The 276,655-nt window shown below is 43.2% G+C and overlaps 5 protein-coding genes and 1 non-coding gene across 22 annotated transcripts; 3 read left to right on the plus strand and 3 right to left on the minus strand.

Annotated features, from left to right (window-relative positions):
• The first annotated feature begins 218 nt into the window (after positions 1 to 218).
• On the plus strand, positions 219 to 173,209 carry STIM1 (stromal interaction molecule 1). 17 transcript variants are annotated; one of them, XM_070626087.1, is made up of 15 exons: positions 312 to 1,018; positions 32,103 to 32,221; positions 33,161 to 33,207; positions 90,755 to 90,885; positions 114,599 to 114,713; positions 135,546 to 135,657; positions 138,967 to 139,082; positions 150,338 to 150,515; positions 154,877 to 155,054; positions 162,019 to 162,186; positions 162,710 to 162,810; positions 163,097 to 163,332; positions 164,554 to 164,646; positions 166,839 to 167,223; positions 171,281 to 173,209. In XM_070626087.1, the coding sequence occupies exons 2-15, from the start codon at positions 32,193 to 32,195 to the stop codon at positions 171,795 to 171,797; spliced, it is 2,406 nt and encodes an 801-aa protein (XP_070482188.1). In that variant the 5' UTR covers positions 312 to 1,018; positions 32,103 to 32,192; the 3' UTR covers positions 171,798 to 173,209. The 17 variants fall into 17 exon arrangements, with proteins under 17 accessions (XP_008529780.2, XP_008529779.2, XP_070482197.1 ...); XM_070626096.1 differs by lacking the exons at positions 32,103 to 32,221; positions 33,161 to 33,207 and adding an exon at positions 168,959 to 168,995 and having other exon boundaries at positions 230 to 1,018; positions 166,839 to 166,905; XM_070626092.1 differs by lacking the exon at positions 33,161 to 33,207 and having other exon boundaries at positions 255 to 1,018; positions 166,839 to 166,905.
• Positions 37,772 to 37,878, minus strand: LOC139084352 (U6 spliceosomal RNA). The gene has a single exon (XR_011541700.1). It is a non-coding gene; the product is annotated as a U6 spliceosomal RNA (small nuclear RNA).
• A 971-nt stretch (positions 173,210 to 174,180) lies between the features above and the next one.
• On the plus strand, positions 174,181 to 208,798 carry RRM1 (ribonucleotide reductase catalytic subunit M1). Its single transcript, XM_070626099.1, has 19 exons — positions 174,181 to 174,621; positions 180,638 to 180,726; positions 182,951 to 183,128; positions 184,567 to 184,667; positions 186,679 to 186,738; positions 187,579 to 187,618; positions 187,859 to 188,021; positions 192,372 to 192,513; positions 193,911 to 193,994; positions 195,011 to 195,172; positions 195,544 to 195,623; positions 196,580 to 196,781; positions 199,503 to 199,652; positions 199,860 to 200,081; positions 201,912 to 201,988; positions 204,772 to 204,907; positions 205,736 to 205,831; positions 206,957 to 207,145; positions 208,172 to 208,798. Exons 1-19 carry the CDS (start codon positions 174,603 to 174,605, stop codon positions 208,358 to 208,360), a joined length of 2,379 nt encoding a protein of 792 aa, XP_070482200.1. The 5' UTR covers positions 174,181 to 174,602; the 3' UTR covers positions 208,361 to 208,798.
• Positions 208,799 to 215,599: 6,801 nt separating this feature from the next.
• Positions 215,600 to 216,619, minus strand: LOC103558529 (olfactory receptor 52E8-like). The gene has a single exon (XM_008531564.2). It carries the CDS (start codon positions 216,617 to 216,619, stop codon positions 215,600 to 215,602), a length of 1,020 nt encoding a protein of 339 aa, XP_008529786.2.
• Positions 216,620 to 231,471: 14,852 nt separating this feature from the next.
• On the minus strand, positions 231,472 to 232,745 carry LOC103553711 (olfactory receptor 52K1-like). The gene has a single exon (XM_008524411.2). It carries the CDS (start codon positions 232,641 to 232,643, stop codon positions 231,639 to 231,641), a length of 1,005 nt encoding a protein of 334 aa, XP_008522633.2. The 5' UTR covers positions 232,644 to 232,745; the 3' UTR covers positions 231,472 to 231,638.
• Positions 232,746 to 270,979: 38,234 nt separating this feature from the next.
• LOC103553062 (RNA polymerase II subunit A C-terminal domain phosphatase SSU72 like protein 3-like) lies at positions 270,980 to 271,564 on the plus strand. The gene has a single exon (XM_008523461.2). It carries the CDS (start codon positions 270,980 to 270,982, stop codon positions 271,562 to 271,564), a length of 585 nt encoding a protein of 194 aa, XP_008521683.2.
• Positions 271,565 to 276,655: the final 5,091 nt, after the last annotated feature.

A 276,655-nucleotide genomic window follows, 5' to 3' on the forward strand; every position in this document is an offset into this window, starting at 1 on the left:
GGGGAAAGGGAGGCCGGAGCCCGACCCTTGGCGCTGGAGGGGGGTCCTGGCGGAGCCCAGCGCGGGCCGGGGACAGGGAGAGCCCGCCGGGGGCTGGGGGCGCCGGGCGGCCGCCTCCCACAGGTTATTCCGGGATAAGCCGGGCGCTGGGGCTGGCCTGGCCTTGGCTGGGGGCCGGGCGGCGCGGGGCGGGCCTGCGGGAGAGCACGCCCCCGCCCGCCCCGGGCCCGCCCCTCGCCGCCCGCCCGCCAGCCGGGGAGCCGCTGTCCCGGGCCTGGCCCGTGCGCGTCCGCCTGCTGAACCTGGGCACCGCCGGCCGCCTGGGCACGGGACCGGGCGGGGGCGCTGACCTCGGCCTAGGAGGCCTGGGATCCCGGAGCCGCCTGCGCCCGCCGGGGCCTGCGAGTCGCACGCCCTCCCCGAGCCTGTGCTGCTCGCCGCTCCTCGGCGGGGCGAGGCCAGGTGCCCCCCTCTTCCCCTGCCTTCTCTCCCTCCCCCACTCCCGTGCCCGCCGGAGATCCCGGCCGCCCGCCCCCTCCCGCAGGGGTGTAGCGGGCTGCGGAGCTGACAGCCGCCCCGCAGCCGCCCTGTCCAAACTCCCCGGAAGCGGCCCGAGCAGACGGGGCGCTCAGGCCGCCAGAGCTCCGGCGGACCCACTGTTGGCCCAGAGGCGACGTCCCTCCTCCCGCGCCCAAACTTGGAGCACTTGACCTTTGGCTGTCGGAGGAGGCAGGCCTGCGGGTGGCTGGACAGCTGCGGCGCCTCGAGGGCATCTTGCCTGCGGTTCCGGGACCGCCGGCTGCGCTCTCGGGCTCCCGACTTTGCCTCTGGGATCCCGAGGTGTCCACATCAGGCGCATGTTGACTGAGACCTGGAGTCATGGATGTGTGCGCCCGTCTTGCCCTGTGGCTCCTCTGGGGGCTCCTCCTGCATCACGGCCAGAGCCTCAGCCCTAGCCACAACGAGAAGGTGCCAGGAGCCGGCTCGGGGGCCACTTCTGAGGAGTCTACTGCAGCAGGTAAGGCCTTGCCACGGGCTGGACCGGGCTGGGGGCTTTGACTCAGAACTGAAGTGCCCGAGTGGGCAAGTTGAACCCCAGGTTTCTACCTGTGCCATTGATGGAGGACCCACACATGGCCCTGCCTGTTCCCAGTAGTCCAATGAGTTCTTTCTGTTCAGGAGCCGTGGCTAACGTCTCTGTCTCTCCTGAACAACTTTCTTCATGCCTCCTCAGGATATCTTTTGTTGGCAGTGGGAAGAGGTCTGCCTTCAGGGCCCCTTGGCTTTTCAGATCAGCAAGCCAAGACCCCTTCTCAGGACTACTTGTCTGAAAGAATGGCCTGGGCGGGTGATAAGTCTGTTCCTCTTGGCCAGTTGCAGCACTTGGCAGCATAGGGAAGCCTACTTGGGTTGGGCAGGGAAAGGCAGGGCTGGGCCAACTCTGTTGCCCTATGGCTTGGTGTTCAGGTGTGCCTTTGTGTTCCAAAAAGTGTGGGAACCCTAGTGCCTCCCTTCCCTTGGGTAGTCTGGTGTCTTTTAGCTGTGCCCATTTGAAATATCAAGGCAGTTCCTTAGATGGAATCCTATTTACCACTAGGGAGTTAAATGGCCTTTTCTTGACATAGGTTTAATATAATTTTGGGGACTACTTGTTGACTTATTCCGTTTCTTCTGACTGATGAGGGTTGGAATTCTATGATATTTTTGATCTGTCCTGGTTTTTCGTATGCACTTATGGAGACTTGACAGACACCAGGAACCCTGGTATTCTGTTGCAGAAGAAAAGAACACTTCTAAAATTCAGTGATTTTACACAAGGCTCAGAAGGAATTCAGTTTTCTTTCCCCGTTTCTCTCACCCTGTCTCTATGATCTGCCCAAAGCTATGGGCTGCAGAGTGGGAGAGTTTATAGCTGGGTTCTTTCTGAGGGTAGGCAAGCTCAAGTGAGGGGACTGCTCAGTGGATACCCTTTGATACAAGAAGGAGATGGAAACAGGTCATGGTGGCTGGGAAGTTTCATGGATGGATCCAGAGGCTGGCTTTGGTGGTAGACCCTTTCTTGGGAAACTCCCTTTTAACTTCCTTGACTGGGCTGGGTGTGATTCCAGGTACTCCAAGGGGTGGGTTCCACATGAGGCCAGGGTGGCCCTATGCACAAGCATGGCACCCAGGCTGTTACTTTGAAGATAGTTCCTTCTTGTATATTAGTCGTGTTTCTCCGTTCGGTGTCTCCTAAGCCCCTGAAGCATAGCTCAAAGCTTGGTTCTTATTGGGCTGTGAAGGGAAAGACTAGTACACAGATGTAGGTCAAATGGGGAAGTACGACCTGAGGAGCATCTCTGCTGTCCCAATGGCGTCCCTGTTTGTCACTGAAAATAGTCCTTTTTTTGCACCCTAAAATATGAGCGTCTGACATAAAATGACTATTTTTTGGGAGGAGGAGCTGTTCTATATTTTAGACACAAGCTAAAGGGATGAAGTTTTGAATTTTAGGCATTAGCTAGCTATCAAGAAGATGTGTGTGTGCACGTGTGCCCGCGCCTCAGGTAAGAGGCATTCCAGCATCCCTCAGCACCACCCCATGACGTGATCTTAGGGAGACAGGCCTCCACACGACGTATTTCAGAGGCCTGGCTGTGCTGATTATACCACTTAGGCCTCTCTTTTGGTCTTTGATTCCTCTCATTTCAGAAATTAGTTTCTGGTGTCACAGTAATATTGAATCCCAACGAGGGAAGTCCCAGACAGAGACCCTAGGTACTGGGAATGGCTATGGTTTTTGGGAAACTGGGGGACCCAGCACTTTTGTTCTGGTAAGTTGTCCCCTTGGGCCTGTCTGGGACTTTGTCTCTGACTAAGACAGGGACTCATTTTTTGCAAAGAGGTGGCTTGTGGACTGGGCTCTGCTAAAGGATTTGGGGAGAAGCTTTCTATGCAGCCAGGAACTCCTATCGCCTTTCCAGTCCCTCTGTAGCCTCAGAATACAGGAGTTTTAATTGCCCTTAAAAGTGCTACTTTTCAGGGCTGGCCCAGTGGTGCAGCGGTTAAGTGGGCATGTTTTGTTTCAGTGGCCTGAGGTTTGCTGGTGCAGACATGGCACCGCTCGGCACACCATGCTGTGGTAGGCGTCCCACATATAAAGTAGAGGAAGATGGGCACAATGTTAGCTCAGGGCCAGTCTTCCTCAGCGAAAAGAGGAGGATTGGCAGCAGTTAGCTCAGGGCTAGTCTTCCTCAAAAAAACCCCACAAAAACCTGCCACTTTTCTAAATCAGATTCAACATACCCAGTCAATTTGTATGTTCTCTACAGTTTGAATTTTATAATTACACAGCTTTTTTTTCCTGCAGAAGTCTCACAATAGCCCTATTAGAATGCGGGTCAGGTTGTGTTATCCCCCTTTTTATGGGTGAAGAAACTGGGTCCTGTGCTCAGTCTTACAGGCAGGTCTTCTGATACTTAAGTCAGACTTCCATCTTCTCCGGCTCTGCCCTGGTAAAGGAGCGCTAGGCAGGGCCGAGAGAATGTGACTTTCCTCCTGCTGAGTGAGTTAGGCAGGCCCTGCTGACTCTGTGGCTGACATCCAAGAAAAGGCCTATCTTTTTCTCTTCTGGAGAGTCTTCTGCAGGGGCCAATTGGATTTTTTCTCTTGTTGGATGTATATGCCTATCTTAAAGGGCTGCTTCTGCAGTGAAGGCAGGTGTTCTGCTAGGAGGCCCTCTCGTTGGGCAGTGGAGAGGCTGTTCCTGTCACTTCTGGCTCTTTGAGGCCTGCACACCCATCTGTGCTAGGTCACTTTCTCAGCAGAGGTCTGTACCTGACTCTACTTCTCTGGGGCCCGCATTTCTGAAGCTAGCCTGGAACTGATGCTTGGGACCTCCCATAGACTCTGGGCTCATTGCTTCCAGAAACTCGAAATATTTTCTGCAGAAGGTGTCTAAGGGGTCCCAGGTGAGTCTGGAGTTGTGACTGCTGGTTTTGGAGGTATTGAGGGCCTCTGATCTGGAACTGTAGTTTGATTCAAGATAGCCAGAACAGGGCCGTGGAGGATAGGCATCGAGATTGTTGGTGGGCTGCAGGCTGGCTTCTCGATCAACTCCTGATGGGAGTGGGAGGCCAGAGCCCTGCCTGCCTACCCAGCTAGTTGCTGCTGCCTCCAAGGCTATAAATGGCCTGGCCATCTTGGTGGCTATGCTAATTTTAGCTGAGGGTGGCTCCCGGAACCAGCCTGGGGTTAAGGGCAGGTGGGTGGGGCTTGGCTGAGGCTGATTTTGAGGACTGAGGAGAGGGTCACACTAATCCTGGGGCAGCTAAAGACATCATCTGCCTCTGCACCTCAGCTTTGATGATGACCCTTAACTAGGTTAATTTATTCAGCAAACATCAAACAGTGCCAGTTCATGTGCTATTTATTCAACAAATATTTGAGTGTCTGCTCTGGGCCAGGCACCATGTTTGGTGTTGAGAATTTAAGGATGAACAAAACAGACATGTTCTCTGCCCTCATGGAGTTTACAGTCTAGTGGGGAGATAGGAAATAAATGCATAAATAAATACAGTATCTTGTGGTAAGTGCCATGGAAGAAAACAAAACAGTGTTGTGATGGAGAATGGGAGGAGGACAGAAATCCGGCTAAAGTAGGAACCCACTGCCTAGTAAGACATTAACAACATCAGTAACATCAACAATAATAGCAACTGACATTTTTTAGTACTTGCTCTGTGACAGGCACTATTCCAAACATTTTCTTCCATTTAATTCTTACATCCTACGTGCTAGGTATTAGCCCCATTTTATAGGTGAGGAAATGGAATCATAGACAGGTTAAGTAACTTGCCAAAGTTTATACAGATAGTAGGGAGCAGAGCCAGAATTTGAACCCACACGGTCTGACTCTTCTCCCTACCTCCACCTCAGCTACTAGGTTTTACACTCTTTCAAAACTCTGTGATAAACGCCGTAGTAGATGTATTGTACATACAAACAAAAGGCTGTGGGAAGCCCAGAGGAGCAAGTGACTAACCCTGCCTGGGAGAGCTGGGGGAGGCTTTTCAGTTTCCTCCATAATTTTTCTCAGATCTTAGGGAGATAAAAAGTGGTTGCCTAATTCAAAAGTAAGGAGGTGGAAACATCAGTTAGTTCAACCCATTTATTTTTACATATGAGGAAACGTGTCCAGAGAGGCATCGAGTAGAAGTTCCACAGTGGGTTATTGGTAGAACTAGACTGAGACATTTGAGTCAGGGACCCTGACTTAATTGGTTATTCAATCCACAAGTCCATAATGAGTGCTTACTGCTTGCTTTGCGCTATGGAAGGAACACAGGGCTACCAAAGAAGTCTAAGTCTGAGAGTGGGGTGGGGATATATATTTAGAGAATGTTAAATACAGTATACACAGGCTTAATGAAGCACAAAACCAGGCAGTGTTGACAGTATAGGCTAAGGATTAAGAGGGCTCTGTGTGGATTAGGCTAGGCTGAAGTGGCTGGGGAGGGCTTCCTGGAAGGAGGGGTTGGGTGGAGGCAGAAGAGAACTAGAGAGTGGTCTGACTTGGGAAAGGATGGAGTAAAGGGGGCGTTATGGATGTCTGGGTCACCAGTGTGAGCATATGGGGTCTCACTGTTTGGCATGAACAATAACTGGCAGAGTTGCTTCATAGTTGGCCAGGTGCCTCGCATGAGGGCCCACAGATAGGAAGATTGTAGTCACATGTGATCTAGCAGCAGGTCTAATAACCCCTATAATTTCGAAGTGATTTTGAATGTAAATAATATTTTGAGATATCTGCAACAATGTAATGTGACATGAAAATGTCTGTAATTTCTATTGGTGGCAAAATCATAGGTACTGATAATAATATTGTGGTTGGTTGCCTACGGTATATAATTGAAGGAAATGCTAAATTTCAGTAAGAGAATGTTGAAAATAAAGATGTAATTTCTTTGCCATCTAAATTCACGGCCCCTTCTCTCTCCCCTCTGATTTCTACCCCTGGGCCCCTTAGGAATATGGGGTCTTCATGTTAAGAATTCCTGTTCTCTGGCAAGGAAGGGATGGGGTCTTGTTGTGGGGAGTGGTTTCCTAGGTCTCCACAGGACTTGGGTTTGAACCCCAAGGGGCCCCTCGTTTCCTACTGGGTAGCTTTGAGATACATTTCTGAGTGACTTCACGGGTGTGCTGTGGTACGTTTCCCTTTGTGGGAAACGATTCTCCAGGAAACCCAGCAGCTCTGGCTGTCAGAGTTTTAGGGAGAGAGAAAGATACCAAACTGGGCGTCCAAAAGAGCTTTCTTTTTGTTTGTTACTGCTGATAAAGAAATATGAAATATTTCAGATATACAACAAAGTATAAAAATAATACACAGAATACCCATGTACCCACAGTACAGTTTAAGAAATAAAATAATAACAATACAGAGCTTTCTTTATTACCCCCAGGACACTTTGTATAAATTTGTAATGTAACCTGTAGCACATTGTATATATGTTTGCTAAGCTCTTTGTGGAAGAAAGGAGGAGGAATTGTACTTTATTTATCTCTGTTTTTATTGTGCCCAGCCTAAAACCTCTGTTAAAGTTTGTTGGAAAATCTGGAATCAGATTCTGTTTGAATGGATTGTGTTTTCTTTCTTCCTTTCAAACCATCTCATATGTCTTGGTACATATTTTGGACTTTTCCTCAATGCTTGGAAATGTTGCTCACCCAGGGTACTTTGTATTTTCATCCAAGCTCAGATCCATTTATCCCCTTTCAATCTATCGTTTTATTTTATCCTCAACTTTGAAAGTAGATAGGGCTGTTTTTATTATTATGACCATTTTAAAGATGAAGAATTTGTACCTGAGAAATTTGTGGGTTTGGTCACATAGCTAAAAAGTGGCAGAATCAGAACTATACTTCTTGGGATCTGTGTACCAAGCCCTTGCTGTTTTTATCAAACATGTTGCCTATTGGCGTGTCCTCTCTGCTCCTGCACTCAGAGCCTCAGTGGTGTGGCGATAGCTGTGTTAACAAAGGTTGAATAGTCTGGTCACTCATCACAAAGTGCTGCTCTGGAGGATGGTGGAGTCTATAATCTTACCAACCATGCTCTGCTGTGGGAGTTATCTGTGTATGTGCCTGCCGTCCTTGATATCCCACAAGCTCCTCAAGGGTTAGGATAGCAAGCTCCTAGCTCAAGGCTGGGCAAGGAATGCTTTATATACTCTCAAGTTTGTAGAACTGAACTGAAGGAGATTTATTGTCTGGTTCTGATTCTATTGTAGTTTACTAGGCACTTGGTTAGAAGTTGACAAATTTTCCTTGGAAAGGGTTAAGTTGAAGAAATAAGCTTTACTTACTTAGAAAGTTCACTGTTGTAGAATTTTTCATTCTTTGTCTTTATTAAACAAAACATCATCCAGATCAGTTTGGGTCCTGCAGTCTCTCTACATTTGGAAGAAGTTTGTCTTAAGATTTTTTTTTTTGAGGAAGATTAGCCCTGAGCTAACTACTGCCAATCCTCCTCTTTTTGCTGAGGAAGACTGGCCCTGAGCTAACATCGTGCCCATCTTCCTCTACTTTATATGTGGGACACCTACCACAGCATGGCTTGCCAAGCGGTGCCATGTCTGCACCCAGGATCCGAACTGGCCAACCCCCAGCCGCCGAAGCGGAACATGCGCACTTAACCGCTGTGCTACCGGGCCGGCCCCTAAACTAGCTTTTTATCCTAGGTTCTAGTCCTGCCTCCCAACTCCTTCTTTGGTACCTTTAGGTTCTGGAGCCCATTGTGCATCCACTGACCTTGGAGCCTTTACTGTCCCAGCTTGGCTTCTGAGAGTTAGACTTATAGGTGGCATTGAATTGGGACTTACACATTGACAAATGAAAGACTTGCTCTGACCTTTGAGGCCATTGGTGTTAGGTGCCAGGACTTAACGTCCTAGTATGTCAGAGCTGGAAGGGCTTTTAAGGACCATCTCTCCCAAACTCCTCATTTTACATATGAGAGGAACAAACTTGCCCAAGGTCTTAGCCAGGGCTGGAATTTAATTTTGTCTGATTCTCATTCATATGCTGTTCCCATTCTGTTGTGGAGCCTTTCTACTCTAATGCAGCCAGTTTGGGTTGTTAGTGGGTCTGAGACCTAGACAGAGGAAAACGAGAAAGCAGTTCATAGTATTGTATTGTGTTCACAGAAATTGGGCTGGGCAGAATTGGAGGTATACAAAGTCAGTGTCAAACGCTGCTTCTGAGGAGTTTCCCGCCTAGCTAGAGAGCTTTTATATAAGACACAGAAAAAGAAGCCCCGTAATATCTGTGGCATATGGTGACTAATATCTGCGTTTGGAACCACTCCGTTGGCAACCTCAGTTCAGAGCAAGGAGAAATCTCTGTTCGTTAGGATGTACATAGTAGGTTTCCTAAAGGAAGTGGGTCAGAGCCTTGTACTGCATGTCTTATCATAGTTTGGCTCAGCTGATTGCATTACATATGGATTTGGGGCCTCCACAGGCCGGGTAAGTGTATCTAAAGCCTTGTGGGGTTACTTGTGGCCACCTGGAAAGTGCCAAGGGGACGCTTTCTGGGCACTGAGAATTTGACAGAGCCTTGCCTGTGTTGGCACAACTTGCTAGGGCAGGCAAGACTTGAGTAGGGATGGCTATGGCCCTGTAATGTTTATCAGAGTGGAGCAGATTTATTTCATGTGAGAGACTGTGCAAAGAAAAACCTGAAGTGAGCCAACAGCACTGTACTTTTGTTTTCTGCTGAGGAGTTTGGACTGGAGATGGTGCGGGCTCTAAAATCCCTCTATGGGTGATAGTTTCCTTCCTGACCCTAGGGTTCTGGCCCCAGACTACTTTTCCTGCTTCATCTTACCCTGTTCCGCTCTCCACATCTTGGCCCAGCCAGGCTTTGTCCTAATCTGTAAAACACACCTTATACTGCTTCTCTTTTGCCTTTACTCATGTCAGTTTACTCTCCTCCCAGAATGTCCTCCCCTTGCCTCCTTTTTTCCTTCCTAACTTCTCAGTCCTCTGTGAAATGTTCCCTGACATTAATGCTGGCCATGAGTTCCCTCTCATCTCTGGTCAAACTCTGGTAGCACTTGCTATCTGCAAAACTCTCTGTGCACTTCACACCCTGCTTATGCCTCTTAAAGCAAGAGACAGCCTGATATGCAAGAGCACTGGGCACTGGCTTGGGTCCTTACTGACAGTGTGACCCAAACTACAGTTCCCTCACTTCAAAAATATGGTTAAAAGAGAGTTAATTTATGGGGCTGGCCCCGTGGCCGAGTGGTTAAGTTCGCGCACTCCGCAGCAGGCGGCCCAGTGTTTCGTTAGTTAGAATCCTGGGCGCGGACATGGCACTGCTCATCAGACCACGCTGAGGCAGCGTCCCACATGCCACAACTAGAAGAACCCACAACGAAGAATACACAACTGTGTACCCGGGGGCTTTGGGGAGAAAAAGGAAAAAATAAAATCTTTAAAAAAAAAAAAAAAAAAGAGAGTTAATTTATATAGAAGGGTTGCGTAGATTTTAAAGCCTTTTTTTTGTTTTAGTTTTGTTTTGCATATTTTTCTCTCTCTTGAGGGCAAGAGCCATGTCTGTTTTCTTGACCATAGGACCTATCCTTAGTATCGATCACAGTACTGGTCAGAGAGGAGGTGCCCAGTAGATACTTGTTGAATAAACGAATGAATAACAGTGAGTTGATCCTTGCATTGAGTAGGCTTGGAGAGAGAGTACCAAGTAAAATGACATCAGTTCCTATGAAAAGTTTAGACGAGAGTGCTCTGAGATGAGGGGAAGAATTCACATGGTGGGTTTCTGAGGACTTCTGTGGGCACTGTGACTAGTACTTCATCCCTATTTATCGAGCACCTGCTGAACCTGTGCGGGGTGACAGTTATCAGTCACACTGGGGGGTCGTTTGGCCCTTGACCCTGGCTGGCAGTTTTTGTTTGCCACAGCAGTGGCTACGCTGAGCAGGTGGCTGCTGTAGGAGTGGAGCAAGGCTGTGCTCACGAAGGGCCAACAGGAGACCTGTGGGCAAGGCTTCCTCAGGTCCTTCCTGCTGCTCCCTGTCTTTGGTTCCAAGGCCCACATGGGTTTACCTCAGGTCAAACTTGAGGGAGCCAAGTGGACAGAATGAACTTTAACTGCTTTTCTTAGCCTGGCTTCTGGGATGGAGGAAGGAGCCTTCTTTCATGCTGGGCTTGTTGTGCAGGAGGGAGGTAGGATAGTTCAGAGAAGATCACTGGCTTTGTAAGTGTTATCTCTGATGCTGAGAACTCCCTGGGCCTCAGAGAAATCCAGCCTGAGCAGATATCAGACCAGCCTTCCTTCAAGGCATTGGGGAGGGCCTGGAGGGAGACTTAGCAGAGGCGGGGCAGGTGTGAGAGAGTCAGCTGTGCTGTCAGCATGGCTCAGCTAGGACACACCTGTCCCCTTCCTCTGTTAGCCACATTTACAGAGCTCCCGGCTGCCTTGTGTTGCGTTCTAACCTGGGAAATGACCAGAAATCTCACTGGCAGGCAGGCAGGCAGCCTTCCGAATCTCATATACCCCTAATTTTCTCCAGTGTGGTTCAGTAGCTCTGCTCCTGTTTGGCCTCTCTGTGTTATCTCAGGCCTCTCAGGAAGCTCTTAGAACTCTCATCACTACAGTGTATGTTAAAACAAATGTGTCCATGTTTGCCAAGTTCCCAGAGCCAGCATCTGAAATGTAGTGGCGGGGTGGCGGGGAGCGGGGAGATGGGTGCCCTTCACGTATAGCACATACACAGGTTAGAAAGCAGTTTGTGTCTGTGTGTTTGTGCGTGTGTTGCTGGGTAGTCAAATTTGTGGAGGTTTTGAACTTTTGCCGACAAGAGCAAAGGTCACTGGAACTCACACTTCGTATCTCTGAAAAGGTAAGTATGTAATTAAGACAACTCAAATAACTTCAACGATAAGAATGATGATGGTAGCTACTACTTATTGAGCTCCTGTTATGTTCTAGGCACTGGGCTAGTGCTTTATATCTGTGTAACAGCCCTTAAAGATGGAGATTTTTCTCGTTTTTTAGATGGGGAAACTGTAACTGTCAGAATTTAAGTAATTTTTCCAAGGTGACTAAGCCAGGATTTGAATTTAGGTTTATGTAACACAAAGGCCAATGCTGTTTCTATTTTTGTTTAATAACTTGTAGGGAGGGAAAGAAACAGCTATATGAATTTAGGTAGAGATGTGCGTTTGGATTAAAAAGTGTACAGTTTATCAGATTGTTAGTGGCATTTGTTTGTTCTATCATGTTAAGTGGCCTGGAATTAGGGATTAGGATTTTGGGGAATTGGGGCGGGGATGAGAGGGTGTGTTCACTTATAAATTATGAATAGAAATATCACATTGATGAAGTGTATAGCTACAGAGTGGTGTGTATTCAGTTTGTATCTTCCAAAAATAGCATTATGGTTGAGTTCTTCTGGATATAAGCTTTGGTATAGGGTCTATATCTATGTAGTGTTCTTTACCTCTTCAGTTAACATTTAACATGTATATTGTGTGTTGTATGACAGTCCCTGCCCAGTAGAAGGACTGAGTATAATAGACATATGCACCTATATTTTTCTTTCTCATAATAAGGGCTCCTGTTTATTGAGCATCTACTCTATACCAGGACTGGGTAGATACTTTCCCATATATGATCTTGTTTAATCCTCATAACAGATCTCCCATTTTAAGGCTTATTGTGCAAGTTAATCTAGATTCAGTGCCCTATGAATGATATCGGTGGTCCTATTGGAAAATGGGATCACCTTTGCCTGGAGAGATCAAGGAAGCTTTGTGGAGGAGGTAGCAGCTTAGTGGGTCTTCAGGTGCTTTAGGCAGAAATATAAAGTAGGTTGAGGGAAGCATTGCAGTCACGAAATGTCATAAGTAGTGGCATGGAGTGGGAAAAAGTGGAGAGTCTTTAGAGAACGTTAGTTAGTCCAGGTGGCTGGGGAGTGGCATCTATGAAGGAGAGTACTATAAAATAAGGCAAAAAAGATTAATTGAGGAAAGATCATGGAGGGCCTCAAAGTCAGGCTAAAGAGTTTAGACTGTACTTTGTAGGCAATAAGTGGTCCTTATAGGTTTTGAGCAGGGAAGAGACATGACCTGAGGTTTACTTTAGGAAGATTAATCTCACAGCAGGCACAGTGCCTCGGCAGAGGTGAAGTTGGAGGCAGGGAGCCTAGATTGGAGACTACAATTGTTCATGAGCAGAGATCAGGGTCTACATTGTGGAGGCAGAATCAATAGGACTTAGAGTTTAAGTGTAGGGAGAGAAGGAAAGAGAAGAGTCAAAGGTATGCCTATGTTTTGAGTGTGAGTAATGATGAACCTGGTGGTGCCATTAACAGAAAATATATGGCAGTCAGAAGGAGGGTCAGTGTTAGGGGGTGATGAGTGGAGGGGTAGTTGACTTTATCTGAAGTGCTGGGCAGGGGGCTACACTTCACAGTACTCCAGGAACCGAGGAATTCTCTTCTCTCTACACTTGTTTCACATCACTTCATTTTACAGATGAGTTTTCTGGTGCCCAGAGAAGTGAAACTATTCGCCCAAGGTCATACAGTAACTCCCAGGTGGAGTTCACGTCTGAGAATCCAAGTCTCTTGTTTGTTAGCTTTTAAGCTTCCTAACAAAGCTGGACCTTCATTGTACGAAAATCAGTCTTGCAGATAGAAAAACCTGGACTCAGCTCTAGGTTTTGCCATTTTCTATTTGTGAGGTCTTGAACAGGTTGCTTTTTCTGAGACTTAGTTTTCAAATTTGCAAAAAAGGGAACATTAATCTCTCCCTTATGGAGGCAATGGAAGATAAGGGACTTTGTAAAACTCCTCAGTGCCATGTGAGGGTATTAGTCCAGGATCATGGCTGGATTGGAGCCAATATGTATAGTGAGTATTTTGGCCAAATAAGAGCAGACTTAAAACTCACAGTTTTTCATGGAAGGTCTTCTTTCACTTTAGGCTGTCCTAGGCTACTCACGCACCTGCAGTTGGGCATTTGTGGTCTGGGAACATGCCAAGTTGTCCATAGTCACACATCTCCGAGTTTCTAGTGGGAAATGGAGTTGCTGAAGGAACACCAAGTGATCATACCCTATGAGCTGTTCTTGGCCTGAGAGAAGACGATTACTATCCCTTTCCCTCAAGGTCTTCTGCCAACTTTCAGCTGGCTCAAAGTCTGGGGGCAGAGTGATAGCTGAATTTAGGTATGCTTTGGAGGGAACCTCCTGCTAGACTAGGGTAAGCCCTGGCTTGGGACAGAGGTACTAGGGTGCAACTGCTGGCCAAAGCTAGTGCATGGAGGCCTCTTGTGGTCATCTCTTTGGTTTAGTACACATGTTCCTGAGTCCTTTTGAGAGGAGAAGTAGGCTGCTTGTATATTGTCAGGCTGCAGGTCTGTGGTTGTGTCAGCTTTCTGTCTTGGGAGTAGGCTTGAAACTGGCCATCTTGTCTGGTGTTTTGTCATACACCTTCTGAGATTGTGGAAGGGCATTGCAAGAATATTTTCTGATTAATAAAATAGCTAGTTACTGTTTTGTAGCTTCTGTCTGAAAACATTTTCTTTCCACTATTTCCCTTGAACCTTTTTTTCTTTTTCTTCCCTCTTCCGAGCTTGGCTGTCTTGAGTCTTCACAGTTTTCTTTCTTAAATATCTAGTTTATTAGTAAAGAACATGAGACTAGGAATTAGCTTGGGTTGTGATACCTCTTGACCTTTCTGGGCCTCACTTTCCCCATGCCACGTATTTTGGAAATAGCAGAACCTATCTCACAAGGTCGATGCCTGTAGATCTTATGAGAGAATATGACAAATGTTTAATCTTATACAAATGTGAGTAGTTTATTATTATTAGTTTTCCTCCTCTGAATTGTCTGATCATCTATGCAGTTCCCTGGTTCATCCCCTCTCTTTACTACCCTGTGTCTCCTAGGTTCTCATTTTTCCTTATAACCTTGCTTTTTAACTCTTATTGACAACGAGAAGTGTGGTTACGCCTGGTACAGTTCCAAGGGAGAGGGCCTGAGCTTTTGGGAAATGTAAACTTCGTTGGCTTTTGAGTGTCATATCTTGTCATTACCCCCTTGTGCTTCAATTTTCACATTTGCCTCCTGGTTTACCATGTAGCTCTATTCTTTTGAGTCTTGAGGTTATTTCTACTTTGGAGAATCCTCCTTTAAAGTACAGGCATTACTGGGTTGAGGTTACCCCTGAAGTGAGAATCAAAACTAGCCTTTGCTAGCTTTTCAGTGTGGATAAGGTTAGGGTATAGCCACTGGATATAGCCATTCAGGCCACAGTAGGATACTGGGGTGGGGGATGGAGCCTGGCAAGAGGGCGATTCTTAGTTTACTGATGCAGGAAGGGTATCTGGGCCTCAGGGCGTACTTGATGCTGCCTCTCTGTAGCCCACACCCAGCTGCTCTTCCTGACCTGAGTGTGTGCCTCTGCTCTCAGCCAGAAGTTAGAGCTTGGTGAGGCCTGATTCCCCTAAGAATTCCGTGATGAAAATTAGGGCACTTGAGCAGATCTAATTGGCTGAATTATGTGAAGGGCAGAGGCTTTCCCTGGGGGCTTCTTTTAGTCTCCTGTGGTTATAGACTTTTAAGGTTGGACTAATTAAAATGTCGGTAGCTGGACTCAGTACTTTCCCTGCATTGGGTCCTGTTCTGGCCTCCCAGAGTACCAGAAGTTGGCACAGGGCTATCTTTCCTGAGGAGCTGAGCAGTGGGTTTCCACTTCCTCATCTAAGTAGATGCACGATGATGTGATATTTCTCCAGAATGGGCTGCCACACATCTCATGATGGAGAGAGATGTAGGCTGAGACCTGGATCCTGATATGCCTAGATTTGCTACTCTTCAGGCTTCTGAGGTTCCCTTTCAGGTCGATTCTCTGTTCTATTAGCCGCCAAAAGGCTTTGCTCTGTTAGCTGGCAAGTAATTTCCATTGCCCCAAGATATCTTCCCTCATGTGTATTCCTGTTCTAACCAGAAAAAGGAGAAGGAAAAGATATTTATTAAGTCCCACCATGTGCCAGATCGGGGCTAGTGTTTTACTAAGCTGTCTTTTGAGGTATGCCCATATCTTTTCATGGTGCCCATTTTACAGATGAGGAAATACTCATAGAAGGAAAATAATTTGCCTGATTGTCAATACAGCCTGTAAGCAACTGAGCCAGAATTCAAATCCAGGTCTCTCCCAAAGGCTCTGGTTACCTTCCTAAGGTAGCACAAATGATTTCATAGCCTTCCATTATTCTAAGCTGAGCTAATTTCCTATCTCCAGAAAGTCTTCTCCAAGTCCTACAGCCAGAATTATTTTTTGACCTGCCTTTCCAGAGCGCTGTGCCCCTCTGTCTAATCTGGCTGGTATTCGGTGAGGCATGGATCTGCCTCCCTCATTTGGCTACTCCCACTTGAGAGTGTGGTACTCAGGATGTGTTTGAATGAAGTTGTAGTGTTGGAATTTCAGGTGTCATGACAGACCGATAAAGGGGAGGGTTTGGGACAGAATCTTGGCTAGCTTGGGTAGCCAGGCCCGGGTCTTCTTGATTTGCCCAGAGTGTGCTGTGTTATACTGGAGGCAGTAGGGCCTTCTAGGCAAGATGCTCTTTGGGTTCCCGACGAGCAGGCATCTCTTCTTTTGGGTCATTTTCCTTGGCCTCTGGCTTTAGAGTTTGTTTCTGTCTTGTAGTCTCTTTGTGATTGATAGAGTTAGATGAATGCCACCTGGAGTAGAGTGGTGTGACAAAGCCCTCAGCCTGGCCTTGGTTGCTGGAATATACCTGTTGACTGCAGCTGCTTGGGTTATTTTTGCAAAGAGCATACTGAGTTATTAACGCTGCACTTGGGGCTTAAACTTTCTGCAACCTCTGCCTACTGGTGTGTGTCTCTTCACAGGATAAAGGCTTTCCTGAAGAAGGCAAGCATGTAAAAGCATTTTTATAAGTTATTTTTCTCACTGACTTGAAAAAAATTATAAAAATGTTTTCAGGGCCTGGCCCCATGGCTGAGTGGTTAAGTTCGCACGCTCTGCTTTGGCGGCCCAGGGTTTTGCTGGTTCAGACCCTGGGCGCCGACATGGCACCACTCATCAAGCCATGCTGAGGTGGCATCCCACATGCCACAACTAGAAGGACTCACAACTAAAAATATACATCTGTGTCCTGGGGGGCTTTGAAGAGAAAAAGAAAAAAAAAACATTAAAAAAAAAATATTCAGGCCTTTTTCTATGCGTATACTGTGTATGTTTAGTGTTGAACATCAAAAGTTTGTTCCTTTGGGAATAAATCACGGTCCCAAATTAGAACATAGCAGTACATTTAAAACATATTTAATAGGACAAGTAAAAAAATATTAATAATAATCAAAATAAATTCCACAATAGGATGAAACACAATGGTTTTTGTTTATTCCTTTTTTTTTTAAAGGTTGGCACCTGAGCTAACATCTGTCGCCAATCTTCTTTTTTTTTACCCTTCTTCTTCTCCCCAAAGCCCCCCAGTATATGATTGAATATTCTAGTTGCAGGTCTTTCTGGTTGTGCTATGTGGGATGCCACCTCAGCATGGCCTGATGAGCAGTGCCGTGTCCGCACCCAGGATCCGAACCGGCGAAACCCTGGGCCGCCGAAGCGGTGTGCGTGAACTTAACCACTCGGCCACGGGCTGGCCCCTGTTTATTCTGTTTTGAAACAATGGGAAATCTGAAATAGCTTAATGGGACAAAATGAACTAGATAGTGACACAATACCCTTTTGTTTTCTCTAGTATCGAGAATGGGTTATGAGATCTTAGGAGAAGGGGAGAAGAATGTGTCCTGGGACTAGGGAGAAGTGTGCTTTAGCTTGCTTTCACCACTCAATTGTGTCTAAGGATACAAGTAACTAGTAACTAAGGTTTCTGGGTGTCTGTTTCCCTGTTAGATGGGAATAATACCTACCTGGTTTAATTTTATGAGGATTAAATAGGATAATATATGTAAAGTGTTTTTTAAGCTCTGAAGTACTGTCATTGTCACACTCATTGGGTGACTGGAGCTAATTTGCTAGCACTGCAAGGAAGCTTTTGGTTTAAGATATAGCTTGACCTAGGTGGAAAGAAGGATGCAGAAGGATGAATCCACAGTAGAATGCTGTTTCGGCAGCACTGAGAGGAATTCCTCTGAGGTGAGAGAAAGGACCACATTCATTCCTTCAGTACGTGTTTGTTGAGTTCTATGTGGTGGAGGATAAAGAGATACAGATATCTCCCTATTAAATGTGTGGTGTGTAAGTATGGAGGTGGCTTTGTTTAGGAACGAAGACTCCATAAAGACGGGGGGTTTTGTCTGTCTTATATACTGCTGTATGTGCACCCAAGAGTAGTGCCTGGCACATAGTAGGCTCTTAAGAAATATTTGTTGAAAGCGAGGTTAAGTTTTGGAATCAGACAGACTAGGTTCCTATTTGGGCTCTGCCCTGTGGCCAGCCCCTTTCTTGAGCAAGTTCTTAATCTTTCTGATGCTCAGTTTCTTCGTTTATGAAATGAGACTAGGAGTAGCTATCATACAGGATTATTGGGAGGATTAAAAAAAATTAAAAGTTTGAAAACCTTTGTACAAGTCCTCAGAAGTGCTCAGTGAAAGATAGTTCCTTTTGTTTTCTCTTTCTGATCTGCTTTGGGGAGCCTAGCCACTGGCTTCACAGGTTTGATCTGACGATGTCTTCCTAATGTGTAAGATTAGAATTATTGGCATTATTTCCTCACAAAAGGAACGCTGTGGGATTAAGCCAGGCTGTTGGAATGAATATGCTTTGCTTCTCTGCATTTCCATGGTCTTGGTGGGAACCTGGCTTTTGTCTTTCCAGGCAAGGTAATGTTTGCACTACAGGTTTGTCAGAGCTTGTCCCCAGAAAAAGCAGCTTCCACTGGCGAGTCTGGGCTCACCTGATTTGGATTAGGCTTTTATAGCCAGCCATCACCCTCCCCCCACCTCAATAATTGTTAATTATAGCTTTGAAAATGTGTACTCAGCTTGACTTCTGTTCCGGATCAGTTGTAAATTCCCACAGGACATGGAGCCGAGTGTGTTCGCTTGGGTTAATCAGGTATTTATGAGTTGACCTTTGCTAGTGAAAACCTAATTTTTCCCTCATGCCTGAGTGACTCTGGCAGGCTGAGGGCCTTGCTCTGGGACATTCCCAGAACTGTTGGAAGTCGTGGCAGGTTTGCCTGCCCTTGTCCTGTGTGCAGAATGCCAGTGGGATCTATCTGCCCCTCAGCAAGGGTGCTCAGTGCCTCTCCCTGTTATCCTACAGTTGTAAGACACTGGAAATACCATTCTGCTTTCTTTTTAAAAAAATTTTTTTGGAGAAAGATTAGCCCTGAGCTAACATTTGCTGCCCATCCTCTTTTTGCTGAGAAAGACTGGCCCTGAGCTAACATCGGTCCCCATCTTCCTCTACTTTTTATATGTGGGACGCCTACCACAGCATGGCTTGCCAAGTGATGCCATGTCCTCATCCAGGATCCGAACCGGCGAACACTGGGCTGCGGAAGCGGAACGTGTGCACTTAACCATTGCGCCACTGGGCTGGTCCTGTTCTGCTTTCTTTTGTCAACATTTTAGACTTTGAAGCTTTCTCTTTTGGTTTAGTTTCTTGGGAGGATGAGTAAGTAGGGAGGAATTGTCTGGCTAACAGGTAGAAAGGCCTTCTTGCTTGCAAATTGAAGCTGTTTGGCAAGAAGTGGGTAAAGAACATGTTCCTGGATGGGGGTGGTCAGTCATTGGGTAAGTTCGAGGTAGTTTAGGGGTTAAATGAACCTGGTGCCTTCTGGAAGTAGAGTCAGTAAGTGTCCTGGCGATGTCCTCAGTGGCCTACTTTGGGAGCTGAGCATTGCCACAAGGGAGATCTCAGAGATGGGCCCAGGAGACAGGAAAGGCAGGAGGGTTAAGGAAAGGAGACAGAGGGAAGAAAAGGGAACTTTGCTGAGCTGTAGCTTTATGTGAGGTGCTTTAGACCAATTATTTCTTTGAAGTTTATAGATGGTGAAGGTGAAGACCAGACAAGTTAAGTGACTTTCCCAAAGTCACAAAGCTAGTGAATGATAATGGTAATAGTTATCATTTATTTATTGTATGTCGAGAAGGCACATACCAAGTTTTTTTTTAATGTGCTTAATCTAATTTAGTAATCACCACTATCCTATGAAAGATTATTTCTTCTGCATTATAAATGAGGAAACTGGGAATTAGAGAGCTTTGGTTACTTGATGAAGGTCACTCATCTAGCAATGGCAGCACAGGGATTTGCATCCAGAATCCTGTGATTATAAAGCTTGTTCCTTGATGTCCATGTCAATGAAGATAGAAGAGCCAGGATTCAAACACAGATTGATGAGAGCAAGGTTCATGTCTTTATCCATCTCTCTACGCCTGCAACCTACGATAGTGCCTTCCACATTATTACTACTTAATAAATGTTTCCTGTGAAAGCCAACCCTGTGCTCCCCCATGGCTCCCTGTTGCCACCTGCATCCTCCCCAGCTCCTTGGTCTGACTGTCTTCTCTGCACACACTGGGCATACCCTACCTCCCCATTGTGGCCTCCCTGACCTCCCGACACCCAGCATCTGATCCAGCACTGTTACTCCCCTGCTTTTTTACCCCTCTTTTCCTGGCTGCATGCTTTTTGCTGCTGCTGTTGCTCTCCATCACCCTTCAATCCTGTCCGTTGTTTTCTGTGCAGTTTCTCTGACTAATTCCAGAGATTTCCCCTTTCCAGACTATAATCTTCTTAGTCTGTACCATATAATTTGGCACCTAATTATCTACTGTTTCACTTTCTAATTGTTTCGCGGACATTAATCTTTTCTCCAGCCAGCTGGTGGTAGTCATATCAAAATGACCCTCAGAGTAGTTTGTGCTTCCCGCTTTACAAGCACTCTCCTATTCAAGACCTATCTTTTTGCTCATCATACCCATAGCAAACCTGTGAGATCTGATGCGGGGGATTGTTATTTCCATATTATGGCAGAGAAAACAAAGGCAAAGAACGCAGGCGACTTCCCAGGGTCGTATAACTAATTAGGGGTAGAACCGAGACTAGGTCTCAGGTCTGCTGATTTCTGGCTTAGTGTTTTGTCCGCCTTGCCTTCCACATTTGTGTTTCTCCCTGGCATTTCCCTTCCTGCCTTCAAGGGCCATCCAAGGCAGAACATCTACATTTGGGTTTTCAGGAGACTTTGGTGGTGACCCAGGGAATGGTGGAGTGGCCCAGATAGTGATCTCAGGTACTTCTCAGTGGTGTCAAGTGCTCTGGGTTGCTACTGTCTGAGAGAGATTCTGTCCCTGTGGTTACTAGGATTAATGTTAAACTGAGAAGCATTGGTTTATTTTAAGTGGCCAGAGTGTTCTCTCATGGATGTCCAGGAAATAGGGCAGAATGTGTGGCGCGGGACAGTTTTGTGTTGTGGCAATGGCATGAACTTTGGAAGTGGCAGACCAGAGTTTAAAATCTAGCTTTGCCATTGTTTATTAGCTTTATGACCTTGGGTAAATCATTAATCTATAATGAGTCTTAGGGCTATTGTGAATATGTATTTAAGAGCTACATAATTGCCCTTAAAAAAAGGAGTAGTTTTTATTGTCAGTATTACTATAAGGCATGAGGAGCCTGAGGAGGGATGTGCCTTTGATCCTGCAGGTTACTCCTTGTGGCTTGAGTTCCAGGCATCAGTGATGATATGCTATATTGGAGCCTTTTGGCTGATACGGGCTGAGTTTGGATGCTGTGCCCAGTGTCTCTAGTCTCCAGGTCTCCAGTGCCTCCTGAAGGCAAAGAAAAGAGCTTGTAGATAGCTGGGGAATGGCTTCAGTGTCAAACTTTGGGGGTCAAATCCTTGCTTTTCTGAAAGACTTTGGCATTAGTATTTTTCCTTCTGAAAAGTCAAGAACCCAGTTGCTGAGAGATTTCAGTTATTTCTGAAACCAGATATTGCTCCAAAGCTGTTGTTAAATACTTCTCTATTCTTCTTGAACCCCTGCCCTTCCCCAAAAGAATATAGGCCAGATCAGACCATTGCGTGATGACTGTGTCTTTGGTTTCCTTGGTCACCCAGCCTCCAGCTCCCTTCTCAGAGATAGCACCATTGCAAACTGCTGCTTCAAGAGAGGTCATTCAGCTCCCTTCCCCCTATTCTGCATTCATGACCTGGTCTGTGCTGTAGAGGAAACAGAACAAATACACATGGACCCTATTCAAAAGGGAGCTTGCTTTCTCATTTGGGACCTTAGACTGCCTGACACAGGAAATGACTAAAGAATGAGAGCAAGGGAACATAACTCATTGCTAAAATGGCAGGTTTGGATGGCTGTGGGATGGGAGGGCAGGCTTCCTGGAAGGGCAAGAAGGAGCAGTTGGATGGGGAAACATTAGTGGCTTTTGAATTTTTCCTTCTAGAATATGGTGCCATGGGCCATTCATCTTTTTTTTTAATTGAGGTAAAATTCACATAACATAAAATTAACTGTTCACATGAAGAATTGAGTGGCACTTAGTACATTCATAGTGTTGTACAACCACCGTCTCTATCTAGTTCCAAACCATTTTTATTACCTCAAAGGAAATCCATTCCTGTTAAGCAGTTGCTGCCATTTCCCCCTCTCCCTTTCCCCTTGCAGCCACCAATGTGCATTTTGTCTGTATGGATTTACCTATTCTGGATATTTCATATGAACGGAATAAAAAAATATGTGACCTTTTGTGTCTGACTTCTTTCACTTAGTGTAATATTTTGGAGGTTTGTCCATGTTGTAGCATGTAGCACGTAGAATGAAGCAGTATTTGATTCCTTTTTATGGGTAGCTAATATCCCGTTGTATGTATATACCACAGTGTGTTTATCTACTCCTCCGTTGATGGACATTTGGACTATTTTTATCTTTTGGCTATTGTCAGTTGTGCTGCTGTGAACATGTGTGTATGTGTACTTGTTTGAGTACCTGTTTTCAATTCTTCTGGGTATATACTAGGAGTAGAATTGCTAGGTCATATGGTAATTCTATGTTTAAGTTTCTGAGGAACTGCAAAACTGTTTTCCATTGTGGCTGAACCATTTTATACTCCCATCAGCAGCATACAAGGGGTCCAATTTCTCCACATTTTCACCAACATTTGTTATTTTCTGGTTTTTTGATTATAGCCATCCTAGTGGGTATCAAGTAGTATCTCATTATGGTTTTGATTTGCATTTCCCTGATGACTAATGATGTTGAGGATCTTTTCCTGTGCTTGTTGGCCATTTGTATATCATCTGTGGAGAAGTGTCTATATAAGTCCTTTGTCCATTTTTAAATTGGGTTTTGTCCTTTTGTTGTTGAATTGTGTGATGGTTAATTTTATGTGTCAACTTGACTAGGCTAAGGGATGCCTAGATAGCTCCTAAAACATTATTTCTAGGTGTGTCTGTGAGGGTGTCTTTGGAAGAGATGAGCATTTGAATCAGTAGACTGAGTAGAGAAGACTGCCCTCGCCCATGCTGGCGGGCATCATCCAATCGTCTGAGGGCCTCAAAAGAACTAAAAGGGGAGGAAGGGCAAATCGTTCTTACTGCTTGAGCTGAGACATCCATCTTCTCCTGCTCTCTTACTTTGGAGCTCCTGGTTCTTGGGCATTTGGACTCAAACTGGGACTTAACACCATCGCAGCCCCCGCATGCTCAGGCCTTTGGACTTTGTCTGAATTAGACCACCAGCTTTCCTGGTTCTTGAGCTTGCAGATGGCAGATCATGGGACTTTTTTGCCTCTGTAACTACATTAGCCAATTCCTATAATAAATCTCCTCTTGTATATTTACATCTACATTTATATATATATCCTATTGGTTCTGTTTCTCTGGAGAACCCTGATTAATACAAATTGTAAGAGTTCTTTATATACTGCATTCTGGATACTAGACATTCATCTTTTTTAAAAACATAATTTTGAGACACACTTGCCTTGACTTAAAAATCACTCACTAGTCTTTAAATACACCTACATCTTTCATGTCTTTCAGCCTATCCTCATGTTTTTTCTTTATCTAGAATATCCTTCTCTTCCTCTCTTATGGCTGAAATTATAATTGTTCTCCTATGTTCAGGTCAAATGTCATTTCCTTTGCGAAGCTCTCTTAATCTCTTTTTCCTCCTTTTTCCACTACTTAAGTGCTCCTTTCTATGAACATCTATAATGGTACACTTTTTTACTGTTTGCCTCAAAACACTAGTTTGTATTTCTAGAGTCAGGGATTATATTTTGATTCATTTCTGTCCTCATCATCTAGCATATTGCCTGGCATATAGTGGATGTTAATAAATGCTGAATGAAATGAACATAGACTGGAATTTTGAACGTAGACTGGAGGCTTACTTGGCAGAAGTGGTGTAGAGGGGATCAGCTGGGAGCTGCATTAGATTTATTTATTCATATAATAAACATTAAGGCCATACTGTGTGCCACGAACTCTTCCAGGCCCTTGATGTGCAATAAGCAGTAAGAATAATAGTCCCTATTGTCTTATATTCAAGTAGCAAGATAGGCAATAAACAAGTAGATGTAATATAATTTCAGGTAATAATAAATTCTAGAAAACAAAATAAAGCAAGACAAAGCCTTAAAGAGTGATGGGAGTATTGTTTTAGGCAGAGTGGTCAGGGAAAGCCTCTCACTGGATGGCTCTTTAAGTCAACTCACAAGGGTCTGGACCAAGAATCAGAAGACATGGGTTCTTGTTCTGTCTCTGTACCTTTGTGACTTAGCAAAATTTCTTAAATTTCAAGGTTAGAGTTTCTTTGTGTATAAAATGTGGGCAGGGATTCCTGCCCTGGGATTATGGGGAGTGTGGTAAAGATTCAGTGAGTTAACAGACGTTGAAAGTGATTTGCTTTTTTTTTTTTTGGTGAGGAAGATTGGCCCTGAGCGAACATGCTTGCCAGTCTTCCTCTATTTTGCATGTGGGACACCACCACAGCATGGCATGATGAGTGGTGTGTAGGTCCATGCCTGGGATCTGAACCCACAAACTCCAGGCCACTGAAGTGGAGCCTGTGAACCCAACCACTACGCCCCTGGGCCTGCCCCTGAAAGTGCTTTCTTAAATGATGAGCAGCATGATGCTTGACTCTCTCTTTCCTAAGTCAAGAGGATGAGTGAGCAGTGTGGGAGCCAGCCAGATGTTTTCACCACCTTGAAGGCCAAAGGAACTGGCTTATACATACTGGAAACTGTCATGCCACCTTGCCTGGAGCAATGATTGATGCAGCCTGATTCAGGGTTTCAGAGTGAAACCCATGCTCCAAGTGGGCTGCATGTAAACTGGCAAAAGAGAATAGCCTAGGGAACTTGGAGTGTGTTTTGCTCAGCCCTCAGGAGGAAGAATGTGGAGATCATTCTCCTGCACTCTCTCTCACAGTTTGACCTTATTTCTTGCTATATCTGAATCTAACATAAGGGAATAATAATAATCAGCAGTCCTCTGGAGACATTTAGATTGAACCAGCTTGCTTTGAGTTCTGCTTTTTGCTGCACTGTGGGCCATAGAAAAGACTAAAGCATGGTCTCTGTTCTTGTCTTTTGGGAACTTACAAATCAAATAATTCCTTAAGTAGTTAGAGAGCAGCTAAATATAAAATATAAAAGGAGAGAATAGTATGGACTGGAGTAATCCAAGAAGACTTTCTGAAGGAGATGGTGCATAAGTCGGCCCTGAGTACAGAATGAATGGATTTAGATTAGTGGTTCTTTTTCATACTTCCTTTACGAAGTCTTTTCTCTTTTGCAGCATCCTATTGTGACTTCTACTCTTTTGAAATCCCTTAGCTCTTTATCTTGACCTCATTTGTGGCCATTAGCACATTTTGCTTTTGTTACAATCATTTGTGTGTAGGTTAGTGGTTAAGAAGACAAATTTTGGAGTCAGACTTTGTGGGTTTAAATCATCGTTCTATTTTCTAGCTGTGTGACCTTAGGCAAGTTATTTGACTCCTAAAAGCCTTGATTTTCCCATCCATAAAATGAGAATGGTACTTACATAGAATTGTTATGATAATTAAAAGAGATAATCCCTATAAAGGTCTTGGTGCAGTGTCTGGCCCCTTGTAAAGACCCATTAATGTTAGCTATAATTGTTCTAATCATCTTATCCTTTTACACCAGCACTGCCCTGTAGAACTTTGGGATGATGGGAATTTTCTATCTGTGCTGTCCAATATAGTAGCCACTAGCTAAGATGGTAGCCACTGGGCTTCTGTAGCTGTGTTGGACACTGGGGCTGATCACGGAAGGTCTTGACAGTAAGGAAGGCAGAGGAGTGAGTTAAAGTGTTTTAAAAGGTAATTTGGCCTCAAAAGTTAAATATGGTGTTGCCATATGACCCATCAATTCCACTTATAGGTATACTATATGCTCATGAGAATTGAAAACATGTTCGCACAAAAACTGGTACATGAAAAAATGTCCATCAACTGATGAATAAATAAACAAAATGTCATATAATCACATAATGGAATATTATTCAGCCATAAAATGGAATGAAGTACTGATACATGCTATAACATGGTACCTTGAGAGCATTATGCTAAGTGAAAAGGCCACATATTATATGATTCCATTTATATGAAATGTCCATAATAGGCAGATCTGTAGAAACAGAAAGTAGATTGGTGGTTGCCAGGGGCTAGAGGGTGGGGCTAATGGGGGGTGACTGCTATGGATATGGAGTTTCTTTTTTGGGGTGATAAAAATGTTCTGAAATTAGAATGTGGTAATAGTTGTACAACTTTGTGAGTGCACTGAAAACCACTGAATTGTGCACTTTAAAATGGTGAAATGTATGGTATGTGAATTATATCTGAATAAAAACAAAGAGAGTTTGGGTTTGCTGAAAACTATTGATTTTAACACAGTTATAGAAAGTTATAATTTATTTTCTTTTCTGATTGGAAGTCTTCCCCTAGGACTTCGGCTCACAAAGGTGAGGACTTATGGGCCCATTCCCAGTTTTAGATGTGAACCTGAACATGATCTTAGGCATGGGCCCACCAGTGGGTAGGTGGACGGTGCAGTATTGTCCTGCTTTGGTTCAAGGGGACTTTTCTTCCTTTTGGCTGGGATTAGCATGGATGAGTCACTCTCTGTAGTCTGAAGGATGTGGGATGTGAAGAATGAGCTGTTTTCTCTGTTCTGATGACATCTTGAGTATCACACAGTTGTAGGCCAAATATAGGTGCTGAACCATTTGGCCTGAATTCTTTATGGAGAATTACCTGCGAACCAGCTGAGGATGTGGAGAAGGAGAGAATCTAAGCCTGTGGGAACAACTAGGTGAAACTAGGTGAGAGATGCCAATGACAGATATTCTTTTTACCTTTTCACAGATAAGCAATTGAAAGCTCAAGGGGAGTTGATTTTTTTTCACTCTGTAAACAGTAATTGGTGGACTACCTTGTGGCTGCACCATGGGCCATGTCCTCACGGAGTTCCCAAACACACCCGGACAGACATGTAGGATGCCAAGGGTCCACGGATTGGTTCAGATAGGATTGTGCACAGTCAGGGGAGGAAGAGATGGCTGTGAGCTTGGTGATAAGAGAGGAAGCCTAGGAAACTCAGGCTGAGCCCAGGGCCAGAGGGCAGCATGCGCTGGGTGGAGGACTCCAGGGAGAGTAAGGCAGGATACATTCTTGTCCTTACACTTCCTGCCCTCTTTCTGTACCTGCTCACTTCTACTCTATAACAACAGGCCTTTGAGTACCTGCTCGTAGCCTGCTTCTGCACTGAGCAAAACTGGAGACACAGGCATTCTGAGGCCTGGCCCCTGTCCCTAGAAGTGCTTAATGTGTTTGGAGAGATGGACCTGGAATTGATTCTCATGGCATGGATCAGGGTGTGTAATAGACAGGGATGGACTTGGTGTGTAAGACTGCAGACTGACTGACTCTGACTTGGGATTAGGTAAGGCTACCCTTAAATAGGCATTCAGACAGGCCCTCAATAGAGGAACTTCTTAAGGTCATTGCCCGAAGATGAAGCAGTGGTACAGAATGCTGCTTTTTTGGGTGTGGGCTGCTTTGGGGCCTTTCATTTTGCCCTCACATTTGATGAGGGAATAGAGAGTCTGTGTCCAGGAATAGCTCTCTTCCTGCCACCCCTTCAAGCAGTGCTGGGCTGACTGCTGAAGGCTCTTCCCTATTCTACACTTGTTCCATTGCTGTTTTGGAAAGATGAAGCCTGAGAGGTGCCAGAGCTATGCCAGTTGCTATGGGACCGGAAACAGGTGAGGCTTCTAGCTCTGCTTGATTTAGGGAGTAAGAGGTTTGTCCTCTTCAAGCAGCTTAAGGCCTGCCTTTGCTGTGAAACTAGATAAGTAGTCCACACAGCTTGTTTTTCATTTGGGGCTATTTTCAGCCTTGGAGCCCAGCAAGGTGGAATGATTGAGATGCTTTTGTGGGGTTCAGGCTTTTGCCAGATCCTTTTTGCCAGGATATGGGCCCAGCCATTTCCCAGGAGATCAGCTTTTCCAAGCAAGCCGTGCTAAAAGGAAGGAGCACTTTTCTTCCCTCTCAATGGGGAGTGTAGGAAATGTGAGGATGGGTGTTCGGTTTAATATTACAACCCAGGTCCTAAGTGGAGATGTGGTCTAGTTTCGGACATTGCCATATGGTCTCTAGAGCAGTTTTGAGGAACTCATCTGGATCCTTCTTGTATTTTTCTGCTCATCTCATTGGCCAGGCTCTACTATTTATGGAGCGTAAATGTGTAGACCTGCTGCTGGCCAGGGACTTGATCTCTTCTGTGCCTGCATGTCTCTAGGGCTACCAGAGCAGATGGCTTGGCCTTGCTGTACTGGCAACTGACCCACCAGTGGTCTGTGTCCAGTAGTCTTCTTGGGAGTTCCCTATTTAGTGAGTGCTACTGTGTGCCAGGCAGCTATGGTGGGCACCGTACTGGATGCTGAGGTTCTATCGGAAACCTCGATCATCATCTAGGGCTTAACACAGTGCCCAAAAGATAAATAAATACTTGTGGTTTAATAAAGTGTTGATCCAAGGAATAAAATTTTTCTTTTACAAGAACTCAGACAGAGAGGGTGTCACTGAGTGCCTACTATGTTCCAGGTCCTGTGTTAAGTGCTTTCACAGACATTTAATTTTTAATACAGCCTTCTAAGGTGATTATTGCTATCAACATCTTACAGATGAACAAATAAGAGGTTACATTACTTGGCCAAAGCCACTTTCTAATAGCCTTATCTAGACTCTTTCTTGAGTTTCTGGCCTCTTGGCCTGGCAGATGCCTAATAGGGTATATGTGCCGTGTTTTTAGTATTGTGGGAGTGAGTGGAGCTAGTCTGAGTCCTTTCAAAGTCAGCAGGAGATGCAGCTATGCCTAGGCTGGGTGTTGATAACATAGACAAGGATAATAAAATGTGTACAACCTTGAGGAACTACCATCTAATGGGGGAGGTAGGTAAACAGATATTACTGTAGGAATTAAAGGAGCCATAAAAGCAAGGAGGGGCCTTTGATTTTGTGAGGGGTACGGTGGGCAGCGACTTTTACTCTGAGGCCTTCTGTACCCCAGCTCTTGTTCTTCCTTTCCATACCTGCAGCTCCTCATAGGATTCTCCCTTACCACCTGACTGTATGTTTTGACAGGTTTGTCATCAAGATTGTTACTCCTTGAGACTAGATGCTTTTTTGTTCTTACTGCCTCTTAGATATCTGACCTGGACCATGTCACTTACCCTCTCTGGACCTCAGTTGCATTATCTGTATAATGAGACTAATAGTAGATAGGTATATTACAATCTGAAAACAGGGGCCAGTCCAGGTGGTGATCTCTGGAGATCCACCTAATTCTCCCACTTCTATGATTTCTGTGATCATACCCTTCTGGTCCTAAAATAGGACTGGGCATCCAGGAAGCTTTGAATTAAGTTTGTCCCAGAGACTGCTGAGGGTATTTTATGGCACTGCAAAAGTCTGAAACTTTTCTCCATCACCCTTGTTAGACCTAGCAGCACTGACGGATACTCTTAGCTTCTCTTGGCCAATCTCTTGGACTGAATCAGCTTTTCTAGCCTGGCAGTAAGGATTTGACTGAGGTTTTAAGCTCAAGAGGATATTGATTTAAATGTGTTTTCTAGTGTGGTTTCTTTCATTATCATCTAGGTCAGTTGGAGATAGTTGTTTCTTGATTTTGCTTCTGGAAGGTATAGTTTAAGCCATGGGATTGGGACTCCCCCACCTCCGCCCTTAGGACTTTTACCTCTCTAGACATTGGGCTAGAAGTCTAAAGCTCCGTGAAACACTCTATTTATGTACAATACTCACTTAAGCTCTAAACTTGTAAAATAGCCAACTTTGGTAGGACTTGGGGTATCCCAAGGGACCTAGAAGGAAGTCATAGGAACTCTGAGCTACAGCTAAAGCTACCACTAATCAGACAGTTAACAATAATAAAAATAACAGTTAGTTGTTATGATAAAAAACAAATGTATATTAATTATGTGTTAGGTACAATTATGTATTTACCTATTTAATCCTCACAACAGCCAATGAGATAGATATTGTTATTCTCATTTTTTAAATGGGGAATCTAAGGTCACATATCTAGTAACTGGTGTAAGTGGGACTCAACCTAATTTAGAAATTTCATGTTCTAATTCCAAAGCCTATGCTTTTAACCATTGCACTATGCTGCCTGCCCAGTGATATGGATATATGCTTATATTTCTATGGGCCAGGCTACCTCTTTGGGAGGAAGGAGATGTGGTTACAGGCTGTCTCTTCCTTAGCACCCGAGTCGTTTATTTTTGGAATGCCTTGTCAGGCACTGTTTTATTTATTCAATAAAAAATGGTAGTATAGCATAAAGTTAAGACCATTGAGCTAGATCCAGGATTCTGGCTCCACTTCCTACTAGCTTTGTGACCTTGAACAAGTTATTCAACTTCTCTTAAATCAATTAACATGTTCAAAGCTCTTAGGACAGTGTCTGGCACAGAGTAAGTGCTCAGTAAATGTTGGCTATTATTAATATTAATTCTAAATTGAGGGCTAATAAATGTATCAGGCTGTGGGAATACAGAGGTAAACAAGATAATTTCAACCCTGTCCTTGCAGAATTTATAATCTAGTGAAGAATATAGCCTTTTAAACAAATGATTAGAAATATGATGAGAGCTATGAAGAAGTGCAGAATGCTGTGGGTACCTGCACAGAGGGACCTAACACTGCCTGAGGGCTCAGGATTCTCTGTGTAACTGTCAAAAGTGGGTCCCACGGTGGAATAGGAACAGCACAAACTCTAGGGCTTGACTACCTGTGTTCAAATGTCGGCTCTGCCATTTATTAGCTGTGCCACTTTGGGCAAGTTACTTAATTGGCCTGTGCCTTTTATCTGAATAATGAGGATATTAATAGTATCTATCTCGCAGAGTAGTTATGAGGATTAATAAGTAATATGTGTAAAGTCCTTTGAGCAATGCCTGGCATATAATAAAGATCCTGTGTATATGTTAAATAAAATAATTAGATGAAGTATACTCTTTTTAAGCATAAATCTTGGTATTCCTCATTTTAAAACCTTTTATTAACTTGGCCTATCTTGTAGGTTAAAGTACAGTTTCTTTAATATGGCAAATAATAGGATGATCTTATTTTCCTGGGATAGTCCTTATTTACAGCTATTCTTCTGGCTGTATTTTACCATCAGAAGTGATCCTGTTCAGACCATAAATTACATGATCACTCATGTATGGTGACCTTCCGTATGAGGCCTTCCGTGGTTTGACCCCTTCCTATTTCTCCAGTCTCATCTTTTGACATTGCTCCACTAGCACGTTACCTAAGTGTTTCTGTGAACTACTTGTCATTTCCCAAAGCCGTGTCATGTTTTTTTTTTGCATTTCTGAGCCTTTGCATATGCTATTCCCTCTGCCTGGAATGACCTCTCTCTTTCACCTCCATCTTTCTTGCCTACCATTGCCCTCCTGGCATATATCTACTCATTTTTCAGGATATACCTCAAGTATCTTCTCTATGAAGACTTGTCCTTGTATGCCTAGCCAGGTTGTTCATTTTCTCTTTTGTCCCATTACTGTAATTAGTATTTCTTTTTGTTGTGATTCTTATCACCATTGTACTACAATTGTTTATTTTTATGTCCCCCTGCAGGATTTTGAGTTGTTAGAAGGCAAGGACTGAGTACTCTTTATTTCGTTAAAAAAAAGGGTGTTGAGTTATGGCATAAATATAATAAAATGAATGAAGTACTTGATGAGTTTTTACATGTGTATATACTCATGTAACCACCACCCAGATCAAGATGCAAATAACATTTCTGCATCTTCAGAGTCTAGCGTAGAGCCTGGCAAACATTTTCTGTAAAGGACCAGATAGTAAATATTTTAGGCGTGATGGGCCATTCAGTTTTTGTTGAAGCGGCAAGTTTTTACAGGAAAGCAGCCATAGACAGTATGTAAATGAACATGCATGGCTGTGTTGCAGTAAAACTTTATTTGTGAAAACAGGTGTTAGGCTGGATTTGGCCTAACACCCTTCTCTAGCAGAGTGCCCAAGGACAAAAGAGAAATTCGGTAAATGTCTGTTGAATTGTAGATAAAGACCTTGATCTCAGAAACCTTTTTCTTGGTTTTCTAGTAGAAGAGCAGCTTGTATCTCCTGAGTAGGGCTGTGCTTTTGAAAGGTACTTCTTGAAGCAGGTTGCCTTTCGCAAGTTGTTTGTGTTCATAAAGGAATTAAAATGTCATCCCTTCCAGCACAATTTTGGTGGCCTGTGGTCTCTGAAAACTTAGGGATACCTGAAAGCAGTAAAGGGGTGTATTTGTGTGAATCCTTTGAGACCACGGACTATGTCATTCATTGTGTCCTTAGTGCCTACCTAGCATAGGGTGTTGGACAGGGGTGCTTAGTAAATGTTTGTTTTTGAAAGAATAAGTGAATTTAATTTGCTTTCAGTATTTCAACAAGCCTAATGGAAATTGTACATTTACCTACACTAAAAGTGTCTTTGCTTTTGATTTCAGATATGCCAGAGCTGTGTGGTAACACTAGTTTGCTCTTGCTTTAACTGGCAGTTGATGGCATCGTAGGACATAAACTTGTCCAGTGAGTGAATGACCTTGGACACCAGAGTAGAGCCAAAGTAAGCAACTGGTAGCAGGGCCCCGTGCTTGAATGTCTGCGTGTTTACTTTCACTTTCTTGCTCATTAGGATCAAAGCCCCGATGGTGAGGTGTGTGATTTCATCATAGTTTGAAGTTTTGATAATTGTATATGATTGATTAAAATCTGGATCAGCATTTTGAAAAGAAAAAGGAGTGATAATTAACATAGCTGAAACTGTTGAATTATTTCTCAATAAGTGCATTTTGTTTACAGACAAAATTGTTCAAAACTTGAGAGGCTATGAAAGGAAAATAATCTAAGTGTTGATAAAAAGGATAGGTCTCGTTATTTCTGAGTCAGGAATAGGCAGTTAAACTCTGTCATTAACACTAAACTTTTTTCCCTTAATGGTTGGCCTTCATCACAAGTGCCTTTTACTTATTTTTTTGTCATTTGGGCCTCCTAGTTTAGAGACCTAGATCCTAGGCTGAGGGAAAATTTTCAGTAATCTCTAGGGCACCTTCCCATTATCTACCCACCTTTGCCCCCCACCCCACTGTAGCTGGCCAGGTACACATGGGTTGCCCATTGAGTTCAATCTTAATTCCTGCTACCTCTCGTGTCTTCATAGAATTTATGTGTGTTTCCTGAAGGTTGGAAGGGGTTGGCATGGCGGTCGCGGGGGCGGTGTTGAGTAACTTAACTATCAGGAATAAAAGGCAAATTGTCTCCTGAGTGGTCCTAATAATTATCATACATACTTTAGAATATAAAGGATTTCAATCCTTTATTTAATTCTCATTGCTATCCTGGGAGGTAGCCCTATTTGCAAAAGAGTAACATGCAGCTCAGAGGGTAACTTCTTTAAGGCGTCATACTGCTATTAAGGCAGCAGAGCCAGGATTTGAATCCAAGTTCTCTTACTCAGGTATCTGTGTTCCTTATAATGTAGCAGTGGTTTTCCAACTGTTTCTAGGTGTCCTAGGGCTTGCCAGAGGTGCCTCAAGAATCCCTGTGGGAGAGGTGAGTTATTGGGAAGAGCTCTAAGCTTTTCTTATATGTCTCAGCTGCAGCCCCTCCACACTCAGCTTTTTTTTTTTTTAACTTAAAAAAAATCCCTTTTTTATTTTGGAATACTTTACACATATTTAAAACTAGAGAGGGCAGTATAATGAACCACCATGTGCTCATTACTCCTCATCTACAATTATTTACTCATGGCCAATCTTATCAATCTTGTTTCATCTTTACCCTCCCACCCCCTTGGATTATTCTGAAGCAAATTCCAGATAAATTGTTTCATTCACAAACATTTTAGTATATATTTCTAAAAGAACTATATATGAAAACATAACCAACATGTCATTATCACACCTAAAAACATAGCAGTAATCTCTTAATATCATCAACTAGTCAGCATTTAAATTTCCCATAATGACTCAGAAAGTTTCTTTAAGTTGATTTGTTCATATCAAAGAAGGTGTGCACAATGGTTGATCTAAATCTTGAGTCTCTTCTAATCCATAGCTTCCCTCCTCCTTTTTTCTTTTCCTTGCAATTTTATATTGAAGAAACTGGGTTGTCTGTCCTGAAGAGTTTCCCAATTTCTGGATTTTGCTGATTATCTCTTTATGGTGGCATTTAACATGTTCCTACGTCCTCTGTATTTTCTATAAATTATAATTGGATCTTGAGGCTTTATGAAATTCAGGTTCATTTATTTTTTCTTTTTCTTTTTTTTTTGGAAAGGATGTCCAATCATATCTGATTTTCTCTCTTTTTGTAATGTTAAGATTGATGAGTGGGTTCAGATGTCATCTTGATCTGTTAAAATATTTCCCATTAGCTTTTTGTCTAATGATTTTAGGAGCCATTGATGTTTGCTACCTAGATCTATTATTTCATTAGAGACCTAATTAGATATTGAGACTCCTAATTAGATTTAATTTGAACTGCATTTGAAAAAGAAGGTTACATTGTTTAAAAATAAAGTTTGAAAACTGGTGGATTGTAGCTGTTCTCTAAGAGCACCGATTACGACAGGAACCAGGAACTGTGAAGTGGGGACAGTAACTGTAACTAACTTGTAAGACTTTGTAAACCTTCTTTACTTCCTCATATGTGTTGTTTTTGGCCTACTTTCTTCCCCAGCCCCCAACAGTTAAATCCTTACAACAAAAAGGGCCCATGTATTTTGACTTTCGAAGGTGAGATGGATGGACTACCATGGAGCCAGGCTTTGGGGAGGGAGCCCTCGGGGGAGGACTGAGAGTTCTACTTTAATGAGCAAAGGAAGTGGTTAAGTCCCTGGGGCATATGCAGTCTGAAGAAGAGTCTAAAAATTGGCCTTGGGAGCGTCTAAGATTAGGCGCTCCCAGCTGAGAATGGAAGGACCAGTCCCTTATGCTTACCCCTTACTCCACAGCATAAGAGGACTCCCTACCCTAGTCTGTTTAAAGGGCCTGACTGGTCGGGCTTCAGTTGTGTCACATCTGACGTGTTCCAGGCCCAGAGTCCTGGTAGCTGTGTTTAGGAATTAGGAATTCTAGACTGATAACCTCAGGACAGCCTGAGGGCTCCTTGTTTTTGGCCCTGTTCTAAGGAAGGCCAAGGGCAGGAACCTCTTAGCAATACTTTGGGTGATCCTTGGCCGGCAATACCGTGTTACTCTGGCCAAGAAAAGAGCTGGTGTGGAGCACTTGGTGTTCTCTAGCCTTTGCAGAGGTCACAGGCAGATAGGGCAGGGGAGCAGGGCCTTAATTAGCTAGGGACTGCTGGAGCAAAGCCACTTGGCAGTGTCTTTACCTCAGCTCCTCAGTAGGACTGGCTCCTTCTCCTAGTGACAGTGCAAATACTCCCTCCTTTTATAGCTTCTAGGTCTCTGAGAGATCACTCTTCTGTGAGGTCAAGACACTTCTATGCAGTGTAGTTCAAGGCTGATTTTAAAAGCCAGTTAGGTGGAATGACCAAAATCCTTCTTTCTGTGTAGTACTTTTTAACTACTGAAGCACGTTTTATTTCATTTGTTCTGAACCAACAGTTCTGTGAGTTGTAGATGAGGAAATTAAAGTCCATAAAGGAGAAGTACTTAACTAAGATTATAGCCAATTAGGCTCTGCATTCTCAGACTAGTGCTCTTTCTACCAATATATGTACGGCAAGGGGGAAGGGGAAGGATGGTGAATAAAATTGAGTAACTTTTATGTGCCAGGTGCCATATAGGTGCTTAGCTTAGTTTCCTCATAATGTTACATATAAAATTTTTACCACTCTGCCCCAGAGTGGTTAAGTGACTTAACCAAGATTATATAGCTAAGAAGTGGCTGTGCCTGGATTCAGATCTAAGTCTGTTTGACTTTAAATGCTGTGTCTTTCTATTATATACGTTCTTTGATAGTTGTTTATTCTAAAAAATCTTTATTGAGCTGCAGATGAAATGTGAGGCATAAGAGATGCAAGGAAGTGTAAGATTTAGTAATCTCTGCCTTCATGGAACCCATTATTTGGTGATGCTCATTGCTATGATAGAAGGAATGGGGACAAAAGGATGGAGAGAGGGGTAGGGGGCAAAGGGAGCTCAGGGGGCTCCCTAATCTTTGATGATAGGAGGAGTTGTCAGGGGCTGCTTCCTAGAGAAGTTGGTATCTCAGCTAGTCTAGCGATGAAGAATACAGGCCCTGGGGTCAGTCTGCCTGGGTCCCATCACTTGCTAGTAATTCGTTGGGCAAATTAGTTAACCTCTCAGCACCTGCTTCCTTATCTGTAACGTGGAGATAATCATATCTATCTTATAGGACTGTTGTGAAGATTAAGATGAGATAATCCATGTTTAACATTTAGCAGATTGCCTGACATATAATAAACTCTCATTAATTGTTAACCATTATAATTATCATTGTATAACTGTGTTTCTCTCATATACAGCTCAAGTGGGGACAAAGGAAGCCAGGCTGTCTTAGGACCTCTTATCATCAATAAAGTGGGGGTTTATTTAAGTGGTTTCAAAATATTCCTTCCGGCCTAAGATTCTGTCAGAGTAAAAACTGCCAAGTGACTTTTTTTCAGGAGGGCAGCTGTCAAGTAATTTTGTATCTAGTGGCAGCCCACCCTGGTTTATGTTCCCTAAAGCTATCTCTTGTCACCCCTTGGAAATGCGGTTTCTGAGAAAGACTTCTCTTTCTTCTGCTATCTCTTCATTGGATAGGCTGGAAGATGACCTCCTGTACAAACTGGTCTGTTCTCCCAGGGCCCATATTCTTCATCACTAGTCTAGCTGAGGTACCAACTTCTCTGGGAAGCCTCCCTACAACTTCTCCTACCCCCAAGGATAAGGGAGCCCCCTGAGCTCCCTTTGCCCCCATCCCCCTCTCCATCCTTTTGTCCCCATTCCCTCTATTATAACAGTGAACATCACCAAATTATGAATTCCATGGAATTCATAGGAATTCATTCATTCAAGGAATATAATGTAATGATAGAAAGACACAGGCTTTAAAGTCAACAGACTTAAATCTTAATCCAGGCTAACCTTCACCAAGCTTATTGTGATGGGGAAAGTAATGTAATTTTAGTGGTCCAAGTAGTCCAGGCAGTCTTTCCTACTTTAGAGTCCTGTCTATTTTTTTTTTTTTTGAGGAAGATTAGCCCTGAGCTAACTACTGCCAATCCTCCTCTTTTTTTTTTTTTATTAATGTTATGATAGATTACAACCTTGTGAGATTTCAGTTGTACATTTTTGTTACTCATGTTGTGGGTACACCACTTCCCCCTTTATGCCCTCCCCCCACCCCCCCTTTTCCCTGGTAACCACCGATCAGATCTCCTTATCAATATACTAACTTCCACCTATGAGTGGAGTCATATAGAGTTCGCCTTTCTCTGACTGGCTTATTTAGCTTAACATAATACCCTCGAGGTCCATCCACGTTGCTGCGAATGGGCCAATTTTGTCTTTTTTTATGGCTGAGTAGTATTCCATTGTGTATATATACCACATCTTCTTTATCCAATCATCAGTTTCTGGGCATGTAGGTTGGTTCCACGTCTTGGCTATTGTAAATAATGCTGCGATGAACATAGGGGTGCAACGGACTCTTGAGATTTCTGATTTCAGGTTCTTAGGATAGATACCCAGTAATGGGATGGCTGGGTCATAGGGTATTTCTATTTTTAACTTTTTGAGAAATCTCCATACTGTTTTCCATAGTGGCTGTACCAGTTTGCATTCCCACCAACAGTGTATGAGGGTTCCTTTTTCTCCACAACCTCTCCAATATTTGTCGCTCTTGGTTTTGGATGTTTTTGCCAATCTAACAGGTGTAAGGTGATATCTTAGTGTAGTTTTGATTTGCATTTCCCTGATGATTTGCGATGATGAACATCTTTTCATGTGTCTATTGGCCGTATTCATATCTTCTTTTGAGAAATGTCTGTTCATGTCCTCTGCCCATTTTTTGATCGGGTTGTTTGTTTTTTTGTTGTTAAGCAGTGTGAGTTCTTTGTATATTATGGAGATTAACCCTTTGTCAGATAAATGGCTTGTAAATATTTTTTCCCAATTAGTGAGCTGTTTTTTTGTTTCAATCCTAAAAATATGGAATGCTTCACGAATTTGCGTGTCATCCTTGCGCAGGGGCCATGCTAGTCTTCTCTGTATCGTTCCAATTTTAGTATATGTGCTGCCGAAGCGAGCACCAATCCTCCTCTTTTTGCTGAGGAAGACTGGCCCTGAGCTAATATCCGTGCCCATCTTCCTCTACTCTGTATATGTGGGATGCCTGCCACAGCATGGCTTGCCAAGTGGTGCCATGTCTGCACCTGGGATCCGAACTGGCCAACCCCTGGCCACCAAAGCGGAACGTGTGCACTTAACCACTGTGCCACTGGGCCAGCCCCGAGTCCTGTCCATTTTGAGTAACTGTGGAATAACAGTACCTTTATACATTTGTACAGTGCATTCTTTTAAAATGCGTTCTTCAGAACATCGCTATCATATGAAGCGACAATAAATATTACTTTTTAAAGGACTTTTCAGGGACTGGCCCGGTGGTGTAGTGGTTAAGTTTGGTATGCTCTGCTTTGGTGGCCCGGGGTTTGCAGGTTTGGATCCAAGGCGCGGACCTACACACTGCTCATCAAGCCATGGTGTGGTGGCGTCCCACATACAACATGGAGGAAGAGGGGCACAGATAGTAGCTCAGGACAATCTTTCTCACACATACAAAATAAGACCTTTGAGATCAAGTTTGGAAAACCTGGGGGGCCTTTAATATGATAAGGAAAGGTGTTCAAGGTTTCCTACATATTTTTGATCATGGAATCTGCACCCCCCCCCACCCAAACCCCCACCTATTGACATTTCATAAGACTCCAGTGTTCCCTGGAACACAGTTAGGTAAATGAGCATAATGTGGCTCCCTGCTTTTCTATTAGTAGGGCTTGGAGAAGTAGAATGGCCAACTGTCCTTTGGCTGGCAGGGTACCTCCAGGGCTCCCCTTCTTTTCACAGACTGGGATGCTCTTGCAGAAGTCTCTAGATCTTGGTTAATCCACCAGTCCCTGGTTGTGTCTCAGACTCGATGGTGGGAGATATAGCTAATTCAGCCTTGATATTTGGCCTGGTCTTCTGCTTCTGGAGGGAGAGGGAAATGCCCTGCTTTGAGGGAACAACACTGAGGTCAATGAGTGAACTATCTGTCTGCTCTCTTGTTAACTGCAGCTGGCCCAGAAAAGGGATGGGGAATGGGTTGCATTCAATATTTCAGTCTTAAGGAGTTCTGGGTTTCATTCCTCACTCTGCTTTGAGTGAGGTACTTCTATTTTATCAACGTTTGTTTTCCCATTTAAAAATGAAGTAGTTGGGTTAGATTGCATTCCATAAATATGTATTAAACATTTACTATGATGCAGTCACTGTTCTAGGGTAATGGTGATGTAGTGATGGAAAACCAGACACTGCCTCATGGAACTTAATCTAGTAGAGATGATTAGATGATATGAGTATGGAAGTGTATGTTGCAGATTAAGACTTTAGTAGTTGAGAGAAGGCAGACATTTGTGTGAGTCACTGTAGTCTAGCAGGCTTCCTGGAGATGATGTGACTTAATTAGTCTCTAAAAGTCTGTTTAAGGTTTATATCCTGCAGAAACTCAGGGAGGCATTTGGATTGTGAAAATGACCTGAGTGCAGGTAGGAGTGAATATAGAGAATAGAATGCTCAGGAGAAGGTGAGTATCTTGTACTGCATGCTCTTAGGCATGGCACCGCCAATGGACACTCTGCTAAGGGGGCTATTTCTGGGGCAGCTGAAGGTAGCACTGCCAGAGAGAATTTGCAGCCAATGACAGTGGGAGGGGTTAGGCAGATGGGGATTGGTACTGTGGGTAGAGGCAAAGAATCATAAGTGATGAAGTCAGAAGTTAAAAGGATTGGGAACTGGTGAGTTGTAGAATGTGAAATGGGTCAGGGCAACAGTTGATGTTTCAGGCTATAAATGACAGAGGTACTTTAAACCTGAATATGTTTATATATAATTTACTAAGTTCTTACCATATGCCAGGCACTGTTGTTGGCATTTTTTTTTTTTCAAAGATTTTATTTTTTTCCTTTTTCTCCCCAAAGCCCCCCGGTACATAGTTGTGTATTCTTCGTGGTGGGTTCTTCTAGTTGTGGCATGTGGGATGCTGCCTCAGCGTGATCTGATGAGCAGTGCCATGTCCGCGCCCAGGACTCGAACCAACGAAACACTGGGCCGCCTGCTGCGGAGCGCGCGAACTTAACCACTCGGCCACGGGGCCAGCCCCATGTTGTTGGCATTTTTAATGCTAAGCTTATTTAATTTTTAAAAATTATTTAATTCTTAGTATTAGTGTATTTAATCTTTAATAACCCTAAGAGGATAGGTGCTATTATTTTCCTATTTTACAGGTGAGAAAATTGAGGCCCAGAGCTTAAATAACTTGTTCAAATTCACATGGTTAATAATTGGTGAAGTTAGGATTCAGGCCTGGGTGATATGTTTCCAGTGTCCTTGCTGTTAATCACCATGTTATACAGTTTTAGGCAGTGAGAAGCCATCATGGATTTCTGGCTAGTGAAGCAACTTGTTGCAAGTGGTGTGGTCCAGGGCAGTTTCCCGGGAGGAGGAACTGAAGGCAGGAAGATTAGCCACAGGTTGTAGTAATCATCCCAGTTACTTTTTTTTTTTTTAAGATTTTATTTTTCCTTTTTCTCCCCAAAGCCCCCTGCTACATAGTTGTGTATTTTTAGTTGTGGGTCCTTCTAGTTGTGGCATGTGGGATACCACCTCAGCATGGCTTGATGAGCAGTGTCATGTGCGCACCTAGGATTCGAACTGGTGAAACCCTGGGCCGCCCAAGCAGAGCACGTGAACTTAACCACTCGGCCACGGGGCCGGCCCCCATCCCAGTTACTTTTGAAGGTGTATAAAGGTCTTGAAATTATTTTGCAAATTACTTCCTGAGATGGACCTGGCAACTGCCAGTCCTACCTGTAATCTCAGCTCATTTTAGAAATCATTTTGCAAAGGAGTTTAATCTACAGGAAGCTCTTCTTTCTCTGTTGAAGGCTATGCCAGGCAGAGGGGCCCCAGTAATCAGGTCAGGAAAACCTCCTCTGGGGTCAGAGTCCAAGCAGCATCTGGAGGCATTTGCAAGAGGGGAAGTTGAACCTATTAAGATTTCCTGTAGCCGTTAGAGTTTGCTCTCCTGATATGGGGGGAGTATCCTCTATGACAATTGATACTCATAGTCCACAGATTACTGAGTAGTCCACAGATTACTGAGAAGATAAGCACACAAGCAGGTACACTCAGTGTAGTATCACAGGTGCTACGTTAGAAGAACAGAGAAAATGTACAAGGAGAGAAAGGAAGGAGAGTCAAAATGCTTAGCAAGAGAGAGTCGGAGAAGGCTTCAGAGATGTTTAAGCTGGATTTTTAAGGATGACCAGAGTGTGCTAGGCCGGGAAGGTCCTGGAATGCATTCTAGGCAGGGTGAGTGTGAAAGTGCGTGGCATCTTCAGGGAGTGGTGAATTCTTCCTGTGCTGGGACTGTTGGACTGCTTGGGAGGGATTCTGAATGGTAAAGAGCTTAAATCCTGTTGGAGTTGAGCTTCATTGTAGATATTTAAGATGGAGAGTGGCACGGTCAGAGTGGTGTTTTAGAAAGGTCTCTTTGATGCCTGTGCTTAGGAGGCTTAGAATGGGTAGATTAAACTAGAGGCAGAGAAGCCAGCCTGAAGGCTGTAGCAGTAGCAAATGTTGGGGCTGGAACAAGGGCTGTGGTCATGGGGGTTGATTTAAATTGTGTGACTGAGGGTGAGGGAGGAAGTGTTAGGTGACTGGGTATTACTGTGATGCTGTTAATACATGGAATACAGTCTGGAGAGCTGGTTTGGGGAAGTTATTGTTGGTTTTGAGATGCCTGTGGTGACATCCAGGAGAAGCTGTCCGGTACTTGGGGAAGAAGTTTTGGAGCTCCTGAGAGAGGTAGGCATGTAGATATGAGAATGATGAGTTTTAAGTGAGAGAGGAAACATAAAAGTAGATGAAATCACCTGAGTAAAATCCATAAAATGAAGAAAGGAAGGAGGTTGTGGACAGAGCCCAGAGGAACTCTCATGTCTATAGACAGAAAAGTTAGGAAAGGAATCTGTGCAGGAGCAATCAGAGAGGTAGGAGAAAGTACTGTCTGGGAAGCCAGGAATGAGAAAAGTTTCTAAAAGAAGGTAGATGTTTGTTGCAGCAGAGAACAGGTGGGATGAGCCCTGAAGTGAGGCTACTGAGTCATTGGTGACCTGGTGATGACAGTTTCAGTGGAGGGGTGGGGTCGGAAGCTAGACCGCTGTGGCTTAGGGAGTGAGCATGAGGTGAAGACATAGAGGCAATAAGTATAGACTTCTCTTTTGAGAAATATAGTGGTAAGGGAAGGAAGGAAAGAGGGTGATATTTTGAAGAGGAAGCAGGGGAGGCAGGTTCAAAGATTTTGTTTTTTCAAAGTTGGGGGAGTAGAGACCTGAGCTGGTATAGATTGAGAGGGGAGGGTTAGAGAAATGTAACCAGTGAAGGTACCATGCCTCTCTGTGTACTCCGTGTTATTGTGGGAGCCCTAAACTGTGGTGCTGTGCTGAAGCTTGTAATCACCAGAGAAAGTGTGGGGCAGACAAGAGAGACCTTGACATTAATAATAAATTAATGATAGCACCGTATATTCATTAACCTCTGCATGCCGGGCATTTATCTAGATACATCTAAACACATTAGACACAATTCTAATACTCACCACAACTCCCGGAAGAAGGTACAGTGACCATTTTCCACATGCAGAAATAGACAACTTAAGAAGCATACAGCTAGTTAGTGGTGGAGCCAAAGTTTCAGCCGAGGTCTGCGAAACTACAAGGTATGCTCTTTCTACTCCATAGTGCTGTCTTTTCCATTAGGAACTCAAGGTTGAGACTCGAAGGAGGGAAGAGGTAGGGATAGATGACCCCAGAGGGACAAAGGTACATTTCTGGAACTGGTCCTAGCCTGGAGGGAGCATGACTTAATCTCTGGGATAAAGGAGAAAGGTCTTGGTCTGTCTTTGCTCTGCCTTCTCTCTGCTTAGCCAGTGACTTTGCTGACTGCAGTCTTTTACTTTATTTTTCAACATCTTCCTGTAACTTCCTACCAGGGCCTCTGAGGTCCCAGCTGCTGCCTGTTATTGACTGTTTACAGAGAGAAAAGAATCAACCTCTAAGCCAGAAGAGGCGTATTCTTTCTGACAAGTTACCTATGAGGAATGCTGAGCTGTAAGATGGCACTCTCTTTGGCATAGGGCACATGGTAGGCTTCTTCCTGATAAGTACTTTTATTTGTATTGAATAATTTTAGATCAGTGGAAAGAACAAAACACTGAAAATTAGAAGACGATTTCCAGTCTTAGTGATCAACTAGGTTACTGCAACAAGTCACCTCCCCTTTTCGTATTTACCTAACATAAGGTAGGGACTGTGTTTTACTCATCTCTGTATCCCATGTACCTGGCACACAGCCTGGCTGAATAGGTGTCCTGAATAAATTTATTATGGAGTAAGTTAATCTGCTCCTCTGTTAAATGAGGGAATTGGACGTTTTGATTTCCAAAAGCCACTTCAATTCTGAAAGTGTATTGTTCTGTGAGGATTTATATGCTTTAATTATAAAATAAGTACTGTCATTTATTTAGCACCTACTATTTGCCAGGAGCTGTGTGAGGCTCTTTACATATTTATTTTATTTAGATGATTTTAAAAATTTTTAAAGGTTGTTTGGGTCCTTTAGAAATATTATGGTGCCTTGGGCTATAATAATGCCCACAGGGTAGTACCTGTGCCTACCATCTTAACTATTTGTAAATCTAAAGTTTAGTGGTCTTAAATACATTCATAATGTGAAACCATCACTACCCTCTATCTCCATAACTGATTTCATCTTGTAAAACTGAAACTGTATACCTATTTAAATAGTAACCCCCTATTTCGCCTCCCCCCAGGCCCTAGCAATCACCATTCTACCTTCTGTTTCCATGATTTTGGCTACTCTAAAACCCAGATACCACCAACTTTGGCGTGCGAGATCTGGTGAAGCCCTGGGCTTATAAGAGACCCAAACAAAGAGTGGAAGCAGATGTATTCAGGGTAAAGCTGTTCTGAGTAACATGACAGAAGTAGAGGAGGAGGTGGAAAAAGTCATCCTGTGGTATATGATGTGGTCAATGACGTATCTAGAGATTAGCGAATAGTGAAGTGTGGATCAAAGTGGTCCCCAGGGTGAAATGAGACTGGGATCAGAGCTGTTCCCAGGAAATAATGAAAATAGGATGAGAACTTTCCCCAGGGTAATGTAAGTCTGGGGGAAAGTGTATGGAGGCAACAACACCATTCCCAGGCTGACAGCAAGAAAATAGCATGTTTGAGTAGCCGCAAGTAGCAAGGGAAACATAATGAGAGGAAAGACTTTTAGGGCAACGTGTTCAGGAGATGAGGGACTCTGGGCAGATGTTTGCTCAAAGCACAGGGATCTGGCATATCAGTCGGAGCACAGAGGCCTGAGGAGCGAGTGGAGCCTGACCTCACTGAAATCACAGAGGCTTTCCAGACCTTGTCGAAAACTAAGACCAGTGTGGTTGCACAGCATTGTGAATGTACTAAATGCCACTGAATTATTCACTTTAAAATGGTTAATTTTATGTTATGTGAATTTTACCTCAATAAAACAAGCTTAAAAACAAAACCGAACAAAACTGAGAACTGTGTCCTGCCTCAGTCTTTGTAGGACTTGGCTTGGGGTTCTGTTACTGCCTTTCTTATGCAAGAGCTTGGCTTATCAGTGGTGGCACTGGGGAGTCAAGGATGAGACTAGGCATAGCAGCAGAGATGTGAGCCAAAAGCATCTCCTTTTTTTTTTTTTAAGATTTTATTTTTCCTTTTTCTCCCAAAGCCCCCCAGTACATAGCTGTGTATCTTTAGTTGTGAGTCCTTCTAGTTGTGGCATGTGGGATGCCGCCTCAGCATGGCCTGACAAGTGGTGCCGTGCGCACCCCCAGGATTCCAATTGGCAAAACCCTGGGCAACCAAAGTGGAGCACGCGAACTTAACCAATTGGCCACGGGGCTGGCCCCTTCCTACATTTTCTATCTGGTAAATTCCTCATCTTTCAATACTCAACTCAAGTGTCATCACTTTTTTGAAGCCTCTCCAGTCTCCCTCCCCATAGGCAAGCAGCCCATTCCATTATTATTCTTCTATTATACTTTGTATGTCTCTCTCTTAATTATCTCACGGTATTGTAATTGCTTTGTGTGATTGGGAGTTTTTTAAAGACAGGGGCCCGGGCCCCACTTTGTTTTTTTTTCACCCCTGGCCCAATATTGACAGAGACAACTCTCACTGTTTTTTTTTTTTGAGAAACTTTCATTTCTACACCATAGATACCCAATCATAAACGGCAAATAAGAGGCTATGTTTGTATTAGTCAGTGTAGTGACGCTAACTCAAGAACACTTGAGTTTTAGCAGGGCACATACTGCCCAGCCTTCTTTGCAACTAAGTGTGGCCACATGTCTAAGACCAAACCAGTGGGATCTAAGTGGAAGTGGTGCGTCTACCACTTCTGGCTCATGAGCTTAAGCAGAATGGAAGAGTGCTTCTTTTGCCCTTTTCTCCTTCCTGCTAGCTGGGAGATGGTGAGAGCTACAGCACTCTTTTTGGTCCCAGAGGTGGAAGCATCACGTTGAATGGGGATGACAGAGTGCCACTCTTGGCCCCAGACTGCTCACTGCTCAACTATTATATGAGAGAGAAACAACTTCTCTTTGGTTTAATCTACTCTGAATGAGGGTCTCTTTGTTACAGCCGCTTGACCTGTACTCTCACCAATGCAGGGAGGCATCGGGTTGCTGCAGCATCAAGTTGTTTCTTCCTGCTGTTCCTGGATGTCTCTTAGTCAGACTATTCACTGGGTTCCTGACGATTTCTTGCCTTGCCTTGCCTCATAGCCCTAATTGCTGCTGCCCAGATGATTCCCTGAATTCTCTCATGTACTTTAAAAAAATTCGTTGAGGTGAAAGTCACATAACATAAAATTAACCACTTTAAATGGAAGAATTCAGTGGCATTAGTACATTCGCAATGCTGTCCAACAGCCAGTTCTGTCTAGTTCCAAAACATTTCCATCACTCCAAAGCAAAGCACTTTATCTGTTGAGCAGATTCTCCCCCTTTCCCCCTCCTTCTGGCAGCCATCAATCTCTATGGATTTACCTATTCTGGATATTTTATATAAATGGAACCATACAATATGTGACCTTTGGTATCTGGCTTCTTTAATTTAGCATAATATTTTAGATGTTAATCCACATTGTAGTATGTGTCAGTACATCATTCTTTAAAAAAATTTTTTTTATTGTGGTAAAACATTTAACATAAAATTTGCCACTTTAACCATTTTAAGTGTGCAATTCAGTGGCAATAATTACATTCACAGTGTTGTGCAAACTCACCACTATTTCCAAAACTTTTTCAACACCCCAAACAGAAACTCTGTACCCATTAAGCAATAACTCCCTATTCTCCTCTCCCGCTAGCTCCTGTTAAACTCTAATCTACTTTCTGTCATCATGAATTTGCCTATTCTAGATATTTCATATAAGTGCAATCACATAATATTTGTTCATTTCTGTCTGGCTTATTTCACTAAGCATAATATTCATAAAGTTTATACATGTTGTAGTATGTTTCATACTATATATATATATCATACTGTGTATGTATAGTGTATATATATATATATATGAATATGTACATATCACAATTTGTGCATCTGGTGATGGACACTTGGGCTGTTTCTACCTTTTGACTATTGTGAATAGTGCTACTATGGACAGGCGTATACATGTGGCCAGTTGTCAGTTCCTTTGGCTGTATCCCTAGGAGTGGAATTGTGGGGTTATATGGTAATTCTATGTTTAACTTTTTGAGGAACCTCCAACTGTTTTCCACAGCAGCTGCACTATTTTACATTCCCGCCAGCAATGTATAAGCATTCCGTTTCTCCACATCTTTCCTAAAACTTGTTATTTTTCAGTTTGTTTGTTTGTATTATTTACAGCCATCCTAGTGGGTGTGAAGTGGTATCTTGTCGTGGTTTTGATTTGCATTTCCCTAATGACTAATGATGTTGAACATCTTTTCATGTACTTTTTGGCCATCTGTATATCTTCTTTGGAGAAATGTCTCTTCAGTCCTTAGTCTATTTAAAATTAGATTGTTTGTCTTTTTGTTGTTGAGTTGGTAGAATTCTTATGTATTCTGGATACTAGACCCTTATCAGATATATGATTTGCAAATATTCTCTCCCATTCTGTAGATTGACTTTTCACTTTTTTGATAATGTCTTTTGATGCACGGTAGTTTTTTTTTAATAGAGTCCCATTTATCCATTTTTTTCTTTTGTTGCTCATGCTTTTCATGTCATATCTAAGAATCCATTGCCAAATCCAAGGTAATGATTACCCATATGTTTTCTTCTAATAGTTTTATAATTTTAGCTCTTGTATTTAGGTCATTGATCCATTTTGAGTTAATTTTTGTATATGATGTGAGTCTAATATACTTTTAAATCCTTGATTGCATGCTTTTGGTGTTTTTCCAGTCAGTGATGATTTTTACATCTTCAGATCCCAGTAGGTAGAGAAGTTGTGTTAGCTGCTGTTGGCTGAAGTGCAGCTTCTCCCCATAAGTACATCTTAGGATACGTTTCTTCATTCTCAGAACCTATCCACTGATGTGCATTTCAGAGGTCTAGGACTACTTTGAAAGTAAGGCCACTGACTTTCAGGGCTGCTGGTCAGTTGAGTGACACACTTTTACGTGTGTGCAGTGAGATGTTGTGCCATGGGCTTGTCTGTATCTCAATCTGTGAGGAAAAGGAGCAGGGAGAGGGCTGATTGAAACAAGACAAAGCTGCCTGGGGTCAAGTAGCAATGCTGTCAGGTAGCAAGTCCATACTGAGCCCAGTCAGGTTCCCAACCCTGTGTATGGCTTGCTGAGAACTGTATGAAGCAGTAATGAGTAGTGAAAAGATATAATTTAGAGACAGAAGCCTTGATTTCAAATTGGATGACTTCAGGTTAGTCATTTCTCTCTGAGCCTCAATGTCTTCAAATATACAATGTGAACGTTGACTTCAGAGTTGTTTTGTTTTTGAAGATCAGATGAGATTATCAATGATAAGGTGATCTGGAAACTGTAAAATGCTGTGCACATTTAGGAATAAAATAGGGAGTCAAGGAGAAGACAAAGTCTCCTGGGAGTTTTTTTTTTAGGATTCCCCCCTAACTGTGATTTGTAGTAAAGGTCTGAGGTTTATTGACCAGTTGGGTGTTTTTTCAGTTTATTTTTTCAAATAATTTTACGTTTGGGGCTGGCACAGTGGCGCAGCGTTTAAGTTCGCATGTTCCACTTCTTGGCGGCCCGGGGTTCGCCAGTTTGGATCCCGGGTGCGGACATGGCACTGCTTGGCAGGCCATGCTATGGTAGGCATCCCACATATAAAGTAGAGGAAGATGGGTACGGATGTTAGCTCAGGGCCAGTCTTCCTCAGCAAAAAGAGGAGGACTGGCAGTAGTTACCTCAGGGCTAATCTTCCTCAAGAAAAAAAAAAGTTTTACATTTGTTGTGACTCTTTTGCAAGTGAAAGAAATACAACTCAGCCTGACTTAAGCAAGAGAGCGACTTATTGACTGAAGTAACAAAAAAGCCTAGAAGTAGATCTACCTTTAGACACAGCAAGATCTGGGGACTTGAATGGTGGATGTTATTTGGACCTAATCTCTCTCCTCTTGGCTCTGCTTTTCTTTGTTTTGGTGTGTTCTTAGGTAGGCTCAACCCATGCAGTGGCAAAGATAGATATCAGCTTTGGGTGTGCATTCTATCAGCTAAGCAACCACTATTGAAAGATAATACCTCTTTCCTGATGGTCCTGGCAGTCCTGGGTATGATTTTGGCTTGGCTCATGTACCCAACTTAAAGTAATCTCTGTGGCCAGAATAATGCTGGACTTTGATTGGCCAACAGAGTTACATTCTGCTTTGGAGTCAGAGTCAACTGCCCTGGTACCATGTGGACTGAAACCAGGGAAGAAGATCAGGGTGCATTACTCAGAGAAGGGTTTGGGAGGTGGGGAGATAATTTAGGTCAGCAAAATTCATAGATGTCTGCTACATAATTGAGCCATATTAAGTTTTTTTTTAAAAAAGGAAGATCCCGGTGCCGGCCCCTGGCCAAGTGGTTAAGTTCGCGCGCTCCGCTTCGATGGCCCAGGGTTTCACTGGTTTGGATCCTGGGCGCAGACATGGCACCGCTCATCAGGCCATGTTGAGGTGGTGTCCACATGCCACAGCCAGAGGGACCCACAACTAAAATATGCAACTATGTACTGTGGGGATTTGGGGAGAAAAAGCAGAAAAAAAAAGATTGGCAACAGTTGTTAGCTCAGGTGCCAGTCTTAAGGGGGGGAAAAAAAGGAAGATTCGTTATTTCTAATATTTAAAACTCAACAAAAGTAGAACTGCTCTGCTTGAAGAAGTAGATCTTGCCAAAGAAACTGGGTGGGAAGTTGGGGCGAGAAGAGGGGTCTGCAGAGCATAATTTGAAAACTGCTTGACAGTTTACCCAATAGATATTTGTTTGAGGTGTGATAGTCCCTGAATCCTTTCTGTCTGTCTTTCTGGCTTTTTGTAGAAGAGATTGTATTTTTCTTCCAATCAGGGAGAGTGAAGTAAGTAGCAGAGCCAGTTATTGCCTGGGGTAGACGATGCCAAGGACCTTGCTTCCTGGACACCGAACTGTGCTGCTGCTTCTTTTTTTTCTTTTTTTAGAAACCATGAGCCTTTCAAATTGAAATAGGGACTCATAGAGAACGGGAAGAAGTCACTTTACAGTGCAATGGTTAATGTGAGTGATGAAATATATTTGTATCCTACGCATTTTGCAAGGGCTCAATATGCTGGAGTGTAGAGAGCCGTGTTCTAGATTCTGTAGTGTAGACTGGGTGTGAGTGAAAGCTGCCCTCACACAGCAGCCAGTTTATCAGGCAGCCAACAGCCATTGTTTTTTGAGATAAAATTCACATAACATAAAATTTGCCATTTTAAAGTGTACAGTTGGGTGTCTTTTTAAAAACAAGTTCGTGCAACCATCCCCACTATCTAATTCCAGAACATTTTCATCATCCCACAAAGAAACCCCATTACCCATTAAGCAGTCAGTCACTCCCCATTCTCTACCTCCTGGCAACCACTAATCTACTTTCTGTCTCTGTGGATTTGCCTGTTCTGAACATTTTGTATAAGTGGAATCATGTCTGGCTTCTTTCACTTAGTGTAATGTTAATATATATTTATCTTATTACTTTCTTAGGATACTTTATAGAAGTAGAATTGTCCCACAGACCTAGCAAGTGGTTATTTCTCCTATCCTCATAGGTATAATTGAGATGGACGTAGTCAACTGTTGGCGTAGCACCCACATCACATAAGAGCTATCATTTGGGGAAGGCCAAGTGGAAGCCTTTGAAACTGCTCTCTGCTCCCCTGGCCGAGATAGTGAATCAAAACCAATATCACATTCTGTGAGGGATGGTGGAGATTAGTGTTGCCCTTAAGTATCTTAAGAATGCAGGGATGGTGGTCCCTATCACTTCTACATTTAATTCATTAGTCTACCCACTGCCCCCTACAAAACTGGATGAATTCTGGAGAATGTCGAATTCAGAAGGTTTACCTTACTAGCCCCAATTGCGGCTGCTGTGATGGATATGGTGTCTTTGCTAGAGCAGGTTAATATGGTATGTGGCCATTGATTTGGTAAATGCATTCTTTTCTATCTCAATCAGAAAAAAGGAGCAAAAACAGTTTGCATTCTTATGGAACAGGTATAAATATACCTTTATAGTTTTGCCCAGGGCTGTGTAAACAATCCCATTCTTTTACTCTTTGTCATAATATAGTCAGAAGAGTCCTGGACCATCTGGCTGTCTCATAGAACATCACTTTGATCTATTATCTTGATAACATCATGCTAATCAGACAGCATGAGCAAGAGGAGGTTAGCACACGGAGGCCTTGGTAAGATACCTGTGCTCTGCAGAGGGTACTGCCACGTTCTTTGCCAAAGTGAATGTGTTTGGTTTTAAAATATGTTCTCAAATTGTTTAATATGCCTCCCATCAAGAGGTGGAGCCTAATTCCTCACTCTTTGACTACACTGCACCCTAGTAGTTCGATTCTAACAAATAGAATAAAGTGAAAGCGATGATGTGTGACTTCAGAGGCTAGGTCGTAAAAGGTACTACAGTTTCTCTGTCTCTCTGATCACTTACTCTGGGGGAAGCCCACCAATACAGTCATGTGTCGCTAAACGACGGGATACCTTCTGAGAAATGCATCATTAGGTGATTTTTGTCATTATGTGAATATCACAGAGTGTACTTAGAGAAATCTAGATGGCATAGCCTACTATGTACACAGGCTGTATGGTACTAATCTTATGGGACCACCACCATAGATGTGGTCAGTCATTGACCAAACTGTCCTTATGTGACTCATGATTGTATATTGTGAGGTCACTCTAGCAGCCTATGGCAAAGCCCACGTGGAGAAGAGCTGAGGCTTCTTGACAACACCCCACAGTGACTTGCCAGGAGTGTGAGTGAGCCACTTTGGAAGCATATCCTCCAGCCCCCGTCAAGTCTTCAGTGCCTATAGCCTTTTACAAACCCTTATGAGAGACCTGAGCCAGAGCACACAGTTAAGCCACTCTGATCTCTGACCCTCGGACACTGTATGAGATAATGAATATTTATTGTTTCAAGCAACTTAGTTTTGGGGTAATTTGTTATGCAACAGTAGATACTAATACACAGTCCCACAGCTGTGTATGAGAATTCCAGTTGTTTGACATCCTCTTCAACACCTAGTATTTCCCTGTTTTTTTCATTTTAGCCATTCTGGTGAGTGTATAGTGTTATCGCATTGTGGTTTTAATTTGTGTTTCCTGGGTGAGTAATGAATCAGAGCATCTTTTCATATATATATATATATATATAGACACATATACACACACTCATATATACACACATATACATCTTTCAAATATGTATATATAATGCTGTCTGGGTTTATTATTTTGTGAAGTGTTCAAGGTTTTTGCCTATTTTTCTACTGGTTACTTGTCATTTTCTTATTGGTTTGTGGAGTTCTTTATGTATTCTGGATACAAGTCTTTTGTCTTATATATGTATTGTGAATATCTTTTCCCAGTTTATTAACTTTTTCCTTCATGTTTAGTCCTTTTTGTGTCCTGTTCAAGAAAGCTTTGGCTACTCCAAAATCATGAAGGTGTTCTCCTAATTTCTCGTTTAAAAACTTTATTGTTTCACCTTTCACGTTAGATTTGCATTCCCCCCGAAACTGAGTTTTTTGTGTATGGTGTGTGGTAGTGAGTTAAAGTACATTTCCTCCCTGTATGGATATCCAGTTGATCTAACACTGTTTATTGAAAAGATCATTCTTTCTCTTCTGTACTTTAGTGTTGCCTTTGTTATAAGTCAGGTACTGTTACATGTGGGTCTGTTTCAGGACTCTATCCCATTCCACTTATCATTTTTATATCCTTGCACCAATATCACACTATCTTAATTATTATTATAATAGGTCTTGATATTTGGTAGTGTAAGTCTATCAGCTTGTTCTTCAGGACTGCCTTGGCTGTTCTTGGTCCTTTGTATTGCTAATGAATTTTAGAATCAGTTTGTCAATTTCTGCAAAGGAAAAAATCTTTTGGGATTTTGATTGGGTTTGCATTGAAGCTATAGATTAATTTAGGAGAACTGACATATTAACTATATGTAACTTCCAGTTCATGAGCATGGTATGTCTTTCCATTTATTTAGATCTTTAAAATTATTTTTTCTATAATAATTTGTAGGTTGCCTTGTAGTGGTCTCATATATTTTCCATTAGTTTTTTACCCCCTAGATATTTGATGTGTTTTTGATGTTATAGTAAATGGTACTACTATATTTTAAAGGTTTTATTTTTAGAAAACCATTTCAATGAAATTTTTCAGCACTCCACACTTCCATCTTCAATTTCTTTGCTGTAATAGCTTGCTTATGAATGATTCAGAAAAGAATGTCATGTGTACTGCTGTTTCTTTTTTTTTTTTGAGGAAGATTAGCCCTGAGCTAACATCTGCTGCCAATCCTCCTCTTTTTGCTGAGGAAGCCTGGCCCTGAGCTAACATCCGTGCCCATCTTCCTCTACTTTATACATGGAACACCTACCACAGCATGGCTTGCCAAGTGGTGCCATGTCCGCACCTGGGATCCAAACCCATGAACCCCTGGCCACTGAAGTGGAATATGTGCACTTAACCACTGTGCCACTGGGCCGACCCTTGTAGTGCTGTTTCTTTAATCTTACCCAGAGTCCTTTTAAAATTCCAGTTAAAGCAGCTGCTTTATCAGTGATTATACTTGAGTAGTTTTCCAAAAAACTTTATTTTTTATTTATTATTTTTAAAATAAAGCTTTATTTTAATAAAGAAGTCTTACACTGTAGAGGATATTTCTTCTCTTGTACGTTTTTCCTTTAGTAACTCTTAAAAGGCAATTCCTTTTGTAGTTCAGTATTTAACAGAATGTAACAAATACCTTTAACTGGCACATGAAAGAAAACATATATTCTACTGTATAGCAAATCTCCCATGCTCCATAATTTGTAATATTCGTTTTTTTAAATCTTAAGAAATATTTTGTGTATATTATTCAAACAGTGTTTTCTGAGAAATGAATGCAGTTTAAAAAACATTGCTTTTCATGTACTATTTAATCCCATTTTTTAATTGCAGCAAGAAGGAAATAGTGTTTCATCAATGACATGTGCCTTTTGTTTCTCACTATTAAGCAGGAAACTTATAAAGAGACTTCTTAACTGGATTGAGTATTTCCAGACTTTAAATATCACAGATAATTTATAGAGGTTTACCTTTACGTTGAATTTTTAGATTTTTTAAAATCTTGATGGCTTTATTTCATCATTATTCAATACAAGGATCAGCAAACTACTCCTGCTTCTATAAATAAGTTTTGTTGGAACACAGCCACATTCATATGCATATTATCTATGGCTACTTTTACACTATAATGGCAGATATTTTGTTGTAATAGAGAATGAATGGTCTGTGAGCCTAAAATATTTATTATTTGGCTCTTTACAGAAAATGTTTGCTGACCCCTGATTTAATATATCAAGGCACAGTATACACTAAGGATGCGATTCATTGTTAGTAATAAATGTAAATCCATATTTTAAATAGTCTTTTGATAATTTTTAATTTTTTTGGCCAACTGATTGTTTGGACTAATTAGATTCTTTTTACCCTGTTATGTAGCTGATAGAGAGCCCATACTACGAATAGAAGCATCAGCTCTGTCACTTTCTTATTTATTTTTGTTAGTAATTTTTTTGTGTTTGTGTGAGGAAGATTGGTCCTGAGCTAATATCTTTTGCCAATCTTCCTCTTTTTGCTTGAGGAAGATGGTCCCTGAGCTAACATCTGTACCAATCTTCCTCTACTTTGTATATGAGACACTGCCATAGCATGGCTTGATGAGTGGTGTGTAGGTCCGTGTCCAGGATCTGAACCTGTGAACCCCAGGCTGTTGAAGCAGACTGTGTGAACTTAACCACTATGCCACCCGGCTGGCCCTGTAATTTTAATGTTATCTTCAGTCTATGGAGGTTGTTTTTTATTTTTGTTTACTTATTTGCAAGAATCCTTTAAAGTTGTTTATGTATGTGGTGAGGGTTGGTGTAGCTGGGAAAAAAATAGAAAGCATAATTCATAAGTTTTAATCAGACATGTATTAACTGCAGTACGTCATAGTATTCAGAAAGCAAATGAGTGACTGCAGGCACCCGTGTTCTCCCTCCAACCCTGTGGAGCTCCCTGTCCTGTTCTCAGGGTACCTCGAATATGGTAAATAACATGGAAACGTCTGACATATGGACTCAGAGAGGGCATCATTGTTAGTCTGTGCAGTTAACCTTGGTAAAGCATAATTCCTATATTTTAAGATTAAAAACAAGTATAAAATAAGAGTTTTAATTTTTTTAATGTACTTTCATTGGAAAGTCTTTGGAGATGACTATCGTAGTATATATTGTTTGTGTAAATTCTTTCTGAGTCTAGGCATAATTCCTGAATATAAATAAAAGTTTGTAGCATAATAAGAGTTGAGCTCTAAGTCCAGCAAAGACAACCTTGTGTGGATAGAACTTTCAGCTGCTGCAGTTAGAGAATCTGGAAGCCAAGCAAAGCCTCACTTAGATGCTTCATCTGTTCTTGTCCTGTGTGGACAGCCGTCTCTCTTCCAACAAGATTTTGTATCTGCAGCTAATTAGATCAAGAATTTAACCTTAGAATGGAGGATATAGGCCTGTGTCTTCCTGCCAGTCCCTACGCCACCAGAGACACTGCAGTGAGCAAGACCACCACCTAACAGGCCTCGTTACGTGCAGATTTACTTTGGGGAGTTGACAGAAGTTTAAGTATGGAGTCACACTACCTGGCTTCAAACTCTGGGCTACTCGTTTTATTAGCTGTGTATTCTTAGGCAAGTTTACCTTAACCTCTCTGTGTCTCACTTTCCTCTTATGTTAAATGGGGAGAATGGTACCCAATTTATAAGGTTGTTATGAAAAGTTAGCTAATCCGTGTAAAGTGCTTAGAATAGTATCTGGCACATATGAAGTGCTCAGTGAATGAGAGTATTTCAGTTTTTGAAGATTCAGATTTTGTCAGTACACTGAGAATATTTATCTCTTCAAGCAGACTCTCTTAACCAGGTTCACAAGGCTGATGTATAAAACTAGAATGCCAATTTTTAAGTTTACCTCAAGAAATAGAACTGTCACATATACTAGAATGCCTGTGTTGGTATGACCAGTGCATTTTCTACCTTTGGGGTGACACCATAGAACACCAAGTCCTAATCATAAAGATTATGGTGAACATAGAATCTGAATTAGGAGCATTACTTAGATGAATCCAGTGTTTTGAGTATAATGCCAAAGTGGCTAAAATGAATATTTATTACTCTTTCCTGTGTTTAAGGATTTCTTCCCTTAAAATGCGAGACATTCACTTTCACCCTCTTTTGCAGCTTGCTGTGGGTTCTTTTGGTCTGGTCCACTTACTGTGGACTTTGACTCTGAAGAGCTGCTGATGTAGAGCAGCAGACTGCAGTGGTGGTGGTGTATGTAGCAAGATGGAGTTGGTGGGGCAGCAGTGGTAGTGGTATTATTGGTAGTGGCTAGGGATAGTGGAGCTTGGCAGTGGAAGCAGAGGTGTCCTGACCAGACTAGTTCTGCTGCCTGATTTTAGGCGTTGTTCTTGGCATCCATCCTTGTTTTTCCACTTCTCCAGGTGAGTCTGAGCTTCTCTTTTAATAAGTTCTTTTTTTGCTTAGACTAGCCAGAATCAGTTTCGTTTGTTGAACTTGCAAACTACGTTGTCTTGCAACTAAGAATGTTGGCTGTCACAGCAGCTCCAATGCCTGATGCATTCATTTCCAGTAGAGATGGAAAGGTCATGGGAAAACAACTGGGATGTTTGAACTTCGTTGGCTGCCTCTGTCTTTCAGGGTGTTAGGATCACTGTATTCCCAGGGCCTAGAATTGTGCTTGGCATATATCAGGTGCTCAGTAAACCCTTGTGGAATGAATGAATGATGGATTTGTTCTGCCAATGAACCCAATTGTGTGTCTGCCAGTATGTGTGTCTGTGACTCTGCTTTTTCTCAGCTTCTGTGGCTGACCAACCTCCCTGATGAGGGACACGTTTTATTTTTTAGATATGTTAATACAGATGTAATCCTGTAAACAGTTCAATTTTACAGGCTTGGGAACTATTCTGTCTTTTAAACTCATTTGGCTTATCTGTGCTCTGTGGATTTTTTAGTTTAGCCCTGGTGTGTGTGATTGTATGTGACTGTGTGTGTGTGTGTGTGTGTGTGTGTGTAGAGGGGCACCACACTTAGCCCCAAAGTGCTGACAAGAACTCGAATCCCTTCCTGGTATCACAGGTTTCCTGGCATTCTGGAAGCCATCACATCTTGAGTCTTCCTCATGAGGCTTGTTGGTGAAATAAAGAAAAGAACATATACCCACAGCCAGGTCCATACACACACAACACACACACACACACACATACACACTCACACACACACAAAGAACTGCATTTAAATCTCAGATTGGCCACCTAATAACTTTATGACTCTTCGTGAGTTTCCTGCACATGTCCTGCTTTGCTTTTTCTCTGATGGGGGCACTGAGACTGGGAAAGACTGGCAATAGAGGCCTTTTATTTCCTCTTTTCCTTTCTTTTTTATTTTAAAGCAGTCAGATCTCGGCTCCAGGTCTGCCCTTTAAGGAACTCTATGGGAACTGACAGCACCCACATTCTGATCCTCTGAGGTCATTTGCTTATCTTTACTGAACCCCTTCCTGGGTGCTGTAAGATGATGGCCCTCTGAGGCTGGGATTTTGAGAGATTATGATGGTTTGTTCCCAGTTCGTTATGTTTCTTGCCTTTCTTCCCGGTAGAGTGGTTGAGGCTGGTGACAGAGGGTAGTATACCTGAGGTCCCCCTCAATCTCTAGAACATAGTGTTTTTGACTTTGGGTTCTTATAAGTCAGGGCTGGGCTTTTGGATGAAGATCTGTGGGCAAGCTCATCAAGACTTAGGGATCATCTGACCTACCCTTCTTGAGTATCAGATATAGAAACAAGTCTAGAGAGCAGTGTTTTGTCCAAGGTGACACTGTCAGTCAGGGGTAGAGTGAGTATCTGAAGATATTTCCAAGGGCAAACTGAAATCCCTACAAAGGCTAAGCCCCATCTGAGGCCTACTGTAATATAAAGCTAGCAGGGTTGGGGAGGCTGAGGGGTTTATTCTGCAGTTTCCTTCCCTGAGTCTTGTGAAGAGCCACTATCATTATTTAGAGTGGACCCCAGTCTGCAATCTGTGGTCTGAAACACACCCCAGTCCTAAATTGTCTGTCTTGGGCCATAGGTTACCAAGTTTACAGACAACAATCCTGTGTTTCTATAGACACGTGATCAGGCTATTAATAGAGCTGAAGTTCTGGGAGAGCCTCAGCTCTTGCCCCACCTCCCCACTCCCTGCAGCCTGCCTACTGGTAATTTCCTCAGTCCTCAGACAGATAGACAGAGAATGGAAACAGGGCAATCTGCCCATTCCCTTTTAGAAGGCAATGCAGGCCCAAGTCTATATGAGTAGTCTGTAGCCTCATGGGTCTCTGTGCTGAATCAGGTCAGGCGAAAGTGCTTAGCATTTAGGAGGAAATAATACCCCTGTGCCCCGGGTGTGATTTTCTTTTTTAAATAAAGCTGTGTTGGACCCTCACTATCTGAAAGGCACTGTCTGAGGCCCTTTGCATGTGTTATCTCAGTCTTTCCTACAACATTGTGAGATAAGTAGTCTTTTTACTTCATGGAGGAGATGACTAAAACTCAGAAAGATTGACTAAGTAACCTACCATCACACAGTTAACAAGACTTGAATCCAGGCCTTCTGATCTTGTTATTCTCAAATGACAGGTTTCGTGTTTGCAATTTCCTTTCATAAAATTGGGCTAGGATAATTTGGACAGACTGTCCTTGGGGGCACATGCGTTATTAAGTGATCCCATGTAGCTCAGAGAAATGGGGGTGAACCTGAAGGGAGAGGAGGAAGGCCTGTCAGTCTGTGGGCAAAAAAAGAACTCAGTGGATGGCTATAGCAGGATGGTACCTACCATAGGCTCATGTGACCTTAGTGACCCCAGGTCAGACACTGGCTGCTCTGTAGGCTGATAAACCATATTCCTTAGCATGGCATTCAAGGCACTCAGAGGTGGGGTAGAGGCTTCACAATCCCTACTTTATGTCTCCTTACTTCCTATCATACAAACTGTTCTTTTTTTTTTTTTTTTTGAGGAAGATTAGCCCTGAGGTAACTACTGCCAGTCCTCCTCTTTTTTTGCTGAGGAAGCCTGGCCCTGAGCTAACATCTGTGCCCATCTTCCTCTACTTTCTATGTGGGATGCCTACCACAGCATGGCTTGCCAAGCGGTACCATGTCCGCACCCGGGATTCGAACTGGCGAACCCCGGGCCGCTGAGAAGGGGAACGTGCGAACTTAACCACTGCGCCACCAGGCCAGCCCCTGTTCTTTGTTCTATTGCTCATCAAATCTGCTGTCATCTTCCATGCATGGGCATTTGTAGGCTCTATTATGATTTTAGTCAAAAAGTAACTATTGACAGCTTAAAGCTGAGCAGACAGTTTTGAATTCCCAGTTACCCCAGTCTTTTTGGACTGGAGCTGCCTCATTCATTCATTTCTTCATTCCTGTATTCAATTATTCTAACATATTGGGCATTCTCTCTGTTCCAAGTACTGTACTAAGCCCCAGGAATTAGTATAATAAACAAGATAGCTTGGTTCCTGCTCTCCTGGAGCTCACATTGTAGCAGGGAAGGCAAAAATGAAACAGATAATCACAATGATGTCTGATAAATGCCATGAAGTGGAAATAAGGGGTGTGACCAGAGGGTACATGTTGCAGGGGAGCCTAATATTGTTTAGGGTGTCAGGGAAGATACATTACCTGAGGAGATGACATTTAAGTTGAGACCTGAGAATTGAGAAAAATTAGCTAAGTAAATGGGCTTAAGAAAGGTAATTTTAGAGGGCTGGCCTGGTGGCGTAGTGGTTAAGTTCATGTGCTCTGCTTCCGTGGCCTGGGATTCACAGGTTTGGATCCTGGGCGCGGGCCTAGACATCGCTCATTAAGCCATGCTGTGGCAGCATCCCACATACAAATAGAGGAAGATTGGCACAGATGTTAGCTCAGGGACAATCTTCCTCCACCCCCCCCCCCCCAAAAAAAAACCGAGAGAGAGAGGTAATTTTAGGTAGCAGGTAGATTATATTGAAAGACCTAGAGGCCAGGTAATAGGGATAAAGCCATGTCCATGTTGGCTCATTTATTAAACAACTATTTCAGCTGGTAGATTATATTATGCACTGTGCTAGGGTCTGGGGACATAAAAAACAATCAGACATGGTCCCTACCTGTCCCAGAGAAACTCAGTCAGGTTACCCTTGGTAACCAGGGTGCTAAGGTCACCCTGGATCTTGGACTCAGTCTCCTGGGTCCCATGTGACAGTACTTAACACGTTTAGAGAAACTGCCTGCCCTTGAGTGTTTGGCCCACCTGTCAAGCAGAGAGGACATGGACATCAGCTGGAAACCTGCAGCGTTTACTCTCATCCCTGGTTTCACACTCTCCAGATCCTTGGTTAATGGGGCTCATTTACAGACTTGAGGTTGATGGAGGTCCAGAAATTGGCTTTTACCCTAGTGGGAACATAGAACAGACTTTCTGGCTGGGATGAAGTTGCCTTGGTTTTCAGAGCTCTGTGTCCCTGGTGTCTTGTATTTGTTATTGGATTGGTTGTGTGGTCTCAGACTCATGCATGGTCTTGAATACACCTACATTGATATTTTAGCTCTGTTTTGCTGAGTTCTGGCACTGCTTATAGACAGAAGTCTTAGTGGCTGACTGGCCTGGACTGTGTACTGCATAACTCCAGAGTGCTTTGTTTACATAGACTGTGTTGTGAATGGGGCCATCCCTCCCTAATTGTGCAACAGTACATCATTGTGGCTCTGGTTAAAGGGAAGGGAAGTTATTTAAACACTGACTGTGTGCCTCAGGCTAGGTGGTTTATATTCTTTACTTCATTTCATAATCCCAATAATGCTCTGAGGTAAATACTATTATTGTTCTCATTCGCAGATGAGAAGACTGGAAGGTTCAGTGAAGCTAGTAAGTGAGGTCTTGGAGTTAGAGCTCAGGTCTAACTGCAGTCCATGCTTCTCTTCCACCCCATGTGTGTCATCTTGTTTCCTTGGCTTCCTTGGCCTTGTCTACCTTGATTTATCTGCCTGGCCTCCCTGTGTCGGTAACCTAAGGATTCTCAGCATGGCTGAGTCTCAGGAATGTCTCCTGCTTAGGAGATACTCTAGAGTTATTTTTTTTTTTTCTATCTAAAATTTATTTTTGTCTTTAGCATGAGGCAGCAATATAACTGTAGCTAAAGTAATTTTTAAAGGGTAAGTCAGCTCTGAATTTGTTGGACTGCCTTTCTTCAGCTCCTACAGCATTCTCAGTAGGATAGAAGCTGGGGATGGCTCACTAGAAATGAGTTTCAGTTAAAAAGGCATTGGATCTGGGCTTGGGCGATGGGATGAGATTCCTTCAGCTTTTCTAAGTTGCATGGCTGCCAGGGTTGGTTGGATCTTTATAAATTAGTACTTAATGCCCCTTTTCCAGGGACCTGTGATTCTCATTTCTCTCTTTTAGTAGAGGACCTGCCTCTGGGATTCTGGAGCTACTTGCTTTAGAGTGGGGAGAGGTTTTTCTTCCCAGAGTTTCCAGGAGTGTTTGTGGTGTGGCAGAGGGATGTGTGTAAGGTAGAGTCTGGGGAAAGGTGAGAGGAAGTGGGATGTATACTGGCTGCCTCACTTGCTTTTCAGCACTCTCTTCTCTTGGAGGCTTTGCAGTCCCATTTGAGAAGTAGGGTCCAAAACAACACAAGGCTGCTGTACTCACCTATCTTGTGTTCCAGCTCCACCAGACTACTTGTAGTTCCTGAAGCATGACAGGCTCTTTCATGTCGCCAGTCTTTGTACCTTCTGTTCCCTCTGTCAGGAATGCCCTTCCCATCTTCTCTACCCGATGTGTACCTGCTCATCCTTCAAGACCTGGTTTAGATGTCACCTGGTCAGCCACACTGCCTTTGGTCTCTTCTCTCGTGGACGCAGGCACACCCACTTTTGTTCCTTCACAGCACTTTGTACAGGGGTCTGTTGTACCATGATTATTCACTTAACTGTCTGCCTTCTTCTCCACATCTTGAGCCTCTTAAGAGCAAGACACTGAGTCAGTTTCATCTCTCTTTTTAGGCACAGGGTCTGAGGGACACTAGAGCATCAATAATTGTTGAATTGAACTACACTAATGTGTGAACTAGAAGTAGATAGTTGTGTACAACTATCTTGTGTACCTCTATAAACTAAAACAGGATTTTAACTCCATAAGTCACTGTGTCTGTGTCTTCTAGGCCCCATAGCCCTTCAACCATGCACTGCAGTAGCTGACTTCCGGAGGGAACAGTGTCGTACTCCACAGATGTTATCTTTGCCTGCCTTACCTTACCTTGCCCTTCACCTCACAGTGCTCTTGTCAGTCCCGTAGCCTGACCCAGGAAGGAAATGCCAGAATGAACCATTCTTGGCATCCTGAATCCTTGATTCTCTGGTTTGACCCTGTGGGGCTGTGCAAGGTGAGAAAATGGAAATGAACCGGTTCCCTGTAATAGCAGCTGAATGGGATCTCCTCCAGATTAAGACTGCTAGCACTGTTGCTGCAGCAGTGTAGCAATGAGGCACTTCCTTTATTGCATTTGTATCTAAGACAATCAATTCTTCTTTTAAATTAGCTCCCGTAGCTCACCCTGAGGTTTCTCACAGCACTGAGAGCCTGAAACAAGTCCTGTTACACCTGTTTTTCTACCATTGTCAGGCCACAGACTATGAGATTGTTTATTCTTATCCTTTCATTTTATAGAGGAGGAAACTGAGGTCCACAGTGGGCATGGGACTAGCTCAAGGTCATGTGACTAGTGTCAGCTGAGGCTAGACACTGATCTTCCAACTCCCTGCAGAGTGCTCTCTTCACTATATCTTGCTGCCTCTGATATCAGTTTCCTCTTTCTATTTGTAATTCCTGTAGATTGTGAACTTGGTGAGGGTGGGGCAGCCAGGAAACTTATCTTTTCCGCTGTTACTGCCTAGCTCCTGCACAGGCTGGGCACAGGAGACATTCAGGGAAGACTTGGTGAAGGACTGAATAGAAACCTAAGAGGGCCCAGGAGGACCTCATGGTCTCAGCCAGAAGATGACTAAAGCAAGCAGATCCCTCCCAGTTTCACTGGAATATCTTTGGTTTTGATGATGATTCCTGTGGTTTGGCTTTCCCAGTGTTAAACACAACTGTGGCTGGAGCATGGAAGAGATGTGGTTTGTAACAGTGGTCTTTTCTCTGGTGAAAGCCAGGACCCTAATGAAGCTTCTGGGCTAGCTGAGGACCCCTTTGGATCTTCAGACTCTTCCCCTGCTACCCAGCAGCAATCACAGGACACAGAGATTGCATGTAGCATTGCAAACTCCAGTATAGACAGATAACATACAGATAGATAACATTTGTTGAGTGCTTATTATGATTTCTCGAACTATTTTAGGTATCTTATAACTCTTTTAATCCTCACAATCCTCCATGAGTGGTTATAATAATTTTTTTTTTTTTTTACTTTTTAAATTGACTTTGTTGAAATATAATTTACGTATAGTAGAATGCACTCATTTTAAGTTTTCAGTTTCAGGTTTGACAAATATATGCACCTGTGTATCCTCTCCCCTGCAGTCAAGGTATAGAACATTTCTATCAATAGGTACTGTTATTATCCTCATTCTACAGAGGGGAAAACTGAGGTACAGAGGAGTTAAGTGATTTGTCCAAGGTCTCATGGCTAGTAAGTGATAGAACCAGGATTTGAACTCAGGCTATCTGACTCCAGAGCCCATATTCTTAACTACTGTGCTATGTTGCCTTCCATCTCTTCATTTGTGGTCCAACCATTGCCCCTTTTGCCCTAGTGGACAAGTGCATTAAGAGTAGGATTAGGAGTAGGATGACATAGACTTAAAGTCTAAGCACTAAAGGCATCTTGGAGAGCAAGAGACCCAGAAGCAGGCAGTGGGGAGGGATGAAACAGGCATCTCAGTACCCATAGAATCCCAGGATCAAAGCAGGCAGAGTTACTTGCTTTTTGCCCAGCCTTTGCCTCTCCAGGCCTGCGAAGAATAGAGTGGATAGGGAGCCTCCTAAGAAGGTATAATTTAGTGTCTGAAAAAGAGACTGGCTTCTAGGCTCACATAACTGAGGTATAGAAATATAGAAGATGAGAAGACACAATAGTCTCGTATTCTCAGAGACTATCTGTGGTAGGCTGCAGCTGGTCTGGGCTAGGCACTATAAGGGCAGCAGGGACAGGCCAGAGCACACGTAAAGGAGGCAAGATGGAGAGGGGTCTTGAGATCTAGACATTGGAGAGGGACCTTGAGATCTAGTCATTGAAGAGGGGTTGAGGAGCCAGGTTTGGAAGCCCTGAAGAGAAAATGTAATCATTGTCTTCATGTCTTTGAAAGGCTGTTCTTTAGAAGAGAAAATCAACTTGTTTTTCTGTGTGGCTTCAGAAGGCATAATTAGAGCTCTAAGGGTGGGACAGTGCAGCGTATTTTGAAAAAATTAAAGTATAATGGTTATGACATACTCCATCAGTTTTTCATCAGTTTGGAGTACAAATAAGGTCAGATCTCTTTTCAATATTAAAATTAATTTCATTGAATAAGTACGAAATTATCTGAAAATTTAGTATGTCTCTCTTGGTGCCTTTCCTCTTCCCTCTTTCTCTTTCTGAAGTATTCAAGAACTCTAAGGGCTTATTTAGTCCAAAGGGGTCAGGCTTAGTGCCAAATAGAGAACTAGAAAATCTTATTGGTCTGTTAGCGGGCCCCATTTTTTAGCTTCTGTTAATGATACACAGTGAGGCTTTTAAAAATGGGTCCCTCACATTATGCTGTTTCCTTATTTATTGCAGCCATGAGGCCATGGTTTTGCGTAAGTTACAGAGGTTCTTTGAGGGAGGATGATAGCGCTGCTTCCATGTCACACTTGGCCTAGGCTCCACTATGCTTGAGCTCTCAAAGTGAATGCTCTTAAGCTCATATATATATAAGCTCATCCATTGGAAATGGAAACCCCTACAATCTCCAATTGGCTGGGTCTAGAAGTGTTTCTAGATTTAGCCACCTTCTAGTTCCAGAACCATCCTTCTTCCATGATCATTTTGATTTTAGTATTGAGTTTGGAATATCCATTTAGACTTTCTTTTTCCTCAGTGTGAGCGTTTGCTGTAGGCTCTTAGTGTCCCTTCCTACCTTTAACTTGACTTAGGATCTCAGTCTATCAGGTAAATTCTTTTTTTTTTTCTGTTTTTTCTCCCCAAATCCCTCCAGTACCTAGTTGTATATTTTTTTCAGTTGTGGGTCCTTCTAGTTGTGGCATGTGGGATGTCGCCTCAGCATGGCTTGACAAGTGGTGCCATGCCTGCGCCTAGGATCCGGACCGGTGAAACCCTGGGCTGCCGCAGTGGAGTGTGTGAACTTAACCACTCGGCCACTGGCCAGCCCCATATCAGATAAATTCTAATAGCAGTGAACCTCAAGAGAAAGGGGGTCAAGGTTTCAGTCTCTGATCCTGGAAGGGCTTTGGACCCTGTGCACTTTGTATTCATTTTCCCCGGCTTTGCATACCAAGGGACATTGGGAACAGTCTCTGCCAACTCATAAAAGATCAAGTTGTATCCTCTTTCTCAAGGGTAATGTGTGCCTGCTTTATATTTATATTGTTAAAAGGGGGCCCCTCAAAAACAAGGGTCTTTCCCAAGATTACTTGATGTTTCTAAGACAGAGAGGGACTGACAACTTTAAAATTGCAGTTTCTCTAACTAAAGTAGCTTGAATTGTTGTTTAATCTAGTCCCCTGATAAACAAGGAAGATTTTTCGAACTACTAGAACTCCCTGTCATTGCAGTGGGCCACCCAGAGATATGAGTGCTTTGACATTACAACTGTTAAACAGAGATTAGCTGCTTGGGCCACTGTGAGGAAATGCTGAATTTCTTAATCAGACCACCATCTAGCATGAGTAAGGTTACCATTAGGAGATGTGAGAAGGGACAACTGGACTATGTAGTCTGTACCTAGATCTTGAAACTCTTTCCTCCATGGAGGGACTCTTACTGAATATCTGTACTACCACCATACTAGCTTCAGCAGGATTCTGCTCTCCTTTTATATTTGGGTCCAAGTTGGGCACAGGAACTTTTCTGTATGGCCGTATAACTGAGCCCTACATAGAATGTATAGATGAGAATTTTCTAAAGACTAAGGGAAAACAAAAGGAAAATAAAGTTATTGAAAGTAGATAATCTGGCTTATAAAATATTGCTTGATCTCTGGAGCTCTCAGAGGATATACACATAGGCAGTGCCATCATGATTATCTGGTGGTGGACTGGAAGAAGGATGAGAGATGGGTGCAGGTGAAGATTAGTTGGCCCCTTAAAGCCCCTCCAACTCTCAGAGTTTATGAATCTTCTAGGCCTTTCCAATCTGAAAATTCTAGAACTGGCTTTGTGTTGTGATTCCTAGAAATCTTACAGGCCCAACACAGAGTCAGGAAAACAGGTGCCTATGACTCAGTTGAGCTTACCAGTGATCTCATTTCCACATTTCTCCCAACCACTGCTCTCCCCTTAGGCCAGAGAAATACAGGTATAAGATACAGCCTCTTATATTATATATGCTTTACCACAATTTAAAAAATACAGCCTTATACTTTGCCCATGATGCTGATCTGTCTTTTTCTCATTTACCCTCTCAACACCTTGTGATATGGACAAGAAATTGCTTATTAAGCTCTTTTTAGAGGTGAAGAAATTGAGGTCCAGAGAAGTTAAGTAATTTACCTGTCTGGATTACGCACTAGATTGACTGGTATCCTTAGTACTCTCAATAAATATTTGTTGAATAAATCAATGAGCCAGAACTGGAGCCCAGATTCTCTGTTTCCTTGGCCAGTGTTTTGCTACCATATTCTTCTGAGCCCTCTGGGGGCTTTCTGTGAGCAACTTTAGGATTGGCTGGTTTTTGCTGACCTTCCCTTTGGGATTCCCTCATTCTTCAGCTAAAGCTGTGTGCACTTTTTGGAGGGCATTATCCCAATTGTGTTCCCTACAGAGTGGGAAGGAAAAAAACACTCCACCCACTGTAATTCTTTTTTGGTTACTTGTTTTCTGGGATTTTCATATCATTGCTGACAAGAGTGACTCATAGACTTCACTATGTGATTTTCTTTGTTAAGAGAACTTTTTTCTTTAGCTCTAGAAGAAATTAATTAATAGTTATGTATGGTTAGGGCACAGGTGTTTAGCAGCTTTACCCATAACACAACAGTTGTCTCTTGTAGCTGAGCCAGACCTATTACTTTGGTTTGGTAAAACTCTGCAGCCGCTGTGTGCCTAACTATGTGTTAGGTGCTGTAGGGGTAGCCCTTAGGGTAAGAGGCTCCAAGTCCAGTTGGAGAGATAAGGCACATACATAAACAGGAAAATAGTTTGAGACAGTTTTTAATAAAATGCAAAATCAAATAGTATACGTGTAGGTATTTAAATGTGGAGAATAGGTCATAAGGAGCTTAGAAGGTTGTAGTGGAAAGAGTGTGTGCTTTGGGCAATGTCTGTGGGCTGCTGGCAAGTTAACTCTCTAAACTACTTTTTCCTTACCTGTAAAATGGGCATAGTAATAGCAGCTTCACATGGTTGTGAGGATTAAATGAGGTAACATGTCTACCGCACCAGCATAGTGACTAACGCATGGTAGGCATTAAACCAGTGGTAATTCCCTCCCTCTCCTTTTCCAGGAGCCTTCCTGGAGGAGCTAAGCCTGAAAGGTTGATTAGGATTTGGGAGAGGGTAAGCAGGGAAGGAGGTTGATGGGAAGAGGGGGGATGGGAAGGGGCAGGTTGCATGACTTTGTCAGTCTCATGGGATTGGAGGGTACATGGAAGAAGCAGTGAGAAGTAAAGCTAAAGAGACAGAAGTTTGGAATTTATTTTGAAAAGATGTTATTATGGGAAGCATTTTTAAGCCCTGTATATAGGTGTGCATGTATGTATATAAAAGCCCTTCTTGTACTCTGCAGCGTAGTGCAGTGCTAAGGGCTTGGACTCTAGAGCCAGACTGCCTGTCTCTAAATGCCATCACTTAGTTTACTTCTCTGTGCCCTAGTTTCTTGATATGAAAAATGGAAATGATAATAATGATACCTTGTAGGGTTGTCGTGATGATGAATAGGATAACAAGTAGAAAGTGCTTAGTGCTGGATACATAGTGCTACATAAATGTTAGCTGCTATTATTATTATTATTATTTTAATGAAACAAAACTTTTATAAAACAGTGTATGCCCTTACCGAACTCTGACAATTAAAAAAAAAGTTGATCTATTAACTGAGGGATTGACATCTGCACTTTGAAGACCTTTGCTATAGGTAATGAAGAGTCATGAAGGTGATGAGCAAGATGAGGCCTGCATAGAGTAGTGGTAAACATGATCTGGTCAAGAGGTCCAGAATGAATTAGAGTGGAGAAATGGCAGTGGGCTCTTGAGATAGGTGTGTCCATGTTAAATCATCTAGTATAATACATTTGTTGCATTTAGAGGTAATTCCTGGTAGGCTTAGGCAGTAAAAGTGTAGGTCTTGCGCAGGCTTGTCAAAGAACTTGAGTTCCAGTTAGGGAAATTCAGCAATACCACAGCAAACAGCGCTGGCATAGAAAAAGCATTGCTATATATTTTTTGAATGGATAAATGTTGTTCATATAAAATAGGGTTGTCACTGAGGACTGTAGGAGGTTGGAAGCTCCCCTCAAAGGAGGCAATATGTGGATTGGGCTTGATGGTAGGATAGGATATGATCACTGAGGGGACTGCGTGGAGGCAAGAACGGGTATATTGTATGATCAAGTTAGTAGCCAAGCTTCAACCCAGTCTCTCTATTCTAGTGAGTTCTGCAGAGTAACGCTCCTTTAAATGGCCGTATAATATCTAGACTACATAAGTAGTCCCCATTTCCTGGGAAGAGTGATCTGTGGTGCTCGGGTGGCACATTGCTGGCTTCTTGGCAGATTTCCAAGTATCACAAGGACCAGGGTGAGCTGGCATTTTGTGGGGTAGGGGTGGGGAATGGGAAGGGTGCCATAGGCAGCTTCTCTCTTCCATTTGGGTAGTGCTCCAGGGAAGGGCCCAAGGACCTGCTTCCCTACCCTTCTTTCTGGTTGCTGCTGTGCTGTGTGCCTAGGCTGGGCCTAGCTGGAACTGGGTTTGGTGATGGGTGAGTAGGGTGGCAGGGACTACTGGATTTTGGGATTCCACTGAATGGACTGTAGTTTGTTTTGAGCTGTTTGCTTTGCTTTGTTTGTGCAGCCTTGAAGTACTTTTGTCTTCATCTTTGGCCAGCTCCGGGTTAAACCACTAAAGGCTGCGTTTGAACTGGACCATTTCTCATTTTGGTTGGCTTTAAGTTTTAAGTCATAAGACTGTTAATGGTGGTATCCACTAGCAGGCTCTTTGTGAGATAAGGTGGCTCTTGCTGCTGTGGGAGCCAGTTTGCAAGGCAGGAAGCAGAAGTGTGTGAGAGGAAGATAGAGAAGTCTCTTGTAGAGTCTCCAGCTTATGCTCAGAGCTTTGAGTGCAGGGTAGAGCTGGGTTCATTGCAGAGTATGATGGACTTTACCTGGTGCAGACACCCGAGAGGAATAATATCATTTTTGAAGCAACCAGGGCTGTAGCGTGTTTCTTTTATCTCAAGGCAACTCTTCTGCTAGGAACCCAGGACTCTTTAGTCTGCCCTTAGGGAGCTCTCCAGCGCTGTCTATGCAGGCTTAGCATTCTAGCATCCAGATGTTCCATATTCCCTCAGGCGAAGCCAATGGCATCTTCTCTGGGAAGCTTTTTCCTGACCCTTAAGGGGCAATTAGTCATTTTGCTTCCACAGAACTTGGTATATCCCTTGATTGTATCTCTTTCCTTGTATCCTGATCACCTGTTTTCTCCAGTAGAAAGTAAGGGTTTTTTCTCCCTGGTAAAACTCTTGTGCTTTGATAAAAAAGAGATTGTTTACTGCTAAACATAGCTTTTTCCAAAAGAGCCACAGGCCAATTCAGGATTCTAAAAAAAAAAAGAGAAAATCTTCTGGAATAGATGGAAAAATATACCAAAGAAGATATACACCTTTCCTTTCATTCCTCCTTTCCATGTATCTCCCACAGTCATGTTACTAAGACTTGAAGAAAACAAATTATCGCTTATATATATAAGGTTCACATAAGTGATAGAAGCAAATAGATTATCAAAAAATAGCTTCACCTATAACAATGAAGTGCAAGCTAAAAGGTAAGCTTTTTGGAAGCAGAGGTGTTTTTTTTTTCAAATTGTGTGGCAGTAGCACCTAACGTAAGTTGTGTACAGAATAAACATCAGTAATGAAGAATGAGTGAACAAATGAATAAATGAATGAGTTAATGGTGGATCTTCAGTACTTTTCCTTCTTATTAGGACCTCAAGGCCCCCAGCTGACTTGATTTGGTGGGTGGATCTTAGGCTGGGGCCAAATTCCATGTCTTCCGTGCAGACTTAAGAGCATATGAGATGTTTTCCCCTCCTAGGGTTCCCCCTCCCCCTGCCTTTCCATTTTAAGCATTCCTCCCTATTCTTTAATTGCCATTTGAAGATCTGTGTGTGGAGGATGAGCTGGTAGAGGGGAATGTTTCACTGAGGACATGATGTCTAATGGCAGCCAAGGCTTTGTGGTTGATTGAATCACTGACTTTGAGGCACCAACGGATGGAGCATGGGTATATGTCAGCAGAGTTTGAGAACTCTGTGTGTGTAGGGTGATGGAATAGAGGGGGGAGTGGGGATGGGAGTGGTCGTAAGATGAAAAAAGAATAGTTAGAGAAATCTAGAGTTTTTAACTCTTTCTTAATACTACATTTTGGATTTTCCTTTTTGTGATCTAGAGTTAGAGTGGTCTAGTAGAAAGAGCAGAAGTCAAGAGACTTGACGTTCTTCTGCTGTCGACTCACTGGGCCACCTCGGACAAACCTCTGCTGCTCTATTGGTCTTGTTTTCCTCACTTGTCAAGTGGGATCACGAATTTCTACCTTGCTTGACTGCCTTGACGGTAGTAAGGATTGGTGAGATGTCAGATGAGAAAGCTATGCAAAACAGAGGTGATGATGCCTTGATCAGAGTAGGAGAAGAGTGTAGTGACTCTGGTCACCATCCCATCTTTTCTCACCAGGGTCTTCCTGTCTCTGGAGGAATCAACTATTGTAGCCCAGTTCTTGATACTCAGGTTCCTCTGACCTTTCTGTTCTTTCCAGCCTCTAGATAGTCATTCTTGATTATATAATGTAGGTGACCCTGTAAGGCCAGCAAGGCCCTCCATTGCCTCTGACTTTCCTCCATCAGAACACTCACCAGGCTGTCTTGCCATTGTCTGTTTGGAGGTTGCCAATAAGAGACTAGACTCCAGAGTCAAACTGTCTGGGTTTGAATCCTTACTTTTACAACTTACTGACTGTGTGCTCTTGAAGAAGTTACTTAATCTCTCTGTGCCTAGTTTCCTATTCGTAAAATGAGGAGAATAATAGTAAGTGCCTCACTGAGTTACTGTGAGAATTAAATGAGGCAGTATATGTGCAGAGGTTAGAACAGTGCCTGGCATATAGTAAGCATTCAATGTTATGTACTATTATAATATTATTATTACTTCACTCTCTCTTCCCTGATTGGAACTCCTCTAGGCCAGGGACCATGTCTGTTTCCTCATTGTATCCCTAGCCCGTAGCACAGGGTTTGAACAGCAGGCATTTGCTAGGAATTTCTTGAATGAGACTTTAAGTTTGAATACTGGATCTGCCATATACAGTACTAATTTTGTGACTGTGACCGAGAGACTTGTCTTCTCTAAGCCCTAGTTCCATATCTGCTAATTGGGAATCATAATCCTTGTCTTGAAGGGCTGATGTGAGAATTGAATATATGTGAAATGCCAGGCATTGTGTAAATGTAGTTCTGTTCCATACCGGGCAGCTGTGTAGCAGGTGGGGCCCAGTAATCTGCTAATCACTATAGTACCCCCATAGTGGCCTGCTGAGCCCAGAGTTGCTTCTGACGTGATGCTGTCTGGATATTTGGGCCTAGAACAGAAGCAGCTGTACCTTGGGATTTCCCTTAGCATTTCTGACCTTTTCTAGCTGTCTTTCCTGCTTGTTCTTCCTTGGATTATAAGTTCCTAGAATAGACAGAATATTTTTGTGCCTCTTAGTTTTCCAAAGTGTCTTAAGCAGCCAGGGCACTTTGGTTTTGGCTCCTTAAGCTTGCTCTGTTTGGTCCTTGTCATTCTTTGTTAACTCTTAGTATATCCTGCTTATTTTTGGTTTCCTGACCTGTTGTACTTTTTCCAAGGCCAAAAAAGCACCCACATCATCTGAGGTAAATCACTTTGTCTGGTTCAGTCTAACCAGTGGCCTGTGAGGTAGAAGACCTGAGTTCCAGTGCTGCCTCTGCTGTGTGACCTTGGGCAAGGCTCTTTCCCTCTCTAGGTCTCAGTCTTCTCATCATTAAAATGAAGGATTTGGAACAAGTAAGTGGTTTCTAAGGGTCCTTAAATTCTTAGCATGAGTTTGGACAAGTCATTTTTCTTTTTTGGGGGGAGGGGTCTTAGCTTCCTCATTTGTAAAACTAGGTAGATTGGCCTGAATGATTTATAAAGTCATTTCTAGGCCTGAATATTTTCTTCTTTTTTTTTTTTTCTGCCTCGTATTGCTGTCTGGAGCAATGCGGTGACAGTTAACAGCTGTGGACAGGAAACCCTTGAACACTTCTAACTTGGCAAAGGTTGCTGCTCCCTCTGAGCCTCATCCCAGCCCATTTCCTGTGTTTACAGCATTTGGGTTTTTCACTTAGTGACAGGCCTGACAGGTTGTACTTCAGTTTTCTCTCCATGGCCTGGTGCAGGGTAGACCAAAAATTTGGGAGTTGGGAGACAGAGTTTCAGTCTCGATGCAGTTATATGATTGTAGGCAAGTGACCTCCTCTCTCAGGGGTCAATGTCCTCATCTGTAAAACCAGAGAGTTTAACTAGTGAGTCTTTCTGGCTCTGATATTATGAGATATGAATATTTGCCTCCTTTTATTCTCCCTGAAGGGACCTCTGTTTAGCATATTTCTTCCACATACTCCACCCTGGAAGGGACCAGGGGAGCTCCCTTTGCATTTCCTATATGGGACAAAATAAAAGGAAGAGAAACAGCTATCTCAGGCCCAGATTGGCAGCAGAGAGGAGTTGAGGTGGGGAGCTGGGGTGACCAAATTGCCCAACAGATCAGCTGTATAGTTGGTTAACCAGGTGGACACCAGTGTGCATTTGTTCTTATCAAGACTCTGGAGACAGACGGTATTCCAGTTCCAGCCCTGCTTTCACAGTTTGTGTGACTTGAACAAGTCATTTAGTGATTTAGTTTCCTCATCTTATATTGGGGGTAATAAAAGTACCAACTTCATGAAGCTGTAAAAGAGAGGACATATGTAGAAGTGCCAACATAGTTGTTGACATGTTCCTTCTCCCTTTCTCCCTTAGACAGTTACAGCGTTCTTAATTCCGTTCTCGTGGAGATAGCAGGAGCGTGCACGAGTCCCACTGCAGAGGAGCAAACAGGCCCCCTGGGGATGAAATTAAATTATGGTGAGAAGAAACCTTATGAGGTAGTGCCTGGACCAGACTGGGCTCAGTGCTCTGACCTCAGAGGGGAGACTCATACGGCCTGGAGTCTTAAAGAAGCTTTCCTGGTGGAAATAGGGCTCTCCCTGGGCCTTGAAGGGCCAGCAAGTCTTAAATATGAGGAGCTGGAGGGAGAGTAATTCTAGGTGCCCTTCTACCCTTCATCAAGCTTTGGTGCTTTGTATAGGTCAGTTTCACATACATCTCCTTCCTGTCTCTTCATCTAGGCAGTTATTATCCAAGGGATTCATCCTTTTTCTTTTTAAATTTTTAAGAGAAAAAAAATTTTGAGGCAAGAGGGAAATATAACATTTATTCACAACAAACTAGTTTTACTTCAATCACTGGGCTAGGTAGTTTGCTTGCGTAATCTTTAATACTTAGAAAATTTACTATCATTCTGCATTTTACAGATGAAGGAACAGTGCCTCCAAATGGTTAAGCAACTTTTTCAGCTCAATATTAACAAGTTATAATGACAAACCAAAGGAGGCCCACATAGTAATTGAGTATGGCCTAAGTCAGTTTAGAAGACAGGTCTAATTTAGCAGTTCCCAGTTGTGTTTATTCACCCAAATTCTCAGTAATCTGTAATAGAATCTTTTTGTGCTTATCTCCCAGAGATGGCTTATTCCTGGCTTTTACCTGTACTTACCTCTTGCTTTTAGCAGTAATACTCAATTCTCTAGATCCCCAGTTCAGCCTTTGATTTAGATTCTGCCTGCCTACCACAACCTTAGATTCCTTAACTTTTCCCAAATATTTACCAAGTGCCTACGATATGCCAGACCAGGGATGGATGCAAATAGCAATTCCTGCTTGGACCTTTCAGTGCAGTGATTAGACAATTACAACAAAAACAACTTGGTAGTAACTGAACACTTACTATGTGCCTTGCTCTATTTGAAGTACTTTATGTGTACTAACTCATTTCATTCTCACAACTTGATGAGGTAGGTACTGTTTTCTCCTTATTTTATGGATAAACAGAGCTGAAGAGAGTTTAAGTAATTGCTCTGAGTTGTGATAGAGAGAATCACAGGCACTGTGAGAGCACAGAAGAGGGCCTCCTAAGACTTTCTAGAGGAATTAGAAAAAGCCTGAGTAGAATCTTGAAACTTGAGAGGAATTAGTCAGGTGTAGAATGGGGCAAGGATGTTGCAGGCAGAGGGAACATGGTGTACAAAGCCACAAAGTGAGTCTTGCATATTTATGAAACTGAAAGTAGTTTAGTGTGGTAGCAGTGTCAGGTGTATGTGGGGGAGTGGTGTGAGATAAGGCTAGAGAACTTGGTAGGGGCCACCTCTTGAAAAGCCTTGTATGCTTTGCTACATTGTATTCGTTATACAAACCAATGGTTCCCAATCTTTTGAGGATTTGAAGCCCTGAAAGGGATCCTTGAGGGGTATCTCATGAATCCATATTATTTCCTCAATCATTTTTCAATTGGTGAATACTAAAAGTACAACTATTATCATGTGGAGCTTTTTTGAATTCCTCATTGAAAAATGTTAGGAATTACTGTTGTAGGAGTTTGGGAGCCCTGCAAAGAATTTTTTTCAAATTAAAATTTTTATTGAGATAATTGTAGTTTTTTTTTTTTTTTTGAGGAAAATGAGCCCTGAGCTAATGTCTGCTGCCAATCCTCCTCTTTTTGCTGAGGAAGACTGGCCCTGAGCTAACATCTGTGCCCATCTTCCTCTACTTTATATGTGGGACGCCTGCCACAGCATGGCTTGCCAAGCAGTGCGTAGGTCCGCACCCAGGATCCAAACCGGCGAACCCCAGGCTGCTGAAGTGGAATATGTGAACTTAACCACTGTGCTACCGGGTCAGGCCCGAGATAATTGTAGTTTTACATGCAGTTTTAAGAACTAATATAGAGAGATCACTGGGAAACTTTGCAGTTTCCCCCACAGTAACATTTTGAAAAGCTGTAGTATAATATTAAAACCAGGGTATTGACATTGACACAATCTGCCTGTCTTGTTCAGATTTCTCCACTTTTACTTGTACTCGTGTGCGTGTGTGTGCAAGTTCTGTTCCAGCACCATAAGTATCCTTCATGTTGTCCTTTTATAACCACACCCTTCCTTCCTGCCCCCTTCCCTGTTCCTAATCCCTCTGTCTTCCATTTCTAAAATTTTTTCCTTTCAAAAATGTTATACAAATGGAGTCATAGAGTTTGTAACTTTTTGGAAGTGGCTTTTTTTGCTCAGCATAATTCCCTGGAAATTCATCCAAGTAGTTGTGAGTATAATTACTTCGTTACTTTTTATTGCTGAGTAGTATTCCATTGTATGTAAGTACCAGAGTTTAACCATTCACCTGTTGAAGGACACAGATGTCCTTCAACATGGCCTGATTCCATGCTTTTGGTTATTATGCATAAAGCTTCTATGAACCTTTGTGTACAGGTTTTTTTGTGAATCTGTGAAGGATTTTATTCAGGAGAGTGGTCTAGTCAGATGTGAATTTCAGGAAAATTATACTGACTGTTTTGGTAGAGGATAAGTTTGAGAGAAACTAGAGCAAAGACTGGGAGATCAGTGAGGAAACTGTTGTAGTAACCCAGGCGAGATATATTGAGACCTGAACTAAGTTCTCTGTGAACTGGAATATGCTTTGCCATAGAGCGTTCCTCAGAAAGCACATCAGGCTTGTGTGGATGAGGGAGCAGGGTTGGGGAACATGGGCAGTTAGGAGGCTCAGGCACACTTCCTTCTGAATAGTCAGTCCCCATTCAAGGGAGATGCTCTGCTACCGTAGCTGAGAACTACATTGAGTGAGGAAGGGCTGCTAACCTACGTCCTAGAATGATCATCCTGACTACAAGGTTTTTCAGTGGATGTTCTTGGTTATCTTCCCTCCAGAAAAGAGGAGGGACCAGTTGTCTTCCTTGTATTGTTTGAGTGGAGGCTTACGTGGGGCAGAAAGATGGTGAGAAGCTCTCTCCTAGTTCGGATCTCTTTTGGAGCCCAGGAATTTATTCTCTGGTAAACCAGCCAACAATGGGCCTGGGAGGCTTGAGGATGACCTCTTGTTGCTATGGAAGCTGGAATCCACATTGTTTTTACCCCATGCAGTGGTGTGCCTGGCTCCTCAGTGTTTATGTGTTCAAGGCATTTATCACTGTGCTCTTGGGGCTGTTGTGATCAGGACTAATTGTTGGGGGCCAGCCCTACTTCTGAACCCGTAATCCTAGAGGGTCCACTAGTGGGTTGGACACCTCCTCTGGGCACTGTGCAAAGTTCCTATCTGGGCAAGTCCTTGGGTGCTCACCCCAACACTTGTAGAAAACTTTTCCTGCAGAAAGCTGTTCTGAGTTGTTTGTCATTATTTTTTTGGCCATCTTAGACCCTGACAAGTGCTGGCCAGGACACAGGAATGTTTGGGTCAGGCACCAGGTCAGAGAATTTGGGGTAGCTTTTGAACAAGTATGTGTTGATTTAATTTCCCTAGGGCTGTCGCACTTTTTGGCACAGACGCCTTTAAAATGTAAAGAACTGTGGTGTGTGGGACTCCAAAGCTGAGAAAGCAAATCTTTAAAATCTATTAGCAGCTTTCACTTGTCCTTAGAGCAGATATTGTGTTGCCCAGCACTGGGCCAGACACAGGGAACCGGAAAAATCAGACTCTTCTGCTGTCGTTGGGAAGATGAGACTCACAGGTAAAGCGAAGAATAGAGAATTGATGAGTGACTACCATTTTTAATAAGGCTTTACTGTTTTCAAAGGACTTTACTGAGTTTTCAGATAAAAAAATTAATCCTTGGGAGCAGCCAGGGTTTGGGAAAGTTGGAATTTAAAGACCCACATCTACCACTTCTCCAATTCAGTATATGTTTTAATAATTGGAGGGTAGAGGTGGAGGAGACACTGGAGGCCAGAGAAGTGTGTCTTACTTCTCTGCATTCTCAGTGACTTTGGCTATTTCAACTAGTTGGTTCAGTGTTTAGCAAATAGCTGTTTGAAAGTCATAAATGAGTGTTGAAATGACAGCATGTGAACACTGAACTAGGGGTCAGACACTTTTAATTCAGTCAGAAAGGTTGTAGAAATAAAAGGGCAGGCAAAGAGGCTGTTAAGCACATAGACAAGAGTCCAAAGCCCTGCAGGAGACCCCGGAGCGGGCCCAGGGAGTCAGAACAGCTAGAAGTTCCCTGCACCAGAAGACTGAGTCACTGAGGTCATGGCCCGCTGGGTGGGGACTAACTTTAGGGATTAGCCGTCTTCTGGAAGGAGGCTCCTTATGAGATCAAAGTTTGAAGAAAAGAATACTGAGAGGAGGAAGAAGTAGAAATGGGACATAAGAGGGGTGGCTGAGTGCCCCTCTGAGGAGAGAGGGCTGAAGATTTCTTCAGTTCTTCTAGCAGATGTTTAGGTTTCATATGCTTAACAGAAGCATATTCCTTTGCTCTTTTCTCTCCTCCCATCGGGGACTCAGTATTTCTTCTCTACTATCTTTTTAACTTTGTTTCTAAGTCCTAATGAGGAAGGGGACTTTGGCTAGTGCTGGACACTGAAGAAGACAAAACCAGGAAGTTCTGTTTTACCCTGTTCAGAGACTAGCATAAGCTTAGTTAGGACTTCTGTGTTTGCCCTTAATAACAGAAAGAACTTGATGGAAACTGCCCCCCACCACCGCCATCTGTTGGTCTTGGAGAGTAAGAGTTAGTAGTTCTAGGGAGCCACTCTTGGACAGGATCATCTGGATCTCCCAGCCATAGCCTTGCCACAGGACATGGCATAGGAAGTTAGCGAGGCTTTTATTCTGGTTCTGCCACCACTTTGCCCGCCGACATGGGGCAAAACAACCCCATTTTATGGCCTCAGTTTCCTTTTCCACATGTAAAGTGAGCAATGGCCCTTGATGTTCTCCAAATCCCCTCCAACTATGCCATTTAGAGTCTGAGTGCAGTGAGGGATCCCAACATTCAGTACCCCCATTCTATGCCAGGAGCCTTTGTAAGATTCGTAAAAAGAACCCTTTGACTTAGGGTCCTTCAATAAATCAAATTGTGTGAGATGCTGTGCTCCTTGCTCTTGGGCTTGCTTTTCTTGGGTTGCCTTGCCTTCTGCCCCAACTGTCTTCTACCTGTTGTTCAGACTGTGGTATCTCCTACAGCTCTGGTCTCTTGCCCCTGACCATATTTTACTTTGTGTCTTTGTAATTCATGTATTCTGCTCATTCTAGTACTTTTTGTGGGCGAGGACTGTATTGTTCATCTCTGTTTGAATTTGGGTCTTCATGAAACAAGTTCCTCTGGGCATTCCTTTGTTCATTCAGCAAATGTTTATTGAAGCCCAACATTGTGCCTAGGGACTTTGCTAGGTGCTAGGTGTTGGCTAGAAGCCAAGATTCAGCCAGAAAGAAGACACCCGTGGTTCCTGCCACTATGGAGCTTACAGTTTAGTGGAGAAGACAGACATTAAACAAATGATCACACAAATAATTACAATTGTGAAAAGTATTATAAATGAAAAATATAGGGTGCTTTGGAAAGTGTATAATGCAGGCCTAAACCAGTTTGGGAGGGAAGATGAGTCGAGGGAGATTCTTTGAAGAAGTATTTAAGCTGAGACCAGCAGCGTGAGTCAGAGTTTGCAGGTCAAGAAAGAATGAAGAGCCTTTCATATAAAAGGAATTCTAGGTGGTTCTCAACCCAGGCTGCACATTAACATCACCAAGTATAGGAGAGTATATGAGGCAACTGGACTGGTGCTTCATACTGGTACTTACTGGTGGGAGTATAAAGTGATACAACTATTTTGGTTTTTTTTTTTTTGGAGGAAGATTAGCCCTCAGCTAACTACTGCCAGTCCTCCTCTTTTTGCTGAGGAAGCCTGGCTCTGAGCTAACATCCGTGCCCATCTTCCTCTAGTTTGTACGTGGGACGCCTACCACAGCATGGCTGCCAAGCAGTGCCATGTCCGCACCCGGGATCCGAAACAGCAAACCCCGGGCCGCCGAGAAGCGGAACGTGCGACATGCGAACTTAACCGCTGCGCCACCCGGCTGGCCCCGTGATACAACTACTTTGGAAAACAGTTTGGCAGTTTTCCTGTTGTATAACTGAGCAGTTCTACTCCTAGTGGAACTCAAGGATAAAACACTCACTCAAGAAAAATGAAAGCATATGTCCGTGCAGAGACTTGTACACAAATGTTTGTAGCACTTTATTTGTAATAACTAAAAACTGGTGAATGGATAAACAAATTGTGGTATATCCATTCGGTAGAATAGTATTCAGTGATAAAATGGAGTAAACTACTGACTCATGTGACAATATGGTTGAATCTCAAATCATGCTGACCGAGAGAAGCCAGACACAAAAGAGTACTGATGATTACTTTTATTTGAAGTTCTAGAACAGGAAAAACTAATTTTTAATGATAGAAATCAGATCAGTGGTTGTGTGGGGAGGGTGATGAGGGTTGGCGCTGAAGGGCCAAATGGGAACATTTTGGAGTGATGGAAATGTTCCATATCTTGATTGGGGTGGTAGTTATATAAGTGCATATGTTTGTCAAAAACGTTGAACTGTACACTTAAAATGGGGGTATTTTATTGTGTGCAACTGTACCTTAAATATCCATGCTCCATTTTTTTCTTTTAAAGATTTTATTTTTTTCTTTTTCTCCCCAAAGCCCCCCGGTACATAGTTGTATATTCTTCGTTGTGGGTCCTTCTAGTTGTGGCATGTGGGACGCTGCCTCAGCGTGGTTTGATGAGCAGTGTCATGTCCGCGCCCAGGATTGGAACCAACGAAACACTGGGCCACCTGCAGTGGAGCGGGCGAACTTAACCACTCGGCCATGGGGCCAGCCCCCATGGCTCCATTTTTATAAATGTCAACAAAAGGCAAAACTTGCCTCTGGTGATAAAAATCCGAGTAGTGGTTACCACTACGGGAGAGTGGGGACTGGTCACAGGAGTATTGATTGGAAAGGCGCAGGGGGGAGGGAGCCTTCCTGGAGTGTTGGGAATGTTCTATATCTTGATTTTGGTAGTAGTTACATGGATATATACATATGTAAAAGTTAATTGATCCATATGTTTACTTATGCATTTGTGTATGTTATATCTCAATTAAAGAAAAAAACAAAAAAACAAAACCCCCAAATATCAAACCCATATCTAGGTCTCACCTATAGAGATATGATTTAACTGGTCTCGGATGGGACCTGGGCTTCAGCAATTTAAGACCTCCCTAGGTGATTCCACTATGCAACCAGATCTGAGAACCACTGTGCTGTGTGGAAAGGAGAGAAGAAAGTTGGCACATCAAAAAAGGATCACATGAAGCAGAAGGGAGTTGCTGGACATGAGATCAGAAACATGGCAGATGGCAGATCATTCTGGACCTTGCAGGCCACATTAAGAAATTTGAACTTTATCCTAAGACTAATGAGAAGCTTTTGAAGGGTTTTAAGGAGGGAGATGCCTTGGACAGATATTCAGCTGGTAGGTACTGGCACTGCCCTTAGCTAGCATTCTTGCTGACTGGTCAGTAATATTTGGAATATCTCCCCTTAGAGTGACATACCGTGTGGAAAAGAAGATTTGGAATAGTTGAGGAGTCTTGAACTAGGGTTGGTAATTGATTAGATGTGAAGAGTGAGGGAGAGTGAAATGTCAAGGTTTCTGACATGAGCAACTGGAGAAGTAGGAGCAACTGGGGGAAAGATGATGAGTTTAGATTTAGACGTTATGAGTTGAGGTGCCTGTCAAACATCCATGTGGAGATGTTTAGTAGGTAGTTGGCTTCTGTGGGGTTTTGTAGGTCAGAAGTGAAACTTGAACCAGAAACATTATTTTGTTTTTTGGGATTTGGTAATAGCTAGTAATTTCTTTAAATGGTAATTGAAGCTATGAGAAGATGTAAAATCACCTTAGGAGAGAGTGTAGTATGAGAACAGAAAGAACCTAGGACTGAACTCAAATTCTTTAAAACCCAAAGTTTAAAAGTCAGGTCGAGAGGAGAAATCTGCTTTGCACATTAGGAAAGACAAAGATTTATTCATTCATTCAGCAAGTCTATATTGAATACCTACTATGTGCTAGGCACTGCATGAGTCCTGGGGGATACTGCAGTGAACAAAATGGTCCCTGCTTTTGTGAACCTTACTTGTTTTAGAGGGAAACAGACAATAAACACATCAATGAATAAATATATCATGTACGAGGTGGTAGTAAGTGCTATGAAAAAAGCAAAAAGACATGAGCTCTGCCCTCAGATATCCTTGAATAACCACAGTTGTGGGCTGACTGAGGGCGGGCCATAGAGGTACGAAGTCAGAAATGCTGTGGAACTCAGAGGTGTATCTCATTATGTTGATACTGGGGCTTTATATGTAGTTGATGCTTGGATTGTTTTTTCTTTTTCATTGAGAACTTTCTTTAATTGTATGTCATATAAATTAGAAAAATTGTTACTGGAGTATTCAGATCACAAGTTAGAGTGAGAATATAATTATCTCACGTTATAATCAACATAAATAGTACTTTTAAAAGCATGCTTATAAGAATTGAGAAAACCTCTAGTGACCATACACATATTATAGGCTATGATTTTTTTAAAGACTTTATTTAATTAATTTATTTATTTTGAGGAAGATTAGCACTGAGCTAACATCTGCCACCAATCCTCCTCTTTTTGCTGAGGAAGGCTGGGCCTGAGCTAACATCCATGTCCATCTTCCTCTACTTTATATGTGGGATGCCTGCCACAGCATGGCTGGACAAGAGTTGCATAGGTCTGCACCCTCAATCTGAACCGGTGAACCTCGGGCTGCCGAAGTGGAACGTGTAAACTTAATCGCTGCGCCACTGGGCCGGCCCCAAGACTTTATTTTTTTTACTGCAGTTTTAGGTTTACAACAAAACTGAGAGGGAGGTACAGAGATTCCCATACATCCTCTGCCTCCACTTGTACATAGCCGACCTCGTTATCAACATTACTCACCAGAATGACACTTTTTTTTTACCAAGGATGAACCTACACTGACACATCATAATGACCCAAAATCCATAGTTTAACTTACGGTTCACTCTTGATGTTGTATGGGTTATTTTTTGAGGTCTTCTCCCTGGGGGAGAAGTGAGCATGGTCAGAAGTCTTTTGTGTCAGTGCTGCTTGGGTAGCTGAAACCAGTGCCAGCTTTGTCTAGAAGGAAAGCTCTTCTGAATTCCTGTCCCCTGGTGAGAAGAGCTGGGCCTCTTCTTGCATGTGAGGACATGATGTTTTACCAGGGCCAGGAACATCCGTCAGGTAGGCTGGGTTTTACTCAGCCCAGAGATCTGACTCCTCTTTACTCTGTGGCTAGGCCTGCTATATGCTGTATTCCAGGGGGGCCTTTCTTGCTGGTTCCAGGTCCTAAACTAGTTCCCCTTCTCAGCCTTTACATTTTTGTCTAGAGGATCCCTTCCCTACTTCAGCCCCATCCTCATTCTAGGTTCCATGCCACTTTATCTCTGGAACCTCATGGTCCTTAGTTGAATCTGAAAGTCTTCCCAGGGTTAGTGCTCTCAGTCTTACAGTCTTTTGAGCCCTTATCTAAGGGTAAGGATGGATTCTGATCCCATCTAGAGTCACTACAGAGCTTGCTAATGTTACCCTGGGGGTGAGAGGTGAAGCAGGAGAAATTATTCTCATTGATGGGGCCCCTGCTGGTAAAATTTAGCAATTTCCAGATTCCCCTCAGGTTCCAGCCAAGCGCTGAGGAACAGTCTTACCTGTGCCCTCTCTACTCCTTATCTTTACCTTCTTCCTTGATTGCTGTTTCTCTCATTTCTTTCCCTGTGGGCTTGTGTCTCACATCAGACAATCCATTTTCAGGCTCAATTGTGGTGGCTCTGCTTTGCATGCTTACAGATATGTGTTCTCTGGGGGATGAATTACTGTTCAGTGATAAGAAATGAAAGTGGCTGGGAGAGAAGTGGCATTAGGTAGATGGTGGATATTGGTGGTGGGTTTGGGGTTGTACTCAAGAATTCTCTTGCCTTTTGGGGAGATATGGTTTGTTATGAATCCCTTCATGTATGCATTCGTTCCTTCAGCCAGCGTATACTGATTTCATACTTCAGGGTACATGTTAGTCATGGTATCATGTTGGGCCCTAGGGGATAGAGTGAGTCAAGCTTAGTCCTTTCCCTTCTCTGGATGTGGCATGTGAACAACTCAGAGCATGAGAATTAATGCAACAGAATTGTGTACAGAGTGCTTTGGAGCGGAGAATAGTAAATGATTAGTTCTTCCTGGAGACGGGAGAGGAGATCTGAACGTGAGGGAAAGGACTTTGTGGTTTTTTCTGCCAGTGGTTAACAAAGCGTGGTCTGTAGACCATTGAGGATCACCAGGATCTTTTCAGAGGTCAAGAAGCTCAAAGCCATTTTAATAATAATGCTGAGATGTTATTTGTTTTTTTCATTGTGTGTACGTTTGCACAGGTGGTGCAAAAGTGAGTAAAACTCCTGGTACCTTAACAAGAATCAAAGCAGTGGCACAAAGCTGTGCTAGTCATCATTGTATTCATCACTTCCACACATTCTCAGTTTTTTGAAGAAAGCTTTTAATAAAGAAGTTAAAATTTATTAATTTTATTAAATTGTAACCCATGAATGAATACATATCTCTTTAGTATTCTGTGTGATGAAACAGGAAGTACGCATAAAGCACTCCTGCTGCATGTAGAAGTTTGATGTTTATCTCAAGGAAAAGCATTCGTGCGATTGAGTTGCAAGCTGAACTACCTTCTTTTTTCAGGGAACACTATTTTTACTTGAAAAAATAACTGACAGACAAACTGCAGTTACTCAGACTTATGTATTTGGCAGATTTTCTTGAAAATGAATGATGTGAGTCTGCTGCTTTGAGGAAAACAACCGGTAGTATTTGTTGCTAATGATAAAATTCCAGCTTTTAACTGAAAATTAGAATTTTGGAAAACTTATGTGTGCTGCTGTGAGCTAGACAGCTTCCCCAGATTTAAAACTTTTCTGATGAAATTGATGCGGGGTCGGTGAGCCGAGGAGTCGAAAGAAAGATTTCTTAGACTCTTAAGATCTGGCAGTAGTTCTTTTATTTAGAGAATAGAATAGCATGGGGACAGGACCCATGGGCAGTCAGAGCTTCTGCTGCTGCCAGCATGGGGACAGGACCCATGGGCAGTCAGGCTGCTGCATGGGGACAGGACCCATGGGCAGTCAGAGATGCTGCTGGCATGGGGAGCTGCTGCCGCCACCGCTGGCATGGGGGCAGGACCCATGGGCAGGCAGAGCTGCTGCCGGCATGTTGCTGCTGCCGCTTCTGCTGCCTCTGCTGCTGCTGCCGCCCCCGCTGGCATGGGGACAGGACCCACGGGCAGGCAGAGCTGGTGCGTGGGGACAGGACCCACGGGCAGTCAGAGCTCCTGCTGCTGCCCCGAGTTGAGGGTTAGGGCTAAATTTGAGGCTTAGGTATGTGAGTCATCTCTTTACGAAGACAAAGGAAAGAACATGAAAAAAAGTTAAAATGGTATCAGTGCAGGTGGGGTCTGGTCGTTGGGTGATCCCATGACTTTTAGACAAGAATCAAATCGGATTAAGTAAAGGTCAGAAGCCACCACGCTAAATCAGTTACATGAGATTGCCAGACAGCAACCAACTTAAGTTCTTGCCTTCTCCATTAAGAGTTTCTAGGGATAAGGTCATCTCTCTTCTTCTTCCTGGTACAGAGAGGGAGGCATCTTTACAGATAGAGGTTTCCCTTAGAAATGTAAATCTTTCCCAACAAAGGGACAAGCAAGCAAATTCCACTCCTTGGAGCCTGCTTCTCATCTGTAGTTTTAAAAGTAACCAGCCTAAAGTCCTCATCATAAACCGTTTTAAAATTAAGCAACCTAAAAATCCTCATCAAAATCAGTGGTGATATTAATAATTGTGATTATTTTAATATTGTATAAATGAAATATGGTAAATTTGGAAGCTCTGCCTAGCTCATTGAATCTGTAGTTTCTAAATGACCAGTGCATTATGTTACAAAATCACACGTGGATAAAAGATCCATTCAAAGTGAAAGATAGACCAATGGATTTTAATGTAATAGAGCACAAAAAGTTCATCCATGTAGTTTCAGATTTCACGTTGCAACTAACCTTTAATAAACCTACTAGTTGAGTTTTGGTGTAGTATCAGAGAGGAATGTCCACAGTTATCTGAAAGGCCATTAACATACTCTTGACTTTTCCATCTGCATATCTATGTTTTGATCTTCAATCAAAATAACACGTTGAATGCAGAAACAGTTATAAGACCACAGCTGTCTTCTGTTAAGCCAGACATTAAAGAGATTTCAAAAATGTAGAACAATCCCACCCTTCTCATGAATTTTTTTTTTCAGAAAACGATTATTTTTCATAAAACATGTTATTTATATTAACACATAGGAGATTTGTTTTAAAATGAATTAATTGCTAAATATTAGGATTTGTCTTTTAATTTCTAATGTGTAACTATCAGTTTTGAGCTTTTAAATTTTTAAGTGTGTAAAGGGGTCCTGAGACCAAAACATTTAAAAACCTGGTCCTGTGCTACTCTCTCTACCTAGAATTCTTCTCTTTTCTGCCTAGAGAAATCCTACATGTAATTGTGGAGTTGGTATTTTGTTATTCATTCAGAAAACATTACTGAGCATCCACCAAGAATCTGGCTTTTGCTTGCTACTGGGGGCATGGTCCCAAGGCCTTATGGAAGTTGTAGTCTGATGGGGAAGACAAATTAAACAACTGCCGCATGGGGTCCTGAGTGTTACTGGTGATGGACACATACATGTGGGAGTCCAGGCTATTGTCACAGTCACCTGCCAGCTCACCTAGAACATATGACTAATCAATTTGATTGGACCATACCTCTTGTATTTTATTCTTCATAATCTGAAAGGGAAAATGGCTGAAGTAGAAGATGGGAACTGTTCACTTGCTGCTCTGACAGGAAAGAAGGAAACTACAAATGTATTGAATGTCAGCTTTATGCAGGCACTATGCAAGGTATTTTAACAAATGCAGTCTTATTTAATTCTCGCTAAAGCCCTATGCGGCAGAGACAGTTCTCTTCATTATGCAGGTGAGATACTGGAGGCTCAGAGAGGTTAAACAACTTGTCCAATATCATATGGTTGCAACTGATGAAGCTGGAATTTTGACATATGGGTTCTGACTCAAAGTCCAGGGCTCTCTCATTGCAGTAATAATGTGTTGCTAAATGGGTGGATCTTCTAAGGTATTCCAAGATGGTTCTGGGAAACCTTGCCAGATTGGACTCTATCAGAGAAAGTAGAAAAGGTCTCAGGAAGGAGAGAGAGACAACGTAAGAAATGGTTGGTTGAAGGAGTTATTTGTGAATTTTGGCTGATATGGTTTTTCTGGACAGGATTCTATGGCCATATGGAACATTAAGATTTTGTACTCCTTTATCCTCATCCCTTTAATCCTTTTCCATGCCTGATGATGCCAGAAGCAAAGGCCACCTGTCTGATCAGCTTACAAACCAGAGCCTGGTGTTTAAACCCCAAACTTCTTGGATCTGCTTGTAGGCCTTTGGGAAAGGGGCTGGCTGACCTCGGGCCAGTGGTGCCCAGCCTGGAGGCTACCAGTCCCTAGAGCTTGGTAAACTATTTCCATTATTTTTAAAAGCCCATTAGAAGTTGTACGTCAGTTAGGATCAACTGTGTGTGGATACAGGCTTATGAAAAGATTGAATTCTTTGCTTTGGGTCAGAAATCTGTCAGTCCAATGTGGTTCATGTGTGCTACCTGTGGTCTTCTATAACAGGAGTCAGCAAACTACGCCCCAGGGGCCAAATCCAACCCATTGCCTATTTTTGTAAATAAAGGTTTTTTTTCTTTCTTTCTTTTTTTTTTTTTGCTGAGGAAGATTAGCCCTGAGCTAACATCTGTGCCAATCTTCTTCCATTTTATATGTGGGTCGCCACCAGAGCATGGCTGATGAGTGGTGTAGGTCTGTGCCCAGGATCTGAACCTGCAAACCTGGGCCACTAAAGTGTGCTGAACTCAACTACCAGGCCACGGGGCCTGCCCCCTGTAAATAAAGTTTTGTTGGAACATAGCTAAGCTCATTCACTTACGTTTTGTCTATGGCTGCTTTTATACTCAATGACAGAGTTAAGTAGTTGCGACAGAGATTATATGGCCCATAAATCCTAAATTGTTTACTATCTGACCTTTTATGGAAAAAGTTTGCTGACCTGTAGAGTAATTTTGATTCTTTCTATCATGGCAGTTAGCACATAGTGTTTTAATTGCCTATCTCCCCCACTTTCGTAATTGAATTCCTTGAGAGAAAAGAAGATATGATTCATCTTTTTATGCCCTGTGCTGAATACAATGCCAGACATATGAAGGGAAGGAAAGCCTTATGTTGGTTGTGTTGCAGTGCTGTGTGCTTTTTCTATGAACTAGTCATTACTTACTGTGATTTTATTTTGATAGGTAGTTCATGGATGGGAGTCCATGAATGAAACAATGGTGCCAAGAGCTCTTGTTGTTGAGGAATTTGAGAAACAATGCCTTAATCTTTGGCTACATTCGACTCTTTCCCTCAGTACCCACCACCCCTCCACCCCACCCTCCACTCCCTAGTCCAACTTGGCAGGACAAATATAGAGGAACATAAGGTTACATGGAGTTATGTCTTTTGTATGTGTACTATTCATCTTACTTTTTTTCTTTTATAAAGCCACTTCTTCAGTGTGCTTCTTACCAGTATTACCATCTGTGGCTTCCAGAAGATGAAGCCAACCTAAAGCTATCTGATCACCTTGGTATAAGGACAATCAGGTGAAGTGCGGGCTTGGGAATCAGCAGACCTGGACTCTTGCTGTGGCTTTTCAGCTGCTTTTGACTGTTAACATCAAAGTTAACATCTGTGAACTTCAATATTGAACATATTTTTATTGAGACACATCTGAGACACTTAAAAAGTTTAATATATTTATAGCCTTCCCTCATTTTGTAAAGGATTTGAGCAATTAGCAAGTGATAGAGAGGTAACCTGTCTTGTCTTATTACTGTCTGAGTAGCAGACAAGTAAATGATTAAATGGATTAGAGTGTTTCGGGTCTTTGATCAGTGCTTTCTAGAAGCCTTCATGACCACAGTCTCTTTACCCTGTCTTTGCTTTCTTTCCTGTGACAGTTTCTTCTGTTATCTGGGAAATAGGGTCTTTCTTGTATCTTCTTTGTGGGTGATCTGAAGAGTATTTTTTTTTTTTTAATTAATGTTATGATAGATTACAACCTTGTGAGATTTCAGTTGTACATTATTGTTAGTCATGTTGTGGGTACACCACTTCCCCCTTTGTGCCCTCTCCCCACCCCCACTTTTCCCTGGTAACCACCGATCAGATCTCCTTGTCAATATGTTAACTTCCACCTATGAGTGGAGTCATATAGAGTTCGTCTTTCTCTGACTGGCTTATTTCGCTTAACATAATACCCTCGAGGTCCATCCACGTTGCTGTGAATGGGCCAATTTTGTCTTTTTTTATGGCTGAGTAGTATTCCGTTGTGTATATATACCATATCTTCTTTATCCAATCATCAGTTTCTTGGCATGTAGGTTGGTTCCACGTCTTGGCTATTGTAAATAATGCCGCGATGAACATAGGGGTGCAACGGACTCTTGGGATTTCTGATTTCAGGTTCTTAGGATAGATACCCAGTAATGGGATGGCTGGGTCATAGGGTATTTCTATTTTTAACTTTTTGAGAAATCTCCACACTGTTTTCCATAGTGGCTGTACCAGGTTGCATTCCCACCAACAGTGTATGAGGGTTCCTTTTTCTCCACAACCTCTCCAACATTTGTCGCTCTTGGTTTTGGATGTTTTTGCCAATCTAACAGGTGTAAGGTGATATCTTAGTGTAGTTTTGATTTGCATTTCCCTGATGATTTGCGATGATGAACATCTTTTCATGTGTCTATTGGCCATATTTATATCTTCTTTTGAGAAATGTCTGTTCATGTCCTCTGCCCATTTTTTGATCGGGTTGTTTGTTTTTTTGTTGTTAAGCCGTGTGAGTTATTTGTATATTATGGAGATTAACCCTTTGTCGGATAAATGGCTTGTAAATATTTTTTCCCAATTAGTGAGCTGTTTTTTTTGTTTCAATCCTGTTTTCCCTTGCCTTGAAGAAGCTCTTTAGTCTGATTTGTTTATTCTTTCTATTGTTTCCCTCAACTGAGGAGTTATAGTGTCCGAAAAGATTCTTTTGAAACTGATGTCAAAGAGTGTACTGCCTATATTCTCTTCTAGAAGACTTATTGTTTCAGGCCTAATCTTTAGGTCGATCTGAAGAGTATTTTACCTAGAAAGTAGTTATCAAGATCTGGGTCAAAAGGAAAGAGGAATTTTAGAATCTAGGAATTGGAAGAAATACTAGAAACTTTAGTTAAAATGCCTTTTTCAAAATACTAGTGAACTTGAGGCCTGGAGAAGGGAAGTGACCTCCCTAGAGTCACATGGTAGAGATAAGACTAGACTCCAGACTCTTTCTGCTCTGCGCATCAGTGGAGCTAGGTGCTTTCCAGGTTTGTAAGAGAGGATTAAGTATCATGAAAGAGCTCGGGTGTGGCCTAGGATCCTGTGCTGGTCTTACTTCCGCATGAGTGACTGTGTGATGGTAGACAGAGGAAGCTGCACGCCAGACCTCCTAAGCTGTTGTATCAGATGAGCTCAGGACCATAGACATCTAGTAGATATTTGCTGAATGTAACTGTCTTTGGGAGGGCATCAGATGTGAAGAGTTTCCCCAGTTAGCTTGTGGCTGACATTATTTGTACCAACAGTGACAAAGTGAACAGAAAAGGAAAACTACATATTATTCTGGCATTGGAATGAATGGACTATTTTTCTGTTTCTAGAAAAGATTGTATTAATTTAGATTTGTTTATTGACTGATTAAAAGTTATATTTCATTTGAATATGTATTTCTTTGATTACTAGTAAGGCTAAACTTTCTTGTTCACTGGTGATTTGTATTTTCTCTCTTTTGTATTTTTTTTCTTTGAGTTACCAATTCGTGTTCTTTGTCTAGATCTCAGCGTATTCCCAGTCCTATGCTTGACTTCTCTGCCAGGGAACTATATTAGGATGATAAAGCATTGTCCCTAAATGAGGGATCTCAGCACATTGTTGGGGAGACAGTTAAAGACTAGATGAAACACTTTTCTCACTGTACAAATATCCGGTTAAGTGGCTACATGAGGAGTCAGGTGCTAGAAGCTAAGGATGCTGAGACAGGTGGGTAATAGAGGCTGGGTGGCAGCTCCTAGTAATATTGTCTCTTGCTTTTCCTGTACAGAGTTTTGCCGGATTGACAAGCCCCTGTGCCACAGTGAGGATGAGAAGCTCAGCTTTGATGCAGTCCGCAGCATCCACAAGCTGATGGATGATGATGCCAATGGTGATGTGGATGTGGAAGAAAGTGATGAGGTGAGCTCTCTCACCTTGCCATGGCTCTCTGCTCTTCCTGTGTGAACCGTTCCTGAAAGCTGTCTAGACAGACTGTTGCCCATGCAGCAATGTTCTTGATGTTGGCTTGTTCTCTAGGAACTCGTCCCTATCAGGGGAGGTGATTCTCAACAGAGCAGCCCTCCACGAGCCAGCCTGTCAGAGTGCAGGCCTTATGTCTATGTCAGTGCCTGGGCTGGCTCCTGTCTGCTTACCAGCTAGAAGCACACCACTGAGAGAGCTGTGCTGTTTGAGAGGGAGAGGGAGCCCTGAGGTTGGTCTCTACAGTTTCCCTGAATCCTCATTGTAATCTTGCAGTAGATGGAGGGCATCAGTCTATGCTTACTCTGTGTTCAGCCCTGTGTCACATGTGGGAGAGAAGGTAAGACAGTCAGATCTTGCCCTCTGGGAGCTTATACTCCATTTGGGAGGAAGAAACAAATGTTCCTAGAAAGATCATTCTGAATTCCTGGCTCCAGTTGCTGGGAGCCAGTTGAGTGGTCCAGATAGTAAGAGTGAGAGGAATCTCTAGATGGAAAAAACTCTGTTATTGTTTCACCTTTTGGCATTACTACAGCACCAGTTCCACAGAGTCCAGCGTACAAAGTCATCCAGTGTGACAAAATTTAAAGGTTTCAGTTGATTTCAAGCTCAACATGAGCCAACAGTTTGGTGAAGCTACCAAGTTATGCCAAATGTATAATAATGATTTAGTGTATATTATGAGGGAGGAGGTAATCCTAATCTCTCCTCCCTGCAGTTTAGCCCACCTTTAAGTTTTGAGTTCAGTTTTGGATCTCACGTTGTCAGAAGCATTTGGAACAGGGAGAGCCTATACAGAGAGGAGTGATGTGAATGATGAAGAGTATGGAAACTATGAAATGGGGAACATTCAACGCAGTTCAATATTTATAAGTGTCTATTATGTATGTGCCAGACACTATTCTAGACATGGGGATGTGGCAGTAAATAGGACAGATAATTTACAGTTGAGTGAAGAAAGTTTCACCTGGAAAAGAAAAGACTCAGTTAATGTAATTTCTACCTTTGAATACATTAGAAGTGAAGAAATCAGACACATAATGATAATGATAACAATGAAAACCGCAGCACTAACTATCATTTATTGAATTCTTACCCTATGCCAGGCATAGTGTTAAGCCCTTTCATAGTTACTCTTTTAACTTTCTTAACAGCTTATGAAGTTGATATTATTACCAAGGACTAGAGCCTTGGAAAGGTTAAGCATTTTGTTCAAGGGCACACTGGATATGAACACAGATCTGATTGCAAAGCCCATGCTATTAAGTATAGCTACATTGTTTCTCTTATTCTGAGGGCAGAACCAGGACCAGTATGGGGAGAGTAAAATATAGCCATATTTTTCTAGAATGAAGAATTGCCTAACGCGCTATCTCGTCATAGAAGAGGCTTCTTTGGTAGGTGAGTAGTGAACTCCCTATCACTGAAGATAGGCAGGTAGAATACAGCACTCCACCAGTCGGTCAGCGGAGGGGATCCTTGTAGTAGATTGAACTAGATAATGCCTAAGGAATTTATAAGAGGAGAAAAATAGACTTTCTGGAGGAAAAGTAGAATTTGGATAGAGCAGAGGGGGTGAGGGAGCCTGAATAACAGGGAACCAGTGTGAGCAAAGACGTGGAAGTAGAAAGAAGCATGGTGGGTAGGTTTGCTTAGACAGAGTGACTGTGGTAGAAAACTGCAGGACAAAAACCTGCAAAGGAAAGTGGGTCCCAGCCAGTCAGGCTGAGATGTGTATACTTGTTGAACCTGGCAATTTTAGGTTCTTTTGCAAGAACAACAAACATGATGAAAGTGTCTGAACTTTTGGTCACATCTAGAAGTGTCACTGACCCTCAAAGGACCAAGTTTTATTTGTCTATGCTGAGAATAGAGCCATGTTCCTAGTGGTGAATGAGGCCTGGGGGTATCCTGATCTCTCTCCGAGGGCCTGGCCACAGGACTGGGAGACGGACAGCACAACAGTCTAGAAGGTGATATCATCCAAGATCCACAAATTCCTCGATATCTTTGTCATCCACCCCTCCTCCTTTTTGACTTTCTGCTGAATTGCTTTGTCAATGAGGGGAGGAAGAAAATGTTCTTTTCAGAGGAATGTTACCGCAACAAAAAGCTCATCAGCACAAACTGTTCTAAAATAACACAAAAGCTGTCACCCTGCTCTTCTGTGTGCCAGTGGTGAGCTGTTCTTTTTCAGGATAGCTTCTGCCTTGCCTTGGCTTCCGCTGCTCTCTCTGCCATCTCAGGCCTCTGGTGGTTAGAGGGAGCTGCTAGTCTGAGTTTTCATGATCAGTCACACGTTACTGTCCTTGAAAGAGAAAGTAATGGTAGCAAAGTGTGTATGCTTACATCAGTCTAGACATATCCTAGACAACTTTGGAGTTCGGGGTCTAACTAGAAAGTTGGATGGATAGCTCAGAGCTTAGGATATTGGATAATGGACGCTGAGGCAGAGAGATGAAACCTGGTTGTGCTGGCCATCAAGGACTGAGATTTTTATGACCCATTTAAAAGCATTGCTAATTACCCAAGGATCTTAGTAGAAGTTTGAAAGGATGCTCTGTGAAGGCCTCATTTATTCAGCCTCAGATCAGTAAGATTTTCAGATAACTGAGTTAATAACCTCAGTTCTAGATCTTTTAAAATTTTAGCCGTTTTTGAAGTAAGTCTTTCTTCTTATAGATTATTGTGAGCCAAGTGTAAACTTTCTTTGGATAATTCAAAACATGTCTTCAGGGCCTCTTGCACTATTACCCCAGTGCCTAGATTCCTATATGCATTATTGTGTTTTCTTCTTATAGTTTTCCCATCTCTTCTTTGATTCATTCTCATTTCTAATTTCTGTATCTACTCTGCTATGAGCTATGAAATTAGACTTATGGTAAATAGACTCGGTAGTCATCTTACAGAAAATATAATATTATTTGTGTGGGGGGCAGCTACTTTGGCTGCTCAAGTGCCATCTCTGCTTGCTTCTGTCCTAGATAGCAGAGGCTATGGATTGTGGGCCCTTCAGATGAGCAAGATGGCACTGTTGGTGATGGTGCTCTTGCAAAGTTGGCAGAGAGTTCTATGAGCCTGGCAGTGTGGGAATTCATGACCTGTGTTCTATTCAGACTCTGATGGGGACACTGCCCATGGACAAAGGATTTTCTGCAGTGGGATGGTGCCATCAGGTTGTCCTGACAGTCTGAGGTCGGCTTCTCTGGAGCCTAGGTGGAAAATTAGGGCATTTATTCAGCCATTAAACAAATTCTTATTGAATACTTAGGATGTACCAGGTACTGTTGTAGGGCTTTAGATTCCATCATTAAAAAAACAGATAAGATCTCTGCTTTTATAGAGCTTATGTTCTAGTGGTCTGTGTCACAGATGACTAAGTGATAAGTAAACTTTGAAATTAGGCATAAATGTGATCAGATTTTAGTAGGTTAGTGACTTCCCCTTTGGTTTTCTCAGGGTAAAATGTTGGTTAATGATTCCTACCCTTGCAGGGTTGTTGTCAAGAGTGAGAAAAGTGCTGTTAAAAGTTCCCAGCACAAATAAAGAACTCTCAAAACTTGACAGTAGAAAACAAGCAACTGAATAAAAAATGGGAAAAGATTTGAACAGACACTTTATCAAAGAAGATATATGAATGGAAAATTAAACAGATGAAACTATGCTCAGTGCCATTAGCCATTAGGGAAGTGCAAATTAAAACCACAATGAGATACCACTACACACCGATTAGAATGGCTAAAATTAAAAAATGGTCAATACCAAGTACCAGACAAGAAAGAAGAGCCACTAGAACTCTTGCTTCTTATAAAGTTTCTTATAAAGTTAAATATAACTTAGTTCATTTCCCAGAAGTTCTGCTTCCAGATGTTTACTGCTATAGATAAATGACAGTTTAGGGGCTGGCCCTGTGGCCAAATGGTTAAGGTTGTGTACTCCGCTTTGGCAGCCCAGGGTTTTGCCGGTTTGGATCCGGGGACCAGGTGCGGACCTAGCACCACTTGTCAAGCCATGCTGAGGTGACATCCCACGTAGCAGAAGTAGAAGGACCTACAACTAGAATATACAACTGTGTACTGGGGGGCTTTGGAGAGAAGAAGAAGAGAAGAAAAGATTGGCAACAGATGTTAGCTCAGGGCCAGTCTTAAAAAAAAAAAAGAAAATTTATATTCATGCTGAAACCTGTACACAGATATTTATAGCAGCTTTATTCATAATCGTCAAAAACTGGACAGAAATCACTTGTCCTTCATTGTGTGAATGGATGAAAAACTATGGAAAACTACTCAGCAATAAAAAGGAATAAACTGTTGAGGCACACAACACAGATGAATCTCAAAGGCATTATGCTGAGTGAAAGAAACCAGTCTCCAAAAGTTACATACTGTATGATTCCATTTCTGTGACATTCTGAGAAAGGAGTGTGGGGAGGGTTTGACTACAAAGGGGCAGCATGAGGAAATTTTGGGGAGTAATAGAACTCTCCCATGTCTGGATTGTGGGGGCAGTTATAAGAATCTAAATATATATGAAAACTCATAGAACTATATACCCTCCCCCCAAAAAGTTAATTTCATCATATGTTATTTAAAAAAACAAAATTCCCAACATAGTACCTGACACACAGTTCAAGCTCAGTGAGTACTAGTTATTTTCCCCTTTCTCTTTCTTCTGTATTTCTAGGAAGGCTACCTGTATCTGACAGTTGTATTTTAATGTTTGTTCGGCTGATGTGTTTCTCTCACCAAATTGTGAGCCTCTTCAGGGCAGGGACTGACCTTGTCTGGTTTGTTTTTTGTTTCCCCAATGCCCAGCAGGACCGGGTACAGAATATATACTTAATCACTGTGTGAAATGACTGACCGATATCACTGTAGCAGCATGGTGTCAGGCTGAGATGGAAGTCTTGAGCAAGGGTGTGATCACACATTTCGGGGGGTAGGGATGGGTAGGGAGCACTGTGAGTCTAGGGAGCTGCAAAATCTACTCATGCTTCTGTTGGTATCTGTGGTGTCTGGTGGAGAAGTATGGCACAGGGTTAAGAGTGTGTGCTCTGGAGTCTCGCAGACCTGGGTTTCAATCTGGCTCTGCCTTTACCAGCTGTGGAAACTTGGAGATGTTACTTAATCTCTTTCAGCCTCAATCTCTTTGTTAGAAGTGGAGTAATAATAGTAGGCACCTCATGAAATTGTTGTGAAGATTAAATGAAATAATGCATGTAAAGTGCTCAGTACAATGCCTGGTATATAGAAGAGGCTCAATTTTTTGGGTTATTGCAGCTCAGATCTGCATCAGGCTGATGAAAATGTTCTAAACTTGTGGTGGTGGTTGCACACCTGTGAATATGCTAAAAACCCTTGAGTTGTACACTAAATTGGTACGTGGATTATATATCAATAAAGACGTTAAGAATATTAAAGTGTCACTACATTGGTTGGAGTAGTGGTCACCTCCTACTTGCCTTTCTGTAGCCTAGCCCATAAGAATCCCTAGGGCTGTGTGGAAAACACTTCGAAAACCACGTTGATTTCTCTCTCCATTTCCCCCACTCCTAACTTGGATAGATATGTAGAGGTGCTTCTAAGTCTGAAGGTTTCTGGAGACGGAAGTCCCTGGTTAGCTAACTAAAAGCTTGGTTGCCTCTGTTTCTGGGCAGGTATAGATGGCTTTTGAGGACACCAGACTGAAAAGCCCTGGGGCATTCTCTTTGGGAGAATTCCTTCTTTCCTTCCTCCCTCCCTTCCTTCCTTCCTTGCTTCCTTTTTCTTTTTTGTAGCTGTCACTTCTGGGGAAGCTAAGATGGCAAGAAAGTAATTCCCTTTCACCCACATACCTGGGACCTGAATCAAGTTCTTGGCACTTACCATATGGAGCTCCATGAGGGGAGATGGCAAAGGCACCTGGCTAAGTAGCCCTGGTTTTGTTTTTCCTGGATTCACCTTGTCTCAGGGCCTCCCTCTGATTACCACAGCTGTTACCATGCTGGCCTCTGGGAAGCAAAGCTCTCCCTTTAGTCCCTGGACCCAATCCTAAACATGGATTTTCCTTGCCTTCTCTTTGCACAGCTTTGAGAGCCTGAAGCTTTTGATTTTTTTTTTTTTAAGTTTACTATATGCAATGTAGGGCAGAAAAGAAATAATTGCAAACAATTCTTCAAATAACCTCAGTATAATTTTCTGATGCATGCATTTCTGTTGCTGCAGTAATCCTTCTTTGACTTAAAGGACTGTTACAGTTTGGAGGCACATCTCTGGTTTTTTGCCTTCCAGCTCCTTGCCTGTCTCCTGGTGCAATTTACCATCTTCTCTCTTGCCTTGTGGAACATTCTGACCCCCTGCCCTTCATCCAGGCAAAGCACGGATTGAAGTCTACTCAGGCCCTTTGGACAGAACGGAGATAACTGATAGCATGAATGACATTATTCTTTAGGTGAAACCTGCTCCTTAGGCTAAGAAAATGACCTGCTCCCATTTTTTTCTTGTAAATACTTGATCATAGGGTGTCTGTAGCATTCACATACCATCAGTGACTCGTGGACAGTTTACAGGCTGCATTCCCACTGAGTCCAAGTTCTGTGACCTTGCTTATGCATTCGGCCCTAACTTTTGTGAATTTCTTAGAATTAAGTGTTTAGACATTGACTTTTTAAATGTCTAGGCATAAGCTTTGGTGTCTGACCTGTGTTCAAATCCAAGCCTTGCAATGTACTAGCTGTAAGGCCAAGTAATTTGGAGCCCCACTTTCCTCATCGGTAAAGTAGGGATGAAAATAAAATACTGTTTGCCACTGACAAGCCCTCAGCCTAGTGAGAGAGGCAGATGTGTAAACAGGCAATGACAGTAGCACATTTTAAGGGCTCTAATGGTGGTGTGCACAGGAGACTGTGGGAGTTTCAACAGGAATAAGGGTGAGGTAATCTAACATGTGCTGGTGTGGCAGAAGACACGTTGTCAGCCAGCACTCAGGGAAGCTAGACAAGCTGAGCTACACATCAGAGGCATAGTTTGCAATCTGTCCCAGGGCCTTAGCCAGATACAGGATGAAGCAGCAGCTCCCCCAGATGGTACCTCTCAGGTTTCCAGGAAAACCCAGATGGTGGTTTGCTTTGACAGACAGGGAAATTCTTTCTCACTAAGCAGACTGTTGTTTTCCTTCCTCCCCATTTCTTGGTGAGTCTGCTTTGTTTATTCTGGATGGCAATCCTATTGATGACAGGCATTAGTTGTACTTGTAAGGCTTCTGTATGTATATATGTCTACAAGTGCCTTTGTGTTTGTGTTTCCTTGTATGTGCATATACATCATTTTGTGCCTTTCTGTATTTGTATGTGTCTTTCTGTATTTAGACGTGTCTGTGTATATGAGAAGAAGTGGAGGGAGGAGAGGAACACTGCACTAGGGAAGTAGGAGCTGAGAGAAAGCCCATAAGCCAGATTGAGGATCACGGAGAAGGTTAGGAGCAAAAGGTTAAGCTACAGTATAGTTTGCAGGACCTGGAGGTAAGGGTGGAGCTAGAAGTGTAATTAGGAATCCGAAGATGCTGTTAGTCTAGGCAGGATCTAGGCCTTACAAAGTGGTATGCAGAATGCAAGGGTCATCTCGCAGCCAGAAATGGTCAAGCCAGCAGAGAAAAACCCTGCATCAGGTATCAAGCTTCTGACTCTTCCTAAGGAGGAACCGACGGCTGGCTCCTGAGACTCTGCTTTCCTTCAGACCTAACTGGTGTTAGTGTTTGGTTGTCTGTATGTGTAGTTACACAAGTCTGTTTGTGCACGTCTGTATCTGCAGGTGCACCACATTTAGTGTACTTCGTGGCATAAGAAACAACTGGTTTCCAATGCAATGCCTGATTCACTTGAGGATCAGTGACCCTCCCATTGTGTTCTCCTCCACTTCTTTCTCTCTCTCTTCCTTCTCCAAACATAGTGTCTGTTCTGCGCTGGATGCTGGATATGCAAACACTATTAAGGAAGACAAATTTTCTGCCTACAAAGAATTCACATATTGGTGAGGCAGAAAGACATACATATTCAATCCCAATGAGTATTGTGACGAGAGATGAGCACTACATGCTCTGGAAGTGCAGAAGAGGGAATTTAACCTAGGGCATCAGGAAAGACTGCCTAGGTGAGGTGATGCCTGAGATGAATCTTGGGAGATGAATAAGAGGGGGACCAGATGAGAAGAGTATACTGAGTAGAGGAATGAGAGTGATGTCCTTAGAGATCTGTGGGTCAGTGGTTCCTGTAACTTGAGCATAGAATGTAATAGTGGGACAGGGAGGGAGAGGTTGGAGCTGAGGTTGCAAAGGCAGGCATTAGCCAGATCTTGCCATACTGAGGAACTTGGATTTTATCCCAAAGATATGAGCTAGAAGGATTGTAAACAGAGATGGCTCTAATTCTGATTGAAGGTATGTCAGGGGCAGGCTTTGCAGAGCAGGTGAAACTGGAACTTGGTTTTTAAAGATGAGCAGGATTTACCAAGGAAGAAAGAAGCAGGAGCATTCCAGGAAAGAGGAACTTTATGAGTAAAGGCAGGAGGCAAAAAATGTGGCAAGTTTGGGAGACATCAAGATGTCTAAAGAACAGTGTCTTCATCTATAAGATAGGGACACTGGTAATATATACCTTCAATGACTGGTGTGAGGCTCAAATAAAATAATGGATGTGAAGAAGCCTTTGACAACCATAATGCTGTGTCACATTTCAACAGCAGTTGTTGTTATCCAGCTTCTTCTCTTTCCTGTCAGTGCCCAGCAGCATCAGGCCCCCCAAGTGTAGGTCAGGTAGGCGTGCACCTCAGCAGTGTGGCACTGACTGGGTGAGAACCATGCGTCTTTTATCTAGCCACCTGGCATCTTGAGGAGGAGGAGCTAAGATTAGAAGTTGCTGGGCGGTGGCCGGCCTGGTGGTGTAGCGGTTAAGTTTGTGCGCTCGGCTTCAGTGGTCCAGGGTTCCCGGGTTTGGATCCTAGATGCGGACCTAGCACTGCTTGTCAAGCCATGCTGTGGTGGCATCCCACATAAAATAGAGGAAGACTGGCACAGATGTTAGCTCAGCGGCAATCTTCCTCAAGCAAGAAGAGGAAGATTGGCAACAGATGTTAGCTCAGGGCCAATCTTCCTCACAAAAAACAAAGTTGTTGCTGGGACTCAGAGGCTGAGTGCTGGTTCATTCAGGATACACCATTCTCCACAATGTGAGCCCTCTTGCAAAGGGACCGAGGTTCAGAATAGTCAAACGTTTATGAAGCACCTTCTACATATGGGCACTGTGAGGGATTGTGCCTTAAATGATCTCAGTTTCTTCATGTTGTAACTGAGGTAGTCTGCATTTTACAGGCTCAAGGTGACATAGTGAGTAAGTGGCAGAGATGGGATTCGAGTCCATATCTATGAGATTCTTTTTCTTATATGTCACTTCACAAGCTTTCTATTATCTCTAGTTGATGAGCAACTCCCTGACTAGTTGAGAGTGGGAAACTCTGTGAGGTCTCAGGCAGTGTGGGGTTGGGAGGAGAGAGAGTATCTGGGCTTTCTTTGGGAGTGAGCCACAGCACTTCCTCCACATTGACCTGTGGTTCTTGCTTTCAAAGACTGGCCCTCCTCTATATATCTGTCTCACCTAGATGCTTTTAGTATATCTGGTCGATCTCTGTGTCCCTGGATCCCAGCACAGGACATGTCACATACTAACTGCTCAGTAAATGCTGGTTGGGCAAATGAATGAATAAATACTTCTTAATAAAGAACCCCTAATATCTTCACTACTTCCTTCTGCCTTGTCTTGTGGTACTATCATACTCTGATAGGAGATTTTGTTCTTAAGGACATTTTTTTTGATGTTGCTCATTGACACATAAGCCTAATTCTCCCTCTTAGAGTTGGTTAGAAGCCAGAAGGTTCTTAAAGAGGGGTATGAGTTTGTCTTACTGTCTTACATTCTCTCTTCCCAAGCTTTTTCCCTTACCTCCTCACTGCCCAAAGGTGAGTGGCATTCATAAGGAACAAATGGTGAGCCCTCAACTCTTTTACCAAGTTGATTGAAGTTAGTATTCTCTTTTGAAAATGGAGTCCAGATGGTTTTCCTACTGTTGAGTGCTTGGTTGGTTTGTGTTTCCCAGGGTCTTGGAAAGGCATCATAGGGATGGTAGTGTAGGGGAACAACTGGGAGGAAATCAAAGTTGACTCTTATTCGTGGGAATTGTAAGAGAGAGAGATTTCGTAAGTACTTGAAGCCATAATGGAGAGAGGATTAGGTGCATTTAGTCCAGGGGTCAGCAAACTGTGACCCCATTCCTGTTTTTTGAACAGTCTGTAAACTAAGAATGGCTTTTACATTTTTAAATAGTTGGGGAAAAAAATCCAAAGAAGAATTTTGTGACATGTGAAATTTATATGAAATTCAAATTTCAGTGTCCATAAATAAAGTTTTATTGGCACAGAGCCACTCTTACTCATTTACATATTGTCTATAGCTGCTTCCACACAAAAACAGCAGAGTTGAGTAGTTGTAACAGGGACGATATGGCCCACCAAGCCTAGAATATTTACTGTCTGGCCCTTTACAGAAAAAATTTGGCTGGTCCCTGGTCTAACCCATCAATTTTTTTTAAACAACTTTTTTGAGATATAATTCATGTATCATACAATTTGCCCATTTAAAGTGTACAATTCAGTGGTCATTAGTATATTCACAGATATGTGTAACCATCACCACAGTCAATTTTAGAATATTTTTGTCACCTCAAAGAGAAACCCCATACACATTAGCTATTGTCTCCCTCTCCTATTCCCTTCAGCCCTAAGCAACTACTAATCTACTTTCTGTCTCTCTAGATTTGCCTATTCTGGACATTTCGCATAAATGGGATCATATGATATGTGGTCCTTTGTGACTGGCTTATTTCACTTAGCGTGTTTTCAAGGTTCATCCATGTTGTAGCATGTATCAGAACTTTGCTGCTTTTTATGGCTGAGTAATATTCTCTTGTATGGATGCACTACATTTTATTTATTCTCTCATCAGCTGATGGACTTTTGGTTGTTTCTCTTCTTTTTGGTGAGGAACATTGGCCCCGAGCTGACATCTGTTGCCGGTCTCGCTTGAGGAAGATTGTCCCTGAGCTAACATCTGTGCCAGTCTTCCTCTATTTTATTTGTCGGATGTCACCACAGCATGGCCTGATGAGCGGCGTGTAAGTCCGCACCTGGGATCCTAACCTGCAAACCCCAGGCCGCCAAAGCGGAGTGTGTGAACCTATCCACTATGCCACTGGGCCAGCCCTGGATTGTTTCTGTTTTCACCTTTGGGGTGTTATGAATAATGCTGCTATAGACGTGTGCAAGTTTTCGTGTGGGCATATGTTTTTATTTCTCTTGGGTATATATACCTAGGAGTGGAATTGTTGAGTCATATGGTAAGTATATGTTTACCTATTTGAGGTGCTGCCAGACTGTTTCCAAAGTGGCTGAACCATTTTATATTCATACCAACAGTCTATGAGGGTTTTGATTTCTTCACATCCTCAACTCTTGTTTTTATCTGGTTTTTTGATTACAGCCATCCTTGTGGGTGAGAAGTAATATCTCGTTATGGTTTTGATTTGTATTTCCCTGATGACTGATGATGTCAAACATATTTTCATGTGCTTATTGACCATTTGTATATCTCCTTTGGAGATATGTTTTATTCATATCCTTTGCCCAGTTTTTAATTGGGCTGTTTGTCTTTTTACTTGTTAAAGTTGTTAAAGTTCTTTATATATTCTAGATATAAGTTCCTTATCAGATATATCATTTGAAAATATTTTCTCTCATTCTGTAGGTTGGCTTTTCGCTTTCTTATAGTGTCCTTTGAAGCAGAAAAGTTTTCAGTTTTGACGAAGTCCAGTTTCTTTTTTCTTAGTATGCAGTTTGATGTCATATCTAAGAATCCATTGCCAAACCCAAGATCATGACAGTTTACCCTTGTGTTTTTTCCTAAGAATGTTCAAGGCATCTGAAGCTTAACATGCCCCAAACTGGATTCTAAATGTCACCTCATCCAAAACCTGCTCTACCCATGGTGTCCCTCATCTCAGCTGAAGGCAACTTCATTGTTTTAGTTGCCTGGGCCAAAAAATACTCTGAATCATCCATAATTCCTCTCACATTCCACATCTATTGGTAAATCTGGTGGGTTCTACCTTCAAAATATGTCCACAGTTTAATCATTTCTCACCACTACTCCACTGCAGGCACTGAGGTTCAGTAGCCTCCTAACAAATCACCATGTCTGCAGTCTGTTCTCAGCGTAGCAGCCAGAAGCTTTAAAAAGAAAAAAATAGGATCATTTCACTCGTGTGCTCTAAACCCTGTGATAGCTCCATTTTTCACTTAGGGTGAAAGCCAAAGTCAACACAAGAGTCATCAAGGCCCTATGTAATCTGGCCCCGCTGATCATTATGATCTCCTCTCCTTCATTGTCTCCCTTGGTCACTCACCTCAACTACCCTCCTTGCTGTTCCTCAAACAGTCCTTGTTGTTTCCATCTTAGGGCCTTGTTCTAGCTCTTACCTCTGCCTGGAATATTCTCCCAGATACTCACTTTGATAACTCCCGGATATTCCCAAATACTTTCCCTTTTCTCATACCTTTACCTTATCAGTGAGACTATTCCCAGATTACCTTATTTAATAATGAAATCTGCAACTCTCCTCTACTCCTGGCATCCATAACCTCTTTACACATTACTTCTTTTTATTTGTTTGTTTATTTTTAAGGACTTATCACCTTCTGGATTCTATCATTTGATCATTTATTATTTTCTTGTTTATTGTCTAGAATATAAGGTCCATAAAGGCAAGGGATCTGTTTTGTTCACTGCTAAATCCCTGGCACCTAGAAAAGTGCCTGGCTAAGTATTCAATAAAAACAATATTCGATAAATATTGTTGAATGAATGAATGAATCTATTTAATAAAAGAACAGATTTAGTTTTTCATGTGACTTCAAATTACTTTCTGGGGTCACAATAGCCTTAAGAACTTCCTTTGGTATTTTTGTTAAGTTGTGTTGGCTGTCAAAGAGTTTTCTTGACGTTTTTTATTTGGAAATGTCTTTATTTTGCCTTTGCTTTAAAAAGATAGTTTTGCTGGATATAAGATTCTTAGTTGACAATTTTTTCTCTCAACACTTTGAACATGTCATCTCACTGCCTTCTCTTTTGATGAGAAGTTAGCTGTGAATTTTATTGGGCTTCCCTTGTATGTGATGAATCATTTTCATCTTGCTGCTTTCAAGATTTTCTCTTTGCCTTTGGCTTTCAGCATTTTACTATGGTGTGTCTATCTGTGGTTCTCTTTGCATTTTTCCTTCTTGCAGTTTGTTGAGCTTTCTGGATGGGTAGTTTAATGTTTTTCTGTAAAGTTGGGAATTTTCCAGTCATTATTTCTTTGAATATTTTTCTCTTTTCTTTATCTTTATCCTCTCCTTGTGATACTCCCATTATGCATATATAGTTGAGCTTAATGGTGTTCCACATTTCTCTGAGACTGTTCTCTTTTTTTTCCTCTGCTTTTTGGATTGTGTAATCTTTATTGATGTCTCTTCAAATTTGCTAATTCTTTCTTTTGCTGGTTCACATCTACTGTTGAGCTCCTCTCCTGAAATTTGCACAACATCCATTTGGTTTTTTTTTTTTATAATTTTCTATCTATTGATATTCTTTATTTGATGTGATATCATCATCACATATTCCTTTATTTCTTTAATCATGGTTTCTTTTAGTCTTTTTTTTTTTAGATTATTTTATTTTATTTTATTTTTATTTTATTTTTTGAGGAAGATTTGCCCTGAACTAACGGCCAATCCTCTTTTTTGTTGAGGAAGATGGCCCTGAGCTAACATCTGTGCCCGTCTTCTTCTACTTTATATGTGGGACACCTACCACAGCATGGCTTGACAAGCCTTGTGTAGGTCTGCACCTGGGATCTGAACAAGCAAACCTTGGGCCACTGAAGCAGGACGTGTGAACTTAACAGCTGCACCACCGGGCTGGCCCCCTTTAGTTGTTGAACATATTTAAAATGGCTACTTTGAAGTCTTTTTCTGTTAAATCTGAAATTTGGTTGCTCTCATATATGGTTTCTATTGCCTGCCTTTTTTCTGGCATATGGGCCTTGTTTTTCTGTTAATTTGCGTGTCTCATTTTTTTGTTGGAAACTGGACTTTTTGATAATATATTGTAGCAACTCTGGGTACTGGTCCACTCCCTCTAGGGCTTGTTATGATTTACTTATTTATTTGGTGACTGGCTAGGTTATTTTAGTGGTCTTTTTCTACCATGTCTACATAGTGTGAAGCCTCTCATATTGCTTCTCAGAGGTGCAGCCTTGGATACGGCCACAGTCACCTTTGGATGACAGTGATTTTGGCAGGGCTCTCTTTGATTGACTCTCTCTTTCCCTAACTACACCCAGCTTTTAAGCTCCATTAGTTGTCATCTGATTATTCTCTGTTTTCAGCAATGCCCTGGGGCATAAATTTGCTCTACAGACTGATCCAATCACATTAGGATTCCTTTGAAAGGATGGTTCCTGGGATCAGTAGTTGAGATTTGTTATTACTCCAGGAGGGCTCCTCCCAGCTATCTCTTTCTCCATTTCTCACAGCAAATTCTCCAGCCTACAGTTTAGCCTGTATCTCCAATGAATCTACCAATCTTCTCCAAAATCCCTTTTATCACACCTTCCACTGTTTTTGGGAGCACCCTTAATCTTGAACTTCTTCACACTCTATTGCAAATAAAATAATTTCCTTTGGGAAGAGATTCAAAGCTCTGTGTTTTACAGCCTGCTTCTCTTCCCAGGCAAAATCCCTGAGCCATAATTCTGGAGCTAGAAGTGGGAACAGTGATGTGGGAGTGACACTTTAGGAGCTGAGCACTTGGTGGAGAGGTGGCAGTAGCCTCAGGTCTTCTTAGCCTGCTTTTCCCAGAGTATAATCACTGTTTTACTAGCCAAGGCACTGGCAATCAAGGCCCCAGCATCCTCTGTGGTGCAGAGTCCAAGGTGAAGCCCCTGTCCCATGAGTAGGGGCTAGGTGGAAGAAGGGAGGCCCACTTCTTGGCTGGACTCACCCAGAGCTTAGCCTTAGCAACTGGTAACTGGAGGCAGGATGAGAATGCTGATGTCCTTCCCCTTTCAGGCAGATAGCCCTCCAGCTGGGAGCTTGGGGGAGAAGGAGCCTTGTGTTCTTGGCTGTACCAGTCTGGTGTGGAGTTTCTGTCTTACACATTTGGAAGAGGGGAGGGAGAGAGGGAGCAGGTGTTAGTTCAAATACTACAGACTCCCACTGTTCTTGCTGAGTTTTAGCAGATGTTTCTTCGTTTGCTGTATGCTCTTAGGACTATTTCCAGAGACTTTAATTGTTGCTTTTAAAAAATAATTTAAATTAAAAAAATTTCACCAAACAGTAGGTCCATGGAGCTTCTCACACTGTCTAGCCAGAAGTCCCCTCTAATTCTTCAATTTTTAAATGTTCTTACCCATAATGCATTCTGCCTATAGTGCTGTGTATTCATCCCATGTAAATGTGGCAATATTGACCCCAATTAAGAAGGTAATCCCTTTTCTCTCTGAAAATATTTTTAAATTAGTGATCTATTTCTATCCTCCTTTCGTAAGACAAAGACTCCCCAGCCAGTAGTCCTTGGCTAGCTTGGATACTTTGGTCCTGACAGTTTGCAAGCCTGAAGATTTCAGAGTTTCCCAGTCTTTGCCATACTGGCCAAGTACCTAATAAGGCTACAACCTTAGATGCTGTCTCTAGGATTTGACCTGTGTCATGTGTTCAGTGTCATAGTCTGAGGACAGTAAGGATGAATCCATGGCAAGGGCTGAGCTTTGTCACTGACCTCAGGGATTCTCTGTACCTGCATATGTGCTGGATGCTTGGATATATAGGAGTAAAAGGAAAGATGAAGTTGCTGCCCTGGAAGAAGTTCTTCTAGTGGTGGAAATAGCCAGGTAAATGGATGAAGATAGTAGAGTAGGATAAGTGAATACTGTGATGGAGTCACAGAAGAGGAAGATATAAGTTAGTTTTACACATATGCAGAGCTGCTGACATGTAATCTGGGTCTGAAGAAATGACTAGGAGTGATCAGAAGGAGGAGAGTGTTTTAGGTGAGGGGATAGCATGTGCAAAGACATTGGACTGGTGAAGAGCCTGGTACTTTCAGGGGATGTCAGGTAATTCATCATCATTGCAGATGAGAGGAAGTGGCAGTTGATATGGCAAAGAAGGCAGGTAGGGGCCAGCCCATACAGGGTCTTGCATAAGGTTGTAAAATTTCAACTTTAAACAGAGTTAAAGCTTTCAAAGTAAGAATCAGAGAGTAGAAAAGAAACACCTTAAAGGTCTGTAGATTACAGTGCCTTATCTTAGTTATCTCTAATGCTGATCTTGTCACATGGCCTTTATATAGCAAGGAAATATCTACCTTCTATCTCCTCTATAGATCTCCTTTACATATGAGAGATCAGTATCACTGTAATAGTGGGCTCCAGGACTGCACATTCTTAGTATCTTTATATTACAATATACTAATATTTAGGAGAGCTTAATTCACACATAGGGGAGCTTATTTTGTGCCAGGCACTATTCTAAGTTCTTTATATGAATTAACTCATTTATAATACTCTCAACATGGAGGGTATTCTGAAGTTTTATGCTACTCTTATCTCCATTTTACAAATGATGTGCATGATACACTGAAAGCAAGTGGTAGAACCAGGATTCAAACCTAGGCAGCCTGGCTCTAGAATTAGCTCTAAATCATCATGCTACACTGAATCCAAGCCAGTGTAACCCTGTGGCCCCTAGGTGAATATCTTTATTTTAGATTGGCTGACAATTTGGGGACTTTTTCTTTCTTCTGTATAGTAGACATAATATGTATTGACTAGCTGTTGTAAACTAACCACTCTGCTGGGTGTTGTAGGGCAAACTCAAGCGAGAGACACTCATTCAGTTATTTAATAACCACATACCCTGCTTTGTGCCAGGCCCTATGCTTGGGGGTGGGCTAAGGGAGCTAAATTAATTATTCATTTAGGTGTTCCAGAGAATTCGCAAGATGTTGGGGACAGAGATAAATGACAAATAAAATACAGTTTCTATATTTGAGTTGCTTAGGGAGAGAAAGAGGGGGTAATTAAATAGTAATTATGGTATAATGGGCTAAGTTCTGTCATAGATGCATACCCTGAGAACTGAGAGAACAAATAGGATAGGGCAATTAACTTGCCTGAGAGAAGTCTGGAAAACTTCAGAAAGGCAGTGACTTTTTCTTTAGCAGATAAAGAGTGGGAGAAAACATTTTATTTATTTATTTTATTTTATTTTTAAAGATTGGCACCTGAGCTAACAACTGTTGCCAATCATTTTTTTTTTTTTTTCTGCTTTTCTCCCCAAATCCCCCCAGTACATAGTTGTATATTTTAGTTGTGGATCCTTCTAGTTGTGGCATGTGGGATGCTGCCTCAGCGTGGCCCGATGAGCCATGCCATGTCTGCGCCCAGGATCTGAACCAGTGAAACCCCGGGCCGCTGAAGCGGAGCGTGCAAACGTAACCACTCGGCCACAGGGCCAGCCCCTGGAGAAAACGTTTTAAATGGAGCATCTTGTGTAAAGGCTTAGAGGTATAAAAGAGCATGGTTTGTTCAAGGAGCCTGAAGGAGCTAGAGCAAACATTGGCAAACCTTTTCTATAAAGGGCCAGAGAGTTAATACTTTAGGCTTTACTGGCCATACAGTCTCTGTCACAACAACTCAGCTCTGCTTTTGTAGCATGAAAGCATCTATAGAGAGTACATAAATGAGTGAGTCTGGCTATGTTCCAATAAAACTTTATTTACAAAAAGAAACAGCAAGCTGGATGTGGCCCATGGCCATTATTTCCTGACTCCTGGTCTGGAGTCTAGGTATCTAGTAGGGAGGGAGAGTGGCCAGGAAGCTGATTGGGAAGTTAGTCTATGGGCCAGATTGTAAAAGGCCTTGAATGTAAGACCAAGAAGCTAAGGCTTTATCCTGTAGGTAGCGGGGAGCCATGAGAATTTAAGTAGGAGTGTTGGTATAGTTAGGCTTGTACTTTACCAAGGTCATTCTGGTGACTAGTGTGGACTGGCAGGAGTGAGACTAGATGTACAAAGGTGAGTGAGAAATGACTGTTCTCTCCCTGCCCTTGAGAAACAGCTTCTGATCTCAATGGGGACAGATACTTCACCACTGAGACATCCGTGTCCTAGCTCTCTGTATAAATGGCATTCAGAGCTGTTGTAGCTAAAATGCAGGTCCTTGCTAGATGTTCAAGAAGTGAACAAGACTTGGGAAGCTGCTCAGATCTGGGCATGAGTCTTATGGGTTCTAAATATTATGTGTCGGAGGAAGTAGTAGTGGAGGTGGTGTGGTTTGGTTTGGGAGACATGGAAGATGGGCTTATTTTCTTGGGAATTCTAGAGAGATGTCTCTCCTCCTGTCTGCTTTCACCCACATCCCTTCTCTACAGCTTCACTTGGGATGGATTGCATGCTTTGTTCCAATGCCAGGGAGATCACTTTTCTGAGCTCATAGAGCTAAATATACCTAGTGACAGCTGGTCCCTTGGCTCTTCAGAGAGCTGTTGAGCTGCAGCTCTAGCTAGTGTTGTATTCTCTGTCATAAGGCAAGACTTTTAGGGAGCCCCCCTAGACCTTCCTAAGAGAAGAGCTGCTTGTTTGGAGTCTGAAATAGTAAATCTTTGTTGTGAGAGCCAACAGTCGCCTCTTTGGTTTTGTTGTGTTTTTGCTTTTTGTTCCTTTTAAACTTTGCCTTATATCAGATTTTAGCTATTAGCCAGATGTGGGACAGTGTTTAGAGTAATATGGGGTGATGCCTACCTCAAGTATATTGGACATGAGGATTCTCGTTCAGTACAACATTCTTGTATGCTGTGTTTATAGCTGGGTAACTGGGACCTTCCATCAGAGGGTATATGGTTTGGTAGGGAGATAGGCAGATAACAAGACTGATAAAGGTTACACAGGGGCTGTGGGAGCACAGAAGAGTCTCCTTTGATCAAGTAGCTTTTTCTCTCATTTTCATATCCTTACCTCACGCTCATTCTAGTTACAATCTCAGCTAACATTCGACTTGTGCTTTAAAACTTAGAGTGCTTTTGCGTACCTCAAGAATCACAAGCTCTGTGCCTCTGAGGGGCTGGGGGCATCATAACTGAGAAACGTGGGCTGTAGAAATGCATATGTGTAAATTAGTGAGTGGTGGGAGCTGTGGCAAACTAGAGAGCACATGCCTCTTCAGAAGGAGGCAGCTGCTGCTCAGCTCTGGCAGATTGTTGCCAGGTAGACATGAACCCAGGAGTGGTGCCAGGAGGTGGGGGCTTGAGGCCCTCGTTATCTCCCCTAGCACCAGCTCCCCTACCTCCAAACTGCCCCAAATATATACACATAGATATATATTTATTATATATATAATATTCTTTGATGTGGACAATTTTTTTCTTAATTTTAAGTAAAATGTGAATAAACACATCTTTGTGAGTGTTGCATTTTAAAATTAATTTGTAATGTACAATCTACATAAAAATAATGTGCTTGCTATGCAAACACAACCTCGTGACAAGTCCCTTAGCCATCACCCTCGCTTCCAATGAAATTGCAACCCGTAAGCCTCTCCTAAATGAAATTCTAAAGTTGTCACTGGGGTTCAGTGTCCTAGATCTTTAGTTTTTTTTTTTTTTAAGGTAGCCTGAAAAGCTGGGGTTTTTTTGAGATTTGATTTTTAATTATAGGTTCAATTTATAAAATGCTCTGAGGACTGTTAAAAGACAGGGAAAGGCAGTTTATGACTTCTGCAAACATGTCTCTTTAAATCCTTATCACACTCAAATGGGAGGGATAATTAACCCTCATTTTGAGAGGAAAACAGGCTCAGAGAGGCTAAGTAGCTTGCCCAAAGGTCACACAGGAAGTAAGGGTCTGTTTCTGTGGGTTCTGAACTCTTTGTAGTACACCGCCTCTCCTACTCTTAAGGCCTGATTGTTGCAGTCCCACTGCTTTGTTCTCTAGAGAGGTTCCGCTCAGCATCAGGCCCTTCCTTCAGGTAGAGCTTCTGTCAGCCCACATTCTTCAGTTGGCACCATCTTCTTGCGGGCCTTACTTTCTGACCCCACTCCTTCTTTGCATGCTTTGTGGCACCAGCAGTGCCTGTATGCAAGCCCCTGTGCAGAGCCTCCTTGCACTTTCTTCCCATGAGCTTCTCTGCTCTCCATATACCTCAGTGATCAGATTTGGCTATAAAAAGCAGTCTGTGTCTGTTGGTTCCCTATAAGCAGCTGGTATGTCTCATCAGATGGTTTCCTGGAGATAGCTGGTAATGGCAGAAAATCACCTTCCTTGGAGATTTTGGCGTTTCTGCTCCTAAGGCTTGTGTATGATAACGTGTTTCTCTAGTCGTAGATTAAGAGGGCCTGGATTTTAGCCTAGGAAAGCCAAAGTAGGATATACCTTAAAGGACCTGATGAATCAAAACTAAAAAATTATGAGAGTTACTGATTTGATGTCTTTAAAGTATAGCCAAAACCTGACAACTTCTCGTTACCCCATACTCCTAGCTTGTTTCAAGCCACTGTTAGCTCATGTGTAGATTATTGCGATGGCCACCTGACTGGGTTCCCTGCATCTGCCCGTGCCCTCCTGTAGTCTGCTTCTCAACACAGCATGCAGAGAAATCCTTTAAAAGAGGTCAATGTGAGTGTGTCACATCTGTGTTCAAATTTCTCCAGTAGCTTCCATCTCAGAGTAAAAGTCAAAGTCCATATATGGCTTACCAGGGCCCTTATGATCTGAACCCCTGCTGCTTCCCTGAGTTTATCTCCTGCTCGTCACCACCTCACTCATTTCTCTTCAGCCACACTGTCCTCCTTGCTATTCCTTGAACATACCGAGTATGTTCTTGCCTCAGGGCCTTTGCATTTGCTATTCCCTATTCTTAGGATACTCTTCTTTCAGTTATTCTGCTTGCCTTTCTCCAGCATCTCCTTCAGACATTTGTTTAAAAGTCACCTTCTTAATGAGACCTCCCTTGACTCCTGTAATTAAACTGACAAACCACTGATACCACTACCCTTGGCATTCCCTATTCCTCTTCCCTGCTTTAAAGAAATTATTGTCTCTCTCACCCAAATAAGGTGTTAGCTCAATGAGGACAAAGATTAGTATCTGTTTTGTTTACTATTTACTGCATTTCTAATGCCTGGAACTATACCTGGTACATGGAAATCTTATATTTGTTGAATAAATGAAATGAATGAATTTCTGCCCCCAGAAGTTGTGGCCAGAGGGCACAAAGAACTGTCAAACCTATGCCCTTGGGCACTGCTCTCCACTCCTCATCTCGCCAGAGGTCTTCCATATACCATTCTAGCCTCCGTGGAAGTGTGGCTGGGCCATACCTATACTCCACGTAGTAGAATTATTAGAGCTGCACTCCAAATATGTTGCCATTAGCCACATGTGGCCATTTAAATGTAAATGTAAATTAATTTAAAAAGAGTTTTAGTCATACTAGTCACATTATGAGTGCTCAATAGCCACATGTGCCTAGTGGTGACTGCTTGGACCAGACAGATACTGAACATTTCCACCATTGCAGAAAGTTGTATTGGACAGCGCTGTGTTATATTTGTGGACATTGTCAAGTTCCTTGTGCTCAGCAGCCTATACTCTCTCTAGGGTGAGAGTCCTCCAGTGTGGACTCTCTTCAGACTTCTCTCCTGAGTCATACAGCCCAGTGTCTTAATGTCTGCAAAACCCTGGGGAAGAAATCACCCCTTGATAATGGGTGTAGGGAATTTGGGACCATTCTGTCAACTATCTGTTCATTTAGTCACAACATTTACCGACATTACTCTGGGTCAGACCCTTTCCTGGACCCTGGGGATAATGAAAGATGGATAAAAAGTATTTCCTGAAAATCCTACTAAAATGTGTTCTTGTGAGAGTAGTGATCAGAATTCCATACTACTTTGATGTTTGATCTGTGGAAACCAGTGATGTGTTCAGTCTTGTACATACTAATGAGGTTAAGGATCAGACTGAATGGGAGTATCTGTGAAGTTAATCACCAGTTAAATTTCTAAAAGCTTTGATATCTTTTGTTTTTCTTTTTTGTTGTTGTTTTTGGTTTTTTTTGAGGAAGACTAGCCCTGAGCTAACATCTGCCAATCCTCCTCTTTTTGCTGAGGAAGACTGGCCCTGAGCTAACATCCGTGCCCATCTTCCTCTACTTTCTATGTGGGACCCCTACCACAGCATGGCGTGCCAAGCAGTGCCTTGTCTGCACCCGGGATTCAAACTGGTAAACCCTGGGCCGCTGAAGCGGAACGTGCGCACTTAACTTCTGCGCCACCAGGCTGGCCCCATGTTTTTGTTTTTTCTTATAAAATTATAGTATGAAAAAAAATCCATATAACTAAAGGACAGCATATGCAGAGCAGGGGGAAACTTTGGACTATAAAGTCAGATATCTTGGGTTAGAATGCTAACTCCATCACTTATTAGCTGTACATTGAGCAGATGTTTTACCTATCTAATGCTGCATAACAAACTTCCCCAAAACTTGGTGGCTTAAAACAGCAATATTTATTTTGACATGTATCTACAATCTGGGCATGGCTCAGCAGGGACAGCTCATCTGTGTCCACTTGGCATCACATGAAGAACCAAAAGCTGGGGGCTGGAATCATCTGAAGTCTCAGTCACTCACATGTCTGACTTCCGGGCCGGAAGACTTAAACAGCTGGGGCTGCTCAGTCATCTCTCTCGGTCTCCAGATAGTCTTTCCATGTGATCTCTCTCGCATGGTAGCTTCAAGGTGGCCAGGCTTCTTGCGTGTTGGCTCAGGGCTCCCAAGGCATGTGTCCCAAAAGGGAGAGAGCCAGGTGGAATCTGTATCGCTTTTTCTAATCTAGCCTTGGGAGTCCTTTGACATCACTGCTGCCACATTGTTTGTTAGAAGATGAGTCACTAATGTCAGTCTATATTCAAAGGGAGGAGAATTCACCTTTTGTGGGAGGATTGTCAAAGAATTGTGGACATATTTTAAAATTATCACAGCAAGTAATTTAACTTCTCTAAACTTAATGTGATTTCGGGGAAATTGTATAATCTTTGTGAGTGTTACTGTTCTCATTTGTAAAATGGGTGTGATAATTCATTGGATTAGATGGGAAAATATTGTGGAAGTTCTTGGAATGTTGCTTACTGTATAGATAAGTGCTCAAAAGTTGTTAGTTCTTCCTCCCTTTCCTTCTTCCCTCTTCCAGCTTACTGAATTTCAGTTAACTGTCATATATTATCTTCCCATAATTAAAAAAAATATGAGGAAGGACTTTCTTATTCATGTTTATATTTTCAAGTGAAACATATAACAAGAAAAAGCAGTCTGCTTGGCAACTAGGATATATGCACATGGAAGGATACGTGAATGATGTGGTATACTCGTGCACTGGGTAGATAGGAAGTGCTGTGGATAGCTACGCGATCTGCGTGGAGATCTTGGTGGACTGGCTCCCAGGTATTTCTTGTGACTTGTGTACTTTTCCCTTGCAGTTCCTGAGGGAAGACCTCAATTACCATGACCCAACGGTGAAACACAGCACCTTCCATGGTGAGGATAAACTCATCAGCGTGGAGGACCTGTGGAAGGCATGGAAGTCTTCAGAAGGTAATAGGCAGCCTCGTTGTCAATCCTAGTTGCTGGAAGGTTTAGAGAAGAGAGAAGGGCCGGCCTGGGGGTGCAGTGGTTAAGTTTGCACATTCCACTTTGGCAGCCCGGGGTTTGTTGGTTTGCATCTGGGGTGTGGACATGGCACCGCTTGGCAAGCCATGCTGTGGCAGGCATCCCATCCCGTGTATAAAGTGGAGGAAGATGGGCATGGATGTTAGCTCAGGGCCAGTCTTCCTCAACAAAAAAAAAAAAAGGAGAGGGGGAAGAATTGGCAGCAGATGTTAGCTCAGGGTTAATCTTCCTCAAAAAAAAAAAAAAAAAAAAGAAGAGAGAAGATGGGCGGCAACTTGGCCTTAAAAGGTCATGAGTATAATAAAATGCTTAATGAAGAGCAAATTATTGAAATGGTTCTACATACAGTCACTGAATAAGACTGATAAAGTCACTGTGCTGGGGATGGGGGGAAGATGCTCTAGACAGAGTTGGAGTTGTTCTTCATTGGAAGTCTTATTGAATTCCATCCTATCCCTACCCCTCTCTTCACCAGCTCTCCCCACCTCCATCCCCATAGGAATCTCCCAGCTTTGGCTGCTTCATCTCCAGAGATAGGGAGCTTGCTGGCCTTTTAAGGCAGCCCCTTTCTTCTGTGGCTCCCCATTTGGTCCTCACTCCTCTGAGTCCTAGATGATTCAAAGATTAGGTAGAAGTACAGATGGACTCTCTTCTGAGTCTTCTCTTTTCCAGGTTCAATAGTGCTAGTTCTTTGAAGAAAACATTCTTTTTCAGCCTCCATCTCATCTTGGTTTCCTACCTGTGGACTCTTTTGTTAACGTCTTTCTTAGATCATGGCTCCTAGAGTTGGATGCAGACCCCCGGGGTGTGGTTTGATCAGCATAGAATTTAGCAGGACCATCAGCTTCTCAGTTCGGGACCTGTGCATCTTTTAATGCAACCTGATTAGATACTGGTGCCTCCAGCAGGCACATAACTCTGCTGACTCATGTTGAACTTATTAAATTAAAACTTTAGATCTTTTTCACTTGTAAAACTGCTAAACCATGACTACCGCTTTTTTCTGGAGCTTTCGCTTCAGAGTTCTGAGTGAAAGAGCATGTCTAATTGTGTGAGACTTGACAGAGAAGGGAAAAACAGTGCTTTAGTCCCCTCTCCTTTTGAATCTGTGGCTAAAACTTCCTTTGATACTAACATGATTGGAAGCAATCTCTTCCCAGGATCTCTTAGGGTAGGTCTTGATGCTAAGAAGGGTTAAACATAGGTGACCATCAGGGTCCCTGGTTTTGCAGATGAGGAATCTTAGGCCTAGATTTATAAAGATATTTGTTCATTGTCATGCTTTTAGGAAATAGCAGAGCCAGGACTTAGACCTGGGCCTTCTTCTTTCTTCTTTCTGCTTTTCTGTAACATCTTGGTTGAAAGCACTGGTCTGGTGATAGAGAAGACCAGTTTTTGTAGGAATGAGGCATTTTCTATTTTTGTTTAAATTACTACCTAGGATTATAGAATTTTAGATCTGGAAGGGATCACCTATAATGTAGATGGAGAACATTAGATTTGAAACAGAAAGACCTGGATTCTAATCCTGGTTCTAGGATGGACAGGCTGCTACTTCTTGTTAACTCTTATGTTTTATCAATTTAGAGGAAGCATAGGTTAGCTATATGATCAGCTTTCTGGAAATCTTTAGAAGCTGAGTTCCTTGTGGGTGCTTTTGTTTAGCAGCTCCTGAGCAACTCAGGCTGTCTCCTAATGAGAGATGAAGCACTGAAACGATCTTTGGAATTATACCAACACTGCCAGGAAAATTTTTTATCTGTACTGTTTAATTTTAGTTTTCTTCTTTTTGTGTAATAACATGAGGACATGGTGCCAGGGTTTTAAGAGTGTGTTTCATAAGTAGGAACTTAGAATGAAAGATGGCAGGGAGAGCATTCCTAGCCTTCTCTGAAAGCTCACATAGAAGTAGCTGGGAAGGGAAAGTGACCATGAGAGGGCAGAACAGAGGGTCTGAATCATAATACTAGAAAACAGCCCAAGACGATTTTCTGGTAAGAACTTTATTTCTGTACTCAGCAGCTATTTGGAACACTTCCAAGTGTGTTCTAAATGACAGGAAGATGGAAGACAAAGGAGTGAGTTTTGAGGAGTTGGTAGCCATTACTGATGAGCAGAGAAAAACATTTCAGTGCCCAGTGAGGTATCTTATAGCTAAGCTGAGAAGTGGTAAAATGTACCATGTTAGGATTTGTTCATTGTGTGCCAGGCCTGGTGGTTTGACAAACTGAAAGTAAGAATCATCTTGTACTATTTCTCCCAACCATTTGCTTCATTATTCAGAACAAGGACCCTAATCTCCCTGGAGTGATGATTTCCAGAGTTACAAAAAGCATGTAATATTCTGGCACTTGCTTAAACTGGCTGGTCTGAGTTTTGCTAGATGATGTAGATATCAGCAGTAGTCATTTGTGTTCAGAACATTAGCTGGCTAACGTCAGTACCATCTATGCGATTAATGTTGTTAACATTTTCTGACTAATGTTGGGAGCCAGTCTTTTCTCTGTGTTTTTTAGATTTTAGTAGAAAAGCCTGATAATTTATACATTAGCCAGCTCTGGACTTTAATAATAGAAACAACAACAACAACTCAGAAACTATTCTAATATTTATATAATGCTTAATATGGTCTAGGCACTGTTTTGAGTGCTTTACATATATCAACTCCTTTATTCTCATAAAACCTTATGAAGTATAAATGCTATGAGTGTCTGCATTTACAGATGAGGAAAATGAAGCATAGGGAGTGATTAAGTGAAATAATGCAATACAATTCTGTCACTAACTACCTAGAGTTAGTGCAGACTTTATAAGTAAAGGGCACAGTCCCCAACAAGACTACCTTCACTTTAGACACCAATCTAGCCATAAGCTCTGGATGTTCGCAGAACACTTGTGGTCTGACCAACTGAGCACAAAATCAGAGGCTCCCACTATCTGCTCAGGTTTGGTAATCTGCTAAATGACTCATGGAACTCAGGAAAGTGCTGTAATTATGATTACAATTTTATTTTAAAGGATAAAAATTAGGACCAGCCTAAAGAAAAGACCCATAGGGTGAGCTCTGGTAGGGTCCTGAATGTGGAGCTCCTGTGACCTGTCCCCATGAATCAGGACATAGCACCCTCCCAGCACATCAGTCATCAGTGTGTTTGCCAACCAGAAAGCTCAACATAGCTGTAGTGTCCAGAGTTTTTACTGGGGTCCAACTACACAGGCATGATTGATTGAATCATTGGGCACATGGTTGAACTTAATCACGAGTCCTCTTTTCCTCCCCAAAGGTTGGGCTGATATCACTTGGCTCAAAGCCCCAATCCTCTTGTCACATGGTTGGTTTTTCTGGTGAGCAGCCCCCATCCAGAGTCATCTCATTAGCATGAACTCAAGTGTAATCCAAGGAGCCCACCATGAATAACAAAGATACTTCTATTAACAGGGAAATTGACCTGAAGGCAAAGACCAGCCACTTTTTTTGTGTGTGTGTGAGGAAGATCAGCCCTGAGCTAACATCTGTGTCCATCTTCCTCTATTTTATGTACGATGCCGCCACAGTGTGGCTTGACTAGCAGTGCTAGGTCTGTGCCCGAGAGCTGAACCTGTGAACCCTGGGCTACCAAAGAGGAGCATGCAAACTTAACCACTACACCACCAGGCCAGCCCGCCTGAGCCAAATTCTTTATTACAGTAATTCCCCCTTATCCGCAAGAGATATGTTCCAAGACCCCTAGTGGATGCCTGAAATTGTAGATAGTAATGAACCCCATATATACTATGTTTTTTCCTATACATACATTCCTATGATAAAGTTTAATTTGTAAATTAGGCACTGGGGCTGGCCCCGTGGCCGAGTGGTTAAGTTCGCTTGCTCCGCTTGTGCAGCCCAGGGTCTCGCCGGTTCGGATCCTGGGCACGGACATGGCACCTCTCCTGAAGCCATGCTGAGACGGCATGCCACAACTGGAAGGACCCACAACTAAAAAAATATACAGCTATGTACTGGGGGGCTTTGGGGAGAAAAAGGAAAAAAAATTCTTTTTAAATTAGGCGCAGTAAGAGATTAACAGCAGTAACTAATAATAAAATGGAAAATGATAACAATATACTGTCATCATAGTGATGTGAATGTGGTCTCTCTGTTTCTCAGAATATCTTATTGTACTATACTTACCCTTCTTCTTGTGATAACATGCGATGATAGAATGCTTACATGGTGAGATGAAGTGAGGTGAATGACGTATGCTACTAATGGTAGTGTTTGGCTTCTATTGACCTTCGGACAGTATGTCAGAGGGAGGATCATCGAGCCATTATGTTGTTGATGGTTGGTTGTTAGGGGCAGATGATGTCTGCAATTGACCATGGGTAACTGAGACCACAGATAATGGGGGGCTACTGTATGCAGAATTAAATAAGTAAGGTAGAGCTGAACAAGTAGGGAGAGGAAGAATCAAGATCAAGGGCAACTCCAGAGATCCCAGTGGCAAGGACTAGGGGATTGGTCTTTTCTAATTGGCTAGTCTCAGATGTCTCAGCTTCATTCATTTTTCATCCCTAGGTGTCTTTGCTCAAGAATCAGAAACCGTGGAGGGAGAATTAGATTGGTATAGTTTGGATCACAGACTGCTGTAGGGTAGTGATAGTCAGAGGGTATGTGTGGGGGTTAGGGGTGCTGCAATTTCCCATCCCCCTAAGACCCTGTGAGGTAGGGGAGTGCCAGTTATTTAAAGGAAGAGATGCCAGGTGAACTTTGTAAAATTTTTGAGAAATAGAATTGTTGTTTGTCTATTTGATCCAGCAGTAACAGTAACAGTGCCCTTTGTAGTGAGAGGTGGTGGGAGGCACTGACCCAAGGGGATTCTCTTAAAGAGCACGGCTTCCATTCTTCTAAACAAAGTGCATCATTACTGTTTCCTCTCCCTTTTCCTGGACACAAGATTTTAAAAGATGCTCTTTGCCAAACAAAGCATATTTCTTAAGTAATAATTTCTTTCCCCATTTTTATGGATCAAAGAGATTCCAGCTAAAAGCAAAAGAACCTGGTATTCTAGTGTCGCTCTGAACTTTGTCTTGGGAAAATGTTTATTTTATACTGCGCTTTTGGAAATAATGAAGTAAGCTCACACATCTCCAATTCTGTCTCTATTCTTCGTACGACAGGATTTTTCATAGGAGCAGTGGAGCAGTACTGGAGAACCAGGAGGCTTTTAGAGAGAGAACCAGTGGGAACTGGCCTCTCTCTGTTGACATAACACTGGGTTGCGTTGGACTTCTGTCTAAACCATTTCAAAAGTCAGATCAATATAAAGGAGTTGGCGTTCCCTTTTTGCTTTTATATAAACCCAATGAGAGAAATGTTTATTCTGTTCTTTTAACTATTTACTTTGCCAAGTGAATCTTCAAGTCATTTAGTTAAATACCTCAGCCATTAGTTGTTGCTACGTTTTCTGGGAGAGAGATACAATTGGCTTTTTCTTTCTCTTACGTTCTTTCATATATAAATACAGAATGACTGTGCTAAGTGTTAAATCACTGCATCCATGTTAGTTTTTTATCGGAAGAAAATTAATGCTTATCACAGTCATTTTCTATTTGTATTAAATAGCTACTTGAGGGTAAAATGTCTTACTTATATCCCCATTTAATAAAGGAAATTGAGCATCTCTCACCTCTATCTGTTACCAAGTCCTGAGAATTCTACCTCTTAAATAGATTTTATGTGCATCTCCTATGATAACTGCCTTAGCTTAACTTCCTCCTTTGAAAGAAATTTATTGAATTGTAGTTGACAATACAGTAAGGTGTAAATATTTAAAGTGTACAAGTGTTGAAGTTTTTTTGTTTTTTAAAGATTGGCACCTGGGCTAACAACTGTTGCCAATCTTTTTTTTTTTTCCTGCTTTATCTCCCCCAACCCCCCCTGTACATAGTTGTATATCTTAGTTGCAGGTCCTTCTAGTTGTGGGATGTGGGATGCCACCTCAACGTGGCCTGACGAGCGGTGCCATGTCCGCGCCCAGGATCTGAACCCTGGGCCACTGCAGCGGAGCGCGCGAACTTAACCACTAGGCCACAGAGCCGGCCCCAAGTTTTGAAGTTTTGACACATGTGTACAACTGTGAAACTATCACTGCAATCAAGATAGTGAATATATTCATCACCCCTAAAAGTTTTGTCACAGCCCTTTGTGATTTCTTCCCCTCTCCCTCCAGACAACTTCTGATCTGCTTTTAGCCACTATAAGTTAGCTTGTATTTTATAGAGTTTTATATAAATAGAATCATATAATATGTACTTAAAAAAAGCTGGCTTTGGGGCCAGTGCGGTGGCGTAGTGGTTAAGTTTGCATGCTTCACTTTGGTGGCCCTGGGTTTGTGGGTTCAGATACTGGGCACAGACTTATGCAGTGCTCATCAAGCCATGCTGTGGTGGTGTCCCACATACAAAGTAGAAGAAGATTGACACAGATGTTAGCTCAGGGGCAATGTTCTTCAGGCATGCACACAAAATATCTGGCTTCTTTCACTCAGCATAATTATTTTGAGATTCATTCATGTTGTTGCATATATACAAATAGTTCATTTATTTTTATTGCTGAGTAATATTCCATTGTATAGATATACCACAATTTATTTATCCATTCATCTGCTTATAGACATTTGAGTTTCCAGGTTTTGGCTATTACAAATAAAGCTTCTATAAACATTCATGTACAAGTCTTTGTATGGACATATATTTTTTTTCTCTTAGGTAAATGCCTAGGAGTGGAAGGGCTAGATTGTATGGTAGGTGTATATTTTTAAGAAACTGTCAAACTGTTTTGCCAAGTAGTTGTATCATTTTACATTCCCACCAACTGTGTATGAGACTTTCAGTTGCTCCACATCCTCGTCAGCACTTGATGTGCTCAGTCTTTTTAATTTTAGCCATTCTAATAGTGTAGTGGTATCTCATAGTGGTTTTATTTTGCATTTACGTGATGACTAATGATGTTGGGCATTTTTTTATGTGTTTATGTTGCCATTCATATATCTGCTCTGGTAGATTATCTGTCCAAATCTTTTTAATTGGGTTTGTTTTCTTATTATTGAGTTTTGGGAGTTCTTTATATATTCTGGATATAAATCCTTTATGAGAGATGTGCTTTGCAAAGATTTTCTCCCAGTCTGTGGCTTGTCTTATTCTCTTAGCAGTGTCTTTTGTAGAACAGAAAGTTTTAAATTTTTCTGAAGTCTTTTATCAATTTGTTCTCTTACGGATCATGTTTTTGGTGTCATATGTAAGAAATCTTTGCCTGACCAAGGCTTACACAAACATTTTCTCCTATGTTTCCTTTTAGAAGTTTTACATTTTATACTTTTAGATTTTACGTTTAGGCCTATGATCTGTTTTATATTAATTTTTGTATATGGTGTTAAGTATGGATCCCCATTTTTTTGTGTGCTTACAGATATCCCAATTGTTCTAGAATGATTTGTTGAAAGTTTTGTTCTTTCTCCACTGTGTTGCCTTGGACCTTTTCTCAGAAATCAATTGTCTGTATAAATATGCATTTATTTCTGGACATTCTATTCTAATCCACTGATCTGTTTGTCTGCCTTTATGCCAATACCATGCTATTTTGATTACAATAGTCATATACAGTTCTTTCAGTTGGGTAGTGTTAGCCCTCCAACTTTATGGTTTTTTTTCAAAGTTGTTTTGGCTGTCTGTCCTTGAATTAGCTCTTGTGGAAGTCCTTAATTTCTACAAGACAGCCTACTGGGATTTGATTTGGATTGCATTAAATCTGTATATTAGTTTGAGAGAACTGACATGTTAACAACATCGAGTTTCTGACCCATGAATAAGGTACATCTCTCCATTTGTTTGGGAGATATGCTTTCTTTCAGTAATATTTTGTAGTCTTTGTGTAGAGGTCTTTCATATCTTTTGTCAGATTTATCTCTAAGTATTTCATAGGTTTTGATTTACTATTAACTATTTACTATGGTAAATAGTACTTTTTAAAATGGTGGTGAAATATGCATAACATAAAATTTACCATGTAAATGGTATTTAAAAAATGTAATTCCTGATTTTTGTGATATATGGAAATATGATTGATTTTTATATATTGATCTTGTATTCTGCAACCTTGCTAAACTTACTTATTAGTAGGATGCCATCAGATTTTCAACTTAGACAGTCATGTCTACTAGTAAATAAAGTTTAACTTTTTTCTTCTCCAATTTGAATGCCCTTTAAAAATCTTTTTCTTGTCAGATTGCCCTGGTTAGTTTCTCCAGGACAGTGTTGAAGGGAACTGGAAGAACAGACATCTTTGTCTTATTTCTGATCTTAGAGGGAAAGTGTTCAGTCTTTCACCATTAAATATAACATTAACTGTGGGTTTTTTGTAAAAGCCGTTTATCAGATCGAGGAAACTTCTTTATTTTCCTAGTTTGCTGAGAGCTTTGATGAGGAATGGATGTTGGGTTTTATCAAATGAGTTTTCTGTGTATATTGAGATGATTGCCTGTTTTTTCTAGTTTTCTTTGCTAATACAGTGAATTATATTGACTGATTTTTGAATGTTAAACCAACCCTTCATTCTTGGGGTAAACTTTACTTGGTCATGATGGATTCTCCTTTTATTATGTGGTTGAATTCTATTTGAAATTTGGTTTCAATTTTTGAATCTTTGTTAATGAGGGATATTGGTTTGTAGTTTTCTTGTCTTGTAGTATTTTTGTTTTTGTTATCAGGATAATGCTGGCCTCATTGAATGATTGGGAAGTATTCTTTAATTTTTCAGAAGAGTTTATGTAGAATTTTTATTATTTTTTCTTACATATTTGGTAGAATTTGCCAATAGAGCCATTTGAGCCTGAAGTTTTCTTTGTGGTAAGGTTTTAAACTAAAGTGTCAATTTCTTTAATTGGTATTGCACTATTTATGTTATTTACTTCTTCTTGAGTGAATTTTGTGGTTTGTTTCTTCAAGGAATTCGTTCATTTAATTAAGTTGTCAAATTTACTTGCATACATTTGTTCATAACCTTCCCTTATTATTCTTTTAATATATCTTAAATCCGTAATGATGTCTCATTCCTGGTATTGGTAATTTGTGTCTTCTCTTTCTTTTAACTGATCAGTCTTGTTAGATTTATTAATTTTATCGATCTTCTCAAAGAACCAGTGTTTGCTTTCAAGAATTTTCTTTATTTTTATCTATTTCATTGACTCTTACTTTGGTATTTATTTTTTTTCTTCTGCTTACTTTGAGTTTAATTTCCTCTTCCTTTCTAGTCTGTTAAAGTGGAAGCTAAGGATATTGATTTGAGACCTTTCTTTTTCTTCTAATATAGGCATTTAGTGCTATAAATTTACACTAAAGTACTGCTTTAGCAGGATTTCAGAAATTCTGGTATGCTGTGGTTTTTTGCTTTTTTCCATCTGACTTATTGGTGGCATAGACAGAGTAAAAATACCTAATATGAAAACACAACTGATGGTAAATGCTTATTCTCACTTTTTTTGTCTCCTATAGTCTTCACTAACTTAGTATCCTTTAATAATGTGTTCCAATTTAAGGGATTATTCTTGCACTGGAAATACATACCTCTGAAATCTGTCATATATTACATTCATCTAGTATTGGTTATTCACTATGACTTGTTTTGTTTTTACATTCATTCACCTCAGAATTCTTTCTTATTCTTTTCTGATATCTTCTTTGATTCATGAGCTATTGAGAAGCATATTATTTAGTTTCCAGATATTGGGGATTTTCCAGAGATTTTTGTGTTACTGATTTCCAGTTTAATTCCGTGTGGTCTGAGAACATTCTTTGTATGGCTTGAATCCTTTAAAATATTTTAAGATTTTTTTTTATCCTCAAACATGTTCTATCTTGGTAAATGTTCCATGTACACTTGGCTGTTGTTGGGTGGAATGTTATATAAAATGTCAGTCAGGCCATGGCAGTTGATGCTGTTGTTCAAGTCTACTATATCTTTGCTGATTTTCTGCCTACTTGTTCTATCAATTATTGAGAGAGGAGTATTTAAATTTCCAACTATAATTGTGGATTTGCCTATTTCTCTTTGCAATTAATTCTGTGAGTTTTTGCTTTGTGTATTTTAAAGGTTTGCTACTAGGTGCATATAGATTTAAGATTGTTATGTTTTCTTAACTGACGTCTTTATTATTATGAAATGACCTTCTTGATCCCTGTTAATATTCTTTGCTCTAAAATCTACTCTGATGTTAATATAGCTTTCTTTTGAGTATTGTTCATTTCTTTTTCCATTTATTTATTTTTAAACTATTTGTGTTATATTTAAAATGCATTTTTCCCCTGCTTTTTCTCCCCAAATCCCCCCAGTACATAGTTGTTTATTTTAGTTGTGGGTCCTTCCAGTTGTGGCATGTGGGACGCTGCCTCAACGTGGCCCAACAAGTGGTGCCATGTCTGCACCCAGGATCCAAACCGGCGAAACCCTGAGCTGCCAAAGTGGAGTGTGGGAACTTAACCACTTGGCCACAGGGCCGGCCCCTAAAATGCGTTTGTTATAGACAGCATATGGTTGAGTCTTATTTATTTACTTTTTTGCAATCTGACAGTCTCTGTCTTTTAATTGGGGGTGTTAAGACCATTTACATGTAATGTGTTTATTAATATGGTTAGATTTGACTCCATTATCTTACTGTTTCTGTTTTTCCCATCTGTTTTTTGTTCCCTTATCCTCTTTTTCTGCCTTCTTTTGGATTAAGAGTATTTTTTATGATTCCATTTTATCTTCTTTATTGGCTTAACTCTTTGTTTTGTTATTTTGGTAGTAGCTTTAGGAGATAAAATATGCATCTTTAACTTATCACAGTCTACTTTCAAGAGATTTTATTATACCTTGTCATATATGGTATAAGAACCCTATAATAGTGTATTTCCGTTTCTGCCATTTCAACCTTAATTCTACTCTCTGCACTGTGCCCTGGAAATTCTCTCAAGCCATAACTGGGATGGTTGTATGACTTGCCTCATTTGTTTACCATCTCTCAAAGATCACTGTCTGTTGTAGGGTGATGTACAGTATCTTGAAAACCATTGTTTCATATACTTCGTCTTTTTTTTTCTGTTGTTTCAGGAGGCAGGGTAAATTCTATCCCTGTACCTTCATCTTGGCCTGAAGTAGAAGTCTCAGCTTAATCATCTTTTGCTTGGACGCTTTCATACTGTTCTTCTTGGCCCAGTCTAGCTCTACTGCAGTCTGTCCTTCATTTGGTTCCAGGTAGATCTTTCTAAAATAAATCTCTGACCAGGTCTCTGCTTACATTTTTCAGTGTCTTCCCCACTTTAAAAAAAAAAAGATGAATCAGACATGCTAGGACATCAAATTTCTGGATGGAAGAAATATTCTTAAATGGAACCTGGACAAATAAAGATATTGCTAAAAATGTTACAAATAAGTTCCTGTGTAATCATATTTAGTAATCATGTGTTATTTTGAGAAGATAAATATTGACTTTTCTATTGGTCAGGTAACACTTGAGTTTGTGTAGAACTAGTAGTAAGCTTAAATCACAACTGCTATCTTATTTGGGACTCAACAAAATAAGGTACTGAGGGCTCAGTAGTTGCTGACACAAGAAATTATTATAGAAAATGGCACTGATTCTTTTTATCTTTATCTGTGAGGTGTTAGATGGATCAAAATTAAATGTCCATTTGTAATCTCAAATGAGTTACGTCAGTTAAGAAGGAAAGATCAATATGTACATGTAAATAAAAATCTGGTTATTTTCTTTTACATCCTGAGTTTCTTTATATTTTAATGCTGTGCTTCTCTGTCATTCCTTATTTACCTCTGTGGTATTGGCCCGAAAAGGTACTTTTTCTCTTCTACAATCTGTGCAAACATGGCTGCATTAAAAAAATAAATTAATTGAGTACCTTTTCTGTACCACCAGACATTGTGCTTGATTAGTTTAGTATACCAGGCACATGCTTATTTCTGGGATCCACCTATTTTTAAATTTTCTACTGCTCTTCATCACATCTCCTTGTCTGTAGCTCTACTGATTTACCTGAAGTTACTAGAATATGTCACTCTGTTTTATCGATGCTTTCATATATGCTGTTCTGTCTTTCCTTTTTCTTGATCTGGTTAAATCCTACTTGACAATCAAGACTCAACTTAACTATCCTCTGTTTTAGGAAATCTTCCCTGGAAACCACAGGCTAGGTTGGGTGCCTTCTGCTGAGTTCCCACAGCCTCTTAGGCTTATCTCATCACAGCACTTAGCACACTAATTGCAATGATCTGTTCCCCATCTGTTTTCCCACCAGACTGCTTGAGGGCATTATCTTATATGATTCTATATCTTAGCACTTAACACAGGACTTGGCCCAGAGAAGGCATGAGGAAGACAAAAGTGTGCCCTTGGATCTGCCAGTGTATGATCTTATGCAAGTTGTTTGGCTCATTCAACATTCCAATCTAGGTTCTCTTACTACTTTGCAGCCATGTTGCTGGTCTTTCTCTACCTGCCTCTCTGCTAGCCATGTAGTTGCTCTAGAGGTGATCTTCAATAGTAGGTCCTGTTGGGCCCTGGGACACCTGGCTTTTGCCAGGTAGCCTAGTGGGTTTGTCACATGAGGCCTAGGCAAATGGGTCAGATTCTTTTTGCAATGATGGTTTAGGGCTTGATATTAACATCATATTAGAAAACTAAGACCTCTGCCTGGCTCTAGGTGCAGATGAAAAACTGCTAGTGAGAGCAGAAGGAAACCACTCAGAGAGAGGCTACAGGTCTAGGCTACAGATTATCCTTAGAGAAGGCCTCTTTGGTAAGATTCTGTAGCTATATTGGAGTGCTCTCTATCCTGAGTAACTGGATAAGAGGCTAGGCTTTGTGATGCCTTTTCTGACTCACTGGCAATGAGTCACTCCTTTCTCTGTGTCCCCACATCACCCCAAATATTCCTCTGACCTAGCACTGTCACACTATATTTTACTCATTTATTTTCTTGTATGTCTCCCTCTCTAGAAGAGAGCCTTTATGGTGAATATCATGCAGATTGATCTCTGTATTTAGTAACTCACCCAGGACCTACTAGAGTAGAAGCCAATGAAGGCTTGGCAAATGAATGAATAAATGAATGGTGATAATAATAATAGCTAATATTTGTTTAGCACTTACTGTATACTAGGGGCTTCCCATATCTTCACTACACACTTATGATGTGAGAACTCTGATTCTCACCATTTTACAGGTGACAAAATGAGGCACAGAAAGGTTAAGTAATTTGCCCATGGTTTTATATCTAGTAAGAGGCACATCCTAGATTAAAACCAAGGCACTTGGTTCCAAAACCTAGATTCCTAACCACTGTGCTACATGTGACTGGCTGACCAAAAGGCTGACTGAAGGCTGACCGAGTGACCAATGAACTGACTAATAGCTGTGTAAAGGAGAGGCAAAGAAGGTACTGGCAACCTTCCTGCCAGACATTATTCTTTTGGGATGTGGGTGGGAAACCACAGAAGTAAGTGAGGGCTTCATCTGGAGGCACCACGGCTCCATTAGAAGAAAGAGATAACTGACTCAAAAGCTCATTTCTTACTATTTATTCTTTGTCTGGCAAGAGAAAAGATTGGCCAAGGCCAAGCATCTGTCTGGGTATATCCCTGGAGGTATTGCTATAGCTCAAGTGCTGGGGAATAATCCTTACTGTTCCATCTGCCTGGAATGACTTTCACCCAAATATTCACTTGGCTCACACCTTCATTTCATTTTCTGCTCAGATGTCACCTCATCACAGAAGCCTTCCCTGCTCTGATCTAACACTACTCTTTATCCTCTTACCCTGCTTTATTTTTCTTCATTGTAGTTATCAGTACCCAACATATCATTATGTGTTTGTAGTCTTTTTCTTTGTCTCTCTCCAGGAGAATGCAAGCATCAGGGATCTGTGACTCTATTTTGTGTACTCTTGTGTCCCTAGCTCCTAGAGCAGTGCCTGGCAAGTAGTAGGTGCTCAATAAATGTTTTTTTCCCTCTAGTGAATAAATGATTTTGGAGTTTGAGACCACCTTTCAAGGACTTTCAAAAGTCCTTTCAAGGACTTTTATCACATGGCCTCAGCAATGCCTCACTCTCCTTGTCCCTGTATGTAACCCTTGGAGTCCAGACAAACTGGAGTCAGTGTTCTCTGAACAGGCCCCACACTTTCTAGTTCTGTGTCTTTGCTCATGTTTCTTTCCTCTGGTGGGCCTGCATCTCTGTCCACCCAGATTCTGGCCAGTCCCCAACACTATCCATTTTTAAATGAATATACATATATATATATGAAGAAACAATTACTATTGTGTTTGTATTAAATCCTAGGCATTTTCAAACATGAACTCATTCAATTCAGCAAGTCTGGGAGACAGGGATCACTAGACTGTGGGCTACATGGGTGTAGGGATCTCTGTCTCAGTCACTGCTTTGTTCCCAGTGTCTGGCACAAAGTCGTACAAAATAAATGTTTTGAATGACTGAGTGAATATTTTATAGAAGGGGAAATGAAGTTCAGAATGGTTAAGTGATTTCCCCAAGTTGGTCCATGGCAGATAGGATAGAAATCAAGGTCTTGCAGCTTCAAATCTAGTGCTTTTTCTAATATATTCTACAATAAAAATCCGGTGTTCTAAAATGCCCAGGGCAATCCTGAGTAACTTAGTTTTTTATGGTTATCTCAGAATAAAACAAGAGGTTTTATTCATTTTAAATAAAAATCTTTCTCAAATGGGAAAGTCCCCTTCCTATCTATGAAACGTAGTATGGAGGCCAGGATATATCTTTACTATCTGAGAAGCTAAATAAACATCAATTTCTGGGATTCTCTGCTGATGCATAAGATAAGTGCTTTTTTTAAAAAAAAAATTCCCCCCTTTCTCTAAGAAATTGGTGGAGGAGGGGCCGGCCCAGTGGCGCAGCAGTTAAGTGCACATGTTCTGCTTCGGCGGCCCAGGGTTCACCAGTTGGGATCCCAGGTGAGGACATGGCACCGCTTGGCAAGCCATGCTGTGGTAGGTGTCCCACATATAAAAAGTAGAGGAAGATGGGCATGCATGTTAGCTCAGGGCCAGTCTTCCTCAGTAAAAAGAGGAGGATTGGCAGCAGTTAGCTCAGGGCTAATCTTCCTCAAAAAAAAAAAAAAGAAATTGGTGGAGGAGAGTGATGCTGTTAGTGAGAAAGCATAATGTAAATACTGATGGGATGTACAAGTGATCCAGGAGCTACAGATTGCTATCATTTATTCATTCATTCATTTATATTGATTCTTTTGTGCATTCCAGTAAATTTTATAGAAGACTTAGAATGATCCAGCCCTGTGTTAGACACTGGGCAATAAATAAATGTTCCCTAACACCAAATTGCTTCTAGTATAATGGAGAAGAGAGATATGTGACTAAATAATAACAATATAACATACATGTTAAACAAGAAGTCTGTATAAGGTGCTGAGTAAGCAGAGAAAGGAGAGCTAGTACTTATTTTGAAGGTTTTAGAAGAGGGGATTTTGAAGTGGGCTCCAAAGAGTGTTAGTAAGCAATGAGGTAGAGCTGGGTTTTAAGGATTAGTTGGTGTTTAGCAGGCCAAGAAGAGGGAAAAGAGCTTTTCTGGAAATATCAAATACCTGGAAATCTGATAGCAATGTTCAAGGGTGAATAAATATAGTGTGCGAGATACTGATTCTAAATGAAGACGGCGAAGTTAAGGGCTACAGCAGAGGCAGCCTCCAGGGCAAAGCTGTGAAGCTTAGGTCATCTGTGTTGGGATGTTAGCCTCTTAGTCCAGTGATTTCCAACTGCACAAGACAATCAACTGGATGCCACAAGAAAATGCTAGAGCTTGTATTTATATTGCATTTATTTTTGTCTCATTAATTTTTATGTATGTTTTACAATATATTTGATGCCAGTACATGAATCTAACTTATAAACGGATATTCATGTATTGGCAATACGTGCTTAAAATTTTTTTACAGGTAGATTATGTCATTAAAAAGGTTGGAGACTACAAAGTTAGTCACCTTGTTCATTTCTTTTATGAAGGACTACTTGTTGAGGAAAACTCCGGGGGTTGGTCTTCTCTGATTCTGTGTAGTATTGTCTGTCATTTTGCCCAGAGATGTCGTCTTTGATTTCTCTAGGGGCTGCAGGGACAGGCTCGGGGGATGAGGCACTCATAAATTTAGAGGACTGTCTCTTGCTTGTATGTCCTCCTGGGATTTGGCCACGTGAGTCATTTGGAGCCTGTGTCTATGCTAAGCTCTCCTTGCCACATTTTGTAGCCTTTCACTGACAGCCACAGCCCTCTATACTTGCTGTTACTTTCTTCCTCTCTTTGGCCGAGGGAGTCTTCCCATTTTCTCTTTTGGAATGAGAAAGCAGAACAAAACATTTAACTTTTAGGTACTTGAACCTTAGAGTCGAGAGGCCCTGATATCTCACCATGGTTGTTGAGTGAGATATTCACCCTGGGACACAGAATTGCTGTCTGACAAGGATGCAGCTCATTCTGGCTTATTCTATTCAGACTGCAGTTCCACTGGGTGGGCAACACAATGCTGCCAAGCCCTACCTACGTAGGGCATCCGTCTAGGTAACAGAATGATATGTAGAGCACAAAAAACAAAAAACAACAGCCTCGAGGTTTGTCCTGACATGCTGAAGCCATTATCCTTTTTCCCACAGCTTAGCTATGTAGGGACTGAATGTGTTCAGAGTCCATCCTTGCTGGGATGCAGTGGCCCCCTTATAGACCCTCTGCCTCACTTAATGTAGTGTTTAGAGCAGTGGTTCTCAGCCAGGGGCAGTTTTGTCCCCAGGGGACACTTGACAGTATCTGGAGACATTTTTGATTGTCAAGACTGGCAGCATGCTACTGGCATCCAGTGAGTAGATGCCAGGGATATTGTTAAACATTCTACAATGCACAAGACAGCCCCCAACAACAAAAAAATTATCCTGTCCAAAATGTCAATGGTGCAGAAACTGAGAAAGCCTAGTCTAGAGTGACTCCTGCCTGCCTCCACTGCAGTGTAGGGTGCAGATAGAGAAGTTCCTATGTGCCAAGGGTCTATGCTCAGGCTTGTATCAAGGTATCCTCCCAGTAGACAAAAGGCCCTTGTAGCACCACTAGCCTCAGGCCTTTCCAGGATCAAAAAAGTAACCTTCTTTCCACTCCACAGGTGAAACAGAAAGGCCCCTTTGTGCTGGATGAGGCAGAGCTCCCTTGGCAGCAGGGGCAGGAGTGCATTGTTCTCCACTTTACGGGTTAGAACTTGTCTGTCTGCCTCATATCTGTGTGTCACTCTAGAACACCTTCATTACCTGACACTCCAGACCACGGTAAATGATCACATTTGTAATGTATGTGATTATATATTCATTTTCAGGATAAAAGGCCAATGCATTCTACTTTCCTCGACGCTTCTTTAACCCCAGCTCTGTCATCCCCCCTTTCCCAAATCCTAGGATTTGATTATATCTCTTAGAAATTAATTTCTCTCTTCCCTCCAATGTATTCTAGTCTGGGAATTAGAAATTTAGCCAAGCAGGACTAAGCGCCCTTCACCCAAGCCGCCAGGATCTCGTCTTCTAGGATAAAGTCTGAGTGCACTAGACCGTTCCCCTCTCACCTGCTGGCGTCTGCAAGTAGTTTAATCTACCTCCAGAGTCTCTTAGCTTCAGAACTTTCCTCCATAGCTTCTTGAGGACATCGAGAGATTGGAGCATTTTTGCCTTCAACTTTGTTTCATTCAGGATGTCTTTCTGAGAGTCTGCTTTGCACCGTGTGCTGGGCTCCACTGTGTGGGCAGTAGGAGAATGAAGGGACAAGGCCCAGCCTTCCAACTTCTCTAGCTTATGTGAGAGTGACAGAAGCAACCTAAGATCTGAGGTGCGCCTACCAGAGGCATGCCTGTTTTTTGAGAAGCATTTCAAAAGTTAACCGTCTGCATAAGTTGTATGTTTGTCTAAGGAGATTGTTGTTGTTTGGAGGACCACAATCAGAACATTTCTGAGCTCCTCATTTAGGGTAGTTACTTTTTGAGTAAATTCTTATTGATGCCACTGTATATGAAGCTCTATTCTAGAGACACTGGAGCAAGCAAAAATGAATAGGCCATCGTCCATACCGTCAATGTTTCCTGACTATTAAAGGAAAATTATACAGTATTCTGATGAAAGACAGCTTTTGGGAAGGATATAGATCTTAAAAGATGAGGGTGATAAATCTTACCATTTCATTCTGCTTCAGAACTTTTTTGGCTTCTTGCTGTTTGCAGCAGTAGTTTTCAAACTTGAGGAATGTACAATTTCCTTTTAAGGGAAATAATTTATTTTGGACGTGCAAGGCTAACTTAAATTATTTTTATTATAATGTTATTTAAATGTGTACAAACATAAAATGAGCTTTAAGTTACTGTATAAAATTTGTATACAAATATAAATAAAAGCAGATTTATACATTAAATAAAAGCAATCTTTAGATCCAATAAAATGATACAGCAGTCCCTCCTTATCTGCAGTTTCACTTTCCACAGTTTCAGTTACCCGCAGTCAACCACAATCTGAAAATATTAAATGGAAAATTCCAGGAATAAACAATTTATAAGTTTTAAATTGCACTTCTGATGAAATCTTGTGCCTTCTCGCTTAGTCCCACCCAGGACATGAATCATCCCTTTGTCTGGCGTACCCACTCTGTATAAACTACCTGCCTGTTAGTCACTTAGTAGGTATCTTGGTCATCAGATCTTAGTGCTTGTGTTCAAGTAACCCTTATTTTACTTAAAAATGACTCCGAAGCACAGGAATAGTGATGCTGGCAATTTGGATATGCCAAAGAGAAGCTGTAAAGTGCTTCCTTTAAGTGAAAAGGTAAAAGTTCTCATATAAAGTAGAGGAAGATGGGCACGGATGTTAGCTCAGGGCCAATCTTCCTCAGCAAAAAGAGGAGGATTGGCAGCGGATGTTAGCTTAGGGCTAATCTTCCTCAAAAAAAAAAACCAGTTTTCAACTTAATAATGAAAGAAAAAAATCATATGCTGATGTTACTAAGATCTATGGTAACTTTTATTACAACATATTGTTATAATTGTTCTATTTTATTATTATTTTTATTATTATTTTTTTTGAGCAAGATTAGCCCTGAGCTAACTGCTGCCAATCCTCCTCTTTTTGCTGAGGAAGACTGGCCCTGAGCTAACATCGTGCCCATCTTCCTCTACTTTATATGTGGACACCTACCACAGCATGGCTTGCCAAGTGGTGCCATGTCTGCACTGGGATCTGAACCGGCGATCCCTGGGCTGCCAAAGCAGAATGTGCATGCTTAACTACTGCGCCACCGGGCTGGCGCTGTTCTATTTTATTATTAATCATTCTTGTTAATCTCTTACTGTGCCTAATTTATGAATTAAACTTTATCATAGGTATGTATGTATAGAAAAAACATAGTATATATAGGATTTGGTGCTAACTGTGGTTTCAGGAATCCACTGAGGGTCTTGGAACGTATCCTCTGCAGATGAGGGGGGACTATTGTACCTTTTTGCTGAAAGTCAATTTCTCTCAAGCTCTTTAAGTTCAGCATGCCTGTATTACTGGCTGCCATTTGATGACTCAGTCCTCCTAACATTTTTTCTCTGTTCAAGATACTATGAAACTTTGGTTTATATAATACATCAAGATGTCATTTGACCTTCACTTGGCTCAAACATATTCCTTGTGTATTAAGTCCACTCCTATTCCTTTATTGTTGACTCTTGACAAAGTATGGAGATAAATTTATCAAACACCACACAAATATTAAAATTGTTTTAAAAGAATTATTTTTATGATTATTTATTTCAAGAAAAATCACACCATTATAATATTGAGGAACAGATAGCTACACTGGTCCACATATGGTGATGATGTGATTTGCTTTGTTGTGAATGATCACTCAGTAGTCGTTTCCATTAGAATTGGCTCTTGTCGTGACAGAAAACCTTTTCAATCTGATATAAGCAGAAAGGGAAATCTACTTGTTGCACAAAACTGTAAAATCTATGAACAGAGCTGTCTACAGGTGTGATTTGACTCAGGGCTTAATTGGTGTCAGCTGGATCCATCTCTTGGCTCAAATTTGCCTCTGAATGAAAGCTTCTAGCAACTTCAGGTAGCAACTTCAGGTAGCAGATCTGTCTCTGTATCTAAAACATAATGGCTTAGAGCAAGGGTTGTGGAGCCAGACTGCTTGAGTCCAAATGTTGGCTTTACCAGTGCCTAGCTGGGTAACTTTGGAAAGTTATATAACCTTGCTGTGCCTCAGTTTCTTCATCTGTAAAATAGGGATAAACTAAGATATATCCTTCACATAGTAGTTGTGAAGATTAGTGATTTAATATATGTCAGGTACTTAAAATTAAAACAATGCCTCTCATATAGTAAGTGCTATGTAAATGATGACTTCTGTTAGTAGTAGTAATGTTATTATTAAAGTTATGATTCAGGATTATTTCATTCTGGAATCCAGCATAGTAGAAGAGCAAGTCCATTCCCTATAGGTCAAACAAAAAGTACAATATACACTCCATTCGTACTTAGGATTTTATTGGAGAGAGAGATGCTAAACATACAGACGTGATAAATATTAAGGTCAGTGTGACTGTGACAGTAAGTGCAAGCAGTGCTTGGCATTCTGGAGTCATGGTTTTGCTTGTCTCTTCCCACAGTATACAACTGGACCGTGGATGAGGTGGTGCAGTGGCTGATCACATATGTGGAGCTGCCTCAGTATGAGGAGACCTTCCGGAAACTGCAGCTCAGTGGCCATGCTATGCCAAGGTCAGGAGAAGACTGGGTTCTCTCATGTGGAGGTGCAGGGAATAGGCTGGGGTCGGCCTGCCTTCAGGTTGCTCTGGCCAGTTAGGTGAGATTCCACTCTGTCCTGGGCAGAGTCCATAGACCTCTCCCCTTCTTACATCTGTTGTGCACTTGCTGTGAAGTATGATGGGCACTTCACATCCATTCTCTTATTTAATAATTCTATCAATCCTGGGAATGGTACAAATAGCTGCCGTTTATCGAGTGCTTAGTACATGCCAGGCACTTTACTCAATGCTTTATATACAGTATCTCATTAATTCTTACATCAATCCTGTAAGGTAGGTATTATTGTATATAGATGATGAAACTGGCTAAGTAACTTATCCAAGGTCACATGGTTAGTTAGAGACAAAACTATAATTTGAACCTAGATCTGGGTAGACTTCAAAGCTTGTGGTGTTTCTCTTTTCTTTTGCTGTCCCCTCAGCAGCTGCCTCTTTTATTGCCCAGGAGCCTCAGGGCTCTTTTAGTCTCCCCTGAATTATCCATATACAGTTTATCTACTTTAAAGAAATGGTGCAGAGGTAGGGGCTGACTGCAGTGGGCCCCAACCTTCTCCCTGGAATGACTTCCCAAGGCTGTTGTATCCTAACTCTGCCTTCTTTACAGGCACAATATACTAGGGCTTGGGGTGGAAGTGGGGAGGGGATGGAGTAGGCTTGGACTTCTTGTTATGTCAAACTAGTGCCATATGTCATTCAGTCATTAATCCATTTACTTATTCATTTAACAAATATTTACTGGGTACTCGCTCTGTGCCAAGCACTTGTGCTGGGTGCTGAGGATAAAGATGACAACAACCTGCCCTTACCTTCAAAGGGCTTACTCTCTGGTAAGTGCTGATTATGTATAATCTGTCATCTTATTATGTAGGTGCATCTGGTTATGAGCTTCAGCAAAGGGGAAAGGGGAAGGTGAAGCTGTTGGAATGCTCACACATTGCAGTCTCCAGCCACAGAGCTACCAGGCACTGCTGTCCAGGCCTAGCTGAGCTGGCTGTTCCCTCCTCTGCTGCCTGCAGCCTCCTCTTCACAGCTTCTCCCTACTCTGGAAAGAGTAATAATCTTAATGTTTGTACATCCCTTTGTAGAGTGCTTTCCTATTATTTCAGTTGATTCTCACATTTCTGGGAGGAAGAAATTACTATCCCAACTTTTGAGTGTGCAAACTCAATTTCAAATATTTTATGATTTATCCAAGCTGGGAAGTGGCAGAGCTTGGATTTGAACCCAGGTCTGCCTGGTTCTAAGTGCCCTGCTTTTTTCACTGCCCCTTCCTCTTACCCTACGTAGTTAAAGATAGGGTTCCTGGAAATACTCAGTTTAGTTCTATTTAACAAAACTTTACCAAGCACCTACCATGTGCTATGCTCTGTCCTGGGCCCTGAGAACAAAGAGATGCATTAGACCTCACATCTGTTTTGAGGAACTCCATGTTTAATGGAAGAGACAGGCAATTGAAAAGATGGTTGATCATGAAGCTCAAGGATTTAGGTTTCTTTCTCATTACCCATAGAAATAGCAGTATTGCCTTGTGGATCCCTGGACCATTCCATCTTGAGGATGGCCATGGCTTGGATTAAAACTGTAAAGTGATGAATATGAAGTCAGTTCTCAGGTCATGGGCTCACTTAGCCCTCGTGTGGCTAGGATTAGATCCAAGACCAGACCCAGCCAAGCTGGGTTCAGGAATAGAGGAAGCCAACCTGTGGCAGCTTAGTGACAGCAGGAAGCATGGAGCCTTCAGTGCATGGGTGTAGGATGGAGTGAAGATGGTTCTAGGCCATCACTAAGCAGCATGGTATAACGAGGAGAATCTAGCAGATTTGGGTTCATTTCCTGGCTTTGCCACTCACTTGCTATGTGACTTTGGGCAAGTTACTCTTAACTATTAGTCTCAGTTTTCTTATCTGTAAAGTGGAGCTAATAACAGAATTGGGTTTGTAAAGTGGTGAGGACTAAATGAGGTATTGTATGTAAAGTGTCAGAACAGTACGAGATCCACAGTAGTTGCTTAGTCAATGTTAGCTCCTCTCTCATTTCTCTCATTGCTTAGAAGTACATAACGTTCCAGTTCATAGGTTTCTTTGACAAATAGGCTATAGAAAAGATAACACTTATTTTGATCAGTTAGATGAAGGCTAGTACACCTGGTAGAAGTGTTCTAAAGAGGAGCCCTAAGAACTCCCAGGCTTGTAGGGAGCATTTGGTCATACATAAGTTTATACAGAAGGAAACTGAGGCCCCAGGGGAGGGACCAAGCAACTTATGATGGAACAAGTGAGTCACTGATAGAGCTGGGATCAGAAACTAGATCTCGTGACCCCCCCAACCCTAACACAGTGTCTCACTGCCTCTCTTGTAGGTGGTCTGGATTGCTTTCCAGGGCTAGAGAAGGAAGTACCTGCTCCTGCATGCCCAGGCAGAATATAAATTACACACTGTGATGTCAGACGCTTCTTTTCTACCTAGGGAAACAAAGCTACACATCAGAAAAGAGCACTAACCTTACAGAGTAGTATAGTAGTAAATACTCGCTTGTGGGACCCAGAACGGTGGTTTTTCAACCTTTCATATCTTATACCCCTCTTCTCTTATATCCACTGTGTTCCAGCAGGAGAAACAAAGTCCAATTTTTCCTAGGTCATTTTCTTGTTTACAGGTCCTCTCTTATTAGAGTTATCATTAACAGTATAGTTGAAGGTCATAAAAAATTACAGTAATTTGATCGAGAGTAAACTACAGTGACTCAATACAAGCTAACAAGACTAATGCAATGTTTGTCATCAGCAGGTTTATATTTAATGGATATTAAATTTGTTTATTTGGGATAGGATTAAGAAAATTCAGAGGTTCCCAGTATCGCTGGGTCCTGCGGTGGGACATTTTGACCTGGGCTGGACAGGAGAATGCATTTACAAATAGTGGGACTGTAGGTACAGATGTATAGCGGATAATCCCTTGAAAGAGAAGCACAATAGAAAATTGGGTTGGGTGTGAGAATGGTCACAGATGGATAATCCTTAGAGAGTAGGATGCTCAGGAGATGGTGGACATGGGGAGAAGGGTGAACAAATTCTTGGTAAATACTATGTGTCCCTGTATACTTTGAGATCCACTGGCATAGACTGTGTTCTAGAGTGCAGAGGGGAGCAATCACCAAGAGCTAGAAGTCATGGACGTGTTCCTGGAGGAGGTGGGTAATCCTACCAGGATGCTTCCTGGCTTTGTTGGCAGGGAACTGACCCCTTCTTCTTTGCCTCAACAGGCTTGCAGTAACCAACACCACCATGACAGGGACTGTGTTGAAGATGACAGACCGGAGCCATCGGCAGAAGCTTCAGTTGAAGGCCCTGGACACAGTACTCTTCGGGCCTCCTCTCTGTGAGTCCTGTGGAGAGAAGAGCTGCTGTTGTACCATGGAACCCAAGGCTGTTGGAGTGCCTAGACTGAGGTCTTAGGTCTTCTAGGCACACCTGCAAGGCAGTGCCTCTAGTTTTTCCACTGGTGTTGAGATATGAAATGGTCTTGCATTTTAGTCCAGCTAGATATCAGCATCTTTTCATTAAACACATTAAGGAAATATCTGCTTTGTGCAAGTTGCTATGCTAGATGCTGTAGGAAGACCTGGGTGAATCATATTCTGCCCTAAAGGGATAAAATGAATGTTCTAGAGAGGTACACAGTGCTTGTAAGATCCAGAGGAGAGATAGGGAAGGCAACCGATAGATGAGGTGGCATGTGACCTCTGCCTTTGAGTGTGAGTAGAGCTTTAGTCCATGGAGGTGGCAGGAGAGGGCATTCTAGGTGGAGGAAACAACCTGAGCAGGAATAAAAAAAGCTAAAATGTAAAAGGTGTGCTCAGGGATAACAGGTAACCCATAAGGGGCTGAAAGCTATTTAGCTGTTCCCTGCTGAAGCTGTGGATATGCAGAGCATATGAACTGATTGCTGAACATCTTGTGTCCTTGGACAACTAAAAAGGACTAAGTGGGCTTTCACTGAAGGCATAGAAAGACACTCAGGCCTGAGGACGGGTGATCTCTCAGCCAGGGGTTAGTTAAGAGAACTAGGTGCTTCAGTTCCTGAAGATCTGCAAGGTGGAGACAGCCAACCCTGACATCCTTTTTCTTATCCTAAGTGAATTTACAAAAGTAGTAAGATTTCTGGGGCTGGCCTGGTGGTATAGTGGTTAAATTCGCACATTCCACTTTGGCGGCCCAAAGTTTGTGGGTTCGGATCCCGGGCTCAGACCTACACCCTGGTCATCAAGGCATGTTGTGGTGGTGTCCCACATACAAGAGAGGAAGATTGGCAGAGATGTTAGCTCAGGGACAATGTTCCTCAAGCAAAAAGAGGAAGATTGGCAACACATGTCGGCTCTGTGCCAATGTTCCTTACTGTCCTCCCCACCCCGCAATGTAGTAAAATTTCTTGGAAAATTAGCCTTAACCAAATAGGCTCTTAGCATCCATTCCTGGCCCTTTGGGAGCTATTGGCATCAGTTGAGGATGCCAGCAGCAGAATGCTATAGAGCCAAGAACCAGTCCAGAGAAGCAGCTGGCAGGCAGGGTCAGAGGCAGTATAACATTTCCCCATCTGTGCATTTGGCTTGACAAGTGCCCAAGCTGATGTCTCAATACAAGTGTGTCTATAACTTTTTAGTTTTTAAAATTTTTAATAGACTTTATATTTTAGAGTAGTTTTAGGTTCACATCAAAATTGAGTGGAAGGTGCAGAGATTTCCCATATACTTCCTGCCCACATACATCCATAGCCTCCCCCATTATTAACATCCCCAACCAGGGTGTCACATTTGTTACGATTGATGAACCTATGTTGGCACATCATCATCACCCAGGGTCCGTAGTTTATTAGGGTTTACTTTGGTGTTGTGTAGTGTATGGGTTTGGACAAATGTGCAATGAGATGTATACACCACTATTATAGCACATTATTCATACAGAATAAATAGTTCACTGCCCTAGAGATCTTCTGTGCTCCACCTATTTATCCCTCCCTCTCCCCCAGTCCCTGGCAATCACTGATATTTTTTACTGTCTCTATAGTTTTGCCTTTTCCAGAAGGTCTATGCCTTTTGAAAGTGTAAAACAGAGCAACATGGGAGAAGACTGTTCCCACCTCCTTTGCTGCCTTTTTTTTTTTCAGTGCTAGGGCACACTTTTCTTAGCATTCATTTGTAAGTTTTAAATAAAGGACACAATGAATGCCTTACTCTTTGTGTGAGGCCCACTCTCTGTACTGAACAATGGCCTTTTATTCATTCATTAACATTTATTGAGCATCTACTGTGTACCAGTATAAATGACAGGGTCCCTGCTCTCAAGAAGTTCCATCTAAATGGAGATGGGCATGTCAACAAATAGAGTAAATGGCCAACAGTATTATAGCTATCATGTAAGTCTTCCCAGAGTTTAGTTGGGAGCACAGAGAAGGGAGGAGTTTTCGTTTGGAGTTCAAGAAGCTTTATGGAGAAGATAATTCTTGAGATAAGTCTTGAAAGATGGAAAGTGGCCTTATTAAATTCTCCTCATTAGCAACTTACATCCCTTTCTTTGTATACACCAGCAAGAACGTTTATACCAGAAGAATAAAACCCAGCAGTAAAAGCTAGGCTACTTTTGTAAAGGCTGTCCTCTGTCATCCCTCCAGGAAGGTGAGGCCTTCAGCAGCCTGAAAGTCTTCCTTAGTCTTCTGAGATGTCTTACCAGACTGTTATGTGTTCTGTATCAAAATAGGACTTATACACATATCTGAACGGCCGCATGAGAAACTGCCAGTTAAAATAGACAAGGATTCTATCTGGAAAAATCAACTAGGACTGGAGAGCCTGTGAACCATAATCCGGGGTATATGATACTGGATCCAGGAGGTCAGAGCCAGCAAGGGCATGAAGCAGGTTATAGTGATACCAGGACATGGGTATTTTCTCCTAGGCTCATTTCATATAGCTTATAGGATGCATGTGACCTAACTTGAGGGAGATCAGAGGTCAGCAGAAAACTCTGTTTCTGAGATGGGCAGAACAGAGGTACTAGAGCTAAGAAGACACTTCATACCCACTAGGATAGCTACAATAAAAACAAACAAAAAAAGGAAAATAACAAGTGTTGGCGAGAGTGTAGAGAAATTAGAACCCTTGTACATTTCTAGTGATAATGTAAAACAGTTCAGCTACTGCGGAAGACAGTCTGGTCGTTCCTCAAAAAATTATACGTAGAATTACCCTATGACCCAGCAATTCCACGCCTAGGAATGTACCCAAAGAATTGAAAACCAAGTACTCAAACAAGTACATGTACGCGTGTTCTTTGCAGTGTTATTCACAGTAGCCAAAAGGTGGAAACAACCCAAATGTCCATCAGTGTGTGACTGGGTAAATAAGTTGTGGTATATAAATATAATGGGATATTATTCAGCCATAAAAAAGAGTGAAGTTCTGATATATGCTGCAACATGGATAAACCTTGAAGATATTATGCTAAGTAGAAAGAAGCCAGACATAAATGGTCACATACTGTATGATCTCATTTATATGAAATATCTAGAATAGATAATCCATAGAGACAGAATGCAGATGCACAGTTGGCAGGGGCTGGAGGGAGTGGGAACTGGGAAGTGATTGCTAATGGATATGAGATTTCTTTTTGGGGTAATGTTCTAAAATTAATTGTGCTAATAGTTGTACAACCTTGTATATGCTAAAACCACTTAACTGTACCTTTAAAAGAGAGAATTTTAGGATATGTGAATTATATCTCAATCATCATCATCATCATCTACAGCTTGATTTTTTGTATCCCTGGATTTCCATTTAGACTACTTCTTATAAAGTTTAGGAAATCACACCTCAGTCTCTTCTCACAGTGGCCACTCGCCATGTGACTTTGTGTAGGTTACTTTCTCAGGGTGTGTTTTCTGGTTTGTATCATGAAACAGTTGAGCTGAAGGATTCTTATGATTCCTTTCAGCCACAACATTCCATGATTTTTTGGGGAACGTCTCTGGTTGATAAGGGTCCTGTGTTAAAGACAGGAGGTTTGTTCCTTCCTACTACTGTCTGTATCCTGTACTTTTAGGAAAGTAAACTCAGAAGTTTGGCCTTTGCCTTCTCACGTGACCTTTGGCAATTCAATTCTCCTGCCTAGGTTTAGGTTTTCTCATCTGTAAAATGGGCTTTGGTTATTAAGGCTCCTGCTGGCTTTCTCATTCAAAGACTCAGATGGAGCTGGGTGTACTCCTGGGAGCTAAGATTTTGGAATCCAGCAGCTGTCCTGATGGTAAATATTGTTTTTATACTTTCCTACTGATGCTTGTTAAAGAAAAATTTTGAAAATTGCCAGCTGGAATCTGAGGAAAATACTAGGAAGCTCTTTGCCAGGAGACTTTTGCAAGAGTGGGGATGTGCCTGGTGGGTGCCTGCAAAGAATCCCTTAATCTGTGTCCCTCTAGGCTCTATTTCCCCATCTGAGCATGGACTAGTATCTCTAGCTCAGTGCTGTTCCCTGCCCAACATCCAAGCAGGACTTAGAGTGATGGCCTGTGCTGGTTCTGACCTGTGTTCTGCACCCAGAATGAGTTCTTAAGGCTGTCATTCTCAGGCCTTATAAGCCATGTAGCAGATAAACACCCCAGAGAAGCTGGGCTAGTTACAGCTGCCAGCCATGGCTACCTTGCCCAGCCTTAATGAAAATCCTGCCATTGGTCTGATGCTTGAGAAACCTCAAATCAAAGGTTTGTTTGCAGTAGCCAGGAGTGTCTGCTGAGTGAGCTGGATCCATCTGCCCACAGCAGCCTCAGAGCTTGGGAAGGGGAAAGAGGGATCAGACTGGCTCAGCGCAGGGCCACCTCAGGGTCCATTTTCTGACAGTAGAAGACGTCTCAGCCCTCCCCATGTGGCCGCAGAGTAGCACATGGCCCTTTACAGTCCTTTCCACCTGTAGAGTTGCCTCTAGCCTTGCAGGCCCATCTGGGGCTCTCCTAACAGTGCCAGTAGTCAGGTGTTGGGTATGCTCTGAGAGACGAAGGCCCAAAGGCAGAGTTTAGCTTGAGGCCTAAGCTGATGTCTCACTACAGCAGCAGATCATTCATTGAGGGAGATTTTTCTCCTCTGCACATAATTTCTCAAAGAAATTGAGGCTCCGAGAGATGAGGTGAGTTTTTAGAGGTCATTCAGCTTTTAAGTGGCTGAGCCATGACTCAAACCTGGGTCTGTAACTTCTATTTCAGTGCTCTTTTCTACTATATTATCCCACCCTCTACTTCTGTTAGAGCAAACAAGATTAAAGAGTTTCAGCGTTGAAATCAAGCAAACAGGTTCTGTCCCTCAGTAGCTTTGTGACCTTGGGCACACTCCTAAGGGTTCTCTCTGCCCCAATTTCCCCTAAATAAAAGTGGCTTCTATTCGAGTGTATGCCTGCCGTGGTTAGTCCTGGGCTAGGGCTGGGGTGCCCTTTGTGCTTTCAGCAGAAGTACTGAGAAGGGTGCAGAGAGAGGCCTGCAGAGTAATTGCTGGGGTTGGGGGGAGTTGTGGAGAGGAAAAGACAAGACTACTCCTGTCTTCTTTCTTCAGTGGCTCGGATAATGGGGAAAAATCCCTGGGAAGCAGGAGTGGCTGCCTGTCTGGCAAAGCTTGCTGTGATCTCTGTCAGCTCTATCCTTACCCTCTTTCTCCTTTCTTTTATGTTCCACCTCACCCCTCACACCTTCTCCAGAATGGCTGTCTAGCCTCTTCCCAGGCATGCTGAACCCTTTCCTCTTACTCTCCTCTGGGAACACACAGCCCTTTGTACCTGCTTTCTTTATAACAGTCTGTTTCCCTGTCTGTTACCCTTTAAACTGGGAACTCTTTAGGGTAGAAACAGCTTTGTTTATCTGTCATCAGCAGTTAGCATAAGGCCCAGCGAGGAGTAGGTGCCAGGAAATGTATGCTAGAAGTTATACAGAAGGAGGGTTGGCTTCTCCAGAGCTACAGGACTGGACTGCGGGGAGATGGGAGAAGAATCTGGCCCAGCTTGGTTGTGGGGAGAACTGCTCCCTGTGGAGTGTCTGTGGAAAGCTGAGGCAGCTAAAGCACTTTCTGGGCTATAACCAGAAGGGAGGAGGGCCCAGGAATGGCTCTTACAGGTTAAACAGACACCTCAGCACAGAAGGCTATGTAAATAACAAAAGAAATTCCTAGCACATATTTTGGCAGTAACGGTTGAATATCTGTATCTGCCAGGGGGAGGGTATTGTGGGCATTAAAGAGGCTAGAGAGAATAGCCTGGGAGAGGGGATTCCAGAAAGTGATAATGATTAGAGGCTCACTTTCTCAGTGCTAACTGGTACCGTGAATTCTCTCCATTATCCCTGACTCTGTTAACATGTCAGCATCTCTTTTGTTTATACCCTCCTCCCTTGCCTCAGGCCTGATTGCATTGACCTCGTTTTGCTAAAATCTGTGTGCAATACTCAGGCTGGGAATTCTGCCACCCTCTGGCTCCCCAGGTCCTAGCCAGCTTCTCTGGGTTATCTCTGTTCACCTAGTCAGCCACATCTGCTCTCATGAAACCTCCATGGTCTCTCTGCCCTAGCTGTGTTCACTGAGTGCAAGGTGGATTCTGAGAGCTGAGCTTGTGCAGGCGCTGTGCAAGATAGCTGGCTGTACTCTTCTTGTCCCCAGAAGCTGGTGTTTGCCTTCCACATGCTCTTTTTATCCTTTCTGGCTAAAATCTCCCTTCGTTCTTCCTTTTTTCTCTCCTTTCCACCTTTGCTGAGTACCTGCTCTGGTCAGGCCGTATACTAAGTTTGGGGTTACAGAGATAAATCAGTCTTATGCCCTGGCCCTGAGGAACTCACAGACTACCAGAAAGTGACTGGCATGAAAGCCGAAAAACACACAAGGCAGTCCCTGAGATATAGCAACAGATAACCCATGTTTACCTGTCCAAAGAGTGGATTGACCAGGGAATCCTAGATCAAGGGAGGAGGAATGGAAGGATCTCTATGGACTGTAATGAGCCTGGAAGGTGGTAGGAATTGAAGACTGGGAATAGAGAGCACCCCTGACCAGACGTGACTCTGCAACCCCTGGAGCTGGCATGTCTGATCACCCCTGAAGAGTGGTGCCCGCCTTGCTGGGGAGGCAGTGCTGTGTGTCCCTGGGCGCATGTGAGCAGGGGCCATAGGAAGGGCAGCGTGCTCCCCAATGTGGGCACAGCTTCTGTTAGAAACTAGGCACCTTTCTTTTACCAACTTCCCTTCCTTCTCTTCCTCCCCTATCCAGGTATAAAGGTAGATAGGAAAAACCAAAACCAAAACCAAATACAGAGTTCTCCAGCCCCCTCCCCAGTAGGGGCAGTAAGGGGATATGGCCCAGCTTTTCTTTACTGGCTTCCTGGAAAAGTATTTCCCAGTCTCAGAATTTGGGGAGCAGGCAGTTAGGGCAGGCAATAATGAGAGTGGGCAAGGATAAGAAATTTGTTTCGAAGCTGAGTTTGCATAACATGACTTGGTTTTTGTTTCCATTGTGTGTTTATTTCGGGTGGGGATGCTCTTGGGGTGCAAGGTCTTGGGTGGTACTGCTTTGGTGGAGCAAACTGACTTGTTTTTCTTAGATTGTATGGCACAAATCAGTAAAATAACGACATGTTCTAAGAAAAAAAAAGAGTGGGAATGGGCTTATGATGGGAAGAAATACATCATTAGTAAGGCATAGAGTAAACTTTTAATTTTTTGTGTGAGAAAGATTGGCCCTGGGCTAACATCTGTTGCCAATCCTCCTCTTTTTTCGCTTGAGGAAGATTGGTGCTGAGCTAACATCTGTGCTAATCTTGATCTATTTTTTGTATATAGTTCGCCACCATAGCATGGCTTGATGACTAGTGTATGTCTGCACCCAGGACCTGAACCCGTGAACCCTGGGCCGCTGAAGTGGAGTGTGCTAACTTAACCACTGTACCACCGGGCCAGCCCCTAGAGTAGACTCTTGGTTTCCCTGTTTTCCTCTCTTTTTCTGATACAGTGGTTTACAGATTCTGTATTATTCAGGGTTCTCCAGAGAAACAGAACCAAAAGGAGATGTGTGTGTGTGTGTGTGTGTGTGTGTGTGTGTGTGTATATATATATATATATGAGGAGATTTATTATAGGAATTGACTTACATGATGAGGGAGGCCAAGAAGTCCCATGATATGCCATCTGCAAGCCAGAGAACCAGGAAAGCTGGTGGTGTAGTTCATTCTGAGTCCAAAGGCCAGAGAAACAGAGGGTCAATGGTGTAAGTCCCTGTCTGAGTTTGAAGACCCAAGAACAAGGAGCACTGATGTAAGAGAGCAGGAGAAGATGGGTGCCTCAACTTAAGCTTAGAGAGCAAATCTGCCCTTCCTCTGCCTTTTGGTTCTGTTCTGGCCCTCAGTGGCCTGAGGATGTTTGGGTGATGCCCACTCACATTAATGAAGATGATCTTCTTTACTCAGTCTACCGGTTCAAATACCAATCTCTTATGAAGACAACCTCACAGACATACCCAGAAATAATGTTTTACCAACTGTTTGAGCATCCCTTTGCCCAGTCAAGTTAACACATAAAATTAACCATCACGGATTCCCTTAGGACTGTGGGGTTCAGCCAGAGCTCCACTGAAGGGACGTGACAATTCTCACCTCTACTTCTCCAGCTTCTGCCTCTTCCTCCAACTCTACATCTACATGCTTCATTACCTACTGGATATGTCCGTCTGAATATTTCCAAAACACCTCAAAGCACTTTCATCTACAACTACACATTTGATCTCTTTAGTAATTCTGTGATAACGCATTCTACAGCTGAGGATGCTGAGATCCAGATGGGGGAAGACAATTTCTTAACACATTGGGGCATAGAATCCAAACTTCCTGATACTCAGTGCAGGATACTTCCTTTGATGGAACAAGAATTTCTTTATATGAGGCCTTATGTTTAACCTTAAAGGCCTGGCCTTTTGACCTTTGGGTCTTCACTGTCCTGATGGCAGTGCCACAGTCAGCTCCCAGGATGTTGCCTGGGAGGAAAACTTAGGCCGCTGAATTCTTAGAGTCGCATTCAGGCTAGATCAGGAGACATAGGCATCTCCATGGTGAGAGAAGTTTGCAACAAAGCAGAAACAATGCCTGCTCCATGAATGTGAAAGCTGTAGTAAGAAGATGGGCTGTAGCAGAAAGACCATGCAGTCAGGCACATCTGGATTTGAATCCCAGCTCTGTCACTTTTTATGAACTCTGGCAAGTCAGTGCCGCTAGGGAGCCTCGGTTTTCTGGTCTATAGAATGGGAATACTAATACCTACCTTATAGAGTAGTTGTGAGAATTAGAGATAATGAATATAAATGCCTGATATATAGTATATTTTCTCTATTTCCCTTCCTTTCTTATGTGGATTAAGGAGAGGGACATATCTTACTTGAGGTTTACCAGTAAAGATTCAACCTCACAAATATTTATTGAGTGCCTCCTGTGTGCTGGTCTGTGCTGTGCTGAGAACTAGCATATAGACAATGATAATCACTAGGGGCCACAGAGTAAATCATCCAGATTAGACTCACTTTCTCCCCACCAAGCTTGGTAGCTCATGGGATGTGGTAGGCAATATATCTGAACTTCAGCTATGCGTTTGACAAGGCAGAGGGATGTATGAGGGGATGCTTATATATTTAAGTGGAATCAAAACTGGTTGAAGAGATCCAGAGGGTACTGATAGGTAGGACAGTATTACCTTAGAGGAAGGGGTGACTATTAGATCCTATCCTTGGCCCTGGTCACTCAGTATTTTTATTCATGACTTGGATGAGAATATGAAGTTAGAAAAAAAGTAGAGTCTTGTTACAAATCCATCTGGACAAGGTAGAATAAGGGACTGAATAGAACAGATAGATGCTCTATCTGCATGCCCACCTTAAGAACTTTGAAGTGTTGGAGATAAGGGGGAGAGTGCTGGTTGCATGGAGTCTTGTTTGAACTAGAGTCTTGTTTGACTTTTGGTAGGAATATAAAGGGGATGTTGGAATTGAGAAACCCTGGGAAGCCAAGATTAAAAGTCCTTAACAAACAAGAGAGAGAAAGAGTACCCCAACCTCTGGTAGAGGCTCTGTTAGAGGCAGGTGTATTCCAGAAAGAAAGGCAGCTCCCTATGCTACAGAGATCTCTCTTCTTGGCACCTGAAGGATAGGAGAGTGAGGACTTGAAGGCGGCTGGAAGTGTAGGCCTACCTGGATGCTGGAGGATGGCCGCTAAAGGACCCTCAGTTTTCTCTATGAGAGTCTGGCATAAATGTGTAAAGGACGTGGCTACCATCCCAGACCTAGTAACTCCTCTCCCTTAGATGGAAAGAGAACTTGCTAATCTGTCTTTGATCCCACACCATCCCCATGTCCTGCTGCTCAGCCTTTCGATAAGAAGCTATGCAAATAACCCTTCTTGTCAAACTGGGCCTCAGCTTCTTGTGTCTTTTCCTGCTGTCTAGACTCTGCCTCAACTTGGTGGCTCCACCTGGGTCCTTTTGGATTCCCATCAGCCCCTTGTCCTTATTAGGCACTGGAATCCTATCAGTCTTGCCTCCTGCTCCCCAAGCTGAGGGTAACCTTCTGAGCACAGGCGGTCATTCGCTCTTTTCTTCCTTCCCTGACTCCCACATCTGGGGCTCCTCTGAGAGCCCAAGTTTAATAAAGCCAGGCAGAGGCTACAGTGGCAGCCCTCTTCTCCTCGCTCAGGTCTCCTGTGCTGTGGCTCAGCACCCAGATCTGGTATACTAGGAATAATGTCGGGCTCCAGGAGTGGCCCTCTTCTGGTTGACTCAGTTCTTAGGACATGGCTTTTGCTCATATCTTGTGGTGGTGTTCCTTGTTTAGCTTTTCAGTTTTGCTCTGGAGACTGAGCATTGCTTTGAACCCCAGCTGGCGACTGGGGCACTTCACCAAATTGCTACCAGGCATTCTCTGGAGGTGGATCTGCCCCTCTATTCCTGCATGTGTAATGTCTCATATATACCAATCTCTTGATGCTACTCCTGTTTTACCTGGTCTCTGGATTGAGCCACAGCCTAGAAATGCCCTCCATACATGAGACTTGCAGACCTTTACCTGATCTGGGCTTTGTACCTTGAACCTAGCATAGCCTACCAGTCCAGGAGACCCAGCTCCTGCAGTAACCTCAGTCCCACTGCCAGACCTGAAGCTCTAGCGACACTGCTTTATCCCATTTACAGCCATCCCCTACTACCTACTCTAGCTCCCTAGCTTGGCTTACTCTGGAGGACGGAAGCCACTGCATCTGGGCCCATGGGCTTCTCGCAGTCCAGAGATGGCTGGGATCTCTTGAGAAGGTCCTGGTTCTCCCCACTGCACATTAGGGAAGCATGATTTAATAAGCTCCCTGTATTGCTCTAAGGCCTCTCATCTTTTCCAAACTAGGCCTTGACTTAGCAGAGAAATACGCACAGAGCTTACTATAAGTAACACTATAAGTATGTGGCAAGTGTGTGTCTAAGAAGAGAAACTTATTCCTCTGAGTGGGAAGGCTTCATGGTGGAGGGGATGCAGTGGAGTCTGCAAGGCTAAGTGTGCAGTGGGCAACCTGAGTCACCATGCCCTTCCTCTCTGGCAGTGACCCGCCATAATCACCTCAAGGACTTCATGCTGGTGGTGTCTATCGTTATTGGTGTGGGCGGCTGCTGGTTTGCCTATATCCAGAACCGTTACTCCAAGGAGCACATGAAGAAGATGATGAAGGATTTGGAGGGGTTACACCGAGCTGAGCAGAGTCTGCATGACCTTCAGGAAAGGTAAGGCCCTGCCCCTTCCCCACAGCCCTGGTGCAGCCAGCTCTTGGGACCCTCTTGTTTCCACCTGGGATGTGGGCCATTTAGCTTCAGAGACCATGCTGACGTGGCTGACCAGCACGGTCATCCTTCCAAAACTGCATTGGGAACCTAGGTTCCTGCCATTCCAGTTGCATGGGCAAGTATTCCTCCCTAGGACAGAAGCTTATTTCTATCTTTTCTCCCTCTGAGCTTCAAAGGGAGACAAGTGTAGCTTATCTTTTTTTAAAATTTTTAAAGTTTTTTTAATTTTAATTTTAATTAATTAATTTATTTAGAAGAAGATTAGCCCTGAGCTAACATCTGCTGCCAATCCTCCTCCTTTTGCTGAGGAAGACTGGCGCTGAGCTAACATCCGTGCCCATCTTCCTCTACTTTATATGTGGGACACCTACCACAGCATGGCTTGACAAGCGGTACCACGTCCGCACCCGGGATCCGAACTGGCGAACCCAGGGCCACCAAAGCGGAATGTGTGCACTTAACTGCTGCACCACTGGGCTGGCCCCCAAGTGTAGCTTATCTTGAGCTTTCCCAGTTGGATGGCTCATTAGCGGTCATCCTACATCCTACATTCTGTCCTTCCTCCTACCTCTGGATAGCTTCCCTTCCTTTAGAAACAGACATAATTAGCTGTTCTTCACTGTTTAAAAGAAAACTCACAAATCTGTCGTCTTAATTCCGTTAGTTCTTTCTTGTATGGAATCTAAATCTCATAAGTACTTACTTGTTATATGACTTTGGGTAAATCCCTTTCCCTTCTAGGACTTATTTCCTCATCAGCAAAATGAAGGGGATGAGCTAAAGGCCTTCCAGCTCTGATAGTCTGGGATTCTGTTTAGATAAAGCATGGCTTAAAAATTATTGTAGAAAATCTAGCAGTGAAAAGAAGGTGCCAGGCAGTCAATCAGTCAGTTGATCTAAGTACTTCCTGACATCTAGGAACCAGGTCTGTGCTGGGAACTGTAAGGGATTCACTGCTCCTGGGGCTGCACAGCTCACACATTAGAAGGAGCAGTGAGCACACACTCAGTTCAGTGCCGCGGTGCCAGCTGATGGGATGAGAACTCTGAGGACTAGAGGGTCACAGAAGCAGGAGATGAGTGGATGTGGACTCTGAGGAGGTGGCCTTGAAAGATGAGTAGCGAGGTCCTGGTAGTTAAGTTTGAATGTATAGAGTGGGGCCAGATTCCTAGTTCCTTAAGACTCACATGGAGAAGTCTAGTAACATGCAGAAAGCCGTAGAGTCAGTACAGGTATTTGGTTTTTTCTTTGTTTCGTTTTTGAGAAGAGGCGAGGCCTACTTCAGGACTGTCTTTTAGAAAATTATTCTGACAGCCCAGGGACTCCAGTTGGGAAGTCTTTTCAGGAATCTATTTAAAAGGAAATGAAGTCTGGCTCTTTTCTGTTATTTTTTAATGATAGATACTACTTTGTTTGGAGGGATGGGGAAAACATTTCTTATGAGCTAGATATTGTTCAGTACTTAAATGCAGTTGTTTTTAATCACCACAACCCTATTAGGTAGGTACTATTCTCCCTATGTTAGAGTGGAAGAAATGAAGGCTCAGAGAGAGTGAGTGCTTTGGTTGGGATCACACATCAGTAAGTGGCGAGCTAGGAATTTTTTAAACCGACAGGGTGCTGCCTCAGGAAAGGCAGCTTTATCAGATTCGTTTCCATGGGCTGGGCTTCTAGGGGGCAAGAGAAGTTTCATCTCTGAGCCGATAGCTGGCTACTTTGCTGGGCCCCTTGTTCCTGGGCCCTTTGCCAACTGGGGGCTAGATGCTGCTGTCTGAGCAGTGCTCATGCTTCATTTATTTGAAAAACATGTACTGTTTTCGTTCCAAAGGCAAAGAATCTGGGCAGGAGACATTCCAAGTTTGGGGATAAAACTAAGCTCCCAGCTATCCCTGCTTCCCAAGGCGTGCAGAGCTAAATGACCACTGTGGCACTTAGAGAAACAAATGCACGCACATACCCAGAGACAGGCTTACGCAAGTGCACACACACGTATCCTCCTCTGACAGTGTTCAGAGCCTGCGTGCCCCCTTGTCCCTCCTTACTTTAACAGGCCTCACTGCCAGCCACCATAGAGCTTTTTTATAGTTCCTGATGTTTTGGGTGAATAAATGTAATGCTTACATGCACATTCCAGTCAGGATTTCTTTGGGTTTCAAGGTAATTCTTTGAGGCAGGCAGGAATTTTGATTCACATTTAAAAATGAATAGGCCTCGTACAGGGAACAGACTTGTCCATAGTCACACAGGACTTAGAGCCAGGGCTTGCAGTCAGGCTGACTAATTTTCTTACTTGTGAGACTAATTGATTGCTGTCTTCAAGATGCTCAGTCTTCTGTAGAGGAGATGGAGTGGGGCCAGGCTTCATTGTACATATATTTGCTCATTTCTGCACCGAACAGTAGTTATTGATCTTCATCTCTACTAGATCCTGTTAGGACTATAAAAGTGGGTGAGTTTTGATTCTACTTTAAAGGAGCTCCCTATATACCGTAGGCTTTTCTAAAGAGGCTGTTTTCAGAGAGGATAATATTTCATTGAAGAATTGAATCCCTAATGGTGTAATTTCATGCTGTTGGGTCATGGAAGAATACTAGAAAGGAGGGTAATCAGCAAGGGACGGAGATGGGGCCAGGAAATGGCGCCTCTGATTTGTTTTTAGCTATGCATGTGGCGCCACCTGGTGTGTACCTTAAGGAGGTTCAACTCCCTTTCCAGGGACAAAGTGGGCAGAAGACTATGATTTGTCAGCAGGGAGCTTACAGCCTAGACATTTTTTCCCTCTCCACTCCCTGCTCATCCTGCCACATCTTCTGAGGCTGCAGCCAAGGACAGATCTGGACTTGGGACTTTTCAGAGGTTGCATCCTGTTTCTGCCTCTTCTATTTCAGCTACTTAATTAACTCAGTTGTCAGTGCTTTTCTCTGTGGGCGCTTCTTTTCTGTAGCCTACCCTTTCTCTTCTGTATCTCAAATCTAAGCCATATATTGCTTGTCTTCTTCATCTTCCTTTTCCCTTCCTGGTCCCCTGGTAACTTGGGGGTCCTACTAAGGTAGGAAGACCTGACAGTGGCTAAGTCCTTTCCCTCTTCCAGAGGGATTAGCACACTCTTACTGTTTCTTCTGAATCTAGCCCAGGCCTCACCTTCCCTGACTCCTTTCAGGCAGAGCTGATCACTCCATCCATAGGTCTCATCCAACACCTTGTATATCTCTCTGTTATGGAACTTATCACACTGTGTGCAGTTATCTGTTTACTTGTCTATGTCAGACTAGACCACGAGCTCCTCAGTGGCAGGGACAGTTTTCTCATTCATCTCCATACATCTAGGACTTAGCACAGGCCTTTGCATTTAGTAGACACCTGAAAGTACCTGGTGAATAAATGGATGAATGAATGAATGAATGGATTAACATAGATATGTGGAGGAAAGAAGGGAGGAAGGAAGAAGGCTTGCTTGGCTAGATGGAAGCTTTTGTCAGTGAACAGAAGGAATGTTTGGGTAGGTACAGGGTATATTTTCATTATAACTGAAGCCCTTGAGATCTTACCTACCATGGAAGATACTTAGGAAAGGGACTCAGGCCCGGGGGCAGCAAGGGACTCTCCCAAGTCTTGCTCAACCCTTTTGGCATGAATTTCATTTTTCTGTGCTTCTGGGAGCAGATACTCAGGAATCCAAGAAGTACAGCTCAATAGTTCCTTTCTCATCTTCCTTAAATCTCACCCCCACCCATACCCCCTGGCACCCCAGTCATATCTCAGCCATCAGCCTTTCTCTGGATCTTTGGTCTAGCTTGCAGGGTAGTCTACATTTATCAAACCTTCCAGATACCCTGGTATCAGGGAAATAACTATGGCATTTGAAGTCATACAGATTGGAATTCTAGTCTTAGGTGTACCTACTGTTACTTCCCCTCTCTAAACTTTCATATACACACCTGTCCTATGCTGATATTGATGCAATGTATCATTAGCTGCAGAGAGGACAAATGTGACCTACCTTGTAAACTAGCAGTTGTGATTTTAGTATGTGAGACACCTTAGAGGAAGGATTCAGATACACAGAAACCTAGCTCCACATCCCTGATTACTGGTAGCAAAATGATGGCCAAAGTAAGAATTATGGTAACAGCTATGGTTTCTGTTGACCCTGAACTAACTCAGAACCACATAGTCAGCAGAGTAGAGAGAATATGTGCTGAGTGCTGGAGCCTTCATTTTCCTCTTTGATGCCATGACTCATGGTGTCTTGGCTGGCCCCCATTGCCTGGCCTCCTCCAGCTCCCTGCATTGCCCCGCAGGTTGCACAAGGCCCAGGAGGAGCACCGCACAGTGGAAGTGGAGAAGGTACATCTGGAGAAGAAGCTGCGTGATGAGATCAACCTTGCCAAGCAGGAAGCCCAGCGGCTGAAGGAGCTGCGGGAGGGTACCGAGAATGAGCGGAGCCGCCAAAAATACGCTGAGGAGGAGTTGGAGCAGGTAGGAGAGTCTGCAAATTCCTTGACACCCTGAAGCAAGAGTGGGTTAAAGGGCAGGGGCCAAAGGTCTGTCTGGAAAGTTTCATGTGTGAGGACTTTGAAATATGGCTCAAAAAATATCTCCAAGAGTCACTTGACTCTTACCAATAAGAGTAGTGGAAAAATTGCAAAAAATGGTCACTGTGATTTTCAAAGAAGAGCAAATAACAGATGATAATAGTTTTTCCTTTTTTACTGAGGTATTTACATAGAGTAAAGTGTGCAAATCATAAGTATACAGCTGGCAAGCTTTTACACATGCAAGTACTGGGTAACCACCATCCAGATCAAGTAATAGAACCTTTTAAGCACCCAGAAGGCTCATTTTTGCCTCCCCCGCCCCTGTCAATTTTCCATCCAAAAGGTAACTGTAATCATAATCTCTAAACCAGATTAGTTTCACCTGATTTTAACTTTCTGTAAATGGTCTTATACAGTACGTGTTCTTTTTTATTTGGTTTCTTTCACTCAACATTATGTCTGTGAGAGTCATCCATGTTATTGCATGTAGTGAGAGTTGGTTTATCTTCATTGCTGAGTAGTAACCCATTGTATACTATAAATTATTTATCCATTCTCCTGTTGATAGATGTTTGGGTTTGTTTGCAGTTTTTTTTGCCTTTTAGGAATAACACCTATGAACCTTCTTGCACGTGTCTCTTGATGGGCATAAGCACTTATTTCTGTGGGATAGATAATAAGGCATTTGTATATTTAGCTTTCTTACAAACTTCCAAACAGTTTTCCAAAATGGTTATACCAATCTGTACTACCATCTGCAATGTGTGAGAGTTCTAGTTGAGCTACAACCTTGGTATTTGTAGGCGTTTTAATTTTACACATTCTGGTAGGGATGTAGTTGTATCTCATTCTGATTTTAATTTTCATTTTCCTAATGACTAATAATATTGTACATCTTTTCATAAATTTATTGACCTTTTCATTTGGGAATCTATTCTCATTTTTAAAATTGGGGTGTCTGTCTTTTTCTTAATTGATTTGTAAGGGTTATTTATATATTCTGGAAGTAAGTCTTTTTCTCAATATATGTGCATATATATTGCAAATATTTTCTCCCAGCCTGTGGCTTGCTTTTTTACTGTCTTAATGTTGTCTTTTAATGAACAGAGTTCTTGATTTTAATCAAGTCCAATTTAATCAATTTTTTATTTTTTTAAAAAAATGGTTGGTATTTTTTGTGTCCAGTTTAAGACATCTTATCCTACCCCCAAGATATTTTCCTAAATTTTCTTCTAGAAGCTTTATTGTTTTACTTTCCACATTTAGGGATATGGTTTATTTCAAGTTAATCTTTGCGTATGATATGAAGTAGAAGGTCAGGGTTCTTTTTTCCCCAGGTAGATACTCTGTTCTGTTCTGTAGTCTGTTGTCTATCCTTACAGCACATTGTCTTATAATTAGTCTTGATATCTGGTAGTGTTAAGTTCTCCAGCTTTATTCTTATTCAAGATGGCCTTGCCTGTTCTGGGTTCTTTGCCTTTCCATTAGCTTGTCATTCTGCTGCCCCCTCCCTGCAAAAAAGCCTTGCTAGGATTTTTATTGTTTTTCAGTGAATCTATAGATTAATGTGGAGAAAAATTGACATTTTAACCAAATTATTCTTCCAATCCATGAGCATTGTTTATCCTGTCACCTATTTGGGTCTTTTAAATTTCTCTCAGCGATGTTTTGTAGTTTTCAGTGTAGAAGTCCTGCACCTTTTTAAAAAAATTTTAACTTGTACTTATTTTTCTATCTCCTTGAGGTGGAAGATTAAGTTATTGATTTTAAACCTTTAATCCTTTCTAATATATGCCTTTAGAGCTATAAATTTCCATCTTTGTACTGCCTTAGCTATATTTATTAAGTTTTGATATTTCATATTTTCATTATCATTTAGTTCAAAAGATTTTCTAATTCTATTACTGTTTCTTTTTTGACCCGTGGTTATTTAGAAGTGTTTTGCTTGATTTTCAAACACTTGGGGACTTTTCCAGTTATTTTTCTCATTGATTTCTTCTTCTTCTGTTTTTTTTTTTTTTTTTGAGGAAGATTAGCCCTGAGCTAACATCTGCCGCCAATCCTCCTCTTTTTGCTGAGGAAGACTGGCCCTGAGCTAACATCCGTGCCCATCTTCCTCTACTTTCTATGTGGGATGCCTACCACAGCATGGCTTGCCAAGCAGTGCCATGTCTGCACCCGGGATCCGAACTGGCGAACCCCAGGCTACCAAAGTGGAACGTGCGAACTTAACTGCTGCGCCACAGGGCCGGCATCCCTCTCATTGATTTCTAGTTTAATTTTACTGTGGTCAGAGAACATATACTGTATGGTTTCATTCCTTTCAAATGTGTTGAGACTTGGTTTATGTAAACAGACTAAACAATACAATTGAAAGGCAAAGAGTGTTGGACTGGATAGAAAAACAAAACCCAACTATATGTTGTTTACAAGAAACACACTTTAAATATAAGGATACAAAAAGGTTAAAAGTAAAAGGATGAGAGAAGATGTATGACATAAACCCTAAGCAAAATAAAGCAGGGGTAGCTATATTAATATCAAAGTAGACTTAGAGCAAGTAGAATTATTAGAGACAAAAATGGACATTTCATAATGATAAATGTGTGAATTCAACAGTAATATATAACAACTCTTAATTTCGATATACCTAATGATATAGGTTAAAAATGTATAAAGCATGGGGCCGGCATGGTGGCTAATCTTCCTCAAAAAAAAAAAGGATAAAGCAAAAGTTGAAAAGGCTAAATGGATACTAGATAAATTTATAATGAAAGTTAGAAATTTTAACACAGCTCTCTCAATAATAAGCAGCCAAAAACATCAGTAAGGATATAAAAAATTTAAAAATAATTAATCAATTTGACCTCATTTACACATATAGAGCATTTTGTCTAACGACTGCAGAAGATTCATTCTCTTTAGTGTCACATATTGCTTCTGCTCTATTCTCCCCTCTCTTTCTGGCTATCCAATATTTATGTTAGACCTTTTAACTGTATCCCATGCATCTCTTATGCTTTATTCTGTCCTTTTTTTCTCTCTGTGCTTTGGTTTGGTTATTTTCTATTGACCTGTCTTTGAGTTCCCCAATCCTATATTCTGCTGTGATTGTTGCGCTGTTTAACTTGTTCAGTGGAATCCTACTCTCAGATAATGTGTTTTTTCAGTTCTGGAATGCCCATTTTACTCTTTCATAGGTTCTAATTTTCTGTCTAAAACTTCCATGTTTTCATCTATTGTGTCCATCTTTTCCTGTATTTTCCTTAACATTTCAATCAGAGTTATTTTAAAGTCCTTGTCTAGTAACTCTAACATCTGGATCATTTATGGGACTGCTTATTTTTCCTTTTGATTATCATTTTCATGTCTCTTCTCATGTCTAGTAATTTATTTTTATGTAATGCTAGACAGTGTGTATAAAAAATAATAGAGGCTCCAGATGATTTTATCTTCCATCAGATATAGGGTTCCCCCTTTCTTCTGTTAGGTATGTAAGGCGAGGAGCTGGTCACCTCAAGCCGAACAGAGACTGAGCTATGTTGGAACTGGGTTGTAGTTTTACAACTACAGAGGTCCCCTCCTTCTTTCAATATCTTATCTCCTAAGCATTATGAAATTATGGGAGACTTTATTCCACTCTTTGGCCTAGCTACCTATTTTCCTGCACAGCCCCAGGGCTCAGTAAATGCCCAAAAAAGAAAACTGGATGTGGGGCTGACCTGGTGGTGCAGTGGTTAAGTGCACACGTTTTGCTTCGGCGGCCTGGGGTTCGCCGGTTTGGATCCCAGGTGCGGACATGGCACTACTTGGCATGCCATGCTGTGGTAGGCATCCCACATATAGAGTAGAGGAAGATGGGCACAGATGTTAGCTCAGGGCCAGTCTTCCTCAGCAAAAAGAGGAGGATTGGCAGATGTTAGCTCAGGGCTGATCTTCCTCAGAAACAAAAACAAAAACAAAAACAAAAACTGGATGTATGTTGGGGACCCCTCAATTTCCAGTCTGTTATACCAACGAAAGCTAGATTGGTTTCTCTGTGCCCCAATGGAGTCCTCCTGCCTGGGCCAGGCCCAATTCTCAGCCCTCATCTAGAGTCATCAAATGCCTCCAGGGAAGAAAATGGATGACAATTATCAGCTCACCTTAGAAAAGCTTTTCCCTCTCTGGGTTTTTCATTCATCTAGTCCAGTGGTTCTCAAACTTTTTGGTCTCAAGACCCTTTTACTATTAAAAATTTTTAGGACCTCAAAGAACATTTTTATGGGGGCAATATGTTGCTATTTACCCTATTAGAAATTAAAACTGAGAAAAATTTAGAAATATTTATTAATTTATTTAAAATAAGTATATTAGGGGCCGGCCCCATGGCCGAGTGGTTAAGTTCGCGTGCTCCGCTTCAGCGGCCCAGGGTTTTGCCAGTTCGAATCCTGGACGTGGACATGGCCCCGCTCATCAGGCCATGCTGAGGCGGCGTCCCACATGCCACAACTAGAAGGAACCACAACTAAAAATACACAACTCTGTACCAGGGGACTTTGTGAGAAAAAGGAAAAATAAAATCTTAAATAAATAAATAAATAAAATAAGTATATTAAATTCCTTACATGTTAACCCCAAAAATGTGTTTTTATGAAAAATGACTACATTTTCCAAAATAAAAATAATTTAATGAGAAGAGTGGTTTTTTTTTTAAAATAATTTTGCACATATTTTTAATGTCCGGCTTAGTACACTGCGAGATTCTTATGTTAGTGACTGTACTCAGTCTGTTGTGATATCACTCATCATGTCACCTCTGGAGAACTCCGCAGTTCAGTTGTCAGAGAAAGGGAGTTAAAAAGATAAATAATGTCTTAGTATTATAGTGGAAATAGTTTGACCTCATAGATGCTCTCAAAGGGTTTTGGGGTTGTTGGAGGATCCCCGGATCACATTTTGAGAACTGCAGACCTAGTCTTTATTGTTTCTACAACTCTCTGATGTTTTTGAAAATTTTCACAATTTTTATAACTTATGCAGCTTTTTCTGGATGTTGTGTTGGATCAGAATAGTTCTTCTGTCATGACCTACTGCATCTTATGGGGAAGTGGAAGTCAGGCGATAACACTTTCAAGCACACAGATCAGTGGTTATTAACTTCGCTACATATTAGAATCACTTGGAGAGCCTTAAAAACTTTTTGATGCTTTGATGCTTTTTGACCCCAGATCAGTGAAATCAGAATCTCTGGGTGAGGGCCTCGATATTAGTATTTTGGAAGTTTCCAGATGATTCTAGTGTCTGACAAGGTTGAGAACCACACCATAGAATAAAAGAATAGGATCAGTGAACTTTGACTTGTCCCAGCTTCTAGCTATTGTCTTCTTCTCCTTCAGGCATTTATTATTTGTGTGTGACAAGATGTGCCTGTCTCTGTCTTTTTGCGTCCCATCTACCCCGTTCCCTATTTTGTCCTTGTTTCTCTCATTAAACATCCAGTTTTCGAGCCTGTTAGGCCAGCCTCTTCCCACCTCCCCGACTATCACACTTCTCTCTATGTGCTCTTTTTTTTCTTTTCTCTCTCCATTCTCCCCTTCTCAGCTTATCCCATTCCCTTACCTGCTTTTAATATAGCACTTGATCATACATTTTCAGACTTAATGCATTAGATTCTAAAGTATCTGTTCTTCACTGTAAATCTACAAAACCAGGAGTGGGCCAGTTTATAGTTTCCTTTTTAAGGAACAAAAACCAAATGAAGATTGGTCTTCTCGTTAGCTTTCAAAGGAATAAAGGTGTTCTGTCCTTAGATAAGGCCCTCCTGGTCCACTGTAGGCTGTGGAGAGGACCTCAGGCCTGCTATGAGATGCTTGCCTCACTAGATGAAGTTGGGCATAATGAGACCGCTCTGGGATTCTGACCAGCCAAAGGTCAGATGGGGAAGTTAGGGCATCACTTCTACTGGTAGCCTGGGTGAGATGTACTGGGTCTGATGTACTTTTAGACCTTTCACACTTGAGTGCTTTGTGACTGTCTGCTTCATTGTATGCTCCTTGCTAAGAAGTCAGTGAGGACTTTTCTGCTTACACGTTGGTCCTTTCATGTCTTGGTCTCTGTTGGCAGTGCCTGCGTTAGTGTCGGCATGCTTGTTGTCTTCTCACTTTGTAAGGAGTGCCCTTCAAAGCCTCCCTGCCCTGCTCAACAGGAGATAGTGGACCAAGCCTCTGGGCTAGAGGAGACTTCAGAGAGCATTCAGGCCAATCGCCTTCTGGAATAGTAATCATTTTTAAGGTCTCTCTGACATGAGCTCTTCACATACCTCCCTGATGGAGAGCTCACTCTCTCCTGAGATCACCCCTTCACTTATGGTTTGGGTTTGCATGGGGAAAGTCCTACCTCACACTGATTTGAGATCTGCTATAGGAAGCACAGGGTCACACAGCCAGTTGAGTGACAGACTAGGAACCAGAACCAGATTTTAGATTCCCCAGTCAAGTGCTTTTTCTGCCACATTTTGATGTCTTGAGTTTCAAGCATGGACCCCAACTCTAAGAAAGATGATTCACTGAGCTTACCTATGCCTTAAGAGAGCAGGGAAGACTGTTGACATTGGCTGCATGACCAGGAGAGGCATCTTGTGTGGATGTGTGGGAAAAGAGTGCTCTAGCCTGGCAGCAAAAAAGTCTCAATTTGAGTTCTGGTTGATGCTACTGATTATGTGACCTTGAGTAGGTTATTTTCCTTCTCTGAGCTTGCTTCCTACTATATAAAAGAGAATAATCCTTGCCCTTTCTCCCTCTTGGGAGAGTTGTAAAGCTCACATGAGATAGCAGACAAGAACTCTGAATTCTGAAGTATCATACACAGGCATTGGAGAGCCTTATGGTTGTAGTAAATGAACTTATATCCTCTTGGTTGCATAGGTTCGGGAGGCCTTGAGGAAGGCAGAGAAGGAGCTGGAATCACACAGCTCATGGTATGCTCCAGAGGCCCTTCAGAAGTGGCTGCAGCTGACACATGAGGTGGAGGTGCAATACTACAACATCAAGAAGCAAAATGCCGAGAAGCAGCTGCTGGTGGCCAAGGAGGGGGTGAGACCTCCCCTCCTGCTGCAGTCTTCTCTCCTCCTCACCTCCTTCCCTTTCACCTACTCCTCTTCCTCTTTTCTGCCCCACCCTCTCCCTCCTGGTGGACTAAGAGATGTCCTGGTGCTGGGTTCTGTTTCTTTTCCTAGTATACAGCTCCTGATAATGCCCTCAAGCTTCTAGAGGAGGGAATGAGTTATGGGGGTGCTCCCACCTGCCCTCCTGGCAAGATGTAGCAAGTGGTGGCAGGTAGAGGGAAGGCTCTGCCAGCCCCAGGCTGCCATGGGGACAGAATCCTCCCAGGGCTAGGGTACTGCCATGGGATTCCTTTGCTTCTCTTGATGCCTCTATTTTTTTTCCTCTACTCTTTTCTTTCCTTTTGCCTTCCTTTTCTCTTTCCCTTCTCTTCCTTTTTCTTGTGCAGCCAAAGCTGTGCTAGGAGGAGGGGGACCTAGCCACAGAAAGGCATTTCTCATTTTTCCAACCTCTACTCCCTGCTGTTTTTAAGCTGAGGGCCTCATCTTTGCAGGCTGAGAAGATAAAAAAGAAGAGAAACACACTCTTTGGCACCTTCCACGTGGCCCACAGCTCTTCCCTGGATGATGTGGATCACAAAATCCTAACAGCTAAGTAAGTAGCACCTGTTGCCTACGTCTGGCAATGTCCATCCCGTCCTCAGGATTTGAGGGTGTACAGGGCCTCCAACCCCAGTTCTACTTCTTCACTGGGACAGAGGGACAGTCTGGTCTCCTGACCCAGCCTTTATTGAGCTCCCACCTTGCTCTTAACTTTATGATTAAATTGTGTTTGTTATTTACACATATTCCCCCCCAACTTGTTCCTCTGAGAAGAGGTCTTATTCCTATTCAGGCTCACATCCAGCCCATGCCTGCAATTTTCTTTCCTCTGTCTTCAGGCAAGCTCTGAGTGAGGTGACAGCAGCACTGCGGGAGCGCCTGCACCGCTGGCAACAGATTGAGATCCTCTGTGGCTTCCAGATTGTCAATAACCCTGGCATTCACTCACTGGTGGCTGCCCTCAACATAGACCCCAGCTGGATGGGCAGTACGCGCCCAAACCCTGCCCACTTCATCATGACTGACGACGTGGATGACATGGATGAGGAGATTGTGTCACCCTTGTCCATGCAGTGTAGGTGACCTCCTGGGTGAGGATGAAGGAAGGAGCCTTTGATGCACAGGTTAAGAAATCGTCGGCCTCAGCTGTACTTGAACAGCATGTGGGGCAGATACCAAGGAAGATAGTTCAACTCATGACCTTGGTTAATAAAGCGCATTTTGCATCAGGCTCTTCCTTTCTAGTTGTCCTTTCAGTGGTTTTTCCTTGCTGTTTGCTCTGTCTGCCCCTCTGGGTCTATTGTGTCAAGTGTGTCTCCTTTACTCTTGGTGTTCTTTTAATCCCTTTATTCTTCTTTTTTCTCCCCTTCATCTACCTTTATAAAAATAATCTCTTTTAGTGGTTCGTTATAGAAAAATGGCATTCATTTTGACTATTGCTTTTATTTGTTTTCATTTTTATTCCTTATTCCTGATTGTTAAAGTAGATGAATGGAATGATGTCCCTTTCTGCCTTTTTGTGTGAGGCCCCAGGAAGCAATAGTCCCTTACAATGTTATAGCCCTAAATCCTCCAAGCCAGAAAGACGTTCTTGTGCAGGAGGAATCTCCTGCGCGAGGAATTTCCTCCACAAACATGTCTGGCTTTCCACCTGAACTCTTGGACCTCCCTACTTTCTGTCTTGGGTCTTCCTGCACACACTCCCCCCCGCCCCCACCCCAAGTGATGAGAGCTGAGTAGAGCAAAGTCAAAAGAGACAGCACTCTTTGGGAAGTCTTCAGTGAATGAAGGCACTTATCCCTTATTGGCCCAGTTGAATTTTTCTTTGGATCAGAGACTCTTTTAGATAAATAGAACAGACCTTTATGGAAAAGCTATTGTCCTGGGCCCATATCCCACGAGTGCAGAAGGGATGGCAGAAAGCTGGGGTTGGGTTAGGGCTCACTTTCAGAAAGCCAGATTCTTTAATCAAGCTGGATTTTAGCTCCAGACAGTATTTATTTGTAAATTTCCTCAATGATATTTTATCTCTGGCCTAGCTGTTTGTCTCCCTGGTCTGATATCTTGTCAGGGCTTTAGTCAAAGGCCCAACAAGGTTAGGATCACTAGCAGGCAGAGCTTGATCCTGACGTACTCATCTAAAGGCTCCTATGTTCTCTGGCTTGGGAGGGACCTTCATTAGCTTTGACCCACCCACCTCTTGCCCCTGGCCCTTCCCTTATCCCATCGATGTGCAGGCTGAAGCCCCCTGTAAATCAGATTCTCTTCTCATTTTGGCCTGGCCGTTGGACCCTAGATGCTGCCTGGTTGATGGGGCGTAGGTTCAGTGACCGCTCTCTCTGCTCAACATCCGCCGGCTCGGATGATCAGTCCCTCTGGAAATACCCGGGTTTGAGGAGCCCCTTTGGGGCTTTTATTTTTCCAACTTTGGGGACTAAACCAACACTCCTGCCCCACCCCACGGGCCCCTTATCCTGCCTGCCTCACTCCCCTGCCTGCTCCCTCTGTTCCCTCAGCACTGTCCCTACTAATTGCAGGGAGGGGTTCGGGGGTGAGAAGGATCAGCCTGCTCAGCTGAGACCTGGAGAGAGAACACCCATGGTGATGGAAGGCTTATGCTTCTCCTTTCAGCCCAGCTAGATAGATGTCCTGGTGGCCCTTCTTTCCAGCTGGGCTGGGATGGAAAGAGGGAAGGAAAGATCCTCCCCCTCTTTTCTCTTTTTCGTGTCTCTCCCTTTTCCTCTCTGTTTTCCCTTTCTTTCTCCCTTTCCCCCGCTCTATTCCATACTTCCTCTTCCGCCTCCCTCTCATGCCTTGCAAGCCACCAGCCATAGAGGCCCTGCCTCCCCGGCTCTCCATCACCGTGGAACTGTGCTCTCTCCCTGGTGGCTCATCCAAGGCTTCTGCCCTGCTTGTAACCTGGCCTTTTCTCCCATCTTTAGGGAGAAGGCAAGGAGGCCCATCTGCCAGGGTAGAAAAGAAAAAACAAAGGTGTAAATTCTGTGTTCAGCTGGAGCTGGGATTGAGCCCAAGGGGGATGCTCTAGCACATTCCTAAATTACTAGGTGCCCCCATAGCCCTGCACTGGGCATGGTGGCCATCGTCTTCGAAGAGCCTGATTTGCAACATTGATCCAAGAGCTGGTTCTTTGTTGTTTACATGCTCATCAGAGGGAATTTGGAAAGTAAGAGAGTAAATATGAACATAATATTTGAGCACGTTTTCTTTCAGTCTTTTATCTGTGAAATTTTAAATAATTTTTTATGTCATCAAGGTAACGATAACCACTACCATTTATTGAGTGCCACGAACTGTGTCAGGTACTTTAAATACATTATCTTGAAGCCTCACAACAACTCTGCAGAATTTTATTAATTAGGAATTAAAATAGGGATGTAAGTTGCTCAAAGTCACAGCTAGAAGTGGAAAGGCCTAGTTTCTGTTTTTTTTTTTTTTTAAAGATTTTTTTTTCCTTTTTCTCCCCAAAGCCCCCCAGTACATAGTTGTATATTCTTTGTTGTGGGTCCTTCTAGTTGTGGCATGTGGGACGCTGCCTCAGCGTGGTTTGATGAGCAGTGCCATGTCCGCACCCAGGATTCGAACCAACGAAACACTGGGCTGCCTGCAGCAGAGCGCGCGAACTTCACCACTCGGCCATGGGGCCAGCCCCTTAAATTTTTTTTTAATTTTTTTACTTTTGAGGAAGATTAGTCCTGAGCTAACATCTGCTGCCAATCCTCCTTGTGTTTGCTGAGGAAGACTGGCCCTGAGCTAACATCCATGCCCATCTTCCTCTATATGTGGGATGCCTACCACAGCATGGCTTGCCAAGCAGTGCATAGGTCCACACCTGGGATCTGAACTGGTGAACCCTGGGCCACCAAAGTGGGATGTGCAAACTTAACTGCTGCTCCACTGGGCCGGCCAAGGTCTAGTTTCAAACTCTAGTCTTTTGTGTTCCATAGCTCAAGGTATTTCTTTTATATATAATTTTATATCCTTTTGTTTTCCCTGAGCATTTTAATAGACATTTTTCTACGTTTTTAAAATCTTTTCATACGCAGAATTTTTAATAGCTGTATAGTCTTCCAGCAATTAGATGTATTATCATTTTCCCATTGTTCCACCTTTATGTTTACTTTCATACAATTATTAATAGTGATGTGATGAACATGTTTGTGTAAAAATCTTTGTCTAAATTGTGACTTATTTCCTGAGGTTTACTTTCTAAAAAGGCTGGTTCTTAGTGCTCTCCCGGACCTTGCCTCCAACTCCTATCCTCCCCTGTCCTGCTTGTGGTCTCCCATTAACGCCTTGCCATCTCCCTTTATAGTAATGTTGGCCCTAGGTCTCCTTCTATTGGAATTGCCACTAAAACTGACCTGGCCACCTTATCTTCAATTTCCCCTTGCTTTTAGGACCCTTGGTGGGAGGTTCTTGGGAGGAGGTGCCCCATTCTCCAGATTGGGCACCAAAGGCCCAGAGTGGTCTCCAGCAAGCATTTCTCCATGGGCAAACCTGCTTGCCTGCCAGCCCCAAATAGGCTACCCCTCCCTCACACTTTCTTCACTCTCCTTGCAGCCCCCAGCCTGCAGAGCAGTGTCCGGCAGCGCCTGACGGAGACACAACTTGGCCTAGGATCTCAGAGGTTGGTAGAGGGCGAGGCTGGCCACTTCTTGACAAGCCGGGTATCTCTGCGGCGAATGCGCAGCCTTTCATCTGGACAGTCTTTCAGTTCTGAAGGCCACGAGATCAGCTCTCCATCTGCCTCTGCTGCTTCTTCCTGCTCCTCTACCACCATCACCACCACCACCACCACCACCTCCACCACCTCCATCACCACCGTTCATGTCCACCCTGTTTATTACCACCACAGCACTTCCTATTTCCTCCAGATGGAGCCCTACCCTGACCCACCCCCTTCTGACAGCACCGCTGTGATGCCAGGGCATTCAGAGAGCTTGGGGTATCAGCTGTATCTCTTCTCTTTCTTTCTTCCCTTCCTTCCCTTTCTGCCACCTTTCCTTGGCCTCTGCCTGCTGGCTGCTATGTGGGCATCTGTGGGCGGGGGGGGGGGGGGGGGTGTGTGCAATGGGGCCTCTTCTCCTTGTCCTGCCCTTTCCCAGCCCTGAGACTCCTTCTTTAGGTGAGCCTAACTCCCCAGACCTTTCTTCCCTTCTCTGTTTGGGGTATGCTGACTCTAAAAATGAGTAACAACCCCCCTCCCTCACGGTCCTATAGCACTTTTGCCTAAACTGTGCACTTTCACATCCATTATCTCAGTGGAGTCCTCACTTCCTTTACTCCTTCAAAAACATTTATAGATATCTACTCTGTGCCAGGCTCTGCTGGGCATGGGGATTCATAGATGATAAGATACAATCCCGGCCATCAAGAATTACAGTCTGGTCTGGGAGAGGTACATAATAATTGTGGGACAATTTGATAAGTGCTATGGGTGTTGAGGAGGGAGTGACTAACAGTGTGTACCTGGGTGGAATGCTTCACAAAAGAGATGACATTTGTGCTAAAACTCTGTGTGCAGAAAAAAGGAGAGTGTATTCTAGGTAGAGGAAACATCATGTGCAGAGGCATGGAGGTTCAAGAGAATATGATATGTTTGTGGTTAGAACATTGGATATGTGTTGCTGGGAAGGGGTAGCAGATGAGGCTAAAATGATAAAGGGCTCTCAAAGGCTAGGGGCTTTGGCCATTACCCTTTAGGAGATGGACAACTGCAAGAGTTTCTAAAAGAAAGTGAATTGGTCAGATCTGCATTTTAGAAATAACATTTTAGTTGCCTGTATGAAGGAAAGAAGGGAGAGACTACAGGAATTTGGAAGTCATTGCAGTAGACCACTAGGGGAGGTAACGAGGTCTTGGGATGGAAAGGAGAGGATTAATTTGGTACCTGGCTATGAGGAGTGAAGGAGAGGGAAGAGTCTAGGATGACACCCAGGTTTCTAGCTTGAGTGACTGAATAGGTGTAGTACCCTTCATGGAATTAGGGAATAGAAGGGAAACAGGTTTAGCGGTCTTGGACAAGAAAAGTTTATAGGTGGGGCAGGCATTAAAGTACTCTCTGAGTAGGAAGTTAAGGGTAATAATAGTATAAGAATTGGGGAAAGGCTTTCTCCCAGGCCTGGTCTGGCAGCTGCAGGGACTTTCCCTGCTAATACCTCAGGATGGTAGGCTAGGGTCAGAGATAGTAGCCTTGATCTTACCTGGAACAAGCTTAGACCCTCAGAAAGTCCCCCTCCTCTGGAAGGAACTCTCATCTCTGAAGTTGTGACCATGGCCCAGTCCTGGCCTCTGGGCTGCAGCCTGCTTACCCTGTTGCTTTCTTTTGCTCCTGCCTCACTCTGGATACCAGTCTCTCTAGCTCTGCCCCTTGAACGTCTGGATAGTTATTCTTGAGGGCTGTTCCTTTTTCTCTCACAAAGGGACTGCCTTTACTAGCATTATCACTCAGCAGAGCTGCTCATCTTCATTCTCATCCTCATTTTCATCCAAAAGCCTAGGCAGGGAGACTGCCCCTCTGAATACAGATGGAGAGGACTGAATTGGGCTGGGGGCACAAGGGGATGCTGTGAATCTCATGCTCCAAGGCCCAAGTGAGGGCAGTGGGGAGGGAGGGTCGGGAGGTACCTGCATCCACCTGGCCTGTTCACTACTTAATTTTCTTTTACACCATGCACCAGAGGATCATCTCTAAAGGCAAACAGGCTCTCTAGTAAGGTTAGTAGCTTGGAATGGGAGCCCAAGGCAGCCCAGCCTTTGGGGAGGGACACCCCTGGCCTGAATTGTCTCAGAGATTCAGGGAGGGGAGGTGAGCTCGCCTCAGTGGGCCTTTTCCCTCCTATATCTACTCAGGCTTCCTCCCAGTTTGTTTTCTTGCTTTGGAAGTCTCAGCTTTTAGTTGATAGAGGCATAGAGGGATGGGAATCATGACCAGATGGGACTGTGGGCCAGGAGGAGTGAGCAGCCTCTTGACCTCTCTTCCTTGGTGTTAGAAAGGTCCTAGGAGCCTCACCTCCTCAGCCTAAAGGGCCCCTCTTCCCAGTGTGGTTGCTTCCCAGAACTTCCTTCCACTGAGCACCTTCCTCTGTGATTCATAAATGTGTAGAAAAGGCAGTATATGGAGAGCATCATATTGGAGCTTAGAGAAACAAGGGCACATTTAAATAGAAGCAAGGACAGTGTCAGATATGTGAAACCAAGTATGAGACTGAATAATGGTAAACACTAGAGTATGTGGCTGAAATAGTATTTTTAGAACGGGAGTCGGAGCTGGAATTGTTCTCTGCTATCCCCTTTCTCCAAGAAGGTATTGGCCCATGAGGTGGCTGTTTAGTTAATTATTTCCTACTGAGAATTAAACTTAGAATAGCTATGAGCCAACCTCCTGCTTTTGCCTGTTTCAGGGGCCTGGTGCCCTCCCTAATTTCTGACCCATCGCCTCCTTCCTTCCAGATCCTGTGGTGCTCTCCTTTCCCACTCATGACTCCTTCCCTTTGGCTTCCTGACTTGGATGTTTAAGCATTTCCCTTAGCCCTCTCTTCTGCCTCTGCCATGGGTTCTCTGGCCTCTGGGAAAGCAGAAGGAGGGTTAAAGGATTGGCAGGAATCCCCATATCTACCCTCTTGTCTGTAGAGGCAGGAGGGGTGGCATCGGGAATTGGTTCATGGCCTTCTTAGGGATAGCCAGCCCCCTAAAGGGTCTTGACTTCCTGGACTAGCCTCTGTGTGTGCATGTCCAGTGTGCAGTGCCACATCCCCATAACTCAGCCTTGCAAAGAAGCCTTTTGTGACTGGCCCACATATGGGTTGTCCAGCTTGACTGGCCTCATCATCTTCATTCCCACAGTACTTTCTCCATTTCTAAGTGCTTTGCCGACATATTTGATCCTCCGAACAGTCTTGCAAGATAATTGAATTGGTATTGTCTTCATTTGGCCAAAATTGAGGACCAGTAAGTTTAGATGACTTGTCCAAGGTCACACAGCAAGCCTCAGGCAGAGATGGAAATTGAGTCAGACTTTATGATTTATAGCGAGTGCACAGCTCTTTTGAACCACTGCTCCTTAAAGGGCAACACACTGTGTTTCTACACCTCCCTACATTCTCCCTGTCAGCAGAGCTCTATAAGAGAACCCACCCTTCCTGCTGCCAGCTGACTTTGAACTCTGAAACACTTCTCTGTGACCACCTTTGAATTCTGTGCGGGGGTTGGAAGAGGCAGCATCCTGGCCTTTTGGGTTGGGTGAGGGATTGTTTGCAAGGCTGTTCTAACCTTCTCCTCCCCAGCCTGGGTCAGGCCCACTTACTGCATGTACCCTGTTCCTTGGCGCCTGGCCCAGACTGGATGTGTCCCAGGATGTGACCGGAGTAAGTGGGGAGGGAGACATGGAAAATGGTGACTCAGAGAAATATGTGGGTTCTGTGTTAGCTTAGGGCTGAGTCCTAAGAAATCTAGCCAGCTATGGGAAGGCAGAGATTTTATTGAGGAGGATGCCTCTGCAATTGAAGCCTATGGTTGCACCAGTTTAGGGCCTGGGCATTCACTAGGGGTGGGGCCCAGGCATTAGAAAGCACTTTGCCAGACAGATGATGGTATAATGACATTTGTTTTTGCTTCTTGTTGTTTGTCTCTTCTCTTGCCATCACTTTTCCTTTTCTTCCTTTTTTATCTCCTTGGTCTTTCTTATTTCTACCTGCTTCTCCTTTTGCTTTTCTTCCTCCCCAATTTTATTCTGTTCTCCCTGTCTCTTCTCTGATCTATCCCCATTCCTATTCCTCCCTCCTCTCTCATCCTTTACTTATGACATATCAACTTACTTCTGTTTCTCATTCTTCTCTTTCTCACCTGCCTGTTTATTCTGTTTTATCTCTCCTGCCCCTCTTTCCATCTCCACTTTCCTGCCCTGTCCTTGTCTTCTCATGTTGTCCCTTTCTCCTCTTCAACTTCCCCCTGTCCCCCTATCCTGTTTGTGTCCCTTTCTTCTTCTTTGCCCTGTCTTGCAGGGATTTGACCCATTCCGATTCGGAGTCCTCCCTCCACATGAGTGACCGCCAGCGTATGGTCCCCAAGCCTCCTCAGATGGTCCGGGCTGCAGATGAAGCTCTCAATGCCATGACTTCCAACGGCAGCCACCGGCTGATTGAGGGGGTCCACCCAGGGTCTCTGGTGGAGAAACTGCCTGACAGCCCTGCCCTGGCCAAGAAGGCACTACTGGCGCTGAACCACGGGCTGGAGAAGGCCCACAGCCTGATGGAGCTGAGCCCCTCAGCCCCACCTGGTGGTTCTCCACTTTTGGATTCTTCCCGTTCTCACAGCTCCAGTTCCCCAGACCCAGACACACCATCTCCAGCTGGGGACAGCCGAGCCCTGCAGGCCAGCCGAAATACACGCATTCCCCACCTGGCTGGCAAGAAGGCTGTGGCTGAGGAGGATAATGGCTCCATTGGCGAGGAGACAGACTCCAGCCCAGGCCGGAAGAAGTTTCCCCTCAAAATCTTTAAGAAGCCTCTTAAGAAATAGGCAGGATGAGGGTGGCAGTGGCAGGACAGCTTGTCCTTCCCTGGTCTTCTGCCTCCCTTTCTCTCCCTTCCAAGATATCTGGCCCCAAGAGTGGGGCATGGGAAGGGCTGGCCCAGGGGCCTGGGCACTGTACATACCTGCCCCCCTCATCCTTGGGTCCTTCAACATTATTTATTAACTGACCACCATGGCCTGCCTGCCCTGCCTCCCTCCCAACCATGGGCTGCTGCTGTCACTCCCTCTCCACTTCAGTGCATGTCTTAGTTGCTGTCCCCTCAGCTCCCAGCTCCACGTTGGGGTCCAGCTTCCGTCTCTGCTGTCCCAGTTTTGAGGTTTGGTTTCTTGTTTCTGTCTGTCTCCTGCTTTCAGGCTCCTCTCTCCCACCACTCTCCAACTTCCCCTAGTAGCTAGGGCAGATGTTAAGAATAACTTCTGACTCCTGTGCCTCAGATATGTTCCACCCCACCTCCAATGGTTTTGTTTGCCCCAGACTGGGGCCTAGGGCATAATATTTGAGGTTTATTCTTTGAGAGTGTGGTGGGCCAGAGGGAACCTCAGCCTGGAGCTCACTCAGGCCTCCAGGGGTCCGTGGGGGAATGAAACCAATTCCCAGAGAACAAGCTATTAGAGAGTTTTAAAGAGAGGCCAGGCTGGGGGACAGATTGGAAGAGACTTCTCTCTTAGTTGGAGGATGAGTAGATGCTAGAGTTGTGGGCTACAAGGCAGTCACCTTTTCTCTCTTCTCTCACCCGCACCTGCATCTCTTTTATCCCTGCTCCCCCACACTGCAGGAGGGTTTTTGTCTGTAAGAGGTGCTGCCCAAATGCTCCCAAACATCAGTACTCCTGGGGCTCAGGACAATCAGCTCCCCTGGCCATGGGAACCTCAGCCACGATGCAGGGCTCTAATGGGGCCCTGAAGCTATTGGGCAGGATGTTGTCACATTTGAACCAAAAGACAGTTTAAAATTGAAAAAAGAAATCTCCTGAATTCCCAAGTGCCTGCACCACATACTTCCCTGACCTTGTCAGACCCCATTTTCATGTCACTGCATAGCCTGGGCCAGAGGCTCAAAGGCCACAGCCAGTTTAGGGAAGAGGGTGGCTAAGGAAGATAGTGTAGGTGAAGGTGGCTGTGTGACCACTTCCCCCCACCCTTCCCACCCTCTAGACAACTCTCTCCCTTACCTGTTTTTGCTATGGCTGTCAAGGTATTTTCCCTCTGCCCCCACTCCCTGCCATGACTTTACTCTGGGATCCTTTTTTGGGCCTGGGGTGGGGACACCTGGGGCTGGTCTTAGGAGGGTGCTAGGCTACAGACTGCCTTGTACCCCCTGGACACCCTCACATGGGTTTTTCTGTGTTATTTCATAAGACTCTTTGAAGTCCAATAAAGCATGTAGGAGATTTTAACCTCTGCTGGCTTTGACTCTCATTGTGTTCTCTGTGCTCTCTTTAGCATAGCAGACAGGGTGAAGAAGAGACTATTTCTCCTCTGACAAGGAAAAATGAAGTTCTAATACACACACCCAAAAGCTCTCTGGGTAGGGTAACAAGATGAAATGCAGGATGCCCGGTTAAATTTAATTTCAGATAAACAGTAACTTTTAGTATAATTATGTCCCATGCAATATTTGGGACACGTTATTTTTACTTGCTAAATTTGTCAGCCCTATCTCTAGGCCATCCTGACCCTATCTATCCTATAGCTTCACCTATCACCTAGGACTTTTAGAATTACCTCACAGGAAGCGTGGGATGCATCTGAAGGTCAGTGAGGAACCAATGAAAGGTTTTAGGAGGAGATGCAATGTGAGATTTCATAAAAATCAGTTTCTGTAGCCCAAATCAGAAGCTTCTACATCGGCCTTGTATATTATGTCTCTCATCTGTTCTTAACTCCCTACATTCAGTCACCAAACCTAAACTCATTCTATCGCCACTCTTATTGCTTAACCTTGTCTCTATCACCATCCACTGGAGAATTCTTAAAGCTTGGGTCATGGTCCTTCCCTGCTCAAAACTCTCCTAGGGCTCCCATTTCTCTCAGGATAAAATCCAAAGCCAGTGCCTTATTAGCAAGGCTCTCTTCCAAGCCGACTGAGTGCCTGACTTCTGGCTGACCTAAGAGCCCTGGGCTCCTGGCTGCCTCTGGCTGTAGATCCGAGGCCACAGCCCACATGGGACGGCAGTCTTGGGTTATCGTAATGCAACAGTCGTCAAGACAAGAAAAAGTATCTTCAATGGTCGGGTTTTTGTTGTTAGTATTTCAAAAATACTTGAACTGTATTGACCTCGGCGGCGGCGCGGGGACGAGAGGGGCGGGGCCAGGCATGGCGGGCTCTGCTCGCTCCATCCGGCCCCGGGGCCTCTGCTTCGGCCTTGCCCATATCCAACATGGCGGCGGGAGAGCGCGTTCCCGCCGGGCGTGCCCACATGTAGCGTGGCCGCAGGAGAGGCGCAGGCTCGGGGGCCCTGCCCATACTCAACATGGCGGCCACTGGGCGAGGCCGACTTTCTGCTACGATAGTTCCGCCCGCCGGCGGGGGCGCTGGCCGCATCGAGTAACGTCATTCGAACTCCGTCGCGCCGCTTTTGCGTCGCGGGTGGCGGGAGCGGGAAGGGGATTCAGATTGTCGCGCCTCGGCTCTGTGGAGGGAAGTGCTCTCTGGCCTCCACTCCGGTCCCTGCTCCTGAGCATCGTCTGGAGCCCGACCCTTCGCACTCGGCCACCTTCTCGATCCCGCCAGCGCCTCCGAGCTGCAGCCGCGTCTTGGGTTCCTCAGCGCCTCAGCCACTAGCTGCGATGCATGTGATCAAACGAGGTGAGAGGCCGGGGAGGGGGCGGCGGGGTGCTCGCACCGGGGAAAGGGGACGGGGCTGCCGCCGCCGGAGCGCCTGGCCGCGCCCGCCCGCCGCCGCTTCCCGCCCTGCCCGCCGCCGCTTCCCGCCCTGTCAGCCGGCTCGGCCTGCGGCTTCCGTCCGTCGGCCCCCGTGCCCTCTCGGGCCCTCAGTCGGTGCCCTCCCAGCGTTGTGGTCCCGCCGCATTTCAAAAGGATGACACCTCCCTTTCTGAAGGAGTTAGTGTGCGTGCCTCCCCGCGAGTCCCCGAGCCAGGGATCGTTAGCTCCTCTTCACAGATGCAGCAGCAGAAGCGCAGAGAGCTTCGGGGACCGACGCAGAGTCACCTGCCGTGAATAGATGCTGTAAGAATGAATGAGAGTAATTATTTAAAAACATATGCCGAGTGCCGTGGGTATGTGTCCAAGTGATTTAACTACAGCTAAGAGATGGAGAGGCGGACATTGGTGGCCCTTCTTCCTGTTTTAGTTGATGGGGAGGCCAGGGTTCGAACTCATAGTTCACACCGGAGCTTTATTTGAAACGTTTGCTTGAAAACCGTGGGGTTGATGACCTTTCCTAGGCACTGGGGAGAACTAGGAAAGAAGGGACTCTGTACCCCACACCGGCACCTATCGGCTTCCTGATCTCTTTCGTGGAGTGAGAGTAGGAATGTGGGGTGACAAACGCCAGATCTCAGCCTCAGACATCTCCCTGGAGTTTGGCCTTTGGAGGAGATATGTTGCCACTTGCCCCAGGGGTAGTCCCAGAGGAGTTTGGGACAGAGACTGAGTCAGTTTGGGAGAGAGTCCTTCCCTGCGGTGGGAAGAGATACTGGATCAGGGTAGGGTGGCCAAGGCATCTGACAGGATGGGAACCAGGAAGAGCAAGGGACTTGTGTTCTTCCTCAGCGGTTATTCCTCATTAGACTTGCTCAGTGCCTCCTTTGTGCCAGCCCTTGGCTTGGCTCTGTGAAATTATCAGAGGAGACAGTCCCCGCCTTGGGAAGAGGTTTAATCAGATTGGAAAAACAAGAGCAAAACATACTTTGAACAGAGAACCATGTGAGACAGGTATGAACAAGTTCTGAGTCGAATCTACTTGCCTCTGTTAAAGCAATAAAGTTATTTCAGATTCTAGGCACTGAGTAAATACTGGTTGGCTGACTGACTGGATGTTTGTTTTGTCCACTAGGCTGTGAGTGTTTCAAAGATGGGGACTTTATGGCCACACTTGGCGTAGGACCTGCCATGAGTAGATGCTCAAAGAGTGAATGAGAGTAATTATTTTAAAATATATGCTAAGTGCTGTGGGTATGTGTCCAAGTGATTTAACTACAGCTAAGAGATGGAGAGGTGGAGAGTGGTGGCCCTTCTTCCTGTTTTTAGTGTCTTGAGAACATCATTCTCTGAATTTCCCTAGTCCCTCATTTTAGCTGATGAGACCAAAGACCAAAATACATAGTGCACTTTTATTGGTCCATTCCTGTGAGAGAGAGATGAGCATCCAGGTTTTTAGACCTTTAGAAAAAGTTATGGAAGAATGAGGATCTTCTTATGATAAATCTGTAACAGAGATGAATTGAAAACTTGTGGATGTAGATTACTGGAGTGGGTGACACCTCTGCATTGAATTTTTAACCTTTTGGGTCCACTTTCAAATAGTGTAGTTTAAAAAGTACCACCTACAACAGGCGGCAAAAGGCAGGGCTTGTTTTGTTTCTCGTTCCTTCGGAGAACATAATTTCATCCAGATGGTTCGCTGCTAGAGTCTGCCAGTGCAGCATTCAGCAAGGTGTGTTAATGTACAAAATTGTACTTAGATTTGTTTATTTTATTTTATTTTTGATTTTTAATGTGCTTAGGATTTTTCCCCCATTCTCTTATTTTTGTTGTGCCAGTGTAGTAGCAGACTAACTCCCATAGTTTTTGTTAATTTTAATGTAATTGTTTAGGAGGGCAACTGGCAGTCAGCCTTCAAGTACTTCTGAATGTGCTAATATCTTGCTAAGCACCATGAGGGAAATAATGGAGAACGCAGCTCCATCTTCAAAGACTTTAGGATTGTTAGGGATGTAGGAATAATCCATACGAAAATTGTTAGAAAACGGAAGGGAATGTGAATGAGTTTTTCTCATCTGCTATCTTGAGCTATTTTTCTTCATGGGAGAGAATCATATTGCTCAAGGAGATTAAGATTAAAAAAATAAAAGTTCTGGGGCCGGCCCGTTAGCGCAGCGGTTAGGTGCCCGCGTTCCGCTTCGGCAGCCCAGGGTTTGCTGGCCTGGATCCCGGGTGAGGACATGGCACCACTTGGCAAGTCATGCTGTGGTAGGTGTCCCCACATATAAGGTAGAGGAAGATGGGCATGAATGTTAGCTCAGGGCCAGTCTTCCTCAGCAAAAAGAGGAGGATTGGCAACAGTTAGCTCAGGGCTAATCTTCCTCAAAAATAAAAAAATAAAAGTTGACAACCATTGGAATAAGTGCAGTGTAGCTGACTGAGTTGTAAAGTGTGCTTTGGAATTTACTATAGTGTTTCCAAAATTTTGGATTGTAACCCACAGTAAAAATTACATTTCACATCATGACTGAGTGCACACACTTATATGTATGTATATACATAAAACTGAAACAAAACTTTTCAAAATAATACCTTCCAAAGCATCCATTTGCACTCTGATAATCTCTCTTATATTTCACATTCTTTCTCTATACTCTCCCTCCTTTCCTCCTTTCCTTCCTCCCTTCCTTTCTAATTCCCTTTACAGCCCATTGTATTATTTTACAAATCTCTGTGGATACTGTGCTGGGCACTGAGTAGGCAGACATGGTTCCTGCTTTCAAAGATCTTACAATCAATTTAGGAAGACAGACAAAACTGTTGATGTGATAAAATATGATAAATACTGTGTTAGGTAAAGTACAGGCTATAGGAGCCCATTCATTCAATTATTCGGAAAGTATTTATTCAGCACCTCTTTGTGCCAGGACCTGTTTTAAGTGCTGGGGATTCAGCAGCGAACAAAGCAAGCTAAATCTGTGTTCGCATGCAATTTACATTCTGGTGTGGGTGAGAGTGTTAAATGTATGCAAGAAGCAAGTAAATATATAAAAATCAGTTAATTTTAGATAGTGATTAGTGAGATGGTGATAGTAAAACAGGGTAATGTGATAAAAGATGAATGAGAATATAATCTTGGATTGGGAATTCAGCTCAGGGGGGAGCTGACATTTGAGCTGAGCCCTGAGTAATACTAAGAACCAACTGTGTGAAGATCTGTGGGCTGAACATTCCAGGTAGAAGGACTAGAAAGTTCGTGCCTTGTAGACAAGGCACATCCTTGGTCTTACAGTATTAGCAAAGTCTTCCTGAAGTGAGAAGAATTAAAGAAAGCTTGTAACCAAGAGGAAATCAGACAATTAGTGTTCTAGAGGATTTCAGAGGAGGAAGAGGTCAGTGTGAGTTACAGTGGTTGGGGCACGTTTCATGGATATGAGAATTGGAGAGTGAGTAGGAGTTAGAGGTTTGGAAAGGTGGAAGAGGGACCGTTAGTCAGAGTAAGGTATGACCAAGGATGTGGATGTGGGACTGAGAGGCCCTATTGGGACTTACACTATTTCATAGGGAATAGTAGAAGAGGTGATGTTGGGCTAAATTAAGGAAGGCCTTGCTTGAGAGAAGAGGATAATAATGCAGGCATGAGAAGCATGGATTAGTGATGTGATAAAATCAGCATCTGGGTTGAAAAAATTGACCAAGTGGAATGATAGGCTAGAGAACCGTGTATCGCTGGCCCTTTAGATCTTTAGTGTGCCTCCCCTTTCCAGTGTGAGTTAAGACAATTGCTATTGTAGTTTTGTCAGTTTCTTGATTAATTTGGCAGCTGCAGAATGCTCAGTTGCTTTGTGGTTACCTGTCTGCCTAGTTAGCCAGGTGGTAGAGTGTTGAGGGCTCAGTCCTAGTGTGGGCCAGTTAATTTACTCTATTCCAGGGTTAAACACTGCGTATGTGAATCTGGTTAGAAAAGGAGATCACGACAGTGATCAAAAAGAGGACTATCTTAGTGCTAAAGTATCAATGTAGAAGAAAAATGAACTTCTATTGATGATGGGTTAGTAGTGGTGTCTTATTGTTCATCAAACATTTGAGAACTTACCTTGGGCCAGCCACTGAGCTAAGTTTGAGAATACACATGTGAATGAGAAGGCCAAATGTAAAAACATATTTAACATGTTGCCTTTTAGTTACAAGGGACTGAGGAGACAAACTAAATGAGTCAGTATGGGACACTAACATTTATTGAATGACTGTTGTGTATCAGATACTGTGATCAGTGTTTTCCCAATAAGAGCAGCTTTATTTTTAATGAGCTATAATAGTTGTAACTATACCAAAGTTCTGTACCAAGAGCACTTTTTACCTTGTCTCATTTTATTGTCACAATAAACTGAGGAGGTAAGTGGAAGACATACAATAATTTTTCCTGTTCTACAAATGAAAACCTGTGATGATTAATTATGTTATGTAGCTTACCTAAGGTTAAAACTGTTTAGTGGTTGGATATGTCTACTATTCCTGGTAAGAGTAAATAAATAAAGGTTCAATGAGCTACTATTTGAAGTTAAACTAAGAACAGTAGGACTTTTTCTTAGGAAGGACAAAGAGGAATATGAACTAAGTGCAAAATCATAAAAGGACTAACTAGAAAAGGTCTACATGTATTTGCTTTCATATCCCCGAAATATTTAAAACTAAGAGATTGCCTGTGGGAGATTGTGTTAAATTACAAATAGAAGTACTTTTTTACATGATGTGAAGTAAATTCAAAATCATTAATTACCCTGGGAGAAGTTTGTAAGCCAAATTTATCATGAAGGATTAGAATAAAGACTGGTTTCTAAGTCATTTAGCATTCAATAAATATTTGAGTACCTGCTATGTGCCAGACCTTGGTCCTTGGTCTGGGCACTGGGAATACATTGGTAAATAAAACATGCAAAAATCTTTTTCTTTTTGGAAGTTATATTCTAGTGAATGAGTGGGGAGAGTAACACAATAAACAAATACATAAATAAAATATATAGTATGTCAGATGATGATAAGTGCTATGGAGAAAAATAAAGGATAGGAGGAGGACGGAGATGAGAAGAACAAGGCTGTCTTTGGGGCATTGCAATTTAAAATAGGGCGATGAGGGAAAGCCTCATTGAGAAGATAACATTGAGCAAAGACAAAGAGGTGAAGATAGCAAGGATGCCAGGGTAGAGTAAGTGAGGAATTGGGGAGACTAGGAGTTAAAGTTGGGAGGGAAGGAGGCACACAAGTCAGGTTGTGTAGGATTCTACGGACTATTGTAATGATTTTGACTTTGATTCTGAAGGAGAAGATAAACCACTATTGGAAGTTTTCAGGTGAGTAATGACATGATTTTGACTTAAGTTTTAAAGAAGAATTCTGGGGCCCACCTGGTGGCGCAGTGGTTAAGTTCACACATTCCGCTTCAGCGGCCTGGGGTTTGCCGGTTCAGATCCTGGGTTTGTACATGGCACCGCTTGTCAAGCCATGAGGTCATAGGCATTCCATATATAAAGTAGAGGAAGATGGGCACGGATGTTAACTCAGGGCCAGTCTTTCTCAGCAAAAAGAGGAGGATTGGCAGCAGATGTTAGCTCAGGGCTAATCTTCCTCAAAAAAAAAAAAAAAGAATAATTCTGGCTGCCGTGTGGGACAAGGTAGGGAAGAGATCATTTGGGATGTTATTGCAAGAGTCCATCTGATTTACAATGTAAGGAAAGGGAAAACTTTCAGTATAGAATCCCTGCTTTTTGAAGATACAAAAATAATCTCTTGATGAATGTTTTGAGAGTCTGAATCTTTTATCTGTCAAATAGCATTTCACGTTGGTCAATTTAAAAAGTTCACATGTCGATTACATTTGATTCTTTGACGTTGCTGTCTTAGTAAGTGCTCACATGAATTGTATGGTTTGATGTTTCAGATGGCCGCCAAGAGCGGGTTATGTTTGACAAAATTACGTCTCGAATCCAGAAGCTTTGTTATGGACTCAATATGGACTTTGTTGATCCTGTAAGTAAATATGGTTTGTGTCTTGGGTTCCTTGCTTCATGTGATTCTTTTTACTTGTGTTTTATCTCTGTCCCTTCACTCACTTTATATAAATTTTGGTTTGGTATTCTGCTTATGGCTTTGGATATAAAATGTGAATTCATTGCTTAAAACTTTTTTTCTAAATTTTGGTTCTGTGCTGTGACTTCTGACTTTTCAGAGAACTATAAAAGTGAGCAAAGAGGAAAACTTGATATTAACATTTCTTATTAGAGTCTTCCTTGAGTAAATTGTTTTATTCATAAGTGGAAAAGCCTATAGTAAATTTGGAATTGTTGTCATTTGGGTAGAAACTGGTTTGAAATTTGCTTTCTTGTTGTCTATGTAGAAAGAATTCCTATAAGTAATATAAAATAGATTTCATGAACAACATTTACATTAAGGAGAACAAACTATTCATACACAAGTTGTCTGCTTTTCTCCTCTTCTGTAACTCCTCTGCTCTAGACCCGCACCGTCCCTTATGTAGACTGCTGTCTCTAGTGGTCTCTAAAGCCTCCTTCCTGGTCTTCCTCTAATCTTGCCCTCTTCAAATGCGTCTTCCACATGGCTTCCAAAATGATCTTCCTAAAATGGAGTTTCTAAGAATCTTTGTTTCCAAACCCACCCATGATGCCCTGGCCTCTTTTGGGTATTTTATCTGTACTGCTGTAGCACTTATGCTAGCCTCATAGCATTAACCACATAATATAGAAATTAATTGTACGTCTCTATCCTTCCCTAGAATTGAGGGTGGGCTGTATCTTCTCCTCGTGATATCCACAATGCTTGGCATTTATGTAATTAGATGCTTGAGAAATATTGAATTGACCAAAATGGTCAAAAGAAAATAATTTTATACAACGTTAAAATATGCTTATTATAAATTCTTTTACCTTTAGGAATTCTAGACAATATTAGAACCGTAGAATGTTAGAGTTGGAACAAACCCGAGAGATCATCCTATTTCATCTTCTTGTTTTATAGATAAGAAAGATCCAAAGGGAGAAGGGGAGTGACTTGTACAAGGTAGAAGGAGTGTAGGAGGAAGAACCTGGGTCTCTCGACTCCTAGCTGTTCTATTGCCTCATGCATTACTACATTTCAAAGTGCGAGGGTGCTGTAGCACTCAAGCTTTCTAGGCTAGATTCAGTTGGAAAAGTCTGCATGCTATTAGATCTGGCACAGTTAGCACACAGATGTTATTTTATCCCGCGTTCTGATTACTTGCCATGTAGCTCCAGAAACTATTTAGAAGACTTCTCTACTCTTTTACTGAACATAACTTATCTGCTGGATCTGAGAAGAAAGTGATCAGGAGCAACTTGGGCTTAGGTATAAAGTAATTGGAATAGATTATAAACTAGTAATTACACACATGCACATATATACAACTTAGAATTTGTTCTTCTTAAAAATGTATGATAATAACCTGTACATTGTGTGTTTTAAAAAGGGGAACCTCTTAGAATATGGTCTTGAAAACAGTGAAATGCAGTGAAGTTGAATGGGATGTGGAGCCAGAAGACTTAGACAGTAACCTTGGGCAAGTCCCAGTAACCTGAGCCTCCAGTTCCTCATGTAAAGCGGTGATAGTAATAATACCCATCTCACAAGGTGATTGTGAAATATCAGAAAAGATTATGAAAGTTGAGACAATTTAATTGGTGAAGTGCCAAAGAAAGAGCAGTCATTAAATTATTTGATGACTCAGCTCCAACTCTAATTTATGGCTTTATCTCCTTTAATTGGAGTGATTAAAGTTTGATTCATTTGTTTTCCTGTACTTGTTCTTAGGTGGAATTGGGGAAAAATGAGTAAGTATGTAGCTCAAACCCTGACCACATACGGAGAATTTGAAGGAAAGGTGGGGAAATACGTATATAATCATTGGTCTGTTTTTAGCTGTTTCCCTGTGAGACTGCTAATCTTTATAAAAGCTATACTTAGGTATTAAAATTTATTGATTTATTTATTTCGTGACGCCCTTTATTGTAAATATTGTATGCATTTTCTGGCAGCTCAGTTGGTTTATGAGTTCTTCTTACTAAGTTTTCCACAGCCCTCCATTCTGAAAGATAATTTTTCTGGAAAGGAAGTTGTCTGTTTTATTTTGATATAAATTTGATTGTTTTCTTCATTGCTCTCTTAAGGAACCTGTTGGTTCTTGGGAAAGCTCAAGTAATTCTTGGTTTGGTTTTTATAGGCTCAGATCACCATGAAAGTAATCCAAGGCTTATACAGTGGGGTCACTACCGTGGAACTAGATACTTTGGCTGCTGAAACAGCTGCGACCTTGACTACTAAGCACCCTGACTATGCTATCCTGGCAGCAAGGATTGCTGTCTCTAATTTGCACAAAGAAACAAAGAAAGTGTTCAGTGGTGAGTCTAGAGGAAGAAGTTAGAAAGAATTTAGTATTCTCAGAAAATTTATAAGGTACTAGAATGAAACCTTGGATGTCAAAAGAAAAGTTACATCTTGTTTAAAAAAAGCAAAATGTGCAAGTTAATGGCAGAGGGGGGACTAGAACTTCCTATTTCTCCTGGCTGCTGACCTGCTGTATGGAAGGGTCAGTGGATCCTTTTTTTCACCTTTTTGTTCTCTTTTTCTTTTCTTTTCTTTTTTTCCTGAAGAAGATTAGCTCTGAGCTAACATTTGTTGCCAACCTTCCTCTCTTTTTTTGCTTGAGGAAGGTTAGCCCTGTGCTAATATCTGTTGCTAATCTTCCTCTTTTTTTTTCCCCCTTGAGGAAGACTGGCCCTGAGCTAACATCTGTGCCAATCTTCCTCTACTTTATATGTGGGTTGCTGCCACAGCATGGCTGATGAGTGGTGTAGGTCCATGCCTGGAATCCAAACCTGTCAACCCAGGCTGCTGAAGCGGAGTGTGCTGAACTTAACTAATAGGCCACAAGGCCAGCCTCTCTGTTTTTTTTGAAGCCTATCTTTAGGCAGTTGGTGGTGGTGGTGCAGTTGGAAAAATGAGTAATATTTATTGACAAGTTCTGGCTTAAACAAAGTGTAACAGTTAATCTTTTGTTGCCGTTAGCAAACATTTCATTTCATCACTGCCGTTGTACAGCTCAGAGAATCTTGGCGGAGGAAGGTTAAATAATTTGTTTGTTATATAAAATGTGGTATATAAGAAGTCAGCTGGTAGCCTGAGATTAGAAATCCTTTGGCTCTCAATTCCAGATCTATTATGTCGGGCCTCAAATATTACATTGCCTTCTTCAGTAGATTTATTGTAAAGATCTCGGTTCTCCCAAAATTGATCTATAGATTCAAGTCAATTCCAATCAAAATGCCAGCATTTTGTGTGTGCGTGTGTATGTTATGTGTGTAAGTATTATCTGTAAATATAGAGGGCCAAATACTGCTGTGACGTCTTGAAGAAGAGCACAGTGAGAGGGCTTACTAAATGTGCATTTATAGAAGTGAAATGTTTGGGATGATAGATTCTGAGCTTTAAGTTGAGTTTCCGTGTTCTGTTAGGATAGAAGAAAATTGAGATTGTAATTTCTACTTTACTTTCAGGCCATAATTTTCAGTGGGTTTGGGTATCAGAATCACCTAGGAATCTTTTTCAAACTACAAGAGCCTACACTAACTCTAATTCTGGAAGATTGTTTCCTTAAGTGAGGCATTATTATGTATTTCTTCAACATGTATATGCTTATCGAGCACCTTCTATGCTCGCCACTGAGGTGGGTTGGGATGAAAAAAAGGGTTGAGAACCACTGTTTTAAACTATTACCTGAAGACTGAATTAGCTGTTAAGTGATTTTGACATTTTTATTTTCTGTTGTATTTTTTTTAGATGTGATGGAAGATCTCTACAACTACATAAATCCACATAATGGCAAGCACTCTCCCATGGTGGCCAAGCCAACACTAGATATTGTTTTGGCTAACAAAGATGTATGTATAATGCTTTTCTGGTGAAATTTTTTTGTAGATCTTTTTTTAAAAGCAGCAGACACGTTTAAAAAAGCTTAAACAGTACCAAGATATAGGTAAAAAGTAATTCTTTCTCCTTCTCTGAATCTTAGTTTTCTTCTAGAAACAACGTTTTATCATTTTAAAATGTATTTTTCCAGAGCTAGTCTATAGTACACGTGTGTGTGTGTGTATTTTTCCTTAGAGTGGTAGCATGCTATGCATTATATTGTCACTGATACTATTTCCACTTACAAGTATATCTTAGAGATGGTTCTGTACATGCATTTATGAATTTGCCCTATTCTAACAGCTGCATAGCCTCCCGTTTTATAGATAATTGTCATTGTACATATATGTAAGAATTGCTCCAGTGATGAATTTTTTTTTTTTTTTTTGAGGAATATTAGCCCTGAGCTAACGTCTGCTGCCAATCCTCCTCTTTTTGCTGAGGAAGACCGGTCCTGAGCTGACATCCGGGCCCATCTTCCTCCACTTTTTTTTTATATATGGGACACCTACCACAGTATAGCTTGCCAAGTGGCGCTGTGTCTGCACCTGGGATCCAAACCAGGAAACCCCGGGCCACTGAAGCGGAACGTGCGAATTTAACTGCTGTGCCACCAGGCCGGCCCCTAGTGATGAATATTTGATTTCCATTTTTCAATGTAGTCAGTATCCTTGTATAGTAGGTGATTTGGTCATAAATAAGTATATCGATAAGATAAATCCCTTAAGTGGAATTGCTGAGCCAGAGTGTATGCCTTCAAAATTTTGCGAAACTGACTCCCAAAAAGGTTGCTCAGGTAAAATTTTAAAAGATCTTGCTCAGCAGCTTAAAAATTATCTACCTATGTTCCAATCCCTTTCTTAACTAGATGCCAGAAGACAGAAGGGAAAAGATGTGTAGGTCTAGCTAGGCCTGTTGCACACAGGATTTGTTTACTATGATATCTAGACAGATTAGAAACCAGTTTTCACTTTAGGTAATAGAAGGATTAGTTGACCACGTCTCTAAATATATATCTGATGTTCGAGAGACTAAGAAAACCAAGTTTGTGTGTTGTTCATATGTATAATCTTGAAGACAGGTTAAAAACAAAAATAAAGCAATAGTAGCAAAAACCTGTATCTAAAAAACAAATATTGATAATCAGGACCTTCAGTTCTTTATTTTCCATACTAGGCCCCTACTTGCCTTTGGCAACAAAGATGCCCTTAAAAATTTAAGACAAAGGGAAGAGTTTCATATAGAGTTTTCTAGTCCTTGGATGTGGATCATTATGCAGAAACACTTAGTATTTTGAAAAACTGGCTCCATTTTTCTCTATCCAAAATGATTATTCGTACCTAATTGCTTTTGTCTTCCTCTGAATGGCTTTATAGCCTACAAAAACTGTATAACAACGGCCAGTTCTGCTATAAAATCTTACTGTCAACAACAGCAGTTTGTTTAAAACCTCTTAAAGGACCATGGGTTTTGAAGAGGCTTAGAATTAATGTAATCCTACCTTCTATCGTTGTTTATCATTATATTGTTATGTGCAGTTTAAAATCGGCTAATATTTAAAATAAAAATATCTATTAGTAAATATGTGGTACCAATACTTTTGGATTAACAAGTAGTCTAAAAACATGTTTAAGGATGATAATATAGTCCGTTTTATGCTCATGTTCTTTCTCTCTTTAATTGGAGATGTGCTATAAACATAATAGGGAAATTTATAGTTTACTTATGTGTAACTTATATTTACATATTCTTTTCTAGTCTTTTAATATACATGTTTTTAAACCTAATTAGGATAGTCAATTTATATATATGTATTTTTTCTTAACGTTAGATATGGATTTCTATTCTACAATAATAATACTTAGTGTTATCTCTTTTATATCCTATATCAATTTTAGTTCTGGAGTCAGGGCTGAAAGATGCCAGATTTTGTAAAAATAAGTCTAATTATCTTAATTATGGGTTCTTTCTCACCTCCATCAGCGCCTGAATTCTGCCATTATCTATGACCGAGATTTCTCTTACAATTACTTTGGCTTTAAGGTAAATAATAAGATTTCAAATAAGTGGGAATTCCTCCTTAAATTAGGAAATACAGATTTTTGTTATGTTTTAGTGATACAATTATAAAAACAATAAATTGTTGGGAGTTGGGATAGACTTGGGGATTAGTGGGGTTAGGGTGGTAGTGGCTGTTTGAATTAAACAAAGATAGCTTTCCCATTTGCAAGTTTTGAATTTTCCAAATATTACTTCTGGATTACCTGAGGAGTTATGCAGATAATTTGCCAGAATTATTCCATATTATTGTACTGTTTATGCAACAACTATTTATTGAATCCCTACCATGTGCCAAGTGCTTTTCTAGGTCCTTTTGTACTGATAACCTATATTATGTAGAGATTGGGAACATGAATGTTGGGTTCAAATCTTCGCTCTGTTTCTTATTAGTAAGTTATTTAATCTCTCTGTGCTTCAGTTTTCTCATTTTTCAAAATAATGATAAAATTTCAACAAGAGATTCTGTTGAGGATTAAATGAGTGTGTGTGCTGCCTAGAGCAGTGCCTAGCATGTTCTCAGCACTGTGTAAATGTTAACCATTATGACGATGGTGGTGAATACCACAACTTCTGCTATTACTGTTACGCACGTTAATAGAGAGCTGGCTTTTTCCAGAAATTTTGATGTATTCTTTTCCAAAACAAACAGCCAATTGATAATGTTCCAAACTGAAGCTAGTAAAATAAACGTGCTATTCTCTTCATTTAAAATTATATAAAAACTGAGGAGATTTAAATAGATTACTTTGTTGTGAATTATATAGCTACTGTGTCTTTAAAAACTGTGTGTTGAAAGTTTTTTGGTTGCTTTGCTTTTTCTAGACGCTGGAGCGGTCCTATTTGTTGAAGATCAATGGAAAAGGTGAGAAATGAACATGTTTGTGTGTAATATTTTCTATTCATTCTATTGAATATAGAGCTTTGAGCTATTAGCCTTGACATTTCTATTTCAACTCTAATCTTTTTAACTTTTGTTTATTGAACAATTGTCCTGCTTATTGATATCAAGTTTTTTATTGTTCCTTTTTTTGATCCAAGTGTTTGTCTCAACCTCCTTTTTCTGACATGTCTCATCATGTGCAGGGTTCTCTTTTGTTTTTAGTGGCTGAAAGACCACAACATATGTTGATGAGGGTATCTGTGGGGATTCACAGTGAAGATATTGATGCTGCTATTGAAACATACAACCTTCTTTCTGAGAAGTGGTTTACCCATGCCTCTCCCACTCTCTTCAATGCTGGTACCAACCGCCCACAACTTTCTAGGTATGTGTCATCTATAGTTGCTCTTAATGTTCTGTAAGCGTTCTGACTAGGGAAATAAACCTTGACCTGAAGAAACTAGGCAGTTCATCACATAAAAACTAATGTAGCAAACATTTAATCACTCCTGCTCTGATTAAATGAAATTTGCATTCTGGAAAGATCTCTTACTGCAGTGTAGTAAATGAAGTGGAGAGAGACAAATGCTGATAATGAAATTTTCTAAAACAGATTGTTGTTGCACAACTCTGTGAATATACTAAAAGCTGTTAATTATAGGCATTAAATGGGGAATTGTATGGTATGTGAATTATATCTCAATAAAGTGGTTTAAAAAAGTATATACTGACAACTAATTAAGAGACTTACAGTAGTCTGTAGAAGAGATTATATGGTAGTTTGGGTCAGGGAGGTGAAAGTAGAGATTGAGAAAAGTAGACAGATTCAAGAGCTGCTTAGGAGGTAAAATGGACAGAATTTGGTGATCTTTTGGAGATGGGTCAAGGATGGTTCCTGAGTTTATGGGTAGAGTATTAGGATTAATGGCGATTCTGTTTTCTGAAAAAGGCAGCACTGGAACAGAGGCTGGTAATATATATAAAAAAAAATAATAATACACCCTTAGCAAGTTGGTTTATCCCAGGAATTCAGGGATATGTTAACATCAAAAAGTATATTAATGTAATCCATTGCACTAATGTTTTATAACATTTAATACTCTTTTATAATTAAAAAACCCTAGCAGAATAGAGATAGAAAGTAACTTCCTTAGTTCGGTAAAAGATATCAACTAAAAACTTAGCTCCATCACCTCTGTTTTCAGTACTGTAGTGGAGGCCTGAGCCAGCATTGTAAGATAAGAACACAAAAGGTTGGAAATGAGGGAACAAAACTATAATGATTCACAGATAAGATTTTTATATAGGAAACTCAAGAGCGTCTACAGACAAATTACTAGAATTAGAAAGAGATTTCAGCAAAATATCGGGATATAGGTTTAATATAAGTTGATAAATTGAGTTTCTGTACTTTAGCTGTTATAAAATTAAGTTTTAAAATATATCATTTATAATACTGGAAGGTACCCAGGAATAAATCTAATAAAAGTTGTGTAAGGCTTTTAAGGAGAAAATTCTAAAACATAATTGAAGGACTTTAAAAAATAAATGGAGACTGATTTTATATTCATAAATGGATTTAATATTGTAAAGATGTCAGTTTTTCCCAAGTTAATCTGTAGATTTAGTCACAATTTCAACATGCTGATTCTAGAATTTATATGGAGGAGCAAAAGACCAGGAATAAACTAGTAGGCTGCTGAAAGATATCAGGTCCGAACCCCTAGAACCTGTAAATGTTTCCTTATAAGGAAAAATGGTCTTAGGGGCTGGCCCGGTGACACAGAGGTTATAAGTGTGCACATTCCGCTTTGGCGGCCCGGGGTTCGCCAGTTCACATCTCAGGTGCGGACATGGCACCGCTTGGCAAGCCATGCTGTGGTAGTCGTCCTACGTATAAAGTAGAAGAAGATGGGCGCAGATGTTAGCTCAGGGCCAGTTTTTCTCAGCAAAAAGAGGAGGATTAGCAGCAGATGTTAGCTCAGGGCTGATCTTCCTAAAAAAAAAAAAAAAAGAAAAATGGTCTTTCCAAGTGTGATCAAGAAGAATCTTGACATAGGGAGATTATCCTGAATTATCCAGATGGGTCCTATGTCCAATCAAAAATATAAGAGAGAGGCTGAGGGAGACAGGCTACATGAGAAAGAGAAGAAGGCAGTGTGAAGATAGAGGCAGAAATTGGAGTGATGTGGCTACAAGCGAAGGAGCTACCAGAAGCTAGAAGAAGCAAGGAATATGGTCTCCCCTAGAGCTTCTGGAGGGAGCATTCTTGCTTTTGGCTCAGTGAAACTAATGTGAACTTCTGGCCTCCAGAACTGTGAGAGAATAAATTTCTGTTTTAAGTCATCAAGTTAGTGGTAGTTTGTTAGGGCAGTCACAGGAAACTAATATAAATAGCAAGACAGTTTTGAAGAAAAAGGCCTATCAGATTTCAAGACTACTATAAAACTATGGTAATCAAGACAATGTGATATAGACAAATAAGCCACTGGAGTATAAAAGAAAGCCCAGAGGGGCTGGACTGGTGGTGCAGCGGTTAAGTTTGTACGTTCCGTGTCAGTGGCCTGAGGTTTGCCGATTTGGATCCCGGGTGCGGACATGGCACTGCTTGGCAAGCCATGCTGTGGCAGGTGTCCCACATACAAAGTAGAGGAAGATGGGCACAGATGTTAGCTCAGGGCCAGTCTTCCTCAGCAAAAAGAGGAGGATTGGCAGCAGATGTTAGCTCAAGGCTAATCTTCCTCAAAAAAAAAAAAAAAAGCCCAGAAACAGATTCAGGCTTATATGGGAACTAGATGAAAAACTGAAGTGTCGTTGCATTTCACTGGGGAAAAGGTCCTAGGGAAATTGGTTATCCTATGGGGAAAATATAATTGAATTTCCCTTCATGCCATATACAGAAATAAATTCAAGGAAAAAAAAATCTAAATGCGAAAGTAAAACTTTTTAGAAGCGCATATAGAGAAAATAGCTAAATATCTATTTTCCTCTTCAACTTTTTACTTTTTAAAGAAAAGGACAGTGAACACCCATACACCCACCTCTGCCTAGATCACAAAATTACTAACATTTTGCCTTATATATGTTTTTAAACTTTTATCTTTAAAATTTAAAAAAAAATTTTTCTTAGCTGAGTCATTTGAAAGTGAGTTGTAGACATTCATGACTGTTAATACCTCAACCTACATCTTGGTAGGGAAATATGTATGACTGCACGGTGGTTAAGGATTTCTTAAAATAGATAAAACAACATTAAGGAAAAATGAGGAAAATTGACTACATGAAAACTAAAATCTTCTATGAGCCAAAAAGGAGTGAAAAAACAAGTTTTAGACTTGGAGAAGGTGTTTGCAATGTATGTTAACTATTGAGGGATTATGAAAAAATGACATAAAACCAAATAGAAACATGGGCAAAGGATATAAACAAATAATTCGTAGAAGAGGAAACCTGATTGGCCAATAAACATGTGAGATGATGATGAACTTTGCTAGTAGTTAGGGAAATGTAAGTTTACATCATAATGAGATATTTAACACCCATCAGATTGATAAAAATTAAAAGACTGATAATACCAAGTATTGGTAAGAGGTGGAATATGGGGAACTCTCATACCTTGCTAGGTGGAATATACTTATCCATCCATTTTGGAGGATCTTTAGTAAAGTGGAACATATGCATATCTTTTGACGCAGCAGTTTCCCTCCTAAGTTTACACCCTACAGAAATCCTTAGCCATAAACACAAAGATATGTTCAAGAATTTCCACAGCAGCATTGTTAGCAAACAAATGGAAATAATCCAAATGTCCGTTGACAGGCAAATGGACAAATATGTTGGTATATTCATACAGTGGAACACCTTATAGCAGAGAAAGTAAACAAACCAGAGCTACATGTATCATTAGGAATGAATCTCTAGTACAATATTGAGGTAAAAGCAAGTTGCAGAAGTGTAAATAAATATGCAACCAGAAATTTTAAAAATGTAGAACATATATAAATGCTAAAATAAAGTAGAAATGCATGGAAATGACACGAGATTGTAATTAGGTGCTATTTATAGTGTCTAATTTCTTGAGGTCAGTGGTAAGAACAAAGTATATGTTATATTATTCTGTATATCTTTATGAATGTCTGAATATTTAATAGACAAGGTCAACAGATAGAATCCACTTGAGTGATTGAATATTCAAGATAGTGAAGGGGTCCTTGGTAGAGTAAGGTTCCTGAGGTAGGGGAGCAGGATGAGATCCAAAGCACAATTAGAGGGGGTTACAAATAACTGTAAGGGAGCTAAATTTTGGTGGACGTATCAGAGAATTGGTTGGCCATTGGATAGATATCTCTTTTTTCATAAATGTTTAATTTTTCTTGGCTTACTAATAAGTTGAAATAACTGTTATGTATTTGTAGGAATTTGCGTGATAAAATGTGATAATTGCACATTTGTAGTCTGGTGAACTAGTAAGCTAACATTTTGGACTTATCTCTAAGACTTCCTTCTAGGCTTAATATCTAGGACAGGCAGCAAGATGGTTTTAAAACTGTGATATGTTGATATGTCTTATTGTGTCATATCTAGTAAATTTTTTTTTCCTTCTAAAAACAACTAGGAATTTTGTAAACTTCAAATCTTTTATTTGCCTAACTTACTGTCTTTGGATTATATAGTCATTTTTGTGACCTTGCTTTGCCTTATTTCCTTGCTGAGTTTTCACTTTTTTACCCCATAGCTGTTTCCTTCTGAGTATGAAAGATGATAGTATTGAAGGCATTTATGACACTCTAAAGCAGTGTGCATTGATTTCCAAGTCTGCTGGAGGAATTGGTGTTGCTGTGAGTTGTATTCGAGCTACTGGCAGCTACATTGCTGGGGTAAGCTTCTGTTATATGACTAAAAATGTGTAGGTGAGAAGAATTCAAGTCCATATGCAACCGGGCTTATCGTTGAGAGGGTGTATGCTGGGGCTTGGGAGACCTGGGTCTTTTAATATCCAGCTGGCTGTGTGACTTGGAGTGAGTCATTTCACTACGGACTTCATTTTCGTCTGTCGTCCTAGATGTTGATTAGATGATGTTTAGGATCCTTTTTAGCTCAGATTTTGGAATTCTGATTTAGCAATAATAATAGCAGCCATCATTTGTTGATTGCTTACTGTGTGCTAAATCTGTTATAAAAGTTTTACATGGAATTACTTGTTTAATCCTTACTACAACCTTATGAGATAGATGTAATTACAGACACATGGTAGGAACTTTACTCTTTACAGTGACTTTGTGAGTATAGGCACTGTTGTCTTCATTTTGCAAGTGAGGAAACTGAGGCTTAGGAAGTTAAATTACTTCCAGAGATCAGTCGCTTAATATGTGCTAGAGCCAGGATTCAAGCTTTAAACATTGGTACTTTATGATGTAAATTCCAGCCCTGCTAGTTCAGTATTCATTGGGAGTCCAGATAATGATTTTGGGTAAGAGCTGGATTTAAGTCGTACCTCCACTATTTGCGGGTAGTGTGGCCTAGTGCAAATTATTTTACATCTCTGAGTTTGTTGCCTCATCTATGATGTAAAGAAAATATCTAGCCCTATAGAATAAAGGTAGAGAGTCCAGAAGGAAACTATATGATTATATGATGTTTTGGAGTTGCTGTGATATATACAGCCCTTTCACACAATAGTAGGGTGAGCCATTACTCACTTATCTTTATAGACTGTTCAAAGGCTTGTCTTGACATTAGAAGGAGTATTTTTAAAATTTGATAAGGTATCTTCTAGTCTTAGGAGTCTGTGTTTTCTTATCTTCATTCTAGAATCCATTTATTGCTGAGAATCTCCATTTACTTTATTTATCATCTTGATCTATCCATTGCATATAATTCTTATTGGAAGTTGCCTTGAATTCTTTTAGGAAAAAGACATTGTAGTAGTGTTTTTACTCTACCCAAAGTACATCTTTATATAATGACTTTTAGAGGGTGTGAAGTTTAAATTTAGCTATCCTGATTTTGGATTCTTTTGACTTGTAATTGTTATATCTCATTGTAAATTAGAGATTCCATGAAATAACTTTGTACATAATTTGTAATTTACTCAAGAACATTTTGTTTGTTTTATGTTGAGTATTATGTTTTCAAAGCAGAGGTAGAGATGGAGAGCAGATGAAACTTCTATACACTGGGAGAGAGTAATTTGTTCACTGTTGAGCCATTTTTTTTTTCTTGCTAAGCTCACTCTTTCTCCTCCAGAGGCCTTTACTCTCAGTCTCTCTTACAGACTAATGGCAATTCCAATGGCCTTGTACCGATGCTGAGAGTATATAACAACACAGCTCGATATGTGGATCAAGGTGGAAACAAGGTATGCTCTGTTACTTGAAAGCACTGGAAATCAGAACTAAAAATCTTTTAGCCATGTGTGCTTATAATTAGATGGTTCATTGGGCATGTTTCTAACAATGTTGCTTTTTTTCACTTTTAAAATCAATTTAATGAGTGTATTTACTTAAAGTGCACACACTTGAAGTCTATAGTTTGATGGGTTTTGCCAGGTGTATACACTTATGTAATCACCACACCAGTCCAGACAGAACATTTCCATTACCCCAAAGTGTTTCCTCATGCACCTTTGTATTAATCACTCCCGCCCATACATACTTTACCCCTGGCTCCAGGCAGCCAATGATCTAGTCAACTTTTTTACATGACAGTTTATTTGCAAAGAATTTCTAAATTTGTGACTCATATTAATACCTAACCTTGAAAAGGCGTTGTAATATGTCTTCTAGGGTTTTCTTTAAAAAAATAGAACTCTGCCCATTTTATAGAGGGAAAAGTAAAGTTGGGAGGATTGGGTCATTTATCCAGTGTTATCAGCAGGATAGTTTGCAACTTGGGCCTGTCTCTTATGGATATGTAGGCACACTAATCAGCTCTTAGTTTATGGATTTCTCTCTGATGTACTTTAAAAAAAAACCAAGGTCACTTGATAAGACATATCACCTTTCTGACCTTTAATAAGAGCACAACTTATTATTATCAAAGTGATTTTCTTTGGGTTTTACATACATGTCATGCAAGTGAGCTGGGTGACAACTGAAGAGGAAGCTCCATTTCTAGTTCACTGTGTCACTTTGGACAAGTTATTTAACCTTTCTTGTCCCACATTTTCTTTATGTCAAATGCTCTTTTTTGCTCTTAGAATTGTAAGTAAAATATTACTACTTTATATTTTTATAGCACTTTCGTTTGTATTATCTCATTTAATCCATCAATGGTAGTAAAATTCAAGGAGCTATTATGAAAGTGCTTTGGAAAATATGAAGTTTCTTTCTTTCATTCCGATTCTGAAAAGAATGATGATTTATTTACTGTTAGCGACCTGGGGCATTTGCTATTTACCTGGAGCCTTGGCATTTAGACATCTTTGAGTTCCTCGATTTAAAGAAGAACACAGGAAAGGAAGAGCAGCGTGCCAGGGACCTTTTCTTTGCCCTTTGGATTCCGGATCTCTTCATGAAACGAGTGGAATCTAATCAGGTGAGAGAGAGGTACCTGTTAGTAATAATGACTCGATTCATGTAAACTTTATCATCAGTCATCTTAAATCATGCTTAGGAAGAGTTCACCTATATGTTATGCTATGGAAGACATTCCGAGCAAGTTAAGAGATGCCATGCTGCCTTTTTGGATATTTATTCTCTAAGGTAGATGCTATCTGACCTAAATGCTTAAAAGGTTATGCACAAACAAATAGAACTAGATGTTTGTGCCTGAGCCTAAAATGGTTATTTCTACAGCAAATTTCTGAGACAGTCTGGAATCCACCCTATCCCTTGCAGTGTTCCTAATGGACTGTGTGGTTGGTTATTTGAAGTTTCTTATGGTTTGTACCGTTCTTCCCTTCGTAGGACTGGTCTTTGATGTGTCCAAATGAGTGTCCTGGTCTGGATGAGGTTTGGGGAGAGGAGTTTGAGAAGCTATATGAAAGGTATGGGAAAAATATGGAAGTAATAATGTTTTAACCATGTGTTTCTCTTATTTGGGGAAATCCAAATTTTATAACTATTTCAGTCATTAGCCAGTTTCTAGGAATCTTCAGAAGCATCTAGAAGAGAATATGATTAATAATTTTATTTTGGTCAGGTTTTCTTCCTTAATCTTCACCAAAATTTTGGTTTTAATTTTTTTCTTTCTTAAAACTTTGGGACATGTAAATAGGTGCTTGGGTTTTTTAACTGATCCTTTTAAAAATTAAGGCAAAAAGTTAGCAGGGTTATTTTTTTGCTTTGTCACATAATCGTTTGATAAAATAAGTTATGCTTTATATTGCATGGAGGAATTGAGCAATTGGGACACACATGTTAATACTTCATTAAATAATAGCACAGTGGTGGTCCGGTGGCATAGTGGTTAGGTTCGTGCGCTCCATTTCGGCAGCCTGGGGATTGCAGGTTTGGATCCCACATGTGGACCTACACACTGCTTATCAAGCCATGCTGTGGCAGGCATCCCACATGCAAAAAAGAGGAAGATTGGCACAGATGTTAGCTCAGCGACAATCTTCCTTCAGCAAAAAGAGGAGGATTGGCAACAGATGTTAGCTCAGGGCCAAGCTTCCTCACCAAAAAAAAAATAATAATAATAGTACAATAGTACTTTTAGCACAATAGCACAATTTGACTACTTTAAGTTTTGCTCCTTTTTACTATGGAAGGTGTTGTTGATTTAGTGGGATTGGGGTATGTTTGGAGGGGTCTAAAACTGCCTGATTTTTGTCTGTGGCTTTAGCTAGAGTAAAATAAATATCATATTCCTTATTTTTTTCTCTTACCAAAACTAAAAAAATTTAAGAGTTTTTATAATTTTACATTTTAGTGTCTTATAGTTGTCTGCAATAAAGATTTTCTTAGGGAATATTGAAATAATATTAGCTTTGCCTTTCAGTTATGAGAAACAGGGTCGTGTCCGCAAAGTTGTAAAGGCTCAGCAGCTGTGGTATGCCATCATTGAGTCCCAGACAGAGACAGGTACCCCGTACATGCTCTACAAAGATTCCTGTAATCGGAAGAGTAACCAGCAGAACCTGGGAACGATCAAATGCAGCAATCTATGCACAGAAATAGTAGAATATACCAGCAAAGATGAGGTAAGTAGAAAAACTTCTGCCTAGAGTACTGAGAGAAGAATCTTAAGAAGTTATTGTTTGTGAATCCCTCACTTGATTTCACTTGAGGTGGGTGAAGGGAGTTTTCATAGCTGCTTGTAAGCAGAAGGGCACTAAAATAGAGATTACCAAGGAAGGAAGAGATGTGATCTATGCCTTTAAATATCTTTTAGTCTAAACCATGTAGAAAAAGACTGTCAACTTTTTCTTACACACACATTGTTGTAATAATCTTTACTTGAGAAAAATAGCAATATGCAGTTACGGTGGTTTAGGACAAACATTAAAATGAGTTAGGATGCTGATTCAGTTTAAAGTATGTAAGCACATAGGGAGTCCTTTCAGTGAATAGTGAGGCAAAATTCTAATGTCAGATCTTTAAAGCAGTTTACAGAAGAGGCAAGGCTAGAAATGGGACATAGATTTGTTTTTTTAAAAAAAAAGTTTATCGAAAAGCTTTCCATTTGGGAAGAACAGCCAGTATGACAGATCAGAGATAGGGGATAGGTTTTGTGCAATGAAAGTCAGGTAAGTTTGTTTTGATGGAGCCAGTACATTAAAGTTTTATATGTGGAGAGATGGCTATGTCTGGGGGAAGGGAGATAGTAGGTGAAAGTTGTCATGTCACAGAGGTAGGAAGCCTTTGTAGGTTTCTGAAAGGAAAATAGCATCAAAATGCTAGGATGAGAAGGATAGTTCTTGCTTCTGGTTATAAAGTGGCTTGGTATGAGAAGAAGTTGAAGATTAGCTCAAGGAGATTGTTGCAGTAGATGGATGACAGGCTGCTTAGATACTGGATGTAAACTATGAAAATGAAGAGGAAGGAACAGATCCCAAATTCTAGGACCTAAAAAAACGTGACAAATGAAAAGTCGGGAAGAAAATGGTACGTGAGTTAAATGTACTGCTCAGGTTGCAGTTTAATTCAGCAAAATTGTGTTGAGCTCCAGCTATGTATAAGACACCGTACTAAGTGCTCTGGGGATATAAATGAATATGGCTCAGCCCCTGCCCTCTGGAAGCTTATTATTTAGTTGGAGGAAATTGACATATACTCAAGTAAGTATTTATAGATTATATTATACAGTCTAGAGTGACCCTTTTCAAAACAAAAATCAGATCATATCATTCCTCTGCACAACACTCCTCTTTGCTTTTCCAACCCAGAGTTTGTTCTTTCCTTTTTTTAATTGAAATATAATTCACATACCATAAAATTCACCCTTCTAAAGTGTACAGTTCAATGTTTTTTAGTATATCCATAGTATACTATAACAATCACCAGTATCTAAATCTAGAACATTATCACCCCAGAAGGAAACTTTGTACCTGTTGGCAGCTACTCCCTGTTCCTCTCTTCACCCAGTCCCTGGCAACCACTAATTTATTTTCTGTCTCTGGATTTACCTTTGTGGGCATTCCATAAAAATGGAATCATATAATATTTGGCCTTTTGTGTCAGGCTTCTTCCACTTAGCATCTTTTCAAGGCTTACCCATGTTGTAGCATGTGTCAATACTTCATTTCCACCCAAAATTCTTACAATGCCCAGGTCCTACACACCTGGATATCCCCACCTCATCTGCTGTTACTTTCCCCCTTGCTCACTGTACTCCAGCCCTACTAATTTCTTTGCTGTTCCTCAAACATATCAGGCATGCTCTTGCCTCAGAATTTTTACTGTTTACTTTGAATGTTAAAATGCTCTTCCTCCCAGATAGCCACCTCGCTGGCTTTCTAACCTCTTTACTTCTTTGTTCATATGTCACGTTCTGAGTGAGGTCTTCCTTGACAACTGTTTAAAAATGGCACTCCTTCCATCCTTATACCCAGGACTTTCTATCTTCTTTTCCTGCCTTGTTTTACTCCCTAGGATCTATCAGACTTATGTGATCTGAGCCATGTTTTAAAAATGGGTACTTTGGCAATGTGTAGAATTGAGTAGGTATGAAGGGCACGAGGGAGTCTAGGTGAAAAGAGTTGAGAGTTTGGATTGGGATGGTCATAATCAAAATGGAAAAGAAGGTGATTCATTCAACAGTAAGCATTTACTATATGCCAGATGTGGGGCTAGTACTAAAAACATAAGAATAAATAAAAGATGATCCCTACCTGAAAAAGCTCACCAACTAGTGTGGTATATATAGTGAGAGAATCACCTGAAGAACTTTTTCAAAATTCATACATGTGGATCTTCTGATAAGGGCTTCTCAGAATCTCAGTGAGGGTGAGGTAGTCTTCTGTAATTTGGAAGAGCTTTCTGCAGTGATGGAAATGTTCTCTGTCTGGTGGCTGTTGAGTACTTGAAATATGACTAGTGCAACTGAGAAACTGAATTTTAAATTTTATTTGATTTTAATTAAATAGCTACGTGTGGCTAGTGGCTACTATATTGGACAGTGCACATTTACTGACTGATATAGATATATATAAAAAATTATAGCACAATGTGATATGTCTGCTGATAGAGCCATATGCTGTGGAACACAGGGTTCTCTCCATCTTACCTGTTTCACTGGTGCATGTTACAATTCACATATGTGAATAGATACTGGGATTTGGAAGTGAACTGGTGAGTGATGAAGAGGGAAAAGCCAAAGATAAAATTTAAAATTTTGATGTCAGAGAGTATTGGAGGCTTACATGGTGGTATGGGGGAAGAAATAAGAATTGTGATTCTTGACCTTTTTCTTTGCATTCCAGGTTGCAGTCTGTAACTTGGCTTCCCTGGCCTTGAATATGTTTGTCACATCAGAACACACATATGACTTTCAGAAGTTGGCTGAAGTCACCAAAGTCATTGTCCGAAACTTGAATAAAATTATTGATATTAACTACTACCCTATCCCAGAGGTATGAATAGATTTCTCTGCTTATTGGTAATTTATTGAAATCTAAGGTGGAGGGAGTTTATCATGATCTGCCAGTCATTATTTAAATGGTTATCATTGGAATGGTGTGAGAAAACTGAGATAGAGAGTGTGCGTCATTTGGCAAAGAATGTTGCTTTTTCTATTCAGTAATGTTGTCTTTTTCTTCTCTAAATCTGTTGGCACAAAGGCATGCTTATCAAATAAACGCCATCGCCCCATTGGGATTGGAGTACAAGGTCTGGCAGATGCTTTTATTCTGATGAGGTATCCTTTTGAGAGTCCAGAGGCCCAGTTACTGAATAAGCAAATCTTTGAAACCATTTATTATGGAGCCTTGGAAGCCAGCTGTGACCTGTCCAGGGAGGATGGCCCATATGAAACCTATGAGGGCTCTCCAGTCAGCAAAGGAGTAAGTATATACGTGAAATTTCTTTTTGCCTGTGAGTTCCTATAGCAGGCTAAATGGTAACCCTCAAAATGTATATTCACATTCTAGTCCCTGGAACCTGTGATTGTTACCGTATTTGATTTAAAAAGGGCCTATGCAGATATAATTAAAGATTTTGAGATGAGGAGATTATCCTGGATTATCCAGGTTAGCCCTAAATCTGATGACAGTTCTCCTTACAAGAGGTATAGGCAAGAAGAGGAGGCAACATGAGCATGGAGGCGGAGGTTAGTAATGCAGCCACAACCTGGGAATGCTGGTAGCCACTAGAAGCTTGAAGAGGCAAAGAACACAGTCTCCTCTAGAGCTTCTGGAGGGAGCATGCCCTTCTGAACATGTTGGGCTTCTAGCCGCTAGAATAAATTTTTTGAGAGAGTGAATTTTTGTTATTTTAAGCCACCAAGTTTGTGGTAATTTGGTACACCAGCCATAGGAAACTAATATGGTACTTTTGTCCCCTAGAAAAAAGGATGCCCTATTTTAATCTCTTACTTAGAACTAGTAATTGCTAAAATGAGTTAAGAAAATGCTAACTGTATTAGTTTTCTGTTGCTAAATTTAGTGGATTAAAACAGTATGCATTCGTTTCTCCGTTTCCATGGGTCAGGAGTCCAGGCTCAGCTTAGCTGGGTCATCTTCTCAGGGTCTCACAAGGCTGTAGTCAAGGTGTTGGTAGAGGCTGTGGTCTCATCTGAGGTTCAGGATCCTCCAGGCTCACCTGGTTGTTGGCAGAATTCATTTCCTTGCAGCTCTAGAACTCATGGCATCTTCTTCAAAGCCAGTAAAAGGGAGGGTTCCTCATTTCAAGAAGAGCCCAGTCCAGTCACTTGACGATTTTCATTTAATAAGTCATGCCCCACCCAGGATAATCTCCCTTTTGTTTAACTCAAAATTGATTTGCAACCTTAATTACATCTGCAGAAACTCTTCACCTTTGACATAATTATGTGAATGGCATCCATCATATTTCCAGAGTCTTTACACACTCAAGAGGAGAAGGTTATATGTGGCCTATGCACCAGGGGGTGAGAATCTGGGAGCTGTCTCAGAATTCTGCCTTCTACACTGCCTTTACTATCAGTAGTATGATTCTCTTCAGTGTAAAATAAGATGTTATTTTTAGTTCCGACATTCCTTCTGATATTTAGGAAATCTAACTTGCGATTGTTTGAAAATAGGTGTTTAGGGGCTAGCCTGGTGGCACAGTGGTTAAGTTCGCACGTTCCGCTTTGGCGCCCTGGGGTTCGCTGGTTTGGGTCCTGGGTGCGGACCTACGCACTGCTTGTCAAGCCATGCTGTGGCAGGCGTCCCACATATAAAGTAGAGGAAGATGGGCACAGATGTTAGCTCAGGACCAATCTTCCTCAAAAAAAGAAAATAGGTGTTTATTAGTTAAGTACATAGATCAAGGGGCAAATCAAGGCAATCAAGAAAGGTGAGGGTAGAGTAATGCTTTTACTGTACAAAAAGAGAATGCATCTCAGCAACGCACTTCATAAATCTTAGGATTTCCTGGTTTGTAGATTTGATATGAGTCCTCTGAGAGGGCTCAGCAGGGACATGGGGAGGAGATAAGCCTTAACCAGTTTTCTTAGCCTGCTTCTAATCAGTGTAACTACATGGAAATTTATCCAGGAGAATCTCTGGACCTTGTATTCCTTACACAGCTCTACTAGAAAACAGCATTTGTTGGGATGTGGGGGCCATGGCAGTTAGTCATTTGTTTGGTTTTTGTCAGTTTTAGATTGTCATAAAGTGATTTATCATAAATTTGGGTTGTTTATTCCTTAGATCCTTCAGTATGATATGTGGAATGTTACTCCCACAGACTTATGGGACTGGAAACTTCTAAAGGAGAAGATTGCAAAGTAAGTAAAGATATAAAGTAGCTTTGAAGTGAGGAGGGTTCAGGTTTTTATTCTGGCTCTTCAGAAGTTACATGTTGTTTTAACTTCTGAAACTCATTTTTCTCTTTTAAATGCGGCTAAAGTGACCTATCTGCAGAACTATTTTTGTAGAGCTACTTCCTAAAATAATATCTGTATAGTAACCTGCAAATTGCTTGGCACAGTGAAAGCATATTAATACGTAGGTGTTATTATTACTGGTTGATCTTGTTTTGGGGGCTCAACTGCCTAGATTAGGTAGTTCTTTTTCTCATTAAACCTTCATATTTCCAAGTGTGCATGCTTTTTTCTTTTAGTGAGGAACATTGGCCCTGAGCTAACATCTGTTGCTAGTCTTCCTCTTTTTGCTTGAGGAAGATTGTTGCTGAGTTAGCATCTGTGCCGATCTTCCTCCATTTTATATGTGGGACGCCACCACAGTGTGGCTTGATGAGCGGTATCCAAACCCATGAACCCTGGGCCACTGAAGTGGAGCATGAGAACTTAACCATATAACACTGGGTCGGCCCCGTGTGCATGCTTTTTAAATGTTTTTCACTTTTATTTGTTGCTTAACCACATTGGACACATAAATGGCTTTCATTGAATTGATTGTCATAGGAATAAGTTAGAGATTTTGCAAGAGTTTTTTGGAGGGTAATGTGTTAAACTGTGTCAAAGAAAAAATGTAAAACTTGAGTCTTTCCTGGCCTTTCAAATTAATGAATATAAGAGATTTGAGGGCAGGCAGAATGTTTTCCTGAGTGAATAATGAAACAAGTTGTTTTCGATTTCTATCAGGATGAGTCTGTTATCTCTGGGTTAATGCATATGCAAAGTGTTAAATGTTTGCAGAAGGAAGCAATAGCTTTAAAATGTTCTTTAAAAAATATGTATTTGCCTGAAAATTGTTTTATTACTCAAATAATACATGTTAGAAAATTTAGAAACATACATGTGGGAAGGGAGTAAAATGAATATTATCCCACTACCACTTCCCCCAAGAAACCTATTTGCATCTTTTTGTCTGTCATCCTTCAGACTTTCTTCTGAGTGTGTGTGCATGTGCGTATTTACATGCAAATTAAACTTTTCCAAAAATAGACCTGTACTCTATTTTATTTTTTATTTTGCTTTTCCTCAAAATACTGTAGTTTCAATATTTTTATATACAACTTTTAAAAAACTCAAAATTAATACATAAATGTATATTCATTGTTCATAAAGTTCAAATAGAGAAATAAAATAGAAAGTAAAAGCCCTTCTTCATACCTTTTTTGCCAACCACTTGTCCCACAAAACAAATGAAAAACCAACTTACTCATTTTCTAAGAGATAATCATTGTTAATGGTTCATATTTTTCTAGACCTTTTTCAGTACATTTCTAAATATACACATAGGGTTTTGTTATATAAATGTGATCAAACTTGACATATTGTGGGACTTTACTTAGTGATATATTTTGGAAATCTTGGTGATATATTTTGGAAATCTTTTTCTTTCAGTATTTACCTAATGTTTTTAATGATTACAGATAATTCCAGTTTGGATATATCATATATGTATGATGTTTCAAAACATTTCCCTGTCTGTGGACAGGAAAGCACTGTCCACTTTACTGAGGAAGTAAAGACATGGAGATAGTTGGTGGTTTTCTTGATGCTTCACAATTAGAAAGTGACAGAGTGAGATTAGAATCCAGTTTGGAGGCCGGCCCTGTGCCTGAGTGGTTAAGTTTGCATGCTCCACTTCGGCAGCCTGAGGTTCGCCAGTTTGGATCCTGGATGCGGCCCTATGGACTGGTCATCAAACCATGCCGTGGTGGCATCCCACATAGAAGAACTAAAATTACCTACAACTAGGATATACAGCTATGTACTGGGGCTTTGGGGAGAAAAGAAAAAGAACCCAGTTGTACAGACTCCATTAGGATATGAGGCTGTATACTAAGCACTGTATGAATCCAGAGGTCTGGAATGTAGGAAGGACAAGCTGTTTATGTTGGAGAAACTTAAGACTAAGGTAAGACATGTAACACAAAAAGTATACATAATGGTACGGGTCATATAAAATGTTTGCAGAGCTGAGATTTGAAGGACGAGCTTAAGACAGTTTGAAGACTTCTCCATGTTCGGATAGTATATTCTTGCTTAAGCACTGAATAGAGTCAAAAGATGTTAACATTCTTCTAGGAACTTATAATTGAAGAGGTAATAGAGAAAGTCGTGAATATGCTTTGAGCATAATTTTCCCTGTTCATTATCCTATTTAGGATAATGGAGAATTGTGGTGATAGGTGTCTGATTCTGACCACTTTCACATCATTATGATTTTTGAAAGGCTCTAGCACAGTGGTCACATAGGCCCTTAGGAAAAAGTGAGGATTGAACGAGTGTACCCTGGTACAGGTGAGGACTCTGCAACAGCCATTTGAGCGTTTCCTTGGGCAAGACAGTGTATCAAGTGCACTGATTCCTGAGTGCCACTGGGCAAGTGGCATAAATCATGGCATGGTAAGGATTGTCAGCAGTAAAGACTGTGCTAATCCTGTTTAGGAGTCAGGCACTTAGGAGAGGGGCGAGCTATACCACTCGTACTGTGGCCTTACATCCCTGTAGGAGTTAAATTCAAAAGTCATCACTTGAATCTAATGCATGTATGATGTTACTCACAGAAGCTGCATTTACTACAGTGACTTAAATTAGTTGCCTTCTTGGCAGATTGTAGCCTTAGGAGCAGCACCTAATAATCTCCTTTTCTTTAGGTATGGTGTAAGAAACAGTTTACTTATTGCCCCGATGCCTACTGCTTCAACTGCTCAGATTCTGGGAAATAATGAGTCCATTGAACCTTATACCAGCAACATCTACACTCGCAGAGTCTTGTCAGGAGAATTTCAGGTGAGAAGATCACAACTAGACCTACAGGGAAATCTTTCAAAAGTCTGATATTAGGAGTAATGCTTACTCATATTTAGTATGCCCCTTTATCTTAGTATGGGGGCAAAGCTTTGATAAAGTGAATCGTCTTCATCTCTAATATTGTTCTATGTTATTTCAGCTTATAATAGACGTTTAATAAATATATGCTGAAAAATTGAAGGATTGAGGGTTAAGTATGAAAATAACTTGTTGGTATTCGAGTTTACGTGTTGTTTAACTATTCTGTAATCATGATGGTGTATGCTGTAACCTCAGATGCTTAAGTTGGTGATACTCAAGATGCATATAGAAGTATCATTTTAGAAAGTGATTATAAATTAGAATTTCTGGTGGGTGGGACCACTGTTTTTTTAAGGTTCCCAGGTAGTTCTAATGCACAGCTGGGGTTGAGAGCCACTAATTTAAAATATTTTATTTGTGAATTTGCAGATATCCTGAAATAAATTTCTGTAAGGTTTGGGTGGGTACATTTCTGATTTTTCTTCTTAAGTATTTATTGTATCCTTACTTAGAAAAAAAAAGAACCAATCCATGGATTTACCCAGCTTAGGCAATGTTCATTCTTTTCACTTTTGCAAATACCATATATTCTGTTTCTTGAATAACAAATATCAAGATTTTAAAGGAATATAGCTTTTCTGTTTTATAAAAAATAGAATTTACCAGCAATCTAATGTTAAATAATTCTTCAATCATGTAATTTACTTTAAGCTCCAGTCCTGTGATCCTGTTGAGACTTTGTTATTGTTATTTATTCCTTTACATCTTTTTTGCTTTTCCATTCAGATTGTAAATCCTCACTTACTGAAAGATCTTACTGAGCGGGGCTTGTGGAATGAAGAGATGAAAAATCAGATTATTGCATGCAATGGCTCTATCCAGGTACAGTGTGAAAAAAAAAAGTGTGCTCTTTAGGAGCTAAGTTGAACATTGGTGGCTTCTCACTTATCCCAGGCAGTGGAGAGAAAGAATGGCTATTCACTGTGATCATATAGGCTTATGTAGCTCTGTTCACCTCTGCATTGTTGTGCTAGGATTATATACATCTTTACATAGCTACATAGCTATATACCCTCTTGTTTGTGCAATAATATAAAGCAGTGGTTTCCAACTTCTCTGCACATTAGAATCAAGTGGGGAATTTTTAAAATCCTGAAGCTTAGGTCGCACTCCATACCAATTAAATAAGAATGTCTAGGAATGGGAGCCGGGCATCGGTATTTTTTAGACTCCCTAGGTAATTCCAAAGTGCATTAAAGTTTGGGGACCTCTGATATAAGGTCTGAATTAGAGATTCAAACTTAATTAAAAAGTGTGATGGAGATTGAGGACTGATAGTCCAAAAGACAGAGCCACAAATAGTGTTTAACAGTAAAATATTTGCAACTGAGAATCAAGAAGCATTTAATTGTAGATAGAAGCCTCTGGCTAAACATTGGTTTGCTTGGCAACACAGATAAAGATTCCTAACATTTCTATATTTGCTGATAGAAACCATAGCGTTAGCCAGCCTAGATGATGCAGGTTAAACCTGGACCTAAGAAAACCTTATTTCTGTTAAGTCCAAATGTAGTTTTCAGAGTCTTAACTTATTTAAAAAGTTTTGTCTCATTGATTCCTTGCATCATATCCCTGTGAGTTATGGCCTTGATTATTTGTGTTTTCTGCAAAACACAAGGGTCATTTATTGTTTAGCTCTGACTTTTCCTTCCTTTATTAAGTGCCTCTAGAAGAATGAATGTTTTGGCCATGCCCTAGTTAAAGATGGGTCTTCAATCACTACCACCAGGCTGATATTTTGTTTGTTAGATGTGGTTTTGTTGGGCTTTCTAAGCAAGAGGTGAGCAGTCTTGGGAAACTTGATAAGGATCATATTGTATTGTACTGAATGATAGGGCCAGACCTGGCGGGAAGTAGAACCAGGGCCAGACTCTTGAGTCATTAGTCTGTTAGTCATACTGCTTTCTTCAACCAGAGTACAATAAACATTTGGCTTACCTTTTTCAGAGCATACAAGAAATTCCTGATGACCTGAAGCAACTTTATAAGACTGTGTGGGAAATTTCTCAGAAAACCATTCTCAAGATGGCAGCCGAGAGAGGCGCTTTTATTGATCAAAGCCAGTCTTTGAACATCCACATTGCTGAGCCTAACTATGGCAAACTCACTAGCATGCACTTCTACGGCTGGAAGCAGGTTGGTGGAGGAAGTCGAGAAGGACTTATTGCCAACTTGGGGTATTTGGGAATTGGAACAGAGTTATATCTACTAGCTACCTATTAAATATTGCCACCCGGAAGTTCTTCTTTCACTTCAAATCTAATATGTTAAGACCAGCCCATGGTTTATATACCAGATCAAGCTCTCACTTCAGATTTTCTCGCTTTTAGGATTATTTCATTCCTAGGTTTGAAACCTTGGAGTTACCTGTGATCCTCCCTTTACTCTCCGTGCGGTTATTCGCCAAGTTGTGTTGGTTGTCCTTTGTATTATGTCTTGAGTATCTTCCTTCCTATTTCACTGCCATCATTCTTAACTTCTTAACTGATCTCTTCTTCTGATATCTCTGGGCTCCAGGACATCTTGTGCACTGCTACCATTCCTAAAATAAAACTTTACATATGTCAACCCACTATTCAAAAACACCCATTGTTTCCCCACTTTATCTATCTAAAGTATAAGAGCCAATTACTTAGGTAGTCACTGCCAACTGTAAAGTCCATTTCTTCTGGATTGTCTTCATATTCCCTGGCAATATGCTGGGTGTTTATATAAAATTAAAAATTAATTTTTTTAATCTAACAAACATTTATTGAACATATACTGTGTGCCAGGACTAGGGATACTGAATAGAAGATGATGATCCTTATCCTTGAAGTAGTCATGATCTATTCTTATACAGAGATATCTTCTAGCCCTTAATCTAAGGCAGACATGTTGTCTTAGGCAAACTTGGAAGTCATACACATAAAAACAAGAAAAAGACTAAAGAACAAAAATATATGCCATTTCCAAAGAGAGAAGCTCGTTTTAGGGGTGCAAAGAACAGAGTATACTATCTGACTCTTTTTCTCTCTTTAAGCATTTTTGAGAGGGCTTCCTCAAAGAAATAGAATTCCAAGTTTAGAAAACAATTTGCATTTATGTAAATGTATTTTAAACATTGGTCTTGAATGTCTAGTGTTCTCACAGTTTCTCCTAATGTGTTTGTTTTCCTCGTAGGGTTTGAAGACTGGGATGTATTATTTAAGGACAAGACCAGCCGCTAATCCGATTCAGTTCACTCTAAATAAAGAGAAGCTGAAAGATAAGGAAAAGGCATCAAAAGAGGAAGAAGAGAAGGAGAGGAACACAGCAGCCATGGTGTGCTCTTTGGAGAATAGAGATGAGTGTCTGATGTGTGGATCCTGAGGAAAGCCTTAGAGAGACCAGCACTTCTTCAATAGCCAAACTACTTCTTGAGCATAGATAGGCATAATAGGATTGCTTAAAGTGGTAAGGCTTTGCTGGACCTTATTGCAGCAGAAGGATCAATCGACTTAAAGTACTGTTTCTATATAGTGTGAAAGTAATGATTTTAAAAACTTGATATATTGGGAATCAAAGTAGAAGTTTTAGGAAAGCAAAAGAAGTCATCTTGCAAATAGGCAGTGATTAAATAAGGTTTCCTTGCCCACCTGGTACCCCTTTTCTGGTGAGCTCAGTTTTGGTGAGGAGACTTAGTTTTGCTACCTGTCTGGTGGATCCGTTAGAAGCAAAACTGAGTCATAACCCGTGAGAAGTGCTGACAGGACGTTTATCTGGATAAGGTCCTACGGGTCATTCTGAAATAAAGATAAATATTTCTAAGTGATTGTGTGAGACTAATTTTGTCATTTATTTTCATACAAAGGTCAAATTTGAAAAAACGTTTCCTGTTCTTTGAGAATTCAGGGAGGAAATTTTAAGATAGTATATACACTTAGATGCTATATAGAATTCTGATTTTAATATATGCTTTTTTCCTCTTTTTTTTATTGTGATAGAATATATATCACATAAGTGTTACCATTTTACCCATTTTAAAGCATACAGTTTGTGGCATTAAGTACATATACAGTGTACAACCATTACCAGTAATCTACAGGCGTACCTCGGAGATGCTGCAGGTTTGGTTCCAGACCACTGCAATAAAGCGAGTCACAAATTTTTTGGCTTCCCAGAGCATATAAAAGTTATGCTTACACTATACTATAGTCTCTTAAGTGTATAATAGCATTATGTCTAAAAATACAATGTACAAAGTTTAACTGAAAAATACTTTCTTGCTAAAAAATGCTAACCATCATCTGGGCCTTTAGTGAGTCATAGTATTTTTGCTGCTGGAGAGTCTTGCCTTGATGTTGATGGCTGCTGACCGATCAGGGTGGTGGTTGCTGAAGGTCGGGGCGGCTGTGGCAATTTCTTAAGGCAGCAGTGAAATTTGCTGCATCTTCCTTTCACAGATGATTTCTCTGTAGCACGGGATGCTGTATGATAGCGTTTTTCCCACAGTAGAACTTTTTTTTTTTTTAAAGATTTTATTTTTTTTCCTTTTTCTCCCCAAAGCCCCCCAGTACATAGTTGTATATTCTTCATTGTGGGTCCTTCTAGTTGTGGCATGTGGGATGCTGCCTCAGTGTGGTTTGATGAGCAGTGCCATGTCCACGCCCAGGATTCGAACCAACGAAACACTGGGCCGCCTGCAGCGGAGTGTGCGAACTTAACCACTCGGCCAGGGGGCCAGCCCCGCAGTAGAACTTTCAAAATTGGAGTCAATCCTCAAACCCTGCTGCTACTTTATCAACTAGGTTTATGTAATATTCAAACCTTTGTTGTCATTTCAACAGTCTTCACAGTATCTTCAACAGGAAAAAGATTCCATCTCAAGAAACCACTTCTTTGCTCATCCACGAGAAACAACTCCTCATCTGTTAAAGTTTTATCATGAGCTTGCAGCAATTCAGTCACATCTGCAGGTTCTACTTCTAATTTTAGCTCTCTTGCTATTTCTACCACATCTGCAGTTAATTTCTCCATTGAAGTCTTGAATCCTTCAAAGTCATCCAGCAGGGTTGGAATCAACTTCTTCCAAACTCCTGTTAATGTTGATATTTTTACTTCTTCCTGTAAATAATGAAAGTTCTTAATGGTATCTAGAGTGGTGAATCCTTTCTAGAAGGTTTTCCACTTACTCTGCCCTTATCCATCAGAGGAATCACTGTCTGTGGCAGCTGTAGCCTTATGAAATGTATTTCTAAAATAATAAGACTTGAAGTTTGAAATTACTTCTTGATCCATGGGCTGCAGAATGGATAGTGTGTTAGCAGGCATGAAAACAACATTAATCTTGTACATCTCCATCAGAACTCCTGGGTGACAGGGTGCATTGTCAAATAGCAGTTATATTTTGAAAGGAATCCTTTTCTCTGAGCAGTAAGTCTCGATAGTGGGCTTAAAATATTCAGTGAACCATGTTGTAAACAGATGTGCTGGCATCCAGGCTTTGTTGTTCCATTTGTAGAAGACAGGCAGAGTAAATTTAGCATAATTCTTAAGGGCCCTAGGATTTTCAGGATGGTAAATGAACATGGGCTTCAACTTAAAGTCATTGGCTGTATTAGCCCCTAACGAGAAAGGCAGCAGCCTCTCTAATGAGGCAGCCCCTAACAAGCTGCCTGTCCTTTGCAGCTTTGACAGCAGGCATTGACTTCTGCTCTCTGGCTGTGAAAGTCCTAGATGGCGTCTTCTTCCGATAGAAGGCGGTTTTGCCTACATTGAAAATCTGTTGTTTAGTGTAGCCGCCTTCATTAATTGTCTTAGCTTGATCTGGATAACGTGGTGCAGCTTCTACATCAGCATTCGCTGCTTCACTTGTACTTTTGTGAAATGGAGATGGCATCTTTCCTTAAATCTGATGAACCAACCTCTTAGCTTCAGACTTTTCTTCGGCAGCTTCCTCACCTCTCTCACTCAGGCTTCATAGGATTGACAAGAGTTAGGGCCTTGCTCCGAAATAATCTTTGGCTTAAGGGAATGTTGTGGGTGGTTTGGTCTTCTATCCAGACCACTAAAACTCTCCTATCAGCAATAAGGCCATTTTACTTTATTAATCATTTGTATGTTGACTGGAGTGGCACTTTTAATTTCCTTCAAGAACTTTTCTTTTGCATTCACTGCTTGGCTAATTGGCCGAAGAGGCCTAGCTTTCAGCCCATCTTTGCTTTCAACATGCCTTCCTCACTAAGCTTAATAATTTCTAGCTTTTGATTTAAAGTGAGAAACATGCAGCTCTTCCTTTCACTTGAACACTTAAGAGGCCATTCTAGGGTGTTTAATTGGCCTAATCAATATTAGTGTGTCAGGGAATAGGGACGGCTGAAGAGAGGGAAAGAAATGGGGGAAGGGCCAGTTGATGGAGCAATTAGAACACACACAACATTTATTAAGTTCACTGTCGCATACGGGCGCAGTTCATGACATTCCAATTACAGTAGTAACATCAAAGATCACTGATCACAGATCATACAAATATAATGATAATAAAAAATTTCAAATATTGCAAACATTACCATAATGTGACACACAGACACAAAGCAAGCAAATGCTCTTGGAAAATGGAGCTGATAGACTTGCTAGAGGCAGGGTTGCCACAAACCTTCAATTTGTAAGAAACACTATCTGTGACATGCAATAAAATGAGGTATGCCAGTATTTCCAGAACTGTTTCATTATCCCAAACAGAAACTCTGTATATAAAACAGGAACTCCACATTCTCTTCTCTCCTCAGTCCCTGGTAACCTCCATTCTACTTTCTGTCTCTGAATTTGCCTATTATAGCTACCTCATTTAAATGGAATCATACAATATGTGTCATTTTCTGTCTGGCTTACTTAGTATAATGTTTTCAGATTCATCCATTTAGCGTTTATCAGAATTTTATTTCTTTTTAAGGCTGAATAATATTCCATTGCATGTATGTATCACATTTTATTTATCCATTCATCTGTTAATAGCCATTTGAGTTATTTCCACCTTTTGGCTATTGTGAATAATGCTGCTATGAACAGTGATGCACAAGTATCTGTTTGGATTCCTACTTTGAATTCTTTTGGGTAGGTACCTGGAATATATACTGCTAGAATATATAGTAATCTGTGTTCAACTGTGTGAGAACCTCCCAAACTTTTGTATAGCAGCTGCACCATTTTACGTTTCCACCAGCAGTGCATGACAGTTCCAATTATTCTACATCCTTGCCTGCATTTATTAATTTTTTGTATTTTTGATGGTAACCATCCTTATGGTTATGTGTCTTGGTATGGGTCTCTGAATTTATCCTACTTGGGGTTTGTTGAGCTGCTTGGATTGGTAGATTCACATGTTTCATTAAGTTTGGCAAGTTTTCAACCATTATTTCTTCAGATAATTTTTTTGCCCCTTTCTTTTCTTCCTGGGCCTCCTATAATAAATCTATTGGTCAATTTATTAGCGTCCCACAAGTCCCTTACGCTCTGTTCACTCTTCATTCCTTTTCTGCTTCTTAGACTCGATAATTTCAATTGTCCTATCTTCAAGTTCACTGATTCTTTCTTCTTCCTGCTCATATCTGATGTTGAACAGCTCCTTTAGTGAAAGTTTCATTTCAGTTATTCTTTTCAGCTCTAGAATTTCCATTTGGTTCCTTTTAATAATTTCTCTTTGTTGATGTTCTGATTTTGTTAATACATCATTTTCCTGATTTCCTTTACTTGTTTGTCCACGTTTTCCTTTAGGTCTTTAAGCATACTTAAGACAGTTGTTTCAATGTATTTGTCTGGTAAATCTGATGGCTGGGCTTCCTTTGGGATGGTTTCTGTCAGTTCATCTTGTTCTTTTGAATGAGCTATATTTTCCTGGTTCTTTGTATGCCTGTGGTTTTTTTGTTGAAATATTTTGTTTGAGACTTTCTATTTTTGCAGTGAAGTCTCTTCCTTTGGTATATGTTCAGTTAACGTTTTGACAGGTTTCCTAGAGTTTCAGGAGTTCTCTCAGTCTTTGCAGATTGGCCCTGTGCTAGGGCACTCCTTCAACACTTGGCTAGGCTTGCTCTGAGCCTAGGAATCTGTGATGGTTAGTTTTATGTGTCAACTGGGTAGATCATGGTACCCAGATATTTGGTCAAACGCTAGTCTAGATAGCACTGTGAAGGTATTTTATTAGGTGAAATTAACATTTAAATCAGACTTTGAGCAAATCAGATTACTTTCCATAATGTGGCAGCCTCGTCCAATCAACTGAAGTCCTTAAGAGAAAAAAGACTGAGGTCTCCTGAGAAAGAAAGACTTCTGCCTCCAGACTGCCTTTGGACTTGAGCTCTTTTCTGAGTCTTCAGTCTGTAGGCCAACTCTGCCAATTTTCGATTTACTAGTTCCACAACTGTGTGAGCCAATTACTTAAAATCTCTCTCTCTTGATATAGATATAGATAGGGAGAGTCTCTCTCTCTATATGAGTCTATATGTATGTATATATGTGTGTACACACACACACCCCTTATTGGTTCTGTTTCTCTGGAGAATGAGAACCTTGACTAACACAGATTTTGGTACCAAAAGTGGTTCTAGAGGAATGGAATCTGAATTGGTTCTGGAGTTTCTGAAATTGGTTCTCTAATCTGATTAGATTTAAAGGCACTAATGACTATTTCCAGTAGTAAAGAGAGCACTGGTAGTCCACGGTATAATATGGCAATAGAAATATGGAAAATACCCTCATTGGATACACCTAATCAAATACTTAAAGACACAAGCTTCTGGGTAACCATGTATATGTTCTGCCTCAGGGGTCTATCAACTCTCCAGCCCCTATGTCATAACTTAGTTAATATTGATGACCTTTCTCTCTTGCAATACGTCACACTGCTCCATTATGTTGATGACATGCTGATTGGATCTAGTGAGCAGGAAGTAGCAACTACTCTAGACTAATGGTAAGACATTTGTGTGTCAGAGAGTGGGAAATAAATCTGACAAAAATTCAGGGGCCTTCTGCCTCAGTGAATTTTCTAGGGGTCCAGTGGTATGAGGTATGTTGAGATATTTCTTCTATGCTGAAGGATAAATTGTTGCATCTGGCTCCTCCTACAAGCAAAAGAGAGGCACAGCGCCTAGTGGACCACTTTGGATTTTGGGGGCAACATGGCAACAATATTCCTCATTTCGGTATGCTACTCTGGCCTATTTACCATGTGACCTGAAAAGCTGCTAGTTTTGAGTGGGGCCCAGAACAAGAGAAGGCTCTTCAACAGGTCCAGGCTGCCCTGCAAGCTGCCACTTGGGCCATATGGTCCAGCAGATCCCTGGTGGTGAAGTGTCAGTGGCAGATATGGATGCTGTTTGGAGACTTTGGCAGGCCCTTAGAATTTTGGAGCAAAGCCCTGCCATCCTCTGCTGATAACTACTCACCTTTTGAGAAACAGCTTTTGGCCTGCTAGTGGGCCTTAGTAGATACTGAATGCTTAACCATGGGCCACCAAGTTACCATGCAACCTGAGCTGCCCATCATTAACTGGATGGTGTCTAACCCACCAAACCATAAAATTGGGCATGCACAGTAACATTCCATCATCAAGTGGAAGTGGTATATACAAGATTGAGCTTAAGCAGGCCTTGAAAGCACAAGTAAGTTACTAAAGAAGAGGCCCAAATGCCCACAGTTCTCATTCCTGCTACACCTTCTCTCTCCCAGCCTGCTCCTATGGCCTCAGGGAGAATTCCCTATGATCAGTTGATAGAAGAAGAGAAAACTTGGGTGGTTTACAGATGGCTCTGTGCTGTATGCAGACACCACAGCCCCTTTCTGGGACATCCCTGAAGGACACTTGTTCTATAGATGACAGAGAACTGTGGAAGTGTATTAAACAGGGGGCAACTTTTAAATAAATCACACTGGCTATCATGGGAAGAGTGGCCTGACCTATAGCTTTGGGTCAGGCTCAAGTAGCAGATCAGGACCTAGTATAGTCTTTGGATCAGACTTGGGTCTGATCCTGGTGGGCAGGACCTGACCTGTTTGGGCTAGACTGGACACCTGGGGTAGGCCTAACCTGTGTGCCTGTGTCAGATTCAGGGTATCAGCCAGGGCCTCACCTGTTTTTGCGACTACTCAGACTCTAGAACCCAACCTGTGTGTTTGGATTAGACTGGAGGCATCAAGGCTGAGCTGTATTTGGTCAGACTGGGCTTCGTGTCAAGTCTTAGGCTATATTTGGGAGAGACTGGGCCCCAGGGAAGGGCCTGACTGGCTTATTTGTTTCAGACTGTTTGTTAGGGCAGGTCATCTTCTGTATGACTTGGTCTATACAACTTGCAGTGGAGCTCCATACATCCAGATAATTGGGGGCTTTCTCAGGAGTCAGAGGGAAGATGCCAGAGAAACTAAACTAACAAGGATAAATAGGGAAAAGCAATTTTATTATTGGAGTGAAAAAAAGAGCATACTAAGTATTCAAAAAGCAATAGTTGACTAACATTGGACGTTCTGTTAAGCCCATAATTCCCTCTGGAAATTTCAGCCTGTCCCTCAGTACTGCCTGCTTGTCTCTTGTTCCCTAAGGTCACAGCCCCAACTTCCTGAGTTGATGTAGTCCTCTCACCCTGGCAGTTTCCCATCCACTCGCCTATTCTGCAGCCTCTTTGGCTTCTCCCTAGCCTCCTGGGCTGATTCATTTCCACAGAGCATCTTTTCTACGTGTTCCTGGATCTCCCTGGTCCTCACCCCGTAAATGACAGGATTCAAGGCTCCTGGGAGCAGCAGATAGATGGCACTGAGCAGGTTCTGGACATCCTGAGACACAGTCCTGGTCACTCGGAAAACAATGGAAGTGGAGAGGCCGGAGAGGTAGACGGTGAGGATGACCAGTAAGTGGGAGCCACACGTGTGCAAGGCCTTGGCTCGGGCTTTCCCAGAAGAGATCCGGAAAGCAACATAGATGATGCGGGTGTAGGAGGTCCCCAGCAGGGCTAAATCAAAGGTCACAGTGACCAGCCGCATGGCCAGCCCCAACCGATTATTGAAGGTCAAGTCTCCACAAGCTATGCTCAGCAGTGCAATGTACTCACAGGTGAAGTGTCGAATCACTGCTGTCCGGCAGAACTGAGCTCGTGAGGTTAGCACCACCAAGGGCACTGCCACTCCCAGGCTCCGTGTCAGGGCAAGAATGGCCAGCATGCCCAGCAGGCGGGAGGTCATCAGGTCAGTGTAGCGGAGTGGGTGGCAGATGGCCATGTAGCGGTCTAGGGCCATGGCAAGCAGGAGGTTGTAGTCCAGAAGGAGGGTGAAGTAAATAAAGAACATCTGGGCCAGGCAGCCAAGCAGTGATATGGGGTTAGCATAATGCACAAAGCCCTCCAGCATTTTGGGCATCACGGCTGTGGCAGCACAAATGTTGACAGCCAGGAGCAGGGCAATGAGCACGTACATGGGCTGATGCAGGCTCCGCTGACCCACCACCGTGTGGATGACCAGACCATTGGCTGAGATGATGGTCACATAAAGGAAGGTAAGAGGCCGGACCAGGAGAGGCCGCCGCTCATGCAATCCAGGGAAGCCCACCAGGAAGAAATTGGTATAGGAGATGTTGAAGGTGCTGGTATTTCCATCCTCACCCATTAGCTTTGGCCCTGGGCTGGCCCCAGGAGTGGAGATCAGAGGCTGTTAGAACAAAATAGTCAGTGGGAGAAAGCCTATTTCTATTTTAGGGCCCGAGGATTTTGGGATGAAGATTGACCACTTCCCATGTGTATGTCTACTCCTTTGGGGCACAAATAGGTATTATGCCGGGTGTTATGGGAGCTGCTAGATGAACAAGACATTCCTTGTCCTCAGAGAGCTCTTGGCCTATGTGTGTGAAATGTAAACTTATAAGATACTTGTTTATCTGTGATGTTGCAGGTATTTGATTGCTGAGCAAAAGATTAGGAGGGAAGTAAGTGTGGTATATGAGGGGAAAAAAGAGCGACGGGACAGAAGTGATAGAAAGGATGAAGACCTTTGATTAGGGGGACAAGAAAGTGTACGAGGAATCTTTGGTTCAAGCAGCCTGGGAAGGACTAGGTGAGGATTATCGGGGAGAGAGGAACCAGCCAGGAATGATGGACTCACTTTTGTGCCTAGGGCACACGGTGGCAAGGACAGAGGAAAGCTGCTGGGGAGACCTCTGGTCTTCCTGGACCACAAACAACAGGCGGCAGAGACTTTTCCCTTCCTAAGCCACTGTAGACAGGCTTGGGGCCTCCTGCCTGGCCTTGTCCTCAGTGTCATGGATGATGACCCTGCTTTCCTTTCAGAATGTGAGTTCCAAGAGAGCAGGGGTAAGAGCACACTTCTGGTATGTTCCTGGAGCTCCAAGCACAGAGCCACTATAGGCACACAGGAGGTACTCCAACACTGCCTGCTGAGTAGGCAAATGAGGAATAGGAAGAAGATGGAGGAATCTAAACATTTAGTTGAGCTCTGAGAGCAGTGATTTCAAAGCTTTGGCCAGGTTTTTGTATCATTAATAATCAGTAATGGGCCCACATCTTATCCAGATTCTTAGGGAGCACAATTCGTTGGTGGTGGGTGTGATGATGAGAGGAACTAACACTGATATACATAAAAACAACTAACACCTAGTGGACATTTACTGTATGTCAGGCAGTGTTCTAAATGCTTTCATGTATTAACTTTTAAAAATCTTCTTCGTCAGTAAATGATGAAGAAAGTGAGGCGCAGAGAGGCTAAGTCTAGTTCAAGGTCACACAGCTAGTAAATAGCAGAGCTCAATTGAACCCAGGCAGTCAGACTCCAGAGTGCATTCTCTTAACAACTTCAGGATGACCAACGTGTCCCGGTTTGCCCAAGACTTTCCTGGTGTTAGCACTGAACGTCAGGGGTCCTAGGAAACCTTTCAGGCAAACCAGGCAGATGATCACATTACTGTTACTACCAGCTACAGTGAAGATTAGAGAAGTCTTATAGATTGTGGAGCAGCTAGGAAATGTTCTTCCTTCTTATAGATTTAGATGTATTGTCTCTAAAAATCAAGGTTTATGTGGATGTTACTGTAGCCCCCCTCTGAATACTTAGAAGAATAAAAAAGGACGTCTGCAAATTCACAGGGAGACCTCAAAAGAAAGTGGATTTGGAATTCCAAAGCCCACCCTGGAATGTGTTTCTGGAAATCTTATAGCATTATTTTAGACAGAATAACACAGACTTTAGGAAAGGTACTGTTATTGTGCTTGGGCGAGGGCCAGACAACCCTTGTGGAGAGGTGGTAAAAATCGAGGTCTGTTGAAGACTTTCATGGAGGAGAGTGGAATTGAGAAGCTGAGGGTGAGTGAGGTGAGAGGTGGTCCATGATAGAATAACAGGGCAAGGAGGAAAATGCAACCTGGAGGAGCAGTGGCCAAGAAGATGTTTAGGGATCTTCATTCCTCCTTCCCAAATGCCAAAGGGTGGCCATCTTTAAGACAGAGAAAAAGCTGTCATGGGCTGCCCATGAACCTCTTAACTTGGACAAACTTGGTCTGTCTCTGCCACGTGAACTGTAATTTGCTCTTCTGTTTTGTATTTTAGGATTATTCAGATAAATTCCTTAAGGAGCTTCTTTGACACTGGGACCCAAAGCAGTAAATAAAGGAAATGTAAATAACAATTCTCTCAAGGAAGGGCAGAAGGGATGAAAAAGACTGTGAGAGATGAGAAGATCAGGTAACTGGCTAGCGAAGGTCTTGAGAGAGATGGAGACACGTTTCTAGAGTCAAGTCAATCAGATTTAAGAGCCAGTTAGAAGTGGAGAGAGACAGAGAAATCAGCAATAATGTTTCAAGGGTTTTTCGGTTTGTTTTTTTAACTATGATGACTGCATGGGAGCTACTAAAGCCTGAGAAAGGAGGAACAGGGTTGGGGGGCTAGGAGGTATAGTTAATGAATTGCATTTGGATGTTGTAAGGACTCACAAATGAAGAGACTTCCAGTCAGCAACTAGAAATAAGGGCGGAGAGCTCAGAGGAAGGATTAAGGCTGGAGATGAAAATGTGGGGATTATAATGTTGTAGAGGGCGTGAGATAGATAGAATGCTAAGGGGCAGACAGAATAACAGACGTCAGTGAAGGAGACTCAGAAAAAGAGGGAAGAGAGAGTGGGAACAGGAGCAAGCGGAGTTGTGGAGACCAGAGGAGAGGTTTGGTTGCTCTGGAGGCTTCACAGTAAAGGAATTTACAGACTTAAAGGAATTTACAGACCTAGGAGAGGCAAAAGACCAACGCAGTTAAATCACCTATAAGGCTTAATGTTCTAGTAGCAGAGGAGTGGGACAGTTAGGAGAGCCAAGATGAAGATGCCAGACATCCTGTGCTCTCTGCAGAAAGAGGCACCCCTCCTCTGCTGTCACAGTCGGAACCACGGATAAGAGCTCCTTTGCTTTCCGCCTGTCCCCACAAACTGGCTACTGCGCTCATCTTTCTTTCTTCCTTCAGTTCCCAGTGGAAGAGATGTCTCTTCTCTCTTCTGCCCTCAGGATATCTTCTGCTTCTCCACCCTTTCCTCTCAGCATATGAAAAAGTTCAAGTCTCTGTCATTAGAGAAAATAAACTCTTCCTTGACTTCATATAGCCCTCTAGCTTCCAATCTTTCTCCTCACCTTTAAAATCAAGTCCCTGGGGGCTGGCCCAGTGGCGCAGTGGTTAAGTGCACACGTTCTGCTTCAGCGGCCCGGGCTTCACCGGTTCGGATCCCAGGTGCAGACATGGCACTGCTTGGCAAGCCATGCTGTGGCAGGTGTCCCACATATAAAGTAGAGGAAGATGGGCATAGGTGTTAGCTCAGGGCCAGTTTTCCTCAGCAAAAAGAGGAGGATTGGCAGCAGATGTTAGCTCAGGGCTAATCTTCCTCAAAAAAAAAAAAAAAAAGTGAACGTATTTCATAAAAAAAAAAAAAAGGGGCTGGCCCCGTGGCCCAGTGGTTAAGTTCTCACGCTCCGCTGCAGGTGACCCAGTGTTTCCTTGGTTTGAAGCCTGGGCGCAGACATGGCACTGCTCATCAAACCACGCTGAGGCAGCATCCCACATGGCACAACTAGAAGGACCCACAATGAAGAAGATACAACTATGTACCGGGGGGCTTTGGGGAGAAAAAGGAAAAAATAAAATCTTTAAAAAAACGAAAGAAAACCAAAACCAAGTCCCCGGGCATCTCTTTACCGTGGAATAATCGCTGTCTTGCTGATCTATCTTCCTGCTGGATAGAAAGCATTGCTAGTGGGGGACCGTGTCTTATTCATCTCTGTCCCAGCAACTGGCACAGAGCCCACTGCAGAATATGTGCTCAGTTAAGTGTTGTGTTGAAGGAATAAATGAATGCACAGAGGGATTTTAACAAACATTCTTATTTGCAACTTAGAGCACCCTTTGAGGTTGAATGAATGAATGAAAAACTAAACCCATCAAGGCCCAGAGATTCCAAGTAATTTACTTAGTTTGACCTTGCAAGAAGAGCCAGGCCTCAAATTTAGGTCTTCTAGGACTCTTGCATCGACACCACAGCTTTCCCCCGCCCACCGGACATGAGAGGCAGCATTGGACAGACCCCAAGCATTCTTATCTCAGCAACAGTATGAAGAGTTTAGCATTCATTGAGTACTTAATACATGCCAGGCATGATTCCAAGGGGCTTTCCCATAGAGCATCTCTTTAATACTCACAGCAACCCTAAGAGGAACTCTGTTACTAGCCCAGTTTATAGATGAGGACGCTGAGGTTTAGGAATTTAACTAATTTTCTTAAACTATCCTGAGTATTAAATGATAGAGCTGGGATATGAACTTACGTTCGTCAATGGTAAAAGGTAGAGTTCAGTTCCAATCTCAGGTTTACCTGCCTCCAAATCCCCTATAAATCTTTTTTCTTCTTGCCCCCAACCTCACCGTGGCAGCCTGTAGTGGTCTCTTGTCAGGGAGCAGCCTGCTGTGGCTTTGGTTTTACCTCTGAAAAGTTAAGGCCTGAGGTCAGTGCCCAGCTCCAAGGCACTGATCTATGAGACCGAGGGAGGGGATGGATAAGTAGACCTGTGGCTCCCGGGAGGAGCCTTAGGAGATTCCCAGCGGGTAGTCACTCCCATGGACTCAAAGGAGGAAACAATGAGAAACCCAGAAGAACTTCGGGAGGACCCCAAGGAGAGAGGCTGTGTGGTGGTGGCAGTGTAGTAATGTTTTCACTTCTATGGCTCTTGGTATCTCTCATAGAGCAGTTACATCTGCTGAGGGATTCCCTCATTTTACAGGTGAGCCATTAGAGGCTCAGAGAGAGCAAGTCAGGGTTCAGGTCAGGCTCCATCCTAGAGGCACTAACAGGCAGAAGCTGGTATTACTGACTGGGAAGACCTGGGTCTCAGCTAAGGGGAAAGGTCTCCTGAAATTTGGGGGTTACATGGGCACTCAGGAGTCACCCAAAGGCAGAAAAGGGTGACAATCGGAAAGCCCAGTTGTCCAGACAGGGGCATGTGTGAGTGTGTGTGTGCGTGTGCGCACACATGTGCATGAATCCCTACGCACGTATGTGCACACTGAGATTGGTGAGGTATTTACTTCCCCCGTCTGGGTGGCTCAGAATCTTGGGCAGGAGGTGACTTCAGTGTGGACTCTGTGTGAAGAGCTGAGACCCACAGAGGCAGAGGCTGGCTCCCTCAGGGAGGCGTGGCCAGTTTGTCCTCTGGAATTTGCTCCTTTCCTGTTTTTCTGCCTTCTTTGGATTGAATATTTTTTATGATTCCATTTTCTCTTCTTTGTTGGCTTATTAGCTGTGCCTCCTAGTTGTGTCATTTTAGTGGTTGCTTTAGGATTTATAGTGCACATCTTTAACTTACCACAGTCTGCTTTTAAGTGATATTATGCCACTTCAGAGCGTAGTATGAGATCCTCACAACAGGATTCTTCCGTTTCCCCTCTCCCAGAGTTTGTGTAATTGTTCTCCTGTGTTTTATTTCCACATAAATTATAAACCCCACAACACATTGTATATATTTTTGGCTTTATACAGTCCATTATATCCTAAAGAGATTTAGAAAAATAAGAAAAAACTCAAGATTATGTTTGTAAAATTCATTCATATTATGTGTGACTGCAGTTTATTTTATCATTGGTAGCATTCCAATGTATGAATGTACCATAATCTATTTACACATTTTATCGCTAAGGGACATTTATCCTGTTTCTGGTTTTTCACAATTAGAAACAATGCAACTGTGAATATTCTTGTACACGTATTTTTTTTTTTTTTTGAGGAAGATTAGCCCTGAGCTAACTACTGCCAATCCTCCTCTTTTTGCTGAGGAAGACTTGCCCTCAGCTAACATCCGTGCCCATCTTCCTCTACTTTATATGTGGGACGCCTACCACAGCATGGTGTGCCAAGCGGTGCCATGTCTGCACCCGGGATCCGAACCGGCGAACCCCGGGCCGCTGAGAAGTGGAATGTGTGCACTTAACTGCTGCGCCACTGGGCCAGCCCCCTTGTACATGTATTTTGATGCCCATGTGCCTGGGGAGATTTGTGGGGTCTAGAGTATGCATATCTTGAATTTTTCTAGATAATGGCAAATTGTCTTCCAAAGTGGTTGCACCAATCTACAACTTCACTAGTAGTTTACGAGAGTTTTCATTGTCATCTGCTGGGAAATTGTTGTAATACATATGCAAATCTATATACATATACAAATCTATATAGACATATATCTATGTCTATAAGATAGATGTTGTGAAGTTGTACAGTGCACAACCTGATCATCTGTATGTGAGAGGCTGGAGGTTGAACCTTTGCATATGCTTGTTTTTTGAAGTGACTGCCCAAGTCTTTTGTCTATTTCACTATTAAGTTGTCTTTTTTCTTATTGATTTGTAGTTGTTCTTTATATATTCTGGATACTAGTTCTTTGTTGGTTAAATTTATTGCAAATATCTTTCTCAAATCTGTGGCTTGCCTTTTCACTCTGTTTTGGTGTCTTTTGATTGAAACTGTGTCTAGCCTATAGGGTACCTTTGTATAAATTATAAAAAGGCTCCCTCTCTGATGCCTTTGCAAGTGTAGTGTGGGATGAATTTTATCTTCAGCTTGCTTTTGTCAGATGCCTTTGTACAGGTTACTATATCATCCTCTACATAAAAGTGGCAGCTGTGCTTTTGATTGCCAGGTGTTCTGAATTTTAATATAGTCCAATTTATCAGTTTTTCCTTCATGTAGTCAAATATATATCATTTTTTCTTTCCTTTATAAAAACGTTAGTACTTTTTGTGTCCTATTTAAAAAGACTCTCATTACCCCAATGTCATGATGAAATATTCCTTTGGGGTCCGGTCCTGTGGCATAGTGGTTAAGTTCACGCGCTCTGCTTCGGCAGCCTGGGGTTCACACGTTCAGATCCTTGGCATGGACCTAGCACTGCTCATTAAATGTTAAATCATAAAATGTGGGAAGATGGACACAGGTGTTAGCTCAAGGCCAGTCTTCCTCACACACACACACACAAAAGGAGATATATTCCTTTGTTATTTTGTAAAAATTTTGTGGTTTGGACTTTAACATTTAAGTGTACCTTTCTTTAATATTTCCGACAAATAGTTACCACATGTACTGCATACCATGTGTTACATCCTGCGCACGGCCTCTTCTGAGGTGTGACGACACAGAGCCCCACCAGGTTCAGCAAGGCCCTCCGGGTCAGTGCAGCACAGTCGCCGTGTCTTGGCTCTGATGTTCGCTGCTCAGGTTTCTCCGTGACTTTGTGATTTTTCACTGAGGATATTGGGGGGAAGGTGGGGTCACACTAGACAGTATGCACACTTTCTCCATGTCCTGGGTTATCCTCCCCTGTTTCTCATCCTCCTTCTCTCTAGGAACTGAACATTTCCCCCATTTTCCACAGAGAACAGTTCCACCATTCTTAAAATTCTTTTTGACTTTTAATTTTGAAATAATTTCAGAGAAAAAATGTTGCCACAACAGTACAAAAAATTCCTGTATACCCTTCACCCAGTCACCAGTGTTAGCATCTTACAATCATCAGAACCAGGAAATTAATATTGACACAATATTATCTAATTTACAGACAACATCTAAATTCTGACAGATGTCTCACTAATGTCCCTTTTCTCACCCAGGATCCAACTCAGTGTTACACCTTTGCCTCTGGTTCTCACGTCTCATAGTCTCCTTTAATCTGGGACAGTTCTTCAGTTTTCCTTGTCTTTCACGATCTTAAACACTCTTGAAGAGCGCCGGCCAGCTGTTTTGTAGAGCCCCCTCATTTTGAGTCTCTTGGGCATTTCCTCTTGACTCAAGCCAGGTTATGCATTTTTTTTGCAAGAATACCACAGAAGTGAGATTGTGCGTCATTTCAGAAGACACGTGATACCACTTTGTGCCATTGCTGGTGATGTCAACATCGATCGCTTGCTTAAGACGCTGCCAGGTTTCTCCAGTGTAAAGTTATTATGTTTCCCTTGGTGATTAATAAGTACCTTGCTAGGGAATACTTTGAGATTATATATATATTTCATATATCTATATATCTATATCTTTTTTCTCATCATACATTTCCCCACTAAATTTAGCATACATTAAGCATTCTTGGTTGGAACATTTATCACCGTGATGTTTGCCATCAGGTGATTTTCTGTTTCTGTTATTACTTCTGCATTTATTAATTGGAACTATACTGTAAGGAAGAGTTTTCCCTTCTCTCCCATTTGTTTTTTTGTTTCTTTCTTTCTTTAAGTCAGTACAGACTTATGGATTCATATTCTAAAGGCTATCATCCATTACTATCATCACTTATTTTCTTGCTCAAATTGTCCCTGATTTGGCTATTAGAACCCCCTTCAAATTGGTCCCTCTATCCTTTAGACAGGTCCTCATCATTTTTTGAGCACTTCCATACTTTCTGACTCCATAAGATAATCTGGAATCATCTCGTATTTTCCATACCAAGCTCTGAAATCAGCCATTTCTCCAAGCATCCCTGACTCCTTTTATTGGAGAGTGGTATTTATTGGAATGGGTACTAACCCCTTGCTGTTAACACTTTCTATCTTCAAGTACTTGTCAATGTATTTTCTCTAACAAACAATGACTTTCCTATTAAAAGAATAATGTTTTCTCACTACCTTACTCTCACATCTTTAAAATACAATTTCTACTCTTATAGAACTCATCATGAAGCAGTCAAAAAGATCTTTATTGAAATATGGATCAAAGGTACAAATTTACAGTTATAAACTAAATAAGCCTTGGAGATGTCATGTATAGCATGGTGACTGTAGGTAATAATACTGTATCGGATATTTGAAAGTCGCTGAGAGAGCAGATCTTAAAAGTTCTCATCACAAGAAAAAAATTTGTGACTATGTGTGGTGACGGACGTTAACTAGACTTATTGTGGTGATCATTTCACAGTATACACATATACTAAATCGTGTTGTACACCTGAAACTAATATAATGTTGTATGTCAATTATATCTCAATTTAAAAAAAAGACATTTGTTTAATATATATTAACACAATGTGATAAAGGAAGAAGGGTAGCACTTATTGTAGACATACTGTGTATAGAACATTGTTTAGTCATTTTGTTATTTATCTCTTGTCACAGAATTGCTGCGTAATCAACAGCCACAGAAACTCAATGACATACGTTTATTGTATGCATTTATTGTTCACACATTTGGGGTGTCCAGCTAGGTGGCTCTGCTGACTTTGGCTGGGCTTGCTCACATGTCTAGGGCTTGGCTGCTATCAGCTTATCGAGGTTAGGCTGGGCAACTCAGCTCTGCAGAATGTGTCTGTGTTCCTCCATCAGGCTAGCCCAAGCATGTTCTCATAGTTATAGCAGAGATGCAAGAGGACAGGTGGAAATTCTATCAAAGAAAAACCAGAGCTGGACAGTAGTTAAAGTGGTAAAAACAGATTTTATTCAAGACTATTGCAATAGAGGAAAAGAGACCTCAGTGTAGAACCAAGCTCAATTCCAAATACAAGATTGGGAAAAAAAAAAAGATGGGCAAGTGGGAATATAGCCAAGGAGCAGGATGGGGGTCAGTGGATGGAAGATTACTAAGAGGAAGCGTCAGGGGTAAGGAGATTCTGGCTAAACTGACCTAACAGGATTCTTTGCTGAAGAAAGGCCAGAGTAATCAGACATTACCTGGAGGATGGCGGAGGATGAGGAACCCAATAACAGTGATCAGACATTGAGGGTGAGGGCTTCTGGTTAAACTGACTTAGCAGGGTTCTTGCTGAAACTGGATTTAACAAGGAAGTGCACAGATAGGCCTAGGAGAAGATTCGGGAGCCTGACTAGAGTTTGGTCAAGCAAAGAATCTTTGTCAATACCCAGGCACTTTTTTGAGTCTTCACTTGTATCGGCTCTGCTAACATCCCCTTGGGGCAAAGAAAATCCCATGGCTTAGCTCAGAATCAGAGTTTCTTCTCTACTCTTCCTGCCTCAGCCCACTGATGAGTCTCAAAGCCGATGCCATATATTTTAGGTTTTTGTTATACAGCACCCCACTCCTGGTACCAATTTATGTATTACTTATCTATTGCCATAAATTTGCTGTGTAACAAGCGACTGCAAACTCTCAGTGGCATACATGCAACAAGAAGCACTTATTGCTCACACATCTTGTTGGTTGACTAGGCAGCTCTGTTGATTTTGACTTGGCTATTGGCTGGCTGTTGACTCATCTATGCTGGCTGTGGCGGGGATAACTGGGGTGACTGAGCTCTACCTCAAGTATTTTTCAACCTTTTGCAAGTTAACCTGAGAATGTTCTCACGGTGACGACAGAGGTGCAAGATGGCAAGAAGAAACACTCATACACTTTGTCCAGATCTGCTAATTCGCCAAAGCAAGTCATTTGGTTGAGCCCAGAATTTGAGTAGAAGGTGACCACAGGGTTACATGGCAAAATGTGTAGATACAGAAAGAGGATAAGTTCTGGGGCCATCATTGCAGTATCTGTTACAGGGGCTATTGTGGGAATATCCTAGACGGAATGCCTATTTTCCTAGCAGAACACAGTATAATGCCTTTTATGACCCCCTCTCAAAGTGTGTAAAATATATAAGAAATAGACCAAAGTCTTCCTCTGGTCACTTGCAAAATGGTCAAGCCAGCCATGTGCATTATTTTCATTTTTTCTGAAAGAATTTTGCAACAGTTTTGGGCTGATTATTAAGCTATTGTGTCTCAGCTCCAAATCCAGTCTTCTTGGCTTTGTGGTGCTGGGGTTGGGACTCTGCAAACCACATCTATCCTTTATCAGGCAGGCGGTCTGTTGTAGTCTTCCAATAATGGACACTAGAGGTTATTGGAAAGCAAGAGGAAGGCAGAAGGGACCAGCTCCTTCCTGTTTGTTTATTGTTCCTGTCAGCATAACCCCAACAACAGATCTTCACTGTGCCAACTGCAATTGGTTCCAGTTCATGATTTCTCTGGGCTTTCCCAGAACCAGCCTTATTGTCCCCCTTGGAGGTAGCAGCACCTTCTGGGCAGTCTTGCCTCACCATCCCCCCTGCCCTCTCACTGCAATGAGAGGTCTGAATCCTAGCCTAGTGGCATCTTTGCTCTGAGCTCTTAAGATTCAACACTAGCCAAATAGTATCCTTTTCTCATAGATCTGCGTCCCAGCTCTACACAGCCACTCCTATGAGTTCCTGAGGTACCAGCTGCATCCTGGTGACACTTACTGCTCAGAGGTCTGAATTTCAGCTCTGCAGGGCTTCTCCAAGCTTCTAGGCTCTGATCATCTCAACCTCTTCCCTTCTTTCCCTGAGCCATAGGGGTGGTAGCTGCTTCCTGCTACCTACGTGTTACCTCAAGATCTTTTGCCTTTTCAAGTCTCTACCTCCTGTATAACAAACTCCCTACATTAAATTCTCTGGTGAAATATCTAGTGTGGTTTCTATTTTCCTTACCAGACTCTGAGTGGTAAAAAGTTAGGGGACTATTCACTCCTCAGATTGGTTTTCTCTTTAAGAAGATGTTAGCGCAATTTAACTGATAATGCGAGGGTGGGACTGGGAGAGAGTGAGAGAAAATCCCAGGTGATCTTTTTGGTTTGATGCTTCTAGTTCTGCGAAACCTTCCCCTTGCTTTAGAGCCACGAAGCAGCAAGCAGGCCTCAGAGAGGGTTTGCTGTGCCAAGAATTTTCTTCTGTAGGTCTGTTTTTGTTTTCAGTTCATCATGCCCACCGAACAGCTCAACCTTCAGGCATAGCTGGGTACTAAACCCAGCTCTAATGGACTCTAACATTCATGCTTTTTCTTCCATATTGAGCAGTCTCTTTAAGTGCTAGTGGTGAAGGTGAAGGCCAGGTCTTGAGGACTAGGCAGAGAGCATTAGGACAGAGATATTTTGTTGTATTTTGAAATCATATCTGATGCTCTGGACAATCATGGAAGAGAGCAGTGTCTGACCCAGAAAGGAGTAGCCTCCTTAGAATGGAGGGTACTGTGACCCTCCATCTCCCTAATATTTTCCCTATGGTTATGGTATTTCACCGAATTTAATCTAGAAACATTTATTGGATTTCTTTGGAAGCTTGACTGTTACTGTCTGGTAGAGAAGGAGAGTGGTGGAGCAGTAGGATGCTGGTAGGGAGTATATACTTAGACCGAGTGGACCTTGAAGATGATGGCTATTTCCTCCCCAAGAGAGAGAACGTGCTTCCTCCATCATTCTAGTGGTTCTTGAAAGATAAGGACCATAAGTCCTCCATCAGCCTGGGTGCTCCAGGGGCAGAAGCACTGCCCTCTTTGTGCTTCTCTCCTTGCACACTCAAGTCTGGGAAGGATGACTTCTACAGTGTTGCTCTCTCCTATTCCCAGGGACATTGTAAGCATGCTTGCTTATTCTTCTCGTGTGTTCCACACCCCATTTTCTTCCTAAGAAAAATCAAACATGCCCTCCTTCCCCCCATGCATAATACATGCTAAACTCATTACATGTTGTTTCCTTGAAACAGAACTGATGGAAAACTTATGATATAAGTTGGCCTGGAGAAGAGGAGAGCAGGTTAGCTCTTGTTCCACTCTTGTTTCGAAGGGGCTTTCATTGTCTTCCCATCCTGTCTGTCTGTCTGTCTTTCACTGGCCTTTTCTGGACAGTGTCAGACTACACCAGCTACTTCCTGCTGTGTTCTATGAAACAACCGTCCTCTGTACTGAAGTGCTCAGGTTGCAAGCCTGAAACTCAAAAGGAAAGGAAACCCTCAATTTGATTACGTGTTTTAAGAAATAACCATTTGCAAGTAATTTCCCTTCTTGAATTTTCTCTCGGAAACCTGGGTAGCCATATCTTGACATTTTGGTAATTTTTTTTAAAGTAGCTCCCTAATGTTGCTTAAAACGATTTTTTCCCCCGACTTTGTGTCCCCTTCCTTCCTCATCATTGCTATCAAACAGCTTCAAGTTCCTTCTCCCATTTTCATAGCGGACACTGGCTTAGTCTGCCTTTCTTCCCCGACTCCTGCCATTCTCTTGGACCACAGTAGAGTTCATTCATCTCGATGATCTACCCAAAATCTTTGTTTATTGCTTATTTGCGTCTTCAACACTAGTGACACATTCTCCATCCAGTCTAAGCCACAAATATGTGATCATACCCTAGATCATGAGCCATAAATACACTATCTCTAAAGTCTCATATTTTAGTATCCTTCTTTCAAGCCATCTTGTTCCTTCCCCCTACACTTTCTACTTTTATATCTCACGATGACCCCTAGGCCTTTCATCTGTCTTCAGCTATTCGGAACCCTCCTGTCTTCCCTGCCCTTCACATGCCCTTGGACGTCAGGCAGCTCAATGACTCTCTCTCCAGTACTCCTGTTTTTTGGCTATATCCTTCTGACAATTGGATGAAAGCTGTACCTGGACTGCTAAGTGTCTCTGGAGAAACAGCACAACCGTACAATTCCACACCTTCTTCACTCCTTCTTTCTGTATCAGAAGAAGAGGCCCCTGCTCTCAAGGCTCAGATTTCCTCCTTTGCTCTTGTTCCAATACGGCACCTCCTTTAATGGATCATTCTTTGGCTTTCCTCCCAAATGGTCCTCCTCTCCTTAACATTATTTACCTCCCTTTTGCAGATGAGGAAACTGAGGTTCAGAGACAGTTCCAAAATTGCCCCATGGTCCTTACAACCTGTAAGTGGCTGAGCCAAGAATCAAACTGAGGTCTCTCTCTCTCCAAGCCTCATATTCTTTCTACTCTGTAAAGTTTACCTGCATCCTCTTCTCTACCTTCCCTTCCACTATTGCTCTCTATCCTCCTCACCTCCCCCAAATAAACTTCTCTATTCCAATCCATTCAGAATCACAGTAGTTCTATTTTAGTTCCCAAGACTGCACTGCATTGAAATCAGTTGACTAAAGCCTGTGTCTCCCCTGAACTATAAAGTCCATGAGGGTAAGGACCATATTGTGCTCATCATTGTATCCCCAGGGCCTGAAGAGGGAACTGCCTTTGCTAAAGCACTCATCAATTACCTGTGTGCTACTAAGTCTAAGCACCCTTCAGTCTTCATTCTGCTTGACCCATCAGAGGAGTTAACATTGCTGATCACTCCACACTTCTTAGAACGGTCTCCTCCCTTAGCTTTCGTGAGGCTACTCTCTCCTTGTTTTCCTCCTGCCTCTCTGTCTCCTACATACAAATTCAACCTTCTGAAATCTCTTGCATCCTTCTACCTCTCTTCACCCCTGCTGTCGATAATCAGGTCCAGGCCACCAGCATCTCTAGTGTAACAGCCTCCAGGCTTGTCTCTCTCTAATCCACACTCTACTATGACGGCAGAGTGATCATTCTGAAACACAAATGTGATCTTGCCACCTGCCTGCTTTGGACTCTTAGAAGGGTACACACTGCCTGGAGTAAAGAACTCAAACCCTTAGCGCGACAGATAAGGCCTTTCATCGTCTGACTTCTGCCTACCCATCCAGCCCATTTCCCACCAGGCCCCCATATTCCATCAGCGCTAGGGAAACTTGGAACTGCCAAGGCGTTCTACCATCTTTATCTACAGCCCTGTGCCTTTGCACATGCTGTTCTTTTGGCCTAGAACGCCTTTTCTTCTCTATCTCCTTCCTCTCCAGTAAACATCTTATCTAATCCTTCCAACACAACTCAAATTCACCTTCTCTGTGAAATCTTCTATGGTAGTGCTTGTCTCTCCTCTAGGTTCCCACAGCATTTTGTATGTAAAGCCATTGTTGAACACTATGTGTCTTTACAGCTTGCTAGATTGGAACCTCCTTCAGGGAAGAGACCAATTTTTTTTCTTTCTTTGCAATCAGGGGGTTAGCCTGATGTATTTATAATAAATGTTTGAAGATCAAATCTGAGAGTGAATGAATGAATGGATGAAAATCACATGCAGAAGAAAGGGGAGAAAATTGAGAAGGCAAAGATAGAGCTTACTTTGCAGTGGTTACTCTGTAATTCCAGATAAGTAGCTATTTTTCAGGAAAGGGATAAAAGACTCTCAAAGACGAATGCAGATAGCCAAAGCCAAAATAGAGCAGGGATGACTCACTTGCACATTTACCCACTTGACAGTGAGAGTGATTGTAGGATCCACAAGTCCCAGGGAGTCAGGCAGGAAGCTCCCTATGTGAGGGCAGGGACTGGGGCTTCTCAGTGGGGACCTGCAGCTGTGCCCTTTGAAACAGGAATGCCAGGTGCTGCCTGATTTCCTTGATCCTGGCCCCATAGATGACAGGGTTGACCAGACATGGAAGCAGCAGGTAGAAGGCACTGAGAAGGTTGTGCACGTCCTGGGAGGCTTTGTGGGCCACGCGGTAGACGATGGATGAGGACATGGTGGAGGAGTAGACAGTGAAGATGACCAGCAGGTGGGAGCCACAGGTGTTCAGGGCCTTGGAACGTGCTGCACCTGATGAAATTCGAAATGCAGCATGGATGATGCGGGAGTAGGAGGCTCCGAGCAGCAGCATGTCCAGGACTCTGTTGAAGATGCGGACACTGAGACCCACAGTCTTGTTCAGGGAGATGTCCCCACAGGAGAGCTTCATCAGGGCCATGTGCTCACAGGCAAAGTGGTGGATCACATCTGAGCGGCAGAAGCGAAGCCGGGAGGCCAGCCCCACCACTGGAGCAACAATGCAAGTGCTCCTGGCAGCTGCCACCCCCACCAGGCCAGCCAGCAACTGGGCTGTCACTATCTCGGGGTAGCGAAGAGGGTAGCAGATGGCAACATAGCGGTCTAGGGCCATGACCAGGAGGATGTTACAGTCAAAGACAATGAGGAAGTAGATGCAGAACATCTGGAGCAGACAGCGAGGCAGGGAAATGCGACTGAAGTGGGTGGAGAAGCTGAACAGCATGGCGGGCACCACGGTGGTGGCGGCACAGACATTGATGGCCAGGAGCAGGGCAATGAGCAGGTACATGGGCTGGTGCAGGCTCCGCTGGGCCACCACCGTGTGGATGACCAGGGCATTGGCGGAGAGGATCACCAGGTAGAGGCTGAGGAAGGGCAGCACCAAGAGGGTGCGGGATTCCTGCAGCCCCGGGAAGCCCACCAGGAGGAAGCTGGTGTAGGACACGTTGGAGCTGCCATTGCTCCACACTGACATCTTCGCTGGGGAGCACGATAGCTCTGGGGAGATAAGAGGAGTGGGAGGCCTGGGTCCTGGACCTGGGCCCTACCAGGGCCTGACCCAGCTTCACCAGGCTTTGTTCTTCATGAGTCTCCAATATTCCTAGAAAAAAAATGAGAAGTTAGGGGTCATCATTTAATCAGATATGCATCCTTCAATAAATCCTTGCATTTCAAATAAATTCCTCAGGGTAGATCTTGGATGTAAAATTATTGGGTCAACGACATGAACGTTTTGAGGGAGCCAAGCAGACTTCCAAGAAAGTTCTATCAATATTGGCACTGAATTCTCTGGTGCTAATACTAAATTGCCATGATTAAAAAAAAACTATTTTGGTAATTTGATGGTTGAAAAGACTATCTTATTTTAATTTGCACTTTCTCTTTTGTGAATTTTCTATTCACATACTTTGCCCATGCACTGTTACAGACTGTTTCTCTTAGCAACTTAAATATTAAAATAATGATCTTTTGTATCCATTGAAACATTTTCCAAATCTTGTTAGTATTTTTATTTTGTTTATGATGTTATTAAGACTAAGAGTTTTAAATAGTTTTAAATGCCAATAGGTTGATATTTCTCTTTGTGAGCTATTTTCTTGGTCTTCAGCTTAGCAAGTCCTTCCTCATTCAAAGATCAAAAACATAGTTTACTATATTTTGTTCTTCTTTAAAATATGGTCTACATTTTTATATTAAGTTTTCATCTACATGAAATTTAATTTGATATGGGACATGAGGTGATAATATAACTTGATTTTCTTTCCCCAAGTAGCTAAATAATTGTTCTTGGGGGCCAGCCGGTGGTGTAGTGGTTAAGTTTGCACACTCTGCTTCGGTGGCCTGGGGTTCACTGGTTCGGATCCTGGGTGCAGACCTACACACCACTCATCAAGCGTGCTGTGGCGGCATCCCACAAAAAGAACCAGAAGGACTTACGACTAGGATGTACAACTATGTACTGAGGCTTTGGGGAGAAAAAGAGAGGAAGATTGGCAACAGATGTTACCTCAGGGCTAATCTTCCTCACCAAACAAAACAAAACGAAGCAAAACCCTTAAAAAAGTTGTTCTTGTTCCATTTTCTCCAATGCTTTGTGCTACTATCTTTATCCTACATTAAGTTCTTATATGTGATGGGGTCATTTTATAGGTAGTGGTGTTCCGTGTTCTTATGCTAACACCATACTATGTTTTTAAAAAAGCTCTATTTGAGATATAATTATCACACCATACAGTTTACCCATTTAAATTGAACAATTCAATGGTTTTCAGTAAATTCACAGAGTTGTGCAAACATCACCACAGTCAACATTGTCATCACCCCAGATAGAAACCCCATACCCATTCATAGTCACTCCCCATTTTCCTCAATCTCTTTAGAGCTTAGACAGCCAACCACTAATCTATTTTTTGTCTCTGTGGAGTTGCCTACTTTGGACACCTCATATAAATGGAATTGTACAATATGTGGTCTTTTATGGCTGGCTTCTTTTACTTAGCATAATGTTTTTAAGGTTCAGCCATGTGGTAGCATGTCTCAGTACTTCATTCCTTTTTAATGGATGAATAATATTCCACTGTATGAATATGCCACAATTTATTGATCCACTTATCAGTTGATGGACATTTGGGTTGTTTTCACTTTTTGGCTATTATGAATAATGCTGCTCTGAACACTCATGTACAAGTTTTTATGTGTTTTCATTTCTCTTGGGTATATACCTAGGAATAGAATTGCTGGGTATCTAGGAACTCTATGTTTAAACTTTTGAAGAACAACCAGATTGTTTTCCAAAGCAGCTGCACCATTTTATATTCTTACCAGCAATGTATGAGGATTCCAATTTCTCCACATCCTTGTCAATACTTATCACTATCTGTCTTTTTTATTCTAGCCATCTTAGTGGTTTGATTTATGTTTTTCTGAGAGCTAATGATGTTGAGCATCTTTTCATGTGCATATTGGCCATCTGTATATATTTTTTGAGAAATGTCTATTCAAATCCTTTGTCCCTTTTAATTGAGTTATCTTTTGTTATTAAGTTGTAAGAGTACTGTATTATTTTAATCACTATAACTTCATCATTTATTTTGATTTCTAATGAAACATCTCTACAAGTACTTTTGTTTAAAATTTTTTTCCTGTTCTCAAGTTTTATCCTTCCAACTGCTAGAATCATTTTGCCAAGGTTCAAAAATAATTTCATTGTGATTTTTAAAAATTGGGATTTCATTAAACCTATGAATTAATCTGTGGAGGACTGACATCCTCATTCAGTTTTTCCATCCAGTATCGAAGTATGGCGTTTTAAGTTTTCAAGTCTTGATTTCTCTCTCTCAGTAGTTTCTTAGTTTGATTTGGACAGGTCTGTGACAGCAGGCACTCTGTCCACTGTGCTCACATTTATATTCCAGGAACCAAATAGAGAACCCGATGCCCAGGAGACATTCAGTGAGTGAGTGCTGAATGATGAGTAGGTCTCCCACACTTCTTCAGTTTATGCCTAGGTATTTCGCTATTTGTTACCATTGAGAATACAATAATTTTCTATCATATTTTTGAACTGGCAACAATCTTATATAGGAAAGTTACTGACTTTATAATTTTGTACATTTATCTTACATACTACTACTTTTAAAATTCACTTATTAATTGAAAACATTTTCAGTTGATTTTATTGCATGTCCAAGGGAGAATTATCCTCTTTCTTCTTTTAAAAAATAATAACTGGACTTTTATCTCTGTTTTATGTCTTAGCTCACAAATCAGAACTTCCAGAATAATGATAAGTAATGATAAGAAAAGGTATATTTATTCTTTCCTCAGTTTTATTAGAACTCCTGTTTCTCTGCTAAGTATGATGTTGCTTGTTGGTTTGAGATAGATATTCTTTTTCATGTTAATGAAGTATCTTCCTGCTTCTAGTTTTTAATAATGAAAAAAATCAGGAATTTGTGTTTAATGTTTTCAAATGCTTTTTCGGCATCAACTATAATGAGCCAGCGCTTTTAAAATTTGACCTGTTGACAAGTAGATATATTATAGAGTGGTCATACTTTCAAATTCTGCTGAAATTGGTTTGTTAGTATTTTATTTAGAATAGATGTACAGGTTTCTCTTTTGGAATTATCTTAATGACGTTTTGGTACCACAGCTGTGCCAGCTTCATAATGAATCAACTCAACTTCCTTTTAAAATTCCATTTTCTAGAATAGTTTTTATAGCACAGGAATTAGTCATCCCTTGAAAGTTTGGGAAAAACCTCACCAATAAAAAAATCTGGGTGCGGACCTTTTGTGGGTGATAATTATTTGGTAACGCTTTCTGATGTCTTTCATAGCAATTAATCTATGCAGGTTTTTAATCTCTTCTTAAGTAAACTTGGAAAACTACATCCTTCTGGTAATTTGCCCACTTCATAAAGAATTTTAAGTTTATTAGCACAGGCTCCTAAAGGGCGATTTGCATTTCAATAATGCAATTAAATGAGTTAGCCCGGAGAATGAATCTGTAAGCTGGTGACATTTTGAGTGAGGCTCCCTCCTGCTCAAGTCGCCCTATGGAGTAAGCACTGTAGTACTTTAGGGCATGTGTGAAAACATAAACGCACTCTCTAAAACACGCCGTGTCACATACTGGGCTCCATAAACACACCCTCTTCTGAATAGCGGTTCTACCACAGACTGAATCCCATAACAAAGATATGGCTCTTCTCCTTACTACTCAGACCCCACTCACTGCTTGGCAATTGCCCCACTGACATCCAAAACTCAGAACATGGAGGATCAGGACCTCGGAAACACCGGCCATCAGAGAAGGAAGATGTTCTGCTCGCATCCAAGGGGCTTAAAAGGAAGATGGGGACCGCCAGCCTTCCACGACCTGGGTGGTGAGCAGCGAACCCTGAACATCCAGCTGCAGGACACCTGGGCACCTCCTCCCATGCCTTTCTGGGCCTCTGTGACCCTGCAAAACATTGAGAATCAGGAATTCACAGCCATAGACAGCAGAGGACCATGGAGGCCATCTTGTTTGGCTCCTTCCCTGATAGGAAAGCCCTCAGCCTGCACAGCTCTACAACACGTTGCTCGCTACGCCATCTCAGGTCATCAATTCCATGAGTGGGTGGCTTTACCTAAATGTCTCTCCTCACCCAGGCCTGAAATCTCTCTTCGTGTGGTGTCATCCCCTTGGTCCCAGCTCCATCCTCTGTTAACTCTGAGAAATAGTTGTCTTCTTGGGGTTGTTTTGATAGGAAGGAGGAGCATCTTTTGAGGCCCTGCCATGGTTTGGGCTCTGTCGATATTTTCACACGTAGCTCCCCCTCATTTGTCAGCCACAGCGTCTCCGTCAGGCAGGTATTTTAACTCAGAGTCAGACATGTGAAGTCACCCTCTGTTCATTCATTGATTTGCTCATTCAACATAATTTTTGACATTTATCACATACCAGGCACTCTGCTAGGCACTGGGGCTTCCTGGGTGCATTAGATGTGGTTTCTGCGCCCGAGAAGCATAGAGCCCAATGAGGAAGAACCAGAGAGCCATGGGGCCCAGGGGAGAAGTCTAACTTAGCTTCTGGGGGCAGGGGAGGCTCCTCAGAGGAGAGCATGTCTGACCTAAGAGTCGAAGTTTGAGTCAGCCAGATGAAGGGAAGGTGGGGTGCAAATAGCCCTCATGACATAAACCCGAGAGTTGGTGGGGTGGGATCAGAACTCCAAAGCCAAGGTCCCTCTCACTGTTACCATGCCTCAGGGTAGACACCTGGGCTTGGAGAAAGTCCCATGGAAGAAAACTACAGGGAAAACAAGGTGGGAGAGTAGAAGCGAGAGGATGCACTAAACTCCTGCCAATTTTCCACTACTGATGAGACTCGGCTTCAAAAAGGAGGAATACAGGTTAGGCTTAGAATAGGATTGCCTTCTGAGAAGACTGGGAGCTGGGGAGGAGGGGACATTGGTGAGGACTGAGGGTGGTGGTGTGATGTCCAGAGGGAGGGATGACAGCCAGGGGTGTGAGTTCAAGTAGCCGTCCTTCCTTGTGCCTGCCCTGCTTACTCTGACTCCCGCATAGCCTCCCAGGCAAGAGCCTCTGCCGCAGCCCCCACCGCCCTCCTGGGCTGCCCCCAAGAACTGGTACTCACAGTCAGCCAGTGGCAGAGAGGAGCAGTGGGGCTCCCTAAGTGCAGTTAAATGCCCCTCTACTCCTCCCCTAGGGAGCCCAGGCTCCAGCTCGGCCAATGGGCGGTGCCCTGAGACGACTCCTCCGTCTCCTAGGACGTCCACCCAACCGGCCTGGAGCTGGTCTCTTGACGTCCAGGCCAGACCCTTCCTACTGGTCTGGGCTGCCCAAAGTCCCTGCTCTGGAGCTAAAGGGGAATAACTCAACACAAACGGGAAATTCGGACCTTGCACCCCGACTCGGGATGCAGCCCACCCCAGGGGTGGCTTTGCCCAAGCAAGGTCAGGGAGGGGAGAGCAGGATGCTGGTCAGCCCATCAACGTCAGTTAAGAGGAGTGAAAAGTTCCAAGGAAGGGCCGCTTTTACTGGACACCTGCTATGGGGGATCAGTGGTACTTACATGACGTTTATGGAAACAGGGGAGGAACCGGAAGAGGGGAATGAGGTTCTGGGAAGGTCCCGTTGAAGTGAGGGTATTCTCACCCCATTTTAGGGGTGGGGCATCTAGGGTCAGAAACCTTAGATGACTTGTCTAAGGTCACTCAGCAGATCTGTGGCAATCCTGGGATGGGTCATCAGACTCAAATCGGTCTCTCTCCACTTCATCCCTCTCTCTCATCACTGCTCTGGGCCCAGTGGAGCAGATGGTGGTCAAGGAAGGCTTCATGGAGAAGGGGACATTGGAGCTAGGCCTGGAAGGTCCAGAAGCAGCCACAGAGGCAGAGAAGAGGAGGGCCTGGGATGGCTGAGGCTGAGGCTTGACATCAGGTGCAAGAACGGCGATGACAGTGGGCGTGGGGCTGCATGTTTGGTCCCAAAGCCTCAGATGTAGGGGTGAAGGCAGGAAGCCATCAAGACTGTATGGTTTGGAGCCCAGGAGCCCCTCCCAAGGGCATCTGGCCTGGGCTTGCTTCAGCCTTGCAGGGTGGCCGGGTCGGCATCTCAGAGGCACCGGGAGCCCCCCACAGCCCGCTCCCTCCAGGCCCAGGTATGAGGTGCGCCTTCCTCCCACCAGGCTGAGTACCCCGCTCATCCCCCTCACCTTGGGCTCTCCTAACCTCTACTCCCTGGGCCCCGGCAGCCCTGGCGACAGGGCCTCCAGCTGGTGCCCTGCTCACAGGCCCTCGGACCCCACCTGTTTGTCCATGACCCTCCTGTGGGTGGAGTCTGGGCCTGGAGGCAGAAGCCCAGGTGAAGGTGGGCTCCCCAGGACCATGTGGCCATTGCTGGGCACAGCGACCGGTCAGCTCCCACAGTGGCCGACTCAGACCTCTGAGACCTCTTTGCTCGCTGTTCTGAAGCCTCTGCGTTCGTTTCCTAGGGCTGCCGCACAAAGCACCACACGCTGGTGCCTTAAAGCAGCAGAAGTGCATCCTCCCACAGTTCTGGAGGCCAGAAGTCTGAGATCCAGGTGTGGGGGCGCCGTGCTCCCTCTGAAGGCTTTGCGGGAGAATCAGCTCCTCGCTTCTTCCAGTTTTGGGGCTCTAGGCTTGTGCTGTGTAACTCTGATCTCTGCCTCCGTCTTCACATGGCCCTCTCCTCTGTCTCTTATAAGGATATTTGTCATTGGATTTAGGGCCCACCTGGGTAATCCAGGATGCTCTCATATGAAGATCCTTAATTTAATTATACCTGCAAAGACCCTTTTTCCAAATAAGGTCACATTCACAGGTTCCAGGCGTTAGAGCCAAGACATAGCTTATTGGGGCCCACCATTCAACCCACTATGGCCTCTATATGTGGAGTTCAAAAGAATGAGAGGGACAGTGAGGGTGGCCTTGGCCTAGGCAGGCCCTGGGTGTACAGGAGAGCGGTAGGGGAGGGTATGTGTGTGACAACATGACGAGGGAGGCAAGGGGCCGCTCTCAGGAAGCCCGTGTGATCTGGGGCATACAGTCTTTGATTCCCGGGTTCATCTCAGAAAGGTGGGAACTCAGCCTTGTGTGTGCGGCAGGGCTAAGCCAGAAGGGCTTCCTGGGGGAGGTGAGCTTCCAGCCTTGCCTCAGAAAAGAGAGACCAGCCAAAGGGAGTGGAGTGAGCAGTATAGGCTGAGGAGCTACCACTTAAGGGTCGTTTTCACCCCAGAGCCCCCAGCTGTGCCTCCCCTCAGGTTCAGGGATTTCTAGGGCAGGGATGGGCCTCCCCCCTCAGACCGGGACACCTTCCTGCAGGGGCATCATTCAGTGACAGGGTGAGACATTGTGGCTGCAAAGCATAGAGGGGAGGGAGGTCCTGAGTGCCTTGGGGACACCTTTGAGGCCCTGTAGACTGTCACCAGGACTCCACACGAGGGGCGACTGAAGAGGTGAAACATGAGGTGGTCACATGAATCTCAAGTGCGAGATGGCTGCCACTGACTGCACTGCCTCTCCCCTCCCACGCCCTGTCGGTTCCTCCTCTCACCTGCCTTTCTCAGGGGGTCCAGCCCATCACCTGAGCCAGGTCTGGGACATCATCCTGCTCATCCTTCTCCCTCACACCCTTCACCTGGCCTGGCACCACGTCCTGCCAATCTCCCCTCCAGTCTCCTCTTGGGTCAGGCTCCTGAAGCCTTAGTCCCGGGTCACCTCTAGGCCTCATCCTGGGCCTACCCCCCCTTCACTCTCTCTAGTCCCTTTCTACCTCTGCTGAAGAAGGATCCTTTGAAGCAGACCCGGCCTTGTCACCCCTAGTAAAACCCTGCAGAAGCTCCCCACCACCCACCAGGTAAAGGCCAGGTTCCCTTGCTGGCATTCAGAGCTCTGATCCCCCACCCCTCCATGGGGGGCCGCTTCCCTCCAGCAAGGCCAAACTGCTTGCACTTTGCCACCCACCTGCTGCCCAGCCTGTCCTTCCTTCCCTCAGCGTCACCTGGCTGCTGCTTGTGCCTGTGCTAGGACCTCAGGTGCCACCTGCTGCAGGAAGCCCTCCCTGACTGCTCTTGCCCCAGCTGCTCTGAGTTGCTGCAGTGGGAGGAGCCTCTGAGTCTGGGACACACATTGTGTCCCACTGTGGAGGGCGCTCTGGGCAGCCCAACTGGTCTGGGACCCCCTGGGTAGCTTCCTACCCCCGACCCCAGGGCAGCCCCCTTGTCCGCTGTCTCTCCTCCATTCTCCCCTTCCTGGCCCGCATGGGACTCCTGCCCTAAACTCTCCTCTCCAGGTTTCTCTCCAGTCAAGGTGGTCAGGACTCCCTACACCAAAACCTGCTCTCCCATGCAATCCAGAGCTCCCGCCACCACTCCCCCGGATGCGGGAAAGCCTGATGATGGCTCCTTCCAGTTGGCTCCCTGAGAAACGATGGTGGGAATCCTGCACGTGGAGCAGACGGGAGGCTTCGGGGCACAGGGGTCTCTTCGGGGCACACGGAAGCCCCTGCAATCTGTCTCAGGCGTGGCATCCACTTTGGGCAGGGCCCTCAGTAACCGGTCTCTCCTCCTCCCCTACCCAGCCCCTGGCAGCAGGACCTGAGTGCACAGGGTCTCAGCGAGCACAGTTGGGAGGGAGGCAGTGTGGAGAAGCGAGTCCAGACACGTGAGATCTGACACAGGTCAGGGCCGGTCTCTGGGCCTCTGTTTCTTTCCTCTTCCACAGAAGGAGGACGCTGGACTGGGTGACCTCTCATGACCTTTCCCTTCCTAGATCAAAATTCTGATGTTTCTAACAAACTTCGTATGATTATAGTTTAGAAAGTGCTCTCTTTTTTAAAAATCACTTTATTAAGTATGATTGACATACAAAAAGTTGAACATATTGAATGTGTACAACTTGGTGAATTTGAAGGTGAGCATATACCTATGAAACCATCACCACCTATGCCATAAACATGTCATCACCTCCAAAAGTTTCCTCCAGCCTCTTTATTTATTATTATTATTATTTTTGTGATAAGAACACCTAACACAAGAGCTAGTCTCTTTCGTGTTCCTCAGCGGATCTGATTTCCCCATCACACCTGGGAGCGGGGAGGCATCACCCAACTTTACAGCAGAGGGGACTGAGGCTTGGAGCCATCAGTCTCGAGCCACCTGGTCACAGAACTGGGCCTGAAGCTGGTCCCCTGGCTCCTCACGGCTCCTGAGCCCCCTCTGGTTGCTGGAGAGCTGGAGGGCCCCTCAGGACCAGGAATGTTGGGCAGCTTCTTCTCTCCACGTGAGGCGGGCATGCGTCCAGGACTAGCCGGGTCCCCCGTCTCTTGCCTACCCTGCTCCCTCAGCTTGATGTCCCCCCAATCTTGCTGTGCCCAGTCTTGAAAATGTGTCTCTGTGCCCTCAGGCAGACCCCCAGCCTCTCTACCCATAGCTCCTCCTCTGGGGAAGGGGCTGGGGAAACCTTCCACGGGCAGCAGGCCCTTCGGCCCAGGCCCAGGAGAGGGGCTTCCTTTCCCGGTGGGGCAGCTCTCAAGTGTTCTCCCATGCAGGGAGGGGGCAGGTCCCTCCAGACAGGCTGCAGGGGCCCACCCTGCCTTGGCTAGAGGGAGCGGCCTGACTAGCTGTCTTTCAGCAGGGATGGTGGGCAGAGCTGGGCAGGCCCCTGGCCTCCTGCCTCCAGCCAGGTGCACAGGTATTCCCCCCTCCTTAGCAGACTCACCTGTGGGTCTATCTTTGAGCCCAAAGGAAGAAACAGCAGGGCCTGAGGAGGACGAGGCACAAACTGCCTGATTCCAAAGGGTCTGCGCTGATTTGCCTGAGCCTGGGCTCTGACCTTGAAAAGCTCTGGGCCCAGCCCCTGTTACCAGTTGCGGCTGGAGGGCTTCAGCTCCCTCTAAACCCCCTCAGTTGGCCCCCCCCCCCCCCGGCCCCCCGGCTGGCCAGAGGCTAGAGGGAAGGAGTAGCTCATTTAACCAGCTCCTGCCCTGGCCAGGTCCCTCACGTGGGGGGTTACATGTCCTATCTCATTTACAACTCATAGCTCCTTGCAAGGTAGTGATCATTAAACCCATTTTACAGATGCAGAACCTGAGGCTCAGAGAGGTCGCACAAGGCCAAGTCTCAGCATTAGTAAGCAGCAGACTTGGGACTTGAAGTCAAGTCTGCTTCTGATCCCCAGGCCCATAAGATGCTTGGCCTGGGCCCAGGCTGGTGGTAGCCCCCAGCCTCCTGCAGGAATGGGAGACAGGAAGGGGGTGCTCTACAGGCAGTCAGTCCATGAGGGCGGGTCACAGGTTGAATGAATGCAGGCTCAATCCCAGTCCTTGCTCTGCTGTTTCATTTGTAAGAGAAGGGTGCCGCTGGCCTGACAGTCTGGAGGCCTGGGCCTGTGCCCACTCCACAGGGCCTTCCTGTGTGATCCTGGGCAGGGACCCCCCCCCCCCCCCCCGCCCCCTGGGTATCATGTACATAAGGAAGGAGTGGGAACTCTCCACTCTGAGGCTCCTTTGTGCTGAACACCCCAGTCCTAAGGAACCAGGTTGCAGACCCAGAGACCTCAGGCTGTGGACAGCGGGAAATCTGGCACATGGTACCATATGGCTCCCGTGTGTGTTGTGCAAGAGGGGCAGATGAGGAGCCATCCGGAGTTGGCACTCCAAAAAGCCAGGAGGCTGCAGGCCCCTGTTGGACGCAGGAGCGTGTCCTGCCCTGCCCATAAACAAGTTATTTGGCTCTGGGGGCCCTTGGTCTCTGAGCGAGGCTTTTGGAGCAGTCTGTCCTTCCCTATCCATGTCTGGGCTGGGGCCTTGCCCAGCATCTGTAGACTGGTGGCTCTCTGGCTGCAGGGCTGACCTTTCTCTGCACCCTGAGGCCTCCCGGCCAGGCCAGGTGCAGCCTGCACTGCCCAGAGCAGCCACAAGGTGGCACCCAAGCACCACTTCAGGCTGAGGCTGCCTGGTCTCCTGCCTGTGCTGGAAGGACTGTGCTGGGGGGAACGGTGCAGGCTGTGCCTGGCGGGGCTAGTTAGTCTGAGACACCTCATCCTTGGACATTCCTGGTGCGACCCCACCACCCGGACTGTGAGCCTGTTCAGCTGAAACATGCTGGTGTCAGGGCCGGGGCAGGAGACCTGGGCTCTGCGTGGTCCTGGCAAGTTGCTTCCTCCCTGAGTCTCAGCGTGCTCTTCTGAAAAATGGGCATAATAATAATACCAACCCCATCTTCATTCACTCATTCATTCAACATATATTTATTGAGAACCCAGCGGGCCAGAACTAGTATATAGTATATAGCTGTGAACAAGCAAAGCCTCACAGGGATGGTCTGAGGATTGGATGAGGTAACGTCTGCAACTTATATAGCACGATTACTAACGTACATCTGGACTCTGTAAATATTAGCTAAGACTTTCGCTCTAATCCTCAGGACAACCTATTGGCTGGCCCTAATACTATCCTCATTTTATGGAGGAAACAGGTAAAGGCCACACACTGTCTAAGGCCACACAGCCAGTAAGTGCCAGGGCTGGGACTTAAAACTTGGGCTGTCTGTTGTAAACCCCACTGCTGCTGTTTCCCACATTTAACGGGTGTGTGTGTGTGTGTGTCTCCTCTGAGCTCCCTCCAAGTCTTTCCCAGGGCACCTGGGAGAAACCTGGGTCACTTCCCAGAACTTCTCCATCCAGATCCTTAGCCTCCTCCCTTCCTGATAGTCCCGGTTCCTCCTTCAGGTTTGGTCCTTCCTGGCAGGGGAAGTTGGTGGCCACCAATGGTTCAGCGGCCCTAAGAAGGTGCCAGGCCCAGCTCCTTTCTGCTGCTGCCTGGGGCCTGCTGGGCAATGGAGGTCAGAGCTATCCAGCCCTGGTGCGGCCCCATCGTGATTGCCCATCCCAGTGAGCTGGGACTACTGAGCTCAGACCTTTCCTAAGGGGCAGAGAGTGCAGAGCACCTGAGAATTTCTTTCTCAGAGAGATTGTGGGGCCCCCATCTGATTGGAAGGGGCTGCAGGACATGTCTTGAAGTTGTGTTCCTTGTTCTGCAGGTATTTTGAGTATCTCCTGGTGTCCTACTGACCCGTGGTTGTGAGTTCCCCGGGAAGAGTCAAGGTTGGGCCCCACACACCTAGCCCACTGGCCAGGTGTCCAGCCCAGAGTGTGTCAGCGACCGTGCGGTGTGACTGGAGGTGGAAGCCTGAGGAAGGCTGCTGTTCCTGCCAGGTGTTGAGCATTCTCTCGGCAGAAAAGCCCTGGGATTCATTCTGGGCTTGGCCACCACCAGCTGGGTGATCTTGGGCAATGACTCGAGGTCCCAAACCTCAGCTTTCCCATCTGTGAAACAGCAGGGACATTTCCATACCGCTCTAGAATGTGCAGACCATGCTTACCTACACTATTGCGCTCGGTCCTCACAATAACCCTGTGGGGCAGGTGCTGCTCCACCATTTAGCAAATATAAAGCTGGGCTTGGAGTTGCAAAGAGACATCTCAGACTGACCCCTGACCTGTGCAACCCCCTGCACTTTCTTCCTAGTCTCATCCTGGGGGAAAGGGCAGGAAGAGCGTCTAACTGACACTGGAAAGTCGGGGGCCTGGTACAGAGCCTGGAACGGATTAAGGAAGCAAACATATTTTTTGAATTACTGGCTCCAAATCCTGTGCTTTTTTCATTCCACCCAGCTACAAAATAGCATTAACCACAGTCATTTAATGAACATTGACTCTGCGCCAGGACTATGATGGGCATTTTATGTACACTGTCTTCAACCTCACAATCTCAGAAACAGGCATGACGACATCCCCAACTTACAGATGAAGAAACAGAGAAGTTCAATAATTTGTCTAAGTTTACACAGCTAGTGAAGTGGCAGGGATCTGAGCTCAAAGTAGTCTCACTTCAAAGCTAGTATTCTCGACAAGGAAAAGGTTGCATGAGGTGGGTGAGCTTAAATCCCTGAGCCTCAGTTTACTTATCTATGAAATAGGAATAATAATTCCCACCTCCTGGGGCTTCTCTGAAGAGTAAATGGGCTGATGCATAGAAGATGTTTAGCTCAGAAATAGTAACCTTTTGTTTATGGCACCATCATCTTTACGTCACCCTCCCTCCCTCCCGTGGCTGGTGTGAGGTGGGGAGCAGCTTCTGTGAACTGCCCTGGGGATGGGGGGGCCCATGGTCGTGGTGACAACCTTCAGGGATGTCGTGCTCGGCCTGGGAGTACCCAGGCCCCCTTCCCCGGCTGTGGAGGGGGCTGCGTGCCCCACCAAGTGTCCCAGGGTGGGGTCGGGGAGTGGAGGCCAGAGCTAGGGCACTCCTCACCAGGTTGAGGCACCTGAGAGGCTCTGGGGACCCCGGAGGCGACCGCCAGGCTACAGCTGAGGGTTGCGCCAGCCCCAGCGGTGACAGCAGCATAACAACGGTGCACCTGGGCCTGGGCCAGCCACCTGGAGAAACCTGGGCACCAGCAGGGACCTTGGCACTCCCAGGGCTGGAAAGTTTGGGCTCCTATGGAGAAAGTTGTGGCCGCATGGGAGAAAGTTTTGGCTGCTCCAACTTTTCTCACTCTGAGCTCATCACTCTCCCTCCCCGAGGCTGGCTGGGTGATTTGCTGCCAATTAGGCCATAATGAGCCGGACCTCGGTGGCCCATGATGCTCCTGGGGAACGCCGGCTCAGCAAGACACCTGGGGCCCAATTACAGTCGCCTGCGCCTGACGCTGGGTCCAGCTGCGGCCTGAGCCCCAATGGCCCCCAGGGGCCCACTTCGTTCGCTTGGCTAAACTTTTAATGAGTGGAAATGGCTACTTCTCTCACTGACTGTGGCCCAGGCATGCCAGCTGGGTCCCGCTCACTCCCTCCTTAAAGAGCCAGAGCAAGTTTTAGAGTATGACTTCTTGTAGTTTAAACTGCCCAGTCAAGTCAACAGATGGGTCAGGTGGGGTCTAGATGCTGACCCCTTGCGTGACCCTGGGCAAGCCCCAGCTCTTTCTAGGCCTTAGTTCTCAGGGGTAACAATCACAGCATTGGCCAGAGGCCCAGCTGAGATTATGCAAACTGGGAAGTGCTGGCTACTTGTGAAGGGTCATTATTGCCCTTAATTATTGTATCACATTATGCTGGCTGGGACTGTGACTCTGACCCCGACTCCTGGCTGAATTAAGCCAACTCGACCTGCGTGCTCAAAGAGGCAGCAGTGGGGCCCCTCCCTGCTCTGCCGGGCCCTGGCCTGCCGTCTGCTCCAGGCTGGGCCCACCTAGCTGCCGGGAGTTTCTGGGTTTCTGTTGGCCCAGCCTCCCTCTCTCCCTCTCTTCTCCCCGTCTCCCAGGCCTGCAGACAGGCCCCAGCACAAGTGTTAAGAGCCCTGACATTATCAAGTCCAACTTTTACTTCACAGGTGGGGAAACCGAGGCCTGGGAGGAGCAGCCCTGGTCTCGGATTCCTTTCTTTTCTGGGGTGGAGTAACAAGAAACCTTTGTGCACATGCAGAGCTTTTAGTACCTTTTGGCTTTCTCAGCAGCCCTTGAGGGAGGGTGGCATCCGTGTGTTCACCTCACTTACTGAGGCTAAGCTTGCAGGCTCCACAGCTAGACTGACTGGGTTCAAATCCTGTCTCCACCATTTACCAGGCACATCTCTGTGCCTCAGTTTCCTCAAATGGGAAAACAATAGTACTGACCTCGTATGGTTGCTGTATTAAATGAATGAGAATCCACATAAAATATGTGGAACTGGGCCTAGGGCACAGTGGGTTCTTGGCAATGATATTAGCTATGTTCCTTGTTATCATAATTCAATCATTCGGTCAGCAGACATTACTTGGGCTCCTACCATGTGCTGAGTGTGGTGCAACAGGCCCTGGGGATACGGCAGTGAACACGACCGACCCTAGGAGCTCAGTTTTGTTGGGGAGGGGGGCACGGACACATAGAGCCATAATTTCAAGACTGGGGGTCTGGCAGGCTGAGGTGGGATAAGCCAGGGACACAGCAGAGGGGCGCTGACCCTCCCTGGGGGTGGAGGGAGGCACAGTCAGGGAAGGCTTCCCAGAGGAGGTGGGCTGGGGTAGGTATTGGGCCATCATCATTGAGTCCTAAGATGGGTTGGGCCCTGTGCTAAGGGCTTTATATCCATTATCTCACTTCATCCTCACACAAACCTGTGAGGGAGATGATGCCCTTTTTTTTTTTTTTTTTTTTTTTTGAGGAAGATTAGCCCTGAGCTAACATCCGTGCCCATCTTCCTCTACTTTTTATATGTGGGACGCCTGCCAAAGCATGGCTTGACAAGTGGCATGTAAGTCCGCACCCAGGATCCGAACTGGCAAACCCCGGGCTGCCGAAGCCAACGTGGGAACTTAACTGCTGTGCCACCGGGCCGGCCCCATGATGCTCTCTTTTTACTGAAGAGGAAACTGATGGTTGTTACTTGTCTAAGATCATCCAGCCAGTAGATGGTGGGGCTGGGGTCTAATTTTAACCCCAAATCTTGTCCCCTTCTTCTCCCACGAGGGTGCTTGTGGTGGTAGTTACGGGGGCAGATGGGATGGGCAGGATAGGGGGAGGTGGCCCTAGGTAGAGAAGAGATGGTGTCACCGGGAATTCTGGCTTTGCTGCTGAGGGCCCAGATCTGGGCTTTCCCCTTGGCCTCTGGTGGAGGCAGAATGCACAGTGGGCACCAGGACAGGCCCCACCACCAGGCTGCCTGGGTGCCCATCCACTCACCATCAGTGACCAAGAGCAAGTTACTTAATTGTTCCACGCCTCAGTTTCCTCCTCTGTAAAATGGGGTAATGATAATAGCAAATGCTTGTGGTATGTCTAAGTGCTTTCGTCTAAGAATTTTACGTTGATTACTCTTGTAATCATCATCATCTTACGTCTTTTTTTCAGGGGGGATAACACCCGGGAGGCTGTAAGGTATAAATTAGGTAATATATACAAAGCACGTAGAACAGTGCTTGGCATGTGGGAAGTGCTCAGTAAATTGTTATTATTCAGCACTGCAGAGCGGCCAGAAGGCCATGGACAGGATCCTAAAAAACAGTGAAGAGCATGTGATGATAACAATAGCAATAATAATAACAATAAAATGCCCTCATAGCTCTGTAGCACTTTTTTGTTTACAGGGACGCACATTTACCTGTTCTTTCATTCAAGACCAAGGAGGCAAGTGTGTCCCTAAGTGTACTGCATGGCACACAGTTCCACAGGATGCTAATTAGAGTGTCTTTAAAAAGAGGTTTCCTGTTCAAATAAGTTTGGAAAACACTGAATTAAACCAAGCTAAGCAGTTTTCTTCTCTGAGAGCCTCCAACTCACTAAAATGCATCGTCAGCCTCTACAAAAGCACAGCGAGATACAATACCCGGTGTTTCCCCAAATCACTGGGCCACGGGATGCCTTGTTCTGAGGAGCATCTGTGCCAGTCACGATGCCGGGAAGATATGAAAACACTGGAACAAAGAGCTTTGGCTTTGAGCCGCTCACTGGCGGTGTGCCTTCGGGTCAAGTAACGTGACCCGAGGCCTCAGTTTTCCTGTCTGTGAAGGGGGAACACATGACAGGTCCCATCAGTGTTGTTGTGACGACTACATGAGGTACCTGGTGTAATAATGCACGTTGCATAATTCCTGGCAGATGGTAAATGGGCAGTAAACGTTACATTATTATCCATACAACAACGCTATTATTATCCCCACCCACATAAGCGGGGCTCAGAGAGGTTGGTAGGTGGCTCCCAGGCCGCTTCGGTTTTACGAGTGTGGGCAGGGCGCGCCCAGAGCCCGGGCTGAGACGGAGCCAGCGGCCTCCCCTCGCAGGTGGACCAGGGCTGGTGGGCCGGGTGGGGGACGACGGCGCGTCCCACAATGCACCGGGGGCGGGCTGCCGCGGAGGCGCTCTGTCTGCAGCCGGGTCCTTGCTGGCCGCTGCGCGCGGGGCAGTGTGGGAGGGCTCCCTGCGTTAAGCGCGTGCGTCTGCCGCTGGCGTGCGTAGCGGGGAAAGGGCGGCCGCCGGCCTGGGCGGCGCCGAGGGCGGGCCGCGGAGCTTGGCTGCACGGCCAAGCCAGCGCGGTGGCGGCGGCGCCAGCGGCGGATCTCCACGTTGCCAGGGCCGGGCCTCCCCGCCGCCGCCCTCCCGCGGGGCTCGTTAGCTCTGCCCGGCCGGCTGCCGCCGCCGCGGCCCCGGGGAGCCCGGCGACCTCGCACACAGCGGCTCCGCCGCGCGCTGACGACGCCGCGGGGAGGCTGGCGGCCTCGTGAGCCCCGGACGGCAGCGCGCTCGCCAAGGCTGGGCCTCGGGGATCCGCCGCGGCCACCGAGGGCTCCCGAGGCAGGTGCGCTGCCGGCCCGCGGCCGCGTGGGGGCGCCCGAGTCCACGGAATGAGCCGCGCGGGGCGGCCGACCGGCAGGAGCGCAGCGCCGCCGCCCGGACGTGCTGGGCCCTGAGAGGGCTTGGGGTGGGTGCCATCGAGGAAGGCGCATGCTGATCTGCCAGTTCGGGGACGGGGAGCCACTATGGTGGGACCTCGGGGCAGAGGTCCCTGCGAGGTGAAGCACCGATTCTGGTTCTTGCTCACTCAGCTACTTTAAGAGCAACGCTGAACGCTTGAAGCCATGGTCCCAGGCTGGTAGAGCTGTGGGAGGTCTTGGCTTTAAGATTTTCGGATGCCTCCTTGTAACTTTTCCATTTTATTACCTGGCAACAGTCTGTTTTTTCTCAATGACTATTTTCTGTCTAGCCTGAAACCCAGTTTATCTTTCTCCTCCCCCTACCAAAGCAAAAACAAATCAACCCGGGATGTCAGCCCGTTCTTAAAGAATGTACTTTGTCTTGTTAGCCGTATCAGTGAAAGTAGCTTGGGGTCTCGGACGTGCATCAATTCTCCAAGTAGCCTGACTTTCTGAGAAACGGAGCCTCTCGCCTCGGGGCCAGCCCGGCCTCTCAGGAGCGTGCGCTTATGACTCAGTGGACCAGGGCTGTGCCTGGGATGCTCTGTGTGGCCTCAGGTGTCCAGGGTGTGGGCCTCCTGCTGCCTGCCTTCCCTTTTTGTGGTATCGTTATCCCCGTGGTCCAGAAAGCTGGAATGCTACCCTCTGCGAGTAGCTAATCTACCCTTACACCTAAGTCCTCACCTCCGTATCCTGTGCTGCCTCTGGACGGTGATGCCTGCGGCCTGCACTGTTAGATTGTGTTGGCGAGTGACGATGGCTACTTGAGGATGGCTTCCTAACAGTAGTAACGTGTATAGTACATGCTACTCCGTGTGTCTGTCCCCGCCTCCCAGAGCTCTTGGTCAGGGTCATGTTTGCCTGGAGTGGGACAGGGAAGATTTGGCTGCTGTGTAGAAAAGGTCAAGAAGTCAAGTCTTGGCTGAAAATGAAATTTGGCCGAGAAGTTACCTCTTCTGGCTCTTCAAAATCCTATTTTATGTTATTTTCTGTTTCTCTTTCAAATGTGCAGGGCAACCTTGAGTTGTGGGTTACTTGGATTACAAAGGAGCTTTAATTCCTTTTTTAATACTCACATCATCATCTAAAATCCAGGTTGGCTGCTTGAGGACCTCTTCTGAGTGTGTGTCTAGAGTGATAACTCTGAAGGGGGGTGTTCTGAGGGAAGGCCTGGCATTGGGGCCAGACTAGCCATTTTGGAATTCGGGAATGAAGGCAGTGTGTTAGAGTGGATAGAATCCCAGGCAGAGATGGGCGCAGAGGGAGGGGGAGGCAGTTCCTCATGTCTTCTGTTCCCCCCTGCACCTGGCCGACCCTCTAAGGTTACAATCATCTTTGTAATTTTTGACTCAGTTGCAATGAAATTAACTTGGGCATATTGGGTGGCAATCATGGCTCTTCTGTTCCTGAAGGTGCACAGGTGGCACTGGAGCCGGGTTGCTGTCTGGAGGCTGAGGGAGACCCTCCTTTCTGGTACTGTCCTGACAATTTCGCATCTCCATTCCCACAAACAAAATAAAACAAGCAAACGAGAACCCTCCAAGTAGCCTGCTGTGCCCTCAGGTCTGCCCAGGCTCACCCTCTCTTTAGCCTGTGCTGTTGCCCAAGGGCTTAAGCTGCCCTCATGCTTGGTCAGGACCCACCCCTTGGCAGGAGCTGAGGAGAGAGGCTCCTTCCTGCTCAGAGGGAGGAGGGCCCCTCCTGGGTCTGCAGGGCTAGGCTCCCACCTGTGCGACGGGAAAACACACCAGACAGGAGTCAGATGTGGGCTCTCCCTCTCTGCTCAGTCTCTAACCTGTCAGGGCCTTGGACAAGTCAGTTCTTCGTCCTTAACAGTATCTTGGGCAGAATAATCCTTAAAGGATTTTTCAGTTCTTGAGTCTCCTCCTTCCGCATCCAGGCCTGAGTGAGGCAGGAGGGAAAGGGAAGAAGTCGTGGTGCAGATTGTGGAGTATACTTCACAGCAGGGCCTGCAGGAGGGAGGCCTTGCATAAGAAAGGCTGAGTAAGACCTGGGGGGGACAGAACAGATAATGATTTTTGGGCAGGAAGATAACTTTCAGGTTCTCTTAAGGCCTCACAGAGGTGAGGGCTGGGCCCTGGGTGGGGGCTGCAGCACCCTGTCCCGTGAAGGGGTTAGTTTTCCCATCTCCCAGTCCTTGTCTGGCACCAAACTTGGCTCTTGTTGCTAGGCTCCTGTGGAACTGGCCACGAAAGTGTAAAGGGACAGGAGGAGGAAGGCCACTTTGTCATGGGCAAGGCTGGAGTGTTGTTAACGTGTGGGGCTGAGGAAGTGGGTCACAGGGGGCTGGATGGTTCATGCTATAGTCCTCTGCCTGGAGCTCCCCGTGTGGGGGATGGGTAGTGGGGTGTCAGGAAGAGCTCCAGACGGGGAAGGTCAGGCTCGATACTCAGGCTGTGCACCACGTACTGCAGTACCAGCTACTAAGATACTGAAACACTAGGTACCATTTGGAAATGGCTGGGGCCCCCAAGCACCCTTGGCCCCCAGAAACCCTAGTGAGCATCATCAGGGGCCGGAGACCTGGTGCTCATTGGCCCATACACCGTTAGCCTGCCGTAGCCCCTGGGCTGACCCCTGTCTCTGTGTCCACTTGACCAGGGTACACCCCGGGACCCCGTGGGAAAGACAGCTTCCCTGGAGACAGTGCTGCAGTTCCCAGGTGCACTCGTGGGCCCCTGAGGCTGTGGCTGCCGGATGGTGCCAGAGTCATTTTCACGTGGCAGCTGTGGGAACGCCTGCTTCCGCTGTGACTGTATCAGTTAAGTATTTTGACAGTCAATCCTGGAATGGGGAGGGGCAGTTGGGTGAGGAATACTTGTCTGGGCATCAGGCCTCTCCACTGTCGGGACGGAGTGGCAAGACCTGGCAGGCTTGTGGTCTTCCTCAGCTGTGGTGAAGAGGGTTGTGAGTACCAAGTCCAGTCCACTGGGGTCCTCGGGGACCCTGGCTTCTCCACAGCCAGGATCATCAGTTTGGCTGAGCAGACCACCAGTCCCTCCTAGCCACACCTGGCACGAGCCCCCTGCTGCTCTCCTGGGGGCTGAGTCCTTCTGGGAGCCAGTGCCTGCCAGTGCAATTTCTGCCCCTACCCTCTGCAGGCAGTAGGTAGGCAGAGTCCCTGCTTCCCTTGGCCAGTTCCTGCCACAGCTAATTTCCTCCCTGTGGCCTGTTCCTGGCAGTAAGCCCTCCCTGGCAGAGCAGGCTGCATGTGGGGTGTCTTTGCCAGGTAAGCCTGCTCCCATCGCTGGCACTGGCCCCATTTCCCTGGAATCCTTCCTGGGTGGCACCATCCCTTGCAGAATTCTCCCGGGATCCTCTCCTGCTGGTCTAGCACCTGGTCACTTCCCTGGATTTTTTTCCCTTAATCTCTTCTGGTGTTTGCATCATGTGTTACCATTCACAAAGCACTTTCATATTTTATCTCATCAGATGCTCAGAAGCCCCTCAAAGGGCAAGTGGCACCCCTGAGACTGAAGGCCCAGGAGAGGGCAGACTCCTGACTGATTTGCTCCGACTCTGCCTTTGGCCCTGGGACAGGGTTTCATGGGAGAATGTGTCCTCAGGGCCTAGGTGGGGCAGCTGTGCAGCAATCCAGCAGGGGGCGGCCGAGAGCCCTCTTCCAGGAAGGGCGTCAGAGGGGTCAGGAGAATCTGGAGCCTGCTGTGGCTCCCTGCCTGCTGGATCTGAAACCAACAGGGAAATTCTCTTAGAGGAGCATCAGGTTTGGAGTTGATGTGGAGGGGCAGTGAGAAAGGGTTGGTAGGCTGTGTCTCCTGCATCATCAGGCCACAAAGAGACATTTTCAGCTTGGAGTGAACACAGGAAGCTACTTGATGGGGGTGCTTACCACGGAGAGATGTGGGTATGGGGGTGCAGCTGGGATCAGCTAGCTGATCCATACATTAGGTCTGCATGATCCCTTGAGTGTCAAAATTTGGAGAAGTGCTGTTTTCCAAAACTGGAGGCAAATTGAAGTTTGCAAGAGCTGGTGAACTAGCCATTTCTTCTTGGTGATTTACAGCAGTCTGGCGCCTAGGCCATTTCAACCAGACTCAGTGACAACCCGGGGATTGCCTTGGCTCCCTTGCCTTGGCCTGCCTGTTCCTTCAGTGGGTCTGCCTGGCCTCAGGGCTGAGGAGGGCTTTGCCCTGTGGGAGCCCCTTGCCTGTAGCCTGCTGTGCCCTCGTGGCTTTTGGCCCTCCTCTTCCACTGGGCCTCCCACAGTGGCACTGGGTTCCACTGGGGCGATTTGTGGACTCTAGGGTGTACTTCTGGGGGGTGGCCTGCCTTCCTCCAGTTACCCCTATTCCTACCGCAGGGCCTGGGAAGAATTTCTCCTGGACCACCTGGTGTTCCTCTCCACCCAGGAGAGGAGAACAGTGTCCTTGTGGCCTGAGTTTAGCCCCCAAGAGGCCGAGGACTGTGGCCCCGGCTGGTGCTGGTGTCCAGGCTGAGAGGAAGCCTCCGAAGTCCAGAGGACTCTTACGAAGGTGACTGGGAGCAGTGTGGTGAGGTGACAGCTCAGGCAGGAAGTTGGGATTGTCAGGATGTAGTTCTTTGCTGGAATAGACTTCCTTTCCACGGGGTGGTGGGCCCAAGCAAGACCGTTGGTGCTCCCCTTCGACAGAATCCAGCCTCTCTTCCTGAAGGAGGTCACCCTGGACACTATCCTGATCCCTAGTGGCCTCTTTCTTCCTGGAGAGGAAACCCGAGTCTGCCTTTGCCCGGCCCAGGGAGTCTCTTCTGTTGGTGTTGTCCTCATGCTGTGGTCACTGCAGTCCCATCGCCACTGTGGCCTGTCCTCCAGCCCCAGCTCTTCCTGTTCCTCACCTCCTGCTCTGTGTGTGTGTGTGTGTGTCTGTGTGTGCACACGCTCCTGTGGGTGCAGGTTTGGGGTGGGCCTGCACCCCATGGCTGTGGGAGCCATGAGGCAGTTGGGTTTACTCTGGTCACACCAGAATATTTCTGTTTATACTGAAAGCCTAAAACCCTCCAGCAAAAGGTTAGATCTTAAGTGAGACTTGTCTGGCAGGTCAATGAGATGGCAAGGAGGCTTGGAACCTGAATTGGGGGATGGGGCACATGCTGTGGTCTTGGCACAGTGGAGTCTTAGCTGTTTCTGGATCTAAGGCCTCACCAGGAAGTTGAGATCTAGGCCTGGTGGAGGCTGGTAATTTCTCTGATACCAACCATGGGCCCTCTTGTCGCTGCAAAGACGAGAGTAATTAAACTGCCTTTCCAGCACCTGATGTCTGTGCACCCTCCTCACTGCTGCCCCTAAGCAGAGGACAGAAAATCCTTGTCCCAGGGCCAAGACTCAGAGGGCCCTGAGGGGGGCATGTGTTTGTGGGGGAAGGAGAGTCACTGCTCATGCAGACATTTGGATGGTTGGTCCCATCTCGTCACCCCTACACATCCAGAAAGACACAGGCAGACGGGTAGTGGTTGGCGTGCAGGGCAGCTTCTCTGCACTGAGCTTATGGCAGGCGATCCAAAGGGAAAAATAATGTCTCAGCATTATTTTAATTTGCATTTATCTTATTATGAGTGAGGTTGAATCTTTTTTCATATGTTTAAGGGACTTTTAAAATTCTTTTTTGGTGAATTGTCTGTTCATGTCTTTGACCATTTGTCTTTCAGGTTTTTGAAATATTTTCTCCTCAATTTTTAAAAGTTCTTTGTATATTAAAGATGTACATGTTGTAAATATTTTCTCCCAGTTTGTCATTTATTTTTTAACTTTGTTTTTTTTGTAATAAAATAATTTTATTTTCATATAAAGAAATTTTAATCTTTTATTGCTTCTGGATGAGTTTGCTTTCATTAAACTTAGGAAAGTTAAATTATAATAAACTCTTTTTGGTATAAATAAGTATTTGAACTTAAGTTTTAATAACTTCTCAATTTTTCAATATTTTTTCACTATTTTTAATGTGTGGAAAAAATTAACCATTTAACAAATACATAAAAACATGTTCCTGGGGCACAGACTCCAATAAGGCTCAGCGTGGCCCTGATCAGGGGCCTGTTACTTACCTTAGTCTTCCATTGGGTCCGGCAGCAAGGCATATCCACCCGTTAAGAGCCAGGGCGGCAAAGCTTGTAGAGGCCTCAACTCTAGAAGCCTCTGAAGTCTCCACTAACCCTCATGGTTCCCCATGCTGGACAGACTTCTACTGACAGGAAATCCTCACCTAATGAAACACAGGTTCGCGTGTCACCTCCTGTGACATATTGCTGCCTTCCCCTCACAAATTACTGTCCACCGTGCAATGCTCCAATCCCCGCCACCCCCCTTCCTTTATGCATGATTGCTTTACCTCTGCTAAGGATCTGCCCATGCTCCTTGCAGATCTTTTAGACACTCCTTTGGATACCCCTTGTCCAACTGTCTGTAGCTGGTTCATGCCTGAAAAGAAATAGTGAAAGCTGCCAAGCAGGTTTTGCTACCACAGACATGAATCTACCTTTGAGCTTCTCACAGAAGCCAAACCAGTTCAGATGGCTACATTAACTGCTTCTGCCCAGACCTGCCCACCAGCGAAAGAGAGAAGAGCAAATACTTGTACTGACAGTAGGTATGATTTGGGGTTAGTCCATGATTTGAAATGCTTTAAAAACAAAGAGATTTCCTGACTGTTACAGGAACCCCTATGAAATGGATAGCAAGTAAAAGAGTCTTGAGAGGCTTTTCCATTAACCTAAAAGTGGAAATGAGCAAAAGCGTTTCATGATATTACCCACAACAGAAGAGAGAAATTGGCCATGGTAGTGAACCAACATTAGTGGGGTAATTTTACGAGCTATTGCCAAGATGTTTCCAACACAGGTCTTACCTGCCAATGGTACAATCCTGGCATGACTGTAGGTAGGACATGGACAGAAACCAGAGTCTCAGGGTCCCTTCAAACACCTGCCAGTGGGCTCTGAGTACTTCTGGTTATTGCTGTGTGTTCTTAGGGTGGGATGAGGTTTTACCTTACTGGAGAGCTGTGGCTGTAATGGTGGAAACAAATGTGCTTGATTGTGTTGTATTCTTGACTTGTGGAATCCCAACTTATCTCTGCAGGAAGAGGGACACACATTTCACTGGTCTTCTCAGTACAGAACTCTGCAACGTTTTGCCTTTTACTCAGAATATCCACTGCCCTTTATCATCTACAAACTTCAGGGAACTGAGAGAACGATCAAATTCTAAAAGTCTAATTGTCAGAGCTCTCAGAACTCTCAAACTTCCAGTGCTGGGGTAGTGCCATTGGTGCTGATGGCACTAAGACCAATCTCTCCAGGCCCCACAAGTGCCACCTCTGGAGTTCCTATCAGGCTGCCTCACTCTTTGCAATCCTGGATTCTGCACTACTGGTACAAGCTGATATGACTAATTACCTAAGGGGACTCATACGGTACCTCCAGCTTTATCACCAACAGGTACAAGCTGCATTTCCAAAACACCCACCTACTCAGCCTCTGCACACTCTGAAACCTGGAGATTTGGCCTTCTGAAAATGGCGCCAGAGAAACATTGCTCTTGAGGCTCAATGGAAAGGACCATCAGGTAGTAACTGACACGGCAGTAAAACTCCAAGGTGCTGATCCTTGTTTCTCAACTTCAAAGACACAGCACTTCTTCGTGACTACTGGGCACCTATCCCAAGAAGAGCCCCTAAACTCAGACCTATTAGGAATCCTCTAGAAGCTGCTGACTGCAGAGGTGGGCAGCTTCCACCCAAGATGACAGAATGAGATCAATTTTCAGATTCTTCAGCACCTTTTCTTTTCCTTAAGGCTGCTGTTAATCTTGCCTTTTATTACACTTTGACACCCTCTCAAACACTAATATGATCCCTTTTATCTTCGTCCTATCAATTTTGACCTCTATGGTCTTCTGACATTTAAGAAAAAACAAAACTCTCTAGTGTGTCTTCCTTGTACCATACCTACTGCTTTGAATTTGAACTCATTACTGACAACATGTAATAATGGTTCCTTTAGACACTTCAGATGGAAGATTCCCCTGCATGGGCCTCTCCTGATACTTAACTTTCCTTTACATCATGAGTTGCAACCTTCAGTCTTGTAAGACCTGGAGCTCGAGCTCACATCAACAAAACACTCTGCCAAGGCCATGACAATCCTCTTGGCACAACCCAGCCAACAGGAGGGGGCACTAACTTTGGGCTATCCTTGCTACAACAGTGAGTTTGTTCCCTTCAGGGACACTCGAGCCTGTTTCTCAGGACTGCTTAACTCCACTCAGGAAAATGGCCCATATTGAGGGACAAAAATTTGACTCACTCCTTTTGTGCTAAAATGATACTTTATGTTTCAATACAGCCTGTGTCACTAGGACATCACTAATTGGCCATTAGGCTTACACTGCCTGCTCCAGGACAGGAAGTAGAGGCTTCTGTGTCATTACACATTCCTTTAATATACTGTGAATGCATGCAAGCAGTCCATTAGATGGATGCACCAAAACTAACTTAACCAGTTTTAAAAATATATATTTATGTGCTCCTTCCAATTTTTTCATATTATGTACAATGATATAATCATTATCTTTCCATGTACATTTTCCAACTTGTCTGGTTACTTCTGGAGAGTAAGCTGATGGATTTGGGTTGATGGGATTTGGATTGGATTGAAATGTAAGCATGTATTAAAGGCTTTTTCTTTTAAATCTGTAACACTGAACTGTCATCCATGAGGTTTTATTGGTTTATGATCCCAAGTACAGCATATCCATGTGTCAGCCTGCTCACACCCATGCCGGCACTGGGAATTAGCATGCTTTTCATCCTTGCTGGATCAGGAGGTGATTCAGCAGGTGACAAATGGTGTCATATTTTTGTTTTAATTAGAAATTCTGGGGTTACTGGTGAAGGTGAACTTTCCTTTTTATATGTTCTGCTGGACTCCTGAGATGCTGCCTTTTGGAGAGGGGTTGATGCTGTGCTGTAGAGGGGCCCGTTTGTGAGAAGAGGGAGACTGAGGGGGCCTTATCATTGTTGTCCTCTCCTGCTGCCCCAACCCTCACATAGAGGTCCACAGGTCAGGAAGGGGGCCTCCTGTGTTTATGCCATCTGGGGACAGTGCAATGAAAAATAGCTGCAGGAAGAAGAGGGAAAGAAGGAGTGTCTATCATCAAACACTGTGAGGAACGGGAAATAGTTCCAGAGAATCTGAAAACTGTAGCTAGAAAATGAGGCTGAGAAGGTGTCCTATGAGAAATGGACAAGGACACAATTTACACAGTAAAGAGACAGAGGGACAGACAAGAGATACAGAGAGCAGGACAGCAGCTGACACAGAGGCAGCAGAGCTGAGAGGAAGAAAGTGTCTCTCACCCAGGAGCTCCGAGCAGCACAATCTTGTGGTCAAGAGGACAGCAGAGAGGAACACCCCACTTCCTCAAGGAGGCAGAGCCTTTCCAAATTTCTCAAAACTTTCCTTTCCTCCCAAATATGATGGCCCTGCCTATGCCACAGGCTCTGTCTCAATTACCAAAATATGTGTCACAACGAGGGTGGGAGGGGAGAGAGCTCAGCCCCTGGGGACGGCTCCAGTGAGGGGCAAGGAGGCCTTAGCAGGTGGTCAGAAGACTAACAGGATCCAGCTGAGTGGCTCCACTTCCCAGCTCCAGGACGACACAGAGGGCAACACAGAAGCCCACATTCCAGAACCTCCGGGAAGGCCGTGTGAGTGGGAGCCTCTCCCCCGAGACCAACACAGATATTCAGTTTCCACATTCCCTCCAACATTACAGGCAGCTGTCTCAGACTCCTCATTGTCGAGGCCTCTCCACACCTCACCTGAGAATCTGCTGGCTACAGGATGTGTTCCAGGCCTCACACAGCAGTTTCTCACCATTGCTGCTTGGGGGATATGACCCAGGTCCAAATCTCAGGTGTTGAGTGTTCTTGAGACAGAGGAGATTCTCCAAAATAGGCAGCAGTGAGATGACAATCCTTCGGGCTGTTGAGAGAACCACCAAGGGGAAAATGTCTCACTTAGTCCTGAAGTTTCAGCATCTCTTTGAGAAGGGCCTAGCACATAAAAATTATCTTTAGTCCCCATGAACTCTTTGACAAGGATGCCAAGAACACAGTGGGGAAAGGACAGTCTCTTCAATAAATGGTTCTGGGAAAACTGGATATTCACATGCAGAAGAAGGAACTTGGACCCTTATCTTAGGCCACTGTTGATGTTAAAAAGGACCAGCAGTGGCACTGCCAAGCTTTCTGTAAGAACCTCAAAGAAGTCATGGGAACAAATGTAGCTTAAAAAGTCCAGTTCACTGATGTCCTAAAGTATACTAGGTATAAACTGTTGCCTGGGTTTTTGAAGTAATTTCGGTGAAATAAACAAACTCAGATGTTCAGTCACAGAAATACAAGATCAAACGTCTACTGATTTCAGATGAAAAGGTGCCTGGAGAAGATGGACCTTCTCATCGAGGGAATTACAGAAAGACGTAAGATAACTTTGAGGGCAACAGATTTTTTTTCCAGGATAGACTTTAAGAAATGGAAAAAAAGGTAGTAATAATGAAAGAGATGTTCATAACATTAGAAAAAAGACTGACTATAAGGAAAAACCGCCTTAATAAAAACTAAAATTAAGCACATTCAAGGTTAGCTAAAAAGAAAACAATCAGAGACAGTGAGGAGTTGAACAGCGGTCAGATCCGGCAGTGAATTTAAGGTGTACTCACCCGGAAGTTCTCCCCACAAGCACCGCAGGCATCAGGAAGGCCACGGAGCAACGTGCTCCCACTTCCTCTAGCTCTCAGCGCCCCATCTGTCAGCTGTCACAGTGCTGGCACACTCTGGCTCTCCCCGAGGCCCAGAGAGAGAAATGAAGAGAAACAGACAAGACCATGGCCCTAGAAATACTGGCTTTTCCAGTACAGTACTGTTTACTATCTGACGACAGGAAATTCTGGATGTCTGGGTGAGATGAGGTCTGAGAGTATTCCTGCTCTGGATATTCCCTGTCTCCGGGAGAGAGTGGTGTATTTGAAGCAATCGCTTAATTACAAGAGCTGTTCTCTCATATATCCTACCACATTTATTGTCAACAACCAGAATTTCTGAAATGGTGAGGACAGGAAAGAACTCTATACATGACTAGTCCATAGACTACAAACCCAACTGTAATAGGAGGGCCACTTGTCACAGTTTGCCTGGGACTTTCCTGGTGTAACCATTGAAAGTCTGCATCCTGGGAAACCTCTCAACCTCTCAGTACTGGGCCAACTGGGCCAACTGGTCACCCTAGCTGCCTAGTAGAGCACACTGATGCTCAGAGAGGGGAAGTGACTGGACAAACAGCAAAAAAAGAAAAAAATAGGGTTCAAGCAATAACTCAGGCCTCTGGCTCCCAGGGGATGGTGATTTCCAGTAAACTAAGCTGTGACATCACAGAAATCCAAGAATGGTGGGAGGAGCCCAGTTAGGGGGACTCTAGCTTCAGGCAGGGGAAGCCTAAGCCTCCTCATGCCCAGGACGTGATCGTTTCAGGATGCGGCCATTCATCAGACAGGACAGAGGGAGCCTGAAAAGTAACATACAGAGCTTACTCCTCTTACTTACTCCTCTACTCCAGGACCATCCAGTCGGGCCTGGACCTATTTCTGAGGCTAAAATTGGAACTATGGAATAGAACCCACCTGAGGAGTGTCTCATGGATCTTCCTGGGGAATAAGAGCAGCCAGAGCTCAGGAAGCTGGAGAGGAAGCACAGAAAAAAATATCCATTGTGCATCCACTGCGTGTTTCACAAACGCTTCATTTGGGTCTCAGACAAGTTGGGAAATGTTTTTATTGCATGAAAATGTTGGTTTCCTTGTACTTCAACTCACTGCAGTAATTCCAACTGTATATCCTGTGAAATCTTAGCTGAGAACTTCTCTTTCAACTCTCTGGCTGTGTTTCAATTTAGGAGGTCAAACAAATTAAAGGTTAAGAAATTAACAAGAGAGGCTGGCCTGGTGGCACAGTGGTTAAGTTCGCACGTTCTGCTTCTCAGAGGCCTGGGGTTTGCCGGTTTGGATCCAGGTGTGGACATGGCACCGCTTGGCAAAAGCCATGCTGTGGTAGGCGTCCCACATATAAAGTAGAGGAAGATGGGTATGGATGTTAGCTCAGAGCCAGTCTTCCTCAGCAAAAAGAGGAAGATTGGCAAGAGAGGTAGCTCAGGGCTAATCTTCCTCAAAAACAAAAACAAAACCAAAACAAAAAAAAGAAATTAACAAGAAATTAAATGTCAAGATTAAAAAATTGGATTATGCCTTTCAAAATTTTCAAGTAGATTTTTCAGACCTCCAAAAGAAGAGACTTGAATATCATTTTATTCCTATGTATTCTCTGAAGGCATAAAAAATAGCTGCAAAAACCCCTGACATTTTAGTGGATGAAACTACAGAATCTTTAGTCACCATCTTTCTGAAACACATTCATATTTATAGCCAGGAAATGGGAGACAATAGGTACACTTAGTCCATGTGTCTGAAAGTTAACTTTATCAAAGAGGATTTTCTGTTCCCAGATTCCCTCAGCAGCCAGACAACAAAGGTCCCTCTTCCCTGGTCACCTGGCTGAATAAAACTAGAGAGAGAATGCATGACGAAGGCTGTGGTGGTCTGGGCAGTGGCTGTGACGTCCCACATTGTCTTCTGTCACATGAAGTTCCATCTCTCTTCCCAAGTTTGGAAAGTTCTCAGATATTATTTCTTTGAACAGGCCTTCTGCCCCCTTCTCCTTCTCTTCTCCCTCTGGTATACCTATAATCCTTATGTTGCATCTCCTAATTGAGTCAGATAATTCTCGGAGAGTTTCTTCATTTCTTTTTAGTCTTAGTTCTCTCTCCTCCTCTGTCTGCAGCATTTCTATATTCCTATCCTCCAAATTGCTAATTCTGTCCTCCATATTATCGACCCCACTCTGCAGAGAGTCCAGATTTTTCTTAATCTCCTCCGTTGTGTCCTTCATCTCCAGTATTTCTAATTGGTTCTTCTTTACAGTGTCAAGCTCTTTTGTGACATAGCTCCTGAACTTATTGAGTTGTCTATCTGAATTCTCTTTTAACTCATTGAGTTTTTTAATAATGGCAGTTTTGAAATCATCATCATTTAGGTTATAGATTTCATTGTCTTTGGGATTGTTTTCTGAGTGCTTATCATTTTCCTTCTGTTCTGGAGATTTAATATATTTTTTCATACTGCTTGATGGCGTGGATTTGTGCCTCCGCATAGAGATAGAGTTTAGTCGCTGCTTCCACTTGTTGCAACTGGTGTCGGGGTGGGGCAGCTGTTTAGACTGCACCAACCAGGAACCCTGTCAGCTGTTACTGACTGGACCTGGACCCCTCCTTGTAGTCACAGTGGTCCTGTGGGGTCCCTTGTCGGTTGTGGGGGCAATCGCAAGGGGGCCTCAGGCTGCTGGTGCCTACTGTTGCAGCCCACTTAGACGTGCTCCCTCCTTGTGGTCTGCAGCAGTGTTATGGGCTTTCCCAGCAGCCGGGAGCAGGATCACCTATAATCGCAGCTTTGTCCCTGACAGAGCCCACAAGATCACACTTGTCCACTATAGGTCCCAGCAGAGCTATGGGTATCTTCTGCAGTCTGTCGTTAGCTCACCTAGCTGTGCTACTTTTGCCCCAGGGCCTTCCTGCCTTGCAGTTGCCAGTTGGGACCTCTCCACTAGTGCTGTGCAGAGGCTTTTGCTGAGGCTGCTGTAGGAACCTGGATTTCCCCCCTGGGCTACATAGCTGTTTCACTGGAGCTCCACTCTGCCCCGCACCACTCTCACGGGATCTCTGGGAGCCCCTTGCCTCGTCTGGGACATGGCCAGAGTCCGTGGACCTGGTGGTAGCTGGTAAGCTGCTGCCTTGTGGGGAATTCTGCTCTAGGGAGCTTCCTGGTGTTCCGAATGCTGGGCGGGGCCTCCCTGCCAATGGCGAGCAGAGGCCCTCCCTGCTGGGGGGGTGCAGGACCCTGGAGTGTCCCCCGGGGCCGCAGAGCTGGGTGTTGGAGCGCCACCCAGTCCCCAAGCACATCCACGGGAAGTCCGGGCACCCCCTGCACTGACCCGTGCAGGGCTGGAGATCGTGGGCCCAGCCGCAGCTGGCGGTCTGGTGCCGTGCAGGGTAATCCGCTCTCTGGGAGCTTCCCTTTGTTTTGGTTTCTGGGAAGGGCCTCCCTGCTAATGGCGAGCAGAGTCTTTCCCTGTGGGGGGTGGGGTGCGGGACCCTGGAGCTTCCCCCTGGGCCACAGAACCGGGTGCTGGAGCTCCACCCAGTCCCCAGGCACGTCCACGGGAAGTCCGGGCACCCTCTGCACCGACCCGCGCAGGGCTGGAGACCATGTGCCCAGCAGCAGCTGGCGGTCTGGTCCCTTGGCTACCTTTTTAAGCTTAGTCTCTGTTCCATACTCCAGGACTTAGCAGACACTCTGAGGGAAAAGGCACAGGCAAATGTGAGACTTGCCTAGGTGCACTCACATTCTCCCCAGCAATTTTCTCCTTCAAGTTCTGTCTGACTTGAGTTTTCTCTAATACCTCCAGTTGCTTTATGTATTTTACCAGCTTTTATATTTACTATCGACAGGAAGGTTGGTAGGATATAAGCGACTCCATTATGTTCAAATGTAGAGAGTGGATGTAGTTTCTGCTCATCCAGGAATGTCCTAAAGCTCCAAGGTACTGACTGGTTTAGGTGTCATCCTCTGTCACCTGGATGACGACACCAGACTTCCAACTAGTCTCTTCCTCCAGGCTCACCCCTTGCAATCCAGGCTACACTAGAAAGGGTGAGCCTGGAGGCAGAGACCTGAAATGGGACAATCTGAACACCCAAAGAATAATAGCTGCAGTGGATTGAAACCCATCTAATATATAAAAGCCAAGAGTTTACTTGGAGCCTGAAAACAATTATTTACCTTTGGAAGCTCTAGGGGACTAATTCATTATTTGAGAGCAGGTAATGGGAGAACATTAAGCATGCCTCTCCTCTATAAACTATATTTCCAGGGCCAAATCTTGAACTTTCTAGGCTTCAGCATAAGTGGGACACTATGTGCCTACAAACTGATAACAGCCAAACCCAGTACCCTCTTTGGGATCTTTTTACTCCACAAGGCTTCTCATGGGCATCTAGCCCAGGTGACTTTCTCTGCTCTTGAGGACGCTCTCTTCCCTGGGTCTTGAGAACACTTGTTTTTCTTGGTTCTCCTTTTAACCTTCTATTTCTCCTCCTCTCCCTTGCCACTCAGTCCCCGTGACCACAGGGTGCTGCCTCTCTCGGCCCCACCAGCCTCACCTGCCTCCCGTCAACTATCTTTCCCCTTTGGGTCTGCTAAGGAGGAGCTGGCGGGCCAGGGTGGGGCCTCGGCGAGCCCAGGGCCTCCCTCAGGCCCTGAACGTCCACGGCGTCAGCAGCCACCTGGCAGGCAACGTGACACGCGGTCAGCTGCCTCCAGCCTCGCCCCTCCTCTGCCTGGGAGGGGACAAGGGGAGAACCGGAAGTCCCTCGTGGGGATACGTCCTTGTGGGCGGTGCCACCTTGCCCGGGCTCGGCCCGGTTAGACGCAAAGCCACACTCCCTGGTTTCCTCACCAGGTGGAGATGCTATGGGCGCTGTCACTGCATCTGATGGCTCCACCCCTACCCAAGATAGCAGAGGGAGGTGGCAAAAAGTCTTACTCTTTAATGTATAAGCCACAGATACAGTACATAAACAGATAGGCACTTTATCTGTGCTTATTAAAATTTCATGGGGGCAATTAGGAAAAAGTTTAAAAAGGCTCCTTAGGTAGATGATAATGAATAAAAGATTGAGAAACACTGGACTAGACTGATGAGAAAAGAGAAACACTAAGGTGTATGCTGGTAAAAATTTTGAACTCTAAGGAGAAAGAGAAGAATCTTACAAACATCCAGCTAAAAACAACATTTTATGTAGCAAAGAAGCAAGCTGGAATTATATTTTTCATCTCTAAGGCTGAAACTAAGACAGTGGAATGGCAATTAAAGACTACTGACACCCAGCCTACACCCCAGCCAAGATGTGGCTCATCTGGTAGGGTGACAGAAAGATACACAGCAATTCAGAGAGTCTATCTCTCACGTGCTCACTGAGCAAAATACGCGAGAGCAGACTTTCCAAACGTTATCACTTATGTGAACCAAAACAAGAATTCAGGAGGAATGTGAAGAAAAGAAAGGAAACAGAGGCAAGCACTGAAGCTCGGACTAAATATTTAAATAATTTATTATGAAGTCTAATGGAAAAAGAAGGTGAGACCTCAGGCACGGTCCATTCTAAGTTATGAATAAGATTCAGAAATGAAAGGGCCCATCTCCAAGATAAATTAGATTAAGACTGTTGAACTAAAATTAACAAAATATCTCAGCGAAACCTGGAAGTTAGGAATAGGGGCACTGAAAAAGAGAGTGAAGACATTTCCAAAACTTTTCAAATGATAGTAGGCAAATGTGCTCTGATTAGGAAGGCGGGAAAGTGCAGGTAACACTTTGACAGAACTGAAGATCAAAGTAGAACTTTCTAAGTCACAAGAACAAAATGGAATATACAACAACTTGATAAAATTTTCTAAAATGAAAATCAAAGGCAGAAAAAACAATGTAAAATAAATAAAATGCAAGGAATGAAGTATAACAGGCATTACACCAAATGTGTATGGACTAAATTCCAGTACTAAGTAAATTTTTAACAGTAAAGGGTGCGTGGGCAAACAGACAACAGGAATAAGCAAATGAAATCAGGATGACGAGACATGCCGTGCCCAGAGATTCTGATTCAATTGATCTGAGATGGGCCCCAGGTATCAACATCTTTTTTTTTCTTTTTCACCTCTTAACAAATTTTTATGTGGACAATACGTTATTGTTAACTGTGGCATGATGGTCTACAGAATATCTCTAGAACTTAGCCATCTTGCATTCCTGAAACCTTCTATCTGTTGAATAGCAACTCTACCTTTCCCCTATACTCGGCCCCTGGTAACCACCATTCTACTCTCTGCTTCTGTGTTTTGTTTTTATATGAATTCCAGGCTTTAAGCGATAAAACGGTTTGATAAAATTGGCCTTTTTGATGGTTTTGGTCTATGTTGGTAAGTTCTTTGAGATGTCTTTAGTTGACTAGCCAGCTTGTACTAATTCAAAACGCCATTGCAATACAACACACTTAGGTGACATTTATAGCTATAGCAAGATGAGGTATGATAGACATACAAAAAACCGTGCATGGGGCTAGCATGGTGGCATAGTGGTTAAGGTCGTGCATTCCTCTTCTGTGGCCCGGGGTTTGTGGGCTTGAATCCCTGGCACAGACCTATACACCCCTCAGCAAGCAAGCTGTGGTGGCATCTCATGTACAAAATAGAGGAAGATTGGCAAGAGATGTTAGCTCAGGGCCAATCTTCCTCACCAAAAAAAAAAAAAAAAAAAGGAGCTGTGCATATTTAATGTATACAACTTGGTGAGTTAGAGATAAGTGTACATCTGTGAGACCATCACCAAAATCTATGCCATGAACACATCCATCTCCACCTCCAAAAGTTTTTTCCCTTCCTTCTTGTCTTACTGTCTTTGTCTCTCTCTCTCTCTCCTTTCCTCTCTCCCTTTTATTCTTCTCCCTCTCCTTCCCCTCCTCTTCCTCCTTCTTATTTATTTTTTTGTGATAAGAGCACTTAAGGTAAGATCTAGCCTCTTAGCAATTTTTAAGTATACAATATATTAACTGTAGTCACTATGCTATACAGTAGATCTCTAGGACTTATTCATCTTTGTACTCTTTGACTAATACCTCCCCATTTTCTCCTTCTCCTAGCCCCTGAAGACCACCATTCTACTCTCTGCTTCTATGAGTTTGACTATTTTGGATTCCTCATCTAATTAGTATCATATAGTATTTGCCCTTCTTTGTCTGGCTCACTTCATTTAGCATAATGTCCTCCAGGTTCATCCATGTTGTCACAAATGGCAGGATTTCCTTCTTTTTTAAGGTGGAATAATATTCCACTGTAGGTATACATATTTTCTTTATCCATTCATCTGTTGATGGACATGTAAGTTGTTTCCAGGTCTTGGCTATTGTGAATAATGCTGCAATGAGCATGGGAGTGCAGATATCTCTTCAAGATCCTCATATCAATTCCTTTGAATATACACCCAGGAGTGGGGGGCTATATTACATGGTAGTTCTATTTTTAATTTTTTGAGGAACATTTATGTTTTTCTCCATAGTGGCTGCACCAATTTATATTTCCACCAACAGCACACAAGGGCTCCCTTTTCTCCAAATCCTTACCAAGACGTATTGTCTTTTTTCCCCCAAATTTTAAATTTTTCCCCCAAATTTTAAGTTTTGATAGTAGCCGTCCTAACAGGTGTGAGGTGATATCTCACTGTGGTTTGGTTTGCATTTCCCTGATGATTAGAAACATTTGGTAGGAAGGGGATCGAAATGTGCAGCCACAGTTGACAGCCACTTCGCTACAAAGTCGCTCTGACCAGCCTCCTGAACTGGAGCTGCTAATGATGCCTGTGTCCAGAGGTGCCTAGGAGACCTAATACCTCCCCAAATCTTTCTTTTCTTCAGATTCAATTGTTTTTCAGATTCTAAATGACTTGTGCATCTCAATGGCAGTGGAAACATTTTGTCTGTCCCACGATGTTTTGTAGTGGTAGACTCGCCTCAACTCTTCCATTTCTTTGTTGCTCCTCTCCTATTTTCAGGCAGATCAGCTGAGTTAAAAAAAAAAAATCTTAATCTAATTCTTAAACTGATTGCTTTCTTTTCGTCTTAGGTATAAAGTTAGCACTTTTTGCTGTGTTTGTGTTTACTCTCCTTTGCCTAGACCTTTCCTTTCGGGGTCAGGCATTTGTTTTTCGAATATACTTCTCCAGGTTTTGTCTTGTTTGTGTTTCCCCATAGTTAGAAATACGAAGCTGAGAAATTCCAGTTCCCTGGAAAGCAGCTAGTGTCCAAATAAGTTGTGCCTCCCTGGGTTGGCACTCTCCCATCACATCAACACCTCATCCAACATCTCCCTGCTGTTCCCTTGGGTCTCCTGGTTTGTCTCATTTTGACTATGCCGTCACTTAGAAACAGCATAAACTTCTTGACATCCTCCCTGAGGACACAGGCAATACCAGTAACACCGCCGCTAATAACTGTTCTGAGTTGAAACTCACCTGTGTAATACATTTACTATTTTGCACTAATCCTCCCAGTTTCAGCCCTTCGTTTCTATCCAACTTATATGGAAGGAACCACTGTGTGTACTAGTCTTCAAGGGTTGGTTTAAGAAAGTATTTCTCAAATTCTTTTGTAACATGGTCCTCCTCTTGGGTAATGATTATGGTCTGGGCTCTGAGACCTGCCTTCTCTCCATTTCTGAGAATCCCTTAGGCACGAGTCACTGACTCTAATAATACATTTTACAGTACAGTTAAGATCTGACTGCCTTTTCATTTATACCAGGCCTTTTTGCCATTACGACTTTTGTCTTAAGAAACTTCTGCTCCTCCTTGATTCCTGAAGCAGTGCTTTTGACAGCTTCCCGGGAACATCTGATGTGCCATCAAGTTTCAGAATCTCAGCTTGAAAGCAGTTGCTCTGAAACTGGTGTACATCAAAATCATCTGGAGGGCTTTTTCAAACACAGATCAATCAAGTGTGCTCTACTCCCAGAGTTTCTGATTCAGTGTTCAGGGTCCAAATGTGCATTTTTACAAGTTCCCAGTTGATGTTGAGGCAGCTGGTCTTGGGATCACACTTTGAGTAGCTTTAGGGTGTTTACTGATTTAGAATATTTGCAATGTGAGAATCACTTTAATTAACAGAGGCATAGGCAAATACAATCTGTGGCTTTATAAATAGAGTTCTCTACTGCACCATTATCAAGTGACATGATTATCTATTCTTACTGTTTGGTGCCCCATTCATAATTTTTTGTCTATATTATTTGCTTGATAATTATGAAAATAAAAGAAAAATAATTTAAAATATACTGTATTTTCAGAATGGAAAACACAACTGTATTTGAAGAAATAATAAAGCAGAAGGAGGCTTCCCTCTATTTCTGGATTCCCTTGAGAATCATGAATTCAAGAAAATCAAATGCAGAAAATGCTGTGTTTTGTAACTCCTCAAATATTATCAGCAGGGATGTTTTCCAGCAGTTGATTTCTTGCATTGGGGAGTAATTTTATTAATTAATGGGCAATATAATGTACATCTTCCTGTGATTTACACCTTTACATTTCCAGAACATCAATAGCATATTAAAAAACATGCAACAATACTTGTAATTATATGTCTAATTGAATGAGGTGTAAGCTTGGGAAATTTAAACACATTTTTCACAAGCATGTCCTGAGGTCATTGGAGAGGCCGGTGACAAGCTCACAAGTAGCCTAGTTATGTTGGCTAATATCAATAACTATCCCCATAGAGAGGTGAACCTATGGAACTAACTCCAGATTTTGAAATGCTACCACAAGGTGGCAATGCCTTGGTGGAGAATTGGAGGTTTAGGTGATTCAATCACGGACAGTTCTCTTGATTAGATTAGGTTCTCCGGCTGGAGTCCATGATCACAATCCAATCAATCAAGACGTTCCTGAAGTCTCCTCCCACTTTGAGATGACTCTATATAAACCTGGTTCCTGTTCTTTCACACTTTGCTAGTTGGAAGAGCTGTAGCCAGGTGGTCATATCCCTGGCTTCAGAGTCCCTCCAGCCACTGAAGCCCACACGTCTCACTCAAGTCCCAAGTGGCTACCATCATGCCCTCATCCCCGCTCATGGTGGCTGTGGTGTGCAAGAGTAACATGAACAGGAGCATGGAAGCCCACAGCATCCTCAGGAAAAAAGGCTTCAGCGTCCGGTCTTTTGGAACTGGATCTCTCGTGAGGCTCCCTGGAACGGCACGCGATCTTCCTGTGGTTTACAATTTCACAACCACATATAAAGAGATGTACAATGACCTTCTCAGGAGAGACAGACAGCACTATACCAGGAATGGAATCTTACACATCCTGGAAAGAAATCAGAGAATCAAGCCCCGGCCAGAAAGATTTCAAGAGTGCCGCGAGGCCTTCGATGTCATCTTTACCTGTGGGGAGAGCATCTATGACCGAGTGGTGGAAGATCTGTGTGCCAGAGAGCAGGAGACCTTCCAGCCTGTGCACGTGATCAACGTGGACATCCAAGACACCCTGGAGGACGCCACCCTTGGAGCTCTGCTCATCTGTGAGCTCTGCCAGCGCCTCCAGCACGCGGACGACATGGAAGACAGTGTGGATAAGCTGCTGCTCATGGTGGAGGAGAAAAGAGGAAAGAGCTTTCTTCACACGGTCTGCTTCTACTGAAGAGCTGTGCTGCTTTTGGCTCCTTGGTCCATAAAAACTTGTGCGTGGAGTTTTTGACTAGCCTGTATTTTCCGTGAAAAGTGTATTTAAAGCCTTTTCCACTAAATGCTATTTTTTTAATTTTTAGGTGTGCCACCTGGGAAGAGCTATGAACAGAAGAACATTTTAAGGAAATGAGGACAAGGACTTCTAATAGTCATGAAAAGACTCCAAATGTGGGGGACGTTGTTCTAGGTACTTTATACGGAGGAACTAATTCAGTGCTCACATAGTCCTGTAAAGAAGTTTCCCTCATGACTACATTTTGTGGATAAGTAAACCGAACCGAATAATGGAGTACTAGACAAGTGATTTGTTGAAGGATATTAAGCGAGTAAAGGCCATCGATTTTTTTTTCAGCCTTCTTTCTGAAGACTCTAGCAGAGAATTAGTTTCCTTGCTTTTTTCCAGCTTCTAGAAATCACGCACATTCCTTGGCTCATGGCCCCATCCTTCCATCTTCAAAGTCAGTCATGGCGGATTGAGTCCTTCTCCATTACATCGTTCTGATCTCCTCTTCTGCCTCCCTTCTCCATATTTAAGGACCTTTGTAATTGCATTGGGCCCACCCAGATATTGATTCAGGTTGATCTCCCTATTTTAAGGTCGGCGGACTAGGAAACTTAATGCCACCTGCACACTTTAATTTAAAGTGTACTGCTTGCAATATCTGAGGGTGTTGCCTCTGGAAATATAATAGAATGAAACAATTAAAAATCTCTAGGAAAGTAAGCATGGATGACTCTTCATTGGCTTAAATTTTTGGGAGCTCCTTGGATTTCATTAATCACACAATAAAGTGGTGTGTTGAAATTAGAAGAATAGGCTGTCGCTTTTTAAAGCAATTTCCTTTTGCTCATTTTGAGAGGTATATTAATTATAAGGGTGTTTTCTAACGAAAAAGTGGTATGTTGCGTTTTTACTCATAGATGGCTTTACTTATTGATTGTATCTACTTTTCTAATGCTGATTTCAAACCCTCAGAAAGAAAATGAATTTATATTATTGCTAAGAACTTGGAAGTGTAAATAAGGAGAAACATCCCCAAATTAAAAGAAATGATTTAATTTTGATGACAAGTGTGTTTTTCCTGTTTGGGGACTGATCGTCAAACTCTTAAGCCACATTACTTTAAGCTTTATCAATTAAACTTAATAAATAATTCTTTCTACAATAGTTCTTGTACTTAAGATGTTCATTAGTTTACCTAATTGGATTACTTGGGAATAAATCAAGGCGTGTCCATATGACACAAGATGAATTTCCTCTTGGTTATCCTTTCCAGAGGGATCACACCTGCCACTTTAGTGTTTTTTCTGTTGATGCTGCCACAGATGTCCTTCTGGGGCCATGCCAATGCACAGACATTCAGAATTACAAGAGTTGACACCCACTGGGGAACCTCAGCCAGAGAACAAATTTCTTCGTCTTTTCTTTCAATCAAAGGATGGCACTGAGACAGTATTTGTATGGTTTCTCAAGGGCCAGTTTTGCAGATTGGACTTCTAGACCCCCTAGTCACCTTTGCCAGCTGGCTAACACATCTGTATTGGCTCTCCACCATGCTCCTTTCCTCCTCTGTCCCCTCTCCTGATCTGTGGGGTCGTAATTTCAAAAAAGGAGACTTCCATGAGTACTCCAATGCCCTTCTCAGGTTGCTCCCCACGCGATCTCAAGGTGCCAAATGACACTGCATTCACTGGGCTGCCAGGTGGTGTTCAGCATGGTGCAGGGGAGGGGAGTCCCTTCTTCCAAATGCTGTGTCTGTAGCCCCACATCGTTAAGGTTAATGCTGCCAAATCTTCCCAAGCTGAGTGTTAAAATCATCTTCTGCTTTCACTTCTCTTTGTTTCCTTGGAATTGGGTTGTGGATCAGATGCCCCTTAGTCCTTTCCCATCCTCTTTCTCTATTTTATGCTCCAGGTGCTCATACTTAAACTTCAACAATCTCCCTTCCCCTGGGCTTATCAACTCTTGAAAAATATACACCAACATTGCTTGAGATTAGGGGGAGCACTGACTCCTATGTCCAGCAGATGTATTCAGACTCTGAATCCTAATTTAGGCTCTTGTGCCTATAAATAAAATATTTCTTCACAGCTGCTTTTAACTTTATAGATTCTATCACATAATGACCCTTAAGGAACGCTATCGTACCTCAGAACCTTTTTTTAAAGCAAGAAGTGATAAACGCAATTTATGAACTAACCTCATAGATCAATGCCTTTGTTATATTTTTTTCTCTCCACTTCCCATTTCCCCTCCTTCAGTACTTTTTTTCACATGGCTGTTAAAACTGTATTTTGAAATAAAGATGTGATCATATTATGTACTGCTTCAAAATCTTCAATTCCTATGAGGCCAGCCCTGGGGTGGAGTGGTTGAGTTTGCGTGCTTGGCTTCAGTGGCGTGGGGTTTGTTGGTTGGGATCCTGGGTGTGGACCTACACACTACTGGTCAGGCCATGCTATCATGGCATCCCACATAGAAGAACTAGAACGATTTACAAGTAGGATATACAACTATGTACCGGGATTGGGAAGGAAAAAATAAAAGAGGAAGATTGGCAACAGATGTTAGCTCAGGGCCAATCTTCCTCAGAAAAAAAATCTCCAGCTCTTACCTTTAGGATAAATTCCAAAAACTCTTCTCCAGGATAGTTAATATCCATCACGGCCTGTTTCTTCCCTCTGATGTATTGATCCTCAAATCCACAACCTGGATACATGCATTCATTCAGCAAATGTTTATCGAGCTCCCACCACGTGGTGGGCACTGTTCTCTGAGGGGAAGAGCAGCAGGGAACAGAGCAGGCTAACCCCTGCCCTCCTGGAAAGACATTGCAGCTCTTTGGCCCCAGGGATATGGGTGTGACTGAACCCGTGTTCTTGAAGGACAAGTTGTCGCCCGCAGGTATCCCCATAACTCCCAAGTCTGCCTTAGCTTCCACATAAAGGTCTACCATGGGCAGTTGGGTTTTCCTGCAAGCCCAAAACAAGATGATTGGACTCCCCAGTTTCTAAGCAGCTCTCCTGGGGGCCTAGCAGAGCTCATTGTCTATCCCTTCTACGGAGCCTGGTGTGCTCTTGCCAACCAGAGTCTTTCTCCCTGTGCCCAGATCAGTGCATTGAGAACAGGGTAAGGAGGAGGCCTTTCTGCTGAGTTTATTTCTACTTTGCACATACTTTTACCTTAGAAACATGATAAAATTCTGGCCCACAAATTTTTATGGTGCAGAATGCACTGCAGGTTTTAAAATTATGGACTATGGTCTCATCTTAACAGGTATGGTATTTTTAGACATCAAAATCCTGGGGTGAAAAAAGTATTTTTATTTTCCAGAACCAATATACATAGCTAACATTTATTACCTGATTTTTATAGGTTAACCTGTATGTATGTATTACTTTGTAGGTATTAACTTTTAACCCTAACAACAATCTTCAGCAGTACAGTAGCCCCTGCTTATCTGTGGGGAATATGTCCCAAGACACCCAGTGGATGCCTGACACAGCAGATAGTACCGGATCCTATACATACTGTTCCTTTTCCTAACGAATGGGCTAACCAGCAGGTAGCATGTGCAGTGTGGATAGCTGGACAAAGGGATGATTCACATCCTGGGCGGGAGGGAGGGGGATGGCTCCAGATTTCATCACACTACTCAGAACAGCACGGAGTTTAAAACTTATAAATTCTTTATTTCTGGAATTTTCCATTTAATATCTGGACATCAGTTAACTGCAGGTAACTGAAACTGCAGAAAGAGAAACTGCAGATAAGGGGGGACTACTGTAGGTTCTGTCATCCCAGATTCCGCCTTGGGAAACTGAAGCATAGAGGGATTACATAATGTAGCTCTGTGGTTGGTCATGTGGAGGCTGGATGTGAACTTGGACAGTTGACCTCAGAAACTGCTTGCTTAGACACTAGGCTGAACATAGTTCATGTTATATATAGTTTTTATATCCAGGCCTTTTCCTACCTAATGTCAAAAACTGAAACTAGTCATTTTTGAGTAACGTAATCCTGTCAATTCAGAATTTTCTCAGCCAGTTCAGGGTGCATCCCCTCCTCCTTTCTCTCCACGGCTGATTCTAGCTCCAGGGCCTTGTATGGGGCCAGGGCACATGTGGGGAGGAAGTCATTCATGACACAGACATCTGCACGGTGGTGGCGTTCAGGGTGGCTTCTGACCATCAGCATCGATGCTTGCTGATATCTGTGAAATAGACCTTGTCCATTCTAGTTCTCCCATTGTTGGTCTCTGACCTGACACTGCAACATCCTTGTTCTGACCATGAGGCTTCTCCAGCCCCACTCTATTTCAGGTCCTTCTGCCATGCTGTCATTGGCTTGGAAAGCTTTTATGTGATTTTTTCCTTTTTTTGGTGAGGAAGATTGGTCCTGAGCTAACATCTGTGCCAATCTTCCTCTATTTTTGTATATGGGGTGCCACCGCAGCACAGCTTGATGAATGGTCTGTAGGTCATGCAGAGGATCTGAACCTGTGAACCTGGCCGCCAAAGTGGAGTGTGCGAACTTAACCACTAGGCTACCAGGCCGTCGTCTATGTGATTTTTTTTAGAAAAGTTTTTTTTATTGTGGTAAGATACTTACCATGAGATCTACCCTCTTAAAAGATTTTTAAATGTACAATACAGTGTTTGTTGTTACTTTTAGGCACAATGTGTACGGCGGATGTCTATATCTAATTCATCACCCATCACTGACATTTTACACCGGTTGGTTAGCTTTCACATGTATATTTGGTGCCCCTCTGGGTGTGGAGAAGCCTCATCCATATAGTCATGTTAAATGCTTAGAGCCTTTTCTCCACTGTTTGGTGCACAAGGTTTTCACATATTAGCTTCAGCCAAGGAGTCATCAAGAGTCCACTGGTCACATACAATTATGGCTGTTCGTTTACACCTGCTGACACGGAGAAGAGAGAGGTGGGCTTATCTTTACAAGAAGGTGCAATGCATTTCTGGGCATTTATGGGTCTTTTTGAAAATATTAAAAATAGATTTTAGAATTTCCAGAAAATAT

The sequence above is a fragment of the Equus przewalskii genome, chromosome 6, assembly GCF_037783145.1.
Source record: "Equus przewalskii isolate Varuska chromosome 6, EquPr2, whole genome shotgun sequence".
Lineage (NCBI taxonomy): Eukaryota > Metazoa > Chordata > Mammalia > Perissodactyla > Equidae > Equus > Equus przewalskii.

What these genes read in the sequence shown, in the direction of transcription:
- STIM1 (XM_008531554.2), top strand. Translation starts at nt 880, where the DNA reads ATGGATGTGTGCGCCCGTCTTGCCCTGTGGCTCCTCTGGGGGCTCCTC. An exon ending in GGCATGGAAGTCTTCAGAAG is followed by an intron (nt 114,714 to 135,545) that starts GTAATAGGCAGC and finishes CTCTTCCCACAG; the next exon opens with TATACAACTGGACCGTGGAT. An exon ending in AGTGGCCATGCTATGCCAAG is followed by an intron (nt 135,658 to 138,966) that starts GTCAGGAGAAGA and finishes TTGCCTCAACAG; the next exon opens with GCTTGCAGTAACCAACACCA.
- RRM1 (XM_070626099.1), top strand. An exon ending in ACAATTACTTTGGCTTTAAG is followed by an intron (nt 186,739 to 187,578) that starts GTAAATAATAAG and finishes TGCTTTTTCTAG; the next exon opens with ACGCTGGAGCGGTCCTATTT. An exon ending in GTTGAAGATCAATGGAAAAG is followed by an intron (nt 187,619 to 187,858) that starts GTGAGAAATGAA and finishes TTTTGTTTTTAG; the next exon opens with TGGCTGAAAGACCACAACAT.
- LOC103558529 (XM_008531564.2), bottom strand. Translation starts at nt 216,619, where the DNA reads ATGGGTGAGGATGGAAATACCAGCACCTTCAACATCTCCTATACCAAT.
- LOC103553711 (XM_008524411.2), bottom strand. Translation starts at nt 232,643, where the DNA reads ATGTCAGTGTGGAGCAATGGCAGCTCCAACGTGTCCTACACCAGCTTC.
- LOC103553062 (XM_008523461.2), top strand. Translation starts at nt 270,980, where the DNA reads ATGCCCTCATCCCCGCTCATGGTGGCTGTGGTGTGCAAGAGTAACATG.